A 288,358-nucleotide genomic window follows, 5' to 3' on the forward strand; every position below is an offset into this window, starting at 1 on the left:
GTGGAGTTGTTTTGGCACTGGGAGAGCTGTGCTGCTGCTTCGGGCCGTTGTCATTCTTCAGAGAACCTACAATCCCCTTGTGTCATATCCACTTCCACCAATATGTCCTGCCAGAGCACTTGCTTTCCATGTCCGCTTAAAAAAGTTTGGGCGCTGAACTTGTGTTTGGTTGTGCAGCTTTGAGAACCTTGAGTGAGGAGCTCCATGTTAGTTTTGTTTGGGTGCTCAACCTGGTTGAATCCATCACACTGGGCTCAATGGGCATTGGACCGCAAGTGATCAAACAGCTGACAGGACAGCTGATGGTATGTGAAGTTCATGAGCCAGGTGGAGTTGTTTTGGCACTGGAAGATTGTTCTGCTGCTTCGGGCAGTTGCCATCACCACGAAACTGTGTTCTTTATGTGTCACATCCACTGTTCCACATATGTGCTGTCAGAGCACTTGGTTTCCATGGCAACGGGAAATGGCTTGGGCACTGAACTTGTCTTTGGCTGTCGAGTTTTGAGCACCTGCAGTGAGGAACTCCATGTTAGTTGTGTGTGGGTGCTCAACATGCTTGATCCCATCCGTCTGGTCTCCATGGGCATTTCAACCAGAATTGACCAAACAGGGTTTCCTAGATAGCTGTCAGGACAGCTGATGGTATGTGAAGTTCATGAGCCAGGTGGAGTTGTTTTGGGACTGGAAGAGCTGTACTGCTGCTTCGGGCAGTTGCCATTCACCACCAAACTATCTTCCTTAGGTGTCACATTCAGTTTCAGACATATGTGCTGCCAGAGCACTTTGTTTCCATGGCAGCGGGAAATGGCTTGGGCGCTGAACTTGTCTTTCGCTGTGCTTTTTTGAGTTCCCTTAATGAAGAGCTCCATGTTAGTTTTTTGTGGGTGCTAGAGCTGCCTGTTTATATCACACCTGGTCCATGGACATTGGACCTCAAATGAACAAACAGGGTTTCCTCAATAGCTGCCAGGACAGCTGATGGTCTGTGAAGTTGATGAGCCAGGTGGAGTTGTTTTGGCACTGGAAGTGCTGTGTTGCTGCTTCGGGTAGTTGCCATTCACCACCAAACTGTGTTCTGTATGTATCACATCCACGGTTCCATATATGTGCTAACAGTGCATATGGTTTCCATGGCAGAGGGAAATGGCTTAGGCACTGAACTTGTCTTTGGCGATGGAATTTTGAGCGCCTTGAGTGAGGAGCTACATGTTAGTTGTGTTTGGGTGCTCAACATGCTTGGTACCATCATACTAGTCTTAAAGATCATTGGACCGCAAGTGACCAAACAGGGTTTTCTAGATAGCTGCCAAGACAGCTGATGGTATGTGAAGTTCATGAGCCAGGTGGAGTTGTTTTGGCACTGCAAGAGCTGTGCTGCTGCTTCAGGCAGTGACCATTTACCAACACACTAGCTTCCCTTGATGTCAAATCGACTTTCACACTTATGTGCTGCCAGACCACTGATTTCCATGGCAACGGGAAATGGACTGGTCTATGAACTTGTCTATGACTGTGGAGTTTGGAGCGCCTTGAGGGAGGAGCTACATGTTAGTTGTGTTTGTGATCATCCTGCTTTTTTAAATCACACTGGTCTCCCTGGGCATTTCTAGTGCAAGTGACCACACAGGGTTTCCTAGATAGCTGCCAAGACAGCTGATGGTATGTGAAGTTCATGAGCCAGGTGGAATTATTTTGGCACTGGAAGAGCTGTGCTGCTGGTTCGGGCAGTTGCCACTCACCAGCACACAACCTTCCTTCGGTGTCATATCCACTTTTAGAAATATGTGCTGCCAGAGCACATAGTTTCCATGGCATCGGGAAATGGCCTGGACGCTGAACTTGTCTTTGGCGATGGAATTTGGAGCGCCTTTAGGGAGGAGCTCCATGTTAGTTTTCTTTGGGTGCTCAACATGCTTGATTCCATGAAATTGGGGTCAATGGGCACTGGAGCGGAAGTGACCAAACAGGGTTTCCTCAATAGCTGCCAGGACAGCTGATGGTATGTGAAGTTGGTTAGCCAGGTGAAGTTGTTTTGGCACTGGAAGAGCTGTGCTGCTGCTTCGGAGAGTAGCCATTCACCACCACACTACATTCCTCAATGTCATATCCACTTTCAGAAATTTGTGCTGCCAGAGCACTTGTTTCCATGACGGCGGCAAATGGCTTTGGGTGCTGAACTTGTGTTTGGCTGTGGAGTTTTGAGTGCCCTTAGTTAGGAGCTCCATGTTAGTTTTTTTTTGGGTGCTCAAGCTACTGGTTTCTATCACACTTGGTTCAATGTGCATTGGACCACAAATGATCAATCAGGGTTTCCTAGATAGCTGCCAGGACAGCTGATGGTATGTGAAGTTCATGAGCCAGGTGGAGTTGTTTGGCACTGGAAGAGCTGTGCTGCTGGTTCGGGCAGTGACCGTTCACCACCACACTGTGTTCTGTACGTGTCACATCCACTGTTCCACATATGTGCTGCCAGAGCACTTGGTTTCCATGGCAACAGGAAATGGATTGGGTGCTGAACGTGTCTTTGGCTGTGGAGTTTTGAGCGCCTTCTGTGAACAGCTCCATGTTAGTTGTGTTTGTGTGATCATCCTGCTTGTATAAATCACACTGGGCTCAAAGGGCATTTGGACCGCAAGTGACCAAGCAGGGTTTCCTAAATAGCTACCAGGACAGCTGATGGTATGTGAAGTTGATGAGCCAGGTGGAGTTGTTTTGGCACTGGAAGAGCTGTGCTGCTGCTTCAGGCAGTTGCCATTCACCACATCACTACCTTCCTTGGGTGTCATATCCAGTTTCAGACATATGTGCTGCCAGACCACTTGGTTTCCATGGCAACGGGAAATGGCTTCGGCGAAGAACCTGTCTTTGATGATGTTGTTTTGAGTGCCTTGAGTGAGCAGCTCCATGTTAATTGTTTTTGGTTGATCAAGCTGCTTGATTCCATCACACTGGGCTCAACGGGCATTTCACCAGAAGTGAACAAACACGGTTTCCTAGATAGCTGCCAGGACAGCTGATGGTATGTGAAGTTCATGAGCCAGGTGGAGTTGTTTTGGCACTGAAAGAGCTGTGCTGCTGCTTCGGGCAGTGGCCGTTCAACACCAAGCTCTGTACTGTATGTGTCACATCCACTCCTCCACTTATATGCTGCCTGAGCACTTGGTTTCCATGGCAACGGGAAATGGCTTGAGCTCTGAACTTGTCTTTGGCGATGGAGTTTTGAGCGCCTTGAGTCAGGAGCTCCATGTTAGTTGTGTTTGAGTGATCATTCTTCTTGTTTAAATCACTCTGGGCCCAATAGGCATGTGGAGCGGAAGTGACCAAACAAGGTTTCCCCGATAGCTGCCAGGACAGCTGATGGTATGTGAACTTGATAAGCCAGGTGGAGTTGGTTTGGCACTGGGAGAGCTGTGCTGCTACTTCGGGCAGTTGTCATTCTTCAGATAACCTACAATCCCTTTGTGTCATATCCACTTCACCCAATATATTCTGCCAGAGCACTTGCTTTCCATGTCAGCTTAAAAAAGCTTGGGCGCTGAACTTGTGTTTGGCTGTGGAGTTTTGAGAACCTTGAGTGAGGAGATCCATGTTAGTTTTGTTTGGGTGCTCAACCTGGTTGAATCCATCACACTGGGCTCAATGGGCATTGGACCGCAAGTGATCAAACAGGGTTTCCTAGATAGCTGCCAGGACAGCTGATGGTATGTGAAGTTGATGAGCCCGGTGGAGTTGTTTTGGCACTGGAAGAGGTGTGCTGCTGCTTCGGGCAGTTGCCATTCACCACCACACAATCTTCCATAGGTGTCATATCCAGTTTCAGACATATGTGCTGCCAGAACACGTGTTTTCCATGGAAACGGGAAATGGTTTGGGTGATGAAATTGTCTTTTCCAATGGAGTTATGAACGCCTTGAGCGGGCAGCTCCATGTTAGTTTTGTCTGGGTGCCTAAGCTCCTTGTTTCCATCGCACTGAGCCCAATGGGCATTATAGAAGAAGTGACCAAACCGAGTTTCCTAGATAGCTGCCAGGACAGCTGATGATATGTGAAGTTCATGAGCCAGGAGGAGTTGTTTTGGCACTTGAAGAGCTGTTCTGCTGCTTCGGACAGTTATAATTCACCACCACACTACCTTCCTTAAGGGGGCCTATTAACTTTCACACAAATGTTCTGCCAGAGCACTTGGTTTCCAAGGCAAAGGGAAATGGCTTGGGCGCTGAACTTGTCTTTGGTTGTGGAGTTTTGAGTGTATTTGAGTGAGGAGCTACATGTTAGTTTTTGGGTTCTCAACATGCTTGATTCCATCCCACTGGTCTTAAAGGGCATTTGACCGGAAGTGACAAAACAGAGTTTCCTACATAGATGCCAGGACAGCTGATGCTACGTGAAGTTGATGAGCCAGGTGGAGTTGTTTTGGTACTGGAAGAGCTGTGCTGCTGCTTTGAGCAGTTGCCATTCACCACCAAACTGTGTTCTCTATGTGTCACATCCACTGTTCCACATATGTGCTGCCAGAGCACTTGGTTTCCATTTCAACGGGAAATGGCTTGGGCGCTAAACTTGTTTTTTGCAATGGAGTTTTGAGCGCCTTGAGTAAGCAGCTACATGATAGTTGTGTTTGAGTGCTCAACATGCATGATTCTATCCCTCTGGTCTTAAAGGGCGTTGGACCGGAAGTGACCAAACAGTATTTTCTAGATAGCTGCCAGGACAGTTCATGAGCCAGGTGGAGTTTTTTGGCACTGGAAGAGCTGTGTTGCAGCTTCGGGCAGTTGTCATTCTTCAGAGAACATACATTCCCTTGATGTGACATTCAGTGTTCCACATATGTGCTGCCAGAGCACTTGGTTTGTATGGCAATGGGAAATGGCTTGGGAGCTGAAGTTGTGTTTGGCTGTGGAGTTTTGAGCGCCCGTAGTGAGGGCTCCATGTCAGTTTTTTGTGGGTGCTAGAGCTGCTTGATTCCATCCCCCTGGGCTCAATGGGCATTGGAGCGCAAGTGATCAAACAGGGTTTCCTAGATAGCTGCCAGGGCAGCTGATGGTATGTGAAGTTCATGAGCCCGGTGGAGTTGTTTTGGCACTGGAAGAGCTGTGCTGCCGCTTCGGGAAGTTGCCATTCACCACGAAACTGTGTTCTGTATGTGTCGCATCCACTGTTCCACATATGTGGTGCCAAAGCACTTGGTTTCCATGGCAAAGGGAAATGGCTTGGGCGCTGAACTTGTCTTTGGCTGTGGGGTGATGAGAACCTTGAGTGAGGAGCTCCATGATGGTCTTATTTGGTTGCTCCATATGCCTGATTCCAACAACCTGATCAATTGGCATTTAGAGAGCAAGTGACCAAACATGGTTTCCTAGATAGCTGCCAGGACAGCTTATGATATGTGAAGTTCATAGGCGAGGTGGAGTTGTTTCGGCACTGGAAGAGCTGTGTTGCTGCTTCAGGCAGTGGCCTTTCACAACCAGACTCCCTTTCTTTGGTTCAAAGCTAGTTTCACACATATGTGCTGCCAGAGCACTTGGTTTCCATGGCAACGAACAATGGCTTGGGCGCTGAACTTGTCTTTTGCTGTGGAGTGATGAGCACCTTGAGTGAGGAGCTCCATGTTAGTATTTTTTGGGTGTTGATGGTGCTGGTTTCTATCACACTGGGCTCAATGGGCATTGGACCGGAAGTGACCAAACCTGGTTTCCTAGATGGCTGCCAGGACAGCTGAAGGTATGTGAAGTTGATGAGCCAGGTGGAGTAGTTTTTGCACTGGGAAAGCTGTATTGCTGCTTCGGACAGTGGTCATTCACCACCAGACTACCTTCCTTAGGGGTCATATCCACTTTCACACATATGTGCTGCCAGAGCACTTGGTTTCCATGGCAACGGGAAATGGCTTGGGCGCTGAAGTTGTCCTTGGCTGTGGAGTTTTGAGCACCTTGAGTAAGGAGCTCCCTGTTAGTTTTGCGTGGGTGTTCAACCTGGTTTCATCCATCACACTGGGCTCAATGGGCATGGCACTGCAAGTGACCAAACAGGGTTTCCTAAATAGCTGTCAGCACAGCTGATGGTATATGAAGTTCATGAGACAGGTGGAGTTGTTTTTACACAGGTGTCATATCCACTTACAGATATGTATGCTGCCAGAGCACTTGGTTTCCATGGCAACGGGAAATGACTTGGGCGCTGAACTTGTATTTCGCTGCGGAGTTTTGAGCGCCTTGGGTGAGGAGATCCATGGGAGTTGTGTTTGGGTGCTCAATATGCATGATTCCATTACCCTGGGCTAAATGGGCATTGGAGCCGCAGGGACCAAACTGGGTTTCCTAAATAGCTGCCAGGACAGCTGATGGTATGTGAAGTTCATGAGCCATGTGGAGTTGTTTTAGCACTGGAAGAGCTGTGCTGCTTATTCGTGCAGTTGCCATTCACCGCAACACAACACTGTGTTCTCCATGTATCACATCCACTGTTCCACATATGTGCTGCCAGAGCACTTGGTTTTTATGGCAATGGGAAATTGCTTAAGCGCTGAACTTGTCTTTTGCTGTGGAGTTTTCAGCAGCTTGAATGAGGAGCTTCATGTTAGTTTTGTTTGGGTGCTGAAGCTGCTTGATTCATCACACTGAATCCAATTGGTGTTGGAGTGGAAGTGACCAAACAGGGTTTCCTAGATAGCTGCCAGGGCAGCTGATGGTATGTGAAGTTCATAAGGCAGATGGAGTTGTTTTGGCACTGGAAGAGCTGGGCTGCTGCTTCGGGCAGTTGACACTAACCAAAAAACCTTCCTTAGGTGTCACATCCACTGTTCCACATATGTGCTTCAAGAGCACTTGGTTTCCATGGCAACGGGAAATGACTTGGGCGCTGAACTTGTCTTTGGCTGTGGAGTTTTGAACGCCTTGAGTCAGGAGCTCCATATTAGTTTGGTGTGTGTGCTCAACTTGATGCTTGATTCCATCCCACTAGGCTCGACGGGTATTGGACCGCAAGTGACCTATCATGGTTTCCTAGATATCTGTCAGGACAGCTGATTTTATGTGAAGTTCATGAGCCAGGTGGAGTTGTTTTGACACTGGAAGAGCTGTGTTACTGCTTCGGGCAGTAGCCATTCACCACCACACTACCTTCCATAGGTGTCGTATCCACTTACACACATATGTGCTGCCAGAGCACTTGGTTTCCATGGCAAGGGGAAATGGCTTGGGCAATGAACTTGTCTTTGGCTGTGGAGTTTTGAAGGCCTTGAGTGAGGAGCTCCATGTTAGTGGTGTTTGGGTGCTCAACATGCTTGATTCCATCACACTGGGCTCAATGGGCATTTGACCGAAAATGATCAACCAGGGTTTCCTAGATAGCTGCCAGGACAGCTGATGGTATGTGAAGTTGATCAGCCAGGTGGAGTTGTTTTGGCACTGGAAGATCTGTGCTGCTGCTTCGGGCATTTGCCATTCACCACCACACTATCTTCCATAGGTGTCATATCCAGTTTCACACATATGTGCTGCCAGAGCACTTGGATTCCTTGGCAACGAGAAATGGTTTGGGCCATTAAATTGTCTTTGGCAATGGAGATTTGAACGCCTTGAGGGGGCAGCTCCATGTTAGTTTTGTTTGGGTGCTCAAGCTGCTTGATTCCATCACACTGATCCTAAAGGGCGTTGGACCGGTAGTGACCAAACAAGTATTCCTAGATACCCCCCAGGACAGCTGATGATATGTGAGTTTGATGAACCAGGTGGAGTTGTTTTGGCACTAGAAGAGCTGTGCTGCTGTTTCGGACAGTTGAAATTCTTCAAGACACTACCTTCCTTAAGGGTGCTTATCCACTTTCGCACAATGTGCTGCCAGAGCACTTGGTTTCCATGGCAACGGGAAATGGCTTAGGCGCTGAACTTGTTTTGCAATGAAGTTTTGAGTGCCTTGAGTGAGCAGCTACATGATAGTTGTTTTTGAGTGCTCAACATGCTTGATTCCATCCCACTGGTCTTAAAGGGCTTTGGCACGGAAGTGACCAAACAGTATTTTCTAGATAGCTGCCAGGACAGTTCATGAGCCAGGTGGAGTTTTTTGGCACTGGAAGAGCTGTGTTGCTGCTTCGGGCAGTTGTCATTCTTCAGAGAACATACATTCCCTTGATGTGACATTCAGTGTTCATCATATGTGCTGCCATAGCACTTGGTTTGCATAGCAATGGGAAATGGCTTGGGCGTTGAAGTTTTGTTTGGCTGTGGAGTTTTGAGCGCTCTTAGTGAGGGCTGCATGTCAGTTTTTTGTGGGTGCTAGAGCTGCTTGATTCCATCCCCCTGGGCTCAATGGGCAAAGGAGCGCAAGTGACCAGTCAGGGTTTCCTAGATAGCTGTCAGGACAGCTGATGGTATGTGAAGTTCATGAGCCAGGAGGAGTTGTTTTTGCACTAGAAGAGCTGTGTTGCTGCTTCGAGCAATTGCCATTCACAACCAGACTCCATTTCTTAAGTTCATATCTACTTTCACACATATGTGCTTCCAGAGCACTTGGTTACCATGGCAGCGGGAAATGGCTTGGGCGCTGAACTTGTCTTTGGCTGTGGAGTTTTGTGCACCTTGAGTGAGGAGCTCCATGTTAGTATTTTTTAGGTGCTGATGGTGCTGGTTTCTATCACAATGGGCTCAATGGGCATTTTATCGGAAGTGACCAAACCTGGTTTCCTAGATGGTTGCCAGGACAGATGATGGTATGTGAAGTTCATGATCCAGGTGGAGTAGTTTTGGCACTGGAAGAGCTGTATTGCTGCTTCGGACAGTGGTCATTCACCACCAGACTACCTTCCTTAGGGGTCATATCCACTTACACACATATGTGCTGCCAGAGCACTTAGTTTCCATGGCAGCGGGAAATGGCTTTGGGCGCTGAACTTGTCTTTGACTGTGGAGTTTTTAGTGCCTTAGTGAGCAGCTCCGTGTTAGTTTGGTTTTGGTGCTGAAGCTGCTTGATTCCATCCCACTGGGCTCAATGGGCATTGGACCGGAAGTGACCAAACAGGGTTTCCTAGATAGCTGCCAGGTCAGCTGATGGTTTGTGAAGTTCATGAGCCAGGTGGAGTTGTTTTTACACTGGAAGAGCTGTGCTGCTGCTTCAGGCAGTGGTCATTCACCACCACACTACCTTCCATAGGTGTCATATCCACTTACAGATATATATGCTGCCAGAGCACTTGGTTTCCATGGCAACGAAAAATGGTTAGGGCGATGAACTTGTCTTTGGCTGTGAGGCTTTGAGTGCATTGAGTGGGCAGCTCCATGAAGGTTTTGTTTCAGTGCTCAAGCTGCTTGATTCCATCACACTGTTTGCTCAATATGCATGATTCCATTCACTGGGCTCAATGGGCATTTGACCGGAGGTGACCAAACTGGGTTTCCTAGATAGCTGTCAGGAAAGATGATGGTATGTGAAGTTCATGAGCCAGGTGGAGTTGTTTTTTAGCACTGGAAGAGATGTGCTGCTGATTCGTGCAGTTGCCATTCACCACAACACTGTGTTCTCCATGTATCACATCCACTATTCAACATATGTGCTGCTAGAGCAATTGGTTTTTATGGCAATGGGAAATGGCTTAGGCGCTGAACTTGTCTTTGGCTGTGGAGTTTTGAACGCCTTGAGTCAGCAGCTTGATGTTAGTTTTGTGTGGGTGCTCAACATGCTGCTTGATTCCATCCCACTAGGCTATACGGGTATAGGACCGCAAGTGACCTATCAGGGTTTCCTAGATATCTGCTGGGACAGCTGATGGTATGTGAAGTTCATAAGGCAGGTGGAGTTGTTTTGGCACTGGAAGAGCTGTGCTGCTGCTTCGGGCAGTTGCCATTCACCACCACACAATCTTCCATAGGTGTCATATTAACTTACACACATATGTGCTGCCAGAGCACTTGGTTTCCATGGCAACGGGAAATGGTTTGGGTGATGAAATTGTCTTTATTAATGGAGTTTTGAGCGCCTTGAGTGAGGAGCTCCATGTTAGTTTTGTTTGGGTGGTCAAGCTGCTTGATTCCATCACACTGAGCCCTTTGGGCATTTGACCGGAAATGACCAAACAGGGTTTCCTAGATAGCTGCCAGGACAGCTGACGGTATGTGACGTTGATGAGCCAGTGGGAATTGTTTTGGCACTGGAAGAGCTGTGCTGCTGCTTCGGGCAGTTATCATTCATCAGAGAACCTACATTCCCTTGGTGTCACATTTAGTGTTCCACATATGTGCTGCCAGAGCACTAGGTGTCCATGGAAGATGGAAATGACTTTAGGAACCGAACATTTGTTTGGTGTGGAGTTTTGAGTGCCCTAAGTGAGGAGCTCCATTTTAGTTTTTTGTGGGTGCTCAAGCTGCTTGTTTCTATCAAATTGGCTTAATGCGCATTTGTACCGCAGGTGACCAAACAGGGTTTCCTAGAGCTGCCAGGACAGCTGATGGTATGTGAAGTTCATGAGCCAGATGGAGTTGTTTTGACAAAGGAAGAGCTGTGTTGCTGCATTAGGCAGTGGCCATTCACCAACACAGTACCTTCCTTAATGCCATATCTCTTTCACACATATGTGCTGCCAGAACACTTGGATTCAATGGCAATGGGAAATGGTTTGGGTGCTGAACCTGTCTTTGGCTGTGGAGTTTTGAGTTCCTTATTCAGGAGCTCCATGTTAGTTATGTCTGTGTGATCATCATGCTTGTTTAAATCCCACTGGGCTCAATGGGCAGTTGGACCGCAAGTGATCAAACAGGTTTTCCTAGATAGCTGCCAGGACACATGATGGTATGTGAAGTTCATGAGCTAGGTCGAGATGTTTTGGCACTGGAGGAGCTGTGTTGCTGTCTCAGACAGTTGCCATTCACCACCACACTACATTCTTTAGGTGTCATATCCAGTTTCAGACATATGTGCTGCCAGAGCATTGGTTTCCCTGACAACGGGAAATGGCTTGGGCGCTGAAATTGTGTTTGGCTGTGGAGTTGTGAGCTCCTTGAGTAAGCAGTTCCATGTTAGTTTTTTTTTGGGTGCTCAAGCTGCTTTATTCCATCACACTGGGGCGAACGGGCATTGAAGCGGAACTGACCTAACAGGGTTTCCTAGATAGCTGCCAGGACAGCTGATGGTATGTGAAGTTGATGAGGCAGGTGGAGTTGTTTTGGCACCGGAAGAGCTGTGCTGCTGCTTCGGGCACTGGCCATTCACCACAACATTACCTTCCTTAGGTGTCATATCCACTTTCACACATATGTGCTACCAGAGCACTTGGTTTCCATGGCAAGGGGAAATTTCTTGGGCGCTGAACTTTTCTTTGGCTGTGGAGTGTTGAGCGCCTTGACTGAGGAGCTAAACGTTAGTTTTATTTGGGTGCTCCACATGCTTGATTCCACAGCACTGGGCTCCATGGGCATTGGACCGCAAGTGGCCTATCAGGGTTTCCTAGATATCTGCTGGGACAGCTCATGGTATGTGAAGTTGATGAGCCAGGTGGAGTTGTTTTGGCACTGGAAGAGCTGTGCTGCTGCTTCTGGCAGTTGCCATTCACCACCACACTACCTTCCCTAGGTGTCATATCCACTTAGAGAAATATGTGCTTCCAGAGTACTTGGTTTCCATGGCAACGGGAAATGGCTTGGGCGCTGAATTTATGTTTGGCTGTGGAGTTGTGATCCTCTTGAGTGAGGAGCTCCATGTTAGTTTTGTGTGGGTTTTCAAGCTACTTGATTCTATTACACTGAGCCAATGGGCATTTGACCACAAGCGACCAAATAGGATTTCCTAGATAGCTGCCAGGGCAGCTGATGGTGTGTGAAATTTATGAGCCACGTGGAGTTGTTTTGGCACTGGCAGAGCTGTGCTGCTGCTTCAGGCAGTTGCCATTCACCAGCACACTAACTTCCATAGGTGTCATATCCACTTACAATGGTATGTGCTGCCAGAGCACTTGGTTTCCATGGCAACGGGCAATGGCTTAGGCTCTGAACTTGTCTTTGGCTGTGAAGTTTTGAGCGCCTTGAGTGAGGAGCTCCATGTTAGTTTTGTTTGGGTGCTTAACCTGGTTGATTCCATCCCCCTGATCTCAATGTGCATTGGAGCGGAAGTGACCAAACAGGGTGTGCTGGATAGCTGCAGGACTGCTGATGGTATGTGAAGTTCATGAGCCAGGAGGAGTTGTTTTGGCACTGGAAGAGCTGTGCTGATGCTTCAGGCGGCGGACATTCACCACCATACTATCTTTCTTAGGTGTCATATCCACTTTCAGACATATGTGCTGCCAGAGCACTTGGTTTCCATGGCTATATTCAACAGCTTGGGCGTTGAACTTGTCTTTGCTGTGGAGTTTTGAGCACCTTGAATGAGCAGCTTCATGTTGTTTTTGTTTGGGTGGTTAAGCTGCTTGATTCCATAACTGGGCCCAACATTCATTGGAGTGCAGGTGACCAAACAGGTTTTCTTCGATAGCTGCCAGCACAGCTGATTGTATGTGACGTTCATGAACCAGGTGGAGTTGTTTTGGCACTGGAAGAGCTGTGTTGCTGCTTCAGGCAGTGGCCATTTACCACCACACTGTGTTCTGTATGTATCACATGCACTGTTCCACATATGTGGTGCTGGAGCACTTGGTTTCCATGGCAACGGGATATGGCTTGGGCATTGAACTTGTCTTTGGCGATGGAGTTTTGAGCGCCTTGAGTGAGGAGGTCCCAGTTAGTTGTATGTGTGTGATCATCCTTCTTGTTTAAATCACAGTGGGCTCCATGGGCATTTGGACCACAAGCGATCAAACAGGGTTTCCTGGATAGCTGCGAGAACTGCTGATGGTATGCGAAGTTGATGAGCCAGGTGGAGTTGTTTTGGCACTTGGAGACCTGTGTTGCTGCTTCGAGCATGTGAAATTCATCACCACACTACCTTCCTTAGGTGTCATATCCACTGTTCCACATATGTGCTACCAGAGCACTTGGTTACCATGGCAACGGGAAATGGCTTGGGCGCTGAACTTGTCTTTGGTTGTGGAGTTTTGAGCGTCTTGAATGAGCAGCTTCATGTTAGTTTTGTTTGGATGCTTAAGCTGCTTGATTCCATAACTTACCCAACGGGCATTGGACCACAGTTGATGAAACAGGTTTTCTTAGATCGATACCAGGACAGGTGATGGTATGTGAAGTTCATGAGCCAGGTGGAGTTGTGTTGGCACTGGAGGAGCTGTGCTGCTGCTTCGGCATTTGTCATTCTTCCGAGAACCTACATTCCCTTTGTGTCACATTTGGTGTTCCACAAAAGCGCTGAAAGATCACTTGGCCTCCATGGCAACAGGAAATGGCTTGGGCGATGAACTTGTCTTTGGCTGTGGAGTTTTGAGTGCCTTGAGTGAGGAGCTGCATGTTAGCTCTGTTTGGGTGCTCAACATTCTTGATTCCATCTCAATGGTCTGAAATGGCATTGGAGCAGAAGTGACCAAATAGGGTTTCCTAGATAGCTGCCAGGACAGCTGATGGTATGTTAAGTTGATGAGCCAAGTGGAGTTGTTTTGGCACTGGAAGAGCTGTGCTGTTGCTTCGGGCAGTTGCCATTCACCACCAAACTGTGTTCTGTATGTGTCACATCCACTGTTCCACATATGTGCTGCCAGAGAACTTGGATTCCATTGCAATGGGAAATGGCTTGGGCGCTGAACTTGCTTTGGCTGTGGCCTTTTGAGTGCCTTGAGTGAGGAGCTACATTTTAGTTTTGTTTGGGTGCTCAATATGGTTCATTCCATCCCACTGGGCTCAATGGGCATTGGACCGGACGTGACCAAACAGGGTTTCCTAGATATCTGCCAGGACAGCTGATGGTATGTGAAGTTCATGAGCCAGGTGGAGTTGTTTTGGCACTGGAAGAGCTGTGCTGCTTCGGACAGGTGCCATTCACCACCACACTACCTTCCTTAGTTTTCACATCCACTGTGCAGACATGTGTGCTACAAAGCACTTGGTTTGTATGGCAACGGGAAATGGCTTGGGCGATGAACTTGTCTTTGGCTGTGGAGCTTTGAGCGCCTTGAGTGAGGCGCTCCATGTTAATTTTGTGTGTGTTCTGAGCCTGCTGAATTCCATCACCCTTGACTCTGTCGGCATTGAACCGCAAGTGATCAAACAGGGTTTTCTTGATAGCTGCCAGGACAGCTGGTGGTATTTGAAGTTCACGATCGAGGTGGATTTCTTTTGGCACTAGAAGAGCTGTGTTGCTGCTTCGGGCAGTTGCCATGCACCACTACATTAACTTCCCTAGGTGTCATATCCACTGGTCCACATGTGCTGCCAGATCACTTGTTTTATATCACAGGAGGAAATGGCTTGGGCTCTAAACTTGCCTTTGCTGTGAAGTTTTGGGCACCTTGTGTTAGGAGCTCCATTTTTCATGTGCCGGTGAGCAAGCTGCTTGATTCCATCACACTGGGCCCAAAGGTCATTTGACCGAAAGTGACCAAACAGGGTTTCCTAGAAAATTGCCAGACAGCTGATGGTATGTGAAGTTCATGAGCCAGGTGGAGTAGTTTTGGCACTGGAAGAGCTGTGCTGCTGCTTTGGGCTGTTGCCATTTACCACCACTCTGTGTTCCTCAGGTGTTACATCCACTGTTCCACATATGTGCTGCCAGAGCACTTCTTTTTCATAGCTCGAGCAATGGCTTGATCAAAGTACTTGTCTTTGACTGTGAAGTTTAAATGCCTTGAGTGTGGAGCTCCATGTTATTTGTGTGTGGTTGCCCAACCTGCTTGATTGCATCACACTGGGTCAATGGGCCTTTGACCAAATGAAATCAAACAGGGTTTCCTACATAGAAGCCAGAACAGCTGATGGTATGTGAAGTTCATGAGCCAAGTGGAGTTCTTTTGGCACTGGAAGAGCTGTGCTGCTGCTTCGGTCAGTTGTCATTCACCAGCGAACCTACATTGTCTTGGTTTCTCATCCACTGTTCCACATATGTGCTGCCAGAGCACTTGGTTTCCATGACAGCTCTAAATGTTTTGGGCGCTGAACTCTTTTGTAACGGTGGATATTTACATGAATTCTTTGAGGATCTCCATCTTTGTTTTCTGTTTGTACTCAAGCTGCTTCATTTTATCCCCAGGGCTCCATGGCTATTTGACAGGAAGTGACCAAACAGGAGTTCTGGGAATCCTTCAAAGACTTCTGATGGTATGTGAACTTCATGAGACAGGTGGAGTTGTTTTGGCACTGGAAGAGCTGTGCTTCTGCTTCAGGCAGTTGCCATTCACCACTACACTCAGATCCCTACGTTTCACATCCAATTACAGACATTAGTGCTGCCAGAGCACTTGTTTACCATGGGAGCTGCAAATGGTTTGGGCACTGAATTTCTCTTTGGCTGTGGAGTTTTTCATGGATTTTGTGAGGATCTCCATCTGTTTTTTGTGCGGTTGCTAAACATATAAATTACATCACCCTGAGCTCAATGAGCATTTTACAGGAAGTGACCAAAGAAGATATCCCGGAGACCTGACTGGACAGCTGATTGTATGTGAAGTGAAAGAACCAGGTGGAGTTGTTTTGACACTATAAGTCCTGTGCTGCTGCTTCGGGCAGTTGTCATTCACCAACACACAGATTTCTCCAAGTTTCACCTTCCAGCTACTTTCAGACATATTTGCTGCCAGAGCACTTGGTTTCCATGGCAGCTTGAAATGTCTCACTGCTATGCTCTGTGGCTTCGAGTTTGTCACACCTTGAGTGAGGATCTTCATCTTTTTTTGTGCGGTTACTGAACCTATAAATTACATCATACTAAACTCTATAGGCATTGGAAACAAAGTGACCAAACAAGTTTTCCCTGAGACCTGCAAGGACAGCTTATAGTATGTGAAGTTGATGACCCAGGTTGAGTTGTTTTGGCACTGGAAGAGCTGTGCTGCTGCTTCGGGCAGTTGCCATTTACCAACACACAGCCTTCTCCAAGTGTCACGTCTCAGCTGCTTTCAGAAATGTGTGCTGCCAGAGTACTTGGTTTCCATGGCAGCTGGAAATGGCTTGGTCACTGAACTTCTCTCTGGCTGTGCAGTTTTGAGTGATTTGAGTGAGGATCTCCATCTTTGTTTTGAGTGTTTGCTCTAGTTGCTTGATTCCATCCAACTGGGCTCAATCGGCATTGGACAGCAAGTGACCAAACAGGATTTCCTGGATACCTTGTGGACAGGTGATGGTATGTGAAGTGAATGAGCCAGATGGAGTTGTTTTGGCATTGGAAGACCTTTTCTGCAGCTTCGGGCAGTTGCGATACACCACCACACTGAGTTCTCTAAGTGTCCCGTCCACTGTCACACAAATCTGCTGCCACAGCACTTGGTTTCCATGGCAGCTGGAAATGGCATGGGCGCTGAAATTGTCTCTGGCCATCCAGGTTTTCACGCCTTGAATGAGGATCTCCATCTTTGTTTTGTGTGGATATTTAACCCTCTTGATTCCATCAACCTGGGCTCAGTTGACATTGGATAGGAAGTAACCAAACTTGATTTTTGGGAGACCTGCCAGGACAGATGATGGTATGTGAAGTGAATGAGTCAGGTGGAATTGTTTTGGCACTGGGAGAGCTGTTCTGTTGATTCTGGCAATTGTCATTCACCAACACACTGAGTTCCTCACGTGTCACGTCGACTTTCAGATTTATGTGCTGCCAGAGCACTTGGTTGCCATGGCAGGTGGAAATGGCTTTTGCGCTGAAATTGTTTCTCGGTGTCGAGTTTGTCACTCCTTGAGTGCGGAACTCCATCTTTGTTTTGTGCTGTTGCTGAGCCTACACATTCCATCAGCCTGGGCTCAATGAGCATTGGAGCGGAAGTGACCAAACAAGATTTCGTGGAGACCTGTTTGGACAGCTGATGGTATGTGAAGTGAATGTGACAGTTCAAGTTATTTTGCCACTGGGAGAGCTGTCCTATTGATTCGGGCAATTGTCATTCACCAACGCCCTGTATTCCTCAGGTATCATGTCGGCTTTCAGATATATGCTGCCAGAGCGCTTGGTTGCCTGGCAGGTGGAAATGGCTTTTGCGCTGAAATTGTTTCTGGGTGTCGAGTTTGCCACACCTTGAGTGCGGAACTCCATCTTTGTTTTGTGCTGTTGCTGAGCCTACACATTCCATCAGCCTGGGCTCAATGAGCATTGGAGAGGAAGTGACCAAACAAGATTTCGTGGAGACCTGTTTGGACAGCTGATTGTATGTGAAGTTCATGAGCCGTTGGAATTGTTATGGCACTGGACGTGTTGTACTGCTTCTCCAGGCAGTTGCCATTCACCAACACACTGAGTTCGCCAAGTGTCACGTCCACTTTCATACATATGTGCTGTGAAAGCACTTGGTTTTTTTTTTAAACATATTTTTATTTCCTTTCATTTTTTTACTTAATTACATTTCATTATGTGATACATTTTTTATGTACTGGGATTCCCCCCGCCCCTACCCACACCCTCCCCTATGACAGATTGCTCCACCTTGTTGCATTTCCATAATTCAAATTCAGTTGACATTCTTTCATTGGAGGTATTTACCAAGCATGAAGTCCAGCATCTTATTGTCTTGGTAAGTTCCATGGTTTTTTTGTGAGACCATCTCTGGTCTGATGGTAGAGCCGGCAGAGTATCATCCCAATCCATTAAAAGCCCCAACATAATGTTTCCAACCATTTACAACATTGTGCCAATAATTGACATGGTATTGATTAACTAATATATTACTAGGAAAATGCAGGTTCTCAACCACAACCTGTAGCTTCTTCTTAGACATTTCAATTTTGCTTTATATTCAACCATGCTCTATACACATTAAATGGCTATAGATTGCTATTCAGCTGCCTCATGCGTATTTTAATTTTAGTCTTTAGCAGTTTATAGCATTGAAGCATGTTTTCGCCGAACCTGGCTGTTTTTCAGGTGGTCTAACTCTATGATTCCAACGGGATATAAGTCAACTGTTTAGGTGAGCATGTTTAGGAGGGGTGTGCAGAGAAATCATCCATACCCCAGTGAGGAGTAACGAATCTTTGTGTCCTACCCAGTGATTTATAAGTGCATCCCCGCTGAATGTTTCCTGTCAGTTTGTAAGCTTTCCTTGTTGTTCTCTATCTATTCTAGTTTTGTTTGTTTGTTTGTTTGTTTTGAGGGGTTTCTGGAATGCTCCTGATGGTTAGAACGAGAGGGGGTGGGGACCCAAAATTGGAAGCAGAAAAGGACCAGAGAAAGCTCCTCTCCCTAGTCCCAAAGGAAGTTTACTGTTCTTCTGTTTCTGCGGACCACTCAGGGATACTGGTTGTTGTTCCAATGTCCTTGGATCCTGCAAGGTAGGATTTGGGCTTCTTCCATCCTATGTGGTAGATCCAAATGGGGGTGGGTGACCTCAGAGTTCTTGGTCTCCGAAGGCACTCCATTTCCCCGTGGTCTCCTTGGCAGTAGGGATGTAGTCCTCGGTGCTCGTACTGATAGTCCTTGGTGAGGATCTACGAGACTTCAGGTTTGGGATAAAAGCCTCCTTCTGTCCACCTGCTCCACTCTGGGGACCCCTCCCTGCTCTAAGGGCATGACCTCCTGTTAAGAGGTTGTTAGGATTATTCTTGATTCCCCAATTTGCCTTTGTAGTTTTGCTATTGTCTAATGGTAATTCGAGTCTGTTGTCTATGAGTTGCCAGTTATGATCCTGATAGGTTATATTTCCCGTCTTCCTCACACCTTCTGGGTGATGCAAGATTTCTCTGCTCTTCCTCCCCATTTCCAAGTATCATGGGTTCTTACAAGTACAATAGGTTTTACAATTCTTTGATGTAGATCATAAGCAATCTGCCTCATATCATTGGTTGTTTCACAAAATCTTATTGCATGAGATACAGGCGGTTTGGTGTTGAGATAATATTACTGGTTTTGGATTGACATCATTTCATAAGAGCCACATCGATCACAATAACAACAACATCACCAACAAATTGTAGCACCCTGCGAAAATCCTGTGCCACTGAGTATGCAACACATGCTGAACCAAAAGGAAACACAGAAGTCTTTTGGGAAATGTGATGCCCTCGTATACCTCATGAGCACTTGATGAATTCTACTAGAGAATAGAGATTATTTGGAAGCAAACAAACTGACATGAAAACAGCAAAACATATGTGATACAGCCAAAAGAGCAAACAGATAATCACCGGAAAAAAAAAAGTATAGATTGGACTGTTGGAGTTACACTTTCCATGTTGGCCTCCTTATATGAAAGAGAATATATGGTATTTGTTCTCTTGTGAATGACTCATTTCACTGAGCATAATGACTTCTAGTTGGGACCACCTGGATTTAAATAGAATAATATCATTCTTCTTAATAGCTGAATAATATTCCATAGAGTAGATGTACCACAGTTTCTTTAACCACTCTTCCTTGGACGCACATCTGTTTTGTTTCCATGACTTTCCTATTGTAGATTGTGCTGCTGTAAATATAGGATTAAAGATCCCCTTCTCATATGCAGATTTCACTCCTTTTGGGTATATTCCTAAGAGTGGGATTGCTGGGTCATATGGCAGGTTTATTTGCAATTTTCCAAGCACTCTCCATACTGATTTCCACAGTGCTTGTACTAGCCTACACTCCCACCAGCAGTGAAGGAGGGTGCCGGAGTCCAGCTCTGGCTGAGTTTGGAGCTCGGGAAGGGTGCGTGGATGAGGCGTGAAGAGAGAAAGAAAGGAGACGGACCACCAGGATTCCTTGAACATAGCGGATAAAGCGAGAAAGATGTCCATTTTATTTATACAGAAGCAGTACAAAGTTTTTTTCTTAGGGCATATTGACATAGCTTCAGGGGGGCACAATTTACAACTTCTTGAGAAATGATTGAGGAAGGATTCCATATTCCTTGCTTATCTTGGCTTGCCAGTCTTCATCTGCGCTCCTCAGGTCTGGACTATAACCTAGGCGCCGCCCTTGTCAACCAGACCCCTATCTTGTATGAGTTAAAAGGTCTGGGGCCTTGGTCTATGGGGATTGGGGTTATTGACATTAGTTGGCCATTAGGTCTGTAAGCTCACACAGTTTGTTGACCAAACAAGTAAAGCAAGGATTATAACGGCGGAAAGAATTGAAGTTAGCAATGAGCTAAGTTACTCTATTTAAGTTTCAACTCTACAATGGATGAGTGAGTGTTTCCAAAGACAATTCTACAAATTATTTCAGTATTAGACAAGGCATTATCCATTCCAACGTTGCAGCCAAGAGTTTCTCAGTAGACAACACATCTTATGCAGTAATACACTCCTACTACAATTCTTATTCTACAACTTAGCTATCACGAAATGGGAGAACTACATCAAGAGAGAAAAAACATGAAGATCTAAGACAAAAAGCTTTAAACATTACATTCCTCTACAACCGCAGGCTCTACAAATTCATAAGTGATCAAACAATAATCAAAAATATATCTTTATGATATTAGTGAAACCACCCTGTATTTCCTCTAGCTAAAAATTTGTGAAAACAACTAAAGCAAATGCATTTTCTATATTCTAAAGAATTGCAAGGACAGGCTAACCTTTTAAGACCACAGTGACTATATTTTTTGCCTTAGCAGGAAAGCCTTCAGAGTTACAGTAGCTATATTCTTCGTCATAGCAGGATGGCGTTTAGGGTCACAGTAACTCTATTTTTGTCATAGCAGAATGACCTTTAGGGTCACGGTTACAGGATAAATTTTAGGGTCCCTCTTATCAAGCCATTTCCTAGAAAGCATGATAAATATCTGGCCAGATTTTCTGGCAATGGGTAAACAGCACAGACTTAATTATACTCCTGTGTGTAGTTAAAGACCCACTCACCAGGACATCCTCAGTCACATTAACTCTTAACCTCACGTTGGTTGTAAAAGCCATCTCACAGGGGCAGACAATGCATCAATAGATTACAAAATTCTTAGTGGGGTGGTTGAGTGCCCATGCGAAGGGGGATGAAAACTGCATCAAAGTGGTCAGAAATGAATCCACTTAGTCCTGCTAAGCAGCTGGTAGCTCCCCGGGCCCTGCCAGTCAGGGAGCTGTTCTCTTCACACCTTCGTGTTATTCACACCTACTGCATGGACCCCATCAGGAGGGTGCCTTTCTCCCCACATCCACGCCAGCAGGTGTTGTTTTTTAAGTTCTGAATGTAGGCCAGTCTCACTGGAGTTAGGTGGTACCTCAATGTGGTTTTCATTTGTATCTCTCTGATGCCTAGAGAGCCTGAGCATCTTTTCATATGTCTGTTAGCCATTTGAACCTGTTCTTTTGAGAAATGTCTGTTCATTTCTTTTGCCCATTTTGCTACAGGGTTGGTTTATTTTACTGTCCCTGTGTTTCTGAAGCTCTTTGTAGATTCTGGATGTTAGTCCCCTATCACTCATGTAGAATGCAAGCATTTTCTCCCATTCTGTTGATTGCTTCTTCACTTTGTTAATTGTTTCTTTTGCTGTACAGAAGCTTTTTAGTTTGATGTAGTCCCATTTGTTCATTTTGGATTTGATTGCCTTTGCTTTAGGCGTCTTTTCTAAGAAGTCTTTCCCTGTTCCTATATCTTGGAATGTGTTTCCTATGTTTTCCTTTAATAGTTTGATGGTTTCTGGGTGTAGATTTAGGTCCTTGAGCCAGTTAGAGCTGATTTTTGCATAGTGCGACAGGTGCGGGTCTTGCTTCTTTATTTTGCAAGCTGCTATCCAGTTGTCCCAACAGCATTTGTTGAATAGACCAGGTTTTTTTTTAACCTGGATTGTTTTCCATTTTCTTGTCAAAGATTAGTTGACTATACATGTGTGGATTCCCTTCTGGTGTTACTGTTCTGTTCCACTGATCTTCTTCTCTGTTTCCGTACCAGTATCAGACTGTTTTGATAACCACTGCTCTGTAATATGTCTTGAGGTCTGCAATTGTGATTCCTCCTGTTTGATTTCTATTTTTCAGGACAGCTTTAGCTACTCGTGGTCTTTTGTGATTCCAGATGAACTTCTGTATCATCTTTTCTATTTCTGAGAAGAATGTTGCTGGGATTTTGATTGGGATTGCGTTGAATCTATATATTGCTTTTGGTAATACGGCCATTTTGATAATGTTGATCCTGCCAATCCAAGAACATGGTAAGGTTCTCCATTTTTCGTGGTCTTCTTCTATTTGTTTTTTAAATGATTTATAGTGTTCATCATAGAGGTCTTTCACATCTTCAGTTAGCTTAATTCCTAGGTATTTAAGATTGCTTTCCTTTATTTTAAAGGGAACTGTACTTACAATTTCTTTCTCAGCAGTGGAATTATTTGTGTACACTAGTGCCATCGATTTGTGTTCATTAATTTTGTATCCTGCTACTTTGCCAAAGTCTCTTAGGAGTTTCAACAGTCACTAGACTCTTGAGTCTTATGGTTCTCCTATGTAGAGAATCATGTCATCTGTGAATAGTGATAATTTCAATTCCTCATTTGCAAGTTGCATTCCTTTAATTGCTTTTTCTTGCCTAATAGCTCTGGCAAGGACTTCCAAAACTACATTGAAGAGTAGCGGTGAGAGTGGACATCCCTGTCTACTTCCAGATTTTAGCGGGATGACTTCCAGTCTTTCCCCATTTAGTATGATACTGGCATTGGGTTTATCGTAAATTGCTCTGATTGTTTTATAGATTGTTCCTTCTATGCCTATCTTGTTTAGGGTTTTTAACATGAAGTGGTGTTGGGTTTTATCAAATGCCTTCTCTGCATCTATTGAGAGGATCATATGGTTTTTATTTGTCAATTTTTTGATATGATGTATCACGTTTATTGTTTTGCGAATGTTGAACCATCCCTGCATGCCTGGGATGAATCCCACCTGGTCCTGGTGAATGATCTGCCTGATGTGTTGTTGGAGCCTGTTGGCTAGTATTTTATTGAAGATCTTTGCATCTGTGTTCATCAAGGATATTGGTCTGTAGTTCTCTTTTTCTGTTGTTTCTCTCTCTGGCTTTGGTATTAAGGTGATATTAGCTTCATAGAAAGAGCTTGGAAGGATTGCCTCTTTTTCTATTGTTTGGAAAAGCTTGTGTAAGATTGGGGTAAGTTCCTCTTGGAATGTTTGGTAGAATTCAGCAGTGAAGCCATCTGGTCCTGGACTCTTCTTGGTTGCGAGGGCTTTAATTACTGATTCAATCTCAGTATATGTTATTGGGCTGTTTAGATTGTTAATTGCTTCTTGACTCTATTTTTTCTGATTTGTTCGCATATAGTTGCTTGTAATAGTTCCTGATGATTCTTTGTATTTCTGAGGTATCTGTTATATCTCCTTTCTCATCTCGGATGCTATTGATGTGTATTTTCTCCCTCCTTTTTTTAATTAGTCGAGCTAGTGGGGAGTCTATTTTGTTGATTTTCTCAAAGAACCAGCTCTTTGATTGATTGATCTTGGTCTCTATTTGGTTTATTTGCTCCCTTATTTTGATGATTTCTTTTTTCCTACTCATCTTGGGATTGCTTTGTTGTTGTGTTTCTAGTTCCTTCAACTGTAAGGTTAGCTGATTTACTTGGTGCTTTTCTTGTTTCTTGACATAAGCACTGATTGAAATGAACTTTCCTCTCAGCACCGCCTTGATTGTGTCCCATAAGTTTTGATAAGTTGTGTTGATGCCTTCATTTGTTTCCAGCAATTTTTAAATTTCCCCTTTGATTTCCTCTCTAACCCATTGCTCATTTAGTAACATATTATTCAGCCTCCATATGTTTGTAAGTCTTCCTTGGTGTTTTGAATTCTTGGTCTCAAGCTTCACTCCTTGGTGGTCTGAGAAGATGCATGGTATGATTTCCACTTTTTTAAATTTGCTGAGGCTTGTTTTATGGCTTATAATATGATCAATTCTGGAGAAAGTTCCATGTACTGATGAAAAAAAGGTGTATTCTCTGTCTGTAGGATGAAAGGTTCGATAGATGCCAACTAAGTCCATTTGCTCTAGAGTTTGGGTGAGTTCTATCATTTCTTTGCTGAGTTTCTGGTTCTTTGATCTGTCCATTTGCATTAATGGGGTATTATGGTCTCCCACTATGATCGTATTGGAGTCTATTTCTCCCTTTAAACCCGTTAATATTTTTTTCACGTAGCTAGATGCTTTGGCATTTGGAGCGTAAACATTTATTATGCTGATCTCTTCCTGCTGGAGGCTTCCTTTGATCACTATGTGGTATCCTTCTTTGTCTCTTTTGAGGCTCTTCACATCAAAGTCTATGTCATCTGATGTAAGAATGGCTACACCTGCTCGCCTTTCTTTACCATTAGCTTGAAATATCTTTTTCCATCCTTTCACTTTCAATTTTTTCTGATCTTTGTTGGTGAGATGCGTCTCCTGTAAGCAGCAGATAGTTGGGTTTTGTTTTTTGATCCAATCCTCCAATATATGGTGTTTGACTGATGAGTTTAAGCCATTTACATTCAGCGTTATTATGGATAAGGGGCAGTTTGGTCTGTCATTTTGGCGATGTGTTGTTCTATGATTGGGTGTTCGGTTAGCCTTTTAGTGGGATGTTCTCCGCATTTGGCTTTGTTTCTGGTGGTTGCTGTTTCTTTTTACTTTCATGGGAACATCCTTGAGTATCATTTGTAGGGCAGGTTTAGATGAGACAAAATCTTGAAGTTTTTCTTTATTGTGGAAGAATTTTATTTCATTTTCAAAGACAAAGGAGAACTTTGCAGGGTAAATTATTCTGGGTTGAAAATTTTTCTCTTTTAGAATCTGGAATATGTCACTCCAGTCTCTTCTGGCCTGTAGTGTTTCCTCTGAAAGGTCAGCTGTGAGTTTGATTAGGGTTCCCCTATATGACACCTGATTTTTTTCTGGTGCACATTTAAGGATGTTTTCTTTTTGTTCAACTGAAGAGAGCTTGATTATCATGTGTTGTGAGGAAGTTTGTTTTTGTCAACTCTGTTAGGGGTTCTGTAGCCCTCAAGTATATTACTTTCTAATTCTTTGCTCAGATTAGGAACGTTTTCCTGTATTATTTCACTGAATAGGCCTCTAATCCCAGCTTCTCTTTCTGCAACTTCTGGAACTCCCATAACTCTTATGTTAGACCTTTTAATTATATCTTTTAATTCTTGGATACTTTTTTTAGCTTGACCTAGCACTGCTTCCAGCTTTTTGCTTATTTCTTCATGGTGACAGAAACTATCTTCTAATTCTGAAATTTTTTCTTCTGCCTGATTCATTCTGTTGTTGAGACTCTCCACTGTATTTTTAGTTTGCTCTACTGTATTCTTCATTTCTGATATATCAGCCTTAATTTGATGTATTACTGCTATTTCTTCTTTGAACTCTTGTTTGTACTTCTCATTGTTGACCAGCAGCTTTGCAATGAGTTTTCAGAGTTCTTTGTCCCCCATTTTCTCAATGTCTTCCTCAGTTAACTCTGGGAGTGGGCGAAGCTTTTGCTCCTTTGTTGGAGAGACTTCAGTAACATTCATAGTGCTTTTGTCTTGTCTTTTACCTTTTGTAGTTGCCAATCTGGTTGATGAAATCATCTCTATGGTGTATTACCTACAGGTCTATATGTTGATTGTTATGTTCAATCAGTGCCCTGGGTTTGGGGAACACAGCTGCCAGGAATAGTTGCTTCCTCTGTGGCACTGATTTTGTAAGCAGCACTGAGCTTGTTGTCCCCTGCTGGCCAATAAGTCTAAGTACCTCTTGGGGTTATTTTGGGTGGAGTTGGAGGTGTGCCTTTTCGGAGCTGGTTTTTTGCGTGGAGCTAAGACGGAGGTATTTTTGTCCCCAGGTCAGCTCTTGGGTGATTAAGCTGACCTCCCTTCAGTGTAAGAACGTCTGCTCCCGTGACACTGTTATCTGAGAGTTGCTGAATTAGCGCATGCGCAGTTTGCCACTCCTCCTTTTGCAATTTATCAGTGTTTGGATCACATGCGTCAGTGTCCAAGATGGCACCCATATGAGGCAACAGTAAAGATCAGGGGGCTGTCGCCATCAACTCCAGGGACCACACAGACCCCACAGGCTGCAAGGCTGTTGCCGTGGGCTCAGATCCGTGCAATTAACCAGCAACACGCCCACTCTGGATCTCCACTTAGGGTTCAAACCTGCTGCCCTGCCACCCAACATGGCTCCAGGTGCAGAACTGCAGCTGCTGTCTTTCAGTTCCACGGACCACACAGACCCTGCAGGGAGCAAAGCTGGTGCTCCCCTCCACCCTTGGATCAGTTCCGTATGAACAGCCAGAAAGGAGCCTGTGTGTTGCTCTGTCAACTCCGTGTTATGTCTCTCCAAACAAGATGGCACCCTCAGTCCCCGACTTTCTCTGCCTGAGCTAGTCCCAGTCACTCAGCTTGTCTGTCCGCTCCCAGACAACACTCACTTTCCTAGCTCACCACCTGGACACAGGCTCTCACCTGGCGGTCACAACGTCTGTGTGGAGGCCACTGCTGGATGTTTGGCTGGCACTGGAAACGGATTGCTGGAGCCTGGATCACCGGAGCCTGGATCGTTTGAGACCGGATCACTGGGATTTGAGTTGCTGCTTGCCGACTGCTGGTGGAACTTCTATCCACTACAACACTGCTGTCTCATTTCCACAGCTTTCCTGTGTCCAGGGGGGTTCCTGGTAATACTGCTTACTGCCTGAGCCCTACTTATCCCCTGTAATCTGCTTATTGTACTACTCCCTGCCTAAAGATTCTCCACCTTATCAAACGTGCTGAACTCTTTGCCGTCATCTTGGTTCCTCAGCACTTGGTTTCGATGGTAGCTGGAAATGGCTTGGGCATTGAAATTCTCCCTGGCTGTTGACTTTTGCATGAATTCTATGACGATCTCCATCTTTGCTTTGTGCGGTTGCTGAACCTATAAATTATATTATACTGGGCTCAATGGGCATTGTACAGGAAATGACCAAACAAAATTTCCTGGAGACCTGCCAGGACAGCTGATGGTATGTGAAGTGAATGAGCCAGGTGGAGTTGTTCTGTTACTGGAGGAGCTGTCCTGCTGCTTTTGGCAGTTGCCATTCATTAACACACTGAGTTCCTCAAGTGTCATGTCCACTTTCAGAATATGTGCTGCCAGAGCACTTGGTTTCCATGGCAGCTGGAAAAGGCTTGGGAGCTGAACTCGTCTCTGGCTGTTGGGTTTACATGTGCTCAGCCTGCTTGATTCTCTTCCACTGGGCTCAATGGGTATTGGAACGGAAGTGACCAAACAGGGTTTCCTAGATAGCTGCCAGGACAGCTATGGTATGTGAAGTGAATAACCCAGGTGCATTTATTTTGGCACTAGAAGAGCTGTGCTGCTGCTTCGGGCAGATGCCATTCACCACCACAAGCAGTTCCCCAAGTTCACCTCCCAGCCACTTTCAGAAATATGTGCTGCCAGAGTTCTTAGTTTCCACAGCAGCGTGAAATGACTTGGGCGCTGAAATTCTCTCTGGCTTTGGAGTTTTGAGCACCTTGAGTGAGGATCTCCACCTTCATTTTTTGTGGGTGCTCAACATGTTTGATAACATCACACTGGGTTCAATGGACATTGGCCTGGAAGGGATCAAACCGGGTTTCAGAAGACCTGCAAGGACAGCAGTTGGTATGTGAAGTGGATGAGCCAGGTGGAGTTGTTTTTCCCTGGATGAGCTGTGCTGCTGCTTCGGGCAGTTGCCATTCACCAACACAAGCAGTTCCCCAAGTTCACCTCCCAGCCACTTTCAGAAATATGTGCTGCCAGAGCACTTGGTTTTCATGGTTGCCGGAAATAGCTTGGGCGATAAACTGCTCCCGGACTGTGGAGTTTTGAGCTCCTTGAGGGAGTATCTCCATTTTTTATTTCGGTGTGTACTCATCCTGCTTGATTACATCCCCTCGGGGTAAATAGCATTGGATAGGAAGTGACCAGACAGGGCTCCGGGAGACCTGCAAGGACAGCTGATGATATGTGAAGTGAATGACTCAGGTGGATTTGTTTTTTTCCCTGAACGAGCTGTGCTGCTGCTTCATACAGTTGCCATTCACCAACAAACTGAGTTTCTCAAGTGTCACGACCCAGCCCCTTTCAGACCTATGGGCTGCCAGAGCACTTGGTTTCCATTGCAGCTGGAAATGGCTAGGGTGCTGAACTTCTCTCTCGCTGTGAAGTTTTGAACGCTTTGAGTGAGGATCTCCATATTTGTTTTTTGTGGGTGCTCAACCTGCTTGATTCTATCCCCCTGTGTTCATTGGGCATTGGACAGGATGTGACCAACTACGGTTCCAGGAGAACTGCAAAGAGAGCAGACGGTATGTGAAGTGAATGAGCCAGTTGGAGTTGTTTTACCAATGGAAGATGAGCTGCTGCTTCTTGCATTTGCCATTTACCAGCACACTGTGTTCCCTAGGTGTCACATCCACTTTCAGACAAATGTGCTGCCAGAGCACTTGGTTTCCAAGGCAGCTGGAAATGGCTTGGGCACTGAAATTCTCTCTGGCTATCAAGTATGTTACGTCTTTAGTGAGGATCTCCCCTTTTTTTGTGCGGTTGTTGAACATACAGATTCCATCAGCTGGGGCTCAATGGGCTTTGGACAGAAAGTGACCAAACAAGATTTCCTGGAGACCTGTTTGGACAACTGATGATATGTGAAGTGAATAACCAATGTGGAATTGTTTTGGCACTGGAAGAGCTATGCTGCTGATTAGGGCAGTAGCCACTCACCAACAGACAGAGTTAAGCCTGTGTCACGCCCACTTTCAGACTTATGTGCTGCCAGAGCTTTTTGTTTCCATGGCAGCTGGAATTGGCTTGGGTGCTTAACTTCTCTCTGGCTCTGAAGTTTTGAGTGCCTTTAGTTTGGATCTCCATCTATGTTATTTGTGTGTGTTCATCCAGCTTGATTCCATTCCCCTGGGCTCCTTGGGCATTTGACAGAAAAGAACCAAACAGGGATTCCGAGAGACCTGCAAAGATTATTGATGCTATGTGAAGTGAATGACTCAGATGTAGTGGTTTTGGCACTGGAAGAGCTGTGCTGCTGCTTCAGGCAGGTGGATCAACATACTGAGTTCCCCAAGAGTCACGTCCACTTTCAGGCATATGTGCTGCCAGAATTTTTGGTTTCCATGGCAGCTGGAAATGGTTTGGGCGCTGAACTTCTCTCTGATTGTGGACTATAAGCGTCAGTAGTGAAGATCTCCATCTTTGTTTTGTATGTGTGTGCTCAGCCTTCAAATTCCACCTCCCAGGGCTCAATGGGCATTGGACATGCAGTGAACAAACAAGATTTCTGGGAGATTTGCTAGGACAACTGATGCTATTTGAGTGAATGTGCCAGATGGAGTTGTTCTGGCACTAGACGAGCTGTGCTGCTGCTTCGAGCAGTTGGAAGTCACCACCACACTGAGTTTCCTAGGTGCAATAACACTGCTAGATATATGCGCTGCCACAGTTCTTGGTTTCCATGGCAGCTGAAATGTCATGGCGCTGAATTTCTTTCTGGCTGTGTAATTTGTCACGCCTTGAGTGAGGATTTCCATCTTTGTTTCTTGTGTGTGCTCAAATTGCTTGATTCCATCCCACAGGGCTCAATGGGCATTGGACAAGAAGTGACCAAACAGGATTTTACATAAGCGACTTAGAAGGTCTCCTGAAAAGCATGTCTGGTCACTTCCTGTGCAATGTCATTTGAGAGCAGGGGGAAGAAATCATCCTGCTTGATTCTATCCCACTGGCCTCAATGGATATGGGACAGGAAGTGACCACATAGGGTTTCTGGGAGACCTGCAAAGACAGCTGATGGTATGTTAATTGGAGGAGCCAGGTGGAGGTGTTTTGGCACTGTTAGACCTGTGCTGCTGCTTCGGTCACTTGCCCTTTACCAGCACACTGTGTTACCTAGGTGTCACATCCACTTTAAACAAATGTGTTGCCAGAGCACTTGGTTTCCATGGTAGCTGGAAATGACTTGGGCGCTGAAATTCTCTCTGACTGCCTAGTTAGTCAAGCCTTGAATGAGGATCTCCATCTTTGTTTAGCGGGGTTGCTGAACAAACAGACTGTATCACACTGGGCTCAATGGGCATTAGACAGGAAGTGCCCAAACAAGATTTCCCGGAGACGTGACAGGGCAGCTGATGGTATGTGAAGTGAATGAGCCAGGTGGAGTTGTTTTGGCACTGGAGAGCTGTGCTGCTGCTTCGGGTAGTTGCCATTCACCAACACACAGAGTTCCACAAGTGTTGCCTCCAAGCCGCTTTCAGAAATACGTGCTGCCAGAGCACTTGGTTTCCATGGCAGCTGGGAATATCTAGGGTGCTGAGGTTCTCCCTGGCTGTGTAGATTTGAGCGCCTTGAGTGAGTATCTCCATCTTTGCTTTGTGTGTGCTCAACCTGCTTGATTCCATCCCTCTGGGCTAAATGGGCATTGGAAAGGAAGTGACCAAACAAGGTTTCCGGGAGGTCTGCAGGGACAGCTGATGGTATGTGAAGTGAAGGAGCGAGTTGGAGTCTCACGTTCATGTTCAGACATGTGTGTTGTCAGAGCACTTGGTTTCCATTGCAGCTGGAAATAGCTGGGGCACCGAAATCTTCTCTGGCTGTGCAGTTTTATATGAATTCTGTGAGGATCTGCATAACACTGGGCTCAATAGGCATTGGACAGAAGGGACCAAACAAGATTTCCCAAAGACCTGATTGGACAGCTGATGGTATGTGAAGTCAATGACCCAGGTGCATTTGTTTTGCCACTGGACGAACTGTTCTTCTGCTTTTTGGAGCAGTTGCCATTCCCCATCACACTGATTTCCTCAAGTGTCACATCCAATTACAGACATATGTGCTGCTGCAGCAATTGGTTTCCATGTAAACTGGAAATGGCTTGAGCGCTGAATTCTTCTCTGTCTGTCGAGTTTTACATGAATTCTGTGAGGATCCCCATCTTTGTTTTGTGAGTGTGCTCAAACTGCTTGATTGTATCCACCTGGGCTCAATGGGCATTTGACAGGAAGAGACCCACCAGGATTTGGGGGAGACCTGTAGGGACTGCTGTTGGTGTGTGAAATGAATGAGCCAGGTTGAGCTATTTTGGCACTGGAAAAGCTGTGCTGCTGCTTTGGGCAGTTGTCATTTAACAATCCACTGTGTTCCCTAGGTGTGACAGCCACTTTCAGACATATGTGCAGCCAGAGCACTTGGTTTCCATGGCAGCTGGAAATGGCTTGGGCACTGAACTTATATCGTGTTGTCGAGGTTGTCACGCCTTGACTGAGGATCTACTTCTTTGTTTAGTGCGGTTGCTGAAACTCCAGATTACATCACATTGAGCTCAATGGGCATTAGACAGGAAGTGACCAAACAGGGTTTCAGGGAGACTTCACGGAGTGCTGATGGTATGTGAAGTGAATGAGCAAGGTGGAGTAGTTTTGGGACTGGAAGTTCTGTGCTGCTGTTTTGGGCAGTTGCGATTCACCACCACACTGCTTTCCCAAGTGTCACGTCCCAGCCAGTTTCAGACAAATGTGTTGCCAGAGCACTTGGTTTCCATAGCAGCTTTCAATGGCTTGATCTCTGAACTTCTCCCTGGGTGTGGAGTTTTGAGCGCCTTTAGTTATGATCTCCATCTTTGTTTTGTGCGGTTGCTGAACCTACAGATTCCATCACACTGTGCTCAATGATCATTGGACAGGACGTGCTCAATGATCATTGGACAGGACATGATCAAGCAAGATTTCCTGGACACCTGCTGGACAACTGATGGTATGGGAAGTGAATGAGCTAGGTGGTGTTGTTTTGGCACTGGAGAGCTCTGCTGCTGCTTTTGGCAGTTGCCATTCACTAACACAGTTTTCCATAGGTGTCACATCCACTTTGCTTTTTGTTGCCAGAGCATTTGGCTTCCATGGCAGCTGAAAATGGCTTGGACGCTGACGTCTTGTCTGGCTGTGGAGTTTTACATGAATTCTGTGAGAATCTCCGTCTTTGTTTTGTGCGGATGATGAACCTATATATTACATCACACTGGGTTCAATGGGCATTGGACAGGAAGTGACCAAACAAGAAATCCTGGAGACCTGCAGGGACAGCTGAAGGTATGTGAATGATGAGCCAGGTGGAGTTGTTTTGGCACTGGACAAGCTGTGTTGCTGCTTCGGGCAGTTGCCTTTCTCCACGGCACTGATTTTCCCAAGTGTCATGTCCCAGGCTCTTTCAGAAATAGGCACTGCAAGAGCACTTGGTTTCCGAAGCAGCAGGGAAATATCTTGTATGCTGATCTTCTCTCTGGCTGTGGAGTTTAGAGCACATTGACTGAGGATCTCCATCTTTGTATTGAGTGTGTGCTCAACCTGTATGATTCTATCCCCCTGGGGCTTAATGGGCATTGGACAGGAAGTGACCAAACAGTGTTTCCGGAAGACCTGCTAGGACAGCTGATGGTATGTGAAGTGAATGAGCCAGGTGGAGTTGTTTGGGTCCTGGAAGACGTGTGTTGCTTCTTCAGGCAGTTGACATATACCACCGCACTGAGTTCTTCAAGTGTCACCTCCCAGTCACTTTCAGAAATATGTGCTGCCAGAGCACTTGATTTCCATGACAGCTGGAAAAGGCTTGGGTGCTGATATTCTCTCTGGCTGCAGAGATGTGAGTGCCTTGAGTGAGTATCTTCATCTTTGTTTTGTGTGCGTGGTCAACCTACTTTATTGTACCTCCTGGGCTCAATGATCATTGGACAGGAAGTGACCAAACACGGTTTCCTGGAGACCTGCCAGGACAGCTGATGGTATGTTAAGTGAATGAGCCAATTGGAGTTGTTTTCGGCACTGGAGAGCTCTTCTGCTTTTTCGGGCAGTTGCCATTCACCACCACATTGAGTTCCTCATGTGTCACATCCGCTTTCAGACATATGTGCTGGCAGAGCACTTGGTTTCCATAGCATCTGGAAATTGGTTGGGGACTGAAATTCTCTCTGGCTCAAGAAATTTATGTGCATTGAGTGTTAATCTCCAACTTTGTTTTGTGTGTGTGCTCAACCTGATTGATTCCAACTGATTGAGCTCAATGTGCTTGTGGGCAGGAAGTGACCAAACATGGATATCGGGAGACCTAAAAGGACAGCTGAGGGTATGGGAGTTGGATGATCCAGGTGGAGTTGTTTTGCAACGAATGCCTGTGCTGCTGATTTGGGCATTTGCTATTCACAACCACACTATGTCTCCTAGGTGTCCCATCCACTTTCAGACATATGTTCTGCCAGAGGTTTTGGATTCCGTGGCAGCTGGAAGTGGCTTGGACACTGAACTTCACTATGGCTCTGGAGTTATTAGCGCCTTGAGTGAGGATCTCCATCTTTATTTTGTGTGTGTGCTCAACATTCGTGATCCTATTACCCTGGGCTCAATCGGCATTTAATAGGATGTGTCCAAACAGGGTTTTCTAGGCAACCTGGAAGGACAGCTGATTGTATGTGAAGTGAATTAGCCCGGAGGTGTTGTTTTGGCATTAGGAGGCCTGCACTGCTGCTTCGGTAAGTTGCCATTCACAAACACACTGAGTTCCCTAGGAGGCAGATCCAGTGTTCCACATATGTGCTGCCAGAGCACTTGGTTTCCATGGCAGCTGAAATTGGCTTGGGCATTGAACTTCCCTCTGTCTGTGGAGTTTTGAGCACCTTGAGTGTGAATCTCCATCTTTGTTTTGTGAGTGTGCTCAACCTGCTTGATTCCATCCCACTGGGCTCAACAGGCATTGGACAGGAAGTGACCAAACAGGGTTTCCGTGAGATCAGCCATGATAGCTGAAGGTATGTGAAGTGAATGAGCCAGGTGGAGATGTTTGGCACTGGAAGGCCTGTGTTGCTGTTTCTTGCGGTTGCCATTCACCACTACACTGAGTTCCCTAGATGTCACATCCACTTTCAGACATATGTACTGCCAGAGCTTTTGGTTGCCATGGCAAGTGGAAATGGCTTTGATGCTGAAATCCTCTCTGGGTCTGGAATTTTCAACGTTTTGAGTGGGGATCTCCATCTTTTTTCTGTGTGTATGCTGAACCTGCTTGATTCCATCACACGGGGCTCAATTGGCATTGTACAGGAATTGTTCAATCAGGGTGTCTGATTGACCAGTAAGGACAGCCGATGGTATGTGATTTGACTGACGAAGTTAAAGTTTTTCTGGACTGGAAAAGCTGTGCTGCTACTTCGGGCAGTTGCAATTACCACCACACTGAGTTCCCCAGGTGTCACATCCACTTTCAGATCTATGTGCTTCCAGAGCACTTGGTTTCCATGTCAGCTAAAAATGGCTTGGGCGCTGAATTTCTCTCTGGCTCTGGAATTTTTAGCGCATTGAGTGAGGATATCCATCTTTGTTTTCTGTGGGTGTTCAATTTGCTTGATTCCGTTACCATGGTTTCAATGGGCATTAAACAAGGGGTCCAAACAGGGTTTCTGGGAAACATACTAGGACAGCTGATAAAATCTGAAGTGAATGACTCAGGTGGAGTTGTTTTGGCACTGGAAGTCCTGTGCTGCTAATTCGGGCAGTTTCCATTCACCACCTCACGGAGTTTAATTCTTGTCACATCCATTTTCAGACATATGTGCTGCCAGAGCACTTGGTTTCCATGGCAGCTGGAAATATCTTGGGTTCTGAACTTTTATTTGGCTGTGGAGTTTTACGTGCCTTGAGTGAGGATCTCCACCTTTTTTTTAGGTGTGTGCTCCACCTACATCATTCCATCATCTGGGCTATGTATTTGGAACATAAGTGTCCAAACAGGGTTTCTGGGAGACCTGCTAGGGCAGCTGATGATATGTGAAGTGAATGAGTCAGATGGAGTTGTTTTGGCCCTGGAAGACCTGTGCTTCTGCTTCGGGCAGTTGCCATTCAATACCACACTGAGTTCTCCAAGCGTCACATCCGCTTTCAGACATATGTGCTGCCAGAGCACTTGGTTTCCATGGCACCTGCAAATGGCTTGAGTGCTGAACTTCTCTCTGGCTGTGGAGTTTAAGCGCCTTGAGTGAGGATCTACATCTTTGTTACGTGTGAGTGCTCAGCATGCCTCATTCCATCACACTGTACTGAATAGGCACTGGACAGCAATTGAGCAAACAGGGTTTTCACGAGGCCTGCTATGACAGCTGATGGTAATTGAAGTTCCTGAACCAGGTGGCGTTGTTTTGGCACTGGAAGAGCTGTGCTGCTGCTTCAGGCAGTTGCCGTTCACCACCAAATTTAGATCCCCAAGTGTCACATCCACTTTCAGACATATGTGCTGCCAGAGCACTTGTTTTCCAAGGCAGCTGGAAATGCTTGAGCACTGATCTCTCTGGCTTTGGCGTTTTCGTGCCTTGAGTAAGAAACTCCACCTTTTTTTCTGTGTGTCCTCCACCTACTTGATTCCATAATGCTTGGCTTTGAATATTGGAAAGCAAGTGACTAAACAGGGTTTCCTAGATAGCTGCCAGGACAGCTGATGGTATGGGAGGTGAATGAGCCAGGTAGAGTTGTCTTGGTCCTGGAAGACATGTGCTGCTGCTTTGAGCAATTACCGTTCAACACCACAAAGAGTTGCCTAGCTTATCAGCCACTTTGAGACATCCGTGCTTCCAGAACACTTAGTTTCCATGGCAGCTGGAAATGGCTTGGGAGCTGAACTTCTCTCTGGCTCTGGAGTTATGAGCGCCTTGAGTGAGGATCTCCATCCTTGTTTTGTGTGTGTGCTGAAACTGCTTGATTCTTTATCACTGGTGTCAATGGGCATTGGACAGGAAGTGAGCAAACATGGTTTCAGGAGACCTGCAAGGACAGCTGAAGGTAATTGATGTGAATGAGGCAGTTGGAGTTGTTTTGGTACTGGAAGACCTATCAGGCTGCCTTGGACAGTGGCCATTCAACAACACAATGTTTCCTAGGTGGCACATCCAGTGTTAAACATATGTGCTGCCAGAGCACTTGGTTTCCATGGCAGCTGAAATTGGCTTGGGCCTTAAACTTCCCACTGAGGAATTTTGAGCACCTTGAGTGTGAATCTCCATCTTTGTTTTGTGTGGGTTCCCAATCTGCTTGATTCCATTCCATAGGGCTCAACGGGCATTGGACAGGAAGTGACCAAACAGGGTTTCCGTGAGATCAGCCATGATAGCTTATGTTATGTGAAGTGAATGAGCCAGGTGGAGACGTTTGGCACTGGAAGGCCTGTGCTGTTGTTTCATGCAGTTGCCATTCACCACCACACTTTGTTCCCTAGGTGTCCCATCCACTTTCAGACATATGTGCTGCCAGAGCATTTGGTTGCCATGGCAGCTGGAAATGGCTTTGATGCTGAACTCCTCTCTTGCTCTTGAATTTTCAGCATTTTGCGTAATGATCTCCATCTTTTTTCTTTGCGCATGCTGAACATGCTTGATTTGATCACCGAGGCTCAATTGGCATTGAACAGGAAGTGTTCAAACAGGGTATCTGGTAGACCTGTAAGGAGAGCTGATGGTATGTGATTTGACTGATGTGAGTCGAGTTTTTCTGAAACTGGAAAAGCTGTGCTGCTATTTTGGGCAGTTGCAATTCACCACCACACTGAATTCCCCAGGTGCCACATCCACTTTCTGATATATGTGCTGCCAGAGCACTTGGTTTCCATGGCAGTTGGAAATGGCTTGGGTGCTAAACTTGTTTTTTGGTTCTGGAATTTTTAGCGAATTGAGTGAGGATCTGTTTTGTGTGTGTGCTCAACATGCTTGATTCCATTCCCTTGGGCTCAATAGGCATTGGACAGTAAGTGACCAAACAACGTTGCCGGGGACCTGCTAGGAGAGCTGATTTTATGTGAAGTGACTGACCCTGTTGGAGTTGTTTTGGCACTGGAAGGCCTCTGCTACTGCCTCGGGCTGTTGCCATTCACCACCTAAAGGTTTTTCCCAGGTTTCACCTCCACTTTCAGACATATGTGTTGCCAGATCACTTGTTTCCAAGGCAGCTGCAAACGGCTAGGCTTCTGAACTTTTCTCTTGTTGTCGAGTTTTGTGTGGGGGATCAACCTGCATGTTTAATCCCATTAGCTCAATGGTCACTGGACAGAAAATGACCAAACAGGGTTTCTGGGAGACCTAACAAGAGAGCAGATCGTATGTGACATGAATGAGGCCTTGGTTTCCATGGTAGCTGCAAATGGCTTGTGCGCTCAATTTCTCTCTGGATATCGAGTTTTGAGCACCTTGAGTGAGGATGTCCATCTTTGTTACGTGTGTGGGTGTTCAGACAGCCTGATTCCATCACACTGGGCTGAGTGAGCTTTGGGCAGAAAATGACCATATAGGGTATGCAGGAAACCTGATAGGACTGCTGATTCTATATGAATTGAATGAGCCAGGTGGAGTTGTTTTGGCACTGGAAGACCTGTGCTGCTCTTTCAGGCAATTGCAATTCACTACCACACTGAGTTCTCTAGATGTTGCAGCCGCTTTCAGACATATGTGCTGCCAGAACACTTGGTTTCCATGGCAGCTGGACATGGATGGGCACTAAATTTCTCTCTTGGGGTAGAGTTTTTGACGCCTTAATGAGGATCTTCTCCATGTTTTCTGCTGGTTCTCAACCAGCTTGATTCCATTGCACTGGGCTCTGTTGTCATTGGACAGGAAGTGATCAAACAGGATTTCCGGGAGACTTGTGAGGACAGCTCATTCTATGTGTAGTGAATGAGCCAGATGGAGTCATTTTGCCACTGGAAGACCTGTGCTGCTGCTTCATGCACTTGCCATTCACCACTACACTGAGTTTCCCAGTTGTCACAGCCACTTTGATACATATGTGCTGCCAGAGCACTTGGTTTCCATGGTAGGTGGAAATGGGTTGTGCGTTGAATGTCTCTCTGGATGTCAGGTTTTGAGCGCCTTGAGTGAAGATCTCCATCTTTGTTTAGTGTGTGTGCTCAACCTGTATGTTTCCAACCCATTGGGCTCAATGCTCATTGGACACAAAGTGACCAAACAGGATTTCCGGGAGACCTGCTAAGAGAGCTGATTGTATGTAAAGTGAATCAGACTCGTGGAATTGCTTTCGCATTGGAAGGCCTGTGCTACTGCTTTGGGCAGGTGCCATTCACCACCACCTAAATGATTTTCCCAGGTTTCACATTCACTTTCAGACATATATGCTGCCAGATCACTTGTGTCCAAGGCAGCTGCAAAATCCTTGGGTGCTGAACTTTTCTCTGGTTCTCAAAATTTAGCGCCTTGAGTGAGGATCTCCATCTTTGTTTAGTGCAGTTTGATTCTTTCAAATTTTGCTAAATTGGCATTAGACAGGAAGTGACTAAACATGGTTTCTTGGACACCTGCCAGGACAGTTGATTGCATGAGAAGTGAATGAGCCAGGCGGAGTTGTTTTGGTACTATAAGACCTGTGGTGCTGCTTCAGGCAGTTTCCTTTCACCACAACACTGAGTTCCCTAGGTGTCACATCCACTTTCAGACATATGTGCTGCCAGAGCACTTGGTTTTCATGGCAGCTGGAAATGGCTTGGGCACTTAACTTCTCTCTGGTTCTGGATTTTTTCGCGCCTTGTGTGAGGATCTCCATTTATGCTTACTGTGTGTTCTCAACCTGCTTGATTGCATCACACTGGGCTCAATTGGCAGTGGAGTGGAAGTGACCAAACAGGTTTTTTGGGAGACCTGTCAGGATAGCTGTGATGGTATGTGAAGTGAATGAGCCAACTGGAGTTGTTTTGGCACTGGAAGACCTGTGCTGGTTTTTTGAGCAGCCTCCATTCACCACAACACTGAGTTTCCTAGGTGTCACATCCACTTTCAGACATCTGTGCTGCCACAGCACTTGGTTTCCATGGCAGCTGAAACTGGCTTGGGCGCTGAAATTCTCTCTGACTCTGGATTTTTTCACGCCTTGTGTTAAGATTTCCATCTATGTTTTCTGTGTGTGCTCAACCTGCTTGATTCCATCCCCCTGGGCTCAATGGGCATTGGACAGGAAGTGACCACGCATGGTTTCTGGGAGGCCTGCTTGGACAGCTGATGGTATTTGAAGTGAATGAGCCAGTGGAGTTGTTTTCACACTGAAGACCTGTGCTCATGCTTGTTGTAGTTGCCATTCACCACTACACTGTGTTCCCTAGGTACCACATCCTCTTTCAGACTTATATGCTGTCAGAGCACTTGGTTTCCATGGCAGTTGTAAATGGGAAGACTCGCAAGATGGCCGACATAGGAGGATGACTGTGAGGGAGCTCACAGACAGAGGGCAAGAACGTGGCAAAGGCGTAATAGGAGCAGCATAGAACTCTAGGGAGAAGAACGTGAAGTTCCCTGGACAGTGTGGAGAGAAAAAAATCCACACAACTCGGAAGAGCAACCAGGGAAAAACAAAACAAAGGGCAGGGAAGACGACTTTCCCCTACTGACTTGCTGAGTCATCTTTGAGTGCAGCTGCTGAAAGCCGCAGACCAACCCGCAGACACTGTGGCCATGAGGAACGGCGGTGATTGGGACCCGCTGGCATCTGCCCACCCTGGTCGCCAAGCTCCGCCAGGACCTGCACCAGCCTCAGATTCCAGGTTCCAACCGCCTGCACCCGATGGGACCTGCAACGGACACAGTAGCCGGCAACGCACCCGCGGCGAGGGTTTCCTCCAGAGGAAAAGGCAGACTGAAAGAACCCGAGGTTTGAGTGAGTTGGGTGGGGACAGTGGTGGGTTAGAGGCTCCGGGAGTTGGCCCCCAGGGGCAGAATCAGGCTGGACTGCAAGACGCATTGGTTCCAGTGGAAGACAGGCCTGCCAAAACACAACCAACCCAGCAACTGCAACAAGCAGCTGATCAGCCTGATGGGCTGTGCCGGGCCCTGGACTTGCTAGTATAGACACAATCTGCACTGGGAATACCTCAGACACAGAGGAGATCTTTGGGGATCTCCCCATTGAAACTGCTGCACTCAGAACCCTAACCACGGGAAGACAGAGGACAGAACAAGTCAATCACCCACTTCAGCCACGTATTGGCAGAGAAACCCTGGGCAAACGCAGACTCTAAGATGGACTGTATCAATCAGTGTATGCTGCAGAGACCTCATCGTGCTTACAGTTGCATGATTGGCAGCAATTCATGACTATCAAAACCACTTGAGAAACAAAGAAACAAACAAGAAACCCACTTGAGCAGGACTCTCGCAGCATACCCTACATCAGTGTCCTGGGGTCGGGAGGAGACTGGGTGGGGCTTCTTCCTTTATCTCACTCCTCATTTACCCCCAGATAGATTCAAAGAATAGGATGTGGAAATAATAGCCTTACTCACTGTCCTGTAGCCCTTGAACCTTTTGACCCAAATCAACTATGTAAAGATTGTCAACAATAGAATTCAACAAAAACAAAAGGAGTTAGGGTTAGCTTTAGGAGTTTGATTTGTGTTTGAGCTTGGAAAGCACATATTAGCACTTAGTAGTAGTAGAAATGGGGTCATGATTTGGTCTAGGGGTATGATCAGGTAAAGTCTAGTGCTTGGCTTAGAGTTACAGAAAGGGCTGGCCTCAGGGAAGATTTGTTTCAGGAAGCCGGCTGGTTCAGGATGAAGGGAATCTTTAGTGTTGTTTTTGACACTTGGGGCTATGACTCTGCTTGGCTTTCTGTTGAGCTTGAATGCTCCTATTTCAGTTAGATTGTTGTAAAAATGTTGGGATTACGATTGGCGTAGGACTAAGGTTAGGGCGAGGAGTAGAGATGGACAAGGATTAAGGTTAGTATTTGGGACAGGGTTAAGTCAAAGCAGAGGTCGATGAGAATAGCGCTAGGATCTAAGATTAGAATTATGGCTACTTCTATAGGAAGAATTGAGACTAACCCGGCCTGTAAGGCTGACTGAGTCGCTTGACTTTTCATAGATGTAATCAGCAGACTGGCTATAGGCCTAATCCTAAACCTCACGTTGACCCTAGTCATAATTTCAAATTGGAATAAGCATAACTCTTTTTGCTTTTAACAATTATGACGTTGTATTGGAAAGTAAGATATACAGCACTTACCCAACCCCTAGATCGAAGACTAGCACAAATACGTATTACAACCTAGAGCACACCCAAAGCCAGACAGCTTGATCTCCAACCCTGGCCATCATCCTAACCCGCATGCTGATACTAGCTCTAGCTCTAGCCCCAATCCTAAAAGTGATCCTAGCCCTAAACCCAACCAAATCCCTAGTCCCAACACCAACTCCAACCCTGACACAGATGGAGACATCACTCTCATACTAAGCCTAGCCCTAACATTGAACCCAATCCCAGCGACATTTCTAAACCTAAACCGCAATGCTAATGTGAATCATCACCCCCATTAGAACGCTAAGCCTAAATCCAACTGTAGCCTAAAACTTCACCACAAGATTTGCACTTAACACTAGATTTGGACCTAACCTTAATCCTACAACAACTTTCACACTATCATTAGCCCACACCATAACATGAACTCTAGCTCTGAGAATAATCATTCGGACATAGACTAGAACCTCACCATGATACTTAAATTCACACAAAACCACCTCTTCATCCTCAATGGAGCCACAGCTTTCATCGCAACCTCAAGAGTAACCCTAACTGTATTCTGAATCCACACAGTCCTTTCCACAGTCCTAACAATAACCCTCACTCAAAGAACAAACTCAAAACAAGCCTGAACCAGAAATGGAACCCAAACTCTCTATCCAGCATTAATCCAAACACTATTCTTTACCTAGTACTAAACCTCACACAAATCCCACTTGATGCCACATACAAAACCTAATTCTGGACCTAATCTTATTTGTCAGTTGAACCCTCACCCTCACCCTCACCCTCACCTTAACCCTCACCCTAACCATAAACCTAACCCTCACCCTAACCCTAACCATTGGGATAACCATAACTCAAATCTCAAAACCTAACAGTAACCTCACTACTAGACTTGACCTTTAGCATTAGACCTAGCTCTCACCTTAATTCCACCTAAGCATAATCCTAGCTCTATTCCTACTAGCAGCCCAAATCAGAAACCTCAATTGAACCTTAACACTCCACCTTGCCCTAACCTGATATCTAGCCTTTGACATCACTGCAACCATAAGCCTAGATAGCATTCGAAAACTGATTCCAACTCTGTATTCAACCATGGTATTGATCACAACCATCTCCCGGAAGTCATCTCTTTTACACTATGGTGACCCACTTACATGACACTGGACTGCACTAGGGAAACTTCACTGAGAGCCGTGACAGGAAATGGAATGTAAGGTCTGCCTATGGAAATCAGCTTGGCTTGGCTCTTCCACATTACATAGATTATTCCACGCACTTCCTCTAATGGAGAACTAGGATTAGATTGGCTTCTTGAAGAGACACAAGGATTCTCATCGACTGAAAATGGAAATGCTTTCATAGTACCGGTGTTGAAAAGGTCCTAGGCTTCAACACATTGTCAGTGGATTTGCAAACTCACATTCAAGGGAAACCCAACCCCACACACTCACGCTCTGCTGGCTTCCATGGAGTCTGCACGTCTTCTCTGCTAGGGCCTGTGGCGAGAAGGAACAAAGAACGCAGAGCTTGAAGCACTCACCATCTTTCTCTACTCCACAGAGGAGGCTGCCTGTCACCATGGCTTTTCTAGAAAGCTGAGGCTACAGGATTCCGGGCTGCTATGACCAGGCAGCTGCTGATTGGACAGCTTGTAGGGCCACACAGCCCTGTGAGGTCTTAGAGATGCAGCCAATCAGAATGCTCCCTGTCATCAGGACAGCCACAGGGAGTGACGTGAGTGAAGCCACAGTGATGCCCGAGCGTGTGCTGGGCAGAATCAGGCTGGACTGCAAGACGCATTGGTTCCAGTGGAAGACAGGCCTGCAAACACAACCAACCCAGCAACTGCAACAAGCAGCTGATTGGGCTGATGGGCTGTACCGGGCCCTGGACTTGCTAGTATAGACAGAATCTGCACTGGGAATACCTCAGACACAGAGGAGATCTTTGGGGATCTCCCCATTGAAACTGCTGCACTCAAAACCCTAACCATGAGAAGACAGAGGACAGAACATGTCAATCGCCCACTTCAGCCACGTATTGGCAGAGAAAACCTGGGCAAACGCAGACTCTAAGATGGACTGTGTCAATCAGTGTATGCTGCAGAGACCTCATCGTGCTTACAGTTGCATGATTGGCAGCAATTCATGACTATCAAAACCACTTGAGAAACAAAGAAACAAACAAGAAACCCACTTGAGCAGGACTCTCGCAGCATGCCCCACATCAGGGTCCTGGGGTCGGGAGGAGACTGGGTGGGGTTTCTTCCTTTATCTCCCTCCCCATTTACCCCTAGATATAGTCAAAGAATAGGATGTGGAAATAATAGCCTTACTCACTGTCCTGTAGCCCTTGAACCTTTTGACCCAAATCAACTACGTACAGATTGTCAACAATAGAATTCAACAAAAACAAAAGGAGTTAGGGTTAGCTTTAGGAGTTTGATTTGTGTTTGAGCTAGGGATGCACTTAGTAGTAGTAGTAGAAATCGGGCATGATTTGGTCTAGGGGTATGATCAGGCTTGGCTTAGAGTTACAGAAAGTGCTGGCCTCAGGGAAGATTTGTTTCAGGAAGCCGGCTGGTTCAGGATGAAGGGAATCTTTAGTGTTGTTTTTGACACTTGGGGCTATGACTCTGCTTGGCTTTCTGTTGAGCTTGAATGCTCCTATTTCAGTTAGATTGTTGTAAAAATGTTGGGATTATGATTGGCATAGGACTAAGGTTAGGGCGAGGAGTAGAGATGGACAAGGATTAAGATTAGTATTTGGGACAGGGTTAAGTCAAAGCAGAGGTCGATGAGAGTAGCGCTAGGTGTAAGATTAGAATTAGGGCTACTTCTACAGGAAGAATTGAGACTAACCCTGCATGTAAGGCTGACTGAGTCGCTTGACTTTTCATAGATGTAATCAGCAGACAGGCTATAGGCCTAATCCTAAACCTCACGTTGACCCTAGTCATAATTTCAAATTGGAATAAGCATAACTCTTTTGCTTTTAACAATTATGACATTGTATTGGAAAGTAAGATATACAGCACTTACCCAACCCGTAGATCGAAGACTAGCACAAATGCGTATTACAACCTAGAGCACACCCAAAGCCAGACAGCTTGATCTCCAACCCTGGCCATCATCCTAACCCGTATGCTGATACTAGCTCTAGCTCTAGCTCTAGCCAAAATCCTAAAAGTGATCCTAGCCATAAACCCAACCAAATAACCAGTCCCAACACCAACTTCAACCTGAGACACAGATGGAGACATCACTGTCATACTAAGCCTAGCCATAACACTGAATCCAATCCCAGCGACATTTCTAAACCTAAAGTGTAATGCTAATGTGAATCATCACCCTCAGTAGAACACTAAGCCTAAATCCAACTGTAGCCTACAATTTCACCACAAGATTTGCACTTAACACTCGATTTGGACCTAACCTTAATCCTACAACAACTTTCACACTAGCATTAGCCCACACCCTAACATGAACTCTAGCTCTAAGCATAATCATTCAGACATAGACTAGAACCTCACCATGATACTCAAATTCACACAAAACCACCTCTTCATCCTCAATGGAGCCACAGCTTTCATCGTAACCTCAAGAGTAACCCTAACTGTATTCTGAATCCACAGTCCTTTCCACAGTCCTAACAATAACCCTCCATCAAAGCACTAACTCAAACCAAGCCTGAAATAGAAATGGAACCCAAACTCTCTATCCAGCATTAATCCAAACACTATTCTTTACCTAGTACTAATCCTCACACAAATCCTACTTCATGCCACATACAAAACCTAAGTCTGGACCTAATCTTATTTGTCAGTTGAATCCTCACCCTCACCCTCACCCTCACCCTCACCCTCACCCTATCCCTAACCCTCACCCTCACCCTCACCCTCACCCTAACCCTAACCCTAACCATTGGGATAACCATAACTCAAATCTCAAAACCTCACAGTAACTTCACTACTAGACTTGACCTTTAGCATTAGACCTAGCTCTCACCTTAATTCCACCTAAGCATAATCCTAGCTCTATTCCTACTAGCAACCCAAATCAGAAACCTCAATTGAACCTTAACACTCCACCTTGCCCTAACCTGAAATCTAGGCTTTGACATCACTGCAACCATAAGCCTAGATAGCATTCTAACCCTGATTCCAACCCTGTATCCAACCATGGTATGGATCCCAACCATCTCCCGGAAGTCATCTCTTTTACACTATGGTACCCACTTGTCGCTGTCCCGCAGCAATGGACTTGGTGCACGGAGCCGATAATAACACACGTGGACCCTGACTGATGGTCAAAAGCCGTAGTTTATTAGTAGCATCAAACTTTATACACTGAGGGCCATACAGGATAAGGGAGGAAGTATTGAGCTCATCAACAAAACCATCAATGCTTTTGTTTGGAACTCTTTTGTCTTGTATATTCTACCAGGTGTTCTCATATACATACTCTCCACTCAACTGTTCTTATGCAAATGATATCCAGTAAGGTATACAAAAGGTAGCCATTTGGTTATTCTCCTACAAATATTATCCAACCAACTGTAATCCTGTGCTCACTGACCTTCTACGGTCACAATGTCCTCCTACAAATCCCCCTTCTGTGTTTTGTAAAATTAGGCCTGAAAGATGTATGTAGGGGGAACATGCTCTTGGAAGAGCAGAAAAATCGGGAGAAACAATATTATATATTATATAATTTCTTCCGAGGTAAGATGCTTTTATGTTTAACTGAAATCAGAGTGCAGGGGAACAGTGTAAAGACCAACATTAACATACATAGCAGCTGAGTTCAAACATAACATCAAAGTTCTTTACAGTTACAGTTACATCTTGTTTAGCATTATCAGTTTTATATTGATAAAAACTTTTCAGGGAGATTCTTAACCTAATTTAAACTTTGCAGTTTATAGTGATTAAGCACTGTTTTTTACAGAATTTTGCATTTAACAATTGAAGAATAGAAAAGTCTTAGGCAGGTGAGCAGGGAAATCCCCAACAACTTAGTGAGTGAGGAAGAATTTAACTCTACATGGGGCTCACAAGCAACCCTGATTTTTGGTGTAAGAGAGGGCTGGGAGCCAAGGCTGGAACTAGTTAAGAACTAGAGGAAGCTCCTCCTACAGTCCTTTTGTCTCTGAGTGCCTCCCGGGGCTCCTGGCTTAAGTTCCCAGGTTACCAGACCCTATGAGCAGGGTACTGGGCTGCTTCAATCCCTTGTGAGAAACCAATAGGAAAGGACTGACCTCAGAGTTCTCGGCCTCCAAGGGCACTCATTTTCCTTGTGATCTCCTTGGCAGTCGGGATACCGTTCTCGATGTCCTTGATGAGGCAGATATCCACTGCTCCTGCAGCGAAAGCACATGGGAGGCCTCCGGGGGTCTCCGGGACTAGGATAGAGGGCTCCTCTTATCCTCCTGCTCCACCCTGAGATCCCCCTTGCTCTATAACACACAAACTCCTTTAAGAGGGTGTCAGAGTCGTCCTTGGATACCACCACAAATTTCTATGGCTTTTCTAATGTCTAAGGTCATTAAAATCTATAAATAACAAGTTACACTTAAAGTCTTCCTCAAACATTCTAAGAAGGTGGAGAATTTCTCTGCACTCCTGACCTGTAGTGGAACCAGAGGAATATTAAACAAATTTAGCTTTTCAGTTCTTAGAGGCAGCTCCACTGGGGGTTCCATCTTCTCCAGGGGCAGTGTTCAGTTCAAGGGAGTTGCAGCACTTTCGAGGTCAGATGAGCCATGGTTTTGAGGATCCATCAGGAAATTCTAGGGACAAGAGCATAACCTATCCCATGGATTATTGGTGTTTATCAAATGCATCATAATGTCAAGGACAGTTGCGCTTGATGCACCAATCTCTTAGAATCCCTCATGTCACCCGGTGTTGGGAGGGGTCTGGCCTCCTCCTCCTCCAATGTCTCCTTGATAGCGATGGATCGTTCAGGATGAAGTCGCGAAGTTGTATTACTGCAGGCGCTTCCTCCGGTGAATGGAGTCCAGGGCTTTACATTACCAGCTGGCACCCACACAGGCTGCAGCTCAGTTTCTGGAAAAACACACACAAACCCTCTTCCCACAGTTAGCAAGGGATCAGGACCTCTCCACTTGTGAGTGGCTGGGTCCCTCCATCAAACGAAAGGCATCTGTGTTGGGCCTGCAAGCAGCCTCTAGTGACGCAGAGCTGGTGCTCACCAGGAGACAAAATCTGAACAAAATTTAAGGTGAGTAAGACCAAATTAATGCATTTACAGGGGTAGCATATTCCCCCCTCTGCTTTTAAAGCATAACTTTAACATCCTTGTGCTTTTACAATCCTATCAGAAAGTTCTGGGCATGGCTGCAGGTTGCCACAGCCCCAAGGCAACCTGCTCTTGATAAACAAACAGCAATACATGATAACAATTTAAAACAACTTTTTACAAAGGAAAAAATGTTAAGACACACATGTATGCGCACACACACACAGACACACACACACACACACACTTTTGGAGATTTGAATATTATGCTCAACCAAGCTGAGTAGTAGTGTTCACCAAAAACCAGTAAGTGAAACGCCATTAAATCAATAGTTTTGAACTGAGAAACTCAGACAAAAACATTGATCACGCTATGAAATCCCTCCATCAATCTAAAATTGCAAATTTCCGTCTTCCCAGCAATACAGCCATGTTAAGAATACATAATTAGCAACACAAACTAAAATTAAACCTTCACAACTCCATGGATGTATACAACGTTTTGACACAATAAAATTTTACTCCATTTGTTATTTGGCAATAATCTTAGTATAATCCAATAGCCTGGTCAACTGTCTCCACAAAATGGGAGATAAATTCGTTGGCATTCTTGAGGCCTCGTAAGAATACCAAGGGAAGCCCTAGGATTTGAAACCTTTGAATTCTTAAATGCTTTTTTAAGGATAGCTAAAAATATCTGAAACAAGATTTGCTGTTGACATTAGCATAACACATGATAGATTACAATTGGTTATTGATGCGAGATCATCACTCAAATAGCTTTAAAACAAATACAAAACCTTGACACTTTAAAGGCAGTGAGAGATTTGATAACCAGCCAAAAACACAAGAATTACATTAATACATGCAATTAATACATGCAAACGCTTTGTAGACAATGAATATCACATTAACTTATACCTTGAAATAATAAAATAGTGTTTGAGTTCAATTTTATACCAAATTATTTATGATAAATTTCACATTTTTATTAAATGTCCCCCCAAAAAACCCTCAAGATTTACAAGCCTAGTATTTTCTTTGAATTCCAAGCTCCCAAAAGTTGCAATGGATATACAGATGAAGTCAGTTTGCTAAACATCCACCACAACAAAAGACCTTGAAATTGGTGATTATTATGAAAGCTAGCCATTAAACTGAAGGCCAGCTTCCTCAGCATTATAAAATATTCCAAAAGACATGCGGTTACAACTTGGGTACATTAACAAACAAAACAGCAAACATTCACGTTATAATGATATAATGACATCACCCAAACACTCCTTAAAGCAAGAACATCGCTTTTGTTAATTTTAAACAATGAGAACGTAATGAGACAGTGAACATAAAAATGAACTTAATATAAAGACTTGTACTTAAAAATTAGCATACATGATTAAGCAATGCTGTATAGGAAAAAGTGCTATATGAATAACATGCATACACCACAACTGATTGGAATTTCAGCCTCCAGGATTTATACTTGCAGGGTGAGGAGCACAGGTGGGGCAATAAGACAGTGGCAGTTTTAAGTTTGTATCTTCTCTGCAGATTCCCATTTTGTAAACCTGTGAATGTTTGGGACCTGGGGCTGACCTCTCCCGGAGTCTTCTGGCCACAGGCATCTGCCATCACGGTCAAATTTGGATTTACATTCTTTTTTCCAGTGTCGGCCTCTTTGGCACTTAGGACATATTCCAGGGGAGTGACTGTTAAAAGTATCCGCATGGTATTTTTGAGTTGAAGGAAGCATTCGGCAATCTTTTCTAAGGTGTCCTGGCTTGCCACAATTAAAACATTTAGCCTTCATTTGTTTTTGAATAGCAAAAGTTTCAAGTGCTGCTAGGCGGGCACAGTGCTTAAATGTCCCTCTGTTGCGACAGGCTCTCAGGTAACCCAGAAGATCCTCTTTTTCTTTTATAGGACAAATAACAGCCTGGCAGTCCTCATTTGCATTATCAAAGGCCAGTTGCTTTAACAACAATTTCCTAGTGCCTTCTCCCCTAACTTGTTTTTCAATGGAGTCTGTCAAATGTCTTACAAAATCAGCATAAGATTCTCTGGCTCCTTGAATGACTTTTGTATAACTGCCTGTAAATTCAGACCCAGTTTCAGTTTTCTCCCATGCCCACAATGCTACGTCTCGTATATGCATGAGCGCAGCTTGAGGTAACTGTATCTGTTGCTCTGTAGTAACCCACTGTCCATCTCCAACCAACATATCATAAGTCAATTATCCCCCATCAGGGAGTTGCCGACCTGATGCTCCTAAGGATCAGGGCTTAGCCATATCGCTTCTCCACATTTTCCATTGTAAATATTGAGAAGAAGAAAACCCTATTTTTGCTATTACTTCAAAATCATAAGGAATCCAGTTTGCTCCCTGGCTCCAGCCATTTAAATATTCCCACACATAAGAAGTAGTAGATCCTTAGGACACACAAGCCTTTTTAAAAGCTATGATGGCATTAACATCTAGGCTTTCATAGGTAGGTTGGTTATTTTCTTGACTAAGTATGATTGGAAAAAGCAATCGGAATTCATAAGGTCTCCGGGGAACATCAGACATTTGGAAACATTTTTGATCAGATTTAAGAGCAAGATGGCATGGGCTGATATTTAACTGCTGCTTTATCCCCGCCTCATTTACCTCACTAGAGAAATCCTGTGGTTTAACACTGAAAATGTTCTTTTTCTTAGTTCTAATTTCATTTTCAGTCACATTATGGTAACATCTTCCAAGTATTCTTTTCCTAATTTCCACATCTGTAGTATAAGGCCTTTTTCTTTTAGCTGCATTACAGTGGCATCTCCTCGTGGGAGGGTCTCTCACACATTCTTTCTCATCTCCATCTGTAGTATAAGCCATTTCTTTCCTAGCCACATTACGGTGGCGTCTCCCATTAGGGAAATCTCTCACAGGCTCCTCTTTGCCATCCTCCTCATCTGTACTATGAGGCGTTACCTTTTTAGCCATATTACAGCGTCCTTTCCTGTTAGGTGGGCCTCTTAAGGATTCCCTTTCTCTTTCTTCCTTGTTCGTATTATGAAACACTTCTTTTTTAGCTACATTTTGGGGGTGTCTCCCCTTAGAGGAATTTCTTGCAGATTCCCCTTCTAAAATTATAATAATAGCTCTAATTAAAGCCGATATAATCCAAAAACTAACTTGAATATCTTCTATCCTTCCGGCCTTTTCACCATTTTTCTGAGTAAAATTCTTAAGTCCAGTTTCTAGTGTCCATTCATTTGGAGACCAAGGATTATATTCACTAACAAGCTCTAAATAAGAATGCAATTGCTGCCTAGTTACCTTCGCCCCACTTTTCACTAAAAAATTCTGCATAAGAGAGATAAAAGACTGTGCCCTACACTGGTTCTGGCCCATTGTCCCACTCACCACTTTCTGTGGGGGTCTCTGCTGTACTTTCTTTTCTTCTTTCAAGTCCCCGTTCAGGCGCCAGTTGTTGCTGTCCCGCAGCAATGGACTTGGTGCACAGAGCCGATAATAACACACGTGGACCCTGACTGATGGTCAAAGCCGTAGTTTATTAGTAGCATCAAACTTTATACACTGAGAGCCATACAGGATAAGGGAGGAAGTATTGAGCTCATCAACAAAACCATCAATGCTTTTGTTTGGAACTCTTTTGTCTTGTATATTCTACCAGGTGTTCTCATATACATACTCTTCACTCAACTGTTTTTATGCAAATGATGTCCAATAAGGTATACAAAAGGTAGCCATTTGGTTATTCTCCTACAAATATTATCCAACCAACTGTAATCCTGTGCTCACTGACCTTCTAAGGTCAAAATGTCCTCCTACACCCACTTACATGACACTGGACTGCACTAGGGAAACTTCAATGAGAGCCGTGACAGGAAATGGGATGTAAGGTCTGCCTATGGAAATCAGCTTGGCTTGGCTCTTCCACATTACATAGGTTATTCCACACACTACCTCTAATGGAGGACTAGGATTAGATTGGCTCCTTGAAGAGACACAAGGATTCTCATCGACGGAAAATGGAAATGTTTCATAGTACCGGTGTTGAAAAGGTCCTAGGCTTCAACACATTGTCAGCGGATTTGCAAACTCACATTCAAGGGAAACCCAACCCCACACACTCACGCTCTGCTGGCTTCCATGGAGTCTGCACGTCTTCTCTGCTAGGGCCTGTGGCGAGAAGGAACAAAGAAAGCAGAGCTTGAAGCACTCACCATCTTTCTCTACTCCACAGAGGAGGCTGCCTGTCACCATGGCTTGTCTAGAATGCTGAGGCTACAGGATTCCGGGCTGCTATGACCAGGCAGCTGCTGATTGGACAGCTTGTAGGGCCACACAGCCCTGTGAGTTCTTAGAGATGCAGCCAATCAGAATGCTCCCTGTCATCAGGACAGCCACAGGGAGTGACATGAATGAAGTAAGAGTGATGTCCGAGCGTGTGCTGGGCAGAATCAGGCTGGACTGCAAGACACATTGGTTCCAGTGGAAGACAGGCCTGCAAACACAACCAACCCAGCAACTGCAACAACCAGCTGATCGGGCTGATGGGCTGTGCCGGGCCCTCGGCTTGCTAGTATAGACAGAATCTGGACTGGGAATACCTCAGACACAGAGGAGATCTTTGGGGATCTCCCCATTGAAACTGCTGCACTCAGAACCCTAACCATGAGAAGACAGAGGACAGAACATGTCAATCACCCACTTCAGCCACGTATTGGCAGAGAAAACCTGGGCAAACGCAGACTCTAAGATGGACTGTGTCAATCAGTGTATGCTGCAGAGACCTCATCGTGCTTATAGTTGCATGATTGGCAGCAATTCATGACTATCAAAACCACAAGAGAAACAAAGAAACAAACAAGAAACCCACTTGAGCAGGACTCTCGCAGCATGCCCCACATCAGGGTCCTGGGGTCGGGAGGAGACTGGGTGGGGCTTCTTCCTTTATCCCTCTCCCCATTTACCCCCAGATACAGTCAAAGAAGAGGATGTGGAAATAATAGCCTTACTCACTGTCCTGTAGTGCTTGAACCTTTTGACCCAAAGCAACTACGTAAAGATTGTCAACAATAGAATTCCACAAAAACAAAAGGAGTTAGGGTTAGCTTTAGGAGTTTGATTTGTGTTTGAGCTAGGGATGCACTTAGTAGTAGTAGTAGAAATGGGGTCATGATTTGGTCTAGGGGTATGATCAGGTAAAGTCTAGGGCTTGGCTTAGAGTTACAGAAAGGGCTGGCCTCAGGGAAGATTTGTTTCAGGAAGCCGGCTGGTTCAGGATGAAGGGAATCTTTAGTGTTGTTTTTGACACTTGGGGCTATGACTCTGCTTGGCTTTCTGTTGAGCTTGAATGCTCCTACATCAGTTAGATTGTTGTAAAAATGTTGGGATTACGATTGGCGTAGGACTAAGGTTAGGGCGAGGAGTAGAGATGGACAAGGATTAAGGTTAGTATTTGGGACAGGGTTAAGTCAAAGCAGAGGTCGATGAGAGTAGCGCTAGGTGTAAGATTAGAATTAGGGCTACTTCTACAGGAAGAGTTGAGACTAACCCTGCCTGTAAGGCTGAATGAGTCGCTTGACTTTTCATAGATGTAATCAGCAGACAGGCTATAGGCCTAATCCTAAACCTCACTTTGACCCTAGTCATAATTTTTAACTAGAGTAGCCATAATTCTTTTGCTTTTAACAATTATGACATTGTATTGGAAAGTAAGATATACAGCATTTACCCAACCCCTAGATCGAAGACTAGCACAAATACGTATTACAACCTAGAGCACACCCAAAGGCAGACAGCTTGATCTCCAACCCTGGCCATCATCCTAACCCGCATGCTGATACTTGCTCTAGCTCTAGCTCTAGCCCCAATCCTAAAAGTGATCCTAGCCCTAAACACAACCAAATCCCTAGTCCCAACACTACTCCAACCCTGACACAGATGGAGACATCACTGTCATACTAAGCCTAGCCCTAACACTGAACCCAATCCCAGCAACATTTCTAAACCTAAACTGCAATGCTAATGTGAATCATCACCCCCATTAGAACACTAAGCCTAAATCCAACTGTAGCCTACAATTTCACCACAAGATTTGCACCTAACACTAGATTTGGACCTAACCTTAATCCTACAACAACTTTCACACTACCATTAGCCCACACCCTAACATGAACTCTAGCTCTAAGCATAATCATTCGGACATAGACTAGAACCTCACCATGATACTCAAATTCACACAAAACAACCTCTTCATCCTCAATGGAGCCACAGCTTTCATCGTAACATCAAGAGTAACCCTAACTGTATTCTGAATCCACACAGTCCTTTCCACAGTCCTAACAATAACCCTCACTCAAAGCACTAACTCAAACCAAGCCTGAACCAGAAATGGAATCCAAACTCTCTATCCAGCATTAATCCAAACACTATTCTTTACCTAGTACTAAACCTCACACAAATCCCACTTGATGCCACATACAAAACCTAATTCTGGACCTAATCTTATTTGTCAGTTGAACCCTCACCCTCACCCTAACCCTCACCCTCACCCTGACACTCACACTCACCCTAACCCTAACCCTAACCATTGGGATAACCATAACTCAAATCTCAAAACCTCACAGTAACCTCACTACTAGACTTGACCTTTAGCATTAGACCCAGCTCTCACCTTAATTCCACCTAAGCAGAATCCTAGCTCTATTCCTACTAGTAACCCAAATCAGAAACCTCAATGGGACCTTTACACTCCACCTTGCCCTAACCTGAAATCTAGGCTTTGACATCACTGCAACCATAAGCCTAGATAGCATTCTAACCCTGATTCGAACCCTGTATCCAACCATGGTATTGATCCCAACCATCTCCCGGAAGTCATCTCTTTTACACTATGGTACCCACTTACATGACACTGGACTGCACTAGGGAAACTTCACTGAGAGCCGTGACAGGAAATGGAATGTAAGGTCTGCCTATGGAAATCAGCTTGGCTTGGCTCTTCCACACTACTTAGGTTATTCCACACACTACCTGTAATGGAGAACTAGGATTAGATTAGCTCCTTGAAGAGACACAAGGATTCTCATCGATGGAAAATGAAATGCTTTCATAGTACCGCTGTTGAAAAGGCCCTAGGCTTCAACACATTGTCAGCGGATTTGCAAACTCACATCCAAGGAAAACCCAACCCCACACACTCACGCTCTGCTGGCTTCCATGGAGTCTGCACGTCTTCTCTGCTAGGGCCTGTGGCGAGAAGGAACAAAGAAAGCAGAGCTTGAAGCACTCACCATCTTTCTCTACTCCACAGAGGAGGCTGCCTGTCACCATGGCTTGTCTAGAATGCTGAGGCTACAGGATTCCGGGCTGCTATGACCAGGCAGCTGCTGACTGGACAGCTTGTAGGGCCACACAGCCCTGTGAGGTCTTAGAGATGCAGCCAATCAGAATGCTCCCTGTCATCAGGACAGCCACAGGGAGTGACGTGAGTGAAGCAAGAGTGTTGCCCGAGCATCTGCTGGGCAGAATCAGGCTGGACTGCAAGACGCATTGGTTCCAGTGGAAGACAGGCTTGCGAACACAACCAACCCAGCAACTGCAACAACCAGCTGATCGGGCTGATGGGCTGTGCCGGGCCCTCGGCTTGCTAGTATAGACAGAATCTGGACTGGGAATACCTCAGACACAGAGGAGATCTTTGGGGATCTCCCCATTGAAACTGCTGCACTCAGAACCCTAACCATGAGAAGACAGAGGACAGAACAAGTCAATCACCCACTTCAGCCACGTATTGGCAGAGAAAACCTGGGCAAACGCAGACTCTAAGATGGACTGTGTCAATCAGTGTATGCTGCAGAGACCTCATCGTGCTTACAGTTGCATGATTGGCAGCAATTCATGACTATCAAAACCACATGAGAAACAAAGAAACAAACAAGAAACCCACTTGAGCAGGACTCTAGCAGCATGCCCCACAAAGGGTCCTGGGGTCGGGAGGAGACTGGGTGGGGCTTCTTCCTTTATCTCTCTCCCCATTTACCCCCAGATACAGTCAAAGAAGAGGATGTGGAAATAATAGCCTTACTCACTGTCCTGTAGTGCTTGAACCTTTTGACCCAAAGCAACTACGTAAAGATTGTCAACAATAGAATTCCACAAAAACAAAAGGAGTTAGGGTTAGCTTTAGGAGTTTGATTTGTGTTTGAGCTAGGGATGCACTTAGTAGTAGTAGTAGAAATGGGGTCATGATTTGGTCTAGGGGTATGATCAGGTAAAGTCTAGGGCTTGGCTTAGAGTTACAGAAAGGGCTGGCCTCAGGGAAGATTTGTTTCAGGAAGCCGGCTGGTTCAGGATGAAGGGAATCTTTAGTGTTGTTTTTGACACTTGGGGCTATGACTCTGCTTGGCTTTCTGTTGAGCTTGAATGCTCCTACTTCAGTTAGATTGTTGTAAAAATGTTGGGATTACGATTGGCGTAGGACTAAGGTTAGGGCAAGGAGTAGAGATGGACAAGGATTAAGGTTAGTATTTGGGACAGGGTTAAGTCAAAGCAGAGGTCGATGAGAGTAGCGCTAGGTGTAAGATTAGAATTAGGGCTACTTCTACAGGAAGAGTTGAGACTAACCCTGCCTGTAAGGCTGAATGAGTCACTTGACTTTTCATAGATGTAATCAGCAGACAGGCTATAGGCCTAATCCTAAACCTCACTTTGACCCTAGTCATAAATTCAAGCTAGAGTAGCCATATCTCTTTTGCTTTTAACAATTATGACGTTTTATTGGAAAGTAAGATATACAGCACTTACCCAACCCGTAGATCGAAGACTAGCACAAATACGTATTACAACCTAGAACACACCCAATGCTGTCTCATGTCTATTTCATTTTAGTATTTAGCCATTTGTTGTGTTGAAGTATAATTTTATTGATCTTGTCAGATTTTGGGATAATCTAGACTGGCTTGTAACTCTAACAAGATATTTGTCGACATTTAATGTGCAGAACATTTTTTTTGGGGGGTGGGGGTGTGCAGGAAAATCCTCATCACCATGGTGAGGAGTGACTAATCTTTGTGTCCCACCCAGCAAGGCCTGAGCCAATCCATGCCAGCTCTTTCCTGTCAGGTTTCAAGCTCTATTTTCTGTTGTTTGTCTATTTATTTTAGGTTTTTTTTTTTTTTTTTAGTTTGTATGATTGCTGTGAGGGGTTTTCGAAGCGATCCCGATGGTCACTGCGAGGGAGGGCGGGGGTCCAGAGGTGGAGCCAGGCTCGACCAGAGAAAACTCTCCTCCCTGGTCCCGAAGGACATTTATTGTTCTTCTGTGTCTGCTGACCGCTCAGGGCTTCTGGTTGTCTTTCCGATGATGTTGGTTTCTGCACTGTAGTGTTTGGACTTCCATCCCCTGCGGAAGTTCCGGTTGGGGGTGGGTGACCTCAGAGAACTCAGCCTCCGAAGGCATCCAATTCCGTGTGGCCTCCTTGGCAGTTGGGGTATAGTCCTTGTTGCTGGTATTAGTAGTTTGTGGTGAAGGTCTGGGAGTCTTCGTGGTTGGGATCCAAGCTTCCTCCTTACCACCTGGCCATTCACCACCACACTACCTTCCATAGGTGTCATATCCACTTTCACACATATGTGCTGCCAGAGCACTTGGTTTCCATGGCAAAGGGAAATGGCTTTGGCGGTGAACTTGTCTTTGGCTGTAGAGTTTTGAGCGCCTTGAGTGAGGAGCTACATGTTAGTTGTGTGTGGGAGCTCAACATGCTTGATTTCATCCCAGTGGACTAAAAGGGCATTGGAGCGGAAGTGATCAGACAGGGTTTCCTAGATAGCTGCAAGGAAAGCTCATGGTATGTGAAGTGGATGAGCCAGGTTGAGTTGTTTTGGCACTGTAAGAGCTGTGTTGCTGCTTCGGGCAATGACCATTCACCACCACACTGTGTTCTCTTTGTGTCACATCCTCTGTCTACATATTTGCTGCCAGAGCACTTGGTTTCCATGGCAACGGGAAATGGCTTGGGCGAAGAACTTGTCTTTGGCTGTGGAGTTTTGAGCGCCTTTAGTGAGGAGCTACATGTTAGTTGTGTGTTGGTGCTCAACATGCTTGATTCCATCACACTGGGCTCAAAGGGCATTGACCGCAAGTGACCAAACAGGGTTTCCTAGATAGCTGCCAGGACAGCTGATGGTATGTGAAATTGATGAGCCAGGTTGAGTTGTTTTGGCACTGGAAGAGCTGTGTTGGTGCTTCGGGCAGTGGCCATTCACCACCACGCTACCTTCCATAGGTGTCACATCCTCTGTCCACATATGTGCTGCCAGAGCACTTGGTTTCCATGTCAACGGAAATGGCTTGGGCGCTGAACTTGTCTTTTGCAATGGAGTTTTGAGCGCCTTGAGTGAGGAGCTACATGTTAGTTGTGTGAGGGTGCTCAACATGCTTGATTCCATCGCACTTGGCTCAATGGGCATTGGGCCGCAAGTGACCAAACAGGGTTTTCTAGGAAGCTGCCAGGACAGCTGATGGTATGTGAAGTTGATGAGCCAGGCGGAGTTATTTTGGCACTTGAAGAGCTGTGCTGCTGCTTTGAGCAGTTGCCATTCCCACCACACTGTATTCTCTATGTGTCACATCCACTGTTCCACATATGTGCTGCAATAGCACTTGGTTTCCATGGCTACGGGAAATGGCTTGGGCGCTGAACTTGTGTCTTTGGCTGTGGAATTTTGAGTGCGTTGAGTGAGGATCTACATGTTAGTTGTGTGTGGGTGCTCATCATGATGATTCCATGCCACTGGGCTCAAAGGTCATTGGAGCGGAAGTGACCAACCTGGGTTTCCTAAAGAGCTTCGAGGACAGCTGATGGTGTGTGAAGTTGATGAGCCAGGTGGTGATGTTTTGGCACTGGAAGAGCTGTGCTGCTGCTTCGGGCAGTTGCCATTTACCAGCACACTACCTTCCATATGTGTCATATCCAGTTTCAGACATATGTGCTGCCAGAGCACTTGGTTTCCATGGCAACGGGAAATGGCTTAGGTGCTGAACTTGTCTTTGGCTGTGGCCTTTTGAGTGCCTTAATTGAGGAGCTACATGTCATTTTTGTTTCGGTGCTCAATATGGTTGATTCGATCTCACTGGGCTCAATGGGCATTGGAGCACAAGTGACCAAACAGGGTTTCCTAGACAGCTGTCAGGACAGCTGATGGTATGTGAAGTTGATGAGCCAGGTTGAGTTGTTTTGGCACTGGAGGAGCTGTGTTGCTGCTTCAGTCAGTGGCCATTCACCACAACACTATGTTCTCTAGGTGTCATATCCACTTTCAGAAATATGTGCTGCCATAGCACTTGGTTTCCATGGCAACGGGAAATGGCTTGGGTGCTGAACTTGTGTTTGGCTGTGGAGTTTTGAGCGCTTTGAGTGAGGAGATACATGGTAGTTGTGTGTGGGTGCTCAACATGCTTGATTAAATCCCACTGTGCCCAACGGGCATTGGAGCTGAAGTGACCAAACAGGGATTCCTAGATAGCTGCCAGGACAGCTGATGGTATATGAAGTTCATGAGCCAGGTGGAGTTGTTTTGGCACTGGAAGATCTGTGCTGCTGCTTTGATCAGTGGCCATTCACCACCACACTACCTTCCCTTGGGGTCACATCCACTTACACACATATGTGCTGCCAGAGCAAATGGTTTCCATGGCAACGGGAAATGGCTTAGGAGCTGAACTTCTCTTTGGCTGTGGAGATTTGAATGCCTGGAGTGAGAAGCTCCATGTTGCTTGTGTGTGTGTGATCTTCCTGCTTGATTAAATCACTCTGGGCTCCATCGGCATTTGGACCACACTTGACCAAACAGGGTTTCGTAGATAGCTGCAAGGAAAGCTCATGGTATGTGAAGTTGATGAGCCAGGTGGAGTTGTTTTGGCACTGGAAGAGCTGTGTTGCTGCTTCGGGCAATGACCATTCACCACCACACTGTGTTCTCTTTGTGTCACATCCTCTGTCTACATATTTGCTGCCAGAGCACTTGGTTTCCATGGCAACGGGAAATGGCTTGGGCGAAGAACTTGTCTTTGGCTGTGGAGGTTTGAGAGCCTTGAGTGAGGAGCTCCATGTTAATTTGGTGTGTGTTCTAAGCCTGCTGAATTCCATCACTCTGGACTCTTTCGGCATTAGACCGCAAGTGATCAAACAGGGTTTCCTAGATAGCTGCCAGGACAGCTGATGGTGTGTGAAGTTCATGAGCCAGATGGAGTTGTTTTGGCACTGGAAGAGCTGTGCTCCTGCTTCGGGCAGTTGTGATTCACCAGCGAAGCTACATTTCCTTGGTGTCACATCCAGTGGTCCACATGTGTTGCCAGATCACTTGTTTTCTTTGACAGTGGGAAATGGCTAGGGGTTGAACTTGTCTTTGGATGTTGAGTTTTGGGCACCTTGAGTTAGGAGCTCCATTTTTGTTGTGCGGGTGTGATCATGCTGCTTGATTCCATCACACTGGGCCCAAAGGTCATTTGACCAAAAGTGACCAAACAGGGTTTCCTAGAAAATTGCAGGACAGCTGATCGTATGTGAAGTTCATGTGCCAGGTGGAGTTGTTTTGGCACTGGAAGACCTGTTCTGCTGCTTTGGGCTGTTGCCATTTACCACCACTCTGTGTTCCCTAGGTGTCACACCCACTGTTCCACATATGTGCTGCCAGAGCACTTGGTTTCCATAGTTCGGGAAATGGCTTGATCACCGTACTTGTCTTTGACTGTGGAGTTTTAAATGCCTGGAGTGTGGAGCTCCATGTTATTTGTGTGTGGTTGCTCAACCTGCTTAATTGCATCACACTGGGTCAATGGGCCTTTGACCGAATGAAATCAAAAGAGGGTTTCCTACATAGAAGCCAGAACAGCTGATGGTATGTGAAGTTCATGATCCAGGTGCAGTTGTTTTGGCACTGCTGCTTCGGTCAGTTGTCATTCACCAGCGAACCTACATTCTCTTCGTGTCACATCCACAGTTTCACATATGTGCTGCCACAACACTTGGTTTCCATGACAGCTCTAAATGTCTTGGGTGCTGAACTCTTTTCTAACTATGGATATTTACATGAGTTCTTTGAGGATCTCCATCTTTGTTTTCTGGGTGTACTCAAGCTGCTTTATTTTATCCCCTGGGCTCCATGGCTATTTGACAGGAAGTGACCAAACAGGAGTTCCCGGAATCCTTCAAGGACAGCTGATGGTATGTGAAGTTCATGAGCCAGGTGAAGTTTTTTTGTCACTGGAAGAGCTGTGCTTCTGCTTCAGGCAGTTGCCATTCACCATCATACTGAGTTCCCTACGTTTCACATCCAATTACAGACATCAGTGCTGCCAGAGCACTTGTTTACCATGGGAGATCAAACGTCTTGGGCACTGAATTTCTCTTTGGCTATGGAGTTTTTCATGGATTTTGTGAGGATCTCCATCTGTTTTTTGTGCGGTTGCTAAACATATAAATTTCATCACCCTGGGCTCAATGGGCCTTTTACAGGAAGTGACCAAAGAAGATATCCCGGAGACCTGACTGGACAGCTGATTGTATGTGAAGTGAAAGAACCAGGTGGAGTTGTTTTGACACTGTAAGACCTGTGCTGCTGCTTCGGGCAGTTGTCATTCACCAACACACAGATTTCTCCAAGTTTCACCTTCCAGCTACTTTCAGACATATTTGCTGCCAGAGCACTTGGTTTCCATGGAAGCTTGAAATGTCTTGGGCGCTGCAATGCTCTGTGTCTTCGAGTTTGTCACACCTTGAGTGAGAATCTCCATCTTTTTTTTGTGCGGTTATTGAACCTATAAATTACATCATACTGAACTCTATAGGCATTGGAAACAAAGTGACCAAACAAGTTTTCCCCGAGACCTGCAAGGACAGCTGATCGTATGTGAAGTTGATGAGCCAGATTGAGTTGTTTTGGCACTGGAAGAGCTGTGCTGCTGCGTCGGGCAGTTGCCATTCAACAAAACACAGCCTTCTCCAAGTGTCACGTCTCAGCCTCTTTCAGAAATGTGTGCTGCCAGAGTACTTGGTTTCCATGGCAGCTGGAAATGGCTTGGTCACTGAATTTCTCTCTGGCTGTGCAGTTTTGAGTGATTTGAGTGAGGATCTCCATCTTTGTTTTGAGTGTTTGCTCAAGTTGCTTGAATCCATCCAACTGGGCTCAATCGGCATTGGACAGCAAGTGACCAAACAAGATTTCCCGGATACCTTGTGGATAGGTGATGGTATGTGAAGTGAATGAGCCAGATGGACTTGTTTTGGCATTGGAAGACCTTTTCTGCAGCTTCGGGCAGTTGCGATACACCACCACACAGAGTTCTCTAATTGTCCCGTCCACTATCACACATATCTGCTGCCACAGCACTTGGTTTCCATGGCAGCTGGAAATGGCTTTTGTGCTGAAATTATTTCTGGGTGTCGAGTTTGTCACGCCTTCAGTGCGGATCTCCATCTTTATTTTTTTGCTGTTGCTGAGCCTACACATTCCATCAGCCTGGGCTCAATGAGCATTGAAGAGGAAGTGACCAAAAAAGATTTCATGGGGACCTGTTTGGACAGCTGATTGTATGTGAATTTCATGAGCCAGGTGGAATTGTTATGGCACTGGACATGTTGTTCTGTTTCTCCAGGCAGTTGCCATTCACCAACACACTGAGTTCGCCAAGTGTCACGTCCACTTTCATACATATGTGCTGTGAAAGCACTTGGTTTTTTTTTTAAAACCTATTTTTATTGCCTTTCTCTCTCCTGGTAAATAATTTTAGAGAGGTCTAACAAATTTAACAGGACCTGGCCAGACCGGACTCCCCACCTCCACTGGGAAAAAATTCTTGTATAATTTTCTTGCTGTTTGGTCTTCAGCTTATAGTGTTGTCCTGGCATTGATTAAGTCTAACATACAGTATTCAACATGTTCAGTTAAATGCTAAAGGCACTTTTTGTTTAACTCATTTAGACTTCTAAATTCTTCAGAGTTTTAAACCAAATCTCATGACTTTGGGGGTTCCAGTAGGATCCCTGGAACTCTCAAAGATTGAGACAAAATTTAAATAATGTACTTGTCATTTAAAATAATTTGGATTATAATCTCACAATATTACAAAATCATGCTAAATTTATTGCATCATATATGCTGTTAAAATAGAAGAGCATTTATGTTCATTGGTCAAAATGTTTCCTACTCATGAAATTGATCCAGATTGTAAATTACTTGTGTTCTTACTTACATTGAAATATGTGAAATTTTGCCTTGCAGGAGAACAACGAATTCTTTAAAGATGTATAGTAAAATGGGTCATAATGTGTATATTTTCTGAATGTTTGCCTTTAAAACAATGGAGTCGAAGTCTGATTCTTTGTGAAAAACAGTGTTTCAACTTCTTCTTTAAAGTAATTTTCATCTTATTGATAAGCAAACCTGTTAACTAACTTCAGTAAATTCCAAGGTAGTCTCTCAAGACAACAGCTAAATTTAAGTTTTTTCAGCTCTCTTGACTTCAATAAAAGAGAAGCTTAGGGGAAGCTCCAGGCCCATCAGCCATAAAACAAAGAAGGGACATGCTTGGAGTCTGCCTTTTGAAAAATTTGGGACTTTGACTTTGTCCCTGTTGTGCTGATTCTTATCTGCCTTCATTTTAAAAGGGAAAAATTTCCAAATCGGCTAGAAGAAGACTGAAAAAACTTCTCTTTCCCAGTTTTGAGGAGGATTTGTGCTAAAATGTGTTTCCATGAACTAGGAGAAATGATTGAAAATTGCTTAAAGCCATTGTATTTAAAAGTTGGTATCCTTTTATTAAGAAAATGTCTTAAGAAAATTTGAGGAATGAATCTTGTAAGCTTTACATATAATTGACTATAATTTTAAAGATACTATTACAACATTGTGTAAGTCTTTAACATTAATACCTAATACATGCTGATGTTAGAATTGATATCTGTATTCAAAAAAGTTTTTGAAGTGTGCATACATAGCAATACTAGTAAATACCTAAAAATAAAAATATCTCCAATTTTGAAAGCTGTTAAGAAATTGAAGCATTGAAAAAAAAAATTGAAACATTGAACTTTAGGTAGTCTCTGTTTAATGGGTAGCTTTGTCAATTGTCTATCCAGCTTCAGTAAGCTCTATTCTTGTCCCAACCTTTGAGTTTGTTACAGTTCTTAAACAGTTAAGAGATGATTTTATGCACTAATTCCCATGTTTAAGGTTATATCCCCCTTTTGGTGACTGGCTAAGGAAATATACATTTTGCCTTTCAGTTAGATAATCCCTTGTGTTCTGTATATTGTCTTTGTTAAATTCTCATGATTTAAAAGGACTGTGTTTAAGGGTATTTTCTGGTATGTACTTACTTTAAAATGTTTGGGTGATCATTTATAAGTGATAAAAAATTTTTTTTGATGTGTTGCTGTTTGAATCAGTCTGACTAAATGAATGGATATTATAATGAGGAATCTTTGATCAGATACTTTAAGAACTCTTGGCATATTTAATAGGTTTAACTCTTCTGGTTCTGGAATTTCTAAATAGGCCCCTGACAGTCTCAAACTCAGAAGAATGTGTTTCAAAGGTTGTATCTTTCTGCTAATGAAGTTAATTGTGAGACAAATAATTAATTAAATCTAAAAAAATTTAAATTGGGGGTGAGAGGGGATTGCAGAAAAGACATTGGGAAACCTTGCCAGTGGGGAACCTTGCCAGTGGGGAGCCAGGATGGCTAAGTCTAAAAAGTACAAGAGAGTGTAAAATCCTACAGGTGGTATCACAACGCTAAACATAGATATTTTATTTTCTAGGATTCCAGCAAGCCTATTGTATTCATTAAAGCTAAAGTTTAATTGTAAACTATAGTTTTGGTTTATTCAGATTACTAAGAGCAAAATATAACTCTAAACAATTGGTAACTTTAACACACTTAAGAGAATTCTCAAGTAGCTGTTACAAAAGCTGTTTCGTTTCTTATGTGTTACCCCATATGCATGTACATGTTTATGAATGAGAATTGCTAGGCTAAATCCTTTTTTAAAATTATGTATAGATGCATAATTAAGCTCTTAGAGAGTCATGTCTGTTACTGTTTTCTCAGGATCTACAAGGTCTGTTCAGCTTAATAGTTCTACACGATTTTAAATGGACTTACTGCTAGCGTACAGTTTCAAGATTGGCCATGAGAGCCCAAATCCTCATAAGCTAGATGGAAAATATATGAGTATATGTATGCAAGTGTTTAATGATAATTCAGATGTCAGAGAATGTTAAAATGCTCCAACATGGGAAACAGTTCTTACAGCAGACTCATAGACTGTCATTTTTAAGAAGCACTCAGTGGCCTCAGAATCAGCCCAAAAGGTATTCTGATCTGACAGGAGAGCCAGCAAGAGAGCAAGCATATCAGTGTGGAAAGCCAGGACACTGCTACTAAGAGTGTCCCTCCGTGAAGGAGCTCAGTGGTCCATGCCCCAGTGCAAAGAAGCAACCACCGAGGATGGTTGTGCTCTTCTCTCAATGGAGGAGAGAACTTCCACTCTGTGTGTTGCCAGGTCTGATGGGGTTGTTGTTGATTCAAGAGGCTTCCACAGCCTAAACATTGCGTGTCTGGAGCCTCAGGTGATAACTGACGTCACACATAAGAGTGCTAATTTGTTAAATCCACTAGAGTCACTGTGTACACTGGCTTCCCATGCAGGACTGTATATTCAGAGTCATAGTAAAATTAATAGTACACCTTGCTGTATTTTAGTATAAAGATTTATCATCTCAGTTTTTTATTATGTCTGAATATTTAGCTCTTTTGCTCTAAGAAGTCAGCTTGCATTTACCTGTCCTGTGATGGTCTTATATCCTGATGCTGTATGCTAATCCTTACATTGTTACTGTGCCTTCTGATTGATCTAGGTTAGCAATTTTATGCAGTTCAAAAGAAGTTTCATGTGTTCCATTGAGCTTATTGAATATGTTCCAAAATTTGAGACTTAAAGGAGTTAATTTAGACAGATGTAAATCTAGTCCACAGTTTTAAATTAAAGTTTACTCTGACAAAGATTGAAACCTAACAATTCTTTTACATCTAAGTTCTGAAGCTCAAGTGTTCAAACTGCTAACCGAACTCACAACCTGCTAGGCTGGGAAAGTTAACTATGTTATGTCTTGTTGTTTAGACTTCAAGAAAGAGAAACCTTTCAAGTGCCAGAATGTACATCGAATATCTGATGACTTCTGCCTTCTATCAGGAACCACTAGATGGATCCCCTGCTGCTCTTACCCAACGGCACCCCCCTCTCAGCAGGAAGTAGTTAAGAACAGATGACGGCATCCCTTTTCCCTAAAAGCAGCTGGGGTCCATTTCTCTGTTTGGAAATGTAGGAGCTAGATGGGATAATGGGCAGTTAGGGTCTCCGGTTCCTGGTAAAACTGTCTTGTGTACATGTAACAATGTTAGTGTTATGAGATTCTTGAATGTTAGTATTTTCAACAATACTTGTACATTGTTAAGTATGTCTTTTTGAATTTCACTAGTCAGCTACTCCCCAATATACCATCATATTTGTGTCACTCCAGTAAAAGTCCACAATATTTTGGCCAGAGTGATAGAAATCAATCAATACCTCCAGGGACAATGATCAAGCGCCTTCCTAAATTTCACCAGTTAGCCACCAGTATAATTAAAGTAAATGAGACCCGAGTTCCACTCATGTCAGGAGAAGTTATTCTAAATGGCATTAAATTGGCAGCTTGCATGTTCAAGGAATGGAGCAGGATTATGGCCTTAGAAACCTTGATGGTTGCTGCACTAGTAGTTGCCATGCTCTTCCTGTACTGCATGCACAAACAGCAAGCCTGGGAGCAAGCTGTTATTGGGCAAGCCATGATGGCACAGGCTGTGGAAAATCCTAGTGCTCAAGTTTGGCTGAGCATGATGTGTTAATAGGTAACCAGAGATGGGTAAGACCTGACAGGACTGGCAATCAATCTAAGACAGAGACCCCGCATGCCCTGGGCAGGACTCCCCAAGTGATAACACCCACATCATGCCATGCGGCTCCAGTCTTCTAACCGGTTCGTCTAAGGTAATGTGGCCGTTTACGGTTGGAGCAGTGTTTCCCAACAGGGCTGTCATTTATGGCAGCATTGCCGGGGAATACATGCTCCAGCTATGAATTGTTACATGGCCCCTTTTCTAGTAAGCGTGTAGCCAATGACGGGCACCTTTCTGATACCCCGCCAACCTAAGACAGGGAGCCCTGGATGACTGGCAGGGCTGCCAAGAGACAGGTAAGAGCTGAGGGTCCCTCAGAATGAACGTAAGACAGGCAGCACTTATCTTGCTTCACGAACCTTTCTCTTTTTGCCACTTTCATTGATGTATAGAAAAAAGGGGGAGATGTCAGGAGCCGTGCACTATAGCCACACTGAAGCCAATTTGAATATAGACCTATGGGATAGTGGAAACCCCCGGTTGGCTAGATGCTTGGGAAAGAAGTTATGAAACTAATCACACGCTTAGCTTCAATTGTTCCTAGCAACTGTTTCAGAATGTGATTGATGCTGTACTTACCACCATCTTGTTACTGATTACCTACGCTATTGTCGATATGTTGGTTACTATTGTTGATATGGTGGCTGCTCAAGAACAATCGGTCTTGAGACCATGGCTTGCGTCCCAGTTTCTCTTTCCCTGAGCCTTAGTTACTGAAGAATATTAAAACCCTCATTTGAAATCAATAAGCTGACAGCTTGATCAGACCTACTGTCTTGCTGTCCATTCTCTGTATCTCTTGTCCCTTCATTCTCTCCTAGGTGGCTGCGACCCCGTTGACTGTCCTGCTGGACAGGACAATTTGGAAGCAAACAAACTGACATAAAAACATCAAAACATATGTGATACAGCCAAAAGAGCAAACAGATAATCACCGAAAAAAAAAAAGTATAAATTGGACTGTTGGAGTTACACTTTCCATGTTGGCCTCCTTATATGAAAGAGAATATATGGTATTTGTTCTCTTGTGAATGACTCATTTTACTGAGCATAATGACTTCTAGTTGGGACCACCTGGATTTAAATAGAATAATATCATTCTTCTTAATAGCTGAATAATATTCCATAGAGTAGATGTACCACAGTTTCTTTAACCACTCTTCCTTGGACACACATCTGTTTTGTTTCCATGGCTTTGCTATTGTAGATTGTGCTGCTGTAAATATAGGATTAAAGATCCCCTTCTCATATGCAGATTTCACTCCTTTTGGGTATATTCCTAAGAGTGGGATTGCTGGGTCATATGGCAGGTTTATTTGCAATTTTCCAAGCACTCTCCATACTGATTTCCACAGTGCTTGTACTAGCCTACTCTCCCACCAGCAGTGAAGGAGGGTGCCAGAGTCCAGCTCTGGCTGAGTTTGGAGCTCGGGAAGGGTGCGTGGATGAGGCGTGAAGAGAGAAAGAAAGGAGACGGACCACCAGGATTCCTTGAACGTAGTGGACAAAGCGAGAAAGCTGTCCGCTTTATTTATACAGAAGCAGTACAAAGTTTTTTTCTTAGGGCATATTGACATAGCTTCAGGGGGGCACAATTTGCAACTTCTTGAGAAATGATTGAGGAAGGATTCCATATTCCTTGCTTATCTTGGCTTGCCAGTCTTCATCTGCACTCCTCAGGTCTGGACTATAACCTAGGAGCCGCCTGTGTCAACCAGACCCCTATCTTGTATGAGTTAAAAGGTCTGGGGCCTTGGTCTATGGGGATTGGGGTTATTGACATTAGTTGGCCATTAGGTCTGTAAGCTCACACAGTTTGTTGACCAAACAAGTAAAGCAAGGATTATAACGGCGGAAAGAATTGAAATCAGCAATGAGCTAAGTTACTCTATTTAAGTTTCAACTCTACAATGGATGAGTGACTGTTTCCAAAGACAATTCTACAAATTATTTCAGTATTAGACAAGGCATTATCTATTCCAACATTGCAGCCATGAGTTTCTCAGTAGACAACACATCTTATGCAGTAATACACTCCTACTACAATTCTTATTCTACAACTTAGCTATCACGAAATGGGAGAACTACATCAAGAGAGAAAAAACATGAAGATCTAAGACAAAAAGCTTTAAACATTACATTCCTCTACAACCGCAGGCTCTACAAATTCATAAGTGATCAAACAATAATCAAAAATATATCTTTAAGATATTAGTGAAATCACCCTGTATTTCCTCTAGCTAAAATTTTGTGAAAACAACTAAAGCAAATCCATTTTCTATATTCTAAAGAATTGCAAGGACAGGCTAACTTTTTAAGACCACAGTGACTATATTTTTTGCCTTAGCAGGAAAGCCTTCAGAGTTACAGTAGCTATATTCTTCGTCATAGCAGGATGGCCTTTAGGGTCACAGTAACTATATTCTTTGTCATAGCAGGATGGCCTTTTGGGTCATAGTAACTAAATTCTTTGTCATAGCAGGATGGCCTTTAGGGTCACAGTAACTCTATTTTTGTCATAGCAGAATGAGCTTTAGGGTCACGGTAACAGGATAACTTTTAGGGTCCCTCTTATCAAGCCATTTCCTAGAAAGCATGATAAATATCTGGCCAGATTTTCTGGCAATGGGTAAACAGCACAGACTTAATTATACTCCTGTGTGTAGTTAAAGGCCCACTCACCAGGACATCCTCAGTCACATTAACTCTTAACCTCACGTTGGTTGTAAAAGCCATCTCACAGGGGCAGACAATGCATCAATAGATTACAAAATTCTTAGTGGGGTGGTTGAGTGCCCATGCGAAGGGGGATGAAAAGTGCATCAAAGTGGTCAGAAATAATCCACTTAGTCCTGCTAAGCAGCTGGTAGCTCCACAGGCCCTGCCAGTCAGGGAGCTGTTCTCTTCACACCTTCGTGTTATTCACACCTACTGCATGGACCCCATCAGGAGGGTGCCTTTCTCCCCACATCCACGCCAGCAGGTGTTGTTTTTTAAGTTCTGAATGTAGGCCAGTCTCACTGGAGTTAGGTGGTACCTCAAGGTGGTTTTCATTTGTATCTCTGTGATGGCTAGAGAGCCTGAGCATCTTCTCCTATGTCTGTTAGCCATTTGAACCTGTTCTTTTGAGAAATGTCTGTTCATTTCTTTTGCCCATTTTGCTACAGGGTTGGTTTGTTTTACTGTCCCTGTGTTTCTGAAGCTCTTTGTAGATTCTGGATGTTAGTCCCCTATCACTCATGTAGAATGCAAACATTTTCTCCCATTCTGTTGGTTGCTTCTTCACTTTGTTAATTGTTTCTTTTGCTGTACAGAGCTTTTTAGTTTGATGTAGTCCCATTTGTTCATTTTGGATTTGATTGCCTTTGCTTTAGGCGTCTTTTCTAAGAAGTCTTTCCCTGTTCCTATATCTTGGAATGTGTTTCCTATGTTTTCCTTTAATAGTTTGATGGTTTCTGGGTGTAGATTTAGGTCCTTGAGCCAGTTAGAGCTGATTTTTGCATAGTGCGACAGGTGCGGGTCTTGCTTCTTTATTTTGCAAGCTGCTATCCAGTTGTCCCAACAGCATTTGTTGAATAGACCAGGTTTTTTTTTTTAACCTGGATTGTTTTCCATTTTCTTGTCAAAGATTAGTTGACTATACATGTGTGGATTCCCTTCTGGTGTTTCTGTTCTGTTCCACTGATCTTCTTCTCTGTTTCTGTACCAGTATCAGACTGTTTTGATAACCACTGCTCTGTAATATGTCTTGAGGTCTGCAATTGTGATTCCTCCTGTTTGATTTCTATTTTTCAGGACAGCTTTAGCTACTCGTGGTCTTTTGTGATTCCAGATGAACTTCTATATCAACTTTTCTATTTCCGAGAAGAATGTTGCTGGGATTTTGATTGGGATTGCATTGAATCTATATATTGCTTTTGGTAATACGGCCATTTTGATAATGTTGATCCTGCCAATCCAAGAACATGGTAAGGTTCTCCATTTTTCGTGGTCTTCTTCTATTTGTTTTTAAAATGATTTATAGTTTTCATCATAGAGGTCTTTCACATCTTTAGTTAGCTTAATTCCTAGGTATTTAAGATTCCTTTCCTTTATTTTAAAGGGAACTGTACTTACAATTTCTTTCTCAGCAGTGGAATTATTTGTGTACACTAGTGCCATCGATTTGTGTTCATTAATTTTGTATCCTGCTACTTTGCCAAAGTCTCTTAGGAGTTTCAACTGTCTCTTGACTGAGTCTTCTGGTTCTCCTATGTAGAGAATCATGTCATCTGCTAATAGCGATAATTTCAATTCCTCATTTGCAAGTTGCATTCCTTTAATTGCTTTTTCTTGCCTAATAGCTCTGGCAAGGACTTCCAAAACTACATTGAAGAGTAGCGGTGAGAGTGGACATCCCTGTCTACTTCCAGATTTTAGTGGGATGACTTCCAGTCTTTCCCCATTTAGTATGATACTGGCATTTTGTTTATCGTAAATTGCTCTGATTGTGTTATAGATTGTTCCTTCTATGCCTATCTTGTTTAGGGTTTTTAACATGAAGTGGTGTTGGGTTTTATCAAATGCCTTTTCTGCATCTATTGAGAGGATCATATGGTTTTTATTTGTCAATTTGTTGATATCATGTATCACATTTATTGTTTTGCGAATGTTGAACCATCCCTGCATGCCTGGGATGAATCCCACCTGGTCCTGGTGAATGATCTGCCTGATGTGTTGTTGGAGCCTGTTGGCTAGTATTTTATTGAAGATCTTTGCATCTGTGTTCATCAAGGATATTGGTTTGTAGTTCTCTTTTTCTGTTGTTTCTCTCTCTGGCTTTGGTATTAAGGTGATATTAGCTTCATAGAAAGAGCTTGGAAGGATTGCCTGTTTTTCTATTGTTTGGAAAAGCTTGTGTAAGATTGGGGTAAGTTCCTCTTGGAATGTTTGGTAGAATTCAGCAGTGAAGCCATCTGGTCCTGGACTCTTCTTGGTTGCGAGGGCTTTAGTTACTGATTCAATCTCAGTATATGTTATTGGGCTGTTTAGATTGTTAATTGCTTCTTGACTCTATTTTTTCTGATTTGTTCGCATATAGTTGCTTGTAATAGTTCCTGATGATTCTTTGTATTTCTGAGGTATCTGTTGCTATATCTCCTTTCTCATCTCGGATGCTATTGATGTGTATTTTCTCCCTCCTTTTTTAATTAGTCGAGCTAGTGGGGAGTCTATTTTGTTGATTTTCTCAAAGAACCAGCTCTTTGATTGATTGATCTTGGTCTCTATTTGGTTTATTTGCTCCCTTATTTTGATGATTTCTTTTTTCCTACTCATCTTGGGATTGCTTTGTTGTTGTGTTTCTAGTTCCTTCAACTGTAAGGTTAGCTGATTTACTTGGTGCTTTTCTTGTTTCTTGACATAAGCACTGATTGAAATGAACTTTCCTCTCAGCACCGCCTTGATTGTGTCCCATAAGTTTTGATAAGTTGTGTTGATGCCTTCATTTGTTTCCAGCAATTTTTAAATTTCCCCTTTGATTTCCTCTCTAACCCATTGCTCATTTAGTAACATATTATTCAGCCTCCATATGTTTGTAAGTCTTTCTTGGTGTTTTGAATTCTTGGTCTCAAGCTTCATTCCTTGGTGGTCTGAGAAGGTGCATGGTACGATTTCCACTTTTTTAAATTTGCTGAGGCTTGTTTTATGGCTTATAATATGATCAGTTCTGGAGAAAGTTCCATGTACTGATGAAAACAAGGTGTATTCTCTGTCTGTAGAATGAAAGGTTCGATAGATGCCAACTAAGTCCATTTGCTCTGGAGTTTGGGTGAGTTCTATCGTTTCTTTGCTGAGTTTCTGGTTTTTTTGATCTGTCCATTTGCGTTAATGGGGTATTAAGGTCTCCCACTATGATCGTATTGGAGTCTATTTCTCCCTTTAAGCCCGTTAATATTTGTTTCACGTAGCTAGATGCTTTGGCATTTGGAGCGTAAACATTTATTATGCTGATCTCTTCCTGCTGGAGGCTTCCTTTGATCATTATGTGGTATCCTTCTTTGTCTCTTTTGAGGCTTTTCACATCAAAGTGTATGTCATCTCATGTAAGAATATCTACACCTGCTCGCCTTTCTTTACCATTAGCTTGAAATATCTTTTTCCATCCTTTCACTTTCAATTTTTTCTGATCTTTGTTGGTGAGATGCGTCTCCTGTAAGCAGCAGATAGTTCGGTTTTGTTTTTTGATCCAATCCTCCAATATATGGCGTTTGACTGATGAGTTTAAGCCATTTACATTCAGCGTTATTATGGATTAGGGGCAGTTTGGTCCTGTCATTTTGGCGATGTGTTGTTCTATGATTGGGTCTTCGGTTAGCCTTTTAGTGGGATGTTCTCCGCATTTGCCTTTGTTTCTGGTGGTTGCTGTTTCTTTTTACTTTCATGGGAACATCCTTGAGTATCATTTGTAGGGCAGGTTTAGATGAGACAAAATCTTGAAGTTTTTCTTTATTGTGGAAGAATTTTATTTCATTTTCAAAGACAAAGGAGAACTTTGCAGGGTAAGTTATTCTGAGTGGAAAATTTTTCTCTTTTAGAATCTGGAATATGTCACTCCAGTCTCTTCTGGCCTGTAGTGTTTCCTCTGAAAGGTCAGCTGTGAGTTTGATTAGGGTTCCCCTATATGACACCTGATTTTTTTCTGGTGCACATTTAGGAATTTTTCTTTTTGTTCAACTGAAGAGAGCTTGATTATCATGTGTCGTGAGGAAGTTTGTTTTTGGTCAACTCTGTTGGGAGTTCTGTAGCCCTCAAGTATATTACTTTCTAATTCTTTGCTCTGATTAGGAAAGTTTTCCTGTATTAGTTCACTGAATAGGCCTCTAATCCCAGCTTCTCTTTCTGCACCTTCTGGAACTCCCATAACTCTTATTTTAGACCTTTTAATTATATCTTTTAATTCTGGGATACTTATTTTAGCTTGACCTAGCTCTGCTTCCAGCTTTTTGCTTGTTTCTTCATGGTGACAGAAACTTTATTCTAATTCTGAAATTCTTTCTTCTGCCTCATTCATTCTGTTGTTGAGACTCTCCACTGTATTTTTAGTTTGCTCTACTGTATTCTTCATTTCTGATATATCAGCCTTAATTTGATGTATTACTGCTATTTCTTTTTTGAACTCTTGTTTGTACTTCTCATTGTTGACCAGCAGCTTTGCAATGAGTTTTCTGAGTTCTTTGTCCCCCATTTTCTCAATGTCTTCCTCAGTTAACTCTGGGAGTGGGCGAAGCTTTTGCTCCTTTGTTGGAGAGACTTCAGTAACATTCATAGTGCTTTTGTCTTGTTTTTTACCTTTTGTAGTTGCCAATCTGGTTGATGAAATCATCTCTATGGTGTATTACCTACAGGTCTATAAGTTGATTGTTATGTTCAATCAGTGCCCTGCGTTTGGGGAACACAGCTGCCAGGAATAATTGCTTCGTCTGTGGCACTGATTTTGTAAGCAGCACTGAGCTTGTCGCCCCCTGCTGGCCAATAAGTCTAAGTACCTCCTGCGGTTATTTTAGGTGGAGTTGGAGGCGTGCCTTTTCGGGGCTGTTTTTTTCCGTGGAGCCTATGCAGTGCTCTAAGACGGAGGTATTTTTGTCCCCAGGTCAGCTCTTGGGTGATTCAGCTGATCTCCCTTCAGTGTAAGAGCGTCTGCTCCCGTGACACTGTTATCTGAGAGTTGCTGAATTAGTGCATGTGCAGTTTGCCACTCCTCCTCTTGCAATTTATCTGTTTGGAGCACATGCGTCAGTGTCCAAGATGGCACCCGTATGAGGCAACAGTAAAGATCAGGGGGCTGTCGCCATCAACTCCAGGGACCACACAGACCCCACAGGCTGCAAGGCTGTTGCCATGGGCTCAGATCCGTGCAATTAACCAGCAACACGCCCACTCTGGATCTCCACTTAGGGTTCACATCTGCTGCCCTGCCACCCAATATGACTCCAGGTGTAGAACTGCAGCTGCTAACTTTCAGTTCCACGAACCACACAGACCCTGCAGGGAGCAAAGCTGGTGCTCCCCTCCACCCTTGGATCAGTTCCGTATGAACAGCCAGAAAGGAGCCTGTGTGTTGCTCTGTCAACTCCGTGTTCTGTCTCTCCACACAAGATGGCACCCTCAGTCCCCGACTTTCTCTGCCTGCAGCTAGTCCCAGTCACTCAGCTTGTCTGTCCGCTCCCAGACAACACTCACTTTCCTAGCTCACCACCTGGGCACAGGCTCTCACTCGGTGGTCACAACGTCTGTGTGGAGGCCACTGCTGGATGTTTGGCTGGCGCTGGAAACGGATTGCTGGAGCCTGGATCACCGGAGCCTGGATCGTTTGAGACCGGATCACTGGGATTTGAGTTGCTGCTTGCCGACTGCTGGTGGGAACTTCGATCCACTACAACACTGCTGTCTCATTTCCGCAGCTTCCCAGTGTCCAGGGGGGTTCCTGGAAACACTGCTTACTGCCTGAACCTTACTTATCCCCTGTAATCTGCTTATTGTACTACTCCCTGCCTAAAGATTCTCCACCTTATCAAATGTGCTGAACTCTATACCGTCATCTTGGTTCCTCAGCACTTGGTTTCAATGGTAGCTGGAAATGGCTTGGGCATTGAAATTCTCCCTGGCTGTTGACTTTTGCATGATTTCTATGACGATCTCCATCTTTGCTTTGTGCGGTTGCTGAACCTATAAATTATATTATACTGGGCTCAATGGGCATTGTACAGGAAATGACCAAACAAAATTTCCTGGAGACCTGCCAGGACAGCTGATGGTATGTGAAGTGAATGAGCCAGGTGGAGTTGTTCTGTTACTGGAGGAGCTGTCCTGCTGCTTTCGGCAGTTGCCATTCATTAACACACTGAGTTCCTCAAGTGTCATGTCCACTTTCAGAATATGTGCTGCCAGAGCACTTGGTTTCCATGGCAGCTGGAAAAGACTTGGGAGCTGAACTCGTCTCTGGCTGTTGGGTTTACATGTGCTCAGCCTGCTTGATTCTCTCCCACTGGGCTCAATGGGCATTGGAATGGAAATGACCAAACAGGGTTTCCTAGATAGCTGCCAGGACAGCTATGGTATGTGAAGTGAATAACCCAGGTGCATTTATTTTGGCACTAGAAGAGCTGTGCTGCTGCTTCGAGTATTTGCCATTCACCACCACAAGCAGTTCCCCAAGTTCACCTCCCAGCCACTTTCAGAAATATGTGCTGCCAGAGTTCTTAGTTTCCACAGCAGCGTGAAATGACTTGGGCGCTGAAATTCTCTCTGGCTTTGGAGTTTTGAGCGACTTGAGTGAGGATCTCCACCTTTGTTTTTTGTTGGTGCTCAACCTGTTTGATAACATCACACTGGGTTCAATGGACATTGGACTGGAAGGGATCAAACCGGGTTTCGGAAGACCTGCAAGGACAGCAGTTGGTATGTGAAGTGGATGAGCCAGGTGGAGTTGTTTTTGCCTGGATGAGCTGTGCTGCTGCTTCGGGCAGTTGCCATTCACCAACACACAGAGTTCCCCAAGTGTCACCTCCCAGCCACTTTCAGAAATATGTGCTGCCAGAGCACTTGGTTACCATGGTAGCTGGAAATAGCTTGGTTGATAAACTTCTCCCGGACTGTGGAGTTTTGAGCGCCTTGAAGGAGTATCTCCATTTTTTATTTCTGTGTGTACTCATCCTGCTTGATTACATCCCCTCGGGATAAATAGCATTGGATAGGAAGTGACCAGACAGGGCTCCGGGAGATCTGCAAGGACAGCTGATGATATGTGAAGTGAATGACTCAGGTGGATTTGTTTTTTTCCCTGGACGAGCTGTGCTGCTGCTTCGTACAGTTGCCATTCACCAACAAACTGAGTTTTTCAAGTGTCACCTCCCAGCCACTTTCAGACATATGGGCTGCCAGAGCACTTGGTTTCCATTGCAGCTGAAAGTGGCTTGGGTGCTGAACTTCCCTCTCGCTGTGAAGTTTTGAACGCTTTGAGTGAGGATCTCCATCTTTTTTTTTTTTTTTTTTTTTTTTTGTGGGTGCTCAACCTGCTTGATTCTATCCTCCTGTGTTCATTGGGCATTGGACAGGATGTGACCAACTATGGTTCCAGGAGAAATGCAAAGAGAGCTGATGGTATGTGAAGTGAATGAGCCAGTTGGAGTTGTTTTACCAATGGAAGATGAGCTGCTGCTTCAGGCATTTGCCATTTACCAGCACACTGTGTTCCCTAGGTGTCACATCCACTTTCAGACAAATGTGCTGCCAGAGCACGTGGTTTCCAAGGCAGCTGGAAATGGCTTGGGCACTGAAATTCTCTCTGGCTATCAAAGTTTGTTACGCCTTGAGTGAGGATCTCCATCTTTGTTTTGTGCGGTTGTTGAACATACAGATTCCATCAGCTGGGGCTCAATGGGCATTGGACAGAAAGTGACCAAACAAGATTTCCTGGACCTGTTTGGACAACTGATGATATGTGAAGTGAATAACCAATGTGGAATTGTTTTGGCACTGGAAGAGCTATGCTGCTGATTAGGGCAATAGCCACTCACCAACAGAGTTAAGCCTGTGTCACGCCCACTTTCAGACTTATGTGCTGCCAGAGCTTTTTGTTTCCATGGCAGCTGTAATTGGCTTGGGCGCTTAACTTCTCTCTGGCTCTGAAGTTTTGAGTGCCTTTAGTTTGGATCTCCATCTATGTTATTTGTGTGTGTTCATCCAGCTTGATTCCATCCCCCTGGGCTCCTTGGGCATTTGACAGAAAAGAACCAAACAGGGATTCCGGGAGACCTGCAAAGATTATTGATGTTATGTGAAGTGAATGACTCAGATGTAGTGGTTTTGGCACTGGAAGAGCTGTGCTGCTGCTTCAGGCAGTTGCATTGCTCAACATACTGAGTTCCCCAAGTGTTACGTCCACTTTCAGACATATGTGCTGCCAGAATTTTTGGTTTCCATGGCAGCTGGAAATGGTTTGGGCGCTGAACTTCTCTCTGATTGTGGACTATAAGCGCCAGTAGTGAAGATCTCCATCTTTGTTTTGTGTGTGTGTGCTCAACCTACAAATTCCACCTCCCAGGGCTCAATGGGCATTGGACATGCAGTGAACAAACAAGATTTCTGGGAGATTTGCTAGGATAACTGATGCTATTTGAGTGAATGTGCCAGATGGAGTTGTTTTGGCACTAGACGAGCTGTGCTGCTGCTTCGAGCAGTTGGAAGTCACCACCACACTGAGTTTCCTAGGTGCAATAACACTGCTAGATATATGCGCTGCCACAGTTCTTGGTTTCCATGGCAGCTGAAATGTCATGGCGCTGAATTTCTTTCTGGCTGTGTAATTTGTTACGCCTTGAGTGAGGATTTCCATCTTTGTTTTTTGTGTGTGCTCAAATTGCTTGATTCCATCCCACAGGGCTCAATGGGCATTGGACAAGAAGTGACCAAACAGGATTTTACATAAACGTCTTAGAAGGTCTCCTGAAAAGCATGTCTGGTCACTTCCTGTGCAATGTCGTTTGAGAGCAGGGGGATGAAATCATCCTGCTTGATTCCATCCCACTGGCCTCAATGGGCATGGGGCAGGAAGTGACCACATAGGGTTTCTGGGAGACCTGCAAAGACAGCTGATGGTATGTGAATTGGAGGAGCCAGGTGGAGGTGTTTTGGCACTGGAAGACCTGTGCTGCTGCTTCGGGCAGTTGCCCTTTAACAGCACACTGTGTTACCTAGGTGTCTCATCCACTTTAAACAAATGTGCTGCCAGAGCACTTGGTTTCCATGGTAGCTGGAAATGCCTTGGGCGCTGAAATTCTCTCTGACTGCCTAGTTAGTCACGCCTTGAATGAGGATCTCCATCTTTGTTTAGCGGGGTTGCTGAACAAACAGACTGTATCACACTGGGCTCAATGGGCATTAGACAGGAAGTGCCCAAACAAGATTTCCCGGAGACGTGACAGGGCAGCTGATGGTATGTGAAGTGAATGAGCCAGGTGGAGTTGTTTTGGCACTGGAGAGCTGTGCTGCTGCTTCGGGTAGTTGCCATTCACCAACACACAGAGTTCCCCAATTGTTGCCTCCAAGCCACTTTCAGAAATACGTGCTGCTAGAGCACTTGGTTTTCATGGCAGCTGGGAATGTCTAGGGTGCTGAGGTTCTCCCTGGCTGTGTAGATTTGAGCGCCTTGAATGAGTATCTCCATCTTTGCTTTGTATGTGTGCTCCACCTGCTTGATTCCATCCCTCTGGGCTAAATGGGCATTGGAAAGGAAGTGACCAAACAAGGTTTCCGGGAGGTCTGCAGTTACAGCTGATGGTATGTGAAGTGAAGGAGCGAGTTGGAGTCTCACTTTCATGTTCAGATATGTGTGTTGTCAGAGCACTTGGTTTCCATTGTAGCTGGAAATAGCTGGGGCACCGAAATCTTCTCTGGCAGTGCAGTTTTATATGAATTCTCTGAGGATCTGCATAACACTGGGCTCAATGGGCATTGGACAGAAGGGACCAAACAAGATTTCCCAAAGACCTGATTGGACAGCTGATGGTATGTGAAGTGAATGACCCAGGTGCATTTGTTTTGCCACTGGACGAACTGTTCTTCTGCTTTTTGGGGCAGTTGCCATTCCCCACCACACTGATTTCCTCAAGTGTCACATCCAATTACAGACATATGTGCTGCCACAGCAATTGGTTTCCATGTAAACTGGAAATGGCTTGAGCGCTGAATTCTTCTCTGTCGAGTTTTACATGAATTCTGTGAGGATCCCCATCTTTGTTTTGTGAGTGTGCTCAAACTGCTTGATTGTATCCACCTGGGCTCAATGGGCATTTGACAGGAAGTGACCAACCAGGATTTGGGGGAGACCTGCAGCGACTGCTGTTGGTATGTGAAATGAATGAGCCAGGTTGACCTGTTTTGGCACTGGAAAAGCTGTGCTGCTGCTTGGGGCAGTTGTCATTTAACAATCCACTGTGTTCCCTAGGTGTGACAGCCACTTTCAGACATATGTGCAGCCAGAGCACTTGGTTTCCATGGCAGCTGGAAATGGCTTGGGCACTAAACTTATATCGTGTTGTCGAGGTTGTCACGCCTTGACTGAGGATCTACTTCTTTGTTTAGTGCGGTTGCTGAAACACCAGATTACATCACATTGAGCTCAATGGGCATTAGACAGGAAGTGACCAAACAGGGTTTCAGGGAGACCTCACGGAGTGCTGATGGTATATGAAGTGAATGAGCAAGGTGGAGTGGTTTTGGTACTGGAAGTTCTGTGCTGCTGTTTCGGGCAGTTGCCATTCACCACCACACTGCTTTCCCAAGTGTCACGTCCCAGCCAGTTTCAGACAAATGTGTTGCCAGAGCACTTGGTTTCCATAGCAGCTTTCAATGGCTTGATCTCTGAACTTCTCCCTGGGTGTGGAGTTTTGAGCGCCTTTAGTTATGATCTCCATCTTTGTTTTGTGCGGTTGCTGAACCTACAGATTCCATCACACTGTGCTCAATGATCATTGGACAGGACGTGCTCAATGATCATTGGACAGGACGTGATCAAGCAAGATTTCCTGGACACCTGCTGGACAGCTGATGGTATGTGAAATTCATGAGCCAATTGGAGTTGTTTTCGGCACTGGAGAGCTCTTCTGCTTTTTCAGGCAGTTGTCAATCACTACCACATTGAGTTCCTCATGTGTCACATCCGCTTTCAGATATATGTGCTGCCAGAGCTCTTGGTTTCCATAGCATCTGAAAATTGGTTGGGGACTGAAATTCTCTCTGGCTCAAGAAATTTATGTGCATTGAGTGTTAATCTCCAACTTTGTTTTGTGTGTGTGCTCAACCTGATTGATTCCAACTGATTGAGCTCAATGTGCTTTTGGGCAGGAAGTGACCAAACATGGATATCGGGAGACCTAAAAGGACAGCTGAGTGTATGGGCGTTGGATGATGCAGGTGGAGTTGTTTTGCAACGAATGCCTGTGCTGCTGATTTGGGCAGTTGCTATTCACAGCCACACTATGTCTCCTAGGTGTCCCATCCACTTTCAGACATATGTTCTGCCAGAGGTTTTGGATTCAATGGCAGCTGGAAGTGGCTTGGACACTGAACTTCACTATGGCTCTGGAGTTATTAGCGCCTTGAGTGAGGATCTCCATCTTTATTTTGTGTGTGTGCTCAACATTCGTGATCCCATTACCCTGGGCTCAATCGGCATTTAACAGGATGTGTCCAAACAGGGTTTTCTAGGAAACCTGGAAGGACAGCTGATTGTATGTGAAGTGAATTAGCCCGGAAGTGTTGTTTTGGCATTAGGAGGCCTGCACTGCTGTTTCGGGAAGTTGCCATTCACAAACACACTGAGTTCCCTAGGAGGCACATCCAGTGTTCCCCATATGTGCTGCCAGAGCACTTGGTTTCCAAGGCAGCTGAAACTGGCTTGGGCATTGAACTTCCCTCTGTCTGTGGAGTTTTGAGCACCTTGAGTGCGAATCTCCATCTTTGTTTTGTGAGTGTGCTCAACCTGCTTGATTTCATCCCACTGGGCTCAACAGGCATTGGACAGGAAGTGACCAAACAGGGTTTCCGTGAGATCAGCCATGATAGCTGAAGGTATGTGAAGTGAATGAGCCAGGTGGAGATGTTTGGCACTGGAAAGCCTGTGCTGCTATTTCAGGTGGTTGCCATTCACCACTACACTGAGTTCCCTAGATGTCACATCCACTTTGAGACATATGTATTGCCAGAGCATTTGGTTGCCATAGCAGGTGGAAATGGCTTTGATGCTGAAATCCTCTCTGGGTCTGGAATTTTCAACGTTTTGAGTGTGGATCTCCATCTTTTTTCTGTGCGTATGCTGAACATGCTTGATTTCATCACACAGGGCTCAATCGGCATTGAACAGGAATTGTTCAACCAGGGTCTCTGATAGACCAGTAAGGACAGCCGATGGTATGTGATTTGACTGACGAAGTTAAAGTTTTTCTGGACTGGAAAAGCTGTGCTGCTACTTCGGGCAGTTGCAATTACCACCACACTACCTTCCATAGGTGTTATATCCACTTTCAGATATATGTGCTGCCAGAGCACTTGGTTTCCATGGCAGCTAAAAATGGCTAGGGCGCTGAATTTCTCTTTGGCTCTGGAATTTTTAGCGCATTGAGTGAGGATATCCATCTTTGTTTTGTGTGGGTGTTCAATTTGCTTGATTCCGTTATCATGGTTTCAATGGGCATTAAACAAGGGGTCCAAACAGGGTTTCTGGGAGACATACTAGGACAGCTGATAAAATCTGAAGTGAATGACTCAGGTGGAGTTGTTTCGGCACTGGAAGTCCTGTGCTGCTAATTCGGGCAGTTTCCATTCACCACCTCACGGAGTTTAATTCTTGTCACATCCATTTTCAGACATATGTGCTGCCAGAGTACTTGGATTCCATGGCAGCTGGAAATATCTTGGGTTCTGAACTTGTACCTGGCTGTGGAGTTTTACATGCCTTGACTGAGGATCTCCACCTTTTTTTTAAGTGTGCGCTCCACCTACATCATTCCATCATCTGGGCTATGTATTTGGAACATAAGTGTCCAAACAGGGTTTCTGGGAGACCTGCTAGGGCAGCTGATGATATGTGAAGTGAATGAGTCAGATGGAGTTGTTTTGGCCCTGGAAGACCTGTGCTTCTGCTTCGGGCAGTTGCCATTCAATACCACACTGAGTTCTCCAAGCATCACATCCGCTTTCAGACATATGTGCTGCCAGAGCACTTGGTTTCCATGGCACCTGCAAATGGCTTGAGTGCTGAACTTCTCTCTGGCTGTGGAGTTTAAGCGCCTTGAGTGAGGATCTACATCTTTGTTACGTGTGAGTGCTCAGCATGCCTCATTCCATCACACTGTACTCAATAGGCATTGGACAGCAATTGAGCAAACAGGGTTTTCGCGAGGCCTGCTATGACAGCTGATGGTAATTGAAGTGAATGAGGCATGTGGAGTTGTTTTGGCACTGGAAGAGCTGTGCTGCTGCTTCGGGAAGTTGCCATTCACCACCAAATTTAGATCCCCAAGTGTCACATCCACTTTCAGACATATGTGCTGCCAGAGCACTTGTTTTCCAAGGCAGCTGGAAATGCTTGAGCACTGATCTCTCTGGTTGTGGCGTTTTCGTGCCTTGAGTGAGAAACTCCACCTTTTTTTCTGTGTGTCCTCCACCTAGTTGATTCCATAACGCTGGGCTTTGAATATTGGCAAGCAAGTGACTAAACAGGGTTTCCTAGATAGCTGCCAGGACAGGTGATGGTATGGGAGGTGAATGAGCCAGGTGGAATTGTCTTGGCCCTGGAAGACATGTGCTGCTGCTTTGAGCAATACCGTTCAACACCACAATGAGTTGCCTAGCTTATCAGCCACTTTGAAACATCCGTGCTTCCAGAACACTTAGTTTCCATTGCAGCTGGAAATGGCTTGGGAGCTGAACTTCTCTCTGGCTCTGGAGTTATGAGCACCTTGAGTGAGGATCACCATCCTTGTTTTGTGTGTGTGCTGAAACTGCTTGATTCTTTTTCACTGGTGTCAATTGGCATTGGACAGGAAGTGAGCAAACATGGTTTCAGGAGACCTGCAAGGACAGCTGAAGGTAATTGATGTGAATGAGGCAGTTGGAGTTGTTTTGGCACTGCAAGACCTTTCAGGCTGCCTTGGACAGTTGCCATTCAACAGCACACTGAGTTTCCTAGGTGGCACATCCAGTGGTAAACATATGTGCTGCCAGAGTACTAGGTTTCCATGGCAGCTGAAATTGGCTTGGGCCTTAAACTTCCCTCTGAGGAATTTTGAGCACCTTGAGTGTGAATCTCCATCTTTGTTTTGTGTGGGTGCCCAATCTGCTTGATTCCATTCCATAGGGCTCAACGGGCATTGGACATGAAGTGACCAAACAGGATTTCCGGGAGATCAGCCATGATAGCTTATGTTATGTGAAGTGAATGAGCCAGGTGGAGACGTTTGGCACTGGAAGGCCTGTGCTGTTGTTTCATGGGACACTTTGTTCCCTAGGTGTCCCATCCACTTTCAGACATATGTGCTGCCAGAGCACTTGGTTTCCATGGCAGCTGGAAATGGCTTTGATGCTGAGCTCCTCTCTTGCTCTTGAATTTTCAGCATTTTACGTAACGATCTCCATCTTTTTTCTCTGCACATGCTGAACATGCTTGATTTGATCACCGAGGCTTAATTGGCATTGAAGAGGAAGTGTTCAAACAGGGTATCTGGTAGACCTGTAAGGAGAGCTGATGGTATGTGATTTGACTGATGTGAGTCGATTTTTTTTTAATTAATATTTAGCATTATGTGACAGTTTCATAGGCTTTGGGAATCCCCCTACCGCTCCCCCGCATCCCTCCCCTGGTGGATTCCCCCACCTTTATGCAGCATTACAGTTCAAATTCAATCAAGATTCTTTCCTTGCAAACATATATTAAGCATGGAGTCCAGCTACTTATTGTCCAGATGGTTTGAACAGTTTCTTGGGTAGACCATTTCTGGTCCGAAGTCAGATCTGGTACAATATCATCACAGTCAATTAAGAGTCCCAATATAACATCAAGAGCAATTTGCAATATTATGAAATTGACATGGTTTTGAGTAACCAGTATGTTAAAAAAAAACAAAAAACAAAAAACAAAAAAACAAAAAACAAGTCCTAACTACAACCTATGATTAGCTCATTGACATCTCAATTTTAGTTTATATACATGACCGGACCGGCTGCTATATACCTTGAAAAGGCTATAGGGTACCATTCAGCTGTCTCATGTCTATTTCATTTTAGTATTTAGCCATTTGTTGTGTTGAAGTATAATTTTGTTGATCTTGGCAGATTGTGGGATAATCTAGACTGGCTTGTAACTCTAACAAGATATTTGTAGACATTTAATGTGCAGAACATTTTTTTGGGGGGTTGCGGGGGTGTGCAGGAAAATCCTCAACACCATGGTGAGGAGTGACTAATCTTTGTGTCCCACCCAGCAAGGCATGAGCCAATCCATGCCAGCTCTTTCCTGTCAGATTTCAAGCTCTACTTTCTGTTGTTTGTCTATTTATTTTAGGTTTTTTTTTTTTTTTTTTTTTTTTTTTTTTTTTTTTTTTTTTTTTTTTAGTTTGTATGATTGTTTGCTGTGAGGGGTTTTCGAAGCGATCCCGATGGTCACTGCGAGGGAGGGCGGGGGTCCAGAGGTGGAGCCAGGCTCGGACCAGAGAAAGCTCTCCTCCCTGGTCCTGAAGGACATTAATTGTTCTTCTGTGTCTGCTGACCGCTCAGGGCTTCTGGTTGTCTTTCCGATGATGTTGGTTTCTGCACGGTAGTGTTTGGACTTCTTCCATCCCCTGCGGGAGCTCCGGTTGGGGGTGGGTGACCTCAAAGTACTCAGCCTCTGAGGGCATCCAATTCCCTGTGGCCTCCTTGGCAGTTGGGATATAGTCCTTGTTGTTCGTATTAGTAGTTTGTGGTGAAGGTCTGGGAGTCTTCGTGGTTGGGATCCAAGCTTCCTCCTTACCACCTGCTCCACTCTGGAGTGCCCCCCTGCTCCACGCACATGACCTCCTGTTAAGAGGTTGTCAGGATCGCACCCGATTCCCCCCTCATGCATTGGTATAGTAGTTTTATTGTTGTTTAGTGCCGCTTAGAGTCTGTTATCTATGAATTACCAGATTTGACCTTGATAAGCTATATTGTACTTTTTTTCTCTCACTCTTTTTATGGTCCTGAAAGATTTCCCTGCACTCCCTCCCCATTACTGGTTAACATAGCGTATTGAGGGTATAGTAGGTTTTACAGTTTTATGATGTAGATCTTAAATATTATGACATTAATTGTTGGTTTATAGATTATATCACGTTATCTTATTGCATTGGATACAGGTTGTTAGAGATTGCACTAATATTGCGATATACAGGTATTATCTTTCAAGTTGTCATCTTTTCATCTCAGATTAAGGTGAACATGTGGTATTTAACCTTTTGGGATTGGTTCATTTCTCTTAGCATGAGGGATTCCAGTCGGGCCCATTTGTCCACAAAGAACTGCATTTCATTTTTTTTAATAGCTGAGTAGTATTCCATAGAGTAGATGAACCATAGCTTCCTTATCCAGTCTTCTATTGATGGGCATTTGGCTGCTTCCAGGTTTTTGCGATTGTAGATAGTGCTGCTATGAACATAGGCGTGCATGTTGGTTTCTTGTGTAGGAGATCTTTTGGATATATCCCTAGGAGTGCTATTGCTGGATCATATGGTATGCTGATTTTCAGTTGTTTGAGTATTCGCCAAACTGATTCCCATAGAGGCTGTACAAGTCTTCAGTCCCACCAGCAGTGGAGAAGGGTTCCCTTTTCCCCACAGCCTCGCTAGCAAGTGTTGGTGGTATTATGTATGTGTGCCATCCTTACTGGAGTTAGGTGGTACCTCATTGTTGTCTTCATTTGGATTTCCCTTATTGCCAAGGAACTTGAGCATTTTTTCATATGCTTGTTTGCCATTTGGGTTTGTTCTTTTGTGAAATGTCTGCCCATTTCCCGTGCCCATTTCTTGAGCAGTTTGTTTGTTCTGTTGTTTTGGTTTCTCTGTAGCTCTTTGTATATTCTGGAGATCAGCCTTCTATGTCCTATGTAGTGTGCAAAGATCTCCCATTCTGTAGGTTGTTTGTTTTACTTTGTTTATTGTTTCTCTAGCTGTACAGAAGCTTCTTAGTTTCATGAGGTCCCAATTGTTTATTTTGGTCTTGATTTCTACTGCATTTGGAGTCTTTTTTAGGAAGTGAGGGCCTACCCCTAAGTGTTGCATTGTGTTTCCAACATTTTCTTCCAACAGTTTGAAGGTTTCTGGATGTAGGATTAGGTCTTTTATCCATTTAGATTCGATCTTGGTGTATGGTGAGAGATGTGGGTCTATCTTTTTAATTCTGCAGGCTATCAACCAGTTGTCTGGAAAAGCTGTGCTGCTATTTCGGGCAGTTGCAATTCACCACCACACTGAGTTCCCCAGGTGTCACAACCAGAGCACTTGGTTTCCACGGCAGTTGGAAATGACTTGGGTGCTAAACTTGTTCTTTGGTTCTGGAATTTTTAGCCCATTGAGTGAGGATCTGTTTTGTGTGTGTGCTCAACATGCTTGATCCCATCCCCTTGGGCTCAATAGGAATTGGACAGTAAGTGACCAAACAACGTTGCCGGGAGACCTGCTAGGAGAGCTGATTTTATGTGAAGTGACTGACCCTGTTGGAGTTGTTTTGGCACTGGAAGGCTTCTGCTACTGCCTCGGGCTGTTGCCATTCACCACCTAAATGTTTTTCCCAGGTATCACCTCCACTTTCAGATATAGGTGCTGCCAGATCACTTGTTTCCAAGGCAGCTGCAAACGGCTAGGCTTCTGAACTTTTCTCTTGTTGTCGAGTTTTGTGTGGGGGATCAACCTGCATGTTTAATCCCATTAGGCTCAATGGTCAATGGACAGAAAATGACCAAACAGGGTTTCTGGGAGACCTAACAAGAGAGCAGATAGTATGTGACATGAATGAGGCCTTGGTTTCCATGGCAGCTGCAAATGGCTTGTGCGCTCAATTTCTCTCTGGATATCGAGTTTTGAGCACCTTGAGTGAGGATTTCCATCTTTGTTACGTGTGTGGGTGTTCAGACAGCCTGATTCCATCACACTGGGCTGAGTGAGCTTTGGGCAGAAAATGACCATATAGGGTATGCAGGAAACCTGATAGGACTGCTGATTCTATATGAATTGAATGAGCCAGGTGGAGTTGTTTTGGCACTGGAAGACCTGTGCTGCTCTTTCAGGCAATTGCAATTCACTACCACACTGAGTTCTCTAGATGTCGCAGCCGCTTTCAGACATATGTGCTGCCAGAGCACTTGGTTTCCATGGCAGCTGGAAATGGCTTGGGCACTAAATTTCTCTCTTGCGGTGGAGTTTTTGGCGCCTTAATGAGGATCTCCTCCATGTTTTCTGCTGGTTCTCAGCCAGCTTGATTCCATTGCACTGAGCTCTGTTGTCATTGGACAGGAAGTGATCAAACAGGATTTCCGGGAGACTTGTGAGGACAGCTCATTTTTTGTGTGGTGAATGAGCCAGATGGAGTTGTTTTGCCACTGGAAGACCTGTGCTGCTGCTTCATGCAGTTGCCATTCACCACTACACTGAGTTTCCCAGTTGTCACAGCCACTTTGATACATATGTGCTGCCAGAGCACTTGGTTTCCATGGTAGGTGGAAATGGGTTGTGCGTTGAATGTCTCTCTGGATGTCGGGTTTTGAGCGCCTTGAGTGAAGATCTCCATCTTTGTTTAGTGTGTGTGCTCAACCTGTATGTTTCCATCCCACTGGGCTCAATGCTCATTGGACACAAAGTGACCAAACAGGATTTCCGGGAGACCTGCTAAGAGAGCTGATTGTATGTGAAGTGAATCAGACTCGTGGAGTTGCTTTCGCATTGGAAGTCCTGTGCTACTGCTTCGGGCAGTTGCCATTCAATACCACCTAAATGATTTTCTCAGGTTTCACATCCACTTTCAGACATATATGCTGCCAGATCACTTGTTTCCAAGGCAGCTGCAAAAGGCTAGGGTGCTGAACTTTTCTCTGGTTTTCCAAAGTTAGCGCCTTGAGTGAGGATCTCCATCTTTGTTTAGTGCAGTTTGATTCTTTCAAATTTTGCTAAATTGGCATTAGACAGGAAGTGAATAAACATGGTTTCTTGGATACCTGCCAGGACAGTTGATTGCATGAGAAGTGAATGAGCCAGGCGGAGTTGTTTTGGTACTATAAGACCTGAGCTGCTGCTTCGGGCAGTTTCCTTTCACCACAACACTGAGTTCCCTAGGTGTCACATCCACTTTCAGACATATGTGCTGCCAGAGCACTTGGTTTTCATGGCAGTTGGAAATGGCTTGGGCGCTGATCTTCTCTCTGGCTCTGGATTTTTTCGCGCCTTGTGTGAGGATCTCCATTTATGTTTACTGTGTGTTCTCAACATGCTTGATTCCATCACACTGGGCTCAATTGGCAGTGGAGTGGAAGTGACCAAACAGGTTTTCTGGGAGACCTGTCAGGATAGCTATGATGGTGTGTGAAGTGAATGAGCCAACTGGAGTTGTTTTGGCACTGGAAGACCTGTGCTGGTTTTTTGAGCAGCTGCCATTCACCACAACACTGAGTTTCCTAGGTGTCACATCCACTTTCAGACATCTGTGCTGCCAAAGCACTTGGTTTCCATGGCAGCTGAAACTGGCTTGGGCGCTGAAATTCTCTCTGACTCTGGATTTTTTCGCGCCTTTTGTTAGGATTTCCATCTATGTTTTCTGTGTGTGCTCAACCTGCTTGATTCCATCCCCCTGGGCTCAATGGCCATTGGACAGGAAGTGACCACGCAGGGTTTCTGGGATTCCTGCTAGGACAGCTGATGGTAGGTGAAGTGAATGAGCCAGTGGAGTTGTTTTCGCACTGAAGACCTGTGCTCATGCTTGTTGTAGTTGCCATTCACCACTACACTGTGTTCCCTAGCTATCACATCCTCTTTCAGACTTATATGCTGTCAGAGCACTTGGTTTCCATGGCAGTTGCACATGGCTCGGTCGTGCTGAACTTCTCTTCGCATTTTGAGATTTTAGCGCCTTTAGTGAGAATCTCTATGATTCTTTAGTGCAGCTGCTCTAACTGTTTGATTCCTTCAAGCTTTGCTCAATTGGTTTTTGAGAGAAACTGACAAAACAGGGTTTCTGTGAGACCTGCTAGGACAGCTGATTGTATGTGTAGTGAATGAGCCAAGTGGAGTTTTGTCTGGGGAAGACTTATGCTGCTGCTTTGGGCAGTTGCCATTTACCACCATAATTAGTTTGCTAGGTGTCCCACCAACTTTCAGACATAGGTGCCTCCAGAACGCTGGGTTTCCATAGCAGGTGGAAATGGCTGGGGCGCTGAACTTCTCTCTGGGTCTGGAGTTTTGAGCGCCTTCAGTGAGGATCTCCATCATTGTTTTGTGTGTGGTTCAACCTGCTTGATTCCATCCCACTGGGATGAATGGGCATTGGACAGGAAGTCATCTAACAGGGTTTCCATGAGATCTGCTATGACAGCTGATGGTATGTGAAGTGAATGAGTCAGGTGGAGTTTTTTTGGCACTGGCAGAGCTGTGCTGCTGCGTCAAACAACTGCCATTCACCACCACACTGAGTTCCCTAGATGTCACATCCACTTTCAGACATATGTGCTGCCACAGCACTTGGTTTCCCTGAGGGTGGAAATGGCTTTGGCGCTGAAGTTCTCTCTGGCTGTGAAATTTTTGAGCACCTTGAGTGAGGATCTCCATGTTTGTTTTGTGTTGGTGTTCAACCTGCTTGATTCCATCACACTGGGCTAAAAGGGCATAGGACAGGGAGGGACCAACAGGATATCCGAGAGACCTGCCAGGACAGCTGATGGTTTGTGACGTGAATGAGCAGTGGAGTTCTTTTGATACTGGAAAACCTGAAGTGATGCTTCGGGCAGTTGCATTTCACCACCACAATGAGTTCCCTAGCTGTCACATCCACTTTCAGACATACGTGCTGCCAGAACACTTGGTTTCCATTTCAGCTGGAAATGGCTTGAGGGCTGGACATCTCTCTGGCTCTGAATCTTTTCATGCCTTGACTGTCGTTCTCCATCTTTGTTATGTGTGAGTGCTCATCTTGCTTAATTCCATCTGACTCGGCTCAATGAGCATTGGAAAGCAAGTGATCCGATCAATTAAAGGCTCCAACATACTGTCAGCAACAATTAACTTCGCTGTCTAATCAATATTTATAATATTGAGTAACCAATATGTTAAAAACAATTGCAATTTTGGGCCCTATGGCGTGGCCTAGCGGCTAAAGTCCTTGCCTTGAAAGCTCCGGGATCCCATATGGGCGCCGGTTCTAATCCCGGCAGCTCCACTTCCCATCCAGCTCCCTGCTTGTGGCCTGGGAAAGCACTTGAGGATGGCCCAATGCATTGGGACACTGCACCCGCGTGGGAGACCCGGAAGAGGTTCCTGGTTCCCGGCTTCAGATCGGCGCGCATCGGCCCGTTGCAGCTCACTTGGGGAGTGAATCATCGGACGGAATATCTTTCTCTCTGTCTCCCTTCATCTGTGTATATCTGGCTGTAATAAAATGAATAAATCTTAAAAAAAAACAATTGCAGTTTCTTAACCTTCTTCTGTGATCACCCCATTGTTAATTCAGTTTTAGTTTATATACGATATATGACATAACATTCATAACATAACATGTTATACATAACATCATATCATGTTAAATTAAGGCAAACATGTGGTATTTAACCTTGTGGGATTGGATCATTTCCCTTAGCATTATAGTTTCCAGTTTGGTCCATTTGGCCACAAAGAACTGCGTTTTTTTTTTTTTTTTTTTTTTTTTACTAGCTGAATAGTATTCCATGGAGTAGGTGAACCATAGGTTTCTTATCCAGCATTCTGCTGATGGGCATTTCGGTTGCTTCCATGTTTTTGCAATTACTGATTGTGCTGCTATGGGCATAGGGGTTCATGTTGCCTTCTCATAAAACAAGTGTTTTGGATATATTCCTAGCAGTGCTATTGTTGGATCATACAGTATGTCGACTGTGAGTTGTTTGAATGTTCTCCATACTGATTTCCATAGAGGCTGTACCAATCTGCAGCCCCACCAGCAGTGGAGTAGGCTTCCCTTATCCCCACAACCTTGCCAACAAGTGTTTTTGGTGCTTTTATTCTTGTGAGCCAGTGTTACTGGCATCAGGTAGTACATGATTGATATTTTAATTTGGATTTCCCTTATTGCCAGGGAAATTGCACATTTTTCATAAGTATATTTGCCATTTGGGTTTGTTCCTTTGTGAAGTGTTTGCCCATTTCTCATGCCTATTTCTTGAGTGGTTTGTTTGTTTTGACACTTTGTTTATTTTGTAGTTCTTTGTATATTCTGGAAATTAGCCCTCTATCACCTATGTAGTGCGCGAACATCTTCTCCCATTCTGTGGGTTGCTTTTTTACTGTGTTGATTGTTTTCTTTGCTGTACAGAAGCTTCTTAGTTTCATGAGGTCCCATTTGTTTATTGTCATCTTGAGCAGGACCCTCGCAGCATGCCCCACATCAGGGTCCTGGTGTCGGGAGGAGACTGGGTGGGGCTTCTTCCTTTATCTCCTTCCTCACTTACCCCCAGATACAGTCAAAGAAGAGGATGTGGAAATAATAGCCTTACTCACTGTCCTGTAGCCCTTGAACCTTTTGACCCAAATCAACTATGTAAAGATTGTCAACAATAGCATTCAACAAAAACAAAAGGAGTTAGGGTTAGCTTTAGGAGTCTGATTTGTGTTTGAGCTTGGGATGCAATTAGTAGTAGTAGTGGAAATCGGGTCATGATTTGGTCTAGGGGTATGATCAGGTAAAGTCTAGGGCTTGGCTTAGAGTTACAGAAAGGGCTGGCCTCAGGGAAGATTTGTTTCAAGAAGGCGGCTGGCTCAGGATGAAGGGAATCTTTAGTGTTGTTTTTGACACTTGGGGCTATGACTCTGCTTGGCTTTGATTTGAGCTTGAAGGCTGCTATTTCAGTTAGATTGTTGTAAAAATGTTGGGATTACAATTGGCGTAGGACTAAGGAAGAGTTGAGACTAACCCTGCATGTAAGGCTGACTGAGTCGCTTGACTTTTCATAGATGTAATCAGCAGACTGGCTATAGGCCTAATCCTAAACCTCACTTTGACCCTAGTGATAAATTGAAGCTGGGGTAGCCATAACTCTTTTTGCTTTTAACAATTGTGACGTTTTATTGGAAAGTAAGATATACAGCACGTACCCAACCCCTAGATCGAAGACTAGCACAAATAAGTATTACAACCCAAAGCCAGACAGGTTGATCTCCAACCCTGGCCATCATCCTAACCCGCATGCTGATACTAGCACTAGCTCTAGCTCTAGCCCCAATCCTAAAAGTGATCCTAGCCCTAAACCCAACCAAATCCCTAGTCCCAACACCAACTCCAACCCTGACACAGATGGAGACATCACTGTCATACTAAGTCTAGCCCTGATACTGAACCCAATCCCAGCGACATTTCTAAACCTAAACCGCAATGCTAATGGGAATCATCACCCTCATTAGAACACTAAGCCTAAATCCAATTGTAGCCTAAAACTTCACCACAAGATTTGCACCTAACACTAGATTTGGACCTAACCTTAATCCTACAACAACTTTCACACTAGCATTAGCCCACACCCTAACATGAACTCTAGCTCTAAGCATAATCATTCGGACATAGACTAGAACCTCACCATGATACTCAAATTCACACAGAACAACCTCTTCATCCTCAATGGAGCCACAGCTTTCATCGTAACATCAAGAGTAACCCTAACTGTATTCTGAATCCACACAGTCCTTTCCACAGTCCTAAAAATGATCCGCAATCAAAGCACTAACTGAAGCCAAGCCTGAACCAGAAATGGAACTCAAACTCTATCCAGCATTAATCCAAACACTATTTTTACCTCGTACTAATCCTCACACAAATCCTACTTCATCCCACATACAAAACCTAAGTCTGGACCTAATCTTATTTGTCAGTTGAACCCTCACCCTCACCCTAACCCTAACCCTAACCATTGGGATAACCATAACTCAAATCTCAAAACCTCACAGTAACCTCACTACTAGACTTGACCTTTAGCATTAGACCTAGCTCTCACCTTAATTCCACCTAAGCATAATCCTAGCTCTATTCCTACTAGTAACCCAAATCAGAAACCTCAATTGAACCTTAACACTCCACCTTGCCCTAACCTGAAATCTAGGTTTTGACATCACTGCAACCATAAGCCTAGATAGCATTCTAACCCTGATTCCAACCCTGTATCCAACCATGGTATTGATCCCAACCATCTACTGGAAGTCATCTCTTTTACACTATGGTGACCCACTTACATGACACTGGACTGCACTGGGGAAACTTCACTGAGAGCCGTGACAGGAAATGGAATGTAAGGTCTGCCTATGGAAATCAGCTTGTCTTGGCTCTTCCACATTACATAGGTTATTCCACACACTACCTCTAATGGAGAACTAGGATTAGATTGGCTCCTTGAAGAGACACAAGGATTCTCATCGACGGAAAATGGAAATGCTTTCATAGTACCGGTGTTGAAAAGGTCCTAGGCTTCACTACATTGTCAGCGGATTTGCAAACTCACATTCAAGGGAAACCCAACCCCACACACTCACGCTCTGCTGGCTTCCATGGAGTCTGCACGTCTTCTCTGCTAGGGCCTGTGGCGAGAAGGAACAAAGAAAGCAGAGCTTGAAGCACTCACCATCTTTCTCTACTCCACAGAGGAGGCTGCCTGTCACCAGGGCTTTTCTAGAATGCTGAGGCTACAAGATTCCGGGCTGCGATGACCAGGCAGCTGCTGATTGGACAGCTTGTAGGGCCACACAGCCCTGTGAGGTCTTAGAGATGCAGCCAATCAGAATGCTCCCTGTCATCAGGACAGCCACAGGGAGTGACGTGAGTGAAGCCAAAGTGATGCCCGAGCGTGTGCTGGGCAAAATCAGGCTGGACTGCAAGACCCATTGGTTCCAGTGGAAGACAGGCCTGCAAACACAACCAACCCAGCAACTGCAACAACCAGCTGATCGGGCTGATGGGCTGTGCCGGGCCCTCGACTTGCTAGTATAACAGAATCTGGACTGGGAATACCTCAGACACAGAGGAGATCTTTGGGGATCTCCCCATTGAAACTGCTGCACTCAGAACCCTAACCATGAGAAGACAGAGGACAGAACAAGTCAATCACCCACTTCAGCCACGTATTGGCAGAGAAAACCTGGGCAAACGCAGACTCTAAGATGGACTGTGTTAATCAGTGTATGCTGCAGAGACCTCATCGTGCTTACAGATGCATGATTGGCAGCAATTCATGACTATCAAAACCACTTGAGAAACAAAGAAACCAACAAGAAACCTACTTCAGCAGGACTACGCAGCATGCCCCACATCAGGGTCCTGGGGTCGGGAGGAGACTGGGTGGGGCCTCTTCCTTTATCTCCGTCCCCATTTACCCCCAGATACAGTCAAAGAAGAGGATGTGGAAATAATAGCCTTACTCACTGTCCTGTAGCCCTTGAACCTTTTGACCCAAATCAACTATGTAAAGATTGTCAACAATAGCATTCAACAAAAACAAAAGGAGTTAGGGTTAGCTTTAGGAGTTTGATTTGTGTTTGAGCTAGGGATGCAAGTAGTAGTAGTAGTGGAAATCGGGTCATGATTTGGTCTAGGGGTATGATCAGGTAAAGTCTAGGGCTTGGCTTAGAGTTACAGAAAGGGCTGGCCTCAGGGAAGATTTGTTTCAGGAAGCCGGCTGGTCAGGATGAAGCGAATCTTTAGTGTTGTTTTTGACACTTGGGGCTATGACTCTGCTTGGGTTTCTGTTGAGCTTGAATGCTCCTATTTCAGTTAGATTGTTGTAAAAATGTTGGGATTACGATTGGCATAGGACTAAGGTTAGGGCGAGGAGTAGAGATGGACAAGAATTAAGGTTAGTATTTGGGACAGGGTTAAGTCAAAGCAGAGGTCGATGAGAATAGCGCTAGGATCTAAGATTAGAATTAGGGCTACTTCTACAGGAAGAGTTGAGACTAACCCTGCCTATAAGGCTGACTGAGTCACTTGACTTTTCATAGATGTGATCAACAGACTGGCTATAGGCCTAATCCTAAACCTCACGTTGACCCTAGTCATAAATTCAAGCTAGAGTGGCCATAACTCTTTTGGCTTTTAACAATTATGACGTTGTATTGGAAAGTAAGATATACAGCATTTACCCAACCCCTAGATCGAAGACTAGCACAAATAAGTATTACAACCTAGAGCACACCCAAAGCCAGACAGGTTGATCTCCAACCCTGGCCATCATCCTAACCCGCATGCTGATACTAGCTCTAGCTCTAGCCCCAATCCTAAAAGTGATCCTAGCCCTAAACCCAACCAAATCCCTAGTCCCAGCACCAACTCCAACCCTGACACAGATGGAGACATCACTCTCATACTAAGCCTAGCCCTAACACTGAACCCAATCCCAGCAACATTTCTAAACCTAAACCGCAATGCTAATGGGAATCATCACCCTCATTAGAACACTAAGCCTAAATCCAACTGTAGCCTAAAACTTCACCACAAGATTTGCACTTAACACTAGATTTGGACCTAACCTTAATCCTACAACAACTTTCACACTAGCATTAGCCCACACCCTAACATGAACTCTAGCTCTAAGCATAATCATTCGGACATAGACTAGAACCTCACCATGATACTCAAACTCACACAAAACAACCTCTTCATCCTCAATGGAGCCACAGCTTTCATCCTAACCTCAAGAGTAACCCTAATTGTATTCTGAATCCACACAGTCCTTTCCACAGTCCTAATAATAGCCCTCACTCAAAGCACTAACTCAAACCAAGCCTGAAGTAGAAATGGAATCCAAACTTTCTATCCAGCATTAATCCAAACACTATTCTTTACCTATTACTAATCCTCACACAAATCCTACTTCATCCCACATACAAAACCTAATTCTGGACCGAATCTTATTTGTCAGTTGAACCCTCACCCTCACCCTCACCCTAACCCTAACCCTAACCATTGGGATAACCATGACTCAAATCTCAAAACCTCACAGTAACCTCACTACTAGACTTGACCTTTAGCATTAGACCTAGCTCTCACCTTAATTCCACCTAAGCATAATCCTAGCTCTATTCCTACTAGTAACCCAAATCAGAAACCTCAATTGAACCTTTACACTCCACCTTGCCCTAACCTGAAATCTAGGCTTTGACATCACTGCAAACCATAAGCTTAGATAGCATTCTAACCCTGATTCCAGCCCTGTATCCAACCATGGTATTGATCCCAACCATCTCCCGGAAGTCATCTCTTTTACACTATGGTGACCCACTTACATGACACTGGACTGCACTAGGGAAACTTCACTGAGAGCCGTGACAGGAAATGGAATGTAAGGTCTGCCTATGGAAATCAGCTTGTCTTGGCTCTTCCACATTACATAGGTTATTCCACACACTACCTCTAATGGAAAACTAGGATTAGATTGGCTCCTTGAAGAGACACAAGGATTCTCATCGATGGAAAATGAAATGCTTTCATAGTACCGGTGTTGAAAAGGTCCTAAGCTTCACTACATTGTCAGCGGATTTGCAAACTCACATTCAAGGGAAACCCAACCCCACACACTCACGCTCTGCTGGCTTCCATGGAGTCTGCACGTCTTCTCTGCTAGGGCCTGTGGCGAGAAGGAACAAAGAAAGCAGAGCTTGAAGCACTCACCATCTTTCTCTACTCCACAGAGGAGACTGCCTGTCACCATGGCTTTTCTAGAAAGCTGAGGCTACAGGATTCCGGGCTGCTATAACCAGGCAGCTGCTGATTGGACAGCTTGTAGGGCCACACAGCCCTGTGAGGTCTTAGAGATGCAGCCAATCAGAATGCTCCCTGTCATCAGGACAGCCACAGGGAGTGACGTGAGTGAAGCCAAAGTGATGCCCGAGCGTGTGCTGGGCAAAATCAGGCTGGACTGCAAGACCCATTGGTTCCAGTGGAAGACAGGCCTGCAAACACAACCAACCCAGAAACTGCAACAACCAGCTGATCGGGCTGATGGACTGTGCCGGGCCCTCGACTTGCTAGTATAGACAGAATCTGGACTGGGAATACCTCAGACACAGAGGAGATCTTTGGGGATCTCCCCATTGAAACTGCTGCACTCAGAACCTTAACCATGAGAAGACAGAGGACAGAACAAGTCAATCACCCACTTCAGCCACGTATTGGCAGAGAAAACCTTGGCAAACGCAGACTCTAAGATGGACTGTGTCAATCAGTGTATGTTGCAGAGACCTCATCGAGCTTACAGATGCATGATTGGCAGCAATTCATGACTATCAAAACCACTTGAGAAACAAAGAAACAAACAAGAAGCCCACTTGAGCAGGACCCTCGCAGCATGCCCCACATCAGGGTCCTGGGGTCGGGAAGAGACTGGGTGGGGCTTCTTCCTTTATCTACCTCCTCACATACCCCCAGATACCGTCAAGGAAGAGGATGTGGAAATAATAGCCTTACTCACTGTCCTGTAGCCCTTGAACCTTTTGACCCAAATCAACTACGTAAAGATTGTCAACAATAGAATTCAACAAAAACAAAAGGAGTTAGGGTTAGCTTTAGGAGTCTGATTTGTGTTTGAGCTTGGGAAGCGCATATTAGCACTTAGTAGTAGTAGTAGAAATCGGGTCATGATTTGGTCTAGGGGTATGATCAGGTAAAGTCTAGTGCTTGGCTTAGAGTTACAGAAAGGGCTGGCCTCAGGGAAGATTTGTTTCAGGAAGCCGGCTGGTCAGGATGAAGCGAATCTTTAGTGTTGTTTTTGACACTTGGGGCTATGACTCTGCTTGGCTTTCTGTTGAGCTTGAATGCTCCTATTTCAGTTAGATTGTTGTAAAAATGTTGGGATTACGATTGGCATAGAACTAAGGTTAGGGCGAGGAGTAGAGATGGAAAAGAATTAAGGTTAGTATTTGGGACAGGGTTAAGTCAAAGCAGAGGTCGATGAGAATAGCGCTAGGATCTAAGATTAGAATTAGGGCTACTTCTACAGGAAGAGTTGAGACTAACCCTGCCTATAAGGCTGACTGAGTCACTTGACTTTTCATAGATGTGATCAACAGACTGGCTATAGGCCTAATCCTAAACCTCACGTTGACCCTAGTCATAAATTCAACTTAGGGTAGCCATAACTCTTTTTTTTTTAATAATTATGACGTTGTATTGGAAAGTAAGATATACAGCATTTACCCAACCCCTAGATCGAAGACTAGCACAAATACGTATTACAACCTAGAGCACACCCAAAGCCAGACAGGTTGATCTCCAACCCTGGCCATCATCCTAACCCGCATGCTGATACTAGCTCTAGCTCTAGCCCCAATCCTAAAAGTGATCCTAGCCCTAAACCCAACCAAATCCCTAGTCCCAGCACCAACTCCAACCCTGACACAGATGGAGACATCACTGTCTTACTAAGCCTAGCCCTGACACTGAACCCAATCCCAGCAACATTTCTAAACCTAAACCGCAATGCTAATGGGAATCATCACCCTCCTTAGAACACTAAGCCTAAATCCAACTGTAGCCTAAAACTTCACCACAAGATTTGCACTTAACACTAGATTTGGACCTAACCTTAATCCTACAACAACTTTCACACTAGCATTAGCCCACACCCTAACATGAACTCTAGCTCTAAGCATAATCATTCGGACATAGACTAGAACCTCACCATGATACTCAAACTCACACAAAACAACCTCTTCATCCTCAATGGAACCACAGCTTTCATCGTAACCTCAAGAGTAACCCTAACTGTATTCTGAATCCACACAGTCCTTTCCACAGTCCTAACAATAACCCTCACTCAAAGCACTAACTCCAACCAAGCCTGAAATAGAAATGGAATCCAAACTCTCTATCCAGCATTAATCCAAACACTATTCTTTACCTATTACTAATCCTCACACAAATCCTACTTCATCCCACATACAAAACCTAAGTCTGGACCTAATCTTATTTGTCAGTTGAACCCTCACCCTCACCCTCACCCTAACCCTAACCCTAACCATTGGGATAACCATGACTCAAATCTCAAAACCTCACAGTAACCTCACTACTAGACTTGACCTTTAGCATTAGACCTAGCTCTCACCTTAATTCCACCTAAGCATAATCCTAGCTCTATTCCTACTAGTAACCCAAATCAGAAACCTCAATTGAACTTTTACACTCCACCTTGCCCTAACCTGAAATCTAGGTTTTGACATCACTGCAACCATAAGCCTAGATAGCATTCTAACCCTGATTCCAACCCTGTATCCAACCATGGTATTTATCCCAACCATCTCCCGGAAGTCATCTCTTTTACACTATGGTGACCCACTTACATGACACTGGACTGCACTAGGGAAACTTCACTGAGAGCCGTGATAAGAAATGGAATGTAAGGTCTGCCTATGAAAATCAGCTTGTCTTGACTCTTCCACATTACATAGGTTATTCCACACACTACCTCTAATGGAAAACTAGGATTAGATTGGCTCCTTGAAGAGACACAAGGATTCTCATCGACGGAAAATGGAAATGCTTTCATAGTACTGGTGTTGAAAAGGTCCTAGGCTTCACTACATTGTCAGCGGATTTGCAAACTCACATTCAAGGGAAACCCAACCCCACACACTCACGCTCTGCTGGCTTCCATGGAGTCTGCACGTCTTCTCTGCTAGGGCCTGTGGCGAGAAGGAACAAAGAAAGCAGAGCTTGAAGCACTCACCATCTTTCTCTACTCCACAGAGGAGACTGCCTGTCACCATGGCTTTTCTAGAAAGCTGAGGCTACAGGATTCCGGGGTGCTATGACCAAGCAGCTGCTGATTGGACAGCTTGTAGGGCCACACAGCCCTGTGAGGTCTTAGAGATGCAGCCAATCAGAATGCTCCCTGTCATCAGGACAGCCACAGGGAGTGACGTGAGTGAAGCAAGAGTGATGCCCAAGCGTGTGCCGGGTAGAATCAGGCTGGACTGTAAGACACATTGGTTCCAGTGGAAAACAGGCCTGCAAACACAACCAACCCAGAAACTGCAACAACCAGCTGATCGGGCTGATGGGCTGTGCCGGGCCCTCGACTTGCTAGTTTAGACAGAATCTGGACTGGGAATACCTCAGACACAGAGGAGACGTTTGGGGATCTCCCCATTGAAATTGCTGCACTCAGAACCCTAACCATGAGAAGACAGAGGACAGAACAAGTCAATCACCCACTTCAGCCACGTATTGCAAGGACAGCTGATGGTATGTGAAGTTCATGAGACAGGTGAAGTTGTTTTGGCACTGGAAGGGCAGTGCTGCTGCTTCGGCAAGATGAAATTCAGCCCCACACTCCCTTCCCTAGGTGTCATATCTACTTACACACATATGTGCTGCCAGAGCTCTTGGTTTCCATGGCATGAGGAAATTGCTTGGGCGGTGAACTTGTCTTTGGCTGTGGAATTTTGAGCACTTTGAGTGAGGAGCTCCATGTTAGTTTTGTTACGGTGCTCAGTATGCTTGATTCCATCACACTGGACTCATTGGGCATTGGGGCGAAAGTGATCAAACAGGATTTCCTAGATAGCTGCCAGGACAGCTGATGGTATATGAAGTTCATGAGCCAGGTGGAATTGAGTTGGCACTGGAAGAGCCGAGTTGCTGTTTGGGCATTGGCCGTTCATCACCACACTAACTTACCTAACTGTCATATTCACTTACAGATGTTATGTGCTGCCAGAGCACTTGGTTTCCATGGCAAGCGGAAATGGCTTGGGCACTGAACTTGTCTTTGGCTGTTGAGTTTTGACCGCCGTTACTGAGGCGCTCATTTCAGTTTTGTGTGGGAGCTCAAGGTGCTGACTCCATCCCACTGGGCTCAAAGGGCAGTGCAGCGGAAGTGACCAAACAGGGTTTCCTAGATAGCTGAGAGGACAGCTGATGGTATGTGAAGTTGATGAACCAGGTGGAGTTGTTTTGGCACTGGAAGAGCTGTGCTGCTGCTTCAGGCAGTGGCCAATCACTACCACACTGTGTTTTCTATGTGTCACATCAACTGTTCCACATATGTGCTACCAGAGCACTTGATTTCCATGGCAACTCGAAATGGCTTGGGCGCTGAACTTGTCTTTGGCTGTGAAGTTTGAGCACCTTGATTGAGGAGCGCCATGTAAGTTGTGTGTTTGTGATCATCCTGCTTGTTTTAATCACGTCGGGCTCAATATGAATTGGGCCAGAAGTGACCAAACAGGGTCTCCTAGATAGCTGCCAGGACAGCTGATGGTCTATGAAGTCGATGAGCCAGGTGGAATTGTTTTGGCACTGGAGGAGCTGTGCTGATGATTCGGACAGTGGCCATTCATCACCACACTACCTTCCCTTGGTGTCATATCCACTTATAGACGAATTTGCTGCCAGAGTACTTGGTTTCCATGGCAACGGGAAATGGCTTGGGCGCTGAACTTGTCTTTGGCTGTGGAGTTTTGAGTGCCTTGAGTGAGGAGCTCCATGTTAGCTTTGGTTGGGTGCTCAATATGCTTGATTCTATCACACTGGGCTCATAGGGCATTGGAGCGCAAGTGACCAAACAGGGTTTCCTAGATAGCTGGCAGGACAGCTGATGGTATGTGAAGTTCATGAGCCAGGTGGAGTTGTTTTGGCACTAGAAGAGCTGTGCTGTTGCTTCCGGCAGTGGGCATTCGCCACCACACTACCTTCCTTATGTGTCATATCCACTTACACACATATGTGCTGCCTGAGTACTTGGTTTCCATGGCAACGGGAAATGGCTTGGACGATGAGCTTGTCTTTTGCTGTGGAGTTTTGCGTGCCCTTAGTGTGGAGCTCTATGTTAGTTTTCTGTGGTTGCTGAAGCTGCATGATTCCATCCCACTGGTCTCTATGGGCATTGGTCCGGAAGTGACCAAACACGGTTTTCTAGATAGCTGCCAGGACAGCTGATGGTATGTGAAGTTGATGAGCCAGGTGGAGATGTTTTGGCACTGGAAGAGCTCTTCTGCTGCTTTGGACAGTGGGCATTCGCCACCACACTGTGTTCTGTATGTGTCACATCCACTGTTCCACATATGTGCTGCCAGAGCACTTGGTTTCCATGGCAGCGGAAAATGGCTTTGGCGCTGAACTTGTCTTTGTCTAGTTTTGAACGCCTTGAGTGAGGAGCTCCATGTTAATTGTGTGTGTTTGATCATTCTGCTGGTTTAAATCACACTGGGAGTTTTGAAAGCCTTGATTGATGAGCTATAAGTTAGTTTTCTTTTGTGCTCAACATGTGTGTTTTAATCACACTGGCTCAATGGGAATTGTACCAAATGTAAACAAACAGGGTTTCCTAGATAGCTGCCAGGACAGCTGATGGTATGTGAAGTTGATGAGGCAAGTGGAGTTGTTTTGGCACTGGAAGAGCTGTGCTGCTGCTTCAAGGCAGAGGGCATTCAACACCACACTACCTTCCTTAGGTGTCATATCCACTTGCACATATATGCTGCCAGAGCACTTGGTTTCCATGGCAATGAGAAATGGCTTGGGCACTGAAACTGTGTTTGCCTATGAAGTTTTGTGTCCCCTTAGTGAGGAGCTCCATGTTAGTTTTGTTTGGGTGCTCAACCTGGTTGATTCCATCCCTCTGGGCTGAATGGGCATTGAAAGCAAGTGACCAAACAGGGTCCCCTAGATAGCTGCCGGGAGAGCTGATGGTATGTGAAGTTCATGAGAGAGGTGGAGTTGTTTTGGCACTGCAATAGCTGTGCTGATGCTTAGGGCATTGGCCATTCGTCACCACACTGTGTTCTCTATGTGTCACATCCACTGTTCCACATATGTGCTGCCAGAGCAGTTGGTATCCAAGGCAGCGAGAAATTGCTTAGTCGAAGAACTGGTCTTTTCTGTGGAGTTTTGCGCGCATTGAGTGATCAGCTCCATGTGAGTATTGTTTGGGTGCTCACGCTGCTTGACTCCATCACACTGGGCTCAATATGCATGGAGCGCAGTGACCAAACAGGGTTTCTTAGATAGCTGATAGGACAGCTGATGGTATGTGAAGATAAATAGCCAGGTGGAGTTGTTTTGGCACTGGAAGAGCTGTGTTGCTGCTTTGGGCAACGGCCCATCACCACCAAACTACATTCCATAGGTGTCATATCCACTTACACACATATGTGCTGCCAGAGCCCTTGGTTTCAATGGCAAAGGGAAATGGCTTGGACTCTGAACTTGTCTTTGGCTGTGGTGTTTTGAGAGGCTTGAGTGAGGAGCTCCATGTTAGTTTTATCTTTGTGATCATCCTGTTGCTTAAATCACACTGGGCTCCATGGGCATTAGAGCGGAAGTGATCAAACAGGGTTTCATAGATAGCTGCCAAGAGAATTGATGGTATGTGAAGTTGAGCCAGGCGGAGTTGTTTTGGCACTGGAAGAGCTGTGCTGCTGCTTCCGTCACTGGACATTCACCACCAACTACCTTCCTTAGGTGTCATATCCACTTGCAGAAATATGTGGTGCCAGAGCACTTGGTTTCCGTGGCAATGAGAAAAGGCTTGGACGCTGAGCTTGTCTTTTGGTGTGCAGTTTTGAGCGCCTTGTGTGAGAAGCTCTATGTTAATTGTGTTTGGGTGCTCAACATGCTTGATTGCATTCCACTTGGCTCAGCAGGCATTGTAGCGGAAGTGACCAAACAGGGTTTCCTAGATAGCTGCCAGGACAGCTGATGGTATGTGAAGTTGATGAGCCAGTTGGAGTTGTTTTGGCACTGGAAGAGCTGTGCTGCTGCTGCTTCGGACAGTGGCCATTCAACACCACACTACCTTCCCTAGCTGTCACAAACACTTACAGACGAATTTGCCATCAATACACTTGGTTTCCATGGCAACGGGAGATGCCTTGTGCGCTGAATTTGTCGTTGGGTGTGGAGTTTTTAGCGCCTTGTGTGAGGAGCTGCACGTTAGTTTTATTTGGGTGCTCAACATGTTTGATTCCATCACACTGGGTTCAATGGGCATTGGAGCGCAAGTGATCAAACAGTGTTTCCTAGATAGCTGCCAGGACAGCTGATAGTATGTGAAGTTGATGAGCCAGGTGGAGTTGGTTTGGCACTGGAAGAGCTGTGCTGCTGCTGCTTGCGGCAGTGGCCATTCAACACCACACTACCTTCCCTAGCTGTCACAAACACTTACAGACAAATTTGCCATTACTACACTTGGTTTCCATGGCAACGGGAAATGGCTTGTGCGCTGAATTTGTCATTGGCTGTGGAGTTTTTAGCGCCTTGTGTGAGGAGCTGCACGTTAGTTTTATTTGGGTGCTCAACATGATTGATTCCATCACAGTGGCCTCAATGGGCATTTGAGCGGAAGTGACCAAACAGGGTTTCCTAGATAGCTGCCAGGACAGCTGATAGTATGGGAAGTTCATGAGCCAGGTGGAGTTGTTTTGATACTGGAAGAGCTGTGCTACTGCTGCGGCAGTGGCCATTCACCACCACACTGTGTTCTCTATTTGTCACATCCACTAATCCACATATGTGCTGCCAAAACACTTGGTTTCCATGGCACCGTAAATGGCTTAGTCGATGAACTGGTCCTTGGCTGTGGAGTTTTGAGCGCGTTTAGTGAGAAATTACTTGTTAGCTTTGTTTGGGTGCTCAATATGCTTGATCCATCACACTGTGCTCAAAGGGCATTGAACCACATGTGAACAAACAGGGTCTCCTAGATAGCTGCCATTACAGCTGATGGTATGTGAAGTTCATGAGCAGGTGGAGTTGTTTTGGCACTGGAAGAGCTGTGCTGCTGCTTCGGGCAGTTGCCATTCACTACCGCACTACCTTCCATTGGTGCCCTATCCTCTTACACCCCTTTGCTGCTGCCATAACACTAAGTCTCTATGCCATCGGGAAATGGCTTGGGTGCTGAACTTGTCTTTGGCTGTGGAGTTTTCAGCACCTTGAGTGAGGAGCTCCATGTTAGTTTTCTGTGTGAGATCATCCTGTTTGTTTGAATCACACTGGTATCAAAAGGCATTTGGACCAGAAGTGACCAAACAGGGTTTCCTAGATAGCTGCCAGGACAGCTGATGGTATGTGAAGATCATGAGCCAGGTGGATTAGTTTTAGCACTGGAACAGCTGTGCTGCTGCTTCGGGGAGTGGCCATTCACCACCACTCCACTTTCAATAGGTGCCATATCCGCTTACACATATATGTGCTGCCAGAGCACTTGGTTTTCATGACAGCGGGAAATGGCTTGGCGCTGAACTTGTCTTTGACTGTGGAGTTTTAGCGCCTTGAGTAAGGAGCTACAGGTTCGTTTTCTTTGGGTGCTCAATCAAGTTGATTCCATCACACTGGGCTCCATGGGAATTGTACCAAAAGTGACCAAACAGGGTTTCCTAGATAGCTGCCAGGACTGCTGATGTTATGTGAAATTCATGAGCCAGGTGGAGTTGTTTTGGCGCTTTAAGAGCTGTGCTGCTGCTTCGGCAGTGGGCATTCGGCACCATACTTCCTTCCTTAGGTGACATATCCACTTACACACATATGTGCTGCCAGAGCACTTGGTTTCAATGGCAACGGAAAATTTCTTGGACGTTGACTTGTCTTTGGCTGTGGAGTTTTGCGTGCCCTTATTGTGGAGGTCAATGTTAGTTTTCTCTGGGTGCTCAAGCTGCTTGATTCCATTCCACTGGGCTCAGCATGCATTGGAGCGAAAGTGACCAAACAGGGTTTCCTGGATAGCTGCCAGGACAGTTGACGGTATGTGAAGTTGATGAGCCAGGTGGAGTTGTTTTGGCACTGGAAGAGCTGTGTTGCTGCTTTGGGCAGTGGCCCTTCACCACCAAACTACCTTCCATAGGTTTCATATCCACTTACACACATATGTGCTGCCAGAACGCTTGGTTTCCATTTCAATGGCAAATGGCTTGGGCGCTGAACTTATCTTTGCCTGTGGAGTTTTGAGCCCCTTGAGTGAGGAGCTACACGTTAGTTTTATTTGGGTGCTCAACATGTTTGTTCAAATCACACTTGGCTCAATGGGAATTGTACCAAAAGTAACCAAACAAGGTTTCCTAGATAGCTGCCAGGACAGCTGATGGTATGTGAAGTTGATGAACCAGGTGGAGTTGTTTTGGCACTGGAAGGACTGTGCTGCTGCTTCGGGCAGTGGCCATTCACCAGCAGCGACTTTTCTTAGGTGTCATATCCACTTTCACACATAAGTGCTGCCATAGCACATGATTTCCATGACAACGGGAAATGGCTTGGGCGCTGAACTTGTCTTCGGCTGTGGAGTTTTGAGTGCCCTTAGGAAGGAGCTCCATGTTAGTTTCTTGTGGGTGCTGAAGCTGCTTTTTTAAATCACACTGGGCTCCATGGGATTTGAAGCGCCATTGAACAAAAAGTGTTTCCTAGATAGCTTCCAGGACACTGATAGCATTTGAAGTTGATGTGCCAGACGGAGTTGTTTTGGCACTGGAAGAGCTGTGCTGCTGCTTAGGGCATTGGCCATTCGTCACCACACTGTGACCTCTATGTGTCACATCCACTGTTCCTCATATGTGCTGCCAAAACACTTGGTTTCCATTGCAATGGGAAATGTCTTGGTCGCTGAACTTGTCTTTTGCTGTGGAGTTTTGAGCGCCTAGAGTGACGAGCTACATGTTGGTTGTGTGTGTGTATGATCAACCTGGTTGTTTACATCATACTGGGCTTCATGGGCAATTGGACTGCAAGTGACCAAACAGGGTTCTCCAGATACCTGCCAGGACAGCTGATGGTTTGTGAAGTTGATGAGCCAGGTGGAGTTGTTTTGGCACTGGAAGAGCTGTGCTGCTGCTTCGGGCAGTGGCCATTCACCGCCACACTACATTCCTTAGGTGTCCTATCCACTTATAAACATATGTGTTGCCAGAGCACTTGATTTCCATGGCATAGGGAAATGGCTTTGGTCATTAATTTGTCTTTGGCGATGGAGTTTTGAGCGCCTTGTTTGAGGAGCTACACGTTGCTTTTATTTGGGTTCTCAACGTGTTTGTTTCCATTAAAATGGGCTAAAAGGGCATTGGAGCGGAAGTGACCAAACAGGGTTTCCTAGATAGCTGCCAGGACAGTTGTTGATATGTGAAGTTGATGAGCCAGGTGGAGTTGTTTTGGCACTGGAAGAGCTGTGCTGCTTCTTTTGGCAGTGGCCATTCACCACCACACTACCTTCCATAGGTGTCATATCCACTTAGAGACATATATGCTCTCAGAGCACTTGGTTTCCATGGCTATGGGAAATGGCTTGGGCGCTGCACTTGTCTTTGGGATGGAGTTTTGAGCGCCGTGAGTGAGGAGTTACACGTTAGTTGTGCGTGGTTTTCAGCATGCTTGATTTTATCCCACTGTTCTCCATAGGCATTTGACGGCAAGTGACCAAAGAAGGTTTCCTAAATTCCTGCCAGGACTGCAGATGGTATGTGAAGTTGATGAGCCAGATGGAGTTGTTTTTAAACTGGAAGAGCTGTGCTGCTGCTTCAGTCAGTTACCATTCACCACCAAACTACCCTCACTTGGTGTCATATCCAGTTTCAGACATATGTGCTGCCAGAGCACTTGGTTTCTATGGCAACGGGACATGGCTTAGGCGCTGAACTTGTCTTAGACTGTGGAGTTTTGAGAACCTTGACTTAGGAGCTGCATGTCAGTTGTGTGTGTGTGATCCTCCTGCTTGTTTAAATCACACTGGGCCCCATGGGTATTTGGACCCCAAGTGACCAAACAGGGTTTAATAGATAGCTGCCACGACAGCTTATGGTATGTGAAGTTGATGAGCTAGTGGAGTTGTTTTAGCACTGGAAGAGCTGTGTTGCTGCTTCTGACAGTTGCCATTCACCACCACACTACCTTCCATAGGTGTCATATCCACTTACACATATATGCTGCCTGAACGTTTGGTTTCCATGGCAACGGTAAATGTCTTGGGATTCAACTTGTAATTGCCTGTGGAGTTTTGATGGCCTTGAGTGAGGAGCTTCATGTTAGTTTTGTTTGGATGCTCAACATGCTTGTTTCCATCGAACTGAGCTCAAAGTGCATTTTACCGCAAGTGACCAAACAGAGTTTCCTACATAGCTGCCAGGACAGCTGATGGCATGTGAAGTTGATGAGGCAGTGGAGTTGTTTTGGCACTGGAAGAGCTGTGTTGCTGCTTCAGGCAGTGGCCATTCACCACCACACTGTGTTCTCTATGTGTCACATCTACTTACACACATATGTGCTGCCAGAGCACTTGGTTTCCATGGCAGCGGGAAATGACGTGGTCGGTTAACTGGTCTTTGGCTGTGGAGTTTGTGTGCCTAGAGTGAGGAGCTCCATGGTGGTTTTGTGTGTGTGATAATCCTGCTTGTTTAAATCACAATGGGCTCCATGGGCATTTGGACTGCAAGTGACCAAAAGGGTTTCCTAGATAGCTGCCAGGACAGCTGATGGTATGTGAAGTTGATGAGCCAGGTGGAGTTTTTTTGGCACTGGAAGAGCTGTGCTGCTGCTTCGGACAGTGGCCATTCACCACCACACTACCTTCCACAGGTTCATATCCACTTACAGATGAATGTGGTGACAGAGCACTTGGTTTCTATGGCAACTGGAAATGGCTTTGGCGCTGAACTTGTCTTTTCCTGAGGAGTTTTGTTAGTCTTGAGTGAGGAGCTCCAAGTTAGTTTTGTTTGGGTGCTCAAGCTGCTTGATTCCATCACACTGAGTTCCATGGGCATTGGAGCGCCATTGAACATACAGCGTTTCCTAGTTAGCTGCCAAGACAGCTGATGGTATGTGAAGTTGATGAGCCAGGTGGAGTTGTTTTGGCACTGGAAGAGCTGTGTTGATGCTCCGGGCAGTGGCCATTCACCACCACATTCTGTTCTCTATAGGTCACATCCACTGTTCCACATATGTGCTGCCAGAGCACATGATTTCCATGGCAAAGGGAAATGACTTGGTCGTGGACCTTGTCTTTGGCTGTGGATGGTTGAGCGCCTTGAGTGAGGAGCTCCATGTTAGTTTTCTTTGTGTGCTCAACATTGCTTTTTCCATCAAACTGGGCTCAAAGAGCATTGGAGCGGAAGTGACCAAACAGCGTTTCCTAGATAGCTGCCAGGACAGCTGATGGTATGTGAAGTTGATGAGCCAGGTGGAGTTGTTTTGGCACTGGAAGAGCTGTGCTGCTGCTGCTTCGGACAGTTGCCATTCACACCACACTGTGTTCTCTATGGTGTCACACCCTCTGTTTCACATATGTGCTGCCAGAGCACTTGGTTTCCATGGCAACAGGAAAGGACTTGGGCGCTGAACTTGTCTTTGGCTGTGGACTTTTGAGTGCCTTGAGTGAGGAGCTCCATGTTAGTTGTGTGTGGCTGCTCAGCCTTGTTGATTCCATCAAACTGGGCTCTATGGGCATTTTACCGCAAGTGACAAAATAGGATTTCCTAGATAGCTGCCAGGACAGCTGATGGTATGTGAAGATGATGAGCCAGGTGGAGTTGTTTTGGCACTGGAAGAGCTGTGCTGCTGCTTCGGGCAGTGGCCATTCACCACCACACTCACATCCTAAGGTGTCATATCCACTTCCAGAAATATGTGCTGCCAGAGCACTTGGTTTCCATGGCAACGGGAAATGGCTTGGGCGCTGAACTTGTCTTTTGCTGTGGAGTTTTGAGAGCCTTGGATGAAGAGCTACATGTTAGTGTATTTTGGGTGCTGAAGCTGCTTGATTCCATCACACTGCGCTCCATGAGCATTGGAGCGGAAGTGACCAATCATGGTATCCTAGATAACTGCCAGGAAAGCGGATGGTATGTGAAGTTAATGAGGTTGGTTGAGTGTTTTGGCACTGAAAGAGCTGTGCTGCTGCTTCGGGAAATTTCCATTCACCACAACATACCTTTTAGGTGTCATATCCTCTTACAGACATATGTGCTGCCAGAGCACTTGGTTTCCATGGCAATGGGAAATGTCTTGGTCACTGAACTTGGCTTTGCCTGTGAAGTTTTGAGCGCGCTGAGTGAGGAGCTCCATGTTTGTTTTTTGTGGGTGATAATCCTGCTTGTTTAAATCACAATGGGGGGCCCAGCGGCGTCGCCTAGCGGCTGAAGTCCTCGCCTTGAAAGCCCCGGGATCCCGTGTGCGCGCCGGTTCTAATCCCGGCACCTCCACTTCCCATAGAGCTCCCTGCTTGAGGCCTTGGATAGCAGTCGAGGACGGCCCAAAGCTTTGGGACCCTCCACCCGCGTGGGAGACCTGGAAGAGGTTCCTGGTTCCTGGAATTGTTTCGGCGCGCACTGGCCCGTTGCGGCTCACTTGGGGAGTGAAACATCGGATGGAGGATCTTCCTCTCTGTCTCTCCTCTCTGTATATCCGGCTTTCCAATAATAATAAAAAAATCTTTAAAAAAAAAAATCACAATGGGTTCCATGGGCATTTGGACCGCAAGTGACCAAACAGAGTTTCCTAGAGATCTGCCAGGACAGCTGATGGTATGTGAAGTTGATGAGCCAGGTGGAGTTGTTTTGGCACTGAAAGAGCTGAGCTACTGCTTCGGGCAGTGGCCATTCACTACCACATTGTGTTCTAAATGTGTCACATTCACTGATTCATATGTGCTGCCAGAGCGCTTGGTTTCCATGGCAACGGGAAATGGCTTAGGCGATGAACTTGACTTTGGCTGTGGAGTTTTGAGCGCCTTGAGTGAGGAGCTCCATGTTAGTTCTGTTTGGGTGCAGAACATGCTTGATTCCATCACACTGGGCTCAACGGGCATTTGGACCGCAAGTGAACAAAGAGGGTTTCCTAGATAGCTGCCAGGACAGCTGATGTTATGTGAAGTTGATGAGCCAGGTGGAGTTGTTTTGGCACTGGATGAGCTGTGCTGCTGCTTTGCACAATTTGAATTCACCACAAAACTAACTTTCTTTGGTGTCATATCCACTTACACATATATGCTGCCAGAGCACTTGTTTTCCATGGCAACGGGAAGTTGCTTAGGAGCTGAACTTGTGTTTGGCTGTTGAGTTTTGAGCGCCTTTAGTGAGGAACTCCATGTTAGTTTTGTGTGGGTGCTCAAGCTGCTTGATTCCATCACACTGGGCTCAATAAGCATTGGACCCCAAGTGAACAAACAGGGTTTCCTAGATAGCTGACAGGATGGCTGATGATTTGTGAAGTTGATGAGTCAGGTGGAGTTGCTTTGTTAGTGGAAGAGCTGTGCTGCTGCTTCGGGAAGTTGCCATTCACCACCACACTGTGTTCTAAATGTGTCACATTCACTGATCAACATATGTGCTGCCAGAGCACTTGGTTTCCATGGCAACTGTAATGGGTTGTGCGCTGAACTTGTCTTTGGCTGTGGAATTTTGAGCCCCTTGAGTGAGGTGCTACATGTTAGTTGTGTGTGTGTGTGAGTGATTTTCCTGCTTGTTTAAATCACACTGTGCCTTGTTGGCATTTGGACAGCCAGTCACATAACAGGCTTCCCTAGTTAGCTGCCAGGACAACTTGTGGTATGTGAAGTTGATGAGCCAGGTGGAGATGTTTTGGCACTGGAAGAGCTGTGTAGCTGCTTCGGGCAATGGCCATTCACCACCACACTGCCTTCCTAGGTGTCATATCCACTTATAAACATATGTGTTGCCAGAGCATTTGATTTCCAAGGCATCGTTAAATGGCTTTGGCCATGAACTTGTCTTTGGTGATGGAGTTTTGAGCTCCTTGTGTGAGGAGCTACACGTTACTTTTGTTTGGGTTTTCAACATGTTTGTTTCCATCACACTGATCTCAATGAGAATTGTACCAGAAGGGACTAAACAGGGTTTCCTAGATAGCTGCCAGGACAGCTGTTGGTATGTGAAGTTCATGAGCCAGGTGGAGTTGTTTTTGCACTTTAAGAGCTGTGTCTCCTCTTCAGGCAGTTGCCATTCGCCAACACACTACCTTCCTTAGGTGTCATATCGACTTATACGCATATGTGCTGCCAGAGCACTTGTTTTCCATGGCAGCCAGAAATGGCTTGGGCGGTGAACTTGTCTTTGGCTGTGGAGTTTTGAGCACCTTGAGTGAGGAGCTCCATGTTAGTTGTTTCTGGGTGCTCAACATACTTGATTCCATGACACTGGGATCCATGGGCATTTGGACCGCAAGTCACCAAAGAGGGTTTCCTAGATAGATGCCAGGACAGTTGAAGGTATCTGAAGTTCATGAGCCAGGCGGAGTTGTTTTGGCAGTGGAAAAGCTGTGCTGCTGCTCGGGCAGTGGGCATTCGCCACCACACTAACTTCCTTAGGTATCATATCCACTTTCAGAAATATGTGCTGCCAGAGCACTTGGTTTCAATGGCAACAGGAATTGGCTTGGGCGCTGAACTTGTCTTTGGCTGTGGAGTTTTTGCGTGCCTTTAGTGAGGAGGTCAATGTTAGTTTTCTGTGGGTGCCCAAACTGCTTGTTTCCATCACACTGGGATCCATGGGCATTGGAGCAGAAGTGACCAAGCAGGGTTTGCTAGATAGCTGCCAGGACAGCCGGTGGTATGTGAAGTTGATGAGCCAGGTGAAGTTATTTTGGCACTGGAAGAGCTGTGTTGCTGCTTCCGGCAGTGGCCATTCACCAGCACACTACCTTCCCTAGTAGTCATATCCACTTACAGACGTATGTGCTGCCAGAGCACTTGGTTTCCATGGCAACGGGTAATGGCTTGGGCGATGAACTTGTCTTTGGCTGTGGAGAGTTGCGTGCTTGAGTGAGGAGCTCATGTTATTTTTATTTGGGTGCTCTACATGCTTGTTTCCATCAAACTGGGCTCAAAAGGCATTGGACAAGAAGTGACCACACAGGGTTTCCAAGATAGCAGCCAGGACTGCTGATGGTATGTGAAGTTCATGAGCCAGGTGGAGTTGTTTTGGCACTGGAAGAGCTGTGCTGCTGCTTCGGACAGTTGTCATTCACACCACACTGTGTTCTCTATGTGTCACACCCACGGTTCCTCATATGTGCTGCGAGAGCACTTGCTGTCCATGGCTTGGGCGCTGAACTTGTCTTTGGCTGTGGGGATTTGAGTGCCTTTAGTGATGAGGTACATGTTAGATTTTTTTGGGTGCTCAAGTCACCAAACAGGGTTTCCTAGATAGCTGCCAGGACAGCTGATGGTATGTGAAGTTCATGAGCCAGGTGGAGTTGTTTTGGCACTGGAAGAGCTGTGTTGCTGCTTCGGGCAGTGACCATTCTACACCAAACTACCTTCCTGAGGTGTGATATCCACATTCACACGTAAGTGCTGCCAGAGCACTTGGTATCCATGGCATCGTTAAATGGCCTGGGCACTGAACGTCTTTGGCTGTGGAGTTTTGAATGCCTTGAGTGAGAAGCTACATGTTAGTTGTTTGTCTCTGTCATCCTCCTGCTTGTTTAAATCACAGTGGGCCCAATGGGCATGTGGAGAAAGTGACCAAACAGGGTTTCCTAGATAGCTGCCAGGACAGCTGATGGTATGTGAAGTTGATGAGCCAGGTGTAGTTGTTTTGGCATTGGAAGAGCTGTGTTGTTGCTTCGGAGAGTTGAAATTCACCCACACACTACCTTCCTTAGGTGTCATATCCACTTACATACATATGTGCTGCCAGAGCACTTGGTTTCCATGGCAACGGGAAATGGCTTGGGCGCTGAACTTGTCTTTGTCTGTGGAGTTTTGAGCGCCTTGATGTAGGAGCTCCATGTTAGTTGTGTGTATGGGTGTTCAACATGCTTGATTCCATCACACTGGGGTCAATGGGCATTAGAGCGGAAGTGACCAAACAGGGTTTTCTAGATAGCTGCCAGGACTTCTGATGGTATGTGAAGTTCATGAGCCAGGTGGAGCTTTTTTGGCACAGAAAGAGCTGTGCTGCTGCTTCGAGCAGTTGCCATTCACCACCACACTGTGTTGTCTATGTTTCACATGCACTGTTCCACTTATGTGCTGCCAGAACACTTGGTTTCAATGGCAACGGGAAATGGCTTGGGCGCTGAACTTGTCTTTGTCTGTGAAGTTTTGAGCGCCTTGATGTAGGAGCTCCATGTTAGTTGTGTGTATGTGCTCAACATGCTTGATTTCATCAAGCTGGGCTCAAAGGGCATTAGAGCGGAAGTGACCAAACAGGGTTTCCTAGATAGCTGCCAGAACAGCTGATGGTATGTGAAGTTGATGAGCCAGGTGAAGTTGTTTTGGCACTGGAAGAGCTGTGTTGCTTCAGGCAGTGGCCATTCAAAGGCGAACCACACTGAGTTCTCTAGGTGTCATATCCAATGTTCCACATATATGCTGTCAGAGCACTTTGTTTCAATGGCAGCGGGAAATGGCTTGGGGGCTGAACTTATCTTTGGCTTGGAGGTTTTTTTTTTTTATATTTTATTTAAATTCATTAATTACATTGTATTCTGTTACACAGTTACATAGGTACTTGGATTAGTTGGATTCTCCCCACCCCTCCCCACATCGTCCCACCATGGTGGATTCCTCCACCTAGTTGCATAACCACAGTTCAAGTTCAGTTGAGATTCCCCCATTGCAAGCATATACCAAAAATAGAGTCCAGCATCTTATTGTCTAATCAGGTTGAACGGCTTCTTAGGTATACCCTCTCTGGTCTGACGACAGAGTCAGCAGAGTATCATCCCGATCAATTAAAAGCTCCAACATATCATCAGCAAAAATTTACATCATCATGGAATTAATTGACTTAGTAATGAGTAACCAATATGGTAAAAGTAAATGCGAGTTCTTATCCACCTTCTGTACCACCTCACTGATATTTCAAATCCAGTTTATACACAACATATAACATTCAAAACATAACTTCTTATACATAACATCGTGTCATCTTAAATTAAGGCAAACATGTGGTATTTAACCTTTTGAGATTGGCTCATTTCCCTTAGCATTATGGTTTCCAGAGTGACCCATTTGGCCACAAAGAACTGCATTTTGTGTTCCTTAATAGCTGAGTAGTATTCCATGGAGTAGATGAACCATAGCGTTCTTATCCAATCCTCTGTTGATGGGCATTTTGGCTGCTTCCACGTTTTTGCAATTACTGATTGTGCTGCTATGAGCATAGGAGTGCATGTTGGTTTCTCATAAAACAAGTGTTCTGGATATATTCCTAGGAGTGATATTGCCGGGACATATGTTATGTTGTATTTGAGTTGTTTGAATATTCTCCATACTGATTTCCATAGGGACTGTACCAGCCTGCAGCCCCACCAGCACTGGAGTAGGGATCCCTTTTTCCCGCAACCTCGCCAACAATTGTTGTTGGTGCTTTTATTCATGTAGGCCAGTCTTACTGGCGTTAGGTGGTACCTCATTGATGTTTTAATTTGGATTTCCCTTATTGCCAGGGAACTTGAGCATTTTTTCATATGTTTATTTGCCATTTGTGTTTGTTCCTTTGTGAAGTGTTTGCCCATTTCCAGTGCTCATTTCTTGAGTGGTTTGTTTGTTTTGACATTTTGGTTGTTTTGTAGCTCTTTGTATATTCTGGAGATTAGCCCTCTGTCACCTATGTCGTGTGCGAAGATCTTCTCCCATTCTGTGGGTTGCCTTTTTACTTTGTTGATTGTTTCTCTAGCTGTACAGAAGCTTCTTAGTTTGATGAGGTCCCAATTGTTTATTTTGGTCTTGAATTCTACTGCATCTGGAGTCTTTTTTAGGAAGTGAGGGCCTACCCCAAAGTGTTGCAGTGTGTTTCCAACATTTTCTTCCAACAGTTTGAAGGTTTCTGGATCTAGGTTTAAATCTTTTATCCATTTGGATTTGATCTTAGTATATGGTAAGAGATGTGGGTCTATCTTTTTGTTTCTACAGGCTATCAACCGGTTGTCCCAACAGCATTTATTGAACAGACCTTCCCATTTGCCTGGATTGTCGTTTGTCTTTTTGTCAAAGATTATTTGGCTGTATCTGTGTGGGTTCCCTTCTGGTGTTTCTATTCTGCTCCATTGATCTTCTTCCCTATTTTTTTTTTGCCAGTACCAGGCTGTTTTGATAATCACTGCCCTATAATATGTCCAGAGGTCTGGGACTGTGATTCACCCTGCTAACTTCCTGTTCTTGAGAATGGTTCTAGCTATTCGTGGTTTTTTGTGTTTTCAGATGAACCTTTGGATCATTGTTTCCAGATCTGTGAAGAATGTTTTGGGCAATTTGATTGGGATTGCGTTGAATGTATATATTCCTTTTGCCAGTATAGACATTTTAATGATATTGATTTTACCTATCCAGGAGCATGGGATGTTAGTTCATCTTTTGAGGTCCTGCTTGATTTCTTTTTTAAGTAGATTGTAGTTTTCCTCAAATAGGTCTCCTACCTTTTTGGTTAGCTTAATTCCCAGATACTTCATGCTTTCCTTTGTTACTTTGAATGGTAGCTTGCTGGTTAGATCTTTTTCCAACTTGGGGCTATTTGCATACACTATGGCTGTTGATTTTTGTTCATTAATTTTGTACCATGCCACTATGCCAAACTCTCTTATAAGTTCTAGTAGTCTCTGTGTTGAGCCATTTGGCTCTTCCATATAAAGAATCATGTCATCTGCATGTAGTGAAAGCTTGACTTCTTCATTTCCCATTTGGATTCCTTTGATTTCTTTTTCTTGTCTTATGGCCTCAGTGAGTACCTCTAGGACTATGTTGAATAGCAGCGGAGAAAGCGGACATCCCTGTCTTGTTCCAGATCTCAGTGGGAAGGGTTCCAGCTTTTCTCCATTCAGTATGATGCTGGCATTGGGTTTTTCATATATTGCTTTGATTATGTTGTGGATTTTTCCATCTATGCCTACCTTGGTTAGGGTTTTTAGCAGGAACTTGTGCTGCATTTTGTCTAAAACTTTTTCTGCGTCTATTGATACTATCATGTGATTCTTGTTTTTCAGTTTTTGGATGTGGTGTATCACATTTATGGATTTGCGAATGTTGAACCATCCCTGCGTTCCAGGGATGAATCCTACTTGATCTGGATGAATGATCTGTCTGATGATTTTTTGAATTCTATTGGCTAGGATTTTGTTGAGTATCTTAGCATCAATGTTCATCAGAGAGATAGGTCTGTAGTTTTCTTTCTCTGTAGGATCTCTGTCTGGATTTGGGATTAAGGTAATGTTGGCTTCATAGAATGAGTTTGGAAGGGTTGCTTCCTTTTCTATTGTTTTGAAGAGTTTGTAGAGGATTGGGGTCAGTTCTGATCGGAATGTTTTGTAGAATTCTGTAGTGAAGCCATCTGGGCCTGGACTTTTCTTTGTTGGGAGGTCTTTAATCACTGATTCAATCTCTGCTTCAGTTATGGGTTTGTTCAGGTTGATTGCTGCCTCTGGGCTAAGTTTTGGCAGGTTGTGTGAGTCTAAGAACTTTTCCATTTCTTGGTGGTCTTCTGATTTGTTGGAGTACAGTGCTTTATAGTAATTTCTGATTATGTTCTTAATGGTTGTAATGTCTGTTGTTATGTTGCCCTTTTTCATCTTTGATGCTCTTAATTCTTGCTTTCTCTTGTTTTTTCTTTGTCAGACGGGCCAGTGGGGTGTCTATTTTGTTTATCTTTTCAAAAAACCAGCTTTTTGATTTGTTGATTTTGTGTATGTTTTTTTTTTATTTCTATCTGGTTGATTTCCTCCCTTCTTTTGATGATTTCTTCTTTCCTTTTGTGTGTGGGGCTCATCTGCTGCTGCTGGAGGTGTGTGGTTAGTTCCTGTATTTGGCGCCTCTCTTGGGCCTTGACATGAGCTCCAATTGCGATGAGTTTACCCCGTAGCCTTGCTTTGGCAGTGTCCCACAAATTTTGGAATGTTGTGTCAGAGTTTTCATTGGTTTCCATAAATTTTTTGATCTCATCTTTAATTTCTTCTCTGACCCATTGTTCGTTTAATAGCATATTGTTTAGCCTCCAAGAGTTTCTGTATTTTCTGGGGCATTTTGCATTGCTGATTTCCAGTTTCATTCCATGGTGGTCTGAGAGGATACATGGTATGATTCCTATCTTTTTGAAGTTATTTAGATTTGCTTTGTGTCCTATCATGTGGTTGATCCTGGAGAAGGTGCCATACACTGCTGAAAAAAATGTATAATCTGTGGCCTTATGATAAAAAATTCTATAAATGTCTACCAAGTGTAGTTGTTCTAATGTTTGTACGAGCTCTGTTGTTTCTTTGTTGAGTTTTTGTTTTGTTGATCTGTCTATAGTTGTTAGCAGGGTGTTAAGATCGCCCACTATTATACGCCCACACGTATCTTTGTCTCCCCTTAAGTCTGTAAGTAGTTGTTTCACGAAGCTAGGTGCATTGGAGTTAGGTGCATATATGTTCACAATGGTAATTACTTCTTGATGCATCAGTCCCTTCACCAATACATAATGTCCTTCTCTGTCCTTTTTGATGTCTGTCAGCTTGAAGTCTAGGTCATCTGAGATTAGAACAGCTACGCCAGCCTTTTTTTCTCGTCCATTGGCATGAAATGTCTTTTTCCATCCTTTCACTTTAAATTTTTTACATGATTTTCTGGTTAGATGTGTCTCTTGTAGGCAACATATAGTTGGGTGCTGTTTGATGATCCATTCCGTTAATCTATGCCTTTTGATTGGTGAGTTTAAGCCATTTGTGTTTAGAGATAATATTGAGAGGAATTGGTTTTGGGCTGCCATGAGTGTAAGTGTGCAAGTGTGTATTTGTGACTATTAGAGTTCTTGATTGGTTGACTTTTCTTGTATGGATTTTAGTGGGGAGGTCTTCCCGTTTGCCATCTTTGATTTTGGCTTGTATTTTTTCTTTCTGGGTTTAGCACCTTCCTGAGGAGATTTTTCAGAGCTGGTTTTGTGTTGATGTATTCTTCGAGTTTCTGTTTACTGTTGAAGTATTTGATTTCATTCTCAAATACAAATGAGAGCTTTTCTGGGTACATTATTCTTGGTTGGCAGTTATTTTGTTTCAAGATTTGATAGGTTTTACCCCATTCTCTCCTTGCTTGGAGCGTTTCTTCTGATAGGTCGGCTGTGATCCTGATTTCCCTTCCCCTGAAAGTAATCTTATCCTTTTTTCTTACTTGTCTTAGAATGGTTTCCTTGTATTTACTTGAAGGTAGCTTGAGGACCACATGTCTGGGTGATGATTTATTTGGGTCATATCTATTGGGGGTTCTTTGTGCTTCCTGGATTTGTGCTGGATTTATATTTCCAGTATCCTGGAAGTTCTCCTGTATTATTTCATTGAGCAACCGTTGCAAGCCTGTCTCTTTCTCCACTCCTTCGGGAAGGCCTATTATTCTAATATTTGATTTTTGGAGGCTGTCTTTCATTTCCTGTATGGACCTATTGGCTTTCCCTAGATTTGTCTCCAACTGTTTGATGAGCTGCTGCCTTTCATTCTGATTGTCTTCCAATTCTGATATTCTGTCCTCTGCTGTGTTCATTCTGTTGGTTAGGCTTTCAATTTTGTGCTCTATATCGAGGATTCCCTTTTTGACTTGATTTATTTCTGCAGTGATATGGTTTTCGAATGCCTTAGACTCTTCCCAGCGCTTTTCACTCTTTCTGATGAATTTCATCATTAGTTTCTTAAAGTCCTTATCTGATAGTTCCTCTATGTCTTCATCTTGCATCTCAGATATTGAGATTAGTTTTTGGTTGTATTGGGAGGGAGTGCTTGATCTTTCCTCTGGGTCATTGCTTTTTCTGATACTTCTCCTCATTGTGTTTTTGCTTCTTGCTGTTTTGAGATTTTAGTGTTGATTCAGCTGAGCCGGCTCTGGTTTGGGGTCTCCGGCTGAGCCCAGCAGGGCTTACTGCCTGAGTCACCAGCTGCTTTCAGGGTCTGTAGATCACAGCCCCGAGCTGGGTCAGGAGGCTTTGTGGGCCAGCCTTAGTGCCAGGCCCCTTCCCCTGTGGCTCCCTCTCAAAGGCGGTGCCCTACAGATTCACTCTGCTGAGCCGCACCTGGGCTTTGGGTCACAAGGCTAATACAGCAGGGGTCTCTGCCTCAGTGCTGAGCCGAGACTCTCCTTCAGGGCTTGAGGTTAGCACAGCAAAGGCTCCTGCTGCTCAAAGCCTGAAATCCCCAACCCCGGGCTGTGCTGGGCTGGAAATCTCCGTGGCCCCAGTGCCAAACTCGGAAGCGCTGCTCCACTGAGGGCTGCAACACTGCAGGCAGGTCTTTCCGAGCAGGCTCCTGCTGGGAAAACCTGTCTGGCCAATTCAGCTGAGACCGCTCTGGTCTGGCCTCTCTAGCTGAGCCCAGCTGGGGACTCCACCCTAAAGAAGCCACTTCCTCAGCTGCACTCTCTCAAGGGTGGAAGCGGATCTCTGAGAGTCACAGAGCCCTTGAGGTGAGACGTGCCCCCACTAGTCTGCTCCTCTGCCCAGGATGTGAGGCCCTGTCGAGCGTTGCCCAGCCTCTGGGGCTCCAGGCGAGTCCAGCAACAGGATCCATGGACTCTCCCGCAGCCAGTCCACAGCTCAGAGCTGATACGGGGATCTCTGAGCCCCAGTCCCACAGCACCGCTCCTGTTCCCTCTGCACTCTCCCACAGCCGCTGAGCAGCGGGTAGGCAAGCCTCTGAGAAATCTCCCTTGCTTGTCCTCCACTTCTGCAGGGATGATGCCCCCAATTACCAGTCCAGTAGCCTCCTCTCGGGTCTCCTGCCTTCCAGGGGGCTGGTGACCCTGGCGTTGTGGGCGCCTATCCTTCCAGCCGCCTCTGTTTTCACATGCAGGGGGCGGTTGAGCCTCTGCCACCTTCCCCCTGCCTGGGATCGTGACTCACCAGGTTTCTCGCAGCTTGCTGTCTTTTCTTTCCTACTTTTTGCGGCTGTTCCTTCACGCTGTGTAGATCTTCTTGCTTTAGTGAACTCCAGTGACCTTCTCGCTCATCTCCCTACAATTTCACGACTCCTGGCCTCTTTCTCTGCTGGTTAGGCTCCGTTCCTTCCCTACTCCACCCTACAAAAGTTCTCTGCAGTCGGCCATCTTTTTTGAAATCAGCTGTGGAGTTTTAAGCGCCTTGAGTGAGGAGCTCCATGTTAGTTGTGTTTGGGTGTTCAACGTACTTGATTCCATCCCTCTGGGCTCAATGGGCATTGGACCGCAAGTGACCAAACAGGGTTTCCGAGATAGCTGCCAGGACAGCTGATGGTATGTGAAGTTCATGAAACAGGTGGAGTTGTTTTGGCACTGGAAGAGCTGTGCTGCTACTTCGGGCAGTTGCCATTCACCACCACATTACTTTCCCCAGTTGTCATATCCACTTATAGACATATGTGCTGCCACAGCACTTGGTTTCCATGGCAATGGGAAATGACTTGGGCGCTGAACTTGTCTTGATTCCATCCAACTGTGCTTATGGGCATTGCAAAGCAAGTGACCAAACAGGGTTTCCGAGATAGATGCCAGGACAGCTGATGGTATGTGAAGTTCATGAACCAGGTGGAGTAGTTTTGGCACTGGAAGAGCTGTACTGCTTCTTTGGGAAGTTTTCATTCACCACGACACTGTGTTCTCTATGTGTCACATCCACTTTCACACATGTGTGCTGCCAGAACACTTGGTTTCCATGGCAGCCTGAAATGGATTGGGCACTGAACTTGTTTTGTGTTTGGCTGTGGAATTTTGAGCGTCTTGAGTGAGGAGCTACATGTTAGTTTTGTGTGGGTGATCCAGCTGCTTGATTCCATCATATTCGGCTCCATGGGCATTGGACCGGAAGTGACCAAACAGGTTTTCCTACAGCGCTGCGAGTACAGCTGATGGTATGTGAAGTTGATGAGCCAGGTGGAGTTGTTTGGTAGTGGAAGAGCTGTACTGCTACTTCGGGCAGTCGCCATTCACCACCACACTTCCTTCCCTAGTTACCATATCCTCTTACAAACTATATGCTGTCAGAGCACTTGGTTTCCATGGCAACGGGAAATGACTTAGGCGTTGAACTTGTCTTTGGCTCTGGTGTTTTGAGCGCTTTGATTGAGGAGCTCCATGTTAGTTTTTTGTGGTTGCTCAAGCTGCTTGATTCCGTTATACGGAGCTCAATGGGAATTAGACCCCAAGTGACCAGCAGGGTTTCCAAACAGCTGGCAGGACAGCTGATGATATCTGAAGTTCATGAGCCAGGTGGAGTTGTTTCGGCACAGGAAGAGCTGTGCTGCGGCTTCGGGCAGTTGCCATTCAAAGGCGAACAACACTGAGTTCTCTAGGTGTCAAATCCAATGATCCACATATATGTGTTGCAGAGCACTTGGTTTCCATGGCAACGAGAAATGGCTTGGGTGCTGAACTTGTCTTTGGCTGTGGAGTTTTAAGCGCCTTGAGTGAGGAGCTGCATGTTAGTTGTGTTTGGGTGTTCAACGTGCTTGATTCCATTCCTCTGGGCTCAATGGGCATTGGACCAGAAGTGACCAAACAGGGTTTCTTAAATAGCTGCGAGGACAGCTGATGGCATGTGAAGTTCATGAACCAGGTGGAGTTGTTTTGGCATTGGAAGAGCTGTGCTGCTGCTTCGGGCTGTGGCCATTCACCACCACATTACTTTCACCAGTAGTCATATCCACTTTCAGACGTATTCGCTGTCAGAGCACTTGGTTTCCATGGCAACGGGAAATGGAATGTGCACTGAACCTGTGTTTTTTTGTCGGGTTTTGAGTGCTTTGAGTGAGGAGCTGCATGTTAATTTGGTGTGGGATCTCAAACTGCTTGATTCCATCACAACATACTCAATCGGCATTGGACCGGAAGTGACCAAACAGGGTTTCCTAGATAGTTACCTGGACAGCTGATGGTATGTGCAGTTCATGAGCCAGGTGGGGTTGTTTTGGCACTGGACGAGCTGTTTGCTGCTTTGGGCAGTTTCCATTCACCACCACATTTCCAACCCTAGGTGTCATATCCGCTTTTACACATAAGTGCTGCCAGAGCACGTGGTTTCCATGGCAGCGGGAAATGGATTGGGAGATGAACGTGTCTTTTGCTGTGGAGTTTTGAGCGCCTTGAGTGAGGAGCTCCATGTTTGTTTTGTGTGGGTGATCAACCTGCTTGATTCCATCACACTCGTCTTAAAGGGCCTTGGTCCGGAAGTGACGAAACAGGGTTTCCTAGATAGCTGCCAGGACAGCTGATGGCATGTGAAGTTGATGAGCCAGGTGGAGTACTTTTGGCAGTGGAAGAGCTGTGCTGCTGCTTCGGGCTGTTGCTATTCACAGTGAACCTATAATAGCTTGTTTCAACTTTCACACTTCCACAATTGTGCTGCCAGAGCCCTTGGTTTCATCGCAGGGGAAAATGGAGTGGGCGCTGAACTTCTTTTGGGCTGTGGAGTTTTGACCGCCTTGAGTGAGGAGCTCTATGTTAGTTTTGTGTGGGTGCTCAAGCTGCTTGATTCCATCACATTGTCCTCAATGGGTATTGGAATGCAAGTTACCAAACAGGGTTTCCTAGATAGCTGCCAGGACAGCTAATGCTATGTGAATTTCCTGAGGCAGATGGAGATCATTTGGTACTGGAAGAGCTGTACTGCTGCTTCGGGCAGTTGTCATTCACCACGACACTGTGTTCTCTATGTGCCACATCCACTTTCAGACATGTGTGCTGCTAGAGCACTTGGTTTCCTTGGCAGCGGGAAATGGCTTTGGCACTGAACTTGTCTTTGGCTGTGGAGTTTTGAGCGCCTTGAGTGAGGAGCTGCATGTTAGTTGTGTTTGGGTGATCAAGCTGCTTGATTCCATCGCCTTGGGCTCCATGGGCATTGGACCGGAAGTCAACAAACAGGGTTTTCTAGATAGCTGCCTGGACAGCTGATGGTATGTGAAGTTCATAAGCCAGGTGGAGTTGTTTTGGCAGTGAAAGAGCTGTGCTGCTACTTCGGGCAGTTGCTATTCACAGTGAACCTATTATACCATGGTGCAACATTCACACTTCCACAATTGTGCTGCCAGGGCCCTTGATTTCCCTCACAGGGGAAAAGGGCTTGGGCGCTGAACTTGTTTTGGGCTGTGGAGTTTAGAGCGCCTTGCGTGAGTAGCTGCATGTTAGGTTTGTGTGGGTTCTCAACTTGCTTGATTCCATCCCACTGTGATCAACGGGCATTAGAACGCAAGTTACCAAACAGGGTTCCCTAGATAGCTGCCAGGACAGCTGATGGTATGTGAATTTCTTGAGGCAGGTGGAGTAGTTTCAGCACTGGAAGAGCTGTGCTGCTGCTTCGGGCGGTGGCCATTCACCACCACACTACCTTCCCAAGGTGTCATATCCAATTTCGGAAATATGTGCTGCCAGAGCACTTGGTTTCCATGGCAATGGAAAATGACTTAGGAGCTGAACTTGTCTTAGGCTGTGGAGTTTTGAGCGCCTTGAGTGAGGAGCTGCATGTTAGTTTTGTGTGGGTGATCAACCTGCTTTATTCCATCGCCTTGGGCTCCATGGGCATTGGACCGGAAGTGACCAAACAGGGTTTACTATATACCTGAGAGTACAGCTGATGATATGTGAATTTCTTGAGCCAGGTGGAGTTGTTTTGTAAGTGGAAGAGCTGTGCTGCTACTTCGGGCTGTTGCTATTCACAGTGAATCTGTAATACCTTGGTGCAACACTCACACTTCCACAATTGTGCTGCCAGAGCCCTTGGTTTCCATCGCAGGGGAAAAGAGCTTGAGCGCTGAACTTGTTTTAGGCTGTGGAGTTTTGAGCGCCTTGAGGGAGTAGCTGCATGTTAGTTTTGTGTGGGTGCTCAACTTGCTTGATTCCATCCCGCTGTGATCAATGGGCATTGGAACACAAGTGACCCAGCAGGGTTTCCAAACAGCTGCCAGGACAGCTAATGGTATGTGAATTTCTTGAGGCAGATGGAGATCTTTTGGCACTGGAAGAGCTGTGCTGCTGCTTCGGGCTGTTTCCATTCGCCACCAAACTAGCTGCCCTAGTTGTTATATCCTCTTACAGACATATATGCTGTCAGAGCACTTGGTATACATGGCAATGGGAAATGCCTTACGAGCTGAGCTTGTCTTCGGCTCTGGTGTTTTGAGCGCCTTGTTTGAGGAGCTCCATCTTAGTTTTTTGTGAGTGCTCAAGCTGATTGATTCCGTCACACTGGGCTCAATGTCATTGGACCGGAAGTGACCACACAGGGTTTCCAAACAGGTGGCAGGACAGCTGAAGTTATGTGAAGTTCAAGAGCCAGGTGGAGTTGTTTTGGCATTGGAAGAGCTGTGCATCTGCTTCAAGTTGTAGCCATTCACCACCACACTCCCTTCCCTAGTTGTCATAACCACTTAAAGACATATATGCTGTCAGAGCACTTGGTTCCCATGGGAACGGGAAATGACATGGGCGCTGAACTTGTCTTTAGCTGTGAAGTTTTGAGCACCTTGAGTGAGGTGCTCATTGTACTCTGTGTTTGTGAGTGCTCAACATGCTTGATTCCATTCCACTGGGAACAATGGGCATTTGACAGGAAGTGACCAAACAGGATTTCTTAGATAGCTGCCAGGACAGCTGATGGTATGTGAAGTTCATGAGCCAGGTGGAGTTGTTTCGGCACTGGGAGAGCTGTGCTGCTGCTTCGGTCAGTGGCCATTCACCACCACACTACCTTCCCTAGGTGTCATATCCACTTTCAGACATATGTGCTGCCAGAGCACTTGGTTTCCATGGCAGCCGGAAATGGCTTGGGCACTGAACTTGTCTTTGGCTGTGGAGTTTTGAGGGCCTTGAGTAAGGAGCTCCATGTTAGTTGTGTTTGGATGATCAGCTGCTTGATTCCATCCCACTGGGCCCAACGGGCTTTTGACCTGAAGTGACCAAACAGGGTTTCGTAGATAGCTGCCAGGACAGCTGATGGTATGTGAATTTCTTGAGCCAGGTGGAGTTGTTTTGGCACTGGAAGAGCTGTGCTGCTGCTTCAGGCAGGTGCCATTCACCACCACATTTTGTTCTCTATGTGTCACATCCACTATTCCACATATATACTGCCAGAGCACTTGGTTTGCATGGCAGCGGGAAATGGTTTGGGCTACTGGACTTGTCTTTGGCTATGGACATTTGAGCGCCTTGAGTGAGGAGCTGCATGTTAGTTGTGTGTGTGTGATCAACCTGCTTGATTAAATCACACTCTGCTCCATGGCCATTTGTACCGCAAGTGACCAAACATGGTTTCCCAGAATACTGCCAGAACAGCGTATGTTATGTGAAGTTCATGAGCCAGGTGGAGTTGTTTTGGCACTGGAAGAGCTGTGCAGCTGCTTCGGGCAGTACCCATTCAGCACCACAATTCCTTCTTCAGGTGTCATATCCACTTTCAGAAATATGTGCTGCCAGAACACTTGGTATAAATTGCAGGTTGAAAAGGCTTCATCACTGAACTTGCATTTGTCTGTATAATTTTGAGTGCCATCTTGAGGAGCTGCATGTTAGTTTTGTGTGGGTGCTCAAGCTTCTTGATTCCATCATATTGATCTCCATGGGCATTTAACTAAAAGAAATCAAACAATCTTTTCTAGACAGCTTCCAGGACAGCTGAGGGTTTGTGAAGTTCATGAGCCAGGTGGAGTTGTTTCGTAACTGGAAGAGCTGTGCTGCTGCTTCGGGTTTTAGCCATTCAACACCACAATGAGTTACCCAGCTGTCACATCCACTTTCAGAAATATGTGCTGCCAGAGCACTAGGTTTCCATGGCAACGGGAATTGGATTGGGCGCTGAACTTTCTTTGGCTGTGGTGTTCTGAGCGCCTTGTGTGAGGAGCTCGATGTTAAATGTGTGTGTGTGATCAAGCAGCTTGATTCCATCACACTGGTTCCTTGGGCAATAGACCAGAAATGACCAAATAGTGTTTCCTAGATAGCTGCGAGGACAGCTGTTGGTACGTGCAGTTCATGAGCCAGGTGATGTTATTTTGGCAGTTGAAGAACTGTGATGTTGCTTCAGGCAGTGGCAATTCCCTACCATAGAGTGTTCCCATAGGTGTCAAATCAACTGTTCCACATATGTGCTGGCACAGCACTTGGTTTACTTGGCAGTGGGAAATGGCTTGGGCACTGAACTTGTGTTTGGCTGTGGAGCTTTTTACGTCTTGAATGAGGAGCTCCATGTTATTTGTGTTTGTGCGCTCAAGCTGCTGGATTCCATCACTATGAAATCAAACTGGGCATTTGTGAGGAAGTGAACAAACAGGGTTTTCTAGATAACTGCCCGGACAGCTGATGGTATGTGAAGTTCATGAGCCAGGTGGAGTTGTTTTGGCAGTGGAGGAGCTGTGCTGTTGCTTCAGGCAGTTCCCATTCAAAGGCGAACCACACTGAGTTTTCTAGGTGTCATATCCAATGTTCCACATATATGCTGCCAGTAGTTGGTTTCCATGGCAACGGAAAATGGCTTGGGCGCTGAACTTGTTTTGGGCTGTACAATTTCGAGCGCCATGAGTGAGGGCTCCATGTTACTTGTGTTTGGGTGTTCAACGTGCTTGATTCCATCCCTCTGGGCTCAATGGGCATTGGGCCGCAAGTGACCAATCAGGATTTCCTAGATAGCTGCCAGGAGAGCTGAAGGTATGTGAAGTTCATGAACCAGGTGGAGTTGTTTTGAAACTGGAAGAGATGTGCTGCTGATTCGTGCAGTTGCCATACACCACCACATTTCTTTCCCCAGTTGTCATATCCACTTATAGACATATGTGCTGCAGAAGCACTTGGTTTCCATGGCAAAGGGCAATGTCTTGTGCGCTGAACTTGTCACTGGCTGTGGAGTTTTAAGAGCCTTGAGTGAGGAGCTACATGTTAGTTGTGTGTCTGTGAATAAGCTGCTTGATTCCATCCCACTGGTCTCCAAGGGCAGTGGACCAGATGTGACCAAACAAGGTTTCCTAGATAGCTGCAAGGACAGGTGATGGTATGTGAAGTTCATGAGCCAGGTGGAGTTGTTTTGGAAATGAAAGAGCTGTGTTGCTGCATTGGGCAGTGGCCATTCACCACCACCCTTGCTTCCATAGGTGTCATATCCAGTTTCAGACATATGTGCTGCCAGAGTAATTGGTTTCCATGGTAATGTGAAATGGCTTGGGCGCTGAACTTGGCTTTGGCTGTAGAGTTTTGAGCGCCTTGAGTGAGAGACTCCATGTTAGCTGTGTGCGTGTGATCATCCTGCTTCTTTAAATCACAATGTCCTCCATGGGCATTGGAGCAGAAGTGACCAAACCGGGTTTCCTAGATAGCTCCCTGGACAGCTGATGATATGTGAAGTTCATGAGCCATGTCAGTTGTTTTGGCACTGGAAGAGCTGTGCTGCTTCGGACACATGAAATTCACCACCACACTACCTTCCATAGGTATCATATTCAGTTTCAGACATGTGTGCTGCCAGAGCACTTGTTTTCCATGGCATCGGGAAATGGCTTAGGAGCTGAACTTGTCTTTGGCTGTGGAGTTTTGAGCGCCTTGAGTGAGGAGCTACGTGTTAGTTGTGTGTGGGTGCTCAACATTCTTGATTCCATCCCACTGGTTTCCATGGGCATTTGACCACAAGTGACCAAACAGGTTTTCCTAGAGAGCTGCCAGGACAGCTGATGTAATGTGAAGTTCATGAGCCAGGTGGAGTTGTTTAGGCTCTGGAAGAGCTGTGAGTCTGCTTCGGACACTTGAAATTCACCACCACACTACCTTCCATAGGTATCATATGCAATTTCAGATATATGTGCTGCCAGAGCACTTGGTTTGCTTGGCATCGGGAAATGGCTTGGGAGCTGAACTTGTCTTTGGCTGTGGAGTTTTGAGCGCCTTGAGTGAGGAGCTACATGTTAATTGTGTGTGGGTGAGCAACATGCTTGATTCCATCCCACTGGTTTCCATGGGCATTTGAACCGCAAGTGACCAAACAGGTTTTCCTAGAGAGCTGCCAGGACAGCTGATGGTATGTGATGTTGATGAGCCAGGTGGAGTTGTTTTTGCACTGAAAGAGCTGTGCTGCTTCTTCGGGCAGTTGTCATTCATCAGAGAACCTACATTTCCTTGGTGTCAGATTCAGTGTTATACATATGTGCTGCAAGAGCACTTGGATTCCAAGGCAGCGGAAAACTGCTTTAGGCTCTTAACTTGTGTTTGGCTGTGGAGTTTTGCGTGCCCTTAATGAGGAGCTCCATGTTAGTTGTGTTGGGTGCTCAAGCTGCTTGATTCCATCACACTGGGCTCAAAGTGCATGAGACCAGAAGTGAACAAACAGGGTTTCCTAGATAGTTGCCAATACAGCTGATGATATGTGAAGTTGATGAGCCAGGTGGAGTTGTTTTGGCACTGAAGAGCTGTGCTGCTGCTTCGCGCAGTTGGCATTCACCACCACACTACCTTCCATAGGTGTCATATCCAATTTCACTTTCAGAAATATGTGCTGTGGGAGCATTTGGTTTCCATGGCAATGGGAAATGGCTTGGGCGCTGAACTTGTCTTTGGCTGTGGAGTTTTGAGCGTCTTGAGTGAGCAGCTCCATGTTAGTTGTGTGTGGGTGCTGAACAGCATTGACGCATATTTTCGCCGAACCTGGTTGTTCTTCAGGTAGTCTAACTCTATGATGCCAACGGGATATAAGTCAACTGTTTAGGTGAGCATGTTTAGGAGGGGTGTGCATCATCCATACCCCAGTGAGGAGTTACAAATCTTTGTGTCCCACCCAGTGAGTTATAAGTGCATCCCCGCTGAATGTTTCCTGTCAGTTTCTAAGCTTTCCTTGTTGTTCTCTATCTATTCTAGTTTTGTTTGTTTATTTGTTTTGAGGGGTTTCTGGAGCGCTCCTGTTGGTTATAATGAGAGGGGGTGGGGACCCAAAATTGGAAGCAGAAAAGGACCAGAGAAAGCTCCTCTCCCTAGTCCCAAAGGAAGTTTACTGTTCTTCTGTTTCTGCGGACCACTCAGGGATACTGGTTGTTGTTCCAATGACCTTGGATCCTGCAAGGTAGGATTTGGGCTTCTTCCATCCTGTATGGTAGGTCCAAATGGGGGTGGGTGACCTAAGAGTTCTTGGTCTCCGAAGGCACTCCATTTCCCCGTGATTTCCTTGGCAGTAGGGATGTAGTCCTCGGTGCTCATACTGATATTCCTTGGTGAGGATCTACGAGACTTCAGGTTTAGGATAAAAGCCTCCTTCTGTCCACCTGCTCCACTCTGGGGACCCCTCCCTGCTGTAAGGGCATGACCTCCTCTTAAGAGGTTGTTAGGATTACTCTTGATTCCCCCATTTGCCTTTGTAGTTTTGCTATTGTCTAATGCTAATTCGAGTCTGTTGTCTATGAGTTGCCAGTTATGATCCTGATAGGTTATATTTCCCGTCTTCCTCACACCTTCTGGGTGATGCAAGATTTCTCTGCTCTTCCTCCCCATTTCCAAGTATCATGGGGTCTTACAAGTACATTAGGTTTTACAATTCTTTGATGTAGATCATAAGCAATCTGCCTCATATCATTGGTTACTTCACAAAATCTTATTGCATGAGATACAGGCTGTTTGGTGTTGAAATAATATTGCTGTTTTTGGATTGACATCATTTCATAACAGCCACATCGATCACAATAACAACAACAACATCAACAACAAATTGTAGCACCCTGCGAAAATCATGTGCCCCTGAGTATGCAACACATGCTGAACCAAAAGAAAACACAGAAGTCTTTTGGGAAATGTGATGCCCTCGTATACTTCATGAGCACTTGATGAATTCTACTAGAGAATAGAGATTATTTGGAAGCAAACAAACTGACATAAAAACATCAAAACATATGTGATACAGCCAAAAGAGCAAACAGATAATCACCGAAAAAAAAATTATAGATTGGACTGTTGGAGTTACACTTTCCATGTTGGCCTCCTTATATGAAAGAGAATATATGGTATTTGTTCTCTTGTGAATGACTCATTTCACTGAGCATAATGACTTCTAGTTGTGACCACCTGGATTTAAATAGAATAACATCATTCTTCTTAATAGCTGAATAATATTCCATAGAGTAGATGTACCACAGTTTCTTTAACCACTCTTCCTTGGACGCACATCTGTTTTGTTTCCATGACTTTGCTATTGTAGATTGTGCTGCTGTAAATATAGGATTAAAGATCCCCTTCTCATATGCAGATTTCACTCCTTTTGGGTATATTCCTAAGAGTGGGATTGCTGGGTCATATGGCAGGTTTATTTGCAATTTTCCAAGCACTCTCCATACTGATTTCCACAGTGCTTGTACTAGCCTACACTCCCACCAGCAGTGAAGGAGGGTGCCAGAGTCCAGCTCTGGCTGAGTTTGGAGCTCGGGAAGGGTGCGTGGATGAGGCGTGAAGAGAGAAAGAAAGAAGACGGACCACCAGGATTCCTTGAACGTAGTGGATAATGCGAGAAAGCTGTGTGCTTTATTTATACAGAAGCAGTACAAAGTTTTTTTCTTAGGGCATATTGACATAGCTTCAGGGGGGCACAATTTACAACTTCTTGAGAAATGATTGAGGAAGGATTCCATATTCCTTGCTTATCTTGGCTTGCCAGTCTTCATCTGCGCTCCTCAGGTCTGGACTATAACCTAGGCGCCGCCCTTGTCAACCAGACCCCTATCTTGTATGAGTTAAAAGGTCTGGGGCCTTGGTCTATGGGGATTGGGGTTATTGACATTAGTTGGCCATTAGGTCTGTAAGCTCACACAGTTTGTTGACCAAACAAGTAAAGCAAGGATTATAACGGCGGAAAGAATTGAAGTTAGCAATGAGCTAAGTTACTCTATTTAAGTTTCAACTCTACAATGGATGAGTGAGTGTTTCCAAAGACAATTCTACAAATTATTTCAGTATTAGACAAGGCATTATCCATTCCAACGTTGCAGCCAAGAGTTTCTCAGTAGACAACACATCTTATGCAGTAATACACTCCTACTACAATTCTTATTCTACAACTTAGCTATCACGAAATGGGAGAACTACATCAAGAGAGAAAAAACATGAAGATCTAAGACAAAAAGCTTTAAACATTACATTCCTCTACAACCGCAGGCTCTACAACTTCATAAGTGATCAAACAATAATCAAAAATATATCTTTATGATATTAGTGAAACCACCCTGTATTTCCTCTAGCTAAAAATTTGTGAAAACAACTAAAGCAAATCCATTTTCTATATTCTAAAGAATTGTAAGGACAGGCTAACCTTTTAAGACCACAGTGACTATATTTTTTGCCTTAGCAGGAAAGCCTTCAGAGTTACAGTAGCTATATTCTTCGTCATAGCAGGATGGCGTTTAGGGTCACAGTAACTATATTCTTTGTCATAGCACGATGGCCTTTAGGGTCATAGTAACTAAATTCTTTGTCATAGCAGGATGGCCTTTAGGGTCACAGTAACTATATTTTTGTCATAGCAGAATGAGCTTTAGGGTCACGGTAACAGGATAACTTTTAGGGTCCCTCTTATCAAGCCATTTCCTAGAAAGCCTGATAAATATCTGGCCAGGTTTTCTGGCAATGGGTAAACAGCACAGACTTAATTATACTCCTGTGTGTAGTTAAAGGCCCACTCACCAGGACATCCTCAGTCACATTAACTCTTAACCTCACGTTGGTTGTAAAAGCCATCTCACAGGGGCAGACAATGCATCAATAGATTACAAAATTCTTAGTGGGGTGGTTGAGTGCCCATGCGACGGGGGATGAAAACTGCGTCAAGGTGGTCAGAAATGAATCCACTTAGTCCTGCTAAGCAGCTGGTAGCTCCCCAGGCCCTGCCAGTCAGGGAGCTGTTCTCTTCACACCTTCGTGTTATTCACACCTACTGCACGGACCCCATCAGGAGGGTGCCTTTCTCCCCACATCCACGCCAGCAGGTGTTGTTTTTTAAGTTCTGAATGTAGGCCAGTCTCACTGGAGTTAGGTGGTACCTCAAGGTGGTTTTCATTTGTATCTCTGTGATGGCTAGAGAGCCTGAGCATCTTTTCATATGTCTGTTAGCCATTTGAACCTGTTCTTTTGAGAAATGTCTGTTCATTTCTTTTGCCCATTTTGCTACAGGGTTGGTTTATTTTACTGTCTCTGGGTTCCTGAAGCTCTTTGTAGATTCTGGATGTTAGTCCCCTACCACTCATGTAGAATGCAAACATTTTCTCCCATTCTGTTGGTTGCTTCTTCACTTTGTTAATTGTTTCTTTTGCTGTACAGAAGCTTTTTAGTTTGATGTAGTCCCATTTGTTCATTTTGGATTTGATTGCCTTTGCTTTAGGCGTCTTTTCTAAGAAGTCTTTCCCTGTTCCTATATCTTGGAATGTGTTTCCTATGTTTTCCTTTAATAGTTTGATGGTTTCTGGGTGTAGATTTAGGTCCTTGAGCCAGTTAGAGCTGATTTTTGCATAGTGCGACAGGTGCGGGTCTTGCTTCTTTATTTTGCAAGCTGCTATCCAGTTGTCCCAACAGCATTTGTTGAATAGACCAGGTGTTTTTTTAACCTGGATTGTTTTCCATTTTCTTGTCAAAGATTAGTTGACTATACATGTGTGGATTCCCTTCTGGTGTTTCTGTTCTGTTCCACTGATCTTCTTCTCTGTTTCCGTACCAGTATCAGACTGTTTTGATAACCACTGTTCTGTAATATGTCTTGAGGTCTGCAATTGTGATTCCTCCAGTTTGATTTCTATTTTTCAGGACAGCTTTAGCTACTCGTGGTCTTTTGTGATTCCAGCTGAACTTCTGTATCAACTTTTCTATTTCTGAGAAGAATGTTGCTGGGATTTTGATTGGGATTGCGTTGAATCCATATATTGCTTTTGGTAATACGGCCATTTTGATAATGTTGATCCTGCCAATCCAAGAACATGGTAAGGTTCTCCATTTTTCGTGGTCTTCTTCTATTTGTTTTTAAAATGATTTATAGTTTTCATCATAGAGGTCTTTCACATCTTTAGTTAGCTTAATTCCTAGGTATTTAAGATTCCTTTCCTTTATTTTAAAGGGAACTGTACTTACAATTTCTTTCTCAGCAGTGGAATTATTTGTGTACACTAGTGCCATCGATTTGTGTTAATTAATTTTGTATCCTGCTACTTTGCCAAAGTCTCTTAGGAGTTTCAACAGTCTCTTGACTGAGTCTTTTGGTTCTCCTATGTAGAGAATCATGTCATCTGCTAATAGCGATAATTTCAACTCCTCAGTTGCAAGTTGCATTCCTTTAATTGCTTTTTCTTGCCTAATAGCTCTGGCAAGGACTTCCAAAACTACATTGAAGAGTAGCGGTGAGAGTGGACATCCCTGTCTACTTCCAGATTTTAGCGGGATGACTTCCAGTCTTTCCCCATTTAGTATAATACTGGCATTGGGTTTATCGTAAATTGCTCTGATTGTGTTATAGATTGTTCCTTCTATGCCTATCTTGTTTAGGGTTTTTAACATGAAGTGGTGTTGGGTTTTATCAAATGCCTTCTCTGCATCTACTGAGAGGATCATATGGTTTTTATTTGTCAATTTGTTGATATGATGTATCACGTTTATTGTTTTGCGAATGTTGAACCATCCCTGCATGCCTGGGATGAATCCCACCTGGTCCTGGTGAATGATCTGCCTGATGTGTTGTTGGAGCCTGTTGGCTAGTATTTTATTGAAGATCTTTGCATCTGTGTTCATCAAGGATATCGGTCTGTAGTTCTCTTTTTCTGTTGTTTCTCTCTCTGGCTTTGGTATTAAGGTGATATTAGCTTCATAGAAAGAGCTTGGAAGGATTGCCTGTTTTTCTATTGTTTGGAAAAGCTTGTGTAAGATTGGGGTAAGTTCCTCTTGGAATGTTTGGTAGAATTCAGCAGTGAAGCCATCTGGTCCTGGACTCTTCTTGGTTGCGAGGGCTTTAATTACTGATTCAATCTCAGTATATGTTATTGGGCTGTTTAGATTGTTAATTGCTTCTTGACTCTATTTTTTCTGATTTGTTCGCATATAGTTGCTTGTAATAGTTCCTGGTGATTCTTTGTATTTCTGAGGTATCTGTTGTTATATCTCCTTTCTCATCTCGGATGCTATTGATGTGTATTTTCTCCCTCCTTTTTTTAATTAGTCGAGCTAGTGGGGAGTCTATTTTGTTGATTTTCTCAAAGAACCAGCTCTTTGATTGATTGATCTTGGTCTCTATTTGGTTTATTTGCTCCCTTATTTTGATGATTTCTTTTTTCCTACTCATCTTGGGATTGCTTTGTTGTTGTGTTTCTAGTTCCTTCAACTGTAAGTTCAGCTGATTTACTTGGTGCTTTTCTTGTTTCTTGACATAAGCACTGATTGAAATGAACTTTCCTCTCAGCACCGCCTTGATTGTGTCCCATAAGTTTTGATAAGTTGCGTTGATGCCTTCATTTGTTTCCAGCAATTTTTTAATTTCCCCTTTGATTTCCTCTCTAACCCATTGCTCATTTAGTAACATATTATTCAGCCTCCATATGTTTGTAAGTCTTCCTTGGTGCTTTGAGCTCTTGGTCTCAAGCTTCACTCCTTGGTGGTCTGAGAAGGTGCATGGTATGATTTCCACTTTTTTAAATTTGCTGAGGCTTGTTTTATGGCTTATAATATGATCAATTCTGGAGAAAGTTCCATGTACTGATGAAAAAAGGTGTATTCTCTGTAGGATGAAAGGTTCGATAGATGTGAACTAAGTCCATTTGCTCTAGAGTTTGGGTGAGTTCTATTGCTTCTTTGCTGAGTTTCTGGTTTCTTTGATCTGTCCATTTGCATTAATGAGGTATTATGGTCTCCCACTATGATCGTATTGGAGTCTATTTCTCCCTTTAAGCCCGTTAATATTTGTTTCACGTAGCTAGATGCTTTGGCATTTGGAGCGTAAACACTTATTATGCTGATCTCTTCCTGCTGGAGGCTTCCTTTGATCACTATGTGGTATCCTTCTTTGTCTCTTTTGAGGCTCTTCACATCAAAGTCTATGTCATCTGATGTAAGAATGGCTACACCTGCTCGCCTTTCTTTACCATTAGCTTGAAATATCTTTTTCCATCCTTTCACTTTCAATTTTTTCTGATCTTTGTTGGTGAGAAGCGTCTCCTGTAAGCAGCAGATAGTTGGGTTTTGTTTTTTGATCCAATCCTCCAATATATGGCGTTTGACTGATGAGTTTAAGCCATTTACATTCAGCGTTATTATGGATAAGGGGCAGTTTGGTCCTGTCATTTTGGCGATGTGTTGTTCTATGATTGGGTCTTCGGTTAGCCTTTTATTGGGATGTTCTCCACATTTGCCTTTGTTTCTGGTGGTTGCTGTTTCTTTTTTCTTTCATGGGAACATCCTTGAGTATCATTTGTAGGGCAGGTTTAGATGAGACAAAATCTTGAAGTTTTTCTTTATTGTGGAAGAATTTTATTTCATTTTCAAAGACAAAGGAGAACATTGCAGGGTAAGTTATTCTGGGTGGAAAATTTTTCTCTTTTAGAATCTGGAATATGTCACTCCAGTCTCTTCTGGCCTGTAGTGTTTCCTCTGAAAGGTCAGCTGTGAATTTGATTAGGGTTCCCCTATATGACACCTGATTTTTTTCTGGTGCACATTTAAGGATTTTTTCTTTTTGTTCAACTGAAGAGAGCTTGATTATCATGTGTCATGAGGAAGTTTGTTTTTGGTCAACTCTGTTGGGAATTCTGTAGCCCTCCTGTATATTACTTTCTAATTCTTTGCTCTGATTAGGAACGTTTTCCTGTATTAGTTCACTGAATAGGCCTCTAATCCCAGCTTCTCTTTCTGCACCTTCTGGAACTCCCATAACTCTTATGTTAGACCTTTTAATTATATCTTTTAATTCTGGGATACTTTTTTTAGCTTGACCTAGCTCTGCTTCCAGCTTTTTGCTTGTTTCTTCATGGTGACAAAAACTATCTTCTAATTCTGAAATTCTTTCTTCTGCCTCATTCATTCTGTTGTTGAGACTCTCCACTGTATTTTTAGTTTGCTCTACTGTATTCTTCATTTCTGATATATCAGCCTTAATTTGATGTATTACTGCTATTTCTTCTTTGAACTCTTGTTTGTACTTCTCATTGTTGACCAGCAGCTTTGCAATGAGATTTCTGAATTCTTTGTCCCCCATTTTCTCAATGTCTTCCTCAGTTAACTCTGGGAGTGGGCGAAGCTTTTGCTCCTTTGTTGGAGAGACTTCAGTAACATTCGTAGTGCTTTTGTCTTGTCTTTTACCTTTTGTAGTTGCCAATCTGGTTGATGAAATCATCTCTATGGTGTATTACCTGCAGGTCTATAAGTTGATTGTCATGTTCAATCAGTGCCCTGGGTTTGGGGAACACAGCTGCCAGGAATAATTGCTTCATCTGTGGCACTGATTTTGTAAGCAGCACTGAGCTTGTTGTCCCCTGCTGGCCAATAAGTCTAAGTACCTCTTGGGGTTATTTTGGGTGGAGTTGGAGGCGTGCCTTTTCGGAGCTGTTTTTTTTCGTGGAGCTAAGACGGAGGTATTTTTGTCCCCAGGTCAGCTCTTGGGTGATTCAGCTGACCTCTCTTCAGTGTAAGAGCGTCTGCTCCCGTGACACTGTTATCTGAGAGTTGCTGAATTAGCGTATGCGCAGTTTGCCACTCCTCCTCTTGCAATTTATCAGTGTTTGGAGCACATGCGTCAGTCCAAGATGGCACCCGTATCAGGCAACAGTAAAGATCAGGGGGCTGTCGCCATCAACTCCAGGGACCACACAGACCCCACAGGCTGCAAGGCTGTTGCCGTGGGCTCAGCTCCGTGCAATTAACCAGCAACACGCCCACTCTGGATCTCCACTTAGGGTTCACAACTGCTGCCCTGCCACCCAATATGGCTCCAAGTGGAGAACTGCAGCTGCTGTCTTTCAGTTCCACGAACCACACAGACCCTGCAGGGAGCAAAGCTGGTGCTCCCCTCCACCCTTGGATCAGTTCCGTATGAACAGCCAGAAAGGAGCCTGTGTGTTGCTCTGTCAACTCCGTGTTCTGTCTCTCCACACAAGATGGCACCCTCAGTCCCCGACTTTCTCTGCCTGCAGCTAGTTTCAGTCACTCAGCTTGTCTGTCCGCTCCCAGACAACACTCACTTTCCTAGCTCACCACCTGGACACAGGCTCTCACCTGGCGGTCACAACGTCTGTGTGGAGGCCACTGCTGGATGTTTGGCTGGCACTGGAAACTGATTGCTGGAGCCTGGATCACCGGAGCCTGGATCATTGGAGACCGGATCACTGGGATTTGAGTTGCTGCTTGCCGACTGCTGGTGGGAACTTCTATCCACTACAACACTGCTGTCTAATTTCCACAGCTTCCCTGTGTCCAGGGGGGTTCCTGGTAACACTGCTTACTGCCTGATCCCTACTTATCCCCTGTAATCTGCTTATTGTACTACTCCCTGCCTAAAGATTCTCCACCTTATCAAACGTGCTGAACTCTTTGCCGTCATCTTGGTTCCTCAGCACTTGGCTTCGATGGTAGCTGGAAATGGCTTGGGCATTGAAATTCTCCCTGGCTGTTGACTTTTGCATGAATTCCATGAGGATCTCCATCTTTGCCTTGTGCAGTTGCTGAACCTATAAATTATATTATACTGGGCTCAATGGGCATTGTACAGGAAATGACCAAACAAAATTTCCTGGAGACCTGCCAGGACAGCTGATGGTATGTGAAGTTCATGAGCCAGGTGGAGTTGTTTTGGCACTGGAAGAGCTGTGCTGCAGCTTCAGGCAGTTGCCATTCATTAACACATTGAGTTCCTCAATTGTCATGTCCACTTTCAGAAATATGTGCTGCCAGAGCACTTGGTTGCCATGGCAGCTGGAAAAGGCTTGGGAGCTGAACTCGTCTCTGGCTGTTGGGTTTACACGTGCTCAGCCTGCTTGATTCTCTCCCACTGGGCTCAATGGGCATTGGAACGGAAGTGACCAAACAGGGTTTCCTAGATAGCTGCCAGGACAGCTATGGTATGTGAAGTGAATAACCCAGGTGCATTTGTTTTGGCACTAGAAGAGCTGTGCTGCTGCTTCAGGCAGATGCCATTCACCACCACAAGCAGATCCCCAAGTTCACCTCCCAGCCACTTTCAGAAATATGTGCTGCCAGAGCACTTGGTTTCCATGGTTGCCAGAAATAGCTTGGGTGATAAACTGCTCCCGGACTGTGGAGTTTTGAGCGCCTTGAGGGAGTATCTCCATTTTTTATTTCTGTGTGTACTCATCCTGCTTGATTACATCCCCTCGGGATAAATAGCATTGGATAGGAAGTGACCAGAGAGGGCTCCGTGAGACCTGCAAGGGCACCTGATGATATGTGAAGTGAATGACTCAGGTGGATTTGTTTTTTTCCCTGAACGAGCTGTGCTGCTGCTTCGTACAGTTGCCATTCACCAACAAACTGAGTTTTTCAAGTGTCACGATCCAGACACGTTCAGACATATTGGCTGCCAGAGCACTTGGTTTCCATGGTAGCTGGAAATCGCTAGGGCGCTGAACTTCTCTCTCGCTGTGAAGTTTTGAACGCTTTGAGTGAGGATCTTCATATTTGTTTGTTGTGGGTGCTCAACCTGCTTGATTCTATCCCCCTGTGTTCATTGGGCATTGGACAGGATGTGACCAACTACGGTTCCAGGAGAACTGCAAAGAGAGCTGATGGTATGTGAAGTGAATGAGCCAGGTGGAGTTGTTTTACCAATGGAAGATGAGCTGCTGCTTCAGGCATTTGCCATTTACCAGCACACTGTGTTCCCTAGGTGTCACATCCACTTTCAGACAAATGTGCTGCCAGAGCACTTGGTTTCCAAGGCAGCTGGAAATGGCTTTGGCACTGAAATTCTCTCTGGCTATCAAGTTTGTTATGCCTTTAGTGAGGATCTCCATCTTTGTTTTTTGCAGTTGTTGAACATACAGATTCCATCAGCTGGGGCTCAATGGGCATTGGACAGAAAGTGACCAAACAAGATTTCCTGGAGACCTGTTTGAACAACTGATGATATGTGAAGTGAATAACCAATGTGGAATTGTTTTGGCACTGGAAGAGCTATGCTGCTGATTAGGGCAATAGCCACTCACCAACAGACAGAGTTAAGCATGTGTCACGCCCACTTTCAGACTTATGTGCTGCCAGAGCTTTGTGATTCCATGGCAGCTGTAATTGGCTTGGGCGCTTAACTTCTCTCTGGCTCTGAAGTTTTGAGTGCCTTTAGTTTGGATCTCCATCTATGTTATTTGTGTGTTCATCCAGCTTGATTCCATCCCCCTGGGCTCCTTGGGCATTTGACAGAAAAGAACCAAACAGGGATTCCGGGAGACCTGCAAAGATTATTGATGTTATGTGAAGTGAATGACTCAGATGTAGTGGTTTTGGCACTGGAAGAGCTGTGCTGCTGCTTCAGGCAGTTGCATTGATCAACATACTGAGTTCCCCAAGTGTCACGTCCACTTTCAGACATATGTGCTGCCAGAATTTTTGGTTTCCATGGCAGCTGGAAATGGTTTGGGCGCTGAACTTCTCTCTGATTGTGGACTATAAGCGCCAGTAGTGAAGATCTCCATCTTTGTTTTGTGTGTGTGTGCTCAGCCTACAAATTCCACCTCCCAGGGCTCAATGGGCATTGGACATGCAGTGAACAAACAAGATTTCTGGGAGATTTGCTAGGACAACTGATGCTATTTGAGTGAATGTGCCAGATGGAGTTGTTTTGGCACTAGATGAGCTGTGCTGCTGCTTCGAGCAGTTGGAAGTCACCACCACACTGTGTTTCCTAGATGCAATAACACTGCTACATATATGCGCTGCCACAATTCTTGGTTTCCATGGCAGTTGAAATGTCATGGCGCTGAATTTCTTTCTGGCTATGTAATTTGTCACGCCTTGAGTGAGGATTTCCATCTTTGTTTTTTGTGTGTGCTCAAATTGCTTGATTCCATCCCACAGGGCTCAATGGGCATTGGACAAGAAGTGACCAAACAGGATTTTACATAAACGTCTTAGAAGGTCTCCTGAAAAGCATGTCTGGTCACTTTCTGTGCAATGTCGTTTGAGAGCAGGGGGATGAAATCATCCTGCTTGATTCCATCCCACTGGCCTCAATGGGCATGGGGCAGGAAGTGACCACATAGGGTTTCTGGGAGACCTGCAAAGACAGCTGATGGTATGTGAATTGGAGGAGCCAGGTGGAGGTGTTTTGGCACTGGAAGACCTGTGCTGCTGCTTCGGTCACTTGCCCTTTACCAGCACACTGTGTTACCTAGGTGTCACATCCACTTTAAACCAATGTGCTGCAAGAGCACTTGGTTTCCATGGTAGCTGGAAATGACTTGGGCGCTGAAATTCTCTCTGATTGCCTAGTTAGTCACGCCTTGAATGAGGATCTCCATCTTTGTTTAGCGGGGTTGCTGAACAAACAGACTATATCACACTGGGCTCAATGGGCATTAGACAGGAAGTGCCCAAACAAGATTTCCCGGAGACGTGACAGGGCAGCTGATGGTATGTGAAGTGAATGAGCCAGGTGGAGTTGTTTTGGCACTGGAGAGCGGTGCTGCTGCTTCGGATAGTTGCCATTCACCAACACACAGAGTTCCCCAAGTGTTGCCTCCAAGCCACTTTCAGAAATATGTGCTGCCAGAGCACTTGGTTTCCATGGCAGCTGGGAATGTCTAGGGTGCTGAGGTTCTCCCTGGCTGTGTAGATTTGAGCGCCTTGAGTGAGTATCTCCATCTTTGCTTTGTGTGTGTGCTCCACCTGCTTGATTCCATCCCCCTGGGCTAAATGGGCATTGGAAAGGAAGTGACGAAACAAGGTTTCCGGGAGGTCTGCAGAGACAGCTGATGGTATGTGAAGTGAAGGAGCGATTTGGAGTCTCACGTTCATGTTCAGACAAGTGTGTTGCCAGAGCACTTGTTTCCATTGTAGCTGGAAATAGCTGGGGCACTGAAATCTTCTCTGGCTGTGCAGTTTTATGTGAATTCTGTGAAGATCTGCATAACACTGGGCTCAATGGGCATTGGACAGAAGGGACCAAACAAGATTTCCCAAAGACCTGATTTTACAGCTGATGGTATGTGAAGTGAATGACCCAGGTGCATTTGTTTTGCCACTGTACGAACGGTTCTTCTGCTTTTTGGGGCAGCACCACACTGATTTCCTCAAGTGTCACATCCAATTACAGACATATGTGCTGCTGCAGCAATTGGTTTCCATGTAAACTGGAAATGGCTTGAGCACTGAATTCTTTTCTGTGGAGTTTTACATGAATTCTGTGAGGATCCCCATCTTTGTTTTGTGAGTGTGCTCAAACTGCTTGATTGTATCCACCTGGGCTCAATGGGCATTTGACAGGAAGTGACCAACCAGGATTTGGGGGAGACCTGCAGGGACTGCTGTTGGTATGTGAAATGAATGAGCCAGGTTGAGCTCTTTTGGCACTAGAAAAGCTGTGCTGCTGCTTGGGGCAGTTGTCATTTAACAATCCACTGTGTTTCCTAGGTGTGACAGCCACTTTCAAACATATGTGCTGCCAGAGCACTTGGTTTCCATGGCAGCTGGAAATGGCTTGGGCACTGATTTTATATCGTGTTGTCGAGGTTGTCACGCCTTGACTGAGGATCTAGTTCTTTGTTTAGTGCGGTTGCTGAAACTCCAGATTACATCACATTGAGCTCAATGGGCATTAGACAGGAAGTGACCAAACAGGGTTTCAGGGAGATCTCACGGAGTGCTGATAGTATGTGAAGTGAATGAGCAAGTTGGAGTGGTTTTGGTACTGGAAGTTCTGTGCTGCTGTTTCGGGCAGTTGCCATTCACCACCACACAGCTTTCCCAAGTGTCACATCCCAGCCATTTCAGACAAATGTGTTGCCAGAGCACTTGGTTTCCATTGCAGCTTTCAATGGCTTGATCGCTGAACTTCTCCCTGGGTGTGGAGTTTTGAGCGCCTTTAGTTATGATCTCCATCTTTGTTTGTGCGGTTGCTGAACCTACAGATTCCATCACACTGTGCTCAATGATCATTGGACAGGACGCGCTCAATGATCATTGGACAGGACATGATCAAGCAAGATTTCCTGGACACCTGCTGGACAACTGATGGTATGGGAAGTGAATGAGCTAGGTGGTGTTGTTTTGGCACTCGAGAGCTCTGCTGCTGCTTTTGGCAGTTGCCATTCACCAACACAGTTTTCCATAGGTTTCACATCCACTTTGTTTTTTGCTGCCAGAGCATTTGGCTTTCATGGCAGCTGAAAATGGCTTGGACGCTGACCTCTTCTCTGGCTGTGGAGTTTTACATGAATTCTGTGAAAATCTCCGTCTTTGTTTTGTGCAGATAATGAACCTGTATATTACATCACACTGGGTTCAATGGGCATTGGACAGGAAGTGACCAAACAAGAAATCCTGGAGACCTGCAGGGACAGCTGAAGGTATGTGAATGAATGAGCCAGGTGGAGTTGTTTTGGCACTGGACAAGCTGTGTTGCTGCTTCAGGCAGTTGCCTTTCTCCACGGCAGTGATTTCCCCAAGTGTCATGTCCCAGGCTCTTTTAGAAATAGGCGCTGCCAGAGCACTTGGTTTCCGAAGCAGCTGGGAAATATCTTTTATGCTGATCTTCTCTCTGGCTGTGGAGTTTAGAGCACCTTGACTGAGGATCTCCATCTTTGTATTGAGTGTGTGCTCAACCTGTATGATTCTATCCCTCTGGGGCTTAATGGGCATTGGACAGGAAGTGACCAAACAGTGTTACCGGAAGACTTGCTAGGACAGCTGATGGTATGTGAAGTGAATGAGCCAGTTGGAGTTGTTCGAGTCCTGGAAGACGTGTGTTGCTTCTTCAGGCATTTGACATATACCACCGCACTGAGTTCCTCAAGTGTCACCTCCCAGTCACTTTCAGAAATATGTGCTGCCAGAGCACTTGATTTCCATGACAGCTGGAAAAGGCTTGGGTGCTGAAATTCTCTCTGGCTGCGGAGATGTGAGTGCCTTGAGTGAGTATCTTCATCTTTATTTGTGTGCGTGGTCAACCTACTTTATTGTACCTCCTGGGCTCAATTGGCATTGGACAGGAAGTGACCAAACACGGTTTCCTGGAGACCTGCCAGGACAGCTGATGGTATGTGAAGTGAATGAGCCAATTGGAGTTGTTTTGGCACTGGAGAGCTCTTCTGCTTTTTCAGGCAGTTTCCATTCGCCACCACATTGAGTTCCTCATGTGTCACATCCGCTTTCAGACATATGTGCTGCCAGAGCACTTGGTTTCCATAGCATCTGGAAATTGGTTGGGGACTGAAATTCTCTCTGGCTCAAGAAATTTATGTGCATTGAGTGTTAATCTCCAACTTTGTTTTGTGTGTGTGCTCAACCTGATTGATTCCAACTGATTGAGCTCAATGTGCTTTTGGGCAGGAAGTGACCAAACATGGATATCGGGAGACCTAAAAGGACAGCTGAGGGTATGGGGGTTGGATGATCCAGGTGGAGTTGTTTTGCAACGAATGCCTGTGCTGCTGCTTTGGGCAGTTGCTATTCACAACCACACTATGTCCCCTAGGTGTCCCATCCACTTTCAGACATATGTTCTGCCAGAGGTTTTGGATTCAATGGCAGCTGGAAGTGGCTTGGACACTGAACTTCACTATGGCTCTGGAGTTATTAGCGCCTTGAGTGAGGATCTCCATCTTTATTTTGTGTGTGTGCTCAACATTCGTGATCCCATTACCCTGGGCTCAATCGGCATTTAACAGGATGTGTCCAAACAGGGTTTTCTAGGAAACCTGGAAGGACAGCTGATTGTATGTGAAGTGAATTAGCCCGGAGGTGTTGTTTTGGCATTAGGAGCCCTGCGCTGCTGCTTCGGTAAGTTGCCATTCACAAACTATCCGTGGTGTTTTGTGTTTCCAAATGGACCTTTGGATCATTGTTTCCACTTCCATGAAGAATGTTTTGGGCAATTTGATTGGGATTGCGTTGAATGTATATATTGCTTTTGGCAGTATAGACATTTTAATGATATTGATTTTACCTATCCAGGAGCATGGGATGTTATTTCATCTTTTGAGGTCCTGCTTGATTTCTTTTTTAAGTAGTTTGTAGTTTTCTTCAAATAAGTCTCCTACATTTTTGGTTAGATTTATTCCAAGATATTTCATACTTTTCTCTGTTATTTTGGATGGTATCTTGCTGGTTAGGTCTTTTTCCATCTTTGGGCTATTTGCATACACTATGGTTGTTGATTTTTGTTCATTAATTTTGTACCCTGCCACTCTACCAAACTCTCATTTAAGATCTAGCAGTTTCTGTATTGAGTCTCTTGGCTCTTCTACATAAAGAATCATATCATCTGCATATAGTGAGAGTTTGACTTCTTTGTTTCCCATTTGGATTTCTCTGATTTCTTTTTCTTGTCTTATGGCCTCAGCGAGTACCTCTAGGACAATGTTGAACAGCAGTGGAGAAAGCTGACATCCTTGTCTTGTTCCAGATTTCAGTGGGAAGGGCTCAGGTTTTTCTCCATTCAGTATGATGCTGGCGTTGGATTTTTCATATATTGGTTTGATTATGTTGTGGATTTTTCCATCTATGCCTATCTTGGTTAGGGTTTTTAGCAGGAAGTGGTGTTGGATTTTGTCAAAAGCTTTTTCTGCGTCTATTGATACTATCATCAATGTGCATCAGAGAAATAGGTCTGTAGTTTTCCTTCTCAGTTGGGTCTCTGTCGGGTTTTGGGATTAAGGTGATGTTGGCTTCATAGAATTAGCTTGGAAGGGTTGCTTTTTTTTATTGTTTTGAAGAGTTTGTAGAGGATTGGGGTCAGTTCTGTTCGGAATGTTTTGTAGAATTCTGTAGTGAAGCCGTCTGGGCCTGGGCTTTTCTTTGTTGGGAGATCTTTAATCACTGATTCAATCTCTGCTTCAGTTATGGGTTTGTTCAGGTCATTTGTTGCCTCTGGGCTAAGTTTTGGCAGGTGGTAGAAGTCTAAGAACTTTTCCATTTCTTGGTGGTCTTCTGATTTGTTGGAGTACAGTGCTTTGTATTAATTTCTAATTATGTCCTTAATGGATGCGGTGTCTGTTGTTATGTTGCGTTTTCATCTTTGATGCTGTTAATTCTAACTTTCTCTTGTTTTTTTTTCTTTATCATTCGGGCCAGTGGGGTGTCTATCTTGTTTATCTTTTCAAAAAACCAGCTTTTTGATTCATTGATTTTGTGTATAGTTTTTTTGTTTCTATCTGATTAATTTCCTCCCTTGTTTTGATGATTTCTAATTTACTGTTGTGTGTGTGGCTCTTCTGCTGTTGTTTCTCCAAATCCTGGAGGTGTGTGTTTAGTTCCTGTATTTGGTGCATCTCTTGGGACAAGACATGGGCTCCAATTGTGATCAATTAACCCCGTAGCACTACTTTGGCAGTGTCCCACAAATTTTGGAATGTTGTGTCAGAGTTTTCATTGGTTTCCATAAATTTTAGATCTTATCTTTAATTTTTTCTCTGATCCATTGTTCGTTTAATAACATATTTTTCAACCTCCAGGTGTTTCTGTATTTCCTGGGGCATTTTGAATTGCTGGGGAAGGTGCCATATACTGCTGAAAAAAATGTATAATCTGTGGCCTTGGGGTAAAAAGTTCTATAAATGTCTACCAAGTCCAGTTATTCTATTGTTTGTATGACCTCTGTTGTTTCTTTGTTGAGTTTTGTTTTGTTGATCTGTCTATTGCTGTTAGCTGGGTGGTAAGGTCACCCACTATTATTGTGTGCATATCAATGTATCCCCTTAAGTCTGTATGTAATTGCATCATGTAGCTAGGTGCGTTGGAATTGGGTGCATATATATTCACAATGGTGATTACTTCCTGATGTATCAGTCCCTTCACCAATATATAATGACCTTCCTGTCTTTCTTCATGTCTGTCAGCTTGAAGTCTATATCATCTGAAATTAGAATGGATACCCCTGCTTAGAGCTACAGCCACAGATTATACATTTTTTTCAGCAATATATGGTAAATTCCAAAGGATCGACCACATGATACGACACAAAGCAAACCTAAAAAACTTCAAAAAGATAGAAATCATAACATGAACCTCACAGACCACCATGGAATGAAACTGGAAATCTAGCTCTAAGCATAATCATTCAGACATAGACTAGAACCTCACCATGATACTCAAATTCACACAAAACAACCTCTTCATCCTCAATGGAGCCACAGCTTTCATCCTAACCTCAAGAGTAAACCTAACTGTATTCTGAATCCACACAGTCCTTTCCACAGTCCTAACAATAACCCTCACTCAAAGCACTAACTCAAACCAAGCCTGAAATAGAAATGGAATCCAAACTCTCTATCCAGCATTAATCCAAACACTATTCTTTACCTAGTACTAATCCTCACACAAATCCCACTTGATGCCACATACAAAACCTAAGTCTGGACCTAATCTTATTTGTCAGTTGAACCCTCACCCTCACCCTCAACCTCACCCTAACCCTAACCCTAACCATTGGGATAACCATGACTCAAATCTCAAAACCTCACAGTAACCTCACTGCTAGACTTGACCTTTAGCATTAGACCTAGCTCTCATCTTAATTCCACCTAAGCATAATCCTAGCTCTATTCCTACTAGTAACCCAAATCAGAATCCTCAATTGAACCTTAACACTCCACCTTGCCCTAACCTGAAATCTAGGCTTTGACATCACTGCAACCATAAGCTTAGATAGCATTCTAACCCTGATTCCAACCCTGTATCCAACCATGGTATTGATCCCAACCATCTCCCGCAAGTCATCTCTTTTACACTATGGTGACCCACTTACATGACACTGGACTGCACTAGGGAAACTGCACTGAGAGCCGTGACAGGAAATGGAATGTAAGGTCTGCCTATGGAAATCAGCTTGTCTTGGCTCTTCCACATTACATAGGTTATTCCACACACTACCTGTAATGGAGAACTAGAATTAGATTGGCTCCTTGAAGAGACACAAGGATTCTCATTGACGGAAAATGGAAATGCTTTCATAGTACCGGTGTTGAAAAGGTCCTAAGCTTCACTACATTGTCAGCGGATTTGCAAACTCACATTCAAGGGAAACCCAACCCCACACACTCACGCTCTGCTGGCTTCCATGGAGTCTGCACGTCTTCTCTGCTAGGGCCTGTGGCGAGAAGGAACAAAGAAAGCAGAGCTTGAAGCACTCACCATCTTTCTCTACTCCACAGAGGAGGCTGCCTGTCACCATGGCTTTTCTAGAATGCTGAGCCTACAGGATTCTGGGCTGCTATGACCAGGCAGCTGCTGATTGGACAGCTTGTAGGGCCACACAGCCCTGTGAGGTCTTAGAGATGCAGCCAATCAGAATGCTCCCTGTCATCAGGACAGCCACAGGGAGTGAGTGAAGCAAGAGTGATGCCCGAGCGTGTGCTGGGCAAAATCAGGCTGGACTGCAAGACCCATTGGTTCCAGTGGAAGACAGGCCTGCAAACACAAACAACACAGCAACTGCCACAAGCAGCTGATCGGGCTGATGGGCTGTGCCGGGCCCTCGACTTGCTAGTATAGACAGAATCTGGACTGGGAATACCTCAGACACAGAGGAGATCTTTGGGGATCTCCCATTGAAACTGCTGCACTCAGAACCCTAACCATGAAAAGACAGAGGACAGAACAAGTCAATCACCCACTTCAGCCACGTATTGGCAGAGAAAACCTGGGCAAACGGAGACTCTAAGATGGACTGTGTCAATCAGTGTATGTTGCAGAGACCTCATCGTGCTTACAGTCATTCACCACCACCCTACCTTCCATAGGTGTCATATCAGGTTCAGACATATATGCTACCAGAACACTTGGTTTCCTTGGTGATGGATTTTTGAGCGCCTTGAGTGAGGAGCTCCGTGTTAGTTTTGTGTGGGTTCTCAAGCTGCTTGTTTCCATCACACTGGGGCAAAACGGCATTTGGACCCAAGTGTCCAAACAGGGTTACCTAAATAGCTGCCAGGACAGCTGATGACATGTGAAGTTGATGAGACAGGTTTAGTTCTTTTGGCACTGGAAGAGCTGTGCTGCTGCTTCGGACAGTTGAAATTCACCACCACACTACCTTCCATAGGTCTCATATCCATTTACACAAGTATGTCCTGCCAGAGCACTTGTTTTCCATACCAACGGGAAGTGCCTTGGGCGCTGAACATGTCTTTGGCTGTGGAGTTTAGATCGCCTTGAGTGAGGAGCTACTCTTTAGGTTTGTGTGGGTGCTCAACATGCTTGATTCCATCCCACTGGGCTCAATGCGCATTAGACCGGAAGTGACCAAACAGGGTTTCCTAGATAGCTGCCAGGACAGTTGATGGCATGTGAAGTTTATGAGCCAGGTGGAGTTGTTTTGGCACTGGAAGAGCTGTGCTTGTGCTTCGGGCAGTTGAAATTCAACACCACACTACTATCCTCAGTTGCCATATCCACTTACGCACATATCTGCTGCCAGAGCACTTGGTTTCCATGGCAACAGTAAATGGCTTCGGCGCTGAACTTTCATTGGCTGTGGAATTGTGAGCGCCTTGAGTGAGGAACTACGTGTTAGTTCTGTTTTGGTGCTCAACATGCTTCATTCCATCCCACTATTCTTAAAGAGCATTGTAGAGAAAGTGACCAAACAGGGTTTCCTAGATAGCTGCCAGACAGATCATGGTTTATGAAGTTCATTAGCCAGGTAGAGTTGTTTTGCACTGGAAGAGCTGTGCTGCTGCTTCGAGCAGTTGAAATTCACCACCACACTACGTTCTCTGTGTGTCACATCCACTGTTCCACATATGTGCTGCTAGAGCACTTGGTTTCCATGGCAACGGGAAATGTCTTGCGCGCTGAACTTGTCTTTGGCTGTGGAGTTTTGAGCGCCTTGAGTGAGCAGCTACATGTTAGTTGTGCGTGTGTGTGTGATCATTCTGTTTTTTAATCACACTGGGCTCAATGGGCATTTGGACTGCAAGCGACCAAACAAGGTTTCCTAGATAGCTGCCAGGACAGCTGATGCTATGTGAAGTTCATGAGCCAGGTGGAGTTGTTTTGGCACTGGAAGAGCTGTGTTGCTGCTTCGGACAGTTGAAATTCACCACCACACTATGTTCTCTGTGTGTCACATACACTGTTCAGCATATGTGCTGCCAGAGCACTTGGTTTCCATGGCAAAGGGAAATGGATTGGGCGCTGAACTTGTCTTTGGCTGTGGAGTTTTGAGCGCCTTGAGTGAGGAGCTCCATGTTAGTAGTGTTTGGGTGCTCAACATGCTTGATTCCATCCCACTGTTCTTAATGCTCATTTGCATGGAAGTGACCAAACAGGGTTTCCTAGATAGCTGCCAGGACAGCTGATGGTATGTGAAGTTCATGAGCCAGGTGGAGTTGTTTTGGCACTGGAAGAGCTGTGCTGCTGCTTCGGACAGTTGAAATTCACCACCACACTATATTCTCTGTGTGTCACATACACTGTTCACCATATGTGCTGCCAGAGCACTTGGTTTCCATGACAACGGGAAATGTCTTGGGCGCTGAACTTGTCTTTGGCTGTGGAATAATGAGAGCCTTGAGTGAGGAGCTGCATGTTAGTTGTGTGTTGCTGCTCAATATGCTTGATTCCATCACACTGGGCTCAAAGGGCATTTAAACGCAAGTGTCCAAACAGGCTTTCCTAGATAGCTGCCAGGACAGCTGATGGTATGTGAAATTCATGAGCCAGGTGGATTTATTTTGGCACTGGAAGAGCTGTGCTTCTGTTTGTGGTAGTTGCGATTCACAGGCACACTACCTTCCTTAGTTGTCATATCCACTCAGAAATATGTTTTGCCAGAGCACTTGCTTTCCTTGGCAACAGGAAATGGCTTGGGCACTGAACTTGTCTATTGCTGTGGAGTCTTTAACGCATTCAGTGAGGAGCTCCATGTTATTTGTGTTTTGCAACTCAACCTGCTTCATTCCATCCCTATGGGCTCAATGGGCATTGGAGTGGAAGTGACCACACAAGGTTTCCTAGATTGCTGCCAGGACAGCAGATGGCAAGTGAAGTTCATGAGCCAGGTGGAGTTGTTTTGGCACTGGAAGAGCTGTGCTGCTGTTTCGGGCAGTTGCCATTCACCACCAAACTATGTTCTCTGTGTAACATCCAGTGTTCCACATATGTGCTGGCAGAGCACTTGGTTTCCATGGCAACGGGAAATGTCTTGGGAGATGATCTTGTCTTTGGCTGTGGAGTTTTGATCGCCTTGAGTGAGGAGATAAATGTTATTTTTGTTTGAGTGCTCAAGCTGCTTAATTCCATCACACTAGACCCAAAGTGCATTGGAGTGGAAGTGACCAAACAGGGTTTCCTAGATAGCTGCCAGGATAGCTGATGGTATGTGAAGTTCATGAGCCAGGTGGAGTTGTTTTGGCACTGGAAGAGCTATGCTGCTGCTTCGGGCAGTTGCCATTCACCACCGCACTGTGTTCTCTATGTGTAACATCAACTGTTCCACAAATGTGCTGCCAGAGTACTTAGTTTCCATGTCAACGGGAAATGGCTTGGGCGCTGAACTTGTCTTTGGCTGTGGAATAATGAGAGCTTTGAGTGAGGAGATACATGGTAGTCGTGTTTGGGTGCTCAACATGCTTGATTTCATCCCCCTGGTCTTAAAGCGAGTTGGAGCGGAAGTGACCAAACAAAGTTTCCTAGATAGCTGCCAGGAGAGCTGATGGTATCGGAAGTTCATGAGGCAGGTGGAGTTCTTTTTGCACTGGGAGAGCTGTGTTGCTGCTTCGGCATTTGCGATTCACCACCACACTACCTTCCATAAGTTGGATATCCACTTAGAGACATATATGCTGCCAGAGCACTTGGTTTCCAGGGCAACGGGAAATGGCTTGGGCGCTGAACTTGTCTTTGGCTGTGGAGTTTTGAGCGCCTTGAGTGAGGAGCTCCATGTTTTTTTTGTGTGGGTTCTCAAGGTGCTTCTTTCCATCACACTGGGCTAATTGGGCATTTGGACCAGAACTGACCAAACAGTGTTACCTAAATAACTGCCAGGACAGCTGATGGCATGTGAAGTTGATGAGCCAGGTGGAGTTCTTTTAGCACTGGAAGAGCTGTGCTGCTGCTTTGGACAGTTGAAATTCACCACCACACTATCTTTCCTAGGTGTCATATCCACTTACACACATATGTGATGCCAGAGCACTTGGTTTCCATGGCAACGGGAAATGGCTTGGGCGCTGAACATGTCTTTGGCTGTGGAGTTTTGAGCGCCTTGAGTGAGGAGCTCCATGTTAGTTTTGTGTTGGTGCTCAACATGCTTAATTCCATCTCACTGGGTTCAATGGGCATTTGACCGCAAGTGACAAAACAGGGTTTCCTAGATTGCTGCCAGGACAGGTGATGGTATGTGAAGTTCATGAGCCTGGTGGAGTTGTTTTGGCACTGGAAGAGCAGTGCTGCTGCTTGGGGGAGTTGCCATTAACCACCACACTATGTTCTCTTTGTGTCACATCCACTCTTCCACATATGTGCTGCCAGAGCACTTGGTTTCCATGGCAACGGGAAATGGATTGGGCGCTGAACTTGTCTTTGGCTGTGGAGTTTTGAGAGCCTTGAGTGAGGAGCTCCATGATAGTTGTGTGTGTGTGATCATCCTGCTTGTTTAAATCACACTGGACCCAAAGGGCATTGGAGGGGAAGAGACCAAACAGGGTTTCCTAGATAGCTGCCAACACAGCTGATTGTATGTGAAGTTCTTGAGCCAGGTGGAGTTGTTTTGGCACTGGAAGAGCTGTATTGCTGCTTCTGGCAGTTGACATTGAAAAACAAACTACCTTTCTTTGATATCATATGCAGTTTCAGACATATGTGCTGCCACAACCCTTGGTTTATATGCCAATGGGAAATGGATTGTGCGCTGAACTTGTCTTTGGCTGTGGAGATTTGAGCGCCTTGCGTGGGCAGCTTCATGTTAGTTTTATGTGGGCATTGAACCACAAGTGACCAAACAGCGTTTCCTAGATAGCTGCCAGGACAGGTGATTGTATGTGAAGTTCATGAGGGAGGTTGCGTTGTTTTGGCACTGGATGAGCTTGTGTTGATGCTTCAGCCAGTTGTCATTCACCACCACACTACCTTCCATAGGTGTCATATCCACTTACACACATATGTGCTGCCAGAGCACTAGGTTTCCATGGCAACGGGAAATGGTTTGGGCGATGAACTTGTCCTTGGCAAAGGAGTTTTGAGCGCCTTGAGTAAGCTGCTCATGTAAGTTTTGGTTGAGGCTTCAGCTGCGTGATTCCTCACACTGAGCCCAATTGGCATTTGAACCGGAAGAGACCAAACAGGGTTTCCTAGATAGCTGCCAGGACAGCTGATGGTATGTGAAGTTGATGAGCCAGGTGGAGTTGTTTTGGCACTGGAAGAGCTGTGCTGCTACCTCTGGCAGTTGCCATTCACTATCTGACCAATATTCCCTTGGTGTCACATCCACAGTTGCACATATGTGCTGCCAAAGCACTTGGTTTCCATGGCAGCGGGATATGGTTTGTTGCTGAACTTGTCTCCTGCTGTGCAGTTTTGAGCGCCTTGAGTGAACAGCTCCATGTTCTTTTTGTGTAGGTGCTCAAGCTGCTTTTTTCCATCACACTGGGCCCCATGGGCATTGGACCGCAAGTGAGCAAACAGGGTTACTAAATAGCTGCCAGGACAGCTGATGGTATGTGCAGTTCATGAGCCAGGTAGAGTTGTTTTGACACTGGAAGACCTGTGTTGCTGCTGCTTATGGCAGTGGCCACTCACCACCCCACTAACTTCCTTAGTTGTCATATCCACTTACATATGTGCTGCCAGATCACTTGGATTCCATGGCAACGGGAAATGGCTTCAGCGCTGAACTTTTCTTTGGCGGTGGAATTTTTCTCGCCCTGAGTGCGGAGCTCCATGTTAGTTGTGTTTGGGTGCTCAACATGCTTGATTCCATCCCAATGGTCTTAAAGCGCATTGGACCCAAATGGCCAAACAGGGTATCCTGGATAGCTGCCAGAACAGCTGATGGTATATGAAGTTCATGAGCCAGGTGGTGTTGTTTTGGCACTGGGAGAGCTGTGCTGCTGCTTTGGGCAGCGGCCATTATCCAGCACACTATCTTCCTTAGGTGTCATATTAAGTTTCAGACATATATGCTGCCAGAGCACTTGGTTTCTATGGCAACGGGAAATGGATTGGGCGATGAACTTGTCTTTGGCTATGGAGTTTTGAGCGCCTTGAGTAGGCAGCTCCATGTTAGTTGTGTGTGGGTGCTCAACATGCTTGATTCCATCACACTTGGCCCAATGGGCATTTGAACGAAAGTGATCAAACAGGTTTTCCTAGATAGCTGACAGGACAGCTGATGATATGTGAAGTTGATGAGCCAGGTAGAGTTGTTTTGGCACTGGAAGAGCTGTGCTGCTGCTTCGGACATTTGACATTAACCACCACACTATCTTCCTTAGCTGTCACAGCCACTTACACACATATGTGCTGCCAGAGCACTTGGTTTCCATGCCAACGGTAAATGGCTTCGGCGCTGAACTTGTCTTTGGATGTGGAATTTTTAGCGCCCTGAGTTTGGAGCTGCATGTTAGTTGTGTTTGGGTGCTCAACATGCTTCTTTCCATCCCAATGGTCATAAAGGGCATTGTAGGGGAAGTGACCAAACAGGGTTTCCTAGATAGCTGCCAGAATAGCTAATGGTATGTTAAGTTCATGAACCAGATGGTGTTGTTTTGGCACTGGAAGAGTTGTGTTGCTGCTTCGGGCAGTGGCCAAAAACCACCATACTACCTTGCATAGGTGTCATATCCACATACACACATATTTGCTGCCAGAGCACTTGGCTTCGATTGCAATGGAAAATGGCCTCTGCGCTGAACTTGTCTTTGAATGTAGAGTTTTGAGCACCTTGAGTGAGGAGATCCATATTAGTTTTGTTTGGGTGCTCAAGCTGCTTGATTGCATCACCCTGGGCCCAATGGGCTTTGGAGTAGAAATGACCAGACAGGATTTCCTAGATAACTGCCAGGACAGCTGATGGTATGTGAAGTTGATGAGTCAGGTGGAGTTGTTTTGGCACTGGAAGAGCTGTGCTGCTGCTTCTGGCAGTGAAAATTGACCACCACATTACCTTCAATAGGTGTCATATCCACTTTCAGACATATGTGCTGCCAGAGCACTTGGATTCCATGGCAACGGGAAATACCTTGGGCGCTAAACTTGTCTTTTGTGATGTATTTTTCAGCGCCTTGAGTGAGGAGCTCCATGTTAGGTTTGTTTGGGTGCTCAAGCTGCATGATTCCATCACACTGGACCCAACGGCATTGGACCCAAGTGACCAAAAAGGGTTTCCTAGATAGCTGCCAGGACAGCTGATGGTATGTGAAGTTCAGGAACCAGGTGGAGTTGTTTTGGCACTGGAAGAGCTGTGTTGCTGCTTCGGACCGTTGACATTAACCAACAACCTACCTTCCCTTGTTGTCATATGCAGTTTGAGACATATGTGCTGCCAATTACTTGGTTTCCATGGCAACGGGAAATGGCTTGGGCGCTGAACCGGTCTTTGGCTGTGAAGTTTTGAGCTCCTTCAGTGGGCAGCTCCATGATAGTTTTGTGTGGGTGCTCAACATGCTTAACTCCATCCCACTGGTCGCAATGCTCATTGGACCAGAAGTGACCAAACAGGGTTTCCTAGATAGCTGCCAGGACAGCTGATTGTATGTGAAGTTCATGAGCGAGGTGGAGTTGTTTTGGCACTGGAAGAGCTGTGCTGCTGCTTCGGGCAGTTGCCACTCACTATCAGACCTATATTCCCTTGGTGTCACAATCACAGTTGCACATACGTCATGCCAGAGCACTTGGTTTCCATGGCAACGGGAAATGGCTTGGGTGCTGAACTTGTCTTTGGCTGTGGAGTTTTGAGCTCCTTGAGTGAGGAGTTCCATGTTAGTTTTGTGTGGGTGCTCAAGCTGCGTGATTCCATCACACTGGACCAATGGGCATTGGAGGGGAAGTGACCAAACAGGGTTTCCTAGATAGCTGTCAGGACTGCGGATGGTATGTGAAGTTGAAGAGCCAGGTTGAGTTGTTCTGGCACTTTAAGAGCTGTGCTGCTCCTAATTCAGACAGTTCCAATTCACCAGCACACTACCTTCCTTAGGTGTCACATCAACTTAGAGACATTTATGTGCCAGAGCACTTGGTTTCCATAGCAACGAGAAATGGCTTTGGCGATGAACTTGTCTTTGGTGATGGAGTTTTGAGCGTCTTGATTAGGCAGCACCATGTTAGTTGTGTGTGGGTGCTCAACATGCTTCATTCCATCACACTGGGCCCAATGGGCATTTGAACGAAAGTGACCAAACAGATTTTCCTAAATAGCTGCCAGAACAGCTGATGGTATGTGAAGTTCATGAGCCAGGTGGAATTGTTTTGGCACTGGAAGAGCTGTGCTGCTGCTTCGGGCAGTGTCCATTCACCACCACACTCCCTTCTTTAGGTGTCATATCCAGTGTTCCACATATGTGCTGCCAGAGAACTTGGTTTCCATGGCAACCGGAAATGGCTTCGGCGGTCTGAACTTGTCTTTGGCTGGGGAATTTTGAGCGCCTTGAGTGGGCAGTTCCATGCTAGTTTTGAGTGGATTCTCAATCTGGTCGTTTCCATCCCACTGCTCTCAATGATCATTAGACCGGAAGTGACCAAACAGGGTTTCCTAGATAGCTGCCAGGACAGCTGATGGTATGTGAAGTTCATGAGCCAAGTGGAGTTGTTTTGGCACTGTAAGAGCTGTGCTGCAGCTTCGGTCAGTTGAAATTCACCACCACACTACCTTCATTAAGTATCATATCCAGTTTCAGATATATGTGCTGCCTGAGTACTTGGTTTCCATGGCAACAGGAAATGGCTTTTGCGCTGAACTTGTCTTTTGCTGTGGAGTTTTGAGCACCTTGATTGAGGAGCTCCATGTTAGTTTTGTGTGGGTGCTCAATCTTGTTGATTCAATCACACTGCACTCAATGGGCAATGGACCAAAAGTGAACCAACAGTGTTTCCTAGATAGCTGCCAACACAGCTGATTGTATGTGAAGTTCTTGAGCCAGGTGGAGTTGTTTTGCCACTGGAAGAGCTGTGTTGCTGCTTCGAGCAGTTGCCATTCACCACCACACTATGTTCTTTGTGTGTCACATCAACTGTTCCACATATGTGCTGCCAGAGCACTTGATTTCTATGGCAACGTGAAATGGCTAAGGCGCTGAACTTGTCTTTCGCTGTGGAGTTTTGAGCACCTTGAGTGAACAGCTCCATGTTAGTTTTGTGTGTGTGATCATCCTGCTTGTTTAAATCACTCTGGTCGCAATGCTCATTGGACCGCAAGTGACCAAACAGGGTTTCCAGGATAGCTGCCAGGACAGCTGATATTATGTGAAGTTCATGAACCAGGTGGAGTTGTTTTGGCACTGGAAGAGCTGTGCTGCTGCTTCGAGCAGTTGCCATTCACCACCACACTACCTTCCATACGTGTCATATCCACTTACACACATATGTGCTGCCAGAGCACATGGTTTGCATGGCAACGGGAAATGGCTTGAGCGCTGAACTTGTCTTTCATGATGGATTATTGAGCGCCTTGACTGATCAGTTCCATGTTAGTTTTGTTTTTTGTGCTCAAGCTTCTTGATTCCATCACACTGAGCACAATGGGCATTTGACCAGAAGTGACCAAACAAGGTTTCCTAGATAGCTACCAGGACAGCTGATGGTATGTGAAGTTGAGGAGCCAGGGTGAGTTATTATGGCACTGGAAGAGCTGTGCTGCTGCTTCGGACAGTTGAAATTCACCACCACATTTCCTTCCTTAAGGTGGCATATCCACTTACACACATATGTACTGCCAGAGCATTAGGTTTCCATGGCAACGTGGAATGGCCTTGGTCGCTGAACTTGTCTTTGACTGTGGAGTTTTGAGCACCCTGAATGAGCAACTCGATATAAGTTTTGTGTGGGTGTTCAACATGCTGGATTCCATCCCACTCGGCTCAAAGGGCTTTAGACAGCAAGTGATCAAACAGTGTTTCCGAGATAGCTGCCAGGAGAGCTGATGGTATGTGAAGTTGATAAGCAGGTGAAGTTGTTTTGGCGTTGGAAGAGGTGTGTTGCTGCTTCGGGCAGCTGATATTAACCAACAAACTACTTTCCCTTGGTGTCATATTCAGTTTCAGACATATGTACTGCCAGAGCACTTGGTTTCCATGGCAAAGGGAAATGGCTTGGGCGCTGAATTTGTCTTTGGCTGTCGATTTTTGAGCTCCTTGAGTGGGCCGCTCCATATTAGTTGTGTGTGGGTGTTCAACATGCTTGATTCCATCCCACTGGTATTAAAGGGCATTGGAGCGGAAGTGAAAAAACAGAATTTCCTAGATAGCTGCCAGAACAGCTGATGTTATGTGAAGTTCATGAGCCAGGTAGAGTTCTTTTGGCACTGGAAGAGCTGTGCTAATGCTTCGTGCAGTTGCCATTCACCACCACACTACCTTCCATAAGTGTCACATCCACAGTTCCACAAATGTGCTGCCAGAGCACTTGGTTTCCATGGCAACGGGAAATGGCTTGGGCGCTGAACTTGTTTTTGTCTGTGGTGTTTTCAGCGCGTTGAGTGAGGAGCTCCATGTGAGTTTTGTTTGTGGGTGCTCAATATGCCTGGTTCCATTGCACTGGTCTCAAAGTCATTGAACTGCAACTGGCCAGTCTTGGTTTCTTAGATAGCTGCCAGGACAGCTGATGGTATGTGAAGTTGATGAGCCATGTGGAGTTGTTTTGGCACTGGAAGAGCTGTGCTGCTGCTTCGGGCACTTGCCATTCAGTATCGAACCTATATTCCCTTGGTGTCACATCCACAGTTGCACATACGGGCTGCCAGAGCACTTGGTTTCCATGACAACGGGAAATGGTTTGGGCGATGAATTTGTCTTTGGCAATGAAGTTTTGAGCGCCTTGAGTGAGCAGCTCCATGTTAGTTTTGTTTCGGTACTCAAGCTGCTTGATTCCATCACAATGAGACCAATGGGCATTTGACCGGAAGTGACCAAACAGGGTTTCCTAGATAGCTGCCAGGACAGCTGATGGTATATGAAGTTGAGGAGCCAGGTGGAGTTTTTTTGGCACTGGAAGAGCTATGCTGCTGCTTCGTACAGTTGCCATTCACCACCACACTATGTTGTCTATGTGTCATATCCACTGTTCCACATATGTGCTGCCAGAGCACTTGGTTTCCATGGCTACGGGAAATGGCTTGGGTGCTGAACTTGTCTTTGGCCTGGAGATTTTAGCACCTTGAGTGAGGAGCTCAATGTTAGTTGTGTGTGTGTGATCATCGTGCTTCTTTCAATCACACTGGGCTCCATGGGCATTTCTACTCCAAGTGACCAAACAAGGTTTCCTTGATAGCTGTAAGGACAGCTGATGGCATGTGAAGTTCATGAGGCAGGTGGAGCTTTTTTGGCACAGGAAGACCTGTGTTGCTGCTTCTGGCAGTTGTAATTCACCACCACACTACCTTCCATAGGTGTCATATCCACTGTTCCATATATGTACTGCCAGAGCACTTGGCTTCCATGGCAACGGTAAATGGCTTGGGTGCTGAACTTGTCTTTGGCAATGGAGATTTCAAAGCCTTGAGCCAGCCGCTCATTGTTAGTTTTGTGTGGGTGCTCAAGTTGCTTGATTCCATCCAAGTGGTCTCCATGGGCATTGGAGCACAAGTGACCAAACAGGGTTACCGAGAAAGCTGCCAGGACAGGTGATGGTATGTGAAGTTGATGAGCCAGGTGGAGGTGTTTTTGCACTGGAAGAGCTGTGCTGCTGCTTCGGACAGTTGAAATTCACCACCACACTATCTTTCTTAAGGGGCATATCCACTTTCACACATATGTGCTGCCAGAACACTTGGTTTCCATGGCAGCGGGAAATGGCTTGGGCGCTGAACTTGTCTTTTGCTGGGGAGTTGTGAGTGCCTTGAGTGAGGAGCTCCATGTTAGTTCTGTGTGTGTGATCATCTTGCTTGTTTCATCACACTGGTCTCCATGGGCATTAGAGCGGAACTGACCAAACAGGATTTCCTAGATAGCTGCCAGGACAGCTGATGGTATGTGAAGTTTATGAGCCAGGTGGAGTTGTTTTGGCACTGGAAGAGCTGTGCTGCTCCTTCGGGCAGTGGACATTCACCACTACACTGTGTTTTCTATGTGTCACATCCAGTGTTCCAAATATCTGCTGCAGAGCACTTGGTTTCCACGGCAACGGGAAATGGCTTCGGCGCTGAACTTGTCTTTGGCTGTGGAGTTTTAAGCGCCTTGAGTGAGGAGTTCCATGGTATTTGTGTGTTGGTGCTCAACATCCGTGATTCCATCCCACTGGTCTTAAAGGACATTGGAGAGGAAGTGACAAAACAGGGTTTTCTAGATAGCTGCCAGGACAGGTGATGGTATTCGAAGTTCATGAGCCACGTTGAGTTGTTTTGGCGCTGGAGGAGCTCTGCTGCAGTTTCTCGCTGTTGCATTAACTACAAAACTTTTCTCTATGAGTGACATCCACTGTTCCACATATGTGCTGCCAGAGCACTTGGTTTTCATGGCAATGGGAAATGGCTTGGGCGCTGAGCTTGTCTTTGGCTGTGGAATTTTGAGCGCCTAGAGTGAGGGGCTCCATGTTAGTTGTGTGTGTGTGATCATTCTGCTTGTTTAAATCACACTGGGCTCAATGTGTATTTGGTCTGCAAGTGACCAAACAGGGTTTCCTAGATAGCTGCCAGGACAGCTGATGTTATGTGAAGTTGATGAGCCAGGTGGAGTTGTTTTGGCACTGGAAGAGCTGTGTTTCTGCTTCCGCCAATGGCCATTCACCACCACACTACCTTCCCTAGGTGTCATATCCAAGGTTCCACCTATGTGCTGCCTTAGCACTTTGTTTCCATGGCAACGGGAAATGGCTTGGACGCTGTACTTGTCTTTGGTGATGCATTTTTGAGCCTTGAGCGAGCATTTCCATGTTAGTTTTTTTTTTTTTTTTTTTTACCATCAGCAATAATTTACATCATTATGGAATTAATTGATATTGTAATGAGTAACCAATATGTTAAAAGTAAATGCGAGTTCCCAGCCACCTTCTGTGACTACCTCACCTACACTTCAACTTTAGTTGATACACTACATAAAACATTGAAAACATAACATGTTATATATAACATCATATCATCTTAAATTAAGGCAAACATGTGATATTTAACCTTTTGTGATTGGCTCATTTCCCTTAGCATTATGGTTTCCAGTTTGGCCCATTTGGCCACAAAGAACTGCATTTTGTTTTTTTTAATAGCTGAGTAGTATTCCATGGAGTAGATGTACCATAGCTTTCTTATCCAATCCTCTATTGATGGGCATTTTGGTTGCTTCCATGTTTTTGCAATTACTGATTGTGCTGCTATGAGCATAGGAGTGCATGTTGGTTTCTCATAAAACAAGTGTTCTGGATATATTCCTAGGAGTGCTATTGCTGGATCATACGGTATGTTGAATTTGAGTTGTTTGAATATTCTGCATACTGATTTCCATAGAGGCTGTACCAGCCTGCAGCCCCACCAGCAGTGGAGTAGGCTTCCCTTTTCCCCGCAACCTCGCCAACAAGTGTTGTTGGTGCTTTTATTCATGTAGGCCAGTCTTACTGGAGTTAGGTGGTACCTCATTGATGTTTTAATTTGGATTTCCCTTATTGCCAGGGAACTTGAGCATTTTTTCATATATTTATTTGCCATTTGGGTTTGTTCCTTTGTGAAGTGTTTGCCCATTTCCCGTGCCCATTTCTTGAGTGTCTTGTTTGTTTTGACATTTTGGTTGTTTTGTAGCTCTTTGTATAATCTGGAGATCAGCTCTCTATCACCTATGTCGTGTGCGAAGATCTTCTCCCATTCTGTGGGTTGCCTTTTTATTTTGTTGATTGTTTCTCTAGCTGTACAGAAGCTTCTTAGTTTGATGAGGTCCCAATTGTTTATTTTGGCCTTGATTTTTACTGCATTTGGAGTCTTTTTTAGGAAGTGAGGGCCTACCCCTAAGTGTTCCAGTGTGTTTCCAACATTTTCTTCCAAAAGTTTAAAGATTTCTGGATGTAGGTTTAGATCTGTTATCCATTTAGATCTGATCTTAGTGTATGGTGAGAGATGTGGATCTATTTTTTTGTTTCTGCAGGCTATTAACCAGTTGTCCCAACAGCATTTGTTGAAGAGACCTTCCCATTTGCCTGGATTGTCGTTTGTCTTTTTGACAAAGATTACTTGGCTGTATCTGTGTGGGTTTCCTTCTGGTGTTTCTATTCTGCTCCATTGATCTTCCTCTCTATCTTTGTGCCAGTACCACGCTGTTTTGATAACCACTGCACTATAGTATGTCCAGAGGTCCGGAACTGTGATTCCCCCTGCTAACTTCCTGTTCTTGAGAACGGTTCTAGGTATTCGTGGTTTCTTGTGCTTCCAGATGAACCTTTGGATCATTGTTTCCAGTTCCATGAAGAATGTTTTGGGCGATTGATTGGGATTGCGTTGAATGTATATATTCTTTTTGGCAGTATACACATTTTAATGATATTGATTTTACCTATCCGGGAGCATGGGATGTTACTCCATCGAACCCAGCCCAAATCCAGGACGGTCAAAGATGGAGTAACACTCCATGTTAGTTTTATGTGGGTGCTCAAGCTGCTTGATTCCATCACACTGAGCCCAAAGGGTATTTGACCGGAAGTGACCAAAAAGGGTTTCCTAAATAGCTGCCAGAACAGCTGATGGTATGTGAAGTTGATGAGCCAGGTGGAGTTGTTTTGGCACTGGAAGAGCTGTGCTGCTGCTTCGGACAGTTGAAATTCACCACCACACTACCTTCCTTAAGGGGGCATATCCACTTTCACACATTTGTGTTGCCACAACACTTTTTTTCCATGAAAACGGGAAATGGCTTGGGCGCTGAACTTGTTTTTGGCTGTAGAGTTTTGAGCATCTTGAGGGAGGAAATCCATGTTAGTTTTTTGGGTGCTTAACCTGGTTGATTCCATCACAGTGGGCTGAATTGTCATTGGACAACAAGTGACCAAGCAGTTTTTCCTAGATAGCTGCCAGGATAGCTGATGGTATGTGAAGTTCATGAGGCAGGTGGAGTTGTTTTGGCGCTGGAAGAGCTGTGCTGCTGCTTCGGGCAGTGGCCATTCACCACCACACTGTGTTCTCTATGTGTCACATCCACTTACACACATATATGCTGCCAGAACACTTGGTTTACATGGCAACGGGAAATGACTTGGGCGCTGAACTTGTCTTTGGCAATGGAGTTTTGAGCGCCCTGAATGGGCAGCTCCATATTAGTTTTCTTGGTGTGCTCAAGCTGCTTGATACCATCACATTAAGCCCAATGGGCATTGGAGCGGAAGTGACCCAACAGGGTTTCCTAGATAGCTGCCAGGACAGCTGATGTTATGTGAAGTTGATGAGCCAGGTGGAGTTGTTTTGGCATGGAAGAGCTGTGTTGCTGCTTTGGGCAGAGGCCATTCACTATCGGACCTGTATTCCCTTGGTGTCACATCCACAATTGCACATACTTGCTGGTAGAGCACTTGGTTTCCATGGCAACGGGAAATGGCTTGGGCGCTGAACTTGTCTTTGGCTGTGGACTTTTGAGAACATTCAGTGAGGAGCTCAATGGTAGTTTTGTGTGGGTGCTCAACCTGGTTGTTTCCATCACAGTGGGCTAAATGGGCATTAGACCGGAAGTGACCAAACACGGTTTCCTAGATAGCTGCCAGACAGATCATGGTATGTGAAGTTGATCAGCCAGGTGGAGTTTTTTTGGCACTGGAAGAGCTGTGCTGCTGCTTCGGGTAGTTGCGATTCACCACCACAATACCTCACATAGGTGTGTTATCCACTGTTCCACATATGTGCTGGCAGAGCACTTGGTTTCCATGACAACTGAAAATGGCTTGGGCAATTAACTTGTCTTAGGCTGTGGAGTTTTGAGCGCTTTGAGTGAGCAGCTCCATGTTAGTTGTGTGTGGGTGCTCAAGCTGCTTGATTCCATCACATTAAGCCAAATGGGCATTTCAACCGGAAGTGACCAAACAGGTTTTCCTAGATAGCTGCCAGGACAGCTGATGGTATGTGAAGTTCATGAGCCAGGTGAAGTTTTTTTGGCACTGGAAGAGCTGTGCTGCTGCTTCGGGCAGTTGAAATTCACCACCAAACTGTGTTCTGTATGTGTCACTTCCACTGTTCCACATATGTGCTGCCAGAGCACTTGGTTTCCATTTCAATGGGAAATGGCTTGGGCGCTGAACTTGTCTTTTGCTGTGGAGTTTTGAGCCCCTTGAGTGAGCAGCTCCGTATTAGTTTTCTGTGGGTGCTCAAGCTGCTTGATTCCGTCACACTGGGCTCCATGGGCATTGGAGCGGAAGTGACCAAACAGGGTTTCCTAGATAGCTGCCAGGATAGCTGTTGGTATGTGAAGTTCATGAGTCAGGTGGAGCTGTTTTGGCACTGAAAGAGCTGTGTTGCTGCTTCGGGTTGTGGGCATTCACAAACACACTTTGGTCCATATGTGTCACATCGACTGTTCCACATATGTCCTGCCACAGCACTTGGTTTCAACGGCAGCGGGAAACGTCTCGGGAGGTGAACTTTTGTTTTGCTGTGGAGTTTTGAGCGCGTTGAGTGAGCAGCTAGATATGAGTTGTGTGTGTGTGATCATCCTGCTTGTTTAAATCACACTGGGCTCAATGGGCATTTGGAGCAGAAGAGACCAATCAGGGTTTCCTAGATAGCTGCCAGGACAGCTGATGGTATGTGAAGTTCATGAGCCAGGCTGAGTTGTTTTGGCACTGGAAGAGCTGGGTTGCTGCTTCAGGCAGTGGCCATTCACCACCACACTAACTTCCTTAGGTGTCATATCCACTTTAACACTTATGTGATGCCAGACCACTTGGGTTCCTTGGCAACGGGAAATGGCTTGCGAGCTGAACGTGTCTTTGGTTGTGGAGTTTTGCGTGCTCCTTGAATGAGGAGATATACGGTAGTTTTGTTGGGGTGCTCAATATGCTTTATTCCATCACACTGGTCTCCATGGGCATTGGAGCGGAAGTAACCAATCAGGGTTACTTAGATAGCTGCCAAGACAGCTGAAGGTGTGTGAAGTTCATGAGCCAGGTGGAGTTGTTTTGGCATTGGAAGAGCTGTGCTGCTGCTTCGGGCAGTGGCCAGTCACCACCACACTGTGTTCTCTATGTGTCATATCCACTGTTCAACATATGTGCTGCAAGAGCACTTGGTTTCCATGTCAGTGGGCAATGGCTTGGGCGCTGAATTTGTCTTTGGCTGTGGAGATTTGAGCTCAATGTTAGTTGTGTGTGTGTGATCATCCTGCTTGTTTAAATCACACTGGGCTCAATGGGCGTTTGGACCGCAAGTGACCAAACACGGTTTCCTAGATAGGTGGCAGGACATCTGATGGTATGTGAAGTTGATGAGCCAGGTGGAGTTGTTTTTGCTCTGGAAGAGCTGTGTTGCTGCTTCAAGCAGTGGCCATTCACCACCGTACTACCTTCCTTAGCTGTCATATCCACTTTAGCACACATGTGCTGCCAGAGTACTTGGTTTCCATGGCAACGGTAAATGGCTTGTGCGCTGAGCTTGTCCTTGTCTATGGAGTTTTGAGCGCCTTGAGTGAGCAGCTCCATGTTAGTTTTGTTTGGGTGCTTAAGCTGCTTGACTCCATCATCTTGACCCACCGGGCATTTGGACCGGAAGTGTTCAAACAGTGCTTCCTAGATAGCTGCCAGGACAGCTGATGGTATGTGAAGTTGAAGAGCCAGGTGGAGTTGTTTTGGCACTGGGAGAGCTGTGCTACTGCTTCGGGAGGTTGCCATTCACCACCACACTACCTTCCTTAGGTGTCATATCCACTTTCGCGCGCATGTGAAGCCAGAGCACTTGGTTTACATGGCAACGGGAAATGGATTGCGGGCTGAACGTGTCTTTGGCAATGGAGTCTTGAGCCCCTTCAGTGTGGAGCTACATGTTAGTTGTGTGTGGATTCTCAACATGCTTGATTCCATCCCAATGGTCTCCATGGGTATTTGACCGGAAGTGATGAAACAGAATTTCCTACATAGATGCCAGGACATCTGATGGTATGTAAATTTGATGAGCCAGGTGGAGTTGTTTTGGCTCTGGAAGAGCTGTGCTGCTGCTTGAAGCAGTGGCAATTCAGCACCACACTACCTTCCCTTGGTGTCATATCCACTTTCGCACATATGTGCTCCAGAGCACTTGGATTCCATGGCAATAAGATATGGTTTGTGCGCCTAACTTGTCTTTGGCTGTGGAGATTGAGCGCCTTAGGTGTGCAGCTCCATGTTAGTATTTTGTGTGTGCTCCACATGTTTGTTTAAATCACACTGGGCTCCATGGGCATTTGGAGCGTAAGTGACCAATCAGGGATTCCTACATAGCTGCCTGGACAGCTGATGGTATGTGAGTTCATGAGCCAGGTGGAGTTGTTTTGGCACTGGAAGAGTTGTGCTGCTGCTTCAGGCAGAGGCAATTCACCAACACACTACCTTCCCTTGGTGTCATATCCACTTTCGCACATATGTGCTGCCAGAGCACTTGGTTTCCACGGTTGCGGGAAATGGCTTGGGAGCTGAACTTGTGTTTGGCTGTGGAGTTTTGAGCACGTTGAGTGAGAAGCTCCATATGGGTTGCGTGTGTGTGATCATCCTGCTTGTTTAAATCACACTGGGCTCAATGGGCATTTGGAGCAGAAGAGACCAATCAGGGTTTCCTAGATAGCTGCCAGGACAGCTGATGGTATGTGAAGTTCATGAGCCAGGTGGAGTTGTTTTGGCACTGAAAGAGCTGTTGCTGCTTCAAGCAGTGGCCACTCACCACCACACTAACTTCCTTAGGTGCCATACCCACTTTAACACTTATGTGATGCCAGAGCACTTACTTTCCATGGCAGCTGGAAATGGCTTTGACGCTGAACGTGTCTTTGGCTGTGGAGTTTTGTGAGCCTTGAGTGAGGAGCTCCATGTTAGTTTTGTGTGGGTGCTCAAGCTGCTTGATTCCATCACACTGGGCCCAAGGGGCATTTGACTGGAAGTCACGAAACAGGTTTCCTAGATAGCAGCCAGGACAGTTGATCGTATGTGAAGTTGATGATCCAGGTGGAGTTGTTTTGGCACTGGAAGAGCTGTATTGCTGCTTCGGACAGTTGAAATTCACCACTACACTACCTTTCTTAGGTGTCATATCTACTTTCACACATATGTGATGCCACAGCACTTGGTTTCCATGGCAACGGGAAATTGCTTGTGCGCTGAACTTGTCTTTGGCTGCGGAGTTTTGAGCGCCTTGAGTGAGGAGCTACATGATAGTTGTGTGTGGGTGCTCAACGTGCTTGATTCCATCCCAGTGGATCCATGTGCATTGGACCAGAAGTGACCAAACAGGGTTTCCTAGATAGCTGCCAGTACAGTTGATGGTATGTGAAGTTCATGAGTCAGGTGGAGTTGTGTTGACACTGGAAGAGCTGTGCTGCTTCAGGCAGTAGCCATTCACCATCATACTGCCTTCCTTAGCTGTCATATCCACTTTCACACATATGTGCTGCCAGGGCACTTGGTTTCCATGGCAACGTGAAATAGCTTTGGTGTTGAACTTGTCTTTGGCTGTGGAGTTTTGCGCGCCTGGAGTGAGGAGCTCCATGTTAGTTGTGTGTGGGTGCTGAACATGCTTGATTCCATCCCACTTGTCTCCATGGGCATTGGACCAGAAGTGACCAAACAGGATTTCCTAGATAGCTGCCAGGACAGCTGATTGTATGTGAAGTTCATGAGTCAGGTGGAGTTGTTTTGGCACTGGAAGAGCTGTGCTGCTGCTTCGGGCAGAGGCAATTCACCACCACACTACCTTCCTTAGGTGTCATATCCACTTTCACAATTTTGTGCTGCGAGAGCACTTGGTTTCCACGGCAATGGGAAATGGCTTGAGCGCTGACTTGTGTTTTGTTGTGGAGTTTTGAATGCATTGAATAAGGAGCTCCATGTTAGTTGTGTGTCGGTTCTCAACATGCTTATTTATATCACACTGGGCTCCATGGGCATTGGACCGCAAGTGACCAAACAGGGTTTCCTAGATAGCTGCCAGGACAGCTGATGGCATGTGAAGTTCATGAGAAAGGTAGAGTTGTTTTGGCACTGAAACAGCTGTTGCTGCTTCAGACAGTGGCCATTCACCACCACACTACCTTCCTCAGGTGTCATATTAACTTTCACACATATGTGCTGCCAAGGCACTTGGTTTCCATGGCAACGGGATATGGCTTTGGTGCTGAACTTATCTTTGGCTGTGGAGTTTTGAGCTTCTTGAGTGGGGAGCTCCATGTTAGTTGTGTGTGTGTGTGATCATCCTGCTTGTTTAAGTCAAGGTGGCTCCATAAGCATTTGGACCGCAAGTGACCAAACAGGGTTTCCTAGATAGCTCTCAGGACAGCTGATGGTATGTGAAGTTCATGAGACAGGTCTATTTCAGTTGGCACTGGAAGAGCTTTGCTGCTGCTTAGGTCAGTTGTCATTCATCAGAGAACCTACATTCCCTTGGTTTCACATTCAGTATTCCACATATGTGTTGCCAGAGTACATGGTTTCCACGGCAGCGGGAAATGGCTTGTGCGCCGAACTTTTCTTTGACTGTGGAGTTTTGAGCGTCTTGACCTAGGGGCTACATAATAGTTGTGTGTGGGTACTCAACGTGCTTGATTCCATCCCAGTGGATCCATGGGCATTGGACCAGAAGTGACCAACCAGGGTTTCCTGGATAGCTGCCAGGACAGCTGATGGTATGTGAAGTTCATGAGCCAGGTGGAGTTGTTTTGGCACTTGAAGAGCTTTGTTACTGCTTCAGGCAGTGGCCATTCACCACCACACTCCCTTCCATAGGTGTCATATCCACTTTCCCACATATGTGCTGCCAGAGCAGTTGGTTTCCATGGCAACGGGAAATGGCTTGGGCCTGAACTTGTCTTTGTTTGTGGAGTTTTGAGCGCCTTGAGTGAGGAGCTCCATGTTAGTTTTGTGTGTGTGCTCTACATGCTTGATTCCATCCCATTGGTCTCCATGGTCATTGGACTAGAAGTGACGAAACACGGTTTCCTAGATAGCTGCCAGGACAGCTGATGGTATGCGAAGTTGATGAGCCAGGTGGAGTTTTTGGCACTGGAAGAGCTGTGCTGCTGCTTCAGACAGTTGAAATTCACCACCAAACTACCTTTCCCTGGTGAAATACACATTTACACACATATGTGCTGCCAGAGCACTTGGTTTCCATGGTAACAGGAAATGGCTTGGAAGCTGAACTTGTCTTTGGCTGTGGTGGTTTGAACGCCTTGAGTGAGGAGCTCCATGTTAGTTGTGTGTGTGTGATCATCCTGCTTGTTTAAATCACACTGGACTGCATGGGCAAGTGACTAAACAGGGTTTCCAAGAGAGCTGCCAGGACAGCTGAAGGTATGTGAAGTTCATGAGCCAGGTGGAGTTGTCTTGGCAGTGTAAGATCTGTGCTACTGCTTCAGGCAGTTGCCATTCACCACCACTCTTCCTTCCTTAGGTGTCATATCCACTTTCACACATATGTGCTTCCAGAGCACTTGGTTTCCATGACAACGAGAAATATCCTTCGCAATGAACTTGTCTTTTGCTATGGAGTTTTGAGCACCTTGAGTGAGGAGCTACATTTTAGATGTGTTTGGGTGCTCAATCTATTGATTCCATCACACTGAGCTCAATGGGCGTTGGAGCAGAAGTGAACAAACATGGTTTCCTAGATAGCTGCCAGGACAGCTGATGGCATGTGAAGTTCATGAGCCAGGTGGAGTTGTTTTGACACTGGAAGAGCTGTGCTGCTGCTTTGGGCAGAGAACCTACATTCTCTTGGTGTCACATTCAGTGTTCCACATATATGCTGCCAGAGCACTTTGTTTGCATGGCAGCGGGAAATGGCTTAGGCGCTGAACTTGTCTTTGGCTATGGAGTTCTGCGTGCCCTTAGTGATGAGTTCCATGTTAGTTATTTCTGGGTGCTCAAACTGCTTGTTTCTATAGTTCTTGGCTAAATGTGCATTTGGACCGCAAGTGAACAAAATGGTTTTCCTAGATACCTGTCAGAACAGCTGATCATATGTGAAGTTCAAGAGCCAAGTGGAGTTGTTTTGGCACTGGAAGACCTGTGTTGCTGCTTCGGGCAGTAGCCATACACCACGACACCACCTTCCATAGGTGTCATATGCAGTTACACACATATGTGCTGCCAGAGCACTTTGTTTCCAAGGCAACGGGAAATGGCTTGGGTGCTGAACTTGTCTTTCGCTGTGGAGTTTTGAGCGCATAGAGTGAGGAGCTACATGTTAGTTGTGTGTGGGTGCTCAACATGCTTGATTCGATCCCTCTGGTCTCAAAGTGCATTTATAACGGAAGTGACCAAACAGGGTTTCCTAGATAGCTGCCAGGACAGCTGATGGTATGTGAAGTTGATGAGCCAGGTGGAGTTGTTTTGGCACTGGAAGAGCTGTGCTGCTGCTTCGGGCAGTGGCCATTCACCACCACAGTACCTTCCCTTGGTGTCATATCCACTTACACATATGTGCTGCCAGAGCACTTGGTTTCCATGGCAACGGGAAATGGCTTTGGCGCTGAACTTGTCTTTCGCTGTGGAGGTTAGAGCGCCTTGAGTGAGGAGCTCATGTTAATTGTGTGTGTGTGATCATCCTGCTTGTTTAAATCACACTGGGCTCCATGGGCAAATGACCAAACAGGGTTTCCTCATAGGTGACAAGACAGCTGATGGTATGTGAAGTTGATGAGCCAGGTGGAGTTGTTTTGGAAATGAAAGAGCTGTGCTGCTGCTGCTTCGGGCAGAGAACGTACATTCTCTTGGTGTCACATTCAGTGTTCCGCATATGTGCTGCCAGAGCACTTGGTTTCCATGGAAACGGGAAATGCCTTGGGCGCGGAACTTGTCTTTGGCTATGAAGTTTTGAGCGTCTTGAGTGAGAAACTCCAGGTTAGTTGTGTTTGGGTTCTGAACCTGCTTGATTCTAACCCGCTGGACTCAATGGGCATTGGAGCGCAAGTGACCAAACAGGATTTCCTAGATATGTGCCAGGACAGCTGATGGCATGTTAAGTTCATGAGCCAGGTGGAGTTGTTTTGGCAGTGTAAGAGCTGTGCTTCTGCTTCGGACAGTTGCCATTCACAACCACACTTCCTTCATTAATTCTCATATCCACTTTCTGAAATATGTGCTGCCAGAGCAGTTGGTTTGCATGACAACGAGAAATGGCCTGGGCAATGAACTTGTCTTTTGCTGTGGAGTTTTGAGCACCATGAGTGAGCAACCTAATTTTAGATGTGTTTGGGTGCAAAACCTGTTGATTCCATCAAACTGGGCTCAATGGGCATTGCAGCGGAAGTGAACAAACAGGGTTTGCTAGATAGCTGCCAGGACAGCTGATGGTATGTGAAGTTGATGAGCCAGGTGGAGTTGTTTTGACACTGGAAGAGCTGTGCTGCTGCTTCGGGCAGAGAACCTACATTCCCTTGGTGTGATTCAGTGTTCCGCACATGTGCTGCCAGAGCACTTGGTTTCTATGGCAACGGGAAATGGCTTTGGGCATTGAACTTGTCTTTGTCTGTGAACTTTTGAGCACATTCAGTGAGGAGCTCCATGTTAGTTTTGTGTGGGTGCTTAAACTGGTTGATTCCATCACAGGGGGCTCAAAAGGCATTTGTCCAGAAGGGACCAAACACGGTTTCCTAGATAGCTGCCAGGACAGCTGATGATATGTGAAATTCATGAGCCAGGTGGAGTTGTTTTGGCACAGGAAGAGCTGTGCTGCTGCTTCAGGCACTGGATATTCACCACCACACTATCTTCCTTGGGTGTCATATTCACTGTTTCACATATGTGCTGCCAGAACCCTTGGTTTCCATGACAACGGGAAATGGCTTGTGCGCTGAACTTGTCCTTGTCTATGGAGTTTTGAGTGCCTTGAGTGAGCAGCTCCATGTTAGTTTTGTTTGGGTGTTCAACATTCTTGATTCCATCATCTTGACCCACCGGGCTTTTGACCGTAAGTGTTCAAACATTGTTTCCTAGATAGCTGCCAGGACAGCTGATGGTATGTGAAGTTCCTGAGCCACTTGGAGTTGTTTGGGCTCTGTAAGAGCTGTTGCTGCTGCTTCGGGCAGTTGCCATTCACCACCACACTGTGTTCTGTATGTGTCACTTTCGCTGTTCTACATATGTGCTGCCAGAGCACTTGGTTTCCATGGCAACGGGAAATGGTTTGGATGCTGAACTTGTCTTTGTCTGTGGAGTTTTGAATGCCTTGAGTGAGCAACTCCACGTTAGTTGTGTGTGTGTGTTATCATCCTGCTTGTTTAAATGACACTGGGCTCCATGGCAAGTGACCAAACAGGGTTTATTAGATAGCTGTCAAGACAGCTGATGGTATGTGAAGTTGATGAGCCAGGTGGAGTTGTTTTGGCACTGGAAGAGCTGTGCTGCTGTTTCAGGCAGTGGCCATTCACCACCACACTACCTTCCTTAGGTGTCATATCCACTTTCAGATATATGTGCTGCCAGAGCACTTGGTTTCCATGACAACGAGAATGGCCTGGGCAATGAACTTGTCTTTTGCTGTGTATTTTTGAGCGCCTTGAGTGAGGAGCTCCATGTTAGTTGTGTTTGGGTGCTCAACATGCTTGATTCCATCACACTGACCTCAGTGGGCATTGGAGCAGATGTGACCAAACAGGGTTTCCTAGATAGCTGCCAGGACAGCTGATGGTATGTTAAGTTGATGAGCCAGGTGGAGTTGTTTTGACACCGGAAGAGCTGTGCTTCTGCTTCGGGCAGCTGTCATTCTTCAGAGAACCTACATTCGCTTGGTGTCACACTCAGTGCTCCACATATGTGCTGGCAGAGCACTTGGTATTCATGGCAGCAGGAAATGGCTTGGTCGATGAGCTTTTGTTTGGCTGTGCAGTTTTGAGTGCCCTTGGTGAGCAGCTCCATGTTAGTTTTTTGTGGATGCTAGAGCGGCTTGATTCTATCACACTTGTCTCAATGGGCATTGGACCGCAAGTGATCAATCAGGGTTTCCTAGATAGCTGCCAGGACAGCTGATGGTATGTATGGTTCATGAGCCAGGTGGAGATGTTTTGGCACTGGAAGAGCTTTGCTGCTGATTCGGGCACTGGACATTCATCACCACTGTATCTTCCCTTTCTGTCATATCCACTTTCACATGTATCCGCTGCCAGAGCACTTTGTTTCTATTCCAACGGGAAATGGCTTGAGCGCTGAACTTATCTTTGGCTGTTGAGTTTTGAGTGACTTGAGTGAGGAGCTCCATGTTAGTTTTGTGTGGGTGCTCAAGCTGCTTGATTCCATCCCACTGGGCTCAATGGGTATTGGTCCTCTAGTGACAAAACAGGGTTTCCTAGATAGCTACCAGGACAGCTGATGGTATGCGAAGTTGATGAGCCAGGTGGAGTTTTTGGCACTGGAAGAGCTGTGCTGCTGCTTCAGGCAGTTGCCATTCACCACCACACTCCCTTCCTTACTTTTCATATCCACTTTCAGAAATATGTGATGCCAGAGCACTTGGTTTCCATGGCAACATGAAATGGCTTTTTTCACTGAACTAGTCTTTGGCTGTGGCGTTCTGAGCGCCTTGAGTGAGGAGATCCTTCGTAGTTGTGTGTGAGTGCTCAACCTGCCTGATTCCATCCCTCTGGGCTCAATGGGCATTGGAGCGGATGTGACCAAACAGTGTTTCCTAGATAGCTGCCGGGACAGCTGATGGTATGTGAAGTTGCTGAGCCAAGTGGAGTTGTTTTGGCACTAGAAGAGCTGTGCTAATGCTTCGGGCAGTTGCCATTCTTTACTGAACCTACATTCCCTTGGGGTAAAATTCAGTGTTCCACATATGTGCTCTCAGAGCACTTGGTTTCCATGGCAGTGGGAAATGGCCTGGGCGATGAGCATGTGTTTGGCTGTGGAGTTTTGATTGCCCTTAGTGAAGAGCTCCATGTTAGTTATTTGTGGGTGCTAGAGCTGCTTGATTCGATCACACTTGGCTCAATGGGCATTCGATCGGAAGTGACCAAACAGTCTTTCCTAGATAGCTGCCAGGACAGCTGATGGTATGTGAAGTTCATGAGCAAGGTGAAGTTATTTTGGCACTGGAAGAGCTTTACAGCTGCTTCGGGCAGTGGCCATTCTCCACCAAATTGTGTTCTCCTTGTGTCACTTCCACTGTTCCCCATATGTGCTGCCAGAGCACTTGGTTTCCATGGCAACGGAAATTGACTTGGGCGATGAACTTGTCTTTGGCTGTGGAGTTTTGAGCGCCTTAGGTGAGGAGTTGGATGTTAGTTGTGTGTGTGTGTGATCATCCTGTTTTTTAAATCACACTGGGCTCAATGGGCATTGGACCAGAAGTGACAAACAGGGTTTCCTAGATAGCTTCCAGGACAGCTGATGGTATGTGAAGATCATGAGCCAGGTTGAGTTGTTTTGGCACTGGAAGAGCTGTGCTGCTGCTTCGGCCAGTTGCCATTCACCACCACACTTCCTTCCTTAGTTGTCATATCCACTCTCAGAGATATGTGCCGCAAGATCACTTGGTTTCCATGCAGCAGGGAAATTTCTTGTGCGCTGAACTTGTCTTTGGCTGTGGAGTTTTAGCACCTTGAGTGGGCAGGTCCATGTTTGTTTTGTTTTGGTGTTCAAGCTGGTTGATTATATCACACTGAGCCCAATGGGCATTTGAGGGGAAGTGACCAAACCGATTTTCCTTGATAGCTGCCAGGACAGCAGATGGTATGTGAAGCTCATCAGCCAGGTGGAGTTGTTTTGGCACTGGAAGTGCTGTGCTGCTTCTTCGGACAGTTGAATTTCACCACCACACTACCTTCCCTTTGGGAGCATATCCACTGTCACGCATATGTGCTGCCAGAGCACTTGGTTTCCATGGCAGCGGGAAATGGCTTGGGCGCTGAACTTGTCTTTTGCTGTGGAGTTTTGAGCGCTTTGAGAGAGGAGCTCCATGTTAACTTTTTTTGGTTTCTCAATCTGGTTGATTCCATCAAACTTGGCTCAATGGGCTTTGGACCGCAAGTGACCAAACAGGGTTTCCTAGATACCTGCCAGGACAGCTGATGGTATGTGAAGTTCATGAGCTAGGTGGAGTTGTTTTGGCACAGGAAGAGCTGTGCTGCTGCTTCGGGTAGTTGCCATTCTCCACCACACTAAGTTCCATAGGTGTCATTTCCAGTTTCAAACATATGTGCTGCCAGAGCACTTGGTTTCCATGGCAACGGGAAATGGCTTGGTCTTTGGCTGTTGAATTTTGAGCGCCTTAAGTGAGGATCTCCCTTTAGTTTTGTGTCGGTGTTCAACATGCTTGATTCCATCACACTGGGCATTAGACCGGAAGTGACAAAACAGGGTTTCTTAGATAGCTACCAGGACAGCTGATGGTATGTGAAGTTGATGAGCCAGGTGGAATTGTTTTGGCACAGGAAGAGCTGTGTTGCTGCCTTGGTCAGTGGCCATTCAACACCAAACTACCTTCCTTAGGTGTCATATCCAGTTACACACATATGTGCACCCAGGGCACTTGGTTTCCATGGAAACGGTAAATGGTTTGGGCGCTGAACTTGTCTTTAGTTCTGGAGTTTTGAGCTCCTTGAGTAAGGAGCTATATGTTAGTTGTGTTTGGGTGCTCAATATGCTTGATTCCATCCCACTGGTTTGGGTGCTCAACATGCTTGATTTTATCACACTGAGCCCAATGGGCATTTAACGGGAAGTGACCAAACTGATTTTCCTAGATAGCTGCCAGGACAGCTGATGGTATGTGAAGTTCATGAGCCAGGTGGAGTTGTTTTGGCACTGGAAGAGCTGTGTTGCTGCTTCGGGTATTTGCCGTTCACCACCACACTATGTTCTCTATGTGTCATATCCACTGTTGTACATATGTGCTGCCAGAGCACTAGGTTTCCATGGCATCGGAACATGGCTTAGGCCCTAAACTTGTCTTTGGCTGTTGAATTTTGTGCGCATTGAATGAGCAGCTCCATGAAAGTTGTGTGTGTGTGATCATCCTCCTTGTTTAAATCATACGGGGCACAATGGCTATTTGGACCGGAAGTGACCAAACAGGTTTTCCTAGATAGCTGCCAGGACAGCTGATGGAATGTGAAGTTCATGAACCAGGTGGAGTTGTTTTGGCACTTGAAGAGCTGTGCTGCTGCTTCGGTAAGTTGCCATTCAACACCACACAATCTTCCATAGGTGTCATATCCACTTACACACATATGTGCTGCCAGAGCACTTGGTTTCCACTGCAACAGAAAATGGTTTTGGCGCTGACCTTGTCTTCGGCAATGGAGTTTTGAGCTCCTTGAGTGGGCAGCTCCATGTTAGTTTTGTTTGGGTACTCAAGCTGCCTAATTCCATCACACTGGGCCCAATGGGTATTTGGACCTCAAGTGACTAAACAGCTTCCTAGATAGCTGCCAGGACAGCTGATGGTATGTGAAGTTCATGAGCCAGGTGGATTTATTTTGGCACTAGAAGAGCTGTGCTGCTGCTTCGGGCAGTGGTCATTCATCAGAGAACCTACATTGCCTAGGTGTCACATTCAGGGTTCCAACATATGTGCTGCCAGAGCACTTGCTGTCCATGGCAACGACAAATGGCTTGGGCGATGAACTTGTCTTTTGCTGTGGAGTTTTGAACGCCTTGAGTGAGGAGCTCCATCGTAGTTGTGTGTTTGGGTGCTCAAGCTGCTTGTTTCGATCACACTTTTCTCAAAGGGCATTGGACAGCAAGTTTCCAAACAGGGTTTCCTAGATAGCTGCCAAGACAGCTGATGGTATGTGAAGTTCATAAGCCAGGTGGAGTTGTTTTGGCACTGGAAGAGCTCAGCTGTTGCTTCGGGCAGTGGCCATTCACCACCACACTGTGTTCTTTATGTGTCACATCCACTGTCCACATATGTGCTGGCAGAGCACTTGGTTTCCATGGCAGCGGAAAATGGCTTACATACTGAACTTGTCTTTTGCTGTGGAGTTTTGAGTGCCTTGAGTGAGGAGCTCCATGTTAGTTGTGAGTTGTGATCATCCTGCTTGTTTAATCATACTGGGCACAATGGGTATTTGACCTCAAGTGACCAAACAGGTTTTTCTAGATAGCTGACAGGGCAGCTGATGGTATGTGAATTTCATGAGCCAGGTGGAGTTGTTTTGGCACTGGAAGAGTTGTGTTGCTGATTCAGGCAGTTGTCATTCAACACCACACTACCTTCCCTAATGGAGCATATCCACTTTCACACATATATGCTGCCAGAGCTCTTGGTTTGCATGGAAACAGGAAATGGCTTGGGCGATTAACTTGTCTTTAGCTCTGGAGTTTTGAGCGCCTTGAGTGAGGAGCTGCACGTTAATTTTGTTTGGATGCTCAAGCTGCTTCACTGCATCACATTGGGCTCAAAGGGCATTTAGAGCGGAAGTGACCAAGAAGGGTTTCCCAGATGGTTGCCTGGACAGTGGATGGTATGTGAAGTTGATGAGCCAGGTGGAGTTGTTTTGGCACTGGAAGAGCTGTGCTGCTGCTTCGGGCAGTGGACATTCCCCAATACACAACCTTCCTTAGGTGTCATATCCAGTTTCAGACATATGTGCTGACAGAGCACTTGGTTTCCATGCCAATGGGAAATGGCTTATAATCTGAGCTTGTCTTTGGCTGTGCAGCATTGAGCGCCTAAAGGGAGGAGCTCCATGTTAGTTTTCTTTGGGTGCTCAACCTGCTTGATTCCATCATCCTGGACTCAATGGGCGTTGGAGGGGAAGTGACAAAACAGGGTGTCCTAGATAGCTGGCAGGACAGCTGATGGTATGTGAAGTTGATGAGCCAGGTGGAGTTGTTTTGGCACTGGAAGAGGTATGTTGCTGCTTCGGGCAGTTGAAACTCATCAACTTACTAGCTTACTTAGGTGTCATATCCACTTACAGACATATGTGCGGCCAGACCACTTGGTTTCCAAGCCAACGGGAAATGGCTTGGGCGCTGAACTTGTCTTTTCTGCGGAGATTTGAGCTCCTTGAGGGAGCAGCTCCATGTTAATTTTGCTTGGGTTGTCAAGCTGCTTGATTCCATCCCACGGGGCTCAATGGGCATTGGACCGCAAGTGACCAAACAGAATTCCCTAGATAGCTGCCAGGACAGCTGATTCTATGTGAATTTCATGAGCCAGGTAGAGTTGTATTGGCACTGGAAAAGCTGTGTTGCTGCATTGGCAAGCGGCCATTCACCACCACACTACCTTCCCTAGGTGTCATATCCACAGTTCCACATATGTGCTGCCAGAGCATGTGGTTTCCATGCCTACGGGAAGTGGCTTGGGCGATGAACTGGTCTTTGGCTGTGGAGTTTTGAGCACCTTATTAGGATCTCCCTGTTAGTTGTGTGTGTGTGATCATCCTGCTAGTTTAAAACACTCTGGGTCCATGTGCATTTGGACAGCAACCGACCAAACATGGTTTCCTAGATAGCTGCCAGGACAGCTGATGGTATCTGTACTTAATGAGCCAGGTGGAGTTGTTTTGGCACTGGAAGAGCTGTGCTGCTGGTTCGAGCAGTTGCCATTCACCACCACACTACCTTCATAGGTGTCATATCCACTTACAGAGTTTTGTGCTCCCAGAGCACTTGGTTTCCATGGCAACGGGAAATGGCTTGGACTATGAACTTGTCTTTTGCTGTGTAGTTTTGAGCCCCTTGAGTGATGAGTGTCATGTTAGTTGTGTTTTGGTGCTCAAGTGGCTTGATTCCATCACACTGGGCTCAAAGTGCATTGGACCACAAGTGATGAAACAGGGATTCCTAGATAGCTGCCAGGACAGCTGAAGGTATGTGAAGTTGATGAGCTAGTTGGAGTTGTTTTGGCACTGGAAGAGCTGTGTTGCATTTCGGGCAGTGCCAAATCACCACCATACGGCCTTCCCTTGGTGTCATAACCAGTTTCAGATATATGTGGTGCCAGTGCACCTGGTTTCCATGGAATCGGGAAATGGCTTAGGCGCTGAACTTGTCTTTGGCTGTGGAGTTTTGAGCACCTTGATTGAGGAGTGTCATGTTAGTTGTGTTTCGGTGCTCAACATGCTTGTTTCCATCACTCTGGTCTCAAAGGGCATTGGATCGGAAGTGACGAAAAAGGTTTTCCTAGAGAGCTGGCAGGACAGCTGGTGGTATGTGAAGTTCATGCGCCAGGTGGAGTTGTCTTGGCACGGGAAGAGCTGTGTTGCTGCTTCGGTCAGTTGCCATTCACCACCACATTAACTTCCATAGGTATCATATCCAAGTACACTTGCTTTTCATGGCAGCGGGAAATGGCTTAGGCACTTAACTTATCTTTGGCTGTGGAGTTTTGAGCGCCTTGAGTGAGGAGCTCCATATTAATTTTGTTTGGGTGCTCAAGCTGCGTGATGCCATCTCACTGGGGCTAATGGGCTTTTAAATGGAAGTTACCAAGCATGGTTTCCTAGATAGCTGCCAGGACAGCTGATGGTATGTGAAGTTGATGAGCCAGGTGGAGTTCTTTTGCCACTGGAAGAGCTGTGCTGCTGCTTCGGGTAGTGGCCATTCACCACCACACTACCTTCCATAGGTGTCACATCGACTCTTCCACATATGTGCTGCCAGAGTGTTTGATTTCCATGGCAGAGGGCAATGGCTTGGGCGCTGAACTTGTCTTTGGCTGTGGAGTTTTTTAGCGCCTTCAGTGAGCAACTCCATGTTATTTTGTGTGGGTGCTCAAGTTGCTTGATTCCATCACACTAGACCCAACGGGCATTTGACGTGAAGTGATCAAACGTGGTTTCCTAGACAGCTGCTGGGACAGCTGATGGTATGTGAAGTTGATGAGCCAGGTGGAGTTGTTTTGGCACTGGAAGAGCTGTGCTGCTGCTTCGGGCACTAGCCATTCACCACCACACTACTTTCCTTAGGTGTCAAATCCAATTGCCGACTTGTGTGCTGCAAGAGCTCTTGGTTTCCATGGCAATGGGAAATGGCTTGGGCGCTGAACTTGTCTTTGGCTGTGGAGTTTTGAGCGCCTTCAGAGAGTCGCTCCATGTTAGTTTGTTTTGGGTGCTCAATATGAATGATTCCAACACACTGGGCTCAAAGGGCATTTGACCAGAAGTGACCAAACAGGGTTTCATAGATAGCTGCCAGGACAGCTGATGGTATGTGTAGTTGAAGAGCCAGGTGGAGTTTTTTTGGCACTGGAATAGCTGTGCTGCTGCTTCGGGCAGTGGCCATTCACCACCACACTACCTTCCTTAGGTTTCATATCCACTTTCATACATATGAGCTGTGTGAGCACTTGGTTTCCATGGCAACTGGAAATGTCTTGGGAGCTGAACTTGTCTTTTGCTGTAGAGTTTTGAGCGCCTTGAGTGAGAAGCAACATGTTAGTTGTTTTTCCGTGCTCAATTGCTAGATTCCATCACAATGGGCTCAAAGGGCATTGGAGCGGAAGTGACCAAACAGGGTTAAATACAATGCTACCAGAACAGCTAATGTTATGTGAAGTTCATGAGCCAGGTGCAGTTGTTTTGGCACTGGAAGAGCTGTGCTGCTGCTTCGGTCAGTGGCCATTCACCACCACACTACCTTTCTTAGGTGTCATAACTACTTACAGATGTATGTGCTGCCAGAGCACTTGGTTTCCATGGCAAAGGGAAATGGCTTAAGCGCTGAACTTGTCTTTGGCTGTGAAATTTTATCGATTTGAGTGAGGAGCTCCATGTTAGCTGTGTGTGTGCGATCATCCTGCTTGTTTCCATCACACTGGGCTCAATGGGCATTGGACCGCTAGTGACCAAACAGTGTTTTCTAGATAGCTGCCAGGACAGCTGATGGTATGTGAAGTTCATGAAGCAGGTGGAGTTGTTTTGGCACTGGAAGAGCTGTGCTGCTGCTTCGGTCAGTGGCCATTCACCACCACACTACCTTTCATAGGTGGCATATTCACTGTTCCACATATGTGCTGCCAGAGTATTTGGTTTCCATGGCAACGGAAAATGGCTTTGGCGCTAAACTTGTCTTTGGCTGTGGAGATTTGAGCGCCTTTAGTGAGGAGCTCTATGTTAGTTTTTTTGTTTTGGGTGTTCCATATGCTTGGTTCCATCACACTGGGCTCAATGGGCATTTGACCGGAAGTGACCAAACAGGGTTTCCTAGATAGCTGCCAGGACAGCTGATGGTATGTGAAGTTGATGAGCCAGGTGTAGTTCTTTTGGCATTGGAAGAGCTGTGCTTCTGCTTCGGACAATTGAAATTCACCACCACACTATCTTCCTTAGGTGTCATATCCACATACAGACGTATGTGCTGCCAGAGCACTTGGTTTCCATGGCAAAGGGAAATGGCTTAAGCGCTGAATTTGTCTTTGTCTGTGGAGTTTTGAGCGCCTTGAGTGAGGAGCTATATGTTAGTTTTGTGTGTGTGATCATCCTGCTGGTTTAAATCACACTGGGCTCCATGGGCATTGCAGCGGAAGAAACCAAACAGGGTTTCCTAGATAGCTGTCAGGACAGCTGATGGTATGTGAAGTTCATGAGCCAGGTGGAGTTTTTTGGCACTGGAAGAGCTGTGCTGCTGCTTCGGGCAGCGGCCATTCATCACCACACTACTTTCCATACGTGTCATATCCATTTATACACACATGTTCTGCCAGAGTACTTGGTTTCCATGGCAAGGAAAATAGCTTGACGCTTAACTTTACTTTGGCTGTGGAGGGTTGGGCGCCTGAGTAGACAGCTTCTTGTCAGGTTTGTTTGGGTGCTCAACATGCTTGATTCCATCACACTGGAACCAAAGGACATTTTAGCGGAATTGACCAAACAATGTTTCCTAGATAGCTGCCAGGACAGCTGATGGTATATGAAGTTCATGAGCCAGGTGCAGTTGTTTTGGCACTGGAAGAGCTGTGCTGCTGCTCGGTCAGTTGGCATTCACCAAAACACTACCTTCCTAAGGTGTCATATCCATTCTTCCAAATATGTGCTGCCAGAGCACTTGGTTTCCATGGCAACGGGAAATGGCTTTGGCGCTTAACTTGTCTTTGGCTGTGTTGTTTTGACCGCCTTGAATGAACAGCTCCATGTTAGTATTGTTTCGGTGCTCAAACGGCTTGATTCCATCACACTGGGCCCAACGTGCATTTGACCGCAAGTGACCAAACAGGGTTTCCTGGATAGCTGCCAGGAATGCTGATGATATATGAAGTTCATGAGCCAGCTGGAGTTGTTTGGCACTGGAAGAGCTGTGCTGCTGCTTCAGGCAGTGGCCATTCACTACCGCACTACCTTTCTTATGTGTCATATCCAGTTACACATATATGTGCTGCCAGAGCACTTAATTTCCATGGCAACCGGAAATGGCTTGGGCGCTGAACTTGTCTTTGGCTGTGGAGTTCTGAACGCCTTGAGTGAGCATCTCCATGTTAGTTGTGTTTGGGGGCTCAACATGCTTGATTCCATCTCACTGGTCTCCATGGGCGTTTGACCTGAAGTGACCAAACAGGCTTTCCTAGATAGCTGACAGAACAGCTGATGGTATGTGAAGTTCATGAGTCAGGTGAAGTTGTTTTGGCACTGGAAGTGCTGTGTTGCTGCTTCGGGCAGTGGACATTCACCACCACACTACTTTTCTTAGGTGTCATATCCACTGTTCCACATATGTGCTGCAGGAGCACTTGGTTTCCATGGCAAAAGGGAATGGCTTAGGGGCTGAACTTTTCTTTGGCGGTGGAGTTTTGAGCGCCTTCAGTGAGGAGCTCCATGTTAGTTGTGTTTGGGTGCACAACATGCTTGATTCCATTCAACTGGTCTCCTTGGGCATTTGACCTGAAGTGACCAAACAGGGTTTCCTAGATAGCTGCCAGGAGAGCTGATATTATGTGAAGTTGATGAGCCAGGTGGAGTTGTTTTGGCACTGAAAGAGCTGTGCTGCTGCATTGGGCAGTGGCATTCACCACCACCCTACCTTCCATAGGTGTCATATTCACTTTCACACATATGTGCTGCCAGAGCACTTGATTTCCATGGCAACGGGAAATGACTTGTGTGCTGAACTTGTCTTTGGCTGCTGAGTTTTGAGCGCCTTGAGTGAGGAGCTCCATGTTAGTTTTGTGTTGGTGCTGAAACTGCTTGATTAAATCACACTTGGCTCAATGGACATTGGAGCAGAAGTTATCAAGCAGGGATTCCTAGATAGCTGCCAGGACAGCTGATATTATGTGAAGTTGAAAAGCCAGTGGAGTTGTTTTGGCACTGGAAGAGCTGTGCTGCTGCTTCGGGCAGTGCCCATTCACCACCACACTACCTTCCATAGGTGTCATATCCAATTACAGACGTATGTGCTGCCTAGCACTTGGGTTTTATGGCAACCAGAAATGGCTTTGGCTGCGCACCTTCAGTGACGAGTTACATGTTAGTTGTGTTTCAGTGCTCAGTATGCTTGATTCTATCACACTGGGCTCAAAGGGCATTGGTACAGAATTGACCACACAATGTTTCCTAGATAGCTGCCAGGACAGCTGATGGTTTGTGAAGTTCATGAGCCAGGTGGAGTTGTTTTGGCACTGGAAGAGCTGTGCTGCTGCTTCGGGCAGTAGCCATTCACTACCACACTGTGTTTTCTATGTGTTACAGCCACTGTTTCAACTATGTGCTGCCAGAACACTTGGTTCCATGGCAACGGGAATTGGCTTGGGCGCTGAACTTGTCTGTGGCTGTGGAGTTTTGAGCGCCTTGAGTGAACAGCTCCATGTTAGTTTTATTTGGGTGCTCAAACTGCTTCATTCCATCACACTGGTCCCAACGGGCATTTTACCCGAAGTGACCAAACAGGGTTTCCTGGATATCTGCCAGAACAGCTGATGATATGTGAAGTTGATGAGCCAGGTGGAGTTGTTTTGGCACTGGAAGAGCTGTGCTGCTGTTGGCGCAGTGGCCATTCAGCACCTCACTACCTTCCCTAGGTGTCATATCCATTTTCCTTCAAAGGTGCTGCCACAGCACTTGGTTTCCATGGCAACGGGAAATGGCTTGGGCTATGGACTTGTCACAGCCTGTGGAGTTTTGAGCACCTGGTGTGAGCAGCTCCATGTTAGTTTTGTGTGTGTGATCATCCAGCTTGTTGAAATCACCTTGGGCTCCATGGACATTTGGACCGCAAGTGACCTAACAGGGTTTCCTAGATAGCTCCCAGGACAGCTGATGGTATGTGAAGTTCATGAGAAAGGGAAGAATTGTTTTGGCACTGGATGAGCTGTTGTGCTGCTTCGAGCAGTGGTCGTTCGCCACCACACTGTGTTCTCTATGCGTCACATCCACTGTTCCACATATGTGCTGCAAGAGTACTTCGATTCCAAGGCAGCGGGAAATGGCTTAGGCGCTGAACTTGTCTTTGGCTGTGGAGTTTTGAGCGCCTTGAGTGAGCAGCTCCATGTTAGTTTTGTTTGGGTGCTCAAGCTGCTTGATTCCATCACGCTGGGCTTAATGGGCATTGGAGTGGAAGTCACGAAACAGGGTTTCCTAGATAGCTCTAGGACATCTGATGGTATCGGAAGTTCATGAGGCAGGTGGTGTGGTTTTTGCACTGGAAGAGCTGTGCTGCAGCTTCGGTAAGTTGAAATTCACCACCACACTACCCTTATTAGGTATCATATCCTGTTTCAGATATATGTGCTGACAGAGCACTTGGTTTCCATGGCAACAGGAAATGTCTTTGGCGCTTAACTTGTCTTTGGCTGTGGAGTATTGCGCGCCTTGAGTGAGCAGCTCCATGTTAGTTGTGTTTTGGTGCTCAATATGCTTGGTTCCATCACACTGGGTGCCATGGGCATTGGATCTGAAGTGATCAAACAGGGTTTCCTAGATAGGTTCCAGGACAGCTGATAGTATGTGAAGTTGATGAGCCAGGAGGAGTTGTTTTTGCACTGTAAGAGCTGTGCTGCTGCTTCGGGCAGTGGCCATTCACCACCACACTACCTTAAATAGGTGGCATTTCCATTGACACACACATGTGCTGACAGAGCACTTGATTTCCATGGCAATGGGAAATGGCTTTTTCGCTGAACTTGTCTTTGGCTGTGGATTTTTGAGCGCCTTGAGTGGGCAGCTCCATCTTAGGTTTGTTTGGGTGCACAACATGCTTGATTTCATCACACTGGTCCCAAAGGGCATTGGAGCGGAGGTGACCAAACAGGGTTTCCTAGATAGTTGCCAGGACAGCTGACGGTATGTGAAGTTGATGAGCCAGGTGGAGTTGTTTTCGCACGAGAAGAGCTGTGCTGCTTCTTCGGACTGTTGAAAGTCTTCACCACACTACCTTCCTTATGTTTCATATGCACTGTTCCACATATGTGCTGCCAGAGCACTTGGTTTCCATGCCAACAGGCAATGAATTGGGCGCTGAACTTGTCTTTGGTGTGGAGTTTTGAGCGCCTTGAGTGAGGAGTTCCATGTTAGTTTTGTTTGGGTGCTCAAGTTGCTTGATTCCATCACATTTGGCCCAATGGGCATTGGAGCCGAATAGACCAAACAGGGTTTCCTAGCTAGGTGCCAGGAAAGGTAATGGTATGTGAAGTTGATGAGCCAGGTGGAGTTATTTTGGCACTGGAAGAGCTGTGCTGCTGCTTCGGGCAGTGGACATTCCCCAATACACAACCTTCCTTAGGTGTCATATCCAGTTTCAGACATATGTGCTGACAGAGCACTTGGTTTCCATGCCAATGGGAAATGGCTTATAATCTGAGCTTGTCTTTGGCTGTGCAGCATTGAGCGCCTAAAGGGAGGAGCTCCATGTTAGTTTTCTTTGGGTGCTCAACCTGCTTGATTCCATCATCCTGGACTCAATGGGCGTTGGAGGGGAAGTGACAAAACAGGGTGTCCTAGATAGCTGGCAGGACAGCTGATGGTATGTGAAGTTGATGAGCCAGGTGGAGTTGTTTTGGCACTGGAAGAGCTGTGTTGCTGCTTCGGGCAGTTGAAACTCATCAACTTACTAGCTTCCTTATGTGTCATATCCACTTACAGACATATGTGTGGCCAGACCACTTGGTTTCCAAGCCAACGGGAAATGGCTTGGGCGCTGAACTTGTCTTTTCTGCGGAGATTTGAGCTCCTTGAGGGAGCAGCTCCATGTTAATTTTGCTTGGGTTGTCAAGCTGCTTGATTCCATCCCACGGGGCTCAATGGGCATTGGACCGCAAGCGACCAAACAGAATTCCCTAGATAGCTGCCAGGACAGCTGATTCTATGTGAATTTCATGAGCCAGGTAGAGTTGTATTGGCACTGGAAAAGCTGTGTTGCTGCATTGGCAAGCGGCCATTCACCACCACACTACCTTCCCTAGGTGTCATATCCACAGTTCCACATATGTGCTGCCAGAGCATGTGGTTTCCATGCCTACGGGAAGTGGCTTGGGCGATGAACTGGTCTTTGGCTGTGGAGTTTTGAGCACCTTATTAGGATCTCCCTGTTAGTTGTGTGTGTGTGATCATCCTGCTAGTTTAAAACACTCTGGGTCCATGTGCATTTGGACAGCAACCGACCAAACATGGTTTCCTAGATAGCTGCCAGGACAGCTGATGGTATCTGTACTTAATGAGCCAGGTGGAGTTGTTTTGGCACTGGAAGAGCTGTGCTGCTGGTTCGAGCAGTTGCCATTCACCACCACACTACCTTCATAGGTGTCATATCCAATTACAGAGTTTTGTGCTCCCAGAGCACTTGGTTTCCATGGCAACGGGAAATGGCTTGGACTATGAACTTGTCTTTTGCTGTGTAGTCTTGAGCCCCTTGAGTGATGAGTGTCATGTTAGTTGTGTTTTGGTGCTCAAGTGGCTTGATTCCATCACACTGGGCTAAAGTGCATTGGACCACAAGTGATGAAACAGGGATTCCTAGATAGCTGCCAGGACAGCTGGTGGTATGTGAAGTTGATGAGCTAGTTGGAGTTGTTTTGGCACTGGAAGAGCTGTGTTGCATTTCGGGCAGTGCCAAATCACCACCATACGGCCTTCCCTTGGTGTCATAACCAGTTTCAGATATATGTGGTGCCAGTGCACCTGGTTTCCATGGAATCGGGAAATGGCTTAGGCGCTGAACTTGTCTTTGGCTGTGGAGTTTTGAGCACCTTGATTGAGGAGTGTCATGTTAGTTGTGTTTCGGTGCTCAACATGCTTGTTTCCATCACACTGGTCTCAAAGGGCATTGGATCGGAAGTGACGAAAAAGGTTTTCCTAGAGAACTGGCAGGACAGCTGGTGGTATGTGAAGTTCATGCGCCAGGTGGAGTTGTCTTGGCACGGGAAGAGCTGTGTTGCTGCTTCGGTCAGTTGCCATTCACCACCACATTAACTTCCATAGGTATCATATCCAAGTACACTTGCTTTTCATGGCAGCGGGAAATGGCTTAGGCACTTAACTTATCTTTGGCTGTGGAGTTTTGAGCGCCTTGAGTGAGGAGCTCCATATTAATTTTGTTTGGGTGCTCAAGCTGCGTGATGCCATCTCACTGGGGCTAATGGGCTTTTAAATGGAAGTTACCAAGCATGGTTTCCTAGATAGCTGCCAGGACAGCTGATGGTATGTGAAGTTGATGAGCCAGGTGGAGTTCTTTTGCCACTGGAAGAGCTGTGCTGCTGCTTCGGGTAGTGGCCATTCACCACCACACTACCTTCCATAGGTGTCACATCGACTCTTCCACATATGTGCTGCCAGAGTGTTTGATTTCCATGGTAGAGGGCAATGGCTTGGGCGCTGAACTTGTCTTTGGCTGTGGAGTTTTGAGCGCCTTCAGTGAGCAACTCCATGTTATTTTGTGTGGGTGCTCAAGTTGCTTGATTCCATCACACTAGACCCAACGGGCATTTGACGTGAAGTGATCAAACGTGGTTTCCTAGACAGCTGCTGGGACAGCTGATGGTATGTGAAGTTGATGAGCCAGGTGGAGTTGTTTTGGCACTGGAAGAGCTGTGCTGCTGCTTCGGGCACTAGCCATTCACCACCACACTACTTTCCTTAGGTGTCAAATCCAATTGCCGACTTGTGTGCTGCAAGAGCTCTTGGTTTCCATGGCAATGGGAAATGGCTTGGGCGCTGAACTTGTCTTTGGCTGTGGAGTTTTGAGCGCCTTCAGAGAGTCGCTCCATGTTAGTTTGTTTTGGGTGCTCAATATGAATGATTCCAACACACTGGGCTCAAAGGGCATTTGACCTGAAGTGACCAAACAGGGTTTCATAGATAGCTGCCAGGACAGCTGATGGTATGTGTAGTTGAAGAGCCAGGTGGAGTTTTTTTGGCACTGGAATAGCTGTGCTGCTGCTTCGGGCAGTGGCCATTCACCACCACACTACCTTCCTTAGGTTTCATATCCACTTTCATACATATGAGCTGTGTGAGCACTTGGTTTCCATGGCAACTGGAAATGTCTTGGGAGCTGAACTTGTCTTTTGCTGTAGAGTTTTGAGCGCCTTGAGTGAGAAGCAACATGTTAGTTGTTTGTCCGTGCTCAACATGCTTGATTCCATCACAATGGGCTCAAAGGGCATTGGAGCGGAAGTGACCAAACAGGGTTAAATACAATGCTGCCAGGACAGCTAATGTTATGTGAAGTTCATGAGCCAGGTGCAGTTGTTTTGGCACTGGAAGAGCTGTGCTGCTGCTTCGGTCAGTGGCCATTCACCACCACACTACCTTTCTTAGGTGTCATAACTACTTACAGATGTATGTGCTGCCAGAGCACTTGGTTTCCATGGCAAAGGGAAATGGCTTAAGCGCTGAACTTGTCTTTGGCTGTGAAATTTTATCGATTTGAGTGAGGAGCTCCATGTTAGCTGTGTGTGTGCGATCATCCTGCTTGTTTCCATCACACTGGGCTCAATGGGCATTGGACCGCTAGTGACCAAACAGGGTTTCCTAGATAGCTGCCAGGACAGCTGATGGTATGTGAAGTTCATGAAGCAGGTGGAGTTGTTTTGGCACTGGAAGAGCTGTGCTGCTGCTTCGGTCAGTGGCCATTCACCACCACACTACCTTTCATAGGTGGCATATTCACTGTTCCACATATGTGCTGCCAGAGCATTTGGTTTCCATGGCAACGGGAAATGGCTTTGGCGCTAAACTTGTCTTTGGCTGTGGAGATTTGAGCGCCTTGAGTGAGGAGCTCTATGTTAGTTTTTTTTTTTTTAGGTGTTCCATATGCTTGATTCCATCCCACTGGGCTCAATGGGCACTTGACCGGAAGTGACCAAACAGGGTTTCCTAGATAGCTGCCAGGACAGCTGATGGTATGTGAAGTTGATGAGCCAGGTGTAGTTCTTTTGGCACTGGAAGAGCTGTGCTTCTGCTTCGGACAATTGAAATTCACCACCACACTATCTTCCTTAGGTGTCATATCCACATACAGACGTATGTGCTGCCAGAGCACTTGGTTTCCATGGCAAAGGGAAATGGCTTAAGCGCTGAATTTGTCTTTGTCTGTGGAGTTTTGAGCGCCTTGAGTGAGGAGCTATATGTTAGTTTTGTGTGTGTGATCATCCTGCTGGTTTAAATCACACTGGGCTCCATGGGCATTGCAGCGGAAGAAACCAAACAGGGTTTCCTAGATAGCTGTCAGGACAGCTGATGGTATGTGAAGTTCATGAGCCAGGTGGAGTTTTTTGGCACTGGAAGAGCTGTGCTGCTGCTTCGGGCAGCGGCCATTCATCACCACACTACTTTCCATACGTGTCATATCCATTTATACACACATGTTCTGCCAGAGTACTTGGTTTCCATGGCAAGGAAAATAGCTTGACGCTTAACTTTACTTTGGCTGTGGAGGGTTGGGCGCCTGAGTAGACAGCTTCTTGTCAGGTTTGTTTGGGTGCTCAACATGCTTGATTCCATCACACTGGAACCAAAGGACATTTTAGCGGAATTGACCAAACAATGTTTCCTAGATAGCTGCCAGGACAGCTGATGGTATATGAAGTTCATGAGCCAGGTGCAGTTGGTTTGGCACTGGAAGAGCTGTGCTGCTGCTTCAGGCAGTTGCCATTCACCACCACACTCCCTTCCTTACTTTTCATATCCACTTTCAGAAATATGTGCTGCCAGAGCACTTGGTTTCCATGGCAAAGTGAAATGGCTTTTTTCACTGAACTAGTCTTTGGCTGTGGCGTTCTGAGCGCCTTGAGTGAGGAGATCCTTCGTAGTTGTGTGTGAGTGCTCAACCTGCCTGATTCCATCCCACTGGGCTCAATGGGCATTGGAGCGGATGTGACCAAACAGTGTTTCCTAGATAGCTGCCGGGACAGCTGATGGTATGTGAAGTTGCTGAGCCAAGTGGAGTTGTTTTGGCACTAGAAGAGCTGTGCTAATGCTTCGGGCAGTTGCCATTCTTTACTGAACCTACATTCCCTTGGGGTAAAATTCAGTGTTCCACATATGTGCTCTCAGAGCACTTGGTTTCCATGGCAGTGGGAAATGGCCTGGGCGATGAGCATGTGTTTGGCTGTGGAGTTTTGCTTGCCCTTAGTGAGGAGCTCCATGTTAGTTATTTGTGGGTGCTAGAGCTGCTTGATTCGATCACACTTGGCTCAATGGGCATTCGATCGGAAGTGACCAAACAGTCTTTCCTAGATAGCTGCCAGGACAGCTGATGGTATGTGAAGTTCATGAGCAAGGTGAAGTTATTTTGGCACTGGAAGAGCTTTACAGCTGCTTCGGGCAGTGGCCATTCTCCACCAAATTGTGTTCTCCTTGTGTCACTTCCACTGTTCCCCATATGTGCTGCCAGAGCACTTGGTTTCCATGGCAACGGAAATTGACTTGGGCGATGAACTTGTCTTTGGCTGTGGAGTTTTGAGCGCCTTAGGTGAGGAGTTGGATGTTAGTTGTGTGTGTGTGTGATCATCCTGTTTTTTAAATCACACTGGGCTCAATGGGCATTGGACCAGAAATGACAAACAGGGTTTCCTAGATAGCTTCCAGGACAGCTGATGGTATGTGAAGATCATGAGCCAGGTTGAGTTGTTTTGGCACTGGAAGAGCTGTGCTGCTGCTTCGGCCAGTTGCCATTCACCACCACACTTCCTTCCTTAGTTGTCATATCCACTCTCAGAGATATGTGCTGCAAGATCACTTGGTTTCCATGCAGCAGGGAAATTTCTTGTGCGCTGAACTTGTCTTTGGCTGTGGAGTTATTAGCGCCTTGAGTGGGCAGGTCCATGTTTGTTTTGTTTTGGTGTTCAAGCTGGTTGATTATATCACACTGAGCCCAATGGGCATTTGAGGGGAAGTGACCCAACCGATTTTCCTTGATAGCTGCCAGGACAGCAGATGGTATGTGAAGCTCATCAGCCAGGTGGAGTTGTTTTGGCACTGGAAGTGCTGTGCTGCTTCTTCGGACAGTTGAATTTCACCACCACACTACCTTCCCTTTGGGAGCATATCCACTGTCACGCATATGTGCTGCCAGAGCACTTGGTTTCCATGGCAGCGGGAAATGGCTTGGGCGCTGAACTTGTCTTTTGCTGTGGAGTTTTGAGCGCTTTGAGAGAGGAGCTCCATGTTAACTTTTTTTGGTTTCTCAATCTGGTTGATTCCATCAAACTTGGCTCAATGGGCTTTGGACCGCAAGTGACCAAACAGGGTTTCCTAGATACCTGCCAGGACAGCTGATGGTATGTGAAGTTCATGAGCTAGGTGGAGTTGTTTTGGCACAGGAAGAGCTGTGCTGCTGCTTCGGGTAGTTGCCATTCTCCACCACACTAAGTTCCATAGGTGTCATTTCCAGTTTCAAACATATGTGCTGCCAGAGCACTTGGTTTCCATGGCAACAGGAAATGGCTTGGTCTTTGGCTGTTGAATTTTGAGCGCCTTAAGTGAGGATCTCCCTTTAGTTTTGTGTCGGTGTTCAACATGCTTGATTCCATCACACTGGGCATTAGACAGGAAGTGACAAAACAGGGTTTCTTAGATAGCTACCAGGACAGCTGATGGTATGTGAAGTTGATGAGCCACTTGGAATTGTTTTGGCACAGGAAGAGCTGTGTTGCTGCCTTGGTCAGTGGCCATTCAACACCAAACTACCTTCCTTAGGTGTCATATCCAGTTACACACATATGTGCACCCAGGGCACTTGGTTTCCATGGAAACGGTAAATGGTTTGGGCGCTGAACTTGTCTTTAGTTCTGGAGTTTTGAGCTCCTTGAGTAAGGAGCTACATGTTAGTTGTGTTTGGGTGCTCAATATGCTTGATTCCATCCCACAGGTTTGGGTGCTCAACATGCTTGATTTTATCACACTGAGCCCAATGGGCATTTAACGGGAAGTGACCAAACTGATTTTCCTAGATAGCTGCCAGGACAGCTGATGGTATGTGAAGTTCATGAGCCAGGTGGAGTTGTTTTGGCACTGGAAGAGCTGTGTTGCTGCTTCGGGTATTTGCCGTTCACCACCACACTATGTTCTCTATGTGTCATATTCACTGTTGTACATATGTGCTGCCAGAGCACTAGGTTTCCATGGCATCGGAACATGGCTTAGGCCCTAAACTTGTCTTTGGCTGTTGAATTTTGTGCGCATTGAATGAGCAGCTCCATGAAAGTTGTGTGTGTGTGATCATCCTCCTTGTTTAAATCATACGGGGCACAATGGCTATTTGGACCGGAAGTGACCAAACAGGTTTTCCTAGATAGCTGCCAGGACAGCTGATGGAATGTGAAGTTCATGAACCAGGTGGAGATGTTTTGGCACTTGAAGAGCTGTGCTGCTGCTTCGGTAAGTTGCCATTCAACACCACACAATCTTCCATAGGTGTCATATCCACTTACACACATATGTGCTGCCAGAGCACTTGGTTTCCACTGCAACAGAAAATGGTTTTGGCGCTGACCTTGTCTTCGGCAATGGAGTTTTGAGCTCCTTGAGTGGGCAGCTCCATGTTAGTTTTGTTTGGGTACTCAGGCTGCCTAATTCCATCACACTGGGCCCAATGGGTATTTGGACCTCAAGTGACTAAACAGCTTCCTAGATAGCTGCCAGGACAGCTGATGGTATGTGAAGTTCATGAGCCAGGTGGATTTATTTTGGCACTAGAAGAGCTGTGCTGCTGCTTCGGGCAGTGGTCATTCATCAGAGAACCTACATTGCCTAGGTGTCACATTCAGGGTTCCAACATATGTGCTGCCAGAGCACTTGCTGTCCATGGCAACGACAAATGGCTTGGGCGATGAACTTGTCTTTTGCTGTGGAGTTTTGAACGCCTTGAGTGAGGAGCTCCATCGTAGTTGTGTGTTTGGGTGCTCAAGCTGCTTGTTTCGATCACACTTTTCTCAAAGGGCATTGGACAGCAAGTTTCCAAACAGGGTTTCCTAGATAGCTGCCAAGACAGCTGATGGTATGTGAAGTTCATAAGCCAGGTGGAGTTGTTTTGGCACTGGAAGAGCTCAGCTGTTGCTTCGGGCAGTGGCCATTCACCACCACACTGTGTTCTTTATGTGTCACATCCACTGTCCACATATGTGCTGGCAGAGCACTTGGTTTCCATGGCAGCGGAAAATGGCTTACATACTGAACTTGTCTTTTGCTGTGGAGTTTTGAGTGCCTTGTGTGAGGAGCTCCATGATAGTTGTGAGTTGTGATCATCCTGCTTGTTTAATCATACTGGGCACAATGGGTATTTGACCTCAAGTGACCAAACAGGTTTTTCTAGATAGCTGACAGGGCAGCTGATGGTATGTGAATTTCATGAGCCAGGTGGAGTTGTTTTGGCACTGGAAGAGTTGTGTTGCTGATTCAGGCAGTTGTCATTCAACACCACACTACCTTCCCTAATGGAGCATATCCACTTTCACACATATATGCTGCCAGAGCTCTTGGTTTGCATGGAAACAGGAAATGGCTTGGGCGATTAACTTGTCTTTAGCTCTGGAGTTTTGAGCGCCTTGAGTGAGGAGCTGCACGTTAATTTTGTTTGGATGCTCAAGCTGCTTCACTGCATCACATTGGGCTCAAAGGGCATTTATAGCGGAAGTGACCAAGAAGGGTTTCCCAGATGGTTGCCTGGACAGTGGATGGTATGTGAAGTTGATGAGCCAGGTGGAGTTGTTTTGGCACTGGAAGAGCTGTGCTGCTGCTTCGGGCAGTGGACATTCCCCAATACACAACCTTCCTTAGGTGTCATATCCAGTTTCAGACATATGTGCTGACAGAGCACTTGGTTTCCATGCCAATGGGAATGACTTATAATCTTACCTTGTCTTTGGCTGTGCAGCATTGAGCGCCTAAAGGGAGGAGCTCCATGTTAGTTTTCTTTGGGTGCTCAACCTGCTTGATTCCATCATCCTGGACTCAATGGGCGTTGGAGGGGAAGTGACAAAACAGGGTGTCCTAGATAGCTGCCAGGACAGCTGATGGTATGTGAAGTTGATGAGCCAGGTGGAGTTGTTTTGGCACTGGAAGAGCTATGTTGCTGCTTCGGGCAGTTGAAACTCATCAACTTACTAGCTTCCTTAGGTGTCATATCCACTTACAGACATATGTGTGGCCAGACCACTTGGTTTCCAAGCCAACGGGAAATGGCTTGGGCGCTGAACTTGTCTTTTCTGCGGAGATTTGAGCTCCTTGAGGGAGCAGCTCCATGTTAATTTTGCTTGGGTTGTCAAGCTGCTTGATTCCATCCCACGGGGCTCAATGGGCATTGGACCGCAAGTGACCAAACAGAATTCCCTAGATAGCTGCCAGGACAGCTGATTCTATGTGAATTTCATGAGCCAGGTAGAGTTGTATTGGCACTGGAAAAGCTGTGTTGCTGCATTGGCAAGCGGCCATTCACCACCACACTACCTTCCCTAGGTGTCATATCCACAGTTCCACATATGTGCTGCCAGAGCATGTGGTTTCCATGCCTACGGGAAGTGGCTTGGGCGATGAACTGGTCTTTGGCTGTGGAGTTTTGAGCACCTTATTAGGATCTCCCTGTTAGTTGTGTGTGTGTGATCATCCTGCTAGTTTAAAACACTCTGGGTCCATGTGCATTTGGACAGCAACCGACCAAATATGGTTTCCTAGATAGCTGCCAGGACAGCTGATGGTATCTGTACTTAATGAGCCAGGTGGAGTTGTTTTGGCACTGGAAGAGCTGTGAGCTGGTTTGAGCAGTTGCCATTCACCACCACACTACCTTCATAGGTGTCATATCCAATTACAGAGTTTTGTGCTCCCAGAGCACTTGGTTTCCATGGCAACGGGAAATGGCTTGGACTATGAACTTGTCTTTTGCTGTGTAGTTTTGAGCCCCTTGAGTGATGAGTGTCATGTTAGTTGTGTTTTGGTGCTCAAGTGGCTTGATTCCATCACACTGGGCTCAAAGTGCATTGGACCACAAGTGATGAAACAGGGATTCCTAGATAGCTGCCAGGACAGCTGAAGGTATGTGAAGTTGATGAGCTAGTTGGAGTTGTTTTGGCACTGGAAGAGCTGTGTTGCATTTCGGGCAGTGCCAAATCACCACCATACGGCCTTCCCTTGGTGTCATAACCAGTTTCAGATATATGTGGTGCCAGTGCACCTGGTTTCCATGGAATCGGGAAATGGCTTAGGCGCTGAACTTGTCTTTGGCTGTGGAGTTTTGAGCACCTTGATTGAGGAGTGTCATGTTAGTTGTGTTTTGGTGCTCAACATGCTTGTTTCCATCACACTGGTCTCAAAGGGCATTGGATCGGAAGTGACGAAAAAGGTTTTCCTAGAGAGCTGGCAGGACAGCTGGTGGTATGTGAAGTTCATGCGCCAGGTGGAGTTGTCTTGGCACGGGAAGAGCTGTGTTGCTGCTTCGGTCAGTTGCCATTCACCACCACATTAACTTCCATAGGTATCATATCCAAGTACACTTGCTTTTCATGGCAGCGGGAAATGGCTTAGGCACTTAACTTATCTTTGGCTGTGGAGTTTTGAGCGCCTTGAGTGAGGAGCTCCATATTAATTTTGTTTGGGTGCTCAAGCTGCGTGATGCCATCTCACTGGGGCTAAAGGGCTTTTAAATGGAAGTTACCAAGCATGGTTTCCTAGATAGCTGCCAGGACAGCTGATGGTATGTGAAGTTGATGAGCCAGGTGGAGTTCTTTTGCCACTGGAAGAGCTGTGCTGCTGCTTCGGGTAGTGGCCATTCACCACCACACTACCTTCCATAGGTGTCACATCGACTCTTCCACATATGTGCTGCCAGAGTGTTTGATTTCCATGGCAGAGGGCAATGGCTTGGGCGCTGAACTTGTCTTTGGCTGTGGAGTTTTGAGCGCCTTCAGTGAGCAACTCCATGTTATTTTGTGTGGGTGCTCAAGTTGCTTGATTCCATCACACTAGACCCAACGGGCATTTGACGTGAAGTGATCAAACGTGGTTTCCTAGACAGCTGCTGGGACAGCTGATGGTATGTGAAGTTGATGAGCCAGGTGGAGTTGTTTTGGCACTGGAAGAGCTGTGCTGCTGCTTCGGGCACTAGCCATTCACCACCACACTACTTTCCTTAGGTGTCAAATCCAATTGCCGACTTGTGTGCTGCAAGAGCTCTTGGTTTCCATGGCAATGGGAAATGGCTTGGGCGCTGAACTTGTCTTTGGCTGTGGAGTTTTGAGCGCCTTCAGAGAGTCGCTCCATGTTAGTTTGTTTTGGGTGCTCAATATGAATGATTCCAACACACTGGGCTCAAAGGGCATTTGACCTGAAGTGACCAAACAGGGTTTCATAGATAGCTGCCAGGACAGCTGATGGTATGTGTAGTTGAAGAGCCAGGTGGAGTTTTTTTGGCACTGGAATAGCTGTGCTGCTGCTTCGGGCAGTGGCCATTCACCACCACACTACCTTCCTTAGGTTTCATATCCACTTTCATACATATGAGCTGTGTGAGCACTTGGTTTCCATGGCAACTGGAAATGTCTTGGGAGCTGAACTTGTCTTTTGCTGTAGAGTTTTGAGCGCCTTGAGTGAGAAGCAACATGTTAGTTGTTTGTCCGTGCTCAACATGCTTGATTCCATCACAATGGGCTCAAAGGGCATTGGAGCGGAAGTGACCAAACAGGGTTAAATACAATGCTGCCAGGACAGCTAATGTTATGTGAAGTTCATGAGCCAGGTGCAGTTGTTTTGGCACTGGAAGAGCTGTGCTGCTGCTTCGGTCAGTGGCCATTCACCACCACACTACCTTTCTTAGGTGTCATAACTACTTACAGATGTATGTGCTGCCAGAGCACTTGGTTTCCATGGCAAAGGGAAATGGCTTAAGCGCTGAACTTGTCTTTGGCTGTGAAATTTTATCGATTTGAGTGAGGAGCTCCATGTTAGCTGTGTGTGTGCGATCATCCTGCTTGTTTCCATCACACTGGGCTCAATGGGCATTGGACCGCTAGTGACCAAACAGTGTTTTCTAGATAGCTGCCAGGACAGCTGATGGTATGTGAAGTTCATGAAGCAGGTGGAGTTGTTTTGGCACTGGAAGAGCTGTGCTGCTGCTTCGGTCAGTGGCCATTCACCACCACACTACCTTTCATAGGTGGCATATTCACTGTTCCACATATGTGCTGCCAGAGCATTTGGTTTCCATGGCAACGGGAAATGGCTTTGGCGCTAAACTTGTCTTTGGCTGTGGAGATTTGAGCGCCTTGAGTGAGGAGCTCTATGTTAGTTTTTTTTTTTTGGGTGTTCCATATGCTTGATTCCATCCCACTGGGCTCAATGGGCACTTGACCGGAAGTGACCAAACAGGGTTTCCTAGATAGCTGCCAGGACAGCTGATGGTATGTGAAGTTGATGAGCCAGGTGTAGTTCTTTTGGCACTGGAAGAGCTGTGCTTCTGCTTCGGACAATTGAAATTCACCACCACACTATCTTCCTTAGGTGTCATATCCACATACAGACGTATGTGCTGCCAGAGCACTTGGTTTCCATGGCAAAGGGAAATGGCTTAAGCGCTGAATTTGTCTTTGTCTGTGGAGTTTTGAGCGCCTTGAGTGAGGAGCTATATGTTAGTTTTGTGTGTGTGATCATCCTGCTGGTTTAAATCACACTGGGCTCCATGGGCATTGCAGCGGAAGAAACCAAACAGGGTTTCCTAGATAGCTGTCAGGACAGCTGATGGTATGTGAAGTTCATGAGCCAGGTGGAGTTTTTTGGCACTGGAAGAGCTGTGCTGCTGCTTCGGGCAGCGGCCATTCATCACCACACTACTTTCCATACGTGTCATATCCATTTATACACACATGTTCTGTCAGAGTACTTGGTTTCCATGGCAAGGAAAATAGCTTGACGCTTAACTTTACTTTGGCTGTGGAGGGTTGGGCGCCTGAGTAGACAGCTTCTTGTCAGGTTTGTTTGGGTGCTCAACATGCTTGATTCCATCACACTGGAACCAAAGGACATTTTAGCGGAATTGACCAAACAATGTTTCCTAGATAGCTGCCAGGACAGCTGATGGTATATGAAGTTCATGAGCCAGGTGCAGTTGTTTTGGCACTGGAAGAGCTGTGCTGCTGCTCGGTCAGTTGGCATTCACCAAAACACTACCTTCCTAAGGTGTCATATCCATTCTTCCAAATATGTGCTGCCAGAGCACTTGGTTTCCATGGCAACGGGAAATGGCTTTGGCACTTAACTTGTCTTTGGCTGTGTTGTTTTGACCGCCTTGAATGAACAGCTCCATGTTAGTATTGTTTCGGTGCTCAAACGGCTTGATTCCATCACACTGGGCCCAACGTGCATTTGACCGCAAGTGACCAAACAGGGTTTCCTGGATAGCTGCCAGGAATGCTGATGATATATGAAGTTCATGAGCCAGCTGGAGTTGTTTGGCACTGGAAGAGCTGTGCTGCTGCTTCAGGCAGTGGCCATTCACTACCGCACTACCTTTCTTATGTGTCATATCCAGTTACACATATATGTGCTGCCAGAGCACTTAATTTCCATGGCAACCGGAAATGGCTTGGGCGCTGAACTTGTCTTTGGCTGTGGAGTTCTGAACGCCTTGAGTGAGCATCTCCATGTTAGTTGTGTTTGGGGGCTCAACATGCTTGATTCCATCTCACTGGTCTCCATGGGCGTTTGACCTGAAGTGACCAAACAGGCTTTCCTAGATAGCTGACAGAACAGCTGATGGTATGTGAAGTTCATGAGTCAGGTGAAGTTGTTTTGGCACTGGAAGTGCTGTGTTGCTGCTTCGGGCAGTGGACATTCACCACCACACTACCTTTCTTAGGTGTCATATCCACTGTTCCACATATGTGCTGCCAGAGCACTTAATTTCCATGGCAAAAGGGAATGGCTTAGGTTCTGAACTTTTCTTTGGCGGTGGAGTTTTGAGCGCCTTCAGTGAGGAGCTCCATGTTAGTTGTGTTTGGGTGCACAACATGCTTGATTCCATTCAACTGGTCTCCTTGGGCATTTGACCTGAAGTGACCAAACAGGGTTTCCTAGATAGCTGCCAGGAGAGCTGATATTATGTGAAGTTGATGAGCCAGGTGGAGTTGTTTTGGCACTGAAAGAGCTGTGCTGCTGCATTGGGCAGTGGCATTCACCACCACCCTACCTTCCATAGGTGTCATATTCACTTTCACACATATGTGCTGCCAGAGCACTTGATTTCCATGGCAACGGGAAATGACTTGTGTGCTGAACTTGTCTTTGGCTGCTGAGTTTTGAGCGCCTTGAGTGAGGAGCTCCATGTTAGTTTTGTGTTGGTGCTGAAACTGCTTGATTAAATCACACTTGGCTCAATGGATATTGGAGCAGAAGTTATCAAGCAGGGATTCCTAGATAGCTGCCAGGACAGCTGATATTATGTGAAGTTGAAAAGCCAGTGGAGTTGTTTTGGCACTGGAAGAGCTGTGCTGCTGCTTCGGGCAGTGCCCATTCACCACCACACTACCTTCCATAGGTGTCATATCCAATTACAGACGTATGTGCTGCCAGAGCACTTGGGTTTTATGGCAACCAGAAATGGCTTTGGCTGCGCACCTTCAGTGACGAGTTACATGTTAGTTGTGTTTCAGTGCTCAGTATGCTTGATTCTATCACACTGGGCTCAAAGTGCATTGGTACAGAATTGACCACACAATGTTTCCTAGATAGCTGCCAGGACAGCTGATGGTATGTGAAGTTGATGAGCCAGGTGGAGTTGTTTTGGCACTGGAAGAGCTGTGCTGCTGCTTCGGGCAGTAGCCATTCACTACCACACTGTGTTTTCTATGTGTTACAGCCACTGTTTCAACTATGTGCTGTCAGAACACTTGGTTCCATGGCAACGGGAATTGGCTTGGGCGCTGAACTTGTCTGTGGCTGTGGAGTTTTGAGCGCCTTGAGTGAACAGCTCCATGTTAGTTTTATTTGGGTGCTCAAACTGCTTCATTCCATCACACTGGTCCCAACGGGCATTTTACCCGAAGTGACCAAACAGGGTTTCCTGGATATCTGCCAGAACAGCTGATGATATGTGAAGTTGATGAGCCAGGTGGAGTTGTTTTGGCACTGGAAGAGCTGTGCTGCTGTTGGCGCAGTGGCCATTCAGCACCTCACTACCTTCCCTAGGTGTCATATCCATTTTCCTTCAAAGGTGCTGCCACAGCACTTGGTTTCCATGGCAACGGGAAATGGCTTGGGCTATGGACTTGTCACAGCCTGTGGAGTTTTGAGCACCTGGTGTGAGCAGCTCCATGTTAGTTTTGTGTGTGTGATCATCCAGCTTGTTGAAATCACCTTGGGCTCCATGGACATTTGGACCGCAAGTGACCTAACAGGGTTTCCTAGATAGCTCCCAGGACAGCTGATGGCATGTGAAGTTCATGAGCCAGGTAGAATTGTTTTGGCACTGGATGAGCTGTTGTGCTGCTTCGAGCTGTGGTCGTTCGCCACCACACTGTGTTCTCTATGCGTCAAATCCACTGTTCCACATATGTGCTGCAAGAGTACTTCGATTCCAAGGCAGCGGGAAATGGCTTAGGCGCTGAACTTGTCTTTGGCTGTGGAGTTTTGAGCGCCTTGAGTGAGCAGCTCCATGTTAGTTTTGTTTGGGTGCTCAAGCTGCTTGATTCCATCACGCTGGGCTTAATGGGCATTGGAGTGGAAGTCACGAAACAGGGTTTCCTAGATAGCTCTAGGACATCTGATGGTATCGGAAGTTCATGAGGCAGGTGGTGTGGTTTTTGCACTGGAAGAGCTGTGCTGCAGCTTCGGTAAGTTGAAATTCACCACCACACTACCCTTATTAGGTATCATATCCTGTTTCAGATATATGTGCTAACAGAGCACTTGGTTTCCATGGCAACAGGAAATGTCTTTGGCGCTTAACTTGTCTTTGGCTGTGGAGTATTGAGCGCCTTGAGTGAGCAGCTCCATGTTAGTTGTGTTTTGGTGCTCAATATGCTTGGTTCCATCACACTGGTGCCATGGGCATTGGATCTGAAGTGATCAAACAGGGTTTCCTAGATAGATTCCAGGACAGCTGATAGTATGTGAAGTTGATGAGCCAGGAGGAGTTGTTTTTGCACTGTAAGAGCTGTGCTGCTGCTTCGGGCAGTGGCCATTCACCACCACACTACCTTAAATAGGTGGCATATCCATTGATACACACATGTGCTGCCAGAGCACTTGATTTCCATGGCAATGGGAAATGGCTTTTTCGCTGAACTTGTCTTTGGCTGTGGAGTTTTGAGCGCCTTGAGTGGGCAGCTCCATCTTAGGTTTGTTTGGGTGCACAACATGCTTGATTTCATCACACTGGTCCCAAAGGGCATTTTAGCGGAGGTGACCAAACAGGGTTTCCTAGATAGTTGCCAGGACAGCTGACGGTATGTGAAGTTGATGAGCCAGGTGGAGTTGTTTTCGCACGAGAAGAGCTGTGCTGCTTCTTCGGACTGTTGAAAGTCTTCACCACACTACCTTCCTTATGTTTCATATGCACTGTTCCACATATGTGCTGCCAGAGCACTTGGTTTCCATGCCAACAGGCAATGAATTGGGCGCTGAACTTGTCTTTGGTGTGGAGTTTTGAGCGCCTTGAGTGAGGAGTTCCATGTTAGTTTTGTTTGGGTGCTCAAGTTGCTTGATTCCATCACATTTGGCCCAATGGGCATTGGAGCCGAATTGACCAAACAGGGTTTCCTAGCTAGGTGCCAGGAAAGCTAATGGTATGTGAAGTTCATGAGCAAGGTGGAGGTGTTTTGTCCCTGGAAGAGCTGTGCTGCTGCTTCGGGCAGTTGTCATTCTTCAGACAACCTACCTTCCCAAGGTGTCATACCCACTTACACACATATGTGCTGCCGGAGCACTTGTTTTCCATGGCAACGGTAACAGCTTGTGTGCTGGACTTGTCTTTTGCTGTGGAATTTTGAGCGCCTTGAGTGAGAAGCTACATGTTAGATGTGTTTCAGTGCTCAGCATGCTTGATTCCATTCCACTGGGCTCCATGGGCATTGCTCCAGAAGTGACCAAACAATGTTTCCTAGACAGCTGACAGGACAGCTGATATTATGTGAAGTTGAAGAGCAAGGTGGAGATGTTTTCGCATGGGAAGAGCTGTGCTGCTGCTTCGGGCAGTTGCCATTCACCACCACACTACCTTCCTTAGGTGTCATTTCCACTGATCCAAATATGTGCTGCCAGAGCACTTGGTTTCCATGGCAACGGGAAATGGTTTTGGGCACTGAAATTGTCTTTGGCTGTGGAGTTTTGAGCGCCTTGAGTGAACAGCTCCATGTTAGTTTTTTGTGGGTGCTCAAACTGCTAGTTTCTATCACACGTGGCTCCATTGGCATTGGAGCGGAGGTGACCAAACAGGGTTTCCTAGATAGCTGCCAGGATAGCTGATGGTATGTGAAGTTGATGAGCCAGGTGGAGTTGTTTTGGCACTGGAAGAGCTGTGCTGCTGCTTCGGGCAGTGGCCACTCACCACCGTACTACCATCCTTAGGTGTCATATCCACGTTCACACATATGTGCTGCAAAAGCACTGGGTTTCCATGGCAATGGGAAATGTCTTGGGCACTGAACTTGTGTTTGGCTGTGGAGTTTTGAGCACCTTGAGTGGGGAGCTTCACATTAGTTGTGTTTTGGTGCTAAAGCGGCTTGATTCCATCTCACTCGGCTCAACAGGCATTTGACCGGAAGTGACCAACAGGGTTTCCTAGATAGCTGCCAGGACAGCTGATGGTATGTGAAGTTGATGAGCAAGGTGGAGTTGTTTTGGCTCTGGAAGAACTGTGCTGATGCTTCGGGCAGTGTCCATTCACCACCACACTACCTTCAATAGGTGGCATATCTATTTATACACACATGTGCTGCCAGAGAACTTGGTTTCCATGGCAACGTTAAATGGCTTTTTCGCTGTACTTGTCTTTGGCTGTGGAGTTTTGAGTGCCTTGAGTGGGCAGCTCCACCATAGATTCCTTTGGGTGCACAACATTGTTGATTCCATCACACTGGTCCCAAAGGGCATTGGAGCTTAGTTGACCAAACAGGGTTTCCTAGATAATTGCCAGGACAGCTGATGGTATGTGAAGTTCATGAGCCAGGTGGAGTTGTTTTCACACGGGAAGAGCTGTGCTGCTGCTTCGGACTGTTGAAAGTCACCACCACACTACCTTCCTTATGTTTCATATGCACTGTTCCACATATGTGCTGCCAGAGCACTTGGTTTCCATGCCAACAGGCAATGAATTGGGCGCTGAACTTGTCTTTGGTGTGGAGTTTTGAGCGCCTTGAGTGAGGAGTTCCATGTTAGTTTTGTTGGGTGCTCAAGTGGCTTGATTCCATCATAGTGGGCCCAATGGGCATTGGAGTGGAAGTGACCAAACAGGGTTTCCTAGCTAGGTGCCAGGAAAGCTGATGGTATGTGAAGTTCATGAGCAAGGTGGAGTGTGTTGGCCCTGGAAGAGCTGTGCTGCTGCTTCGGGCAGTTGTCATTCTTCAGACAACCTACCTTCCCAAGGTGTCATACCCACTTACACACATATGTGCTGCTGGAGCACTTGGTTTCCATGGCAACGGTAATAGCTTGGGCGCTGAACTTGTCTTTTGCTGTGGAATTTAGAGCGGCTTGAGTGAGGAGCTACATGTTAGATGTGTTTCAGTGCTCAGCATGCTTGATTCCATTCCACTGGGCTCCATGGGCATTGCTCCAGAAGTGACCAAACAATGTTTCCTAGATAGCTGACAGGACAGCTGATATTATGTGAAGTTGAAGAGCAAGGTGGAGTTGTTTTGGCACGGGAAGAGCTGTGCTGCTGCTTCTGGCAGTTGCCATTCACCACCACACTACCTTCCTTAGGTGTCATTTCCATTGTTCCAAATATGTGCTTCCAAAGCACTTGGTTTCCATGGCAACGAGAAATGGTTTTGGGCACTGAAATTGTCTTTGGCTGTGGAGTTTTGAGCGCCTTGAGTGAGGAGTTTCATGTTAGTTTTGTTTGGGTGCTCAAGTGGCTTGATTCCATCACAGTGGGCCCAATGGGCATTGGAGCCGAATTGACCAAACAGGATTTCCTAGCTAGGTGCCAGGACAGCTGATGGTATGTGAAGTTGATGAGCCAGGTGGAGTTGTTTTCGCATGGGAAGAGCTGTGCTGCTGCTTCGGACTGTTGAAAGTCACCACCACACTACTTTCCTTATGTTTCATATAAACTGTTCCACATATGTGCTGCCAGAGCACTTGGTTTCCATGCCAACAGGCAATGAATTGGGCGCTGAACTTGTCTTTAGCTGTGGAGTTTTAAGCGCCTTGAGTGAGGAGTTTCATGTTAGTTTTGTTTGGGTGCTCAAGTGGCTTGATTCCATCACAGTGGGCCCAATGGGCATTGGAGCCGAATTGACCAAACAGGGTTTCCTAGCTAGTTGCCATGACAGCTGATGGTATGTGAAGTTGAAGAGCCAGGTGGAGTTGTTTTGGCATGGGAAGACCTGTGCTGCTGCTTCGGGCAGTTGTCATTCACCACCACACTACCTTCCTTAGGTGTCATTTCCACTGATCCAAATATGTGCTGCCAGAGCACTTGGTTTCCATGGCAACGGGAAATGGTTTTGGGCAGTGAAATTGTCTTTGGCTGTGGAGTTTTGAGCGCCTTGAGTGAACAGCTCCATGTTAGTTTTTTGTGGGTGCTCAAACTGCTAGTTTCTATCACACGTGGCTCCATTGGCATTGGAGCGGAGGTGACCAGACAGGGTTTCCTAGATAGCTGCCAGGACAGCTGATGGTATGTGAAGTTGATGAGCCAGGTGGAGTTGTTTTGGCACTGGAAGAGCTGTTTTGCTGCTTCAGGCAGTGGCCACTCACCACCGTACTACCATCCTTAGGTGTCATATCCACTTTCACATTTATGTGCTGAAAAGCACTGGGTTTCCATGGCAATGGGAAATGGCTTGGGCACTGAACTTGTCTTTGGCTGTGGAGTTTTGAGCGCCTTGATTGGGGAGCTTCACATTAGTTGTGTTTTGGTGCTAAAGCGGCTTGATTCCATCACACTGGGCCCAACAGGCATTTGACAGGAAGTGACCAACAGGGTTTCTTATAGCTGCCAGGACAGCTGATGGTATGTGGAGTTGATGAGCAAGGTGGAGTTGTTTTGGCACTGGAAGAACTGTGCTGCTGCTTTTGGCAGTGTCCATTCACCACCACACTACCTTAAATAGGTGGCATATCCATTGATACACACATGTGCTGCCAGAGCCCTTGGTTTCCATGGCAACTTTAAATGGCTTTTTCGCTGAACTTGTCTTCGGCTGTGGAGTTTTGAGTGCCTTCAGTCTGCAGCTCCATCTTAGTTTCGTTTGGGTGCACAACATGCTTGATTCCATCACACTGGACCCAATGGGCATTGGAGCGGAGGTGACCAAACAGGGTCCTAGATAGCTGCCAGAACAGCTGATGGTATGTGAAGTTGATGAGCCAGGTGGAGTTGTTTTCGCACGGGAAGAGCTGTGTTGCTGCTTCAGACTGTTGAAATTCACCACCACACTACCTTCCTTATGTTTCATATCCACTGTTCCACATATGTGCTGCCAGAGTACTTGGTTTCCATGGCAACCGGAAATGGCTTTGGCGCTGAACTTGTCTTTGGCTTTGGAGTTTTGAGAAGCTTGAGTGAGGAGCTCCATTTTAATTTTGTGTGTGTGATCATCCTGCTTGTTTATATCACACTTGGCTCCATGAACATTGCAGCAAGTGACCAAAAAGGGTTTTCTAGATAGATTCCAGGACAGCTGATGGTATGTGAATTTGATGAGCCAGGTGGTGTTGTTTTGGCACTGGAAGAGCTGTGTTGCTGCTTCGGGCTGTGGCCATTCACCACCACACTACCTTCCATAGGTGTCATATCCACTTTCACACATATGTGCTGCCAGAGCACTTGGTTTTTATGGCAACGTTAAATGGCTTGGGCGCTGAACTTGTCCTTGGCTTTGGAGTTTTGAGTGCCTTGAGTGGACATCTCCATGTTAGGTTTGTTTGGGTGTTCAAAATGCTTGATTCCACCACACTTGGCCCAATGGGCTTTGGAGCGGAAGTGACCAAACAGGGTTTCTTAGATAGCTGCCAGGACAGCTGATGGTATGTGAAGTTCATGAGTCAGGTGGAGTTGTTTTGGCACTGGAAGAGCTGTGCTGCTGCTTCGGGCAGTTGCCATTCTCCACCACACTAACTTCCTTAGGTGTCATTTCCACTGTTCCAAATATGTGCTGCCAGAGCACTTGGTTTCCATGGCAACCGGAAATGACTTTTGCGCTGAACTTGTCTTTGGCTGTGGAGTTTTGAGCGCCTTGAGTGAACAGCTCCATGTTAGTTTTGTGTGGGTTCTCAACCTGCTAGTTTCTATCACACTTGGCTCCATTGGCATTGGAGCGGAGGTGACCAAACAGGGTTTCCTAGATAGCTGCCAGGACAGCTCATGTTATTTGAAGTTGATGAGCCTGTTGGAGTTGTTTTGGCACTGGAAGAGCTGTGCTGCTGCTTCGGGCAGTGGCCATTCACCACCGAACTGCCTTCGTTAGGTGTCATATCCACTTACAGATGTATGTGCTGCCAGAGCACTTGCTTTCCATGGCAATGGGAAATGGCTTGGGCGCTGAAATTGTCTTTGGTGTGGAGTTTTGAGCGCCTTGAGTGGGGAGCCTCATATGAGTTGTGTTTTGGTTCTCAAGCTGCTTGATTCCATCTCACTGGGCCCAACGGGCATTGGAGCCTTAGTGACTAAACAGGGTTTCCTAGATAGTGCCAGGACAGCTGATGGTATGTGAAGTTCATGAGCCAGGTGGAGTTGTTTTGGCACTGGAAGAACTGTGCTGCTACTTCAGGCAGTGGCCATTCACCACCAACCTACCTTCCATAGGTGGCATATCCACTTTCACACATATGTGCTGCCAGAGCACTTGGTTTTTATGGCAACGTTAAATGGCTTGGGCGCTGAACTTGTCCTTGGCTTTGGAGTTTTGAATGCCTTGAGTGGACATCTCCATGTTAGGTTTGTTTGGGTGCTCAAAATGCTTGATTCCACCACACTTGGCCCAATGGGCTTTGGAGCGGAAGTGACCAAACAGGGTTTCCTAGATAGCTGCCAGGACAGCTGATGGTATGTGAAGTTCATGAGAAAGGTGGAGTTGTTTTGGCACTGGAAGAACTGTGCTGCTGCTTCAGGCAGTGGCCATTCACCACCAACCTACCTTCCATAGGTGACATATCCATTGATACACACATGTGCTGCCAGTGCACTTGATTTCCATGGCAACGGGAAATGGCTTGGGCGGTGAACTTGTCTTTGGCTGTGGAGTTTTGAGCGCCTTCAGTGGGCAGCTGCATCTTAGGTTTGTTTGGGTGCACAACATGCTTGATTCCATCACACTGGTCCCAATGGGCATTGGAGCGGAGGTGACCAAACAGGGTCCTAGATAGCTGCCAGAACAGCTGATGGTATGTGAAGTTGATGAGCCAGGTGGAGTTGTTTTCGCACTGGAAGAGCTGTGTTGCTGCTTCAGACTGTTGAAATTCACCACCACACTACCTTCCTTATGTTTCATATCCACTGTTCCACATATTTGCTGCAAGAGTACTTGGTTTCCATGGCAACCGGAAATGGCTTTGGCGCTGAACTTGTCTTTGGCTGTGGAGTTTTGAGAAGCTTGAGTGAGGAGCTCCATTTTAATTTTGTGTGTGTGATCATCCTGCTTGTTTATATCACACTTGGCTCCATGAACATTGCAGCAAGTGACCAAAAAGGGTTTTCTAGATAGATTCCAGGACAGCTGATGGTATGTGAATTTGATGAGCCAGGTGGAGTTGTTTTGGCAGTGGAAGAGCTGTGTTGCTACTTCGGGCTGTGGCCATTCACCACCACACTACCTTCCATAAGTGTCATATCCACTTCCACACATATGTGCTGCCAGAGCACTTGGATTTTATGGCAACGTTAAATGGCTTGGGCACTGAACTTGTCCTTGGCTTTGGAGTTTTGAGTGCCTTGAGTGGACATCTCCATGTTAGGTTTGCTTGGGTGCTCAACCTGATTGATTGCATCACATTGGTTAAATGGGTATTGGACCGGAAGTGACCAAACAGGGTTTCCTAGATAGCTGCCAGGACAGCTGATGGTATGTGAAGTTCATGAGCCAGGTGGAGTTGTTTTGGCACTGGAAGAGCTGTGCTGCTGCTTCGGGCAGTTGCCATTCACCACCACACTACCTTCCTTAGGTGTCATTTCCACTGTTCCAAATATGTGCTGCCAGAGCACTTGGTTTCCATTGAATTGGAAATGGCTTTTGCGCTGAACTTGTCTTTGGCTGTGGAGTTTTGAGTGCCTTGAGTGAGCATCTCCATGTTAGTTTTGTTTGGGTGCAAAATATGCTTGTTTAAATCACTCTGGTCTCAATGGGCATTAGAGCGGTGGTGACCAAATAGGGTTTCCTAGATAGCTGCCAGGACAGCTGATGGTATGTGAAGTTCATGAGGCAGGTGATGTTGTTTTGGCACTGAAAGAGCTGTGGTGCTGATTCGGGCAGTTGAAATTCACCACCACATTACCTTCCTTAAGAGTCATATACACTTACACACATATGTGCTGCCAGAGCACTTGGTTTCCATGGCAACGGGAAATGGCTTAGGCCCTGAACTTGTTTTTTCTGTGGAGTTTTGAGCCCCTGAGTGAGGAGCTCCATGTTAGTTGTGTGTGGGTGCTCAACATGCTTGATTCCATCGCACTGGGATTCAATGGGCATTGCAGCGGAATTGACCAAACAGGGTTTCCTAGATAGCTGCCAGGACAGCTGATGGTATGTGAAGTTCATGAGCCAGGTGGAGTTGTTTTGGCACTGGAAGAGCTGTGTTACTGCTGCGGGCAGTGTCTAATCACCACCACAAAACACTCCTTAGGTGTCACATCCACTGTTCTGCATATGTGCTGCCAGAACACTTGTTTTCATTGGCAGTGGGAATTGGCTTGTTCTCTGAACTTGTCTTTGGCTGTTGAGTTTTGAGCGCCTTGAGTGAGGAGGTACATGTTAATTTTGTTTGGGTGATCAAGCTGCTTGATTCATTGCCACTGCGCTCAACGGGCATTTGACCACAAGTGACCGAAAAATGTTTGCTAGATAGCTGCTGGGAGAGCTGATGGTATGTGAAGTTCATGAGCCAGGTGGAGTTGTTTTGGCACTGAAAGAGCTGTGGTGCTGCTTCAGGCAGTTGAAATTCACCACCACATTACCTTCCTTAAGAGTCATATACACTTACACACACATGTGCTGCCAGAGCACTTGGTTTCAATAGCAACGGGAAATGTCTTAGGCGCTGAACTTGTTTTTTCTGTGGAGTTTTGAGCCCCTTAAGTGAGGAGCTCCATGTTAGGTGTGTGGGTGCTCAACATGCTTGATTCCATCGCACTGGGATTCAATGGGCATTGGAGCCAAATTGACCAAACAGGGTTTCCTAGATAGCTGCCAGGACAGCTGATGGTATGTGAAGTTCATGAGCCAGGTGGAGTTGTTTTGGCACTGGAATAGCTGCGCTGCTGCTTCGTTCAGTGGCCATTCACTACCGCACTGCCTTCCTTAGGTGTCATATCCACTTACAGAGATATGTGCTGCCAGAGCACTTGATTTCCATGGCAATGGGAAATGGGTTGGGCGCTGAACTTGTCTTTGGCTGTGGAGTTTTGTGCGCCTTGAGTGGGCAGCTCCATGTTAGGTTTGTTTGGGTGTTCAACATGCTTGATTCCATCACGCTGGTCCCAATGGGCATTGCAGCGGAAGTGATACAACAGGGTTTCGTAGATAGCTGCTAGGACAGCTGATGTTTTGTGAAGTTCATGAGCCAGGTGCAGTTGTTTTGGCACTGGAAGAGCTGTTGTGCTGCTTCGGGCAGTTGTCATTCGTCAGAGAACCTACCTTCCATAGGTGTCATATCCACTTACAAACATATATACTGCCAGAGCACTTGGTTTCCATTGCAACAGAAAATGGCTTGGGCGCTGAACTTGTCTTTTGCTGTGGAGTTTTGAGAACCTTAAGTGAGGAGCTCCATATTAGTTGTGTTTTGGTGCTCAACATGCTTGATTCCATCACACTGAGCTAAACTTGCATGGTTTCCTTGATAGCTGAGAGGACAGCTGATGGTATGTGAAGTTCATGAACCAGGTAGAGTTGTTTTGGCACTGGAAGAACTGTAATGCTGCTTTGGGCAGTAGCCATTCACCACCACACTACCTTCCCTAGAGTCAAATCCACTTTCACAGATATGTGGTGCCAGAGCACTTTGTTTCCATGGCAACGGGAAATGGTTTAGGCTCTAAAGTTGTCTTTGGCTGTGGAGTTTTGAACGCCTTGAGAGAGCAGCTCCATGTTAGTTTTCTGTGGGAGCTCACGCTGCTTGATTCCATCCACTGAGACCAACCGGGATTTGACCGGGAGTTACCAAACAGGGTTTCCTATTTAGCTGCTAGGACAGCTGATGGTATGTGAAGTTCATGAGTCAGGTGGAGTTGTTTTGGCGCTGGAAGAGCTGTGCTGCTGCTTCGGGCAGTGGAAATTCACCACCACACCACCTTCCTTAGGTGTCATATCCATTTGTACAAACATGTGCTGGCAGAGCACCTGGTTTCCATGGCAACGGGAAATGGCTTGTGCACTGAACTTGTCTTTTGCTGTGGAGTTTTTTAGCGTCTTGAGTGAGTAGCTGCATGTTAATTGTGTTTGGGTGCTCAACATTCTTGATTCCATCACACTGGGCTCCATGTGCATTAGAGCGGAAGTGACCAAACAGGGTTTCCTAGATAGCTGCCAGGACAGCTGATGGTATGTGAAGTTGATGAGCCAGGTGCAGTTGTTTTGTCACTGGAAGAGCTGTGCTGCTGTTTCGGGCAGTTGTCATTCGTCAGAGAACCTACCTTCCCGAGGTGTCATTTCCACTTACAGACATATGTGCTGCCAGAGAACTTGGTTTCCATGGCAACGGGAACTGGCTTGGGCGCTGAACTTGTCTTTTGTTGTGGAGTTTTGAGAGACTTGAGTGATGAGCTCCATGTTATTTTTCTGTGTGTGATCATTCTGCTTGTTTAAATCACTCTGGGCTCAATGGGCATTGGAGTAGAAGTGATTAAACAGGGTTTCCTAGATAGCTGCTGGGACAGCTCATGGTATGTGAAGTTCATGAGCCAGGTGCAGTTGTTTTAGCCCTGGAAGAGCTGTGCTGCTGCTTCTGGCAGTGGGCATTCACCATCAAACTGCCTTCCTTAGGTGTCACATTCAATGTTCCATACATGTGCTGCCAGAGCATTTGGGTTCCATGGCAACGGGAAATGGCTTGGGCGTTAAACTTGTCTTTGGCTGTGGAGTTTTCAGCGCCTTGAGTGGGCAGCTCCATGTTAGGTTTGTTTGGGTGTTCAACATGCTTGATTTCATCACGCTGTCCCCAAGGGTTTTTTGACCGCAAGAGACCAAACAGATTTTCCTATTTAGCTGCCAGGACAGCTGATGGTATGTGAAGTTCTTGAGTCAGGTGGAGTTGTTTTTGCACTGGAAGAGCTGTGCTGCTGCTTCTGACAGTGGCCATTCACCACCACACTACGTTCCATAGGTGTCATATCCACTGTTCCACATATGTGCTGCCACAGCAGTTGGTTTCCATGGCAACTGAAGATGGCTTGGGCACTGAACTTATCTTTTGCTGTGGAGTTTTTAGCGCCTTGAGTGAGCAGCTATATGTTAGTTTTGTTTGGGTGCTCCATATGCTTGAACCCATCACACTGGTCGCCCTGGGCATTGGAGCGCTAGTGACCCAACATGGTTTCCTACGCAGTTGCCAGGACAGCTGATGGTATGTGAAGTTAATGAGCCAGGTTGATTTGTTTTGGCACCGGAAGAGCTGTGTTGCTGCTTCGGGAAGTTGTCATTCCTCAGAGAACCTTACTTCCCTAGGTGTCATATCCACTTACAGACATATGTACTGCCACAGCACGTGGTTTCCATGGCAACGGGAAACGATTTGGGCACTGAAGTTGTGTTTTGCTGTGGAGATTTTAGTGCCTTCAGTGAGGAGTTACATGTTAGTTGTGTTTCGCTGCTCATTATGCTTGATTCCATCACCCTGGGCTCAAATGGCATTGGTCCAGTATTGACCAAACAATGTATTCCAGATAGGTGCTAGGACAGCTGATGTTTTGTGAAGTTGAAGAGCCAGGTGCAGTTGTTTTGGCACTGGAAGAGCTGTTGTGCTGCTTTGGGCACTTGTCTATCGTCAGAGAATCTACATTCCCTAGGTGTCATATCCACTTACAAATATATGTGCTGCCAGAGCACTTGGTTTCCATTGCAACAGGAAATTGCTTGGGCAATGAACTTGTCTTTTGCTGTGGAGTTTTGAGAACCTCAAGTGAGGAGCTCCATATTAGTTGTGTTTCGGTGCTCAACATGCTTGATTCCATGTCACTGGCTCAAAGGGCATTGCAGCGGAAGTGACAAAACAGGGTTTACTAGATAGCTGCCAGGACAGCTGATGGTATGTGAAATTCATGAGCCAGGTTTAGTTGTTTTGGCACTGGAAGGGCTGTGTTGCTGCTTCAGACATTTGAAATTCACCACCACGCTACCTTCCATAAGTGTCATATCCAATTACAGACATATGTGCTGCCAGAGCACTTGGTTTCCATGGCAACGGCAAATGGGTTGGGCGTTGGATTTGTCTTTTGGCTGTGGAGTTTTGAGCGCCTTGAGTGAGGAGCTCCATGTTAGTTTTGTTTCTGTGCTCAAGCTGCTTGATTCCATCACACTGAACTAAATTTGCATTTGACCGGAAGTGACCAAACAGGGTTTCCTAGATAACTGCCAGGACAGCTGATGGTATGTGAAGTTGAAGAGCCAGGTGGAGTTGTTTTGGCACTGGAAGAGCTGTGCAACTGCTTCGGGCAGTTGCCATTCACCACCACACTACCTTCCTAAGCTGTCATATCCACTTTCACACATATGTGCGGCCAGAGCACTTAGTTTGATGCCAACGGGAAATGGCCTGGGAGCTGAACTTGTCTTTGTCTGTGGAGTTTTGAACACCTTGTGAGAGGAGCTCCACGTTAGTTGCTTTTTGGTGCTCAACATGCTTCATTCCATCATTCTGGTCTCCTGGGCATTGGAGCAGAAGTGACCAAGCAGGGTTTCCTAGATAGCTGTCAGGACAGTTGATGTTATGTGAAGTTGATGAGCCAGGTGGAGTTGTTTTGTCACTGGATGAGCTGTGCAGCTGCTACGCAGTGTGGCCATTCACCACCACACTGCCTTCCTTACGTGTCATATCCACTTATACTCGTATGTGCTGCCAGAGCACTTGGTTTCCATGGCAACGGGAAATGGCTTGGGCGATGGACTTGTCATTGGCTGTGGAGATTTGAGCACCTTGAGTGAGCAGCTCTATGTTAGTTTTGTGTTTGTGATCATCCTACTTGTTTAAATATCCTTGGGTTCCATGACTTTTTGGACCGGAACTGACCAAATAGGTTTTATAGATAGCTGGCAGGACAGCTGATGGTATCTGAAGTTTATGAGTTAGGTGGAGTTGTTTTGGCACTGGAAGAGCTGTGCTGCTGCTTGGACAGTGGCCATTCAGCACCGCACTACCTTCATTAGGTGTCATATCCACTGTTCCACATAGGTGCTGCCAGAGCACTTGGTTTCCATGGCAACGGGAAATGGCTTGGGCGCTGAACTTGTCTTTGGCTGTGGAGTTTTGAGCGCCTTGAGTGAGCAGCTACATGTTAGTTTTGTTTGGGTGCTCAATATGCTTGATTCCATCACACTGGTCTCCCTGGGCATTGGAGCTCTAATGACCAAACAAGGTTTCCTAGATAGCTGCCAGGATAGCTGATGGTATGTGAAGTTGATGAGATAGGTGGAGTTGTTTTGGCATGGGAAGAGTTGTGCTTCTGCTGCGGGCAGTTGTCATTCCTCAGAGAACCTTCCTTCCCTAGGTGTCATATCCACTTACAGACATATGTACTGCCACAGCACGTGGTTTCCATGGCAATGGGAAATTTTTGGGGCAGTGAAGTTGTGTTTTGATGCGGAGTTTTGGGCGTCTAGAGTGAGAAGCTACATGTTAGTTGTGTTTCGGTGCGCAATATGCTTGATTTCATTACACTGGGCTCAAGGGCATTGGTTCAGAATTGACCAAACAATGTTTCCAAGATAGCTGCTAGGACAGCTGATGTTTTGTGAAGTTGAAGAGCCAGGTGCAGTTGTTTTGGCACTGGAAGTGCTGTTGTGCTGCTTCGGGCAATTGTCAGCCGTCAGAGAACCTAAATTCCCTAGGTGTCATATAACTTACAAACATATGTGCTGCCAGAGCACTTGGTTTCCATTGCAACAGGAAATTGCTTGGGCGCTGAACTTGTTTTTTCTGTGGAGTTTTGAGCCCCTTAAGTGAGGAGCTCCATGTTAGGTGTGTGGGTGCTCAACATGCTTGATTCCATCGCACTGGGATTCAATGGGCATTGGAGCCAAATTGACCAAACAGGGTTTCCTAGATAGCTGCCAGGACAGCTGATGGTATGTGAAGTTCATGAGCCAGGTGGAGTTGTTTTGGCACTGGAATAGCTGCGCTGCTGCTTCGTTCAGTGGCCATTCACTACCGCACTGCCTTCCTTAGGTGTCATATCCACTTACAGAGATATGTGCTGCCAGAGCACTTGATTTCCATGGCAATGGGAAATGGGTTGGGCGCTGAACTTGTCTTTGGCTGTGGAGTTTTGTGCGCCTTGAGTGGGCAGCTCCATGTTAGGTTTGTTTGGGTGTTCAACATGCTTGATTCCATCACGCTGGTCCCAATGGGCATTGCAGCGGAAGTGATACAACAGGGTTTCGTAGATAGCTGCTAGGACAGCTGATGTTTTGTGAAGTTCATGAGCCAGGTGCAGTTGTTTTGGCACTGGAAGAGCTGTTGTGCTGCTTCGGGCAGTTGTCATTCGTCAGAGAACCTACCTTCCATAGGTGTCATATCCACTTACAAACATATATACTGCCAGAGCACTTGGTTTCCATTGCAACAGAAAATGGCTTGGGCGCTGAACTTGTCTTTTGCTGTGGAGTTTTGAGAACCTTAAGTGAGGAGCTCCATATTAGTTGTGTTTTGGTGCTCAACATGCTTGATTCCATCACACTGAGCTAAACTTGCATGGTTTCCTTGATAGCTGAGAGGACAGCTGATGGTATGTGAAGTTCATGAACCAGGTAGAGTTGTTTTGGCACTGGAAGAACTGTAATGCTGCTTTGGGCAGTAGCCATTCACCACCACACTACCTTCCCTAGAGTCAAATCCACTTTCACAGATATGTGGTGCCAGAGCACTTTGTTTCCATGGCAACGGGAAATGGTTTAGGCTCTAAAGTTGTCTTTGGCTGTGGAGTTTTGAACGCCTTGAGAGAGCAGCTCCATGTTAGTTTTCTGTGGGAGCTCACGCTGCTTGATTCCATCCACTGAGACCAACCGGGATTTGACCGGGAGTTACCAAACAGGGTTTCCTATTTAGCTGCTAGGACAGCTGATGGTATGTGAAGTTCATGAGTCAGGTGGAGTTGTTTTGGCGCTGGAAGAGCTGTGCTGCTGCTTCGGGCAGTGGAAATTCACCACCACACCACCTTCCTTAGGTGTCATATCCATTTGTACAAACATGTGCTGGCAGAGCACCTGGTTTCCATGGCAACGGGAAATGGCTTGTGCACTGAACTTGTCTTTTGCTGTGGAGTTTTTTAGCGTCTTGAGTGAGTAGCTGCATGTTAATTGTGTTTGGGTGCTCAACATTCTTGATTCCATCACACTGGGCTCCATGTGCATTAGAGCGGAAGTGACCAAACAGGGTTTCCTAGATAGCTGCCAGGACAGCTGATGGTATGTGAAGTTGATGAGCCAGGTGCAGTTGTTTTGTCACTGGAAGAGCTGTGCTGCTGTTTCGGGCAGTTGTCATTCGTCAGAGAACCTACCTTCCCGAGGTGTCATTTCCACTTACAGACATATGTGCTGCCAGAGAACTTGGTTTCCATGGCAACGGGAACTGGCTTGGGCGCTGAACTTGTCTTTTGTTGTGGAGTTTTGAGAGACTTGAGTGATGAGCTCCATGTTATTTTTCTGTGTGTGATCATTCTGCTTGTTTAAATCACTCTGGGCTCAATGGGCATTGGAGTAGAAGTGATTAAACAGGGTTTCCTAGATAGCTGCTGGGACAGCTCATGGTATGTGAAGTTCATGAGCCAGGTGCAGTTGTTTTAGCCCTGGAAGAGCTGTGCTGCTGCTTCTGGCAGTGGGCATTCACCATCAAACTGCCTTCCTTAGGTGTCACATTCAATGTTCCATACATGTGCTGCCAGAGCATTTGGGTTCCATGGCAACGGGAAATGGCTTGGGCGTTAAACTTGTCTTTGGCTGTGGAGTTTTCAGCGCCTTGAGTGGGCAGCTCCATGTTAGGTTTGTTTGGGTGTTCAACATGCTTGATTTCATCACGCTGTCCCCAAGGGTTTTTTGACCGCAAGAGACCAAACAGATTTTCCTATTTAGCTGCCAGGACAGCTGATGGTATGTGAAGTTCTTGAGTCAGGTGGAGTTGTTTTTGCACTGGAAGAGCTGTGCTGCTGCTTCTGACAGTGGCCATTCACCACCACACTACGTTCCATAGGTGTCATATCCACTGTTCCACATATGTGCTGCCACAGCAGTTGGTTTCCATGGCAACTGAAGATGGCTTGGGCACTGAACTTATCTTTTGCTGTGGAGTTTTTAGCGCCTTGAGTGAGCAGCTATATGTTAGTTTTGTTTGGGTGCTCCATATGCTTGAACCCATCACACTGGTCGCCCTGGGCATTGGAGCGCTAGTGACCCAACATGGTTTCCTACGCAGTTGCCAGGACAGCTGATGGTATGTGAAGTTAATGAGCCAGGTTGATTTGTTTTGGCACCGGAAGAGCTGTGTTGCTGCTTCGGGAAGTTGTCATTCCTCAGAGAACCTTACTTCCCTAGGTGTCATATCCACTTACAGACATATGTACTGCCACAGCACGTGGTTTCCATGGCAACGGGAAACGATTTGGGCACTGAAGTTGTGTTTTGCTGTGGAGATTTTAGTGCCTTCAGTGAGGAGTTACATGTTAGTTGTGTTTCGCTGCTCATTATGCTTGATTCCATCACCCTGGGCTCAAATGGCATTGGTCCAGTATTGACCAAACAATGTATTCCAGATAGGTGCTAGGACAGCTGATGTTTTGTGAAGTTGAAGAGCCAGGTGCAGTTGTTTTGGCACTGGAAGAGCTGTTGTGCTGCTTTGGGCACTTGTCTATCGTCAGAGAATCTACATTCCCTAGGTGTCATATCCACTTACAAATATATGTGCTGCCAGAGCACTTGGTTTCCATTGCAACAGGAAATTGCTTGGGCAATGAACTTGTCTTTTGCTGTGGAGTTTTGAGAACCTCAAGTGAGGAGCTCCATATTAGTTGTGTTTCGGTGCTCAACATGCTTGATTCCATGTCACTGGCTCAAAGGGCATTGCAGCGGAAGTGACAAAACAGGGTTTACTAGATAGCTGCCAGGACAGCTGATGGTATGTGAAATTCATGAGCCAGGTTTAGTTGTTTTGGCACTGGAAGGGCTGTGTTGCTGCTTCAGACATTTGAAATTCACCACCACGCTACCTTCCATAAGTGTCATATCCAATTACAGACATATGTGCTGCCAGAGCACTTGGTTTCCATGGCAACGGCAAATGGGTTGGGCGTTGGACTTGTCTTTGGCTGTGGAGTTTTGAGCGCCTTGAGTGAGGAGCTCCATGTTAGTTTTGTTTCTGTGCTCAAGCTGCTTGATTCCATCACACTGAACTAAATTTGCATTTGACCGGAAGTGACCAAACAGGGTTTCCTAGATAACTGCCAGGACAGCTGATGGTATGTGAAGTTGAAGAGCCAGGTGGAGTTGTTTTGGCACTGGAAGAGCTGTGCAACTGCTTCGGGCAGTTGCCATTCACCACCACACTACCTTCCTAAGCTGTCATATCCACTTTCACACATATGTGCGGCCAGAGCACTTAGTTTGATGCCAACGGGAAATGGCCTGGGAGCTGAACTTGTCTTTGTCTGTGGAGTTTTGAACGCCTTGTGAGAGGAGCTCCACGTTAGTTGCTTTTTGGTGCTCAACATGCTTCATTCCATCATTCTGGTCTCCTGGGCATTGGAGCAGAAGTGACCAAGCAGGGTTTCCTAGATAGCTGTCAGGACAGTTGATGTTATGTGAAGTTGATGAGCCAGGTGGAGTTGTTTTGTCACTGGATGAGCTGTGCAGCTGCTACGCAGTGTGGCCATTCACCACCACACTGCCTTCCTTACGTGTCATATCCACTTATACTCGTATGTGCTGCCAGAGCACTTGGTTTCCATGGCAACGGGAAATGGCTTGGGCGATGGACTTGTCATTGGCTGTGGAGATTTGAGCACCTTGAGTGAGCAGCTCTATGTTAGTTTTGTGTTTGTGATCATCCTACTTGTTTAAATATCCTTGGGTTCCATGACTTTTTGGACCGGAACTGACCAAATAGGTTTTATAGATAGCTGGCAGGACAGCTGATGGTATCTGAAGTTTATGAGTTAGGTGGAGTTGTTTTGGCACTGGAAGAGCTGTGCTGCTGCTTGGACAGTGGCCATTCAGCACCGCACTACCTTCATTAGGTGTCATATCCACTGTTCCACATAGGTGCTGCCAGAGCACTTGGTTTCCATGGCAACGGGAAATGGCTTGGGCGCTGAACTTGTCTTTGGCTGTGGAGTTTTGAGCGCCTTGAGTGAGCAGCTACATGTTAGTTTTGTTTGGGTGCTCAATATGCTTGATTCCATCACACTGGTCTCCCTGGGCATTGGAGCTCTAATGACCAAACAAGGTTTCCTAGATAGCTGCCAGGATAGCTGATGGTATGTGAAGTTGATGAGATAGGTGGAGTTGTTTTGGCATGGGAAGAGTTGTGCTTCTGCTGCGGGCAGTTGTCATTCCTCAGAGAACCTTCCTTCCCTAGGTGTCATATCCACTTACAGACATATGTACTGCCACAGCACGTGGTTTCCATGGCAATGGGAAATTTTTGGGGCAGTGAAGTTGTGTTTTGATGCGGAGTTTTGGGCGTCTAGAGTGAGAAGCTACATGTTAGTTGTGTTTCGGTGCGCAATATGCTTGATTTCATTACACTGGGCTCAAGGGCATTGGTTCAGAATTGACCAAACAATGTTTCCAAGATAGCTGCTAGGACAGCTGATGTTTTGTGAAGTTGAAGAGCCAGGTGCAGTTGTTTTGGCACTGGAAGTGCTGTTGTGCTGCTTCGGGCAATTGTCAGCCGTCAGAGAACCTAAATTCCCTAGGTGTCATATAACTTACAAACATATGTGCTGCCAGAGCACTTGGTTTCCATTGCAACAGGAAATTGCTTGGGCGCTGAACTTGTCATTTGCTGTGGAGTTTTGAGAACCTTACGTGAGGAGCTCCATATTAGTTGTGTTTTGGTGCTCAACATGCTTGATTCCATGTCACTGGCTCAAAAGGCATTGCAGCGGAAGTGACCAAACAGGGTTTCCTAGATAGCTGCCAGGACAGCTGATGGTATGTGAAGTTCATGAGCCAGGTGGAGTTGTTTTGGCACTGGAAGAGCTGTGCTGCTGCTTCAGGCAGTGGCCACTCACCACACACTACCTTCCATAGGTGTCATATCTACTTTCACACATATGTGCTGCCAGAGCACTTGGTTTCCATGACAACGGGAAATGTGTTGGGCGTTGGACATGTCTTTGGCTGTGGAGTTTTGAGCGCAATGAGTGAGGAGCTCCATGTTAGTTTTGTTTGTGTGCTCAAGCTGCTTGATTCCATCACACTGAGCTAAACGGGCATTTGAGCCAAAGTGACCAAACAGGGTTTCCTAGATAGCTTCCAGGACAGTTGATGGTATGTGAAGTTGATGAGCCAGGTGGAGTTGTTTTGGCACTGGAAGAGCTGTGTTGCTGGTTCGGGCAGTCTCCATCATCACCACACTACCTTCCATAGGAGTCATTTCAAATTACAGACGTAAGTGCTGCCAGAGCACTTGGTTATTAGGGCAATGGGAAATGGCTTGGGCGCTGAACTTTTCTTTGGCTGTGGAGTTTTGAGTGCCTTGAGTGCGCAGCTCCATGTTAGGTTTGTTTGGGTGCTCAAAATGCTTGATTCGATCTCACTGGTCTCCATGGGCATTTGACCTGAAGTGACCAAACAGGGTTTCCTAGATAGCTGCCAGGACAGCTGATGGTATGTGAACTTGATGAGCCAGGTGGAGTTGTTTTGGCACTGGAAGAGCTGTGCAGCTGCTTCGGGCAGTTGACATTCACCACCACACTACCTTCCTTAGGTGGCATTTCCACTGTTCCAAATATGTGCTGCCATAGCACTTGGTTTCCATGGCAACGGGAAATGGCTTAGGCGCTGAACTAGTCTTTGGCGGTGGAGTTTTGAGCCTCTTGAGTGATCAGCTCCATGTTAGTTTTGTTTAGGTGCTCAAAGTGCTTGATTCCATCTCACTGGGCCCTACAGGCATTGGAGCGGAGGTGACCAAACAGGGATTCCTAGATAGCTGCCAGGACAGCTGATGGTATGTGAAGTTCATGAGCCAGGTGGAGTTGTTTTGGCACTGGAAGAGCTGTGCTGCATTTTCGGGCAGTTGTCCTTCTTCAGAACACCTACTTTCCCTAGGTGTCATAACCACTTACAGATATATGTGCTGCCAGAGAACTTCCTTTCCATGGCAACAGGAAGTGGCTTGGGCGCTAAACTTTTCTTTTGTTGTGGAGTTTTGAGAGCCTTGAGTGATGAGCTCCATGTTAGTTTTCTGTGTGTGATCATCCTGCTTGTTTAAATCACTCTGGGCTCAATGGGCATTGGAGCAGATGTGACCAAACAGGGTTTCCTACATAGCTTCCAGGACAGCTGATGGTATGTGATGTTGATAAACCAGGTGGAGTTGTTTTGGCACTGAAAGAGCTGTGCTGCTGCTTCGGGCAGTGGCCATTCACCACCCCACTACCTTCTCTAAGTGTCATATCCACTTACAGACATATGTGCTGACAGAGCACTTGGTTTCCATGGCAACGGGAAATGGCTTGGGCGTTAAACTTGTCTTTGCTGTGGAGTTTTGAGCTCCTTGAGTGAGCAGCTCCATATAAGTTGTGTGTGAGTTCTCAATATGCTTCTTTCCATCACACTGGGCTCCATGGGCATTGGAGTAGAAGTGACCAAACAGGGTTTCCTAGATAGCTGCTGGGACAGCTCATGGTATGTGAAGTTCATGAGCCAGGTGAAGTTGTTTTAGCACTGGAAGAGCTGTGCTGCTGCTTCGGGCAGTGGGCATTCACCACCACCCTAGCTTCCATGGGTGTCATATCCAATTACAGACGTACGTGCTGCCAGAGCATTTGGTTTCCATGGCAACGGGAAATGCCTTGGGCGCTAAACTTGTCTTTGGCTGTGGAGTTTTGAGCTCCTTGAGTGGGCAGCTCCATGTTAGGCTGTCCCCAAGGGTTTTTTGACTGCAAGAGACCAAACAGGGTTTCCTATTTAGCTGCTAGGACAGCTGATGGTATCTGAAGTTCATGAATCAGGTGGAGTTGTTTTGGTACTGGAAGAGCTGTGCTGTTGCTTCGGGCATTGGCTATTCACTACCACACTGTGTTCTCTAAGTGTTACAGCTACAGTTCCAAATATGTGCTGCCAGAGCACTTGGTTATTAGGGCAACGGGAAATGGCTTGGGCGCTGAACTTGTCTTTGGCTGTGGTGTTTTCAGCGCCTTGAGTGAACAGCTCAATGTTAGTTGTGTTTGGGTGCTCAAACTGCTTGATTCCATCACACTGGGCCCAACGGGCATTTGACCGGAAGTGACCAAACAGGGTTTCCTGGATATCTGCCAGGACAGCTGATGGTATGTGAAGTTGATGAGCCAGGTGGAGTTGTTTTGGCACTGGAAGAGCTGTGCTGTTGCTTCGGGCAGTTATCATTCTTCAGACAACTTACCTGCCTTAGCTGTCATAATCACTTACAGATATATGTGCTGCCAGAGCACTTGGTTTCCATGGCAATGGGAAATGACCTGGGCGCTAAATTGTCTTTTGCTGTTTAGTGTTAAGCGCCTTGAGTGAGGAGGTACATGTTAGTTTTCTGTGTGTGATCATCCTGCTTGTTTAAATCACACTGGGCTCCAGAGATATTATAGCAGAAGTGACCAAAAAAGTTATCCAAGATAGCTGCCAGGACAGCTGATGGTATGTGAAGTTGATGAGCCAGGTGGAGTTGTTTTGGCATGGGAAGAGCTGTGCTGCTGCTTCGGGCAGTGGCCATTCACCACCACACTATCTTTCATAGGTGTCACATTCAGAGTTCCACATATGTGCTGCCAGAGCACTTGGTTTCCATGCCAACGGGCAATGCCTTGGCGCTGAACTTGTCTTTGGCTTTGGAGTTTTGAGCGCCTTGAGTGAGGAGTTCCATGTTAGTTTTGTTTGTGTGCTCAAGTGGCTTGATTCCATCACACTGGGCCTTACGGGCTTTGGAGCCGAAGTGACCAAACAGGGTTTCCTAGATAGCTGCCAGGACAGTTGATGGTGTGTGAAGTTCATGAGCCAGGTGGAGTTGTTTTGGCATAGTAAGAGCTGTGCTGCTGCTTCAGGCAGTTGTCATTCTTCAGACAACCTATCTTCCTTCGGTGTCATTTCCACTTACACACATATGTGCTGCCAGAGCACTTGGGTTTCCATGGCAACCGGAAATGGTTTGGGGCACTGAAATTGTCTTTGGTGTGGAGTTTTGAGCGCCTTGAGTGGGGAGATTCACATTAGTTGTGTTTTGGTGCTAAAGCGGCTTAATTCCTTCTCACTGGGCCCAACAGGCATTTGACGGGAAGTGACCAAAAGGGTTTCCTAGATAGCTGCCAGGACAGCTGATGGTATCTGAAGTTCATGAGCCAGGTGGAGTTGTTTTGGCACTGGAAGAACTGTGCTGCTGCTTCAGGCAGTGGCCATTCACCACCACACTACCTTAAATAGGTGGCATATCCATTGATACACACATGTGCTGCCAGAGCACTTGGTTTCCATGGCAACTTTAAATGGCTTTTTCGCTGAAGTTGTCTTTGGTTGTGGAGTTTTGAGTGCCTTGCGTGGGCAGCACCATCTTAGTTTTGTTTGGGTGCACAACATGCTTGATTCCATCACACTGGTCCCAATGGTCATTGGAGGGGAGGTGACCAAACAGGGTCCTAGATAGCTGCCAGGACAGGTGATAGTATGTAAAGTTGATGAGCCAGGTGGAGTTGTTTTCGCACGGGAAGAGCAGTGCTGCTGCTTCGGACTGTTGAAATTCACCACCACACTACCTTCCTTATATTTCAAATCCTCTGTTCCACATATGTTCTGCAAGAGTACTTGGTTTCCATGGCAAGCGGAAATGGCTTTGGCGCTGAACTTGTCTTTGGCTGTGGAGATTTGAGAACCTTGAGTGAGGAGCTCCATTCTAGTTTTGTGTGTGTGATCATCCTGCTTGTTTAAATCACACATGGCTCCATGAACATTGCAGCAAGTGACCAAACAGGGTTTTCTAGATAGCTGCCAGGACAGCTGATGGTATGTGAAGTTGATGAGCCAGGTGGAGTTCTTTTGGCACTGGAAGAGCTGTGCTGCTGGTTCGGGCAGTGGCCATTCACCACCACAAAACCTTCCATAGGTGTCATATCCAATTACAGATGTTTGTGCTGCCAGAGCACTTGGTTTTTATGGCAACGGGAAATGGCTTGGGCGCTGAACTTGTCTTTGGCTGTGGAGTTTTGAGCGCCTTGAGTGGGCAGCTCCATGTTAGGTTTGTTTGGGTGCTCAATATGCTTGATTCCATCACTCTGGGTTTAATGGGCATTGGAGTGCTAGTGACCAAACAGGGTTTCCTAGATAGCTGCCAGGACAGCTGATGGTATGTGAAGTTGATGAGCCAGGTGGAGTTGTTCTGGCACTTTAAGAGCTGTGCTGCTGCTTCGGGCATTTGTCATTCTTCAGACAACCTACCTTCCTTGGGTGTCATTTCCACTTACACACATATGTGCTGCCAAAGAACTTGGTTTCCATGGTAATGGGAAATTGCTTGGGTGCAGAACTTGTCTTTTGCTATGGAGATTTGCGAACCTTGAGTGAGGAGATCCATGATAGTTTTGTGTGTGTGATCATCCTGCTTGTTTAAACCACACTGGGCTCCATGAACTTTGCAGCGGAAGTGACCAAAACAGGGTACCCTAGATAGCTGCCAGGACAGCTGATGGTATGTGAAGTTGATGAGCCAGGTGGAATTGTTTTGGCACTGGAAGAACTGTGCTGCTGCTTCGGGCAGTGGCCATTCACCGCCAAAATACCTTCCATACGTGTCATATCCACTTTCACACATATGTGCTGCCAGAGCACTTGGTTTTTATGGCAACGTGAAATGACTTGTGCGCTGAACTTGTCTTTGGCTGTGGAGTTTTGAGCGCCTTGAGTGGGCAGCTCCATGTTAGGTTTGTTTGGGAGCTCAAAATGCTTGATTCCATCACACTGGGCCCAACGGGCATTGGAGCGGAAGTGACCAAACAGGGTTTTCTAGATAGCTGCCAGGACAGCTGATGGTATGTCAAGTTCATGAGGCAGGTGGAGTTGTTTTGGCATAGGAAGAGCTGTGTTGCTGCTTCGGGCAGTGGCCATTCACCACCACACTACCTTCCTTAGGTGTCATATCCACTTTCACACATATGTGCTGCAAAAGCAGTTGGTTTCCATGGCAAAGGGGAATGGCTTTTGCGCTGAACTTGTCTTTGGCTGTGGAGTTTTGAGCGCCTTGAATGGGAGCTTCATATTAGTTGTGTTTTGGTGCTCAAGCGGCTTGATTCCATCTCACTGGGCACAACGGGCATTGGTGCAGAAGTGACCATACAGGGTTTCCTAGATAGCTGCCGGGACAGCTGATGGTATGTCAAGCTCATGAGCCATGTGGAGTTGTTTTGGCACTGGAAGAACTGTGCTTCTGCTTCGCGCAGTGGCCATTCACCACCACACTACCTTCCTTAGGTGGCATATGCATTTATACACACATGTGCTGCCAGAGCACTCGGTGTTTATGGCAACGGGAAATGGCTTGGGCGGTGAACTTGCTTTGGCTGTGGAGTTTTGAATGCCTTGAGTGAACAGTTCCATGTTAGTTTTGTGTGGGTTCTCAACCTGATTGATTCCATCACATTGGGCTAAATGGGTATTGGACTGGAAGTGACCAAACAGGGTTTCCTAGCTAGGTGCCAGGACAGCTGATGATATGTGAAGTTGATGAGCCAGGTGCAGTTATTTTGGCACTGGAAGAGCTGTGCTGCTACTTCGGGCAGTGGACATTCACCACCAAACTACCTTCCTTAGGTTTCATATCCACTTTCACACATATGTGCTGCAAAAGCACTTGGTTTCCATTGAAATGGGAAATGTCTTGGGCGCTGAAGTTGTCTTTGGCTGTGGAGTTTTGAGCGCCTTGAGTGAGCATCTCCATGTTAGTTTTGTTTGGGTGCTCAATATGCTTGATTCCATCACTCTGGATTTAATGGGCATTGGAGCGGAAGTGACCAAACAGGGTTTCCTAGATAGCTGCCAGGACAGCTGTTGGTATGTGAAGTTGATGAGCCAGATGCAGTTGTTCTGGCACTTTAAGAGCTGTGCTAATGCTTCGGGCAGTTGTCATTCTTCAGACAACCTACCTTCCTTAGGTGTCATTTCCACTTACACACATATGTGCTGCCAGAGCACTTGGTTTCCATGGTAATGGGAAATTTCTTGGGCGCTGAACTTGTCTTTTGTTATGGAGTTTTGCGAACCTTGAGTGAGGAGATCCATGTTAGTTTTGTGTGTGTGATCATCCTGCTTGTTTAAATCACACTGGGCTTCATGGGCATTTGGACCGCAAGTGACCAAACAGGGTTTTCTAGATAGCTGCCAGGACAGCTGATGGTATGTGAAGTTCATGAGGCAGGTGGAGTTGTTTTGGCACTGGAAGAGCTGTTAGCTGCAGCTTCGGTCAGTTGAAATTCACCACCACACTACCTTCCTTAGGTATCATATGCAGTTTCAGATATATGTGTTGACAGAGCAGTTGGTTTCCATGGCAACAGGAAATGGCTTTGGCGCTGAACTTGTCTTTGGCTGTGGAGTTTAGAGCGCCTTGAGTGAGAAGCTCCATGTTAGTTGTGTTTTGTTGCTCAATATGCTTGGTTCCATCACACTGGGCTCCATGGGCATTGGATCTGAAGTGACCAAACAGGGTTTCCTAGATAGCTGCCAGGACAGCTTATCGTATGTGAAGTTTAAGAGCCAGGTGGAGTTTTTTGGCAATATAAGAGCTGTGCTGCTGCTACAGGCAATGGCCATTCACCACCACTAAACCTTCCTTAGATGTAATATCCACTGTTCCACACATGTGCTGCCAGAGCACTTGATTTCCATGGCAACGGGAAATGACTTGAGCTCTGAACTTGCCTTTGGTGGTGGAGTTTTGAGCGCCTTGAGTGAGGAGCTCCATGTTAGTTTTGTGTGGGTGATCAAACTGCTTGATTAAATCACACTTGGCTCAATGGGCATTGGAGCGGAAGTGATCAAACAGGGTTTCCTAGATAGCTGCCAGGACAGCTGATGGTATGTGAAGTTGATGAGCCAGGTGGAGTTGTTTTGGCATTGAAAGAGCTGTGCTGCTGCATCGGGCAGTTGTCATTCTTGAGAGAACCTACCTTCCCTAGGTGTCATAACTACTTAAAGACATATGTGCTGCCAGAACACGTGGTTTCCATGGCATCAGGAAATGGTTTGGGCACTGAAATTGTCTTTGGCTGTGGAGTTTTGAGCGCCTTGATTGAGGAGCTACATGTTAGTTGTGTTTCAGTGCTCAGTATGCTTGATTCTATCACACTGGGCTCAAAGGGCATTGGTACAGAATTAACCACACAATGTTTCCTACATAGCTGCCAGGACAGCTGATGGTATGTGAAGTTCCTGAGCCACTTGGAGTTGTTTGGGCTCTGGAAGAGCTGTGCTGCTGCTTTGGACTGTTGAAATTCACCACCACACTACCTTCCTTATGTTTCATATCCACTGTTCCACATATGTGCTGCCAAAGCACTTGGTTTCCATGGCAACGGGAAATGGCTTGGGCGTTGAACTTGTCTTTTGCTGCGGAGTTTTGAGCGCCTTGAGTGAGCATCTCCATGTTAGTTGTGTTTTCGGGCTCAACATGCTTGATTCCATCCCACTGGTCTCCATGGGCATTGGAGCGGAAGTGACCAAACAGGGTTTCCTAGATAGCTGCCAGGACAGCTGATGGTATGTGAAGTTGATGAGCCAGGTGGAGTTGTTTTGGCACGGCAAGAGCTCTGCTGCTGCTTCGGGCAGTGGTCATTCACCACCACAATATCTTTCACAGGTGTCACATTCAGAGTTCCTCATATGTGCTGTCAGAGCACTTGGTTTCCATGCCAACGGGCAATGGCTTGGGCGCTGAACTTGTCTTTGGCTGTGGAGTTTTGAGCGCCTTGTGTGTGGAGTTCTTTTTTATTTTTTTGGGTGCTCAAGTGGCTTGATTCCATCACACTGGTCCCAACGGGCATTGGAGCAGTAGTGACCAAACAGGGTTTCCTAGCTAGGTACCAGGACAGCTGATGGTATATGAAGTTCATGAGGCAGGTGGAGTTGTTTTGGCACTGGAAGAGCTGTGCTGCTGTTCGGGCAGTTGTCATTCTTCAGACAACCTACATTCCCTAGGTGTCATACCCATTTACACACATATGTGCTGCCAGAGCACTTGGTTTCCATGGCAACGGGAAATGGCTTGGGCGATGGACTTGTCACATACCTGTGGAGTTTTGAGCACATTGAGTGAGCAGCTCCATGTTAGTTTTGTGTGTGTGATCATCCTGATTGTTTAAATCATCTTGGGCTCCATGGGCATTTGGACGGCAAGTGACCAAACAGGGTTTCCTAGATAGCTGCCAGGACAGCTGATGGTATGTGAAGTTGATGAGCCAGGTGGAGTTGTTTTGGCACTGGAAGAGCTGTTGGCTGCTTCGAGCAGTGGTCGTTCGCCACCACACTCTGTTCTCTATGCATCACATCCACTGTTCCACATATGTGCTGCAAGAGCACTTCGTTTCCAGGGCAGCGGGAAATGGCTTGTGTGCTGAACTTGTCTTTGGCTGTGGAGTTTTGAGCGGCTTCAGGGAGCAGCTCCATGTTAGTTTTGTTTGGGTGCTCAAGCTGCTTGATTACATCACACTGGGCTCAATGGGCATTGGAGCGGAAGTCACGAAACAGGGATTCCTAGATAGCTCTGGGACATCTGATGGTATGGGAAATTCATGAGGCAGGTGGAGTTGTTTTGGCACTGGAAGAGCTGTGCTGCAGCTTCGGTCAATTGAAATTCACCACCACACTACCTTCATTAGGTATCATATCCAGTCTCAGATATATGTGCTGACAGAGCACTTGGTTTCCATGGCAACAGGAAATGGCTTTGGCGCTGAACTTGTCTGTGGCTGTGGAGTTTTGAGCGCCTTAAGTGAGCAGCTCCATGTTAGTTGTGTTTTGGTGCTCAATATGCTTGGTTCCATCACACTGGGCTCCATGGGCATTGGATGTGAAGTGACCAAACAGGGTTTCCTAGATAGCTGCCAGTGACCAGCTCCATGTTAATTTTGTGCCAGTGCCCAACCTGGTTGATTTCATCCCAATGGGATAAATTGGCATTGGACAGCAAGTTACCACACTGGGTTTCCTAGAGAATTGCCAGGACAGATGATGGTATGTGAAGTTGATGAGCCAGGTGGAGTTGTTTTGACACTGGTAGAGCTGTGCTGCTGCTTCTGGCAGTTGAAATAAACCACCACTCTACCTTCCTTCGTTGTGTTATCCACTTACACACATATGTACTGCCAGAGCACTTGGTTTCCATGGCAACGGGAAATGGCTTGGGCGCTGTACTTGTCTGTGGCGATGAAGTTTTAAGCGTCTTGAGTGAAGAGCTACATGTTAATTTGGTGTGGGTGCTCAAGCTGCTTGATTTCCTCACACTGGGCCCAACGGGCATTTGATCGAAAGTGACCAAACAGGGTTTCCTAGATAGCGTCCAGGACAGCTGATGGTATGTGAAGTTGATGAGTCAGGTGGAGTTGTTTTGGCACTGGAAAAGCTGTGCTGTTGTTTTGGGCAGTGGCCATTCACCACCACAATACCTTCCATATTTGTCATATCCATTTGCAGACGTATGTGCTGCCAGAGCACTTGGTTCCCATGGTGGCGTTAAATGGCTTTGGGCAATGACCTTGTCTTTGGCTGTGGAGTTTTGAGTGCCTTGAGTGAGGAGCTACATGTTAGTTTTTTTTGTGCTCAATATGCTTGGTGCCATCACACTGGGCTCATTGGGCATTGGAACGGAAGTGACGAGACAGGGTTTCCTAGATAGCTGCCAGAACAGCTGATGGTATGTGAAGTTCATGAGCCAGGTGGAGTTGTTTTGGCACTGGAAGAACTGTTGTGCTGCTTCGAGCAGTGGTCTTTCACACTGCAATGTGTTCTGTATGTGTCACATCCAGTGTTCCATATATGTGCTGCCAGAGCACTTGGTTTCCATGGCAGTGGCAATTGTCTTTGGGCGCTGAACTTGTCTTTGTTTGTGGAATTTTGAGTTCCCTTAGTGAGGAGCTCCATATTAGTTTTGTGTGGGTGCTCAAGCTGCTTGATTAAATCACACTGGTCCCAATCGGCATTGGAGGGGAATTGATCAAACAGGGTTTCCTAGCTATGTGGCATTACAGCTGATGGTATGTGAAGTTCATGAGGCAGGTGGAGTTGTTTTGGCAGTGGAAGAGCTGTGCTGCTGCTTCGAGCAGTGGCCATTCACAAACAAACTAACTTCCTTAGGTGTCATATCCACTTAGAGACAAATAAGCTGCCAGAGCACTTGGTTTCCATGGCAATGGAAAATGAATTGTGGACTTAGCTTGTCTAACGCTGTGGAGTTCTGAGCGCCTTGAGTGAGCATCTCATGTTAGTTGTTTCTGTGTGTGTGATCATCCTGCTTGTTTAAATTACACTGGGCTTCATGGGCATTGCAGCGGAATTGACCAAATAGGGTTTCCTAGATAGCTGCCAGGACAGCTGATGGTATGTGAGGTTCATGATCCAGGTAGAGTTGTTTCGGCACTGGACGATCTGTGCTGCTGCTTCATACTTTGAAATTCACCACCACACTACCTTCTTTAGGATTCATATCCACTTACTGAAATATGTGCTGCCATAGCACTTGGTTTCCATGACAACGGGACAAGGCTTGCGCACTAAACTTCTGTTTGGCTATGGAGTTTTGACCGCCTTGAGTGAGTAGCTTCAAGTTAGATTTGTGTGGGTGCTCAGTCTGGTTGATTCCATCACACTGGGTTCGATGAGCATTGGAGCAAAAGTGACCAAACAGGGTTTCCTAGATAGCTGCCAGGGCAGCTGATGGTATGTGAAGTTCATGAGCCAGGTGAACTTGTTTTGGCACTGGAAGAGCTGTGCTGCTGCTTCGGGTAGTGGCCATTCACCACCACTCTGTGTTCTGTATGTGTCATATCCACTGTTCCACATAAGTGCTGCCAGAGCACTTGGTTTCCATGGCAACGGGAAATGACTTAGGCGATGAACTTGTATTCGGCTGTGGAGTTTTGAGCGCCTTCAGTGAGGAGCTCCATGTTAGTTGTGTTTGTGTGATCATCCTGCTTGTTTAAATCACACTGGGTTCCATGGGCATTTCGAGCTTAAGTGACCAAACAGGGTTTCCTAGATAGGTGCCAGGACAGTGGATGGTATGTGAAGCTAATGAGCCAGGTGGAGTTGTTTTGGCACTGGAAGAGGTGTGCTGCTGCTACGGGCAATGGCCATTCACCACCACAAACCGTTCCTCAGGTGTAATATCTACTGTTCCACATATGTGCTGCCAGAGCCCTTGGTTTCCATGTAAGCGGGAAATAGCTTGGGCGCTGAACTTGTCTTTGGCTGTGGAGTTTTGAGCGTCTTGAGTGAGGAGCAAAATGTTAATTTTGTTTGGGTGATCAAGCTGCTTGATTCCATCACACTGGGCTCAACTGGCATTGGAGCGGGCGTGACCAAACAGGGTTTCCTTGTTAGCTGCCAGGACAGCTGATGGTATCTGAAGTTCATGAGGCAGGTGGAGTTGTTTTGGCGCTGGAAGAGCTGTGCTGCTGCTTCGGACAGTTGAAATTCACCACCACACTACTTTCCATTGGTGTCATATCAACTTGCAGACGTGTGTGCTGGCAGAGCACTTGGTTTCCATGATAACGGGAAATGGCTTGTGCGCTGAACTTGTGTTTGGCTGTGGAGTTTTGAGTGCCTTGAGTGAGCAGCTCCATGTTAGTTTTGTTTGGGTGCTCAAGCTGCTTGATTCCATCACACTGGGCCCAACGGGCATTTGCCCAGAAGTGACCAAACAGGGTTTCCAACATAGCTGCCAGGACAGATGATGTTATCTGAAGTTGATGAGCCAGGTGGAGTTGTTTTGGCACTGGAAGAGCTGCGCTGCTTCTTCGGGCAGTGTCCATTCACCACCACACTACCTTCCATATTTGTCATATCCACTATTCCACATATGTGCTGCAAGAGCACTTGGTTTCCATGGCAACGGGAAATGGCTTGGGCTCTGAACTTGTCTTTGGCTGTGTAGTTTTGAGCGCTTGAGTCAGGAGCTACATGTTAGTTTCTTTGTGTGCTCAATATGCTTGGTTCTATCACACTGGGCTCCATGGGCATTGGAGCGGAAGTGACCAAACAGGGTTCCCTAGATAGCTGCCAGGGCAGCTGATGGTATGTAAACTGGATGAGTCAGGTGGAGTTGTTTTGCCACTTGAAGAGCTGTGCTGCTGCTTTGGGCAGTTGTAATTCTTCAGAGAACCTACATTCCCTTGGTGTCTCATTCAGTGTTTCAAATATGTGCTTCCAGAGCACTTGGTTACCATGGCGGCGGGAAATGGCTTTGGGCGCTGAACTTCTCTTTTGCTGTGGAGTTTTGAGTTCCCTTAGTGAGGACCTCCATGTTAGTTTTGTGTGGGTGCTCAAGCTGCTTGCTTCTATCACACTGGGCTCAAGAGGCATTGGACCTGAAGTGATCAAACAGGTTTTCCTAGATACCTGCCAGGTCAGCTGATGGCATGTGAAGTTCATGAGCCTGGTGGAGTTGTTTTGGCACTGGAAGAGCTGTGCTGCTGCTTCGGTAAGTGGCCATTCACAAGCAAACTGTGTTCTGTATGTGTCATATCCACTGTTCAACATATGTGCTGCCAGAGAACTTGGTTTCCATGGCAGCGGGATATGGCTTAGGCTGTGAACTTGTCATTTCCATGGAGTTTTGAGACCCCTAAGTGAGAAGCTTCATGTTAGTTGTGTGTGTGCTCAACTTGCTTGATTCCATCCCATTGGGTCTTAAAGGGCATTTGAGCAGAAGTGACCAAAGAGTTTTTCCTGGATAGCTGCCAGGACAGCTGATGGTATGTGAAGTTGATGAGCCAGGTGGAGTTGTATTAGCACTGGAAGAGCTGTGTTGCTGCTTCTGGCAGTTGCCATTCACCACCAAAATGTGTTCTGTATGTGTCAATCCTCTGTTACACATATGTGCTGCCAGAGCACTTGGTTTCCATGTCAGCAGGAAATGGCTTCGGCGCTGAACTTATCTTTGGGTGTGGAGTTTTGAGCACCTTGAGTGAGGAGCTCCATATTTGTTTTGTTTGGGTGCTCAACATGGTTGTTTTCAATCCAATGGGCTCAATGGACATTGGAGCAGAAGTGACCAAGCAGGGTTTCCTAGATGGCTGCCAGGACAGCTGATGGTATGTAAAGTTCATGAGCCAGGTGGAATTGTTTTGGCACTGGAAGAGCTGTGCTGCTGCTTCGGACAGTTGCCATTCACGAGCACACTACCTTCCCTTAGCTGTCATATACACTTAGAGACTTATTTGCTGCCAGAACACTTGGTTTCCATGGTAACGGGAAATGGCTTGGGTGCTGAACTTGTCTTTGACAGTGGAGTTTTGAGCGGCTTGAGTGAGGAGCAATATGTTAGCCTTGTGTGGGTGCTCAGCATGCTTGAATCCATCCCACTGGCTAAATGGCCTTGGACCTCAAATGACGAAACAGGGTTTCCTAGATAGCTGACAGGACAGCTGATGTTATGTGAAGTTGATCAGCTAAGTGGAGTTGTTTTGGCACTGGAAGAGCTGTGTTACTGCTTCGGGCAGTGTCTAATCACCACCACAAAACCTTCCTTATGTGTCACATCCACTGTTCCGAATATGTGCTGTCAGAACACTTGATTTCCATGGCAGCGGAAATTGACCTGCACTCTGAACTTGTCTTTGGCTGTGGAGTTTTGAGTGCCTTGAGTGAGGAGCAACATGTTAGTTTTGTTTCGGTGATCAAGCTGCATGATACCATGCCACTGGGCTCAACGGGCATTTGACCGCAAGTGACCGAAAAATGTTTCCTAGATAGCTGCCGGGACAACTGATGGTATGTGAAGTTCATGAGCCAGGTGGAGTTGTTTTTGCACTGGAAGAGCTGTGCTGTTGCTTCGGGCAGTTTAAATTCACCACCACATTACCTTCCATAAGTGTCATATACACTTACACACATATGTGCTGTCACAGCACTTGGTTTCCATAGCAGCGGGAAATGGCTTGAGACCTGAACTTGTCTTTGGCTGTGGAGTTTTGAGCCCCTTAAGTGAGGAGCTCCATGTTAGTTGTGTGTGGGTGCTCAACCTATTTGATTCCATCCCACTGGGATTCAATGGAAATTGGAGCGGAATTGACCAAACAGGGTTTCCTAGATAGCTGCCAGGACAGCTGATGGTATGTGAAGTTTATGAGCCAGGTGGAGTTGTGTTAGCACTGGAAGAGCTGTGCTGCTGCTTCGGGCAGCTGCCACTCACCACCAAAGTGTGTTCTGTATGTGTCACATGCACAGTTACACATATGTGCTGCCAGAGCACTTGGTTTCCTTGGCAGCGGGAAATGGCTGGGGCGCTGAACTTGTCTTTGGCTGTGGAGTTTTGTGCGCCTTGAGTGAGGATCTCCATCTTAGTTCTGTTTGTGTGATCATCCTGGTGCTTAAATCACACTGGGCTCAATAGGCATTGGAGCGGAAGTGTCCAAAAACGTTTTCCTAGATAGCTGCCAGGACAGCTGTTGGTATGTGAAGTGGATGAGCCAGGTGGAGTTGTTTTGGCACTGGAAGAGCTGTGCTGCTGCTTCGGGCAGTTGTCATTCTTTAGAGAATCTACATTCCTTTGGTGTCTTATTCAGTGTTCCACATATGTGCTGCCAGAGTACTTGGTTTCCATGGTGGCGGAAATGGCTTTGGGTGCTGAAATTACTTTGACTGTGGAGATTTGAGTTCCCTTAGTGAGGAGCTCCATGTTAGTTTTCTGTATGTGTCACATGCACTGTTACACATATGTGCTGCCAGAGAACTTGGTTTCCATGGCAGCGAGAAATGGCTAGGCGCTTAACTTGTCTTTGGCTGTGGAGTTTTGAGCGCCTTGATTTAGCAGCTCCATGTTAGTTTTGTTTTGGTGCTCAATATACTTGATTCCATCACAATGGGCTCAATTGGCATTCTACCGGAAGTGACCAACCAGGGATTCCTCGATAGCTGCCAGGACAGCTGATGGTATGTGAAGTTCATGAGCCAGGTGGAGTTGTTTTGGCATTGGAAAAGCTGTGCTTCTGTTTCGGGCAGTAGGCCATTCACCACCACACTGCCTTCCTAAGGTGTCATATCCACTTTCAGAAATATGTGTTGCCAGAGCACTTGGTTTCCATGTCAGCAGGAAATGGCTTGGGCGCTGAATTTATCTTTGGGTGTGGAGTTTTGAGCGCCTTCAGTGAGGAGCTCCATGTTAGTTGTGTTTGTGTGATCATCCTGCTTGTTTAAATCACACTGGGTTCCATGGGCATTTCGAGCTTAAGTGACCAAACAGGGTTTCCTAGATAGGTGCCAGGACAGTGGATGGTATGTGAAGCTAATGAGCCAGGTGGAGTTGTTTTGGCACTGGAAGAGGTGTGCTGCTGCTACGGGCAATGGCCATTCACCACCACAAACCGTTCCTCAGGTGTAATATCTACTGTTCCACATATGTGCTGCCAGAGCCCTTGGTTTCCATGTAAGCGGGAAATAGCTTGGGCGCTGAACTTGTCTTTGGCTGTGGAGTTTTGAGCGTCTTGAGTGAGGAGCAAAATGTTAATTTTGTTTGGGTGATCAAGCTGCTTGATTCCATCACACTGGGCTCAACTGGCATTGGAGCGGGCGTGACCAAACAGGGTTTCCTTGTTAGCTGCCAGGACAGCTGATGGTATCTGAAGTTCATGAGGCAGGTGGAGTTGTTTTGGCGCTGGAAGAGGTGTGGTGCTGCTTCGGACAGTTGAAATTCACCACCACACTACTTTCCATTGGTGTCATATCAACTTGCAGACGTGTGTGCTGGCAGAGCACTTGGTTTCCATGATAACGGGAAATGGCTTGTGCGCTGAACTTGTGTTTGGCTGTGGAGTTTTGAGTGCCTTGAGTGAGCAGCTCCATGTTAGTTTTGTTTGGGTGCTCAAGCTGCTTGATTCCATCACACTGGGCCCAACGGGCATTTGCCCAGAAGTGACCAAACAGGGTTTCCAACATAGCTGCCAGGACAGATGATGTTATCTGAAGTTGATGAGCCAGGTGGAGTTGTTTTGGCACTGGAAGAGCTGCGCTGCTTCTTCGGGCAGTGTCCATTCACCACCACACTACCTTCCATATTTGTCATATCCACTATTCCACATATGTGCTGCAAGAGCACTTGGTTTCCATGGCAACGGGAAATGGCTTGGGCTCTGAACTTGTCTTTGGCTGTGTAGTTTTGAGCGCTTGAGTCAGGAGCTACATGTTAGTTTCTTTGTGTGCTCAATATGCTTGGTTCTATCACACTGGGCTCCATGGGCATTGGAGCGGAAGTGACCAAACAGGGTTCCCTAGATAGCTGCCAGGGCAGCTGATGGTATGTAAACTGGATGAGTCAGGTGGAGTTGTTTTGCCACTTGAAGAGCTGTGCTGCTGCTTTGGGCAGTTGTAATTCTTCAGAGAACCTACATTCCCTTGGTGTCTCATTCAGTGTTTCAAATATGTGCTTCCAGAGCACTTGGTTACCATGGCGGCGGGAAATGGCTTTGGGCGCTGAACTTCTCTTTTGCTGTGGAGTTTTGAGTTCCCTTAGTGAGGACCTCCATGTTAGTTTTGTGTGGGTGCTCAAGCTGCTTGCTTCTATCACACTGGGCTCAAGAGGCATTGGACCTGAAGTGATCAAACAGGTTTTCCTAGATACCTGCCAGGTCAGCTGATGGCATGTGAAGTTCATGAGCCTGGTGGAGTTGTTTTGGCACTGGAAGAGCTGTGCTGCTGCTTCGGTAAGTGGCCATTCACAAGCAAACTGTGTTCTGTATGTGTCATATCCACTGTTCAACATATGTGCTGCCAGAGAACTTGGTTTCCATGGCAGCGGGATATGGCTTAGGCTGTGAACTTGTCATTTCCATGGAGTTTTGAGACCCCTAAGTGAGAAGCTTCATGTTAGTTGTGTGTGTGCTCAACCTGCTTGATTCCATCCCATTGGGTCTTAAAGGGCATTTGAGCAGAAGTGACCAAAGAGTTTTTCCTGGATAGCTGCCAGGACAGCTGATGGTATGTGAAGTTGATGAGCCAGGTGGAGTTGTATTAGCACTGGAAGAGCTGTGTTGCTGCTTCTGGCAGTTGCCATTCACCACCAAAATGTGTTCTGTATGTGTCAATCCTCTGTTACACATATGTGCTGAAGAGCACTTGGTTTCCATGTCAGCAGGAAATGGCTTCGGCGCTGAACTTATCTTTGGGTGTGGAGTTTTGAGCACCTTGAGTGAGGAGCTCCATATTTGTTTTGTTTGGGTGCTCAACATGGTTGTTTTCAATCCAATGGGCTCAATGGACATTGGAGCAGAAGTGACCAAGCAGGGTTTCCTAGATGGCTGCCAGGACAGCTGATGGTATGTAAAGTTCATGAGCCAGGTGGAATTGTTTTGGCACTGGAAGAGCTGTGCTGCTGCTTCGGACAGTTGCCATTCACGAGCACACTACCTTCCCTTAGCTGTCATATACACTTAGAGACTTATTTGCTGCCAGAACACTTGGTTTCCATGGTAACGGGAAATGGCTTGGGTGCTGAACTGTCTTTGACAGTGGAGTTTTGAGCGGCTTGAGTGAGGAGCAATATGTTAGCCTTGTGTGGGTGCTCAGCATGCTTGAATCCATCCCACTGGCTAAATGGCCTTGGACCTCAAATGACGAAACAGGGTTTCCTAGATAGCTGACAGGACAGCTGATGTTATGTGAAGTTGATCAGCTAAGTGGAGTTGTTTTGGCACTGGAAGAGCTGTGTTACTGCTTCGGGCAGTGTCTAATCACCACCACAAAACCTTCCTTATGTGTCACATCCACTGTTCCGAATATGTGCTGGCAGAACACTTGATTTCCATGGCAGCGGAAATTGACCTGCACTCTGAACTTGTCTTTGGCTGTGGAGTTTTGAGTGCCTTGAGTGAGGAGCAACATGTTAGTTTTGTTTCGGTGATCAAGCTGCATGATACCATGCCACTGGGCTCAACGGGCATTTGACCGCAAGTGACCGAAAAATGTTTCCTAGATAGCTGCCAGGACAACTGATGGTATGTGAAGTTCATGAGCCAGGTGGAGTTGTTTTTGCACTGGAAGAGCTGTGCTGTTGCTTCGGGCAGTTTAAATTCACCACCACATTACCTTCCATAAGTGTCATATACACTTACACACATATGTGCTGTCACAGCACTTGGTTTCCATAGCAGCGGGAAATGGCTTGAGACCTGAACTTGTCTTTGGCTGTGGAGTTTTGAGCCCCTTAAGTGAGGAGCTCCATGTTAGTTGTGTGTGGGTGCTCAACCTATTTGATTCCATCCCACTGGGATTCAATGGAAATTGGAGCGGAATTGACCAAACAGGGTTTCCTAGATAGCTGCCAGGATAGCTGATGGTATGTGAAGTTTATGAGCCAGGTGGAGTTGTGTTAGCACTGGAAGAGCTGTGCTGCTGCTTCGGGCAGCTGCCACTCACCACCAAAGTGTGTTCTGTATGTGTCACATGCACAGTTACACATATGTGCTGCCAGAGCACTTGGTTTCCTTGGCAGCGGGAAATGGCTGGGGCGCTGAACTTGTCTTTGGCTGTGGAGTTTTGTGCGCCTTGAGTGAGGATCTCCATCTTAGTTCTGTTTGTGTGATCATCCTGGTGCTTAAATCACACTGGGCTCAATAGGCATTGGAGCGGAAGTGTCCAAAAACGTTTTCCTAGATAGCTGCCAGGACAGCTGTTGGTATGTGAAGTGGATGAGCCAGGTGGAGTTGTTTTGGCACTGGAAGAGCTGTGCTGCTGCTTCGGGCAGTTGTCATTCTTTAGAGAATCTACATTCCTTTGGTGTCTTATTCAGTGTTCCACATATGTGCTGCCAGAGTACTTGGTTTCCATGGTGGCGGAAATGGCTTTGGGTGCTGAAATTACTTTGACTGTGGAGATTTGAGTTCCCTTAGTGAGGAGCTCCATGTTAGTTTTCTGTATGTGTCACATGCACTGTTACACATATGTGCTGCCAGAGAACTTGGTTTCCATGGCAGCGAGAAATGGCTAGGCGCTTAACTTGTCTTTGGCTGTGGAGTTTTGAGCGCCTTGATTTAGCAGCTCCATGTTAGTTTTGTTTTGGTGCTCAATATACTTGATTCCATCACAATGGGCTCAATTGGCATTCTACCGGAAGTGACCAACCAGGGATTCCTCGATAGCTGCCAGGACAGCTGATGGTATGTGAAGTTCATGAGCCAGGTGGAGTTGTTTTGGCATTGGAAAAGCTGTGCTTCTGTTTCGGGCAGTAGGCCATTCACCACCACACTGCCTTCCTAAGGTGTCATATCCACTTTCAGAAATATGTGTTGCCAGAGCACTTGGTTTCCATGTCAGCAGGAAATGGCTTGGGCGCTGAATTTATCTTTGGGTGTGGAGTTTTGAGCACCTTGAGTGAGGAGCTCCATATTTGTTTTGTTTGGGTGCTCAACATGGTTGGTTCCATCACAATGGGCTAAATGGACATTGGAGCAGAAGTGACCAAGCAGGGTTTCCTAGATGGCTGCCAGGACTGCTGATGGTATGTAAAGTTCATGAGCCAGGTGGAATTGTTTTGGCACTGGAAGAGCTGTGCTGCTGCTTCGGGCAGTTGCCATTCAGCAGCACACTACCTTCCCTTAGGTGTCATATACACTTAGAGACTTATTTGTTGCCACAACACTTGGTTTCCATGGCAACGGGAAATGGCTTGGACGCTGAACTTGTCTTTGGGTGCAGAGCGCAGTCAGCCGCCATTACAAGATGGCGACAGGCACAGAGTAAACAACTTCCTGTCCTAGTTTGCCTGGCAACAGCAGCGACCTATCCCAATCTGACAAGTAAGCACTCACTGTCCTATCACGACCGGTCACTGAGCCACAGACACGCCTCTCATAGAGATGTATATAAGCCATCCGCTTTGCTCTCCCTGCGCCCCTCACCCCCATCTTGCCCTCAACCAAGCAGCGCTCCAATAAAGTGTGATCATAGAAGAACTTCGGTGTCTGCGTTTTACTCCCTGCTGGCCAGGGGCGCGCTACAGCTGGGTGTGGAGTTTTGGGCACCTTGAGTCAGGAGCAACATGTTAGATTTGTGTGGGTGCTCAATATGCCTGATTTCATCCCACTGGGCTCAATTGGCATTGGAGCAGTAGTGACCAACAGGGTTTCCTAGATAGCTGCCAGGACAGCTGATCGTATGTGAAGTTGATGAGGCAGGTGGAGTTGTTTTGGCGCTGGAAGAACTGTGCTGCTGCTTCGGACACTGGCCTTTCACCACCACACTACCTTCCCTTGGTGTCATATCCACTTACAGATGTACATGTCCCAGGACACTTGGTTTCAATGGCAACGGGAAATAGCTTGGGCGCTGAACTTCTGCTTGGCTGTGGAGTTTTTAGCGCCATGAGTGAGAAGATACATCTCAATTTTGTGTGGGTGCTCAATATGGTTGATTCCATCCCACTGGTCTCAATGGGCATTGGAGCGGAAGTGACCAAACAGGGTTTCCTAGATAGCTGCCAGGATAGCTGATTGTATGTGAAGTTCATGAGTCACGTGGAGTTGTTTTGTCACTGGAAGAGCTTTGCTGCTGCTTCGGGCAGTGGCCATTCACCACCACAGTATCTTCCCTATGTTTCATATCCACTTTCAGAAATATGTGCTGCCAGAGCATTTGCTTTCCATGGTAACGGGAAATGGCTTGGGCGCTGAACTTGTCTTTGGCTGTGGAGTTTTGAGCGGCTTGAGTGAGGAGCAATATGTTAGCTTTGTGTGGGTGCTCAGCATGCTTGATTCCATCCCACTGGGCTAAATGGGCCTTGGACCGGAAGTGACCAAACAGGGTTTCCTAGATAGCTGCCAGGACAGCTGATGGTATGTGAAGTTGATGAGCCAGGTGAGGTTGTTTTGGCACTGGAAGAGCTGTGCTGCTGCTTCGTGCAGTTGAAACTCACCACCACACTAACTTCCTTAGGTGTCATATCCACTTTCACATACGTGCGGCCAGAGCACTTGGTTTCCATGGCAGCGGGAAATGGCTTAGGCGCTGAACTTGTCTTTGGCTGTGGAGTTTAGAGCGCTTTGAGTGAGGAGCTCCATGTTAGTTTTGTTTGAGTGCTCAACCTGCTTGATTCCATCCCTCTGGGCTCCACGGGCATTGGACTGCAAGTGACCAAAGAGGGTTTCCTAGATAGCTGCCAGGACAGCTGATGGTATGTGAAGTTCATGCTGCAGGTTGAGTTCTTTTGGCACTGGAAGAGCTGTGCTGCTGCTTCGGGCAGTGGCCAATCATCACCACACTACCTTCCCTTGGTGTCACATCCACTAACACACATATGTGCTGCCAGAGCATTTGGTTTCCATGGCAACGGGAAATGGCTCGGACGCTGAATTTGTCTTTGGGTGTGGAGTTTTGTGCGCCGAGTCAGGAGCAACATGTTAGATTTGTGTGGGTGCTCAATATGCCTGATTCCATCCCACTGGGCTCAATTGGCATTGGAGCAGTAGTGACCAAACAGGGTTTCCTAGAAGGCTGCCAGGACAGCTGATTGTATGTGAAGTTGATGAGGCAGGTGGAGTTGTTTTGGCGCTGGAAGAACTGTGCTGCTGCTTCGGACACTGGCCTTTCACCACCACACTACCTTCCCTTGGTGTCATATCCACTTACAGATGTACGTGTCCCAGGACACTTGGTTTCAATGGCAAAGGGAAATAGCTTGGGCGCTGAACTTCTGCTTGGCTGTGGAGTTTTTAGCGCCGTGAGTGAGGAGATACATCTCAATTTTGTGTGGGTGCTCAATATGGTTGATTCCATCCCACTGGTCTCAATGGGCATTGGAGCGGAAGTGACCAAACAGGGTTTCCTAGATAGCTGCCAGGATAGCTGATTGTATGTGAAGTTCATGAGTCACGTGGAGTTGTTTTGTCACTGGAAGAGCTTTGCTGCTGCTTCGGGCAGTGGCCATTCACCACCACAGTATCTTCCCTATGTTTCATATCCACTTTCAGAAATATGTGCTGCCAGAGCTTTTGCTTTCCATGGTAACGGGAAATGGCTTGGGCGCTGAACTTGTCTTTGGTTGTGGAGTTTTGAGCGGCTTGAATGAGGAGCAATATTTTAGCTTTGTGTGGTGGCTCAGCATGCTTGATTCCATCCCACTGCGCTCCATGGCCTTGGAACTCAAGTGACCAAACAGGATTTCCTAGATAGCTGCCAGGACAGCTGATGGTATGTGAAGTTCATGAGCAAGGTGGAGTTGTTTTGGCACTGGAAGAGCTGTGTTGCTGCTTCGTGCAGTTGAAACTCACCACCACACTAACTTCCTTAGGTGTCATATCCAGTTTCACATACGTGCAGCCAGAGCACTTGGTTTCCATGGCAGCGGGAAATGGCTTAGGCGCTGAACTTGTCTTTGGCTGTGGAGTTTTGAGCGCCTTGAGTGAGGAGCTACATGTTACTTTCATTTGGGTGCTGAAGCTGCTTGATTCCATCCACTGGGCTCCACGGCATTGGACCCCAAGTGACCAAACAGGGTTTCACAGATACCTGCCAGGACAGCTGATGGCATGTGAAGTTGATGAGGCAAGTGGAGTTGTTTTTCACTGGAAGAGCTGTGCTGCTGCTTCGGGCAGTGGCCATTCATCACCACACTACCTTCCCTAGGTGTCATACACATTAAAAGACATATGTGCTGCCAGAGCACTTGGTTTCCATGGCAACGGGAGATGGCTTGGGTGCTGAACTTGTCTTTGGCTGTGGAGTTTAGAGCGGTTTGAGTGAGGAGCTCCATGTTAGTTTTGTTTGAGTGCTCAACCTGCTTGATTCCATCCCTCTGGGCTCCACGGGCATTGGACTGCAAGTGACCAAACAGGGTTTCCTAGATAGCTGCCAGGACAGCTGATGGTATGTGAAGTTCATGCTGCAGGTGGAGTTCTTTTGGCAGTGGAAGAGCTGTGCTGCTGCTTCGGGCAGTGGCCAATCATCACCACACTACCTTCCCTTGGTGTCACATCCACTTACACACATATGTGCTGCCAGAGCACTTGGTTTCCATGGCAACGGGAAATGGCTTGGGCGCTGAACTTGTGTTTGGCTGTGGAGTTTTGTGCGCCTTGAGTGAGGAGATCCATGTTAGTTGTGTGTGTGATCAACCTGGTTTTTTATGTCACACTGAATTCCATCGGCATTAGGACCGCAAGTGACCAAGCAGGGTTTCCTAGATAGCTGCCAGGACATCTTATGTCATGTGAAGTTGATGAGCCAGGTGGAGTTGTTTTGGCACTGGAAGAGCTGTGCTGCTGCTTCGGGCAGTTGTCATGCATCAGAGAACGTACATTCGCTTGGTGTCACATCCACTGTTCCATATAAGTGCTCTCAGAGCACTTGGTTTCCATGGCAATGGGAAATGGCTTGGGCGATGAATTTGTCTTTGACTCTGGAGGTTTGAGCGCCTTGAGTCAGGAGGTACACGTTAGCTAAGTTTGCGTGCTCTACATGCTCGATTCTATCCACTGGGCTCAATGAGCATTGGAGCGGAAGTGACCAAACAGGGTTTCCTAAATAGCTGCCCGCACAGCAGATGGTATTTGAAGTTTATGATCCAGGTGTAGTTTTTGGCACTGAAAGAACTGTACTGTTTCTTTGGGCAATGGCCATTCACCACCACACTACATTCCCTTAGGTATCATATCGAATTAGAGACATATGTGCTGCCAGAGCACTTTGTTTCCATGGCAACGGGAAATGCCTTGGTCGCTGAACTTGTGATTGGCTGTGGAGTTTTGAGCGGCTTGAGTTAGCAGCTGCATGTTAGTTTTGTGTGTGTGCTCAAATTGCTGGATTCCATCACACTGGGCCCAACGGGCATTTGTCCGCAAGTGACCAAACAGGTTTTCTAGATACCTGCCAGCACAGCTGATGGTATGTGAAATTCATGAGCCAGGTTGAGTTGTTGTGGCACTGGCAGAGCTGTGTTGCTGCCTCGGGGAGCGGCCATTCACCACCACACTACCTTCCCTAGTTGTCATATCCAATTTCAAATATATGTGCTGCCAGAGCACTTGGTTTCCATGGCAGCGGGAAATGGTTTAGGCGCTGAACTTGTGTTTGACTGTGGAGTTTTGAGTACCTTGAGTGAGGAGCTCCATGTTAGTTTTGAGTGAGTGCTCAACATGCTTGATTCCATCACACCGGGTTCAATGGGCATTTGGCAGGAAGTGAGTAAGCAGGGTTTCCTAGATAGCTGCCAGGATAGCTGATGATATGTGAAGTTCATTAGCCAGGTGGAGATGTTTTCTCACTGGATGAGCTGTGCGTATATTTCGGGCAGTTGTCATTCATGAGAGAAAGTACATTCGCTTGGTGTCTCATTCAGTGTTCCATATAGGTGCTGCCAGAGCACTTGATTTCCATGGCAATGGGAAATGGCTTGGGCCATGAACTTGTCTTTGCCTGTGGCCATTTGAGCGCCTTAAGTGAGCAGCTATTCCTTCTGTGTGGATGATCATCTTGCTTGATTAAATCACACTGGGCTACATTTGCATTTGCCTCGGAAGTGACCAAATAGTGTTTCCTAGATAGCTGCCAGGACAGCTGCTGGTATGTGAAGTTGATGAGGCAGGTATAGTTGTTTGGCACTGGAAAAGCTGTGCTGCTGCTTCGTGCAGTGGCCATTTACCAGCACACTACTTTACTTATGTGTCATATCCAGTTATAGATATATGTGCAGCCAGAGTACTTGGTTTCCATGGCAAGGGGCAATGACAGTGCGCTGAACTTGTGTTTGGCAATGGAGATGAGCGCCTTGAGTCAGGAGCTACACGTTAGTTTTTTTTGGGTGCTCAACATGCTTGATTCCATCGCACTGGGCTCAATGAGCATTGGAGCAGAAGTGACCAAACAGGGATTCCTAGATACCTGCCGGGACAGCTGATGGTATGTGAAGTTCATGAACCAGGTGGAGTTGTTTTTGATATTGGAAAAGCTGTGCTGCTGCTTCGGGAAGTGGCCATTCACCACCACACTACCTTCCTAAGGTGTCATATCCACTTTTCGAAATATGTGTTGCCAGAGCACTTGGTTTCCATGTCAGCAGGAAATGGCTTGGGCGTTGAACTTGTCTTTGGCTGTGGAGTTTTGAGCACCTTGAGTGAGGAGCTCCATGTTAGTTTTGTTTGGGTGCTCAACATGCTTGATTCCATCGCACTGGGCTCAATGGACATTGGAGCAGAATTGACCAAACAGGGTTTCCTAGATAGCTGCCAGGACAGCTGAAAGTATGTGAAGTTGATGAGCCAGGTGGAGTTGTTTTGGCACCGGAAGAGCTGTGCTGCTGCTTCGGGCAGTTGCCATTCAGCAGCACACTACCTTCCCTAGGTGTCATATCCACCTTGAGACATATGTGCCGCCAGAGCACTTGGTTTCCATGGCAGCAGGAAATGGCTTGGGCAGTGAACTTGTTTCTGGCTGTGGACTTTTGCTCACTTTAAATCAGGAGCTCCACGTTAGTTTTGTGTGGGTGTTCAACCTGCTTGATTCAATCCCACTGGGCTCCACGGGCATTGGACTGCAAGTGACCAAAGATGGTTTCCTAGATAGCTGCCAAGACAGCTGATGGTATGTGAAGTTGATGAGCCAGATGGAGTTGTTTGGCACTGGAAGAGCTGTGTTGCTGCTCCGTTCAGTGGCCATTCACCACCACACTACCTTCCTTTGGTGTCACATCCACTGTTCCACATATGTGCTGCCAGAGGACTTGGTTTCCATGGCAAAGCCAAATGACTTGGGCGATGAACTTGTCTTTGGTTGTAGAGTATTGAGTGCCTTGAGTGAGAAGCTCCATGTTACTATTGTGTGTGTGATCATCATGCTTGGTTAAGTCACCCTGGGCTCCATGGGCATTTGGACCACACGTGACCAGACAGGTTTTCCTAGATAGCGGCCAGAACAGCTGATGGTATGTGAAGTTCATGACGCACGTGGGGTTGTTATGGCACTGGAAGAGCCATGCTGCTACTTTGGGCAGTGAACTTTCACCACCACGCTACCTTCCTTAGGTGTCATGTCAACTGTTCTAAATATGTGCTGCCAGAGCACATGGTTTCCATGGCAGTGGGAAATGGTTTGACCGATGAACTTGTCTTTGGCTGTGGAGTTTTGAGCGGCTTGAGTGAGGAGCAATATGTTAGCTTTGTGTGGGTGCTCAGCATGCTTGATTCCATCCCACTGGGCTAAATGGGCATGGGACCTCAAGTGACCAAACAGGATTTCCTAGATAGCTGCCAGGACAGCTGATGGTATGTGAAGTTGATGAGCAAGGTGGAATTGGTTCGGCACTGGAAGAGCTGTGCTGCTGCTTCGTGCAGTTGAAACTCACCACCACACTAACTTCCTTAGGTGTCATATCCACTTTCACATACGTGCGGCCAGAGCACTTGGTTTCCATGGCAGCGGGAAATGGCTTAGGCGCTGAACTTGTCTTTGGCTGTGGAGTTTAGAGCGCTTTGAGTGAGGAGCTCCATGTTAGTTTTGTTTGAGTGCTCAACCTGCTTGATTCCATCCCTCTGGGCTCCACGGGCATTGGACTGCAAGTGACCAAAGAGGGTTTCCTAGATAGCTGCCAGGACAGCTGATGGTATGTGAAGTTCATGCTGCAGGTGGAGTTCTTTTGGCACTGGAAGAGCTGTGCTGCTGCTTCGGGCAGTGGCCAATCATCACCACACTACCTTCCCTTGGTGTCACATCCACTAACACACATATGTGCTGCCAGAGCATTTGGTTTCCATGGCAACGGGAAATGGCTCGGACGCTGAATTTGTCTTTGGGTGTGGAGTTTTGTGCGCCTTGAGTCAGGAGCAACATGTTAGATTTGTGTGGGTGCTCAATATGCCTGATTCCATCCCACTGGGCTCAATTGGCATTGGAGCAGTAGTGACCAAACAGGGTTTCCTAGATAGCTGCCAGGACAGCTGATTGTATGTGAAGTTGATGAGGCAGGTGGAGTTGTTTTGGCGCTGGAAGAACTGTGCTGCTGCTTCGGACACTGGCCTTTCACCACCACACTACCTTCCCTATGTTTCATATCCACTTACAGATGTACGTGTCCCAGGACACTTGGTTTCAATGGCAAAGGGAAATAGCTTGGGCGCTGAACTTATGCTTGGCTGTGGAGTTTTTAGCGCCGTGAGTGAGGAGATACATCTCAATTTTGTGTGGGTGCTCAATATGGTTGATTCCATCCCACTGGTCTCAATGGGCATTGGAGCGGAAGTGACCAAACAGGGTTTCCTAGATAGCTGCCAGGATAGCTGATTGTATGTGAAGTTCATGAGTCACGTGGAGTTGTTTTGTCACTGGAAGAGCTTTGCTGCTGCTTCGGGCAGTGGCCATTCACCACCACAGTATCTTCCCTATGTTTCATATCCACTTTCAGAAATATGTGCTGCCAGAGCATTTGCTTTCCATGGTAACGGGAAATGGCTTGGGCGCTGAACTTGTCTTTGGCTGTGGAGTTTTGAGCGGCTTGAGTGAGGAGCAATATGTTAGCTTTGTGTGGGTGCTCAGCATGCTTGATTCCATCCCACTGGGCTAAATGGGCATGGGACCTCAAGTGACCAAACAGGATTTCCTAGATAGCTGCCAGGACAGCTGATGGTATGTGAAGTTGATGAGCAAGGTGGAATTGGTTCGGCACTGGAAGAGCTGTGCTGCTGCTTCGTGCAGTTGAAACTCACCACCACACTAACTTCCTTAGGTGTCATATCCACTTTCACATACGTGCGGCCAGAGCACTTGGTTTCCTTGGCAGCGGGAAATGGCTTAGGCGCTGAACTTGTCTTTGGCTGTGGAGTTTAGAGCGCTTTGAGTGAGGAGCTCCATGTTAGTTTTGTTTGAGTGCTCAACCTGCTTGATTCCATCCCTCTGGGCTCCACGGGCATTGGACTGCAAGTGACCAAAGAGGGTTTCCTAGATAGCTGCCAGGACAGCTGATGGTATGTGAAGTTCATGCTGCAGGTGGAGTTCTTTTGGCACTGGAAGAGCTGTGCTGCTGCTTCGGGCAGTGGCCAATCATCACCACACTACCTTCCCTTGGTGTCACATCCACTAACACACATATGTGCTGCCAGAGCATTTGGTTTCCATGGCAACGGGAAATGGCTCGGACGCTGAATTTGTCTTTGGGTGTGGAGTTTTGTGCGCCTTGAGTCAGGAGCAACATGTTAGATTTGTGTGGGTGCTCAATATGCCTGATTCCATCCCACTGGGCTCAATTGGCATTGGAGCAGTAGTGACCAAACAGGGTTTCCTAGATAGCTGCCAGGACAGCTGATTGTATGTGAAGTTGATGAGGCAGGTGGAGTTGTTTTGGCGCTGGAAGAACTGTGCTGCTGCTTCGGACACTGGCCTTTCACCACCACACTACCTTCCCTTGGTGTCATATCCACTTACAGATGTACGTGTCCCAGGACACTTGGTTTCAATGGCAAAGGGAAATAGCTTGGGCGCTGAACTTCTGCTTGGCTGTGGAGTTTTTAGCGCCGTGAGTGAGGAGATACATCTCAATTTTGTGTGGGTGCTCAATATGGTTGATTCCATCCCACTGGTCTCAATGGGCATTGGAGCGGAAGTGACCAAACAGGGTTTCCTAGATAGCTGCCAGGATAGCTGATTGTATGTGAAGTTCATGAGTCACGTGGAGTTGTTTTGTCACTGGAAGAGCTTTGCTGCTGCTTCGGGCAGTGGCCATTCACCACCACAGTATCTTCCCTATGTTTCATATCCACTTTCAGAAATATGTGCTGCCAGAGCATTTGCTTTCCATGGTAACGGGAAATGGCTTGGGCGCTGAACTTGTCTTTGGTTGTGGAGTTTTGAGCGGCTTGAATGAGGAGCAATATTTTAGCTTTGTGTGGTGGCTCAGCATGCTTGATTCCATCCCACTGCGCTCCATGGCCTTGGAACTCAAGTGACCAAACAGGATTTCCTAGATAGCTGCCAGGACAGCTGATGGTATGTGAAGTTCATGAGCAAGGTGGAGTTGTTTTGGCACTGGAAGAGCTGTGTTGCTGCTTCGTGCAGTTGAAACTCACCACCACACTAACTTCCTTAGGTGTCATATCCAGTTTCACATACGTGCAGCCAGAGCACTTGGTTTCCATGGCAGCGGGAAATGGCTTAGGCGCTGAACTTGTCTTTGGCTGTGGAGTTTTGAGCGCCTTGAGTGAGGAGCTACATGTTACTTTCATTTGGGTGCTGAAGCTGCTTGATTCCATCCACTGGGCTCCACGGCATTGGACCCCAAGTGACCAAACAGGGTTTCACAGATACCTGCCAGGACAGCTGATGGCATGTGAAGTTGATGAGGCAAGTGGAGTTGTTTTTCACTGGAAGAGCTGTGCTGCTGCTTCGGGCAGTGGCCATTCATCACCACACTACCTTCCCTAGGTGTCATACACATTAAAAGACATATGTGCTGCCAGAGCACTTGGTTTCCATGGCAACGGGAGATGGCTTGGGTGCTGAACTTGTCTTTGGCTGTGGAGTTTAGAGCGGTTTGAGTGAGGAGCTCCATGTTAGTTTTGTTTGAGTGCTCAACCTGCTTGATTCCATCCCTCTGGGCTCCACGGGCATTGGACTGCAAGTGACCAAACAGGGTTTCCTAGATAGCTGCCAGGACAGCTGATGGTATGTGAAGTTCATGCTGCAGGTGGAGTTCTTTTGGCAGTGGAAGAGCTGTGCTGCTGCTTCGGGCAGTGGCCAATCATCACCACACTACCTTCCCTTGGTGTCACATCCACTTACACACATATGTGCTGCCAGAGCACTTGGTTTCCATGGCAACGGGAAATGGCTTGGGCGCTGAACTTGTGTTTGGCTGTGGAGTTTTGTGCGCCTTGAGTGAGGAGATCCATGTTAGTTGTGTGTGTGATCAACCTGGTTTTTTATGTCACACTGAATTCCATCGGCATTAGGACCGCAAGTGACCAAGCAGGGTTTCCTAGATAGCTGCCAGGACATCTTATGTCATGTGAAGTTGATGAGCCAGGTGGAGTTGTTTTGGCACTGGAAGAGCTGTGCTGCTGCTTCGGGCAGTTGTCATGCATCAGAGAACGTACATTCGCTTGGTGTCACATCCACTGTTCCATATAAGTGCTCTCAGAGCACTTGGTTTCCATGGCAATGGGAAATGGCTTGGGCGATAAATTTGTCTTTAGCTCTGGAGGTTTGAGCGCCTTGAGTCAGGAGGTACACGTTAGCTAAGTTTGCGTGCTCTACATGCTCGATTCTATCCACTGGGTTCAATGAGCATTGGAGCGGAAGTCACCAAACAGGGTTTCCTAAATAGCTGCCCGCACAGCTGATGGTATTTGAAGTTGATGATTCAGGTGCAGTTCTTTTGGCACTGAAAGAACTGTGCTGTTTCTTCGGGCAATGGCCATTCACCACCACACTACAATCCCTTAGGTATCATATCGAATTAGAGACATATGTGCTTCCAGAGCACTTGGTTTCCATGGCAACGGGCAATGAGTTGGGCCCTGAACTTGTGATTGGCTGTGGAGTTTTGAGCGCCTTGAGTGAGGAGCAACATGTTAGTTTTGTTTCGGTGATCAAGCTGCATGATACCATGCCACTGGGCTCAACGGACATTTGACCGCAAGTGACCGAAAAATTTTTCCTAGTTAGCTGCCGGGACATCTGATGGTATGTGAAGTTCATGAGCCAGGTGGAGTTGTTTTCTCACTGGAAGAGCTGTGCTGCTGCTTCGGGCAGTTGCAATGCACCACCAAACTGTGTTCTGCAGGTGTAACAATCAGTATTCCACATATGTGCTGCCAGCCCACTTGGTTTCCATGGCAACGGGAAATGCATTGGGCGCTGAACTTGTGATTGGCTGTGGAGTTTTGAGCACCTTGTGTAGGGAGCTCCATGTTAGTTGTGTTTGAGTGCTCAAGCTGCTTGATTCCATCCCACTTGTCTCAAAGTGCATTGGAGCGAAAGTGTCCAAATAGGGTTTCATAGATAGCTGCCAGGACAGCTGATGGTATGTGAAGTTGATGAGCCAGGTGGAGTTGTTTTGGCATTGAAAGAGCTGTGCTGCTTCTTCGGGCAGTGGGCACTCACCACCAAACTACCTTCCATACGTGTCATATCCACTTACACACATATGTGCTGCCAGAGCTCTTGGTTTCCACGGCAACGGGAAATGGCTTAGGCACTGAACTTGTGTTTGGCTGTGGAGATTTGTGAGCATTGAGCGAGGAGATGCATGTTAGTTGTGTGTGAGTGATCATCATGTTTGCTTAAATCACACTGTGCTCCATGGGCACTTGGACCGCAAGTGACCAAACCGGGTTTCCTAACTAGCTAACAGGACAGCTCATGGTATGTGAAGTTGATGAGCCTGGTGGAGTTGTTTTGACACTGGCAGATCTGTGCTGCTGCTTCGGGCATTGGCCATTCACCACCACACTACCTTCCCTAGCTGTCATATCCACTTAGAGACACATATGCTGCCAGAGCACTTGGTTTCTATTGCAACGGGAAATGGCTTGGGCGCTGAACTTGTCTTTGGCTGTGGAGTTTTGAGCGCCTTGAGTGAGCATCTCCATGTTAGCTTTGTTTGGGTGCTCAATATGTTTGATTCCAACCCACTGGTCTCAAAATGCATTGGAGCACAAGTGACCAAACAGGGTTTCCTTGATGCCTGCCAGGACAGCTGATGGTATGTGAAGTTGATGAGCCAGGTGGAGTTGTTTTGGCACTGCAGGAGCTGTGCTGCTGCTTCCGGCATTTGTTTTTCTTCAGAGAACCTACATTCTCTTGGTGTCACAGTCAATGTTCCACATATGTGCTGCCAGAGCACTTGGTTTCCATGGCAATGGGAAATGGCTTCGGCGCTGAACTTGTGTTTGGCTGTGGAGTTTTGAGCGCCTTGAGTCATGAGCTCCATGTTACTTTTGATTGGGTGAGCTACATGATTGATTCCATCCCTCTGGTTTCAATGATCATTGGGCCAGAAGTGACCAACAGGGTTTCCTAGATTGCTGCCAGGACAGCTGATGGTATGTGACGCTCATGAGTCAAGTGTAGTTATTTTGGCACTTTAAGAGCTGTGCTGCTGGTTTGGGCAGTGGCCATTCACCACCACAATATTTTTCATAGGTGTCTCATTCAGAGTTCCACATATGTGCTGCCAGAGCACTTGGTTTCCATGCCAACGAGCAATGCCTTGGGCGCTGAACTTGTCTTTGGCTGTGGAGTTTTGAGTGCCTTGAGTGAGGAGCTGCATGTTAGTTCTGTGTGGGTGCTCAACATGCTTGATTCCATCACAATGGGCTACATGGCATTGGAGCGGAAGTGAAAAAATACGGTTTCCTAGATAGCTGACAGGACAGCTGATGGTATGTGAAGTTCATGAGCCAGGTTGAGTTGTTTTGGCACTGGAACAGCTGCGGTGTTGCTTCGGGCACTGGCCATTCACCACCGCACTACCTTCTTTAGGTATCATATCCAGTTTCACACATATGTACTGCCAGAGCACTTGGGTTCCATGAAAACGGGAAATGGCTTAGGCGCCCTACTTGTCTTTGGCTGTGAAGTTTTGAGCGCCTTGACTGGGAGCTACATGTTAGTTGTTAGTCGGTGCTCAACATGCTTGATTCCATCCCCCTGGGCTCAATGGGCACTTGGCCCACAAGTGATCAAACAGGGATTCATAGATAGCTGCCAGGACAGCTGATGGTATGTGAAGCTCATGAGTCAAATGTAGTTATTTTAGCACTGGAAGAGCTGTGCTGCTGCTTCGGGCAGTGGCCATTCACCCCCACCAGCTTCCCATGTGTCACATCCACTGTTCCTAATATGTGCTGCCAGAGCACTTGGTTTCCGTGGCAGCGGGAAATGTCTTGGACGCTGAACTTGTCTTTGGCTGTGGAGTTTCGAGCGTCTTGAGTGAGGAGGTCCTTGTTAGTTGAGTGTGTGTGATCATCCTGCTTGTTTAAATCACACTGCGCTCCTTTTGTATTTGGACCTGACGTGACCAAACAGGGTTTCCTAGATAGGTCCCAGGCCAGCTGATAGTATGTGAAGTTGATGAGCCCGTTGGAGTTGTTTTGGCACTGGAAGAGCTGTGCTGCTGCTTCGGGCAGTGGCCATTCACCACCAAGCTACCTTCCATAGGTGTCATTTCCATTTACACACATATGTGCTGCTAGAGTACTTGGTTTTCATGGCAATGGGAAATGGCTTGGTCGCTCAACTTGTCTTTGCTGTGGAGTTTTGAGCGCCTTGAGTTAGCAGCTCCATGTTAGTTTTGTTTGGCTGTTCAAGCTGCTTGATTCCATCACACTTGGCTCAATGGGCATTGGAAACGGAAGTGACTAAACGGTGTTTCCTAGATAGCTGCCAGGACAGCAGATGGTATTTGAAGCTCTTGAGCCAGGTGAAGGCGTTTTGGCACTGGAAGAGCTGTGCTGCTGCTTTGGGTAGTGGCCATTCACCACCACACTACTTTCCTTAGGTGTCATATCCACTTACAGATGTATGTGTTGCCAGAGCACTTGGTTTCCATGGCAACGGGAAATATTTTGGGCGTTGAACTCGTCTTTTGCTGCAGTTTTTTGGGCACCTTGCGTGAGGAGTTCCATGTTAGTTGTGTTTGGGTGCTCAACCTGGTTGATTCCATCATGCTGGGCTCAATGGGCATTTTAGCGCAAGTGACCAAATAGGGTTTCCTAGATAGCTGCCAGGACAGCTGATGGTATGTGAAGTTGATGAGCCAGGTGGAGTTGTTTTGGCACTGGAAGAGCTGTGCTGCTGCTTCGGGCAGTTGCCATTCAGCAGCACACTTCCTTCCATAGGTGTCATATACTCTGTTCCACATGTGTGCTGCCAGAGCCTTGGTTTCCATGGCAACAGAAAATGGCTTGATCGCTGACCTTGTTTGGTGATGGAATTTTGAGCACCTTGAATGAGCTGCTCCATGTTAGTTGTGTTTGAGTGCTCAAGCTGCTTAATTCCATCACACAGGGCTCAATGGGCATTGGAGCGCAAGTGTCCAAATAGGGTTTCCTACATAGCTGCTAGGACAGCTGATGATGTGTAAAGTTGATGAACCAGGTGTGCAGGCCCTGGTCTCCCAAGGATAATTCCACAGCTTAGCTTGTTTCTCAGATGGTAACATGATGGGCATTTTTGGCCTGATAAATCTTGCCACTGGCTTAACCGCAAGTTCCTGCTTGCTATTTGTCAAGTCATCAACCAAGGGATTGGATAAACACTGGGAGGAACTCAAGGGATTTAGGGTGGCCAGTAGAGGATTGGATAAACACTGGTAGGAAATCAAGGGATTTAGGGTGGCCACTACTGTGAGGAACTCGAGGATTTAGACTGGCCACTTGAGGACTGGATAAACATTGGGAGGAGCTAGGGAGAGTATTAAAGAAAGCCTGGAGTTGCAATAAAGATCAATCTGTCATCGATTGGCATTCGGTGTACTGCGTGTTGTCTTGTTTTGTCTCTCTGCGTATTGTCTTTTTTGTAACCCTAGTCCCTCCGCTCGGCTTGGGTTACGTGGCGACATGGGCATTGCCAACATCTGGAGGTCCCACCAAGATTGAGAAAGAGAGGATACGATGAAGGGTCGTCCCGGGAAGCTGGCCAGCTGATTTAGGTAAGTGGGACGTATTGTAAGTCTCTCTTAAACTGGTAGGAGAGGGAGTTTCATTTTGAAATATACTCAGGTTTTAGTTTTATTTTGAAGTACAGTTAGGTTTTAGACTTATTTTGAAATATAACTAGGTTTTTGATTTATTTTATAAGTTTTTGTTTTATTTTGAAGTATAGTCAGGTTTTAGATTTATTTTGAAGTATAGTTAGGTCTTGGTGTTTAATTTATCCGGTAAAAAGGACTATAAAATGGGTTCTGCCTTCTCCCGGGATAAATTGGCCACCGAGCTTGAAGAACTTCTGCATCAGCTGGGGATGCCAGTTAAATTTAAAATGATTAGAAATTTTGTTAAAGCCATTCAATCTAGCAGTCCTTGGTTTATTGTTTCAGGCAACTTAAATATTCCCGTTTGGGAACAGGTTAAGGCCAATTTACAATCCTGTTTACAAAAAGAGCCAGATAATTTCCCCATTGTTAACTTTTCTTTGTGGCACTTAGTCCGTGATTCATTATTTACTGATAAAGTGAAAGTTGAGAAACAGTTAAGAGAAGTACAGACTACTTTTGAAGCAATCCAGGGGTGGGAAGTTCTACGGTCCTTGGAAGCCTGGAATGAGGCGGCCACGAGTGAGACCGCCCCGAGTGAGACCACTTCTTTAGAGGAGAATGAGGTCTCTTCTTTAGAGGAGACTGAAGCCTATTCTTCAGATGAGAACGAGGCCTCTTCCTCGGAAGAGAGTGAGGACAAACGAGATGAGGAGGTTTTCTTAAAGTGGAAAATTAAGGATAAAGAGAAGGTTTTCTTTCTTTTTTTTTTTTTTTCAATTCATTTTTTTAAAAAAGATTTATTATTATTGGAAAGCCAGATATACAGAGAGGAGGAGAGACAGAGGAAGATCTTCCATCCGATGTTTCACTCCCCAAGTGAGCCGCAATGGGCCAGTGCGCGCCGATCCGAAGCCCGCAACCAGGAACCTCTTCCGGGTCTGCCATGCGGGTGCAGGGTCCCAGAGAAGGTTTTCTTAAAGCGGGAAATTAGGGCCATTAAAAGAAAGTTAAAGAAAGCAGGAATAGGTGCACGTTCCTCTGGCAAGTTGTCCAGTTCAAGACCACTACCAAATGTCCCTAATTTTGTGACCCCTACCGCTTCTCCTGAGGAGGAAGCCGCGGGCCATTCACTCAATAATTACCCCACGCGGCCATGGAGTGACGGCCTCACTGATCAGCCTATGGGTGGGGTTCGATGCTTCCCTGTAATAGAGGTCTCAGTTCGAGGAGGTTCCCCTCACCGGGAGCATCAGCCCCTTCAATTTAAAGACCTCAAAAATGTAAAGCAGGCTGTTAAAGATTATGGTGCCCAGGCACCCTTTACTCTTGCACTCATAGAATCCTTTTTGAGTTTGAATCTTACTCCTAGTGATTGGATGCAATTGAGCCGCTCGGCTCTCGATGGTGGCGACTTTCTCCTATGGAGAGGGGACTTTCAAGATAGGTGCAGATTTTTTTGCTGAGCAGAACGCGGCTGGGGGACACGCAGATCGAAGCCTTGAAATGCTACTGGCACTGGACCTTTTGAGGGCATCCAACAACAAGTTAATTATGACTTAGGAGTTTATGCACAGATAGCAAATGCAGCTCTTGGAGCCTGGAAGGCCTTACCTAATGCTAATACAGGAGACCAGCTCTCCAAGGTCTTGCAAGGCCCTACAGAACCTTTTCAAGAATTTGTGGACCATATTATGCAGGTTGCTACTAAGATCTTTGGTAACGTGGAACCAGCAATGCCAGTAATTAAGCATATAGCCTTTGAGAATGCTAATAAATATTGCCAGGATGCTCTCATGTCCCACAGAGATAAGTCCCTGCATGATTATCTTAAAATTTGCAGACATATTGACTCCACCCATGCCCTTGGGCAAGTGATAGCAGCCGCTGTTCAACACCCTCAGCCCCACCCTAGAGCGCCTCCCAAAACCTGTTTCAGATGTGGACAGCCTGGACATTTTAAAAACAGTGCCCCAAAATTCTGCGACAAGGAAGATCACCCCCGCAATCCTTGCAGGCCCCAAATCTTTGTCCAAGATGACATAAAGGCTATCATTGGAGCAGTGATTGTAGGTCCAGATATGATGCCCAAGGCAATCCCCTATCGGGAAACGGGGTCAGGGGCCCGCCCCAGGCCCCCCAACCTCAGGTGTACGAAGCCCAGCAGACACCTGTAACTTACGGAACAGCGCAGACTCCTTTCAGAGTCCCTTTCCCATGGCGAGGAACACCGACATTTCAACCCTCCTCAGAGCAACACCAGGTAGCGCAGGACTGGACCACTGTGCCACCTCTGGAGAGGTATTGACCCCGCTCCTGGGGCCCCAACGGGTAAAAACAGGAGTCAGGGACCTCTTGCCTATGAATACCTTGGGCCTGATCCTTTGAAGAAGTAGTGCTACTATGCATGGAATCAGAGTACTCCCAGGAGTGATAGATGAGGATACTCCCGAAGAAATAGAAGTCATGGCAGAATCAGCCAAAGGCACTATAATCATTCCACCAGGAGCTAGATTTGCCCAGCTGATCTTGATCCCCAAGGTTCCAACTGACAACCCCATTCTTAAGAGAGATAGACAAGGAGGATTTGGAGATTCTGGCCCCTTAGCATGTTGGATCTCCGACATGCAAACCCGACCCACCTTACAGTTAGAGATAGAAGGGAGAAAATTCACAGGTTTACTTGATACCGGGACTGACAGTACAGTTATATCCCAGGCACAGTGGCCAAGTTCCTGGCCATTAGAAGCCGCCCCAACCATTTTCCAAGGGATAGGAACATCTCAGCCACAGAAAAGCGCCAGGTTGTTAAGGTGGAAGGATCAAGAGGGGCATTCAGGAGTTTTCCAGCCGTATGTCTTACCACATATTCCCATCAACCTGTGGGGATGAGATTTGTTCAGTGCCATGAATGTTGTATTGACCTCTCAGCCTGTGCCAAATATGCTTAATAGACAGGGATATTTTCCTGGAAAAGGTTTGGGCAGACATCTTCAAGGTGACCCCCCAACCAGTCTGTAACAGGGTTAAAAATTAGAGGCTGCAATTGAATTGGTAAAGGAACAGCTTGAGAGAAATTAAAAGAATCCCATTGTTTACAGGCCTCTGCCTATATTTTAATATAACTCACAAAACAGGCATCCCTTATAATCCTCAGGGTCAAGCCATTGTTGAACGTGCCAACCGCACCCTTAAAGTTTATCTAGAAAAAATAAAGAAGGGGGATGTGGCCGAGCATTGCAGCTCACCCCATTCCTTACTGGCATCTGCCATCTATGTGCTAAATTTTTTAACTGTCACTAATGATGTAGCTCCTGCAGAGTGCCATTGGCTTTGCCCTGCTAATGAGAATAAAGGCCAAGTAAAATGGAAAGATCTGGCCACAAATAAATGGCGAGGACCAGATCCAGTACTAACGTGGGGGCGAGGCTCCGTTTGTGTTTATCCCCAGGATGAAGAAACACCTAGATGGGTTCCCGAGAGACTTATACGGCAAATCTCCTTGGCTCCAACTCAGCATGATCCCACTCCTAATGATGTTCTTGCAGAATAGGAGACCCTGACAGCAGTGGTGCAACTTCCTGGTATCCTGCCCATGGGAAACGCAGATCTCCAGCTGCTCCCTGATTTACCATCATATATGTGTTACCCCTGTGAAATGGCATTTAACTGGCAGCATGGATGTTTTAGGAACAAATTGGAATCTTGGCCATGGGGCTAATGGTCATAGCCATGATTGCAGTACTGTTTACTCTTCTTTGCCGCCTATGCAGGCAACAAGCCTGGGAGCAGGTCATTATTTGACAAACCATGATGGCTTTAGGTGTGGAAAACCCTAGTGCTGAACATGGTGTGATGGGCAGCCAGAGACGGGTAAGATCTGGCAGAGCTGATGACCACCTAGGACAGGGATTCCCCAGGTGGGGCTCCCCAAGACGGGTAAGGCGTCAACTGACTGCTGGACAACCTAAGACAGGCGTTCATTAAAAAAAAAACAAAAAAAGGGGGACATGCAGGCCCCAGTCTCCCAAGGATTAACTCCACAGCTTAGCTTGTTTCTCCGAGGGTAACAGGATGGGCAATTTTGGCCTGATACATCTAGCCACTGGCTTAACCGCAAGTTCTTGCTTCCTATTTGTCAAGTTATCTGCCAAGGGATTGGATAAACACTGGGAGGAACTCAAGGGATTTAGGGTGGCCACTACTGGGAGGAACGCGAGGATTTAGACTGGCCACTTGAGGACTGGATAAACACTGGGAGGAGCTAGGGAGAGTATAAAAGAAAGCCTGGAGTTGCAATAAAGATCAATCTGTCATCAATCGGCATTCGGTGTACTGCGTGTTGTCTTGTTTTGTCTCTCTGCGTATTGTCTTTTTTGTAACCCTAGTCCCTCCGCTAGGCTCGTGGTACGTGGCGACGCGGGTGATGCCAACAAGGTGGAGTTGTTTTGGCACTGGAAGAGCTGTGCTGCTGCTTCGGACAGTGGCCATTCACCACCACACTAACTTCCCTAGGTGTCATATCCACGTTCAGAAATATGTGCTGCCAGAGCACGAGGTTTCCATGGCAGCGGGAAATGGTTTGAGCGCTAAACTTGTCTTTGGCTGTGGAGTTTTGTGCGCCTTGGGTGAGGAACTTCATGTTATTTGTGTGTGGGTGCTCAACCTGCTGGATTCCATCCCGCTGGCCTCAAGGGGCATTTGATCAGAAGTGACGAAATAGGTTTTCCTAGATAGCTGCCTGGAAAGCTGATGGTATGTGAAGTTGATGAGCCAGGTGGAGTTGTTTTGGCACTGAAAGGGCTGTGTTGCTGCTTCGGGCAATGGCCACTCACCCCCACACTACCTTCCCTAGGTGTCAAAAACACTTACAGACGTATATGCTGCCACAGTACATGGTTTCCATGGGAACGGGAAATGGTTGGGCACTTAACATGTCCTTGGCTGTAGAGTTTTGAGCGCCTTGAGTGGGCAGCTCCATGTTCATTTTGTTTGAATGCTCAATATGCTTGATTCCATCCCACTGGGCTCAATGGGCATTGGAGCGGAAGTGACCAAACAGGGTTTCCTAGTTAGCTGCCAGGAAAGCTGATGGTATGTGAATTTGATGAGTCAGGTGGAGTTTTTTCGGCACTGGAAGAGCTATGCTGCTGCTTTGGACAGTTGAAATTCACCACCACACTACGTTTCTTAGGTGTCATATCAACATTCAGACATATGTGCTCCCAGAGCACTTGGTCTCCATGGCAATGGGAAATGGCTTGGGCGCTGATCTTGTCTTTGGCTGTGGAGTTTTGAGCGCCTTGAGTGAGGAGCTCCATGTTAGTTGTGTGTGTGATCATCCTGCTTGATTCCATCCCACTGGGCTCCAAGGGCATTTGGACTGCAAGTGATCAAACAGGGTTTCCTAGATAGGTGCCAGGACAGCTGATGGTATGTGAAGTTGATGAGCCAGGTGTAGTTGTTTTGGCACTGGAAGAGCTTTGCTGTTGCTTAAGCAGTTGTCATTCACCAGCACACTACCTTCCTGAGGTGTCATATCCACTTTCACACATGTGTGCAATCAGAGCACTTAGTTTTCAATGCAACGGGAAATTTCTTCTGCGCTGAACTTGTCTTTGGCTGTGGAGTTTTGTGTGCCTTGAGTGAGGAGCTCCATGTTAGTTGTGTTTGGGTACTCAACCTGCTTGATTCCATCCCACTGGTCTCAATAGGCATTTGACTGCAAGTGACCAAACAGGGTTTCCGAGATAGCTGCCAGGACAGCTGATGGTATGTGAAGTTGATGAGCCGGGTGGAGTTGTTTTGGCACAGGAAGAGCTGTGCTGCTGCTTTGGGCAAGGCCTTTCAACACCACACTACCTTTCTTAGGTGTCATATCCACTTTCAGATATATGTGCTGCCAGAGCACTTGGTTTCCATGACAGCGGGAAATGGCTTGGGAGCTGAACTTGTCTTTGGCTGTGGAATTTTGAGCGACTTGATTGAGCAGCTTCGTGTTAGTTTTTGAGGGTGTTCAAGCTGCTTGATTCCATCACGCTGGGCCCAACGGGCATTTGACCAAAAGTGACCAAACAGGATTTCCTAGATAGCTGTCAGGACAGCTGATGGTATGTGAAGTTGATGAGCCAGGTGGATTTGTTTTGGCACTGGAAGAGCTGTACTGTTAATTCAGGCAGTTGCCATTTACCACCACTCTACCTTCCATTGGTGTCATATCCACTTTCACACATATGTGCTGCCAGAGCACTTTGTTTCCATGGCAACGGGAAATGGCTTGGGCGCTGAACTTGTCTTTGGCTGTGGAGTTTTGAGCGCCTTTAGCGAGGAGCTCCATGTTAGTTTTGTGTGGATGCTCAAGCTGCTTGATTCCATCACATTGCGCCCAACGGGCATTTGACCAGAATTGACGAAACAGGGTTTCCTAGATAGCTGCCAGGAGAGCTGATGGTATGTGAAGTTCATGAGCCAGGTGGAGTTGTTTTGGCACTGGAAGAGCTGTAGTGCTGCTTTGGGTAGTGGCCATTCACCAGCAAACTATCTTCCTTAGGTGTCATATTCACTTTCAAAAATTTGTGCTGCCAGAGCACTTGGTTACGATGGCAACGGGAAATGACTTTCTGCGATGAACTTGTCTTTGGCTGTGCAGTTTTGAGCGCCGTGAGTGAGGAGATACATCTCAGTTTTGTGTGTGTGCTGAACCGGCTTGAATCCATCCCACTGGTCTCAAAGGGCGTTAGAGTTGAAGTGACCAAATAGGGTTTCCTAGATAGCTGACAGTACAGCTGATGGTATGTGAAGTTGATGAGCCAGGTGGAGGTGTTTTGGCACGGGAATAGCTGTGTTGCTGCTTCGGGCAATGGCCATTCACCACCAAACTAAGTTCCTTAGGGGTCAAAACCACTTACAGACGTATATGCTGCCAGAGCACATGGTTTCCATGGCAACGGGAAATGGCTTGGACGCTGAACATGTTCTTGGCTGTAGAGTTTTTAGCGCCTTGAGTGGGCAGCTCCATCTTAGTTTTGTTTGAATGCTCAATATGCTTGATTCCATCATACTGGGCTCATGGGCATTGGAGCGCAAGTGACCAAAAAGAGTTTCCTAGTTAGCTGCCAGGACAGCTGGTGGTATGTGAAGTTGATGAGCCAGGTGCAGTTGTTTCAGCACTGGAAGAGCTGTGCTGCTGCTTCAGACATTTGAAATTCACCACCACACTACCTTTCTTAGGTGTCATATCCAGTTTCAGAATTATGTGCTGCCAGAGCACTTGGTTTCCATGGCAATGGGAAATGGCTTAGGCGCTGATCTTGTCTTTGTTTGTGGTGTTTTGAGCGCCTTGAGTGAGCAGCTCCATTATAGTTGTGTGAGTGATCATCCTGCTTGTTTAATCACACTGGGCTCCATGGAGATTTGGACCGCAAGTGACCAAACAGGGTTTCCTAGATAGCTGCCATGACAGCTGATGGTATGTGAAGTTCATAAGCCAGGTGGAGTTTTTTTGGCACTGGAAGAGCTGTGTTGCTGCTTCAGACAGTGGCCATTCACCACCACACTACCTTCCATAGGTGTCATATTCACTTACGCACATATGTGCTGCCAGAATACTTGGTTTCCATGGCAACGGAAATTTCTTCTGCGCTGAACTTGTCTTTGGCTGTGGAGTTCTATACGCATTGAGTGAGGAGCTCCATGTTAGTTTTGTTGGGTGCTCAAACTGCTTGATATCATCCCACTGGTCTCAATGGGCATTTGACTTCAAGTGACCAAACAGGGTTTCATAGATAGCTGCCAGGACAGCTCATGGTATGTGAACTTGATGAGTCAGGTGGAGTTGTTTTGGCACTGGAAGAGCTGTGCCTCTGCTTCGGGCAGTGGCCATTCACCACCACTCTACCTTTCTTAAGGTTCATATCCACTTTCAGACATATGTGGTACCAGAGCACTTGCTTTCCATGACAGCAGGAAATGGCTAGGGCGCTGAACTTGCCTTTGGCTTTGGAGTTTTGAGCGCCTTCAGTGAGCAGCTCCGTGTTGGTTTTAAGTGGGTGTTTAAGCTGCTTGATTTCATCACGCTAGGCTCAACAGGCATTTGACAGGAAGTGTCCAAACAGTGTTTGCTCGATAGCTGTCAGGACAGCGGATGGTTTGTGAAGTTGATGAGGCAGGTGGAGTTGTTTTGGCACTGGAAGAGCTGTGCTGCTGCTTCGGGGAGTTGCTATGCACTATCGGACCTGTAGTTTCCGGGCTTCCATGAACACCCGTTGCCTCTCCTCAGAGGTTAATAGGATCTGTAAAAGCTGCTGGCAATCTTCCCACGTGGGCTGATGAGTCAACAGAATAGATTCAATCAACCCAGTCAGTGCAACGGGATCCTTGGAGAAAGGGGGGTTATTCTGTTTCCAATTATAAAGATCAGACGCAGAAAAAGGCCAATACTGCCAGGGACCCTCGGCGCCTCCCATCTGGCGCAACGGAAGGGTCACTGACACTTCTCCTGGAACAGCTTCCCTCCTCTCTCTCAGCCTGCCTGGCACGGGGGAGCTGGGCGGTGATCTGGTGGTGGTGTCCGCCTCTAATGGGGCAGACGGCTCCGGTCGCTCTGGGGCCCCTGGCGGAGGCTGAGCCGCCACCTGTGGGGCTGCAGGCTGTGCAGGAGGGACCTGGTATGGAGGGGGTTTCTCATTCAGCAGATCAGCTAGTAAGGTGTCATCCTGAGGAAGGACCGCCTAAACGGAGCCTTTAACTACAGTGGAATATAAGGAGGAGACATTTCCCGATGGTCCTCTTACTCTCTCCTTTCCTGTTGGGAGAAATGGAGACACCCAGGGAGGGGGATTAGTGGCAAGGTTCTCCCACACAGTTACATAAGGGATCTGATCCGGATGGCCTTGGGGACCCTTTTCATAGATCCGGTCCTTGACCTGTAAAATAATGGGTAGATGAAAAGTTCCCTCTCGTGGCCATCCGACATCGAGTGACAGCCATTCAGCCGCACAAAGGGTCCTCCATTTCTTCTTTTTCACATCCACGGAGAGGCTATGACCCCGGTCACGGACCTCACTCCAGTGATCTAGGGAAAGACTCAGGGGAGTTGTGACCTTTTGGCCCATCTTAACACATCCACACTACTTACTTATCAAACTTTACACACTACAGGCCATATACACAGGCCTTTCTCACACACACACGCACACGCAGCGTGCTTACTCACTCACACAGCGCTGGCGCCTCCACAGAACACAAGGGGAATTCAACCCCCGCACAACAAATGCACCAAAAACAACAACACCAAAAAGGAAGAAAGATGTGGCCACCACACGAAGCCCGGAAGCTTCCAAACGAAGCCCGAAGGCTTCCAATCCCACGGGGCGTCCCCCGGGGTGGAGAGAGAGAAGTCCAAAGAGTCCGTCGACTCCTTCTCTAGTCTCCCAAACGCCTCATCAGAGGCCAAACGGATCCGTCAGGAAAAGAGAAAAGACCAAGTCTCACAATATCACAAAGAGATCACCAAAGACCAAATCTCACAATATCACAAAGAGATCACCAAAAACCAAGTCTCACAATATCACAAAGAGATCTCCAAAAACCAAATCTCACAATATCACACAGAGATACAACAATAAGAGACAACAGAAAGCGATTGACTGCAGTCACAGCCTTACCTCCTGTTGGCCAGCTGTCCGTGGGGGCGGCAGAGGGTCCCCAAATCTCGGTGGGACCTCCAAATGTTAAACCCTAGTGGGCAGGGGCCAGGGGCCCCTCACCCCCGGATGAACGGAGCCCTCCGGCAGACACAAGACAGGAGACCAAGATGCAATCACGCATGAGGCAAGGTTTATTTCACACGGGCTCGTGGACGCTCCCGCGCGTTTTAGCAGGGAGTCGCGCCGAGCCGCACAAGCTGGGACTTTTTATAGGATATGGGAAGCAGGAAGCGGGGTTACAGAAGCAGATGCATAGTTACAGGGATCTCATTGGCACCTTTAAGTTACACAAGGCTATGATTGGTACAGGAGCTGCCCTTGCTCAAAGTAGTCTTCAAGAATGACTCAATGTCTGAGAAATGGAAACTTATCTTTCTTTTGTAAAAATGGAAACTTGGGAAACTGAAGCTTACTGTTCCTAGCTCTTGGAAAGAACCCAACTGCTCCTAGCTCTCTATCTTGCAAGGTCTTCTACCGCTCCTTATCTCACAAGGTCTTCTGCCTGCAGGCATCCTATCGACCCTTTTTTTTCTGGAGCTAAATTTGGGCTCTACACTGTATGTTTCACATCCACGGTTCCACATATGTGCTGCCAGAGCACTTGGTTTCAACGGCAACGGGAAATGGCTTGGGCACTGAACTTGTCTTTGGTGATGGATTTTTGAGCGCCTTGAGTGAGCAGCTCCATGTTAGTTTTGTGTGGGTGCTCAATTGCTTAATTTCATCACACTGGGCCCAATGGGCATTTGACCGGAAGAGACCAAACAGGGTTTCCTAAGTAGCTGCCAGGACAGCTGATGGCATGTGAAGTTCATGAGCTAGGTGGAGTTGTTTTGGCACTGGAAGAGCTGTGTTGCTGCTTCGGGCAACTGTCATTTTTCAGAGAACCTACATTGCCTTGGTGTCTCATTCAGTGTTCCATATTTGTGCTGCCAGAGCACTTGGTTTCCTTGGCAGTGGGAAATGGCTTTGGGGCGATGAACTTGTCTTTGGCTGTGGAGTTTTGAGCACCTGCAGTGAGGAGCTTGAGATTAGTTTTGTTTCGGTGCTCAAGCTCCTTGATTCCATCACACTGGGCTCAATGGGCATTAGACCACAAGTGACCAAACAGTGTTTCCTAGATAGCTGCCAGGACAGCTGATGGCATGTGAAGTTCATGAGCAATATGGAGTTGTTTTGGCACTGAAAGAGCTGTGCTGCTGCTTCGGGCAACTGTCATTTTTCAGAGACCCTATATTCCCTTGGCGTCACATTCAGTGTTCCATATTTGTGCTGCCAGAGCACGTGGTTTCCTTGGCAGTGGGAAATGGCTTTGGAGCGATGAACTCGTCGTTGGCTGTGGAGTTTTGAATTCCCTTATTGAGGAGCTCCATGTCAGTTTTTTGTGTTTGCTAGAGCTGCTAGTTTCTATCACACTTGGCTCCATGGGCATTGGAGCGGAGGTGACCAAACAGGGTTTCCTAGATAGCTGCCAGGACAGCTGATGGTATGTGAAGTTATGAGGCAGGTGGAGTTATTTTGGCACTGGAAGAGCTGTGTTGCTGCTTCGGCAGTTGCCATTCACCACAAAACTGTGTTCTGTATGTGTCACATCCTCTGTTCCACATATGTGCTGCCAGAGCACTTGGTTTCCATGACAACGGGAAATGGCTTGGGCGCTGAACTTGTCCTTGATGTGGAATTTTGAGCGCCTTGAGTGATGAGCTCCATGTTAGTTGTGTTTGGGTACTCAACATGATTGATTCCAACCCACTGGTCTTAAACATCATTGGATCACAAGTGACCAAACAGGGTTTTCTAGATAGCTACCAGGACAGCTGATGATATGAGAAGTTCATGAGCCAGGTGGAGTTGTTTTGGCACTGGAAAAGCTGTGCTGCTTTGGGCAGTGTCCATTGACCAGCACACTACCTTCCTTAGGTGTCATATCCAGTTTCAGAAATATGTGCTGCCAGAGCACTTTGTTTCTATCACAACGGGAAATGGCTTGGGCGCTGAACTTGTCTTTCAATGTGGAGTTCTGAGCACCTTGAGTGAGGAGCTACACGTTAGTTTTGTTTCGGTGCTCAACATGCTTGATTCCTTCCCACTGGGCTCAATGGGCAATAGACCGGAAGTGACCAAACAGGGTTTCCTAGATAGCTGACAGGACAGCTGATGGTATGTGAAGTTCATGATACAGGTGGAGTTGTTTTGGCACTGGAAGAGCTGTGCTGCTGCTTTGGGCAGTGGCCATTCACCAGCACACTCCCTTCCTTAGGTGTCATGTCCAGTTTCAGAAATATGTGCTGCCAGAGCACTTTGTTTCTATCACAACGCGAAATAGCTTGGGCGATGAACTTGTCCTTGGCTCTGGAGTTTTGAGCGGCTTGAGTGAGCAGCTCCATGTTAAATTTGTTTGGGTGCTCAACCTGCTTTATTCCATCACATTGGGACCAATGGGCATTGAAGCGGAAGTGACCAAACAGGGTTTCCTAGATAGCTGACAGGACAGCTGATGGTATGTGAAGTTGATGAACCAGGTGAGGTTGTTTTGGCACTGGAAGAGCTGTGCTGCTGCTTCAGGCAGTGACCGTTCACCACCACACTAGCTTTCCTATGTTTCATATCCACATAGAGAAATATATTGTGCCAAAGCACTTGGTTTCCATCACAACGGGAAATGGCTTAGTAGCTGAACTTGTCTTTCAATGTGGAGTTCTGAGCACCTTGAGTGAGGAGCTACACGTTAGTTTTGTTACGGTGCTCAACATGCTTGATTCCATCCCACTGGGCTGAGTGGGCATGAGACCGCAAGTGACCAAGCAGGGTTTCGTAGATAGCTGTCAGTACAGCTGCCGGTATGTGAAGTTCATGAGACAGGTGGAGTTGTTTTGGCACTGGAAGAGCTGTGTTGCTGCTTCGGGCAGATGCTATTCACCACCACACTACCATTCTCAGGTGTCATATCCACTTACTGACGTATGTGCTGTCAGAGCACTTGGTTTCCATGGAAACGGGAAATGGCTTAGGCGCTGAACTTGTCTTTGGCTGTGGAGTTTTTAGCGCCTTGAGTTAGCGGCTCCATGTTAGTTGTGTTTCGGTGCTCAAGCTGGTTGATTCGATCACACTGCGCCCAACTGGCATTTGACCAGAATTGACAAAATAGGGTTTCCTAGATAGCTGCCAGGACAGCTGATGGTATGTGAAGTTCATAAGCGTGGTGGAGTTGTTTTGGCACTGAAAGAGTTGAGTTGCTACTTCAGGCAGTGGCCATTCACCACCACAATAGCTTCCCTAGTTGTCACATCAACTTTCACACATAATGCTGCCAGAGTACTTGGTTTCCATTGCAACCGGAAATGGCTTGAGCCCTGAACTTGTCTTTGGCTGTGGAATTTTGTGCGCCTTGAGTGAGGAGTTCGATATAAGTTCTGTGTGCATGTTCAACATACTTGATTCCATCCCACTGGTCTCAACGGGCAATGGATCATAAGTGACCAAACAGGGTTTCCTAAATAGCTGCAGGACAGCTGATGATATGTGAAGTTGATGAGCCCGGTGGAGTTGTTTTGCACTGGAAGAGCTGTGTTGCTGCTTCGGGCAATATCCATTCACCACCACACTACCTTCCATAACTGTCAAATCCACTTGCACACATATGTGCTGCCAGAGCACTTGGTTTCCATGGAAACGGGAAATGGCTTGGGCGATGAACTTGCCTTTGGCTACGGAGTTTTGAGCGATTTGAGGGAGGAGCTCCATGTTAGTTGTCCGTGTGTGATCATCCTGCTTGTTTAAATCACACTGGGCTGCATGGGCATTTCAACCGGAAGTGACCGGACAAGGTTTCCTAGATAGCTGCCAGGACAGCTGATGGTATGTGAAGTTCCTGAGGCAGGTGGAGTTGTTTTGGCACTGGAAGAGCTGTATTGCTGCTTCAAGGCAGTGGCCGTTTACCACCACACTAACTTCCATTTTTGTCATATCCACTTAGATACATATATGTGCTCCCAGAGCACTTGGTTTCCATGGCAGTGGGAAAAGTCTTAGGCGATGAACTTGTCTTTGGCTGTGGAGTTTTGAGCGCCTTGAATGAGCAGCTCCATGTTAGTTGAGTTTGGGTGCTCAAGCTGCTTGATTCCATCACACTGCGCCCAACAGGCATTTGACCGGAAATGACCAAACAGGGTTTCCTAGATAGCTGTGAGGACAGTAATGGTATGTGAAGTTCATAAGCCAGGTGGAGTTGTTTTGGCACTGGAAGAGCTCTGTGGCTGCTTTGGGCAGTTGTCATTCTCCTCGACACTATGTTCTCTATGTGTCACATCCACTGTTCCACATATGTGCTGTTAGAGCACATGGTTTCCATGGTAACGGGAAATGGCTAGGGCACTGAACTTGTCTTTTGCTTTGTAGTTTTGAGCACCTTGAGGGAGGAGCTCCATGTTAGTTGTGTGTGTGTGATCATCCTGCTTCTTTAAATCACACTGGGCTGAATTGGCATTTGACTGCAAGTGACCAGACAGGTTTTCCTACATAGTTGCCAGGACAGCTGATGGTATGTGAAGTTGATGAGCCAGGTGGAGTTGTTTTGGCACTGGAAGAGCTGTGCTGCTGCTTCGGGCAGTTGAAATTAACTACAAATCTGTGCACTGTATAGGTCACTTCCACTGTTCCACATATATGCTGCCGGAGCACTTGGTTTCCATGGCAAAGGGAAATGGCTTGGGCGCTGAAATTGTGTTTGGCTGTGGAGTTTTGAGCACTTTGAGTGAGGAGTTACATGTTAGTTGTGTTTCAGTGCTCAACATGGTTGATTCCATCCCACTGGTCTCAAAGGGCATTGGACCGCAAGTGACCAAACAGGGTTTCGTAGATAGCTGTCAGTACAGCTGACGTTATGTGAAGTTCCTGAGGCAGGTGGAGTTGTTTTGGCACTGGAAGAGCTGTGCTGCTGCTTTGGGCAGCTGACATTAACCCACAAACTACCTTTGTTAGGTGTCATATCCAGTTTCAGACATATGTGCTACCAGAGTACTTGGTTTCCATGGAAACGGGAAATGGCTTGTGCACTGAACTTGTCTTTGGCTGTGGAGTTTTGAGCGCCTTGAGTGAGGAGCTTAATGTTAGTTGTGCCTGGGTGCTCAACATGCTTGATTTCATCCCACTGGTCTCCATGTGCATTGGACCAGAAGTGACCAAACAGGGTTTCTTAGATAGCTGCCAGGACAGCTGATGGCATGTGAAGTTCATGAGCCAGGTGGAGTTGTTTTGGCACTAGAGGAGTTGTACTGCTGCTTCGGGCAGTGGCCATTCACCCCCACACTACGTTCCATTGATGTCACATTCACTGTTCCACATATGTGCTGCCAGAGCACTTGGTTTAAATGCAAACAGGAAATGGCTTGGGCGATGTAGTTATCATTTTCGAGGGAGTTTGGCGTGCCTTGAGTGAGCAACTCCATGTTAGTTTTGTGTGGGTGATAGAGCTGGTTGATTCCATCACACTGCGCCCATTCGGCCTTGCAGTGCAAGTGACCAAACAGGGTTTCCTAGATTGGTGCCAGGACAGCTGATGGTATGTGAAGTTGATGAGCCAGGTGGAGTTGTTTTGGCACTGGAAGAGCTGTGCTGCTGCTTCAGGCAGTGGCCATTCACCACCACACTACCTTGCATAGGTGTCATATCTACTTTCACACATATGTGCTGCCAGAGCACTTGGTTTCCAAGACAACGGAAAATGGCTTGGGCACTGAACTTTTTTTGGCTGTGGAATTTTGAGCGCATTGAATGAGGAGCTCCATGTTAGTGTTGTGTGGTTGCTCAAGCTGCTTCATTCCATCACACTTGGCCTGATGGGCATTGGAGCGGAACAGTCAAAGCAGGGTTTCCTAGATAGCTGCCAGGACAGCTGATGGTATGTGAAGTTGATGAGCCAGGTGGAGTTGTTTTGGCACTGGAAAAGCTGTGCTGCTGCTTCGGGCAGTGGTCATTTTGCAGAGAACCTACCTTCCCTAGTTGTCACATTCACTGTTCCACATATGTGCTGCCAGAGGATTTGGTTTGCATGGCAACAGGAAATGGCTTTGAGGCGATGACCTTGTCTTTGGCTGTGGAGTTTTGAGTTCCCTAATGAGGGGCTCCATGTTAGTTTTTTTGGATGCTCAAGCTGCTTGTTTCTATAACATTGGCTCCTTGGGCCTTGGACCGCAAATGATCAAACAGGGTTTCCTAGATTGGTGCCAGGACAGGTGATGGTATGTGAAGTTGATGAGCCAGGTGGAGTTCTTTTGGCACTGGAAGAGCTGTGCTGCTGCTTCAGGCAGTTGCCATTCACCACCAAACTGTGTTCAGTATGTTTCACATTCACTGTTGCACATATGTGCTGCCAGAGCACTTGGTTTCCATGGCAACAGGAAATGGCTTGGGCGCTGAACTGGTCTTTGGCTGTGGAGTTTTGAGCATCTTGAGAGAGGAGCTCCATGTTAGTTGTGTGTGTGTCATCATACTGCTTGTTTAATTTACAGTGGTGGCTCCAGGTGCATTTGGACTTCAAGTGACCAAACAGGGTTTCCTAGATTCCTGCCAGGACAGCTGACGGTATGTGAAATTCATGAGCCAGCTGGAGTTGTATTGCCACTGGAAGAGCTGTGCTGCTGCTTTGAACAGTTGCCATTCACCACCCAACTGTGCTCTTCATGTGTCACATCCACTGTTCCACATATGTGCTGCCAGAGCACTTGGTTTCCATAGCAACGGGAAATGACTTGGGCGCTGAACTTGTCTTAGGCTGTGGAGTTTTGAGCGCCTTGAGTGAGGACCTCCATGTTAGTTTTGTGTGGGTGCTCAACCTGGTTGAATCCATCACACTGGGCTCAATGGGCATAGGAGCGCAAGTGACCACAAAGGGTTTCCTAGATAGCTGCCAGGACAGCTGTTGATATGTGAAGATCATGAGCCAGGTGGAATTGTTTTTGCACTGGAAGAGCTGTGCTGCTGCATTGGGCAGTGGCCATTCACCATGACAGTACCTTCCTTAGGTGTCATATCCACATTCACACATATGTCGTGCCAGAACATTTGGTTTCCGTGGCAACGAAAAATGGTTTCGGCGATGAACTTATCTTTGGCTGTGGAGGTTTGATTCGCTTGAGTGAGGAGCTTCATGTTGGTTGTGTTTGGGTGCTCAACCTGCTTGATTCCATCCCACTGGGCCCAATGGGCATTGGACCGCAAGTGACCAAACAGGTTTTCCTAGATAGCTGCCAGGATAGCTGATGGTATGTGAAGTTGATGAGCCAGGAGGAGTTGTTTTGGCACTGAAGGAGCTGTGCTGCTGCTTCGTGTAGTGGCCATTCCCCATCACAAAACCGTCCATAGGTGTCATATTCACTGTTTCACATATGTGCTGCCAGAGCACTTGGTTTCCATGGCAACGGGAAATGGCTTGGGCAATGAACTTGTCTTTGGTGATGGAGTTTTGAGCTCCTTGAGTGAAAAACTCCATGTTAGTTTTGTGTAGGTGCTCAACATGCTTGATTCCATCCCAATGGTCTCAATGGGCATTGGAACAAAAGTGACCAAAAAGGGTGTCCTAGATAGCTGCCAGGACAGCTGATGGTGTGTGAAGTTGATGAGCCAGGTGGAGTTGTTTTGGCACTGGAAGAGCTATGCTGCTGCTTCGGGCAGTTGCCATTCACCACCACACTACCTTGCATAGGTGTCAAAAACACTTGCACACATATGTGCTGCCAGAGCACTTGGTTTTCATGGCAACGGGAAATGGCTTGGGCGCTGAAGTTGTCTCTGGTTATGGATTTTGAGCGACTTGAGTCAGCAGCTCCATGTTAGTTTTGTGTGGGTGCTGAAGCTTCTTGATTCCATCACACTGGTTCCAAAGGGCATTGAAGGGCAAGTGACCAAACAGGGTTTCCTAGATATGTGCCAGGACAGCTGATGGTATGTGAAGTTCATGAGTCAGGTGGTTTTCTTTGGGCACTGGAAGAGCTGTGCTGCTGATTGGATTCCATTGAAATGGGAAATGGCTTATGCGCTGAACTTGCTTTGGCTGTAGCCTTTTGAGTGCCTTGAGTTAGCAGCTACATTTTAGTTTTGATTGGGTGATCAATATGCTTGATTCCATCACACTGGGCTCAATAGGCATTGGAGCGGAACTGACAAAACAGGGTTTCCTAGATAGCTGCCAGGACAGCTGATTGTATGTGAAGTTGATGAGCCAGGTGGAGTTGTTTTGGCACTGGAGGAGTTGTGTTGCTCGTTCTGTCACTGGCCATTCACCACCACACTAGCTTCCCTTGGTGTCATATGCACTTTCACACATATGTGCTGCCAGAGCACTTGGTTTCCATGGCAGCGGGACATGGCTTCGGCGATGAACTTGTCTTTGGCGATAGAGTTTTCAGAGCCTTGAGTGAGCAGCTCCATGTGTGCGCTGATCCTGCTTATTCAAATCACAGTGGGCTCCAAGGGTATTTGAAAAGCAAGTGACGAAACAGGGTTTCCTAGATAGCTGCCAGGACAGCTGATGGTATGTGAAGTTCATGAGCCAGGTGGAGTTGTTAGGTACTGGATGAGCTGTGCTGCTGCTTCGGGCAGTTGAAATTCACCAGCACACTATCTTTCTTCGGTGTTTTATCCACTTTCAGACATATGTGCTGCCAGAGCACTTGGTTTCCATGGCAATCGAAATGGCTTAGGCGCTGAACTTGTCTTTGTCTGTGGAGTTTAGAGCGCATTGAGTGAGTACCTCCATGTTACTTCTGTGTGTGTGATCATCCTGCTTGATTAAATCACACTATGCTCCATGAGCATTTGGACCACACGTGACCAAACACGGTTTCCTAGATTGCTGCCAGGACAGCTGATGGTATGTGAAGTTCATGAGCCAATTGGAGTTATTTTGGCACTGGAAGAACTGTGTTCTGCTCAGTCAGTTGTCATTCACCCCCACACTACCTTCCCTAGTTGTCATATCCTCTTTCAGACATAAGTGCTGCCAGAGCACTTGATTTCCACCGCAACGGGAAATGGCTTGTGCGCTGAACTTGTCTTTGGTTGTGGAGTTTTGAGCACCTTCAGTTAGGAGTAACATGTTAGGTTAGTGTGGATACTGAACCTGCTTGATTCCATCACACGAGGATCAATGGGCGTTTGACAGGAAGTGACCAAAAAGGGTTTCCTAGATAGCTGCCAAGACAGCTGATGGTATGTGAAGTTGATGAGCCAGGTGGAGTTGTTTTGGCACTAGAAGAGCTGTGCTGCTGCTTCAAGCAGTTGCCATTCACCACCACACTTTGTTCCCTAGGTGTCACATCCACTTTCACATATGTGCTGCCAGAGCAGTTGGTTTCCATGGCAACGGGAAATGGCTTATGCGGTGAACATGTCTTTGGCTGTGGAGTTTTGAGCGCCTTCAGTGAGGAGCTCCATGTTCGTTGTGTGTTGCTGCTCAACATGCTTGATTCCATCCCACTGGGCTCCATGGGCATTGGACCGCAAGTGACCAATCAGGGTTTCCTAGATAGGTGATAGGACAGCTGATGGTAAGTGAAGTTGATGAGCCAGGTGGAGTTGTTTTGTCAGTGTAAGAGCTGTGCTGCTGCTTCGCGCACTGGCCATTCACCACCACACTCCCTTCTCTAGGTCATATTCATGTATGGACATATGTGCTGACAGAGCACTTGGTTTCCATGGCAATGGGAAATGGCTTGGGCGATGAACTTGTCTTTGGCTGTGGAGTTTTGAGCGCCTTGAGTAAGGTACTCCATGTTAGTTTTTTATGTGTGACCAAGCTGCTTATTTCCATCCCCCTGGTCTCAATGGGCATTGGATTGGTAGTGATCAAACATGGGTTCCTAGATACCTGCCAGGACAGCTGATGGTATTTGAAGTTCACTATCCAGGTGAATTTCTTTTGGCCCTAGAAGAGCTGTGTTGCTGCTTCGGGCAGTTGCCCAGCACAACTACACTACCTTCCCTAGTTGTCATATCTACTTTCAGACATATGTGCTTCCAGAGTACTTGGTCCATGGCATCGGGAAATGGCTTGGGCACTGAACTTGTGTTTGGTTGTGAAGTCCTGAATGCCTTGAGTGACGAGCTCCATGTTACTTTTGTGTGGGTACTCAACCTGCTTGATTCCATCACTCTCTGCTCAATAGGTATTGGATCGAAAGTGACCAAACAGGGTTTCATAGATATCTGCCAGGACAGCTGATGGTATGCAAAGTTCATGAGCCAGGTGGAGTTGTTTTTACACTGGATGAGCTGTGCTGCTTTGGACAGGTGCCATTCACCACCACACTACCTTCCTTAGTTTTCACATCCACTGTGCAGACATGTGTGCTGCAAAGTACTTGGTTTGTATGGCAACGGGAAATGGCTTGGGCAATGAACTTGTCTTTGGTTGTGAAGTTTGAGCGCCTTGAGTGAGGAGCTCCATGTTAATTTTGTGTTTGTTCTGAGCCTGCTGAATTCCCTCACTCTGGACTCTGTCAGCATTGGACCACAAGTGATCAAACTGGGCTTCCTAGATAGCTTCCAGGACAGCAGATGGTATGTGAAGTTCATGAGCCTGGTGGAGTTATTTTGGCACTGAAAGAGCTGTGCTGCTGCTTCGGGCTGTTGTCATTCACCAGTTTAGCTACATTCCCTTGGTGTCACATCGGCTGGTGCACATGTGCTGCCAGATCACTTGTTTTATATCGCAGTGTGAAATGGCTAGGGCGCTGAACTTGTCTTTGGCTGTGGAGTTTTTTGCACCTTGAGTTAGAAGCTCCATTTTTGATGTGCCGGTGTGATCAAGCTGCTTGATTCCATCACACTTGGCCCAAAACTCATTTGACCAAAAGTGTCCAAGCAGGGTTTCCTAGAAAATTTCAGGACAGCTGATGGTATGTGAAGTTCATGAGCCAGGTGGAGTTGTTTTGGCACTGGAAGACCTGTGCTGCTGCTTCGGTCAGTTGTCATTCACCAGCGAACCTACATTCTCTTGGTTTCACATCCACTATTCCACATATGTGCTGCCAGAGCACTTGGTTTCAATGACAGCTCTAAATGTCTTGGGCGCTGAACTCTTTTGTAACTGTGGATATTTACATGAATCTTTGAGGATCTCCATCTTTGTTTTCTGTTTGTACTCAAGCTGCTTCAGTTTATCCCCTGGGCTCCATGGCTATTTGACAGGAAGTGACCAAACAGGAGTTCTGGGAATCCTTCAAGGACTTCTGATGGTATGTGAAGTTCATGAGACAGGTGGAGTTGTTTGGCACTGGAAGAGCTGTGCCTCTGCTTCAGGCAGTTGCCATTCACCACTACACTGAGTTCCCTACGTTTCACATCCAATTACAGACATTAGTGCTGCCAGAGCACTTGTTTACCATGGGAGCTTAAATGGCTTAGGCACTGAATTTCTCTTTGGCTGTGGAGTTTTTCATGGATTTTGTGAGGATCTCCATCTGTTTTTTGTGCGGTTGCTAAACATATAAATTACATCACCCTGTGCTCAATGGGCATTTTATAGGAAGTGTCCAAAGAAGATATCCCGGAGACCTGACTGGACAGCTGATTGTATGTGAAGTGAAAGAACGAGGTGGAGTAGTTTTGACACTATAAGACCTGTGCTGCTGCTTCGGGCAGTTGTCATTCACCAACACACAGAGTTCTCCAAGTTTCACCTTCCAGCTACTTTCAGACATATTTGGTGCCAGAGCACTTGGTTTCCATGGCAGCTTGAAATGTCGTGGGCGCTGCTATGCTCTGTGTCTTCGTGTTTGTCACACCTTGAGTGAGGATCTTCATCTTTTTTTGTGCGGTTACTGAACCTATAAATTACATCATACTGAACTCTATAGGCATTGGAAAAAATGTGACCAAACAAGTTTTCCCTGAGACCTGCAAGGACAGCTTATAGTATGTGAAGTGAATGACCCAGGTTGAGTTGTTTTGGCACTGCAAGAGCTGTGCTGCTGCTTCGGGCAGTTTTCATTTACCAACACACATCCTTCTCCAAGTGTCACGTCTCAGCCGCTTTCAGAAATGTGTGCTGCCAGAGTACTTGGTTTCCATCTCAGCTGGAAATGGCTTGGTCACTGAACTTCTTTCTGGCTGTGCAGTTTTGAGTGATTTGAGTGAGGATCTCCATCTTTGTTTTGAGTGTTTGCTCTAGTTGCTTGATTCCATCCAACTGGGCTCAATCGGCATTGGACAGCAAGTGACCAAATAAGATTTCCCGGATACCTTGTGGACATGTGATGGTATGTGAAGTGAATGGGCCAGATGGAGTTGTTTTGGCATTGGAAGACCTTTTCTGCAGCTTCGGGCAGTTGCGATACACCACCACACTGAGTTCTCTAAGTGTCCTGTCCACTATCACACATATCTGCTGCCACAGCACTTGGTTTCCATGGCAGCTGGAAATGGCATGGGCGCTGAAATTGTCTCTGGCCGTCCAGGTTTTCACGCCTTGAATGAGGATCTCCATCTTTGTTTTGTGTGGATATTTAACCCTCTTGATTCCATCAACCTGGACTCAGATGACATTGGATAGGAAGTAACCAAACTTGATTTTTGGGAGACCTGCCAGGACAGATGATGGTATGTGAAGTTCATGAGGCAGGTGGAATTGTTTTGGCACTGGGAGAGCTGTCCTGTTGAATCGGGCAATTGTCATTCACCAACACACTGAGTTCCTCAGGTGTCACGTAGACTTTCAGATAAATGTGCTGCCAGAGCACTTGGTTGCCATGGCAGGTGGAAATGGTTTTTGTGCTGAAATTGTTTCTCGGTGTCGAGTTTGTCACTCCTTGAGTGCAGATCTCCATCTTTGTTTTGTGCTGTTGCTGAACCTACACATTCCATCAGCCTGGGCTCAATGAGCATTGGAGCGGAAGTGACCAAACAAGATTTCTTGGAGACCTGTTTGGACAGCTGATGGTATGTGAAGTGAATGTGAAAGTTTGAGTTATTTTGGCACTGGGAGAGCTGTCCTGTTGATTCGGGCAATTGTCATTCACCAATGCACTGTATTCCTCCGGTGTCATGTCGGCTTTCAGATATATGCTGCCAGAGCACTTGGTTGCCATGGCAGGTGGAAATGGCTTTTGTGCTGAAATTGTTTCTGGGTATCGAGTTTGTCACGCCTTGAGTGCAGATCTCCATCTTTGTTTTGTGCTGTTGCTGAGCCTACACATTCCATCAGCCTGGGCTCAATGAGCATTGGAGAGGAAGTGACCAAACAAGATTTCGTGGAGTCCTGTTTGGACAGCTGATGGTATGTGAAGTTCATGAGCCAGGTGGAATTGTTATGGCACTGGACGTGTTGTACTGCTTCTCCAGGCAGTTGCCATTCACCAACACACTGAGTTCGCCAAGTGTCACGTCCACTTTCATACATATGTACTCTGAAAGCACTTGGTTTTTTTTTAAACATATTTTTATTGCCTTTCACTTTTTTACTTAATTACATTTCATTATGTGATACATTTTTTATGTACTGGGATTCCCCCCGCCCCTACCCACACCCTCCCCTATGACAGATTGCTCCACCTTGTTGCATTTCCATAATTCAAATTCAGTTGAGATTCTTTCATTGGAGGTATTTACCAAGCATAAAATCCAGCATCTTATTGTCTTGGTAAGTTCCATGGTTTGCTTGTGAGAACATCTCTGGTCTGACGTCAGAGCCAGCAGAGTATCATCCCAATCCATTAAAAGCACCAACATAATATTTCCAACCATTTACAACATTGTGCCAATAATTGACATGGTATTGATTAACTAATATATTACTAGGAAAATGCAGGTACTCAACCACAACCTGTGGCTTCTTCTTAGACATTTCAATTTTGCTTTATATTCAACCATGCTCTATACACATTAAATGGCTATAGATTGCTATTCAGCTGTCTCATGCATATTTTAATTTTAGTCTTTAGCAGTTTATAGCATTGAAGCATGTTTTCGCCGAACCTGGCTGTTTTTCAGGTGGTCTAACTCTATGATTCCAAAGGGATATAAGTCAACTGTTTAGGTGAGCATGTTTAGGAGGGGTGTGCAGAGAAATCATCCATACCCCAGTGAGGAGAAACGAATCTTTGTGTCCCACCCAGTGAGTTATAAGTGCATCCCCGCTGAATGTTTCCTGTTAGTTTCTAAGCTTTCCTTGTTGTTCTCTATCTATTCTAGTTTTGTTTGTTTGTTTGTTTTGAGGTGTTTCTGGAATGCTCCTGATGGTTATAACGAGAGGGGGTGGGGACCCAAAATTGGAAGCAGAAAAGGACCAGAGAAAGCTCCTCTCCCTAGTCCCAAAGGAAGTTTACTGTTCTTCTGTTTCTGCGGACCACTCAGGGATACTGGTTGTTGTTCCAATGACCTTGGATCCTGCAAGGTAGGATTTGGGCTTCTTCCATCCTGTATGGTAGGTCCAAATGGGGGTGGGTGACCTCAGAGTTCTTGGTCTCCAAAGGCACTCCATTTCCCCGTAGTCTCCTTGGCAGTAGGGATGTAGTCCTCGGTGCTCGTACTGATAGTCCTTGGTGAGGATCTACGAGTCTTCAGGTTTGGGATAAAAGCCTCCTTCTGTCCACCTGCTCCACTCTGGGGACCCCTCCCTCCTCTAAGGGCATGACCTCCTGTTAAGAGGTTGTTAGGATTACTCTTGATTCCCCCATTTGCCTTTGTAGTTTTGCTATTGTCTAATGCTAATTCTAGTCTGTTGTCTATGAGTTACCAGTTATGATCCTGATAGATTATATTTCCCGTCTTCCTCACACCTTCTGGGTGATGCAAGATTTCTCTGCTCTTTCTCCCCATTTCCAAGTATCATGGGGTCTTACAAGTACAATAGGTTTTACAATTCTTTGATGTAGATCATAAGCAATGTGCCTCATATCATTGGTTACTTCACAAAATCTTATTGCATGAGATACAGGCTGTTTGGTGTTGAGATAATATTACTGGTTTTGGATTGACATCATTTCATAACAGCCACATCGATCACAATAACAACAACAACATCAACAGCAAATTGTAGCACCCTGCGAAAATCATGTGCCACTGAGTATGCAACACATGCTGAACCAAAGGAAACACAGAAGTCTTTTGGGAAATGTGATGCCCTCGTATACTTCATGAGCACATGATGAATTCTACTGGAGAATAGAGATTATTTGGAAGCAAACAAACTGACATAAAAACATCAAAACATATGTGATACAGCCAAAAGAGCAAACAGATAATCACCAAAAAAAAAAGTATAGATTGGACTGTTGGAGTTACACTTTCCATGTTGGCCTCCTTATATGAAAGAGAATATATGGTATTTGTTCTCTTGTGAATGACTCATTTCACTGAGCATAATGACTTCTAGTTGGGACCACCTGGATTTAAATAGAATAATATCATTCTTCTTAATAGCTGAATAATATTCCATAGAGTACATGTACCACAGTTTCTTTAACCACTCTTCCTTGGACGCACATCGGTTTTGTGTCCATGACTTTGCTATTGTAGATTGTGCTGTTGTAAATATAGGATTAAAGATCCCCTTCTCATATGCAGATTTCACTCCTTTTGGGAATATTCCTAAGAGTGGGATTGCTGGGTCATATGGCAGGTTTATTTGCAATTTTCCAAGCACTCTCCATACTGATTTCCACAGTGCTTGTACTAGCCTACACTCCCACCAGCAGTGAAGGAGGGTGCCGGAGTCCAGCTCTGGCTGAGTTTGGAGCTCGGGAAGGGTGCGTGGATATGGCGTGAAGAGAGAAAGAAAGGAGACGGACCACCAGGATTCCTTGAACGTAGTGGATAAAGCGAGAAAGCTGTCCGCTTTATTTATACAGAATCAGTACAAAGTTTTTTTCTTAGGGCATATTGACATAGCTTCAGGGGGGCACAATTTACAACTTCTTGAGAAATGATTGAGGAAGGATTCCATATTCCTTGCTTATCTTGGCTTGCCAGTCTTCATCTGCTCTCCTCAGGTCTGGACTATAACCTAGGCACCGCCTGTGTCAACCAGACCCCTATCTTGTATGAGTTGAAAGCTCTGGGGCCTTGGTCTATGGGGATTGGGGTTATTGACATTAGTTGGCCATTAGGTCTGTAAACTCACACAGTTTGTTGACCAAACAAGTAAAGCAAGGATTATAACGGCGGAAAGAATTGAAGTTAGCAATGAGCTAAGTTACTTTATTTAAGTTTCGACTCTACAATGGATGAGTGAGAGTTTCCAAAGACAATTCTACAAATTATTTCAGTATTAGACAAGGCATTATCCATTCCAACGTTGCAGCCAAGAGTTTCTCAGTAGACAACACATCTTATGCAGTAATACACTCCTACTACAATTCTTATTCCACAACTTAGCGATCACGAAATGGGAGAAATACATCAAGAGAGAAAAAACATGAAGATCTAAGACAAAAAGCTTTAAACATTACATTCCTCTACAACCGCAGGCTCTACAACTTCATAAGTGATCAAACAATAATCAAAAATATATCTTTATGATATTAGTGAAATCACCCTGTATTTCCTCTAGCTAAAAATTTGTGAAAACAACTAAAGCTAATCCATTTTCTATATTCTAAAGAATTGCAAGGACAGGCTAACCTTTTAAGACCACAGTGACTATATTTTTTGCCTTAGCAGGAAAGCCTTCAGAGTTACAGTAGCTATATTCTTCGTCATAGCAGGATGGCCTTTAGGGTCACAGTAACTATATTCTTTGTCATAGCAGGATGGCCTTTAGGGTCATAGTAACTAAATTCTTTGTCATAGCAGGATGGCCTTTAGGGTCACAGTAACTATATTTTTGTCATAGCAGAATGAGCTTTAGGGTCACAGTAACAGGATAACTTTTAGGGTCCCTCTTATCAAGCCATTTCCTAGAAAGCATGATAAATATCTGGGCCAGATTTTCTGGCAATGGGTAAACAGCGCAGACTTAATTATACTCCTGTGTGTAGTTAAAGGCCCACTCACCAGGACATCCTCAGTCACATTAACTCTTAACCTCACGTTGGTTGTAAAAGCCATCTCACAGGGGCAGACAATGCATCAATAGATTACAAAATTCTTAGTGGGGTGGTTGAGTGCCCATGCGAAGGGGGGTGAAAACTGCGTCAAGGTGGTCAGAAATGAATCCACTTAGTCCTGCTAAGCAGCTGGTAGCTCCCCAGGCCCTGCCAGTCAGGGAGCTGTTCTCTTCACACCTTCGTGTTATTCACACCTACTGCATGGACCCCATCAGGAGGGTGCCTTTCTCCCCACATCCACGCCAGCAGGTGTTGTTTTTTAATTTCTGAATGTAGGCCAGTCTCACTGGAGTTAGGTGGTACCTCAAGGTGGTTTTCATTTGTATCTCTCTGATGGCTAGAGAGCCTGAGCATCTTTTCATATGTCTGTTAGCCATTTGAACCTGTTCTTTTGAGAAATGTCTGTTCATTTCTTTTGCCCATTTTGCTACAGCGTTGGTTTGTTTTACTGTCCCTGTGTTTCTGAAGCTCTTTGTAGATTCTGGATGTTAGTCCCCTATCACTCATGTAGAATGCAAACATTTTCTCCCATTCTGTTGGTTGCTTCTTCACTTTGTTAATTGTTTCTTTTGCTGTACAGAAGCTTTTTAGTTTGATGTAGTCCCATTTGTTCATTTTGGATTTGATTGCCTTTGCTTTAGGCGTCTTTTCTAAGAAGTCTTTCCCTGTTCCTATATCTTGGAATGTGTTTCCTATGTTTTCCTTTAATAGTTTGATGGTTTCTGGGTGTAGATTTAGGTCCTTGAGCCAGTTAGAGCTGATTTTTGCATAGTGCGACAGGTGCGGGTCTTGCTTCTTTATTTTGCAAGCTGCTATCCAGTTGTCCCAACAGCATTTGTTGAATAGACCAGGTTTTTTTTTTTTTTTTTTAACCTGGATTGTTTTCCATTTTCTTGTCAAAGATTAGTTGACTATACATGTGTGGATTCCCTTCTGGTGTTTCTGTTCTGTTCCACTGATCTTCTCTGTTTCTGTACCAGTATCAGACTGTTTTGATAACCACTGCTCTGTAATATGTCTTGAGGTCTGCAATTGTGATTCCTCCAGTTTGATTTCTATTTTTCAGGACAGCTTTAGCTACTCGTGGTCTTTTGTGATTCCAGATGAACTTCTGTATCATCTTTTCTATTTCTGAGAAGAATGTTGCTGGGATTTTGATTGGGATTGCGTTGAATCTATATGTTGCTTTTGGTAATACGGCCATTTTGATCATGTTGATCCTGCCAATCCAAGAACATGGTAAGGTTCTCCATTTTTCGTGGTCTTCTTCTATTTGTTTTTTAAATGATTTATAGTTTTCATCATAGAGGTCTTTCACATCTTTAGTTAGCTTAATTCCTAGGTATTTAAGATTCCTTTCCTTTATTTTAAAGGGAACTGTACTTACAATTTCTTTCTCAGCAGTGGAATTATTTGTGTACACTAGTGCCATTGATTTGTGTTCATTAATTTTGTATCCTGTTACATTGCCAAAGTCTCTTAGGAGTTTCAACAGTCTCTTGACTGAGTCTTTTGGTTCTCCTATGTAGAGAATCATGTCATCTGCGAATAGTGATAATTTCAATTCCTCATTTGCAAGTTGCATTCCTTTAATTGCTTTTTCTTGCCTAATAGCTCTGGCAAGGACTTCCAAAACTACATTGAAGAGTAGCGGTGAGAGTGGACATCCCTGTCTACTTCCAGATTTTAGTGGGATGACTTCCAGTCTTTCCCCATTTAGTATGATACTGGCATTGGGTTTATTGTAAATTGCTCTGATTGTGTTATAGATTGTTCCTTCTATGCCTATCTTGCTTAGGGTTTTTAACATGAAGTGGTGTTGGGTTTTATCAAATGCCTTCTCTGCATCTATTGAGAGGATCATATGGTTTTTATTTGTCAATTTGTTGATGTGATGTATCACATTTATTGTTTTGCGAATATTGAACCATCCCTGCATGCCTGGGATGAATCCCACCTGGTCCTGGTGAATGATCTGCCTGATGTGTTGTTGGAGCCTGTTGGCTAGTATTTTATTGAAGATCTTTGCATCTGTGTTCATCAAGGATATTGGTCTGTAGTTCTCTTTTTCTGTTGTTTCTCTCTCTGGCTTTGGTATTAAGGTGATATTAGCTTCATAGAAAGAGCTTGGAAGGATTGCCTCTTTTTCTATTGTTTGGAAAAGCTTGTGTAAGATTGGGATAAGTTTCTCTTGGAATGTTTGGTAGAATTCAGCAGTGAAGCCATCTGGTCCTGGACTCTTCTTGGTTGCGAGGGCTTTAATTACTGATTCAATCTCAGTATATGTTATTGGGCTGTTTAGATTGTTAATTGCTTCTTGACTCTATTTTTTCTGATTTGTTCGCATATAGTTGCTTGTAATAGTTCCTGGTGATTCTTTGTATTTCTGAGGTATCTGTTGTTATATCTCCTTTCTCATCTCAGATGCTATTGATGTGTATTTTCTCCCTCCTTTTTTTATTTAGTCGAGCTAGTGGGGAGTCTATTTTGTTGATTTTCTCAAAGAACCAGCTCTTTGATTGATTGATCTTGGTCTCTATTTGGTTTATTTCCTCCCTTATTTTGATGATTTCTTTTTTCCTACTCATCTTGGGATTGCTTTGTTGTTGTGTTTCTAGTTCCTTCAACTGTAAGGTTAGCTGATTTACTTGGTGCTTTTCTTGTTTCTTGACATAAGCACTGATTGAAATGAACTTTCCTCTCAGCACCTCCTTGATTGTGTCCCATAAGTTTTGATAAGTTGTGTTGATGCCTTCATTTGTTTCCAGCAACTTTTTAATTTCCCCTTTGATTTCCTCTCTAACCCATTGCTTATTTAGTAACATATTATTCAACCTCCACATGTTTGTAAGTCTTCCTTGGTGTTTTGAATTCTTGGTCTCAAGCTTCACTCCTTGGTGGTCTGAGAAGATGCATGGTATGATTTCCACTTTCTTAAAATTGCTGAGGCTTGTTTTATGGCTTATAATATGATCAATTCTGAGAAAGTTCCATGTACTGATGAAAAAAAGGTGTATTCTCTGTCTGTAGGATGAAAGGTTCGATAGATGTCAACTAAGTCCATTTGCTCTAGAGTTTGGGTGAGTTCTACCGTTTCTTTGCTGAGTTTCTGGTTTTTTTGATCTGTCCGTTTGCATTAATGGGGTATTAATGTCTCCCACTATGATCATATTGGAGTCTATTTCTCCCTTTAAGCCCGTTAATATGAGTTTCACGTAGCTAGATGCTTTGGCATTTGGAGAGTAAACATTTATTATGCTGATCTCTTCCTGCTGGATGCTTCCTTTGATCATTATGTGGTATCCTTCTTTGTCTCTTTTGAGGCTCTTCACATCAAAGTCTATGTCATGTGATGTAAGAATGGCTACACCTGCTCGCCTTTCTTTACCATTAGCTTGAAATATCTTTTTCCATCCTTTCACTTTCAATTTTTTCTGATCTTTGTTGGTGAGATGCGTCTCCTGTAAGCAGCAGATAGTTGGGTTTTGGTTTTTGATCCAATCCTCCAATATATGGCGTTTGACTGATGAGTTTAAGCCATTTACATTCAGCGTTATTATGGATAAGGGGCAGTTTGGTCCTGTCATTTTGGCGATGTGTTGTTCTATGATTGGGTCTTTGGTTAACCTTTTAGTGGGATGTTCTCCACATTTGCCTTTGTTTCTGGTGGTTGCTGTTTCTTTTTTCTTTCATGGGAACATCCTTGAGTATCATTTGTAGGGCAGGTTTAGATGAGACAAAATCTTGAAGTTTTTCTTTATTGTGGAAGAATTTTATTTCATTTTCAAAGACAAAGGAGAACTTTGCAGGGTAAGTTATTCTGGGTGGAAAATTTTTCTATTTTAGAATCTGGACTATGTCACTCCAGTCTCTTCTGGCCTGTAGTGTTTCCTCTGAAAGGTCAGCTGTGAGTTTGATTAGGGTTCCCCTATATGACACCTGATTTTTTTCTGGTGCACATTTAAGGATTTTTTCTTTTTGTTCAACTGAAGAGAGCTTGATTATCATGTGTCGTGAGGAAGTTTGTTTTTGGTCAACTCTGTTGGGAGTTCTGTAGCCCTCCTGTATATTACTTTCTAATTCTTTGCTCAGATTAGGAAAGTTTTCCTGTATTATTTCACTGAATAGGCCTCTAATCCCAGCTTCTCTTTCTGCACCTTCTGGAACTCCCATAACTCTTATGTTAGACCTTTTAATTATATCTTTTAATTCTGGGATACTTTTTTTATCTTGACCTAGTTCTGCTTCCAGCTTTTTGCTTGTTTCTTCATGGTGATAGAAACTATATTCTAATTCTGAAATTCTTTCTTCTGCCTCATTCATTCTGTTGTTGAGACTCTCCACTGTATTTTTAGTTTGCTCTACTGTATTCTTCATTTCTGATATATCAGCCTTAATTTGATGTATTACTGCTATTTCTTCTTTGAACTCTTGTTTGTACTTGTCATTGTTGACCAGCAGCTTTGCAATGAGTTTTCTGAGTTCTTTGTCCCCTATTTTCTCAATGTCTTCCTCAGTTAACTCTGGGAGTGGGCGAAGCTTTTGCTCCTTTGTTGGAGAGACTTCAGTAACATTCATAGTGCTTTTGTCTTGTCTTTTACCTTTTGTAGTTGCCAATCTGGTTGATGAAATCATCTCTATGGTGTATTACCTACAGGTCTATAAGTTGATTGTTATGTTCAATCAGTGCCCTGGGTTTGGGGAACACAGCTGCCAGGAATAATTTCTTCGCCTGTGGCACTGATTTTGTAAGCAGCACTGAGCTTGTAGCCCCCTGCTGGCCAATAAGTCTAAGTACCTCTTGGGGTTATTTTGGGTGGAGTTGGAGGCGTGGTTTTTCGGGGCTGTTTTTTTCCGTGGAGCCTATGCAGTGCTCTAAGACGGAGGTATTTTTGTCCCCAGGTCAGCTCTTGGGTGATTCAGCTGACTTCCCTTCAGTGTAAGAGCGTCTGCTCCCGTGACACTGTTATCTGAGAGTTGCTGAATTAGCGCATGCGCAGTTTGCCACTCCTCCTCTTGCAATTTATCAGTGTTTGGAGCACATGCGTCAGTGTCCAAGATGGCATCCGTATGAGGCAACAGTAAAGATCAGGGGGCTGTCGCCATCAACTCCAGTGACCAAACAGACCCCACAGGCTGCAAGGCTGTTGCCGTGGGCTCAGCTCCGTGCAATTAACCAGCAACACGCCCACTCTGGATCTCCACTTAGGGTTCACACCTGCTGCCCTGCCACCCAATATGGCTCCAAGTGGAGAACTGCAGCTGCTGCCTTTCAGTTCCACGAACCACACAGACCCTGCAGGGAGCAAAGCTGGTGCTCCCCTCCACCCTTGGATCAGTTCCGTATGAACAGCCAGAAAGGAGCCTGTGTGTTGCTCTGTCAACTCCGTGTTCTGTCTCTCCACACAAGATGGCACCCTCAGTCCCTGACTTTCTCTGCCTGCAGCTAGTCCCAGTCACTCAGCTTGTCTGTCTGCTCCCAGACAACACTCACTTTCCTAGCTCACCACGTGGACACAGGCTCTCACCTGGCGGTCACAACGTCTGTGTGGAGGCCACTGCTGGATGATTGGCTGGCGCTGGAAACGGATTGCTGGAGCCTGGATCACCGGAGCCTGGATCATTGGAGACCACATCACTGGGATTTGAGTTGCTGCTTGCTGACTGCTGGTGGGAACTTCTATCCACTACAACACTGCTGTCTCATTTCCGCAGCTTCCCTGTGTCCAGGCGGGTTCCTGGTAACACTGCTTACTGCCTGAACCCTACTTATCCCCTGAAATCTGCTTATTGTACTACTCCCTGCCTAAAGATTCTCCACCTTATCAAACGTGCTGAACTCTTTGCCGTCATCTTGGTTCCTCAGCACTTGGTTTCGATGGTAGCTGGAAATGGCTTGGGCATTGAAATTCTCCCTGGCTGTTGACTTTTGCATGAATTCTATGAGGATCTCGATCTTTGCTTTGTGCAGTTGCTGAACATATAAATTATATTATACTGGGCTCAATGGGCATTGGACAGGAAGTAACCAAACAAAATTTCCTGGAGACCTGACAGGACAGATGATGGTATGCGAAGTGAATGAGCCAGGTGGAGTTGTTCTGTTACTGGAGGAGCTGTCCTGCTGCTTTCGGCAGTTCCCATTCATTAACACACTGAGTTCCTCAAGTGTCATGTCCACTTTCAGAAATATGTGCTGCCAGACCACTTGGTTTCCATGGCAGCTGGAAAAGGCTTGGGAGCTGAACTCGTCTCTGGCTATCA

The sequence above is a fragment of the Ochotona princeps genome, chromosome Y (assembly GCF_030435755.1).
Source record: "Ochotona princeps isolate mOchPri1 chromosome Y, mOchPri1.hap1, whole genome shotgun sequence".
Lineage (NCBI taxonomy): Eukaryota > Metazoa > Chordata > Mammalia > Lagomorpha > Ochotonidae > Ochotona > Ochotona princeps.